Here is a 247,969-nt window from a genome sequence, read left to right on the forward strand (position 1 = left end):
CCTGCACTGTGCAAGAAGCATCGGTGGACTCTTCCAACTCTCAGATTCTATGATAATACATTAGATAATTAATTTTTCTGGACAATGAATGTGAAGGTTGAAATCTGTACACATTTCCATGCAAGGAAATGCCTTTGATCTCCATAACTTTCAGTGTTAATACTCATTTACCATAGAAATCATCTGAAAGAATTAGCTGCAGAAAAGTACAGTTATTCCATATTAATCAAGGTTCACAAATAGCATAGCTGTTGTGGCAGCTGAATAAGGGGACTAGAATGCAAAATTAGATCAGGTGCTACTGACTTGCATCTATCAGGCAAATGGAAAACTACATACAGGTAGTCCTTGACTTATGACCACAACTGAGCCCAAAATTTCTGCTAATCAAGACAGCTGTTAAATTAGCTTTGTTCCATTTTACCACCACTCTTGCCACAGTTGTTAAGTGAATCACTGCAATTGTTAAGTTAATAACATGGCTGTTAAATGAATCTGGCTTCCCCAATTACTTTGCTTGTCAGAAAGTCATAAAAGGTGATCACATGATCCTGGGACACTACAACCATCATAAATACACGCCAGGTTGCCAAGGGTCCAAATTTTGATCATATGAATATGGGGATGTTGCAATGGTCATAAGCGTACAAAACAGTCATAGGTCATTTTTTTCAGTGCTGTTGTAACTTCAGTCACTAAAAAGAATGCTTGATACTACCTGTATTTCCATTCATATAAAACATTGCAAAATTAGCCAAAAATAGGTGAGAACAATTTCAAGCAGGCTTTCTCCAAATGCCAATTTCTCTTACAATCAGTTTTGTGTTGTATTATCACCTGGAAGGCATGGTGAAGAGAAAGAAAGAAAGAGAGAGAGAGAGAAAGAGAAAGAGAGAGAGAGAGAGAGAGAGGGAAGGAGAGAGAGAGAGAGAGAAAGAAAGAAAGAAAAAGAAAGAAAGAAAGAAAGACAGAAAGAGGAAGGGAGGAAGGAAGGAAGGGAGGCAGACAGAAAGAAAGAAAGAAAGAAAGAAAGAAGAAGGAAGAAAAAAGGAAGGAAGGAAGAAAGGAAGAAAGAAAGAGGAAGGAAGGTAGGAAGAAAGACAAAGACAGAAAGACAGAAAGACAGAAAGACAGAAAAACAGAAAGACAGAAAGACAGAAAGAAAGAAAGAAAGAAAGAAAGAAAGAATACTTGAGGTCTTTCATCAGCTTGAAGGCTGCCCTGTGCTTTACACAGCATGAAAAGGGTCAGAACCAAATGCTGTTTGTTTCATACTTTCATATACACTGATGTTTTAATTTTTCTCTTTAATTTTCTATTTTGAATGATTACTAAATTATATTTTATTTTGGGGAGTGAATGTTTGTGTTTCTGTTTTTTAAATACTTTATCAATAGAGGGTGCTATGATACTATTATTTTGGTTCATAGCCTCTCCTGCTGGTGAAAAAAATGCTGCCTCTTTTTTGAACAAAGGAAAGAAGGAAGTTGCTTTTTCTCATTATTCCAAAGTGAATGGTGGGGGTGAAAGGTGCAACCTTTTTTTCTCATTAGTAGCAGAAGCTATTAATTAAAAACAGAATTCTCTTTAGTAAAGAAAAACAACAACAACAACACTGCAAAGAAGTTGCACCCTTCCAATAGATAAGGTGGCTGGCTGGCTGGCAAGATGTTATAGTTGAAGGCATGGATTTGGGAAAGCAGTATGTGTACTCTAAGAGAGTGAATAGACTGGGAAGAATCAGGTGGGACTGGAAAAAGATGGTGTTTGAGATGACACGGACAAATTCCGGTAGAAAGAGATAGATGGGGTGGGGAGTGGGGGGGGGGGAGAGGAAGCCAAGCTGTTGGAGGCATACAAAAAGAGAGTAGATAAGGAAGTAGATGCAAAAAGGAGGGAATAACAATATTTCGGGAAGGAAGGATGGATTGGTTTAGTGGTTAAGGCACGAGACTAGAATGCCCACCTTAGCCGTGAAAGCCAACTGGGTGACTCTGGGCCAGTCACTCTCTCTCAGCCTTACTCACCTCACAATAACAGGATTCTTGTTATTGTGGGGAAAATAGAAACAGGAGAATGTGTTCGATCTATTCACAATATTGAGTTATTTGTAAAAAAAATAAGAGGGAGGGAGGGAGGAAGGAAGATTTGGAGATGTGTGAATGAGGCAACATTGTAAGCACAACATTCAACTGCCTCATTTTCTGCCCTTCTGAATTAAGACAAATGTTTCAGAGTAATCATTACTCTTGTGTGTTGCTGGAAGTACTGACCTTCCCAGTCCAAAGTGCAAACTGAAACTGATAGGTATCAGCATGACAATAATCAGAATCACACTCAGGCCGCAGACATCATATATCCTGAATCAGCACACCTGAAATAGCTTACAGCCTCCAACTGAAAGCAGAAATTCATGGAGGTATCAAGAAAAAGATAACCCTGGTTTCAATAATATTGTCTGAGCAAGCTGCTTGATCTTCATCTACAAAGTCTCATATTACAAATTTTTAAGCCTAATGGTTCTTTTCCTGTTATGAATCATAGGAGAAATTGTTTTTCTAAGGCACAGCTGATAATAATTAAGAGCTGCAAAACATTCATGTCATTCAAAATTATGATTTCAAAAAGCTATGCAAATACACTGTTTTATTCAGGTTTTTTTAAAAAAATGATTTGTTTCATTTTGTTACAAAACTACATTTTGTTTGCAAACTTACTTTGTCCATCCAGAGTAATATTTCTCAGTCTTTTGCTGGGCATCTGAATTTCTTTCAATACATTTCTCAAATTATCGTTATTTTCTAGGATCTTAACTTCTAGGATTAAAACAGATATATTTGATAAGTCAAAGAATTAAAACAACACGGAGAGCTGGTTTTAAAAATAAAATTACCTGGGGGGTGGTGCTCATCTCTGTTTCTTTAACTGAGGGAGCCATGGTCATGTGGCCAGCATGACTATTTGCCATTACCTTCCCACCAAAGTGGTGTACCTACTTATCTACCTGCATTTGCAGGCTTTCGAATTGTTAGGTTATCAGGAGCTGGGGCAAGTAATAGGAGCTTACTCCCGCTGTGTGGCATTCAGGTCTCGAACCCAGGCTGTCAACTTTCCAGCTAGTGAGCTCAGCATCTTTAACTGCTAAGCCATTGTGCCTCCTATTTGGAAGTGGGATTTACTTCCTAGTAAACGTGAGTAGGAGATGATTGATGAAAAAAAATGCCTCCGATTTCAAACATTAATTACAAGCAGGGAAGGAAAAAGAAGAACAAAAGACACACATTTAAATCAACAGAAAGAACAATCCAAATTCTTTCCCACAAATATATTTCTTTTCATACCAACTGGAGTGTTTCTCAACAATGCCGTAACATTCAAAATCTAAGTAGCACCAGCTCAAAAAGAATATGAGCTCAGCTGGCAACAATCTCAGCTTGTCAAAATTGCTACACCCAGAAGGGATTTTTTTTTTTAAAAAAATTCACAGTCTCTTGTCCCAGGTCTGTACCTTTTTGCCAGGTATTATTGGAAATTTGATCTCCTTGCAAGTATGCACGCGCACACACACACACACACACACACACACACACACACACACACACACACACACAAACTCTTGTCGTTTTTTTCTCATCAAGTTATATAAATTATAGTGACATATTAGATTGATCCCTTTAACACAATGGTTACAGCTTCTTAGTAATGAATCTCATTCTACCTCAGGGATCTACTTCTAAATAGTGTGCATTAGACAAATCAAATCAAGCTTTCTTAAATTGGTGCCCTGCAGACATGTTAGGCTAGAAGTCCCATTGTTTACAGCCAAACAGCAATTTGAATTGCTTTCAGGTGTGATGGGAACTGAAATCCATCATATGTACGGCACCCAACTGGGGGAGGTCACTGAATTACATCACCAAAGTGTAATCTCATGCATTCATACCAGAAATAAAACTAATTATGTATAACTGATCTTACTGCAAGATATGTATGGACAAAATATTACAAACTCTAGATCATAAATATCCCAGAATAGACATGCATTCACATTGTTCCAAAGGAGGAAAAAATTAAAATAAAATACCTTTGCCTGTATTGCTGTTTTGCAAGGTGAAGTAGGGCAGGCCAGGACCTGTTATTCGCAGAGTGTTAAAAAATCCAATTAATTAAACTAACTTTTCACTGAAGTTATTGCTACTGTTTCTTTGTCAATGTGTTTTGACTGAGATGTTCTTATGTTTTGCATTTTAGTCTGCATTTTCTTTCTTTGTAGATTTGCTCAATGATTTAGTGGAAAGATTATTTAATCAGATGCAACATGTAATCCATAAATATATTTAAAATAAATGAATACTGTAAATAAAAACTACATTCAGTGGAACCAATTAATACCAATTGTCATACTAATTTTATTATTTTGGAATAAGCTAGTCACTAGTACATCTTTTTTTCTGTTCTACAACACACAACACTGTAAACGAAAATGATTTTCCTTCAACAAATTAATACCAATCGTCATATCAGCTAATTAACTGGAAATTGGAGAGTAGGTTTTTTTTGTCTTTCTGTTCTGACCAGCCAAAAATTAGTTTTCTTCTTCACATCTGTTGTATGGATGTCCAAAGTACAGGGTAGTTGATAGAAGTCTTCTAGTCCAACCTCCTGCTCAAGTAGGGGACCATTTCAGACAAATGATTGTTCAAATCATTTTTTAAAAACTTCCAGTGATCAAGCAACTTGCCAATCTTGATTGGCTGCTTATGGATCCTCCCTGCCATCACATCAAGAAAGAAGGAGAGGACTCCTTGCTGCCTTTAAATGTCCTCCCAGCATCAAGAGGAGAAAGAAGGACAGGTCAGCAGTTGTCAGGACCTCCTTCCACTCTGCAGCTGTTCAGATAGAAGACAATGGCTGCTTTGGAAAAGGTGAGAAGCAACAGGGGCAGCAAATCCAGGAGCCTGGATAGCTCAACAGACAGAGCACTGTAATTTAACACCAGCTGTCTGCAATTAAAGTAAGATCGAATCTCGCCAGGCTCAAGGTTGACTCAGCCTTCCATCCTTTCTAAGGTAGGTAAATTGAGGACCCAGTTTGTGGGGGCAATAAGCTGACTTTGTATAAATATACAAAAGTATGAAGGCTATTGCTTAACGCATTGTAAGCCGCCCTGAGTCTCCGGAGAAGGGCGGCATATAAATCAAATTAAAAAAAAAAATTGCAACAAATGTGGGTAGGAGAGGAACATGTCTCCCAGTACAAGGGTGGGTGGGTGGAAAGCTATCTCCACTAAAGTGTCAGGAATAGGAGTGTACTCCTAATGCAACTTCTGCAGCTACTCTCTGCTGCTTGTGGCTGAGGCAAAGAAGCTGCCATATTCTCGGTATAACTTTCCCTCCAAGGATCTTCCACATTGAGCATAGGAGGTGGGGGGTGCTGGAGCAACATTGGCCTAACTCAGGGGCTGGCAACCTTAAACACTCAAAGAGCCACAAAGGTCCTAACTGGACCATTCAATTCTGGAGCCGACCGGAAGTCCGGTTCCTCCACCATAGAGTCTCCTCCTAGCGTGGCATCCTTTTTCCTCTTCCTGTCCTAACCGAAAGCCCTATCAATTGTGGAGCCGACTGGTGACAGGGAGCCACAGCAGAGGGATGAAAGAGCCACATGCGGCTCCAGAGCCGCGGATTGCTGACCCCTGGCCTAACCCATTCCAATATTATTTCCCCCCCCAAACACATACACAACTCAAAGGGCTGGTCCTTACTTGCCTCTCTCCACAAACAATAGTCCTATAATGGGGATGGTCAATATTGTTTTACTTCTTTAGCGGTAAATATTCAGGCATACTGGCCTCTTTTAAAGGGATAAATTCTGCCAAATTGCAAATGATCAGGTTCAAGAGTTTTATATTGTCATTCAACAGCAGTCAAACCAACTACTGCTGTTCTGGTTAATGTGGCCAGATAAGCAACCAAAGTGGAATGGAAGAAAAATAGTTTTCTAGTAGGTCTTTTAAAAAATAACTTTATGTTTCATGATGTACTGTGATACTCTTCATTTTTAAACCAGTGGAGACTTTTACATCAATGTATAAGAAGAACATAATTGCAGCCCATCCTCTAGTCCACATGATGGTTCCAGTGATAACTGGAAGTAGGGAGACCTAGTTTCAAACCTTCTCTTGATCTTGAAACTCAAAGGGTGACTTTGGATCAATCCCTTTCTCTCAGCCCAATTTATATCACAAAGTTGTTCCTCTGAGGCTAATATTTTTAACAGCATCAGCTGCCTTGACTTCTTAAGAGGAAAAGCAGGAATAAAAATGCAATTTACAAAAAACGCCAAATGGTTTAATGGCTGTGAGCCAGGTATCCCCTGAAGCACTTGAAAAAGTTTGTGCTTAGGACCATCCAAACAACAGTAGTTCTTCGAATCATGGATTGAAGAAGCATCAAGTAAATATTAGGATCTTAAAGATTGAGTTGCATTTCTGTAAGGATTGGGGGTGGTGGGGGAGGTCTGTAATACTTGCCGTAACAATTCAGTTTATAGTATCTTGCATCTGGGCTGAAGGATACAGAGAAATACTGACATGCTTCCTCCTTTGAATCACAAGTGATACATGTTTTTTGAAAGCCATTTTTTAAGTCCACTCTGTAAAAATGGGGGAAAGAGAAAGGTAGAAGAAATCTGTATTCTATTGCACATCATAAAGGCACACCATTACAAATACTTTTGATTTCAACAGGAGCATTCATCAGGGGTTTTTTTTTTTTCTTTGCCTCCCTATGATGGCCAGAATAATTTCTATTTGTGTGCATCAATGCTTCGTTTTGTTTTATGTGCTGGTAATGGCATGGTTTACAACTTCAATTTCTAAACAGTTTTTCGACAATTCATCTTTATACACAATTTTTTCCTCTGCTACTCTGAGGGTGTTTTCTTTGCGAACTACGATGGACATTTGCCGCTTACATGCTTGCCTTCATGTAATTATTTAATTCAGATTTCTCTTCTTTTTTCTTCAATTGTCTACTTTACCTGCAGTAAAGCAAGGGATCCAGTATTTTAATGCTAAATATTGTCAATCAATTTCATTCCATGGATTCATCATTCCATAAATGCACTGTCATCAGTTTTTCTCATCTAAATAATTCAATTTATTTACAAATGTGTCCAATTTACTCTACCAGTAGGATACTTGTTTCGCCCATCAGTTTATGACTTAATTTAATTTTGAATTTTGAAATCATTATTATCATCCTTGCATTAGGGTATTATTTATTTCACTTTTATGTTTTATCCCACATTTATTATTGTTTATAACTACAGTAACTCAAGGCAGCAAACAAACCTAATATTCCTTCTTCCTACTATTTTCCCCCCAACAATAACTATGAAAGAGACTGACTGATACAAATTCAATAAATAATAATAATAAATAATAATAAATAATAATAATAAAAAAGTCACCCAGCCAGCTTTCATGCATAAGGTGGGACTAAAACTCACAGTCTCCTGCTCCCTAAGCTAGCATTTTAAGCACTAGAGCAAACTGGAGGTAGGCAATTCAAAAATGTGAAAAATAAATAAAGATATATGCTCTGTATGCTCTGTATAGCAGAACCATAATAAAAAAAGCATCTTACTTATAAAGATGTCTTCCTCCTGGTCTACCATCAAATTCATTACTAATAAAGTATCTGTGAAATAAGCAAATTGATGGATTAATACATCATCTTGATAATCATTTAGATTATCGTAATAAAAATTTCCTAGGATAATAATACAGAAGTAGCTATAAAAGGTTAAATGGTTAAGCAATAAAGTTCAATTCTACATGAGCCTCTAAACTGGAAAAGACATTATGCTACCACAAAAAATGGAAAATATATCATTATACAGAAAATAGTAGGCAAAGGAGAAAGTTTATTGTAATGTGAATTTTTAATTTTGTAAGCCACTCAGAGTCATTGGGCAGCAATATAAATGTCTTAAATAAAGGGGAAACAACTGCACTAATTACTTAATAGACAAGTGCCAGCATAGATCTCTAATTCTGAATTTTCATTTTTTTCCACTGAACCTGTAGAGTACTTTTACAGAATATATTAGGTATTTAGCAGCTATAATAAATAAATTTTAAATCAGAGGAATGTATTCAACAATTTTAATATGCTTTCCGTGGAACATCTCATCAAGAGAAAATATAATAGGTGACTAACTTGTAGGAAGCAAATTGGTGAAACATTCCAGGATTTATTTCTTAAATAGCTACAATCTGTTGTTGACTTTGTTTAGATTTGTATGCAATTTGGGGGGGGGGGGGGTTGTAGCATGTTTATGCTACATTATTGCACTTTGTTACATCTAGAGATTTTATATATGTATGCTTCTGTGTATATTTGTTATACTTATTTAATGATGCAGATTAGAATGTTGATTGCATTCTAATAAAGAGAAAATATTAACAGTGGGTCCTACATAAGGAAAGCAGACAATAGGGGAAAGAGAATGGTATTTTCATAATCATGGATAGAAGACAATGTACCTCAGTGCCATTCTATTGTAGAATATTACTCATTCAGCATGGATTGTTTTGACAGATAGGCTCCTAGTTCAACTAAAATTAGTGACACTTGGGTCTTACTGAAATCTTAAAGCTTAAGTTAGTAATGATTAACTTGTCACATAGAATTCAGTGGGATGTAAAAAAAACCTTGATTTAATGAGATTGGGATAGAAGATTTATATCTCAAAAGTCATGAGATTTTGGCTTATTAAGAAGACATAAAGGAAAGGAAAGGAAGGTCAGCACGCTCAGTATAAAAGGCAAGGGAGCGTAAGATTGCCATGCAAGATTTCTTATGCTAAGCTTTCATCCAGTCTCAATTTTAATACAACAGACAAAAGCAGGACAAACAGAAAAGGCTATCTCTTAGAAAGGGATGATTTATGCATTTGCCACACACGAATTCAAAAGTTATCAATGGATACTCACAGGCTGTTATTTGTTACAGCAGCTATATCGATTACTTCCCATTTTCCACTTGTAATAGGTTTAACTTTCTAAGTATAAAGATTAGATAAAATATGAAACTCCATAAATACGTTACACCAGGGGTGGGTTCTAAATTTTTTTACTATCAGTTCTGTGAGCGTGGCTTATTTTGTGGGTGTGGTTTGATGATCATGTGACAAACAATTCTTTAGAATTTAGCAGAGATACTGGTCTACCAGGCTTTTAACTGCTTGCAGAGCCTTACCAGTCTACCCATTTGTTTTTGGAGTGTTCCGGTCTACCCATTTGTTTTTGGAGCGCACTGGTCTACCACCACACTGCCTTTTACCACTGATCAGCTGTAGGGCAGCCCTTTGAAGCACCACGGCAAGAGTTTAAACAGTTTTTTGCCACTCTGCCACCACCGAGAGCATCTGAAACCGCTTTCAGGCAGCTTGGCCTCAATTGCCAATCTACCACCATCGAGCGGTTTACAAGGAGTGGATCAGTTCTAGCCAATCAGTTGGGAAGCTTCTTGGCTTCTCAATTTAAAGCTACAGTGTCTTGGTGTTTTTTTTTCTTCTTTGTCAAGTGAGCCCTGATTTTTTCCTTCTAGTTGATCAGCTGGGACTCGGGAAGCAGCGAATAGATTGGGGGCAGGGCCAGGCAGAGGTGGTATTTACCGGTTCCCCAAACTACTCAAAATTTCCACTACCTGTTCACAAGAACCGGAGAGAACCAGTAGCAATCTACCACTGTGTTACACATACATGCATAAAACAATTGTCATGGTACCGAGTAACAATCCCAACCAAGTTAGAACTTTGAGACTGGAACTCTTCTCAAAGATTCTCTTTATTGGGTACATCATATCAGCACATTCAAATGTGAAGCCAACTCTAAATATTTCCCGTGGTTCAGTATAATTAAAAAAGTACATGATTCCCTCCCCCCAAATGCAGGGGTGGGATTCAGCCAGTTCGGACCTATTTGGGAGAACCGGTTGTTAACTTTCTAAGCAGTTCGGAGAACTGGTTGTTGGAAGAAATCTTATTTTGTTTTTTTCCACTTTACAGGGCTAATCCTGTAAGGAAGGCAGGAAGGAAATATTCTGGTGTTGTTTCTAGGCTAATCTTTATTGCCCTGCTTACAGAAACTGCCTCTCTGGTTAACCCTTGTTACATTGTAGCAGCTAAGGCAAAGCGCCCATCGACCTGAGTGATGTTGAACTGGCCACCCCCACAGTCACATGACCGCCAAGACACACCTACCCAACTGGTCATTAGGACAGAGAACCGGTTGTTAAATTATTTGAATCCCACCACTGCCCAAATGTCACAGGTCACATTGCCCAACTGGGTAAACGGCAGGCTCTTCAGGCACTCTACTCCTTTCTTGCTCATACTGAGCAATGACCTTGGCTCTACCAGCCTCTGCCTGTGTTGTGTCTCTAACACATCGTAGAGTAGCATTCCAAACCTCCTATCCTCCCCCCATCTGTGTGGCAACTGAGAAACAAACAAACAAACAAAAATGCCACAGCCAGAGTCGTTTCCAAAATTGAAAACAATGTCTGCAGCAAACTCTGATAACTCCAAAATGATAATATGTATGTAATGACATTATCACAAAAAATGCTGCCATTATGGTCTTATGCAAGTACATAAGCCATGGCACTGAGTGATGACATCACACAGGTATCAACATTTGCCTCTCTTTGCCCCTCCTTATGAACAACCCTGCACAAACATAAAGAAACATGCACAAATAATCATTACTTACGCCTGCGCTATCGGTGTAGTGAATATGTTCATATCCTTGTGAATCACTGATAATTTTGTAGTAGCTAATTTTGTCAGAAGCAAAGAAAGGTTCTGATGGCTGAAACTGCGAAAAAGAACAATAACATGTTTATAGATATAATGGTTAGCAAGTATTCTATTTCATAGGTTTATTAATTTTAACCTCTCAGAAAAATACATTGACTATCACATTTTTTTAGGGATTAAAAAAAAATTATTTCTCAAAGGTCAAGTTATTCCGAATATTTTCAAAATAAATGAAACAAAAGCAATAGGTTTCTACTGTGGCATTGGCTGTTTTTACAGATGGACTCTTCAATATGGACTCTTCAATATGAAACATTAGCGAATTGCAATTACTTGGCTCTTTAACAATTCATTTTTCAGTACTTTTTATTTTCTTTTGTTGTTTTTGTAATATAAGGAAGGTAATTAATTAAAAAGGAAATCATAATTTATAATTTGTTGACATACAGACAATACAAAACAATAAATAGTTTGAAGGAAGCAAAGAAATGCCAACATTCTAGCGCTGCCCAATTTTGTGTTCTCAAGTTCTGATACCTGAAAGTTCACAACTACTGAAATTTAATCAAAAGATTCAGTTCAACTGTTTTATACGGAGCATGTTTACTTATGTTACTCTGCTGAGAAGACTGGCTTGTCCAGTAGCTCTTCTGTAAACTGAATATATCATTGATTTAATATTATTCTGCAATTCCGTACATTTAACAGAAATCTTGGAGAGTTGGATCAGAGATCTTCAGCCTTTTTTGGCACAAACAGCTAGTTGTTCAATATTTTTATATCTGCCGAAAGTACACTGTACTATGTGAAGAAATTGTCACTTTTTCTAATTTTTAAATCGTTACTGTTGTTAAATTGCTAGATTTTGGTACTGTCAATCATTAATTATATTTATTAATGTTAGATTTTAAGTCAAATTTTCTAAATAGCATATTAACAAATCTCATGGAAATGAATTTGTTATTTGTAGAAACCTATTTACAAAAAAAAAGAAAGAAAGAAAGAAAGAAAGAAAGAAAGAAAGAAAGAAAGAAAGAAAGAAAGAAAGAAAGAAAGAAAAGAAAAGAAATTAAATTAAATTTGAAGTGGCATAAATGAGACTATGTGAAAGATTTAGGATTTCGAATTTCCTCATTCAGAGGAAATTCTTGGTCTAGATAACACCAAAAAGACCCTGCCTGAAGTCTTCTGCCTCTCTGTTACCACCATCTATTCCACAAGGATCCACCTATCACTCCCCTAACCATGATCTCTGAAGATTAGGCTCCCATTGTCTTACAGCTTTCTGATAAGTAAAAAGTAAAAAATTTCTATAATGCAACATAAAATGGTTTTGTAGCATAAAGACATGATTAGGGTTTAGTCTTTTCCCTCCAATTTGGAAGACAGTTCATTTACAAATGAATATTTGTAATTACAAATATATAAATTTGAATAAAAATAAATGAATACATAAACAACAAAATCACATAGATTTTTTTTAAAAAGTCTCAAAAATATATTTTTATCTCAGGAATGGGAAGATTTGCAAGTTACATATCAGCTCCCAAGAAATTAACAAAGAAAAAAAAAAATCTTCAACTCAATCTGATATTGCGCAAAATGTCCAAATGTCCACAAAAATGGAAGTAAAAGAGAATAAGTCTTTTAACACAGAAAGACAAAAGAAATTAAATTCTAATGCAATATCTATTGAGGGCAGTTCCCTATTTCAAAGAAATAACTTGAATCCCGAAACGAAGTCCTATTATTTGGTCCTTTTACAGCCCCCACTTCTTAAGGTGATTCTAGTTGTTAATCAAAATATTCAAATTCAGACATTCTTTGACATTCAGAGTGATGTGCAAGCTGTAGTGCTAAATGGCTGCTCAAATCGATATTAAACTAATTTATCTCTTATTTTTCATTTCATTTAGTGTTTGATATTCTTTACCAAGAGAATAATTGTTAGGATTTCAAGTTGATATGGTGAGATGAAGAGCTCTTTCTGCTTTCTTTTTTTTTTTTAATATGAACTGGACTTAAACTGTCTCAACAAAATATGCATTCGGGAAATTAGTGCTAACCACAATCACTGACATATTCTTGTTCTACCAGAGGTGTAAATAAACTTCTCGATTGAAACTAGTTTTGTATTTGTCATCCTCTTGACACATCTATATCGATTAGGGCACCAACTTGAGTCAGCATGCCAATTCTTAGAGCAGGGGTGTCAAACTCAAGGCCCAGGGACTGGATCCGTCCTGCGGGGTGCTTAAATCAGGCCTGCGGGGCCATCCTGGAAACAGTGAAGGACTGGCCTGCAGTGCTTCTGCCAGGGAAAACTGAGCTTGGGAGGGCAGTCTGTGGCTCTCCTGAGCTCTGTTTTAGCTGGCAGAAGGTTTCAGGAGGCCGTTACAGCCAAAATGGAGCTTGGGAACCCATTTTCACTGGCAAACTGCTTAGGCCATCATGCCCACCCTGGCCACACACACCAGCCCCCTCAAAGTCAAACACAACCTTGATGTAGCACTCAATGAAATTGAGTTTGACACCCCTGCTTTAGAGCATGTAAGTAATCTTCAAGTGCATCTATGTCAACAGTTTTAAGTTTGTCTTTGAGAAAACTTTTAGGAATTGACAGATTTTTTTCTGGAAGATATTTTGCCTGAGGAAAGCTATTTTGTTGATAAATGCAGAGAACATTTTTGCAATCAGTGTCACTATCTTACTTGAAGTTACTTGAATTTAAATTACTTGAATTTAATCTCATTAAATATTCCAAGTGAGTAGAAACCATCTTTTTTCACGCTTCATAATTTACTGCAGACAACAAATTTATTTCAGTACAGTAGAACTCTAATACCCCATTTGAATAATTCCACAAAACATGTCAAGCAATTACCTTTAAAAAGCCATTAACATCCTCATAAAATCACCAGTGAACAAATTGCTCACTGTTATCTTATCAGAGCTGTTGGAACAATAGTTCATTCTTGGAATAGAGTTTGTTCTTATTTATTACATTCAACAACAATATTTAGCGTGTCATATACACTTAATCTTAAATACTTAGTAAAGAGATGAATTATAACTGAATAAAAAAATATTTTGGAATGTCTTTCTTCAAAAATGCCATACTATTATTGTTGCAATACATCTATCAGTATTCAACTGGGGGAACAATATGTGTATTTGTGTTTTTGTCTTTTTTAATGCACATTTTTAAATGTTTTGTTTAGTTTTGTTTTGTCTTTCTAAAAAAATTTTTTGAAGTTTTTTCTTGTAAAAAATAAGCATTCTAGCTTCCATTTCCACCAGTTGGCTAGTATTGATGGGAGTTGGAGATGTAGCTCAAGAACACGAAGAGAGATCCATGTCCATCTAAATTATTTTATTCCTGTCTCTACCCATTTTTGATTCTATCCCAGTCAAATTTTCAGGGACATTTTAAAAAAGGAGTGTTTCAGGTAGTCTGTCTTATAGAGTAATAAGATACCTTGTATTTTCTGGATGCAACTGACTTATTTGAACATATAAACCATAGTGGAACAAGCATGACAATAATAATGTTAACCTATTTTTTCCTATTTTTATAGTAGATTTATACTCCTCCTTTTTTTTCTTTCCTTTCTTTTTGCTTCACTGTTCACACCATACACAATCTGCTTATCACGTTGCTTCCTGAGATTTTATCGTGTAGAGCTAAAATGTGTTAGTTATATTAAGGTCTTTCTTTTCTGATCAGGTTTGACAGCAGAAGATACTAACTTCCATTATTTTGCAGGGTAGGTCTATATTTGATGCTTTTTAAAAAATCATGACTCTTTTAAGCAAATGATAAAGGGAAAAAAGCATTATTCTTACATATAGATTTAGTGATGTTATTGTACAACTCCTTGTTCCTATAAACGTGTTCCCCTTTTGGAACCAGAACCTGGCAATCTACTGACCATACTATAGATTTGCAACTATTCATTTTACAACCTTGATTTATAACCATTCGTTTAGTGACCATTCAAAGTTGCAATAGCACTGAAATAAGTGACTTATGATTGGTTTTCACACTTACAACCATTGCAGCGTCCCCATGGTCACATGATCAAAATTCAGGTCCTTGGCAACTGGCATGTATTTATGACCGTTGCACTGTCCCGATGACATTTGATCATGATCTTTCTCAGCTGGTTTACGACAAGCAAAGTCAATGGGGGAAACCACAATTGAACCCAAAGTTTCTGTTGCTAAGCAAGACAGCTGTTAAGTAAGTTTTGTCCCATTTTATTACTTTTCTTGCCACAGTTGTTAAGTTAATCACTGCATTGTTAAGTTAATTACATGGTTGTTACAGGGGTGAAATGCTCCTGGTTCGGACCGGATCGCCCGATCTGATAGTGATGGCTGCGGGTGGTTCGGAGAACCAGTACCAAAAATCCCTGCACACACACACCCCATGCCCAGCTGAGCCACGCGATCATCAGAGCCTTTTTTAAATTATTTTTAAAAGCATTTTTTCTACAACCACTTCGGCTGAAAAAAATGCTTTTAAAAGTTTTTTTAAAAAGCCTCTGATGATCGCACGGCTCAGCTGGGATCATCAGAGGCTTTTAAAAGCATTTTTTCTACAACCTCTTAGGACCAAAGAGGTTGCAGAAAAAAATGCTTTTAAAAACCTCTGACAATCAGGCAACTCAGCTGGGATCGTCAGAGGCTTTTAAAAGCATTTTTTTTACAACCTCTTCGGCTGAAGAGGTTGTAGAAGAAATAGTTTTAAAAGTAAAAAAAAAAAAATTGATCACGCCCACCCAGTCGCATTACTCCCCCCCCCCCAAGCCAGGCCCAGAGAACCGTAGTAACACATTTTACATTTCACCACTGGGTTGTTAGGTGACTCTGGTTTCCCCATGCACTTTGCTTGTCAGAAAGGTGATCAGATGCCAGTTGCCAAGCATCTGAATTTTGATCACATGACCATGGGGATGCTGTAATGGTTATAAGCGTGGGAAATTTTCATTAGTCACTTTTTTCAGTGCCATTGTAACTTCAGACTGTCACTAAACAAATGTTTGTAAGCCGAGGACTACCTGTATGTCCCCAAAATGTGAACAACTACTCATTGTAGGCATTAGATATGAAAATGCCAGATTCCACTTATTATATTGAAGCAATTTACTACTTTTTAACTAAATATGTCAACCACCAAAATATAATCTTAAAGATGAAATCAGAAATATCAATGTTTGATGTGCTATGCTGAATCAGAGCAGAACAAATTGCCAATGTCAGGATGAATAACCACATCAACAAATCATAATTTACATTAATTTGATTGACATGAAGTCCTATCAATAGTTCCATTCCTCTAAAGACAAATGGATATGATGATATCCCACAAAAAAATGAGTTGCTATCAAGTTTCATATTTTCGTGTCCTCTTGTAACAACTGATTAAAACTACCTGTAACATGACAACATCTTCAACAATGTTTGGGTCTTTGACTACTGCTTGAAGAGAATGAGAAAAGACTGCAATGACATTACATATCACACATCCTTTTTAAAAATTAGGGATTGGAAGACAGAAATGCAAGAGAGAGGTGGGTTCCATATGACCTACAAAGTATAACGAAAACTATAATGAAGACTTTGTTACAGGGTTAATTAAAAAGTTGAGAAGCCAATGTATTTCACACATCAGGGGGTGGGGTTTTAATTGCAATTCTAAATGGCCTTGAAAAAAATCCTCAACATTTCACTTGTAAAAGAACAGTTACTAAGAGCTAACTTTGTGTCTATATATTAAATTATGCATTAGAAAATAGTAACATACAGTACTGTCCAGATAGGCCAAGTGCTTTTAAGAAACAACATGGAAATAGAAGGTCTAATTCTACTCGGAATGGAGCTTCCTTCTCCCCCAGCGTTCCTCCTCAGGCAATTCTCCTCTGACTTTTCTCCTCGGCTGATATGCCCCCACTCATTCGCCGATTCACTAAAGGAGGGTTTGTCCTGGGTTTTTTGCTGCCTGAGTTAGCCATCAACCAATCAGCTAACTGCCAATAAATAGCTTTAGGAAAGCCAAACGCTTGTTAGGAGAAGGAATGAGAGGGGCAGCCAAGGGTAGGAGACGAAAAGTCCTAGACCCAATTCTACTCAACCAATTGTTTTTCCTGCCCTGAAACCCATATATACACATGCTAACAAATATTTCTAACAAGCTTATCTTTATCTTACTAATATGGGGCTGGTATCTGGCAAGGAAGGAAAGAGTATAGATGTTTCTGATAGAAAACAGCTGGCAGCTACAATGAAATGCTTCATTTCCTCACTGTAAGCAAAATATCTCTTTAGTTGTGCTCTCTCTGCAGAAAAGGATGCTTGGCTGCCATGCAACATATAAGTTGATCCTTAAATCAATGTACTTACTCTGCCAACCCAGCCAGTTTTACTTTCTTCAATATGCTCCCTTTCCTGAAGAAAAAAAGAGAAAGATTTTCATTGTTTTAGTAACCTCTGTCTGTTAGTCTAGCTCTTCTCTCTTTCAAGATTAATGTCAATATTTACAGAATTTTCTGCAAGTAGGATTTTTTATTTATTTATTGATTGATTCACTACCCTGCTCCCAAGACTTAGGGAATTACAATACCGAAACAAAAACATGTATATAAGCACATAAAACCTACCCAAATAAATATCAGCAACCCAATCATCTTAAAATCTTATAAACAGGATTATAAAAAACAACCACCACCAAAGGAACCTGTAGTACAGTGGAAGGAGCCTGTAGTACAGTGGACTAAAGCACTGTTATTAACAGATTAACATCTGCTGCTTGCAATTACTGCAAATTCAAATCTCACCAGGCTCAAGGTTGACTCAGCCTTCCATCCTTTCAAAGGTAGGTGAAATGAGGACCCAGATTGTGGGGGCAATAAGCTGACTTTGTATAAATATACAAAAGTATGAAGGCTATTGCTTAATGCATTGTAAGCCGCCCTGAGTCTCCGGAGAAGGGCAGCATATAAATTAAAGCCAAAAAAAAAAAATCCCTATTTTAAACAGACCCATTTTGCATGCAGGACCCATTAGGTATATGAAGGAGGCAGTCCCTTAAGTAGACAGGAAACAAGCTATGTTTTTTAAATAGCAATAGCACTTAGACTTACATACTGCTTCATAGTACTTTACAGCCCTCTCTAAGCGGTTCACAGAGTCAGCATATTGTCCCCAACAATCTGGGTCCTCATTTTACGCATCTTGGAAGGATGGAAGGCTGAGTCAACCTTGAGTTTGGTGAGATTTGAACTGCCATATTGCAGGCAGCTCGCAGCCTGCAGTACTGCACTCTAACCACTGCGCCACCGTGGATGCAGAAACCAGCATTCTCAATTCAACTCAGAAACTTATTCATATCCAATGAAGCAATCAGAGAATCAGGATTACAGCAGGTGCTTACCTGCTAATATCTTGGCCATTACATTTTGTACCAACCACAGTTCCAAAGTTGTTTTCAAAGGAAGGCCCATGCAGCTCATGTTACAGAGTCTAGGGGATGAAGGTGAAAGTCTCTGCTGCCAGGTCTTCATGGTCCAGATAGGGCTATACTGGCAACTAGTCTAAATTGCTGATTACTGTGGAAATCTGCCTCTGGAAGAGAATATTTGTAGTGCAGGGTTGAACCATGGGGTTCTTGATAATTTCTGAGCTTGGTTGTTTTCTTGCAGGTATTTCATTAGTAGGTAGCATCATCAGGTAGTAACAGTGATGATGTTAACTATGGTAGTTGGGTAATGAAACAACTGCAAGAAAACAACCAAGCTCAGAGAACACCAAGGACTCCACAAATCTGCCTCTCCCGTTCCTAACTCAGGTTTCCCCAAGCTTCTCTCCACCAACTCCATTATTTACCCCACCTACCATGCACTCCCCACTAACAAAAAGAAGGATATAATTGTCTGTTTGCACTGTCAAGCTAATCTTCACCCTTCAACCTCTAAGAGTGTGATGGCGCTGTGGTTAGAATGCAGTATTGCAGACTACTTCTGCTGATCACCAGCTGCCAGCAGTTTGGCAGTTCGGGTCTCACTGGCTCAAGGTTGACTCAGCCTTCCATCCTTCCGAGGTTAGTAAAAATAAGGACCCAGATTGTTGGGGCAATGGGCTGACTCTTAGAGAGAGCTGTAAAGCACTGTGAAGTGGTATATAAGTCTAAATGATATTGCTATTGCTACAATCCATCACCATTCATACCTTTGGGCACTGCCATACACCACCAGAGTAGTCACAGATGGTGAGCATAGAAAAGTTTTGAATCCTTCTAAGCCACTGCAGACAAATTCGTTCATCAGTCACCCATGTTACAACACTCAAGTAGTGATCCCTGGAGATAGAGAGAGAGAGAGAGAGAGAGAGAGAGAGAGAGAGAGAGAGAGAGAGAGAGAGAGGGAGAGAGATTTCAGCATTTTTCTATATAAGTTTTAATTTAATTTAACTTAATTTATCGCAATTCTATGCCGCCCAACTCCCAAGGGACTCTGGGCAGCTTACAGCAAAAATAATGTGAACAATGAACAGAAAAATTATTAAAAACATTATAAAAACATTTTAAAAACATTAAAAGCCCATGCACACCATTCATGGCCAGATCTCGCAAGATTGCAACAGCGAGATCAACGGGCCCAGGCCTGCTGGAAAAGCCAGGTCTTCACCGCTTTCTGGAAGGCCAATAGGGTGGGGGTAGTCTGGATCTCAGGAGGTAACTGGTTCCAGAGAGCTGGGGCAGCCACAGAGAAGGCCCTCCGCTGCGGGCCCGCCAGACGGCATTGTTTAGCTGATGGGACCCAGAGGAGATTAACTCTGTGGGATCTTACTGGTTGCTGGAAGCTATGCAGTAGAAGGCAGTCTCGAAAATAGCCTGGCCCTGAGCCATGTAGGGCTTTAAAGGTAATAACCAACACCTTGAATTGTGCCCGGAGACCAATAGGGAGCCAGTGCAGCTCGCAGAAAATTAGTGTAATGTGGGTGTATCTAGGTGCACCCATGACAGCTCGCGCAGCTGCATTCTGGACCAACTGTAGTCTCCGAACACTCTTCAAGGGTAGCCCCATGTAGAGCGCGTTGCAATAATCTAACTGTGAGGTGACAAGGACATGAGTGACTGTGAGGAGAGCCTCCTGATCCAAGTAGGGTCGCAATTGGTGCACCAGGCAAACCTGTGCAAAGGTCCCCCTAGCTACAGCTGCCAGATGTTGCTCTAATCTTAGCTGTGAGTCTAGGAGGACACCCAAATTGAGAGCCTGTTCTGAGGGGGACAATTTCTCTCCCCCCCAGAACCAAGGATGGACAGTCAACATAGTCTTTAGGAGGCAATACCCACAGCCACTCAGTCTTGTCTGGGTTAAGTCTGAGCCTGTTGACTCCCATCCAGACCCTCACAGCCTCCAGGCACCGGCACATCACATCCACCGCTTCACTGAACTGATGCGGGGTGGAGATATACAGCTGGGTATCATCAGCATATTGTTGATACCCTACCCCGTATCATCAGATGATCTCACCCAGTGGTTTCATGTAGATGTTAAATAGGAGAGGAGAGAGGACCGAGCCCTGAGGCATCCTGCAAACGAGGGGTCTAGGGGTTGACCTCTGTCCTCCTGCCAACACCGACTGTGACCAACCAGAGAGATAGGAGAACCACTGTAACACGGTGTCTCCCACTCCCAACTCCCTTAGTTGTCCTAGAAGGATACCATGGTCAATGGTATCGAAAGCTGCTGAGAGGTCAAGTAGCACCAAGATAGAGGAATGACCCCCATCTCGGGCTCACCAGAGATAATCCATCAGTGTGACCAAAGCAGTTTCCGTGCTGTAGCCAGGCCTGAAGCCAGACTGAAAAGGGTCTAGATAATCCGTTTCATCCAATGACTGTAGGAGCTGAAGTGCCACCACCTTCTCTACAACCTTTCCAACAAAGGGTAGGTTGGAGACTGGACGAAAGTTCTTTAATTCTGCTGGATCCAGGGAAGGCTTCTTGAGGAGGGGCCTTACAACTGCTTCCTTTAATGGTTGCGGGAAGGACCCTTCCCTCAAGGACGCGTTAACCTCGTGTCACCTCCCTGCTGGCCAAAACCAGCCAGGAGGGGCACGGGTCCAACAAACAAGTGGAGGAACTCATCGTTCCTACAGCCTTGTCCACTTCCTCAGGAGTCACAGGCTCAAATTCATCCCACACAATAGGACTAAGACCTGCCCCTGTCATCTCAGTCGGAATTGCCCAATCAGAGTCCAGGTCCATCACTTGAATTCTATACCTAAATGCTTATCATTTATATGCCATTCAATATTCAACATACTGTTACAATAGGTACTATACAGGTAGTCTTCGGCTCACAACATTTCACTCAGTGACCGTTCGAAGTGATAACGGCACTGAAAAATGTGGCTTATGATCGTTTCTCACACTTATGACTGTTGTCGCATCCTCATAGTCACCTGATCAAAATTCAGACACTTAGCAACTGTTTCATATTTATGACGGTTGCAGTGTCCTGGGGTCACAGGAACACCTTCTGCGACCTTCTGACAAGCAAAGTCAATGGGGAAGCCAGATTCATTTAACAACCACGTTAACTAACTTAACCATTGCAATGATTCATTTAACAACTTTGGCAAGAAAGTTTGCAAAATGGAGCAAAACTCACTTAACAAATGTCTCATTTAGCAACATGAATTTTGGGCTCATTTGTGGTCATAACTTGAAGACTACCTGTATATGTATAATTCAAATTGCAGTTCTATAGAATAAGAAACTACAGTTCTATGACTAGAAATGGAGGAGCACAGGGTAGGACAAGATAAAATAGAGTTGAAGAATTTAAACTAAAATCTGATACCATGATCCACAGAATATAAAAGTCAGAAGTGTGGCTTGGAAAATTGAGATTTATCTACAAATAATTATTTGACTTCTTCCAACCTAGCTAGGGTACCTCCTCCCAGTAGTGAAATCCAATTATTTTTACTACCAGTTCTGTGGGCGTGGCTTGGTGGGCATGGTGTGGCTTGGTGGGCATGGCAAGGGAAGGATACTGCAAAATCTCCATTCTCTCCCCACTCCTGGGAGAAGGATATTGCAAAATCTCCATTCCCACCCCACTCTGGAGTCAGCCAGAGGTGGTATTTGCCGGTTCTCCCAACTACTCAAAATTTCCGCTACCGGTTCTCTGAACTCCTCAAAATTTCCGCTACCGGTTCTCCAGAACCTGTCAGAACCTGCTGGATTTCACCCCTGCCTTCTCCCTTCCTGTCCATGTGTCCGTGTGTGTGTGTGTGTATGTATATGAATAAGAGAGAGTATATTTATATTAGTATTTGTACATTTGTTTCTAATGTTTGAAGAATATGTTCAGATATAGAAGCTGATGTGGCTCATCCTGTCTTATGTGGGGTTCTGACATTGCATATAATATCCTTTACATTTTACAACATCAAATACACTTCTCCAGTAATTCAATTTGTATATGTCTCTTCACATATGCAAGTTATGTCACTATGATATAAAGATTTGTTTACAGTGTTTTAATTTGGACAATTATGTGTATATCCTATTATTTGCCACCCAGAATCTTCTTGGAGTTGGGCAGTTTTAATAAATATGATTAAAAACAAGAATGAATGATCCAGCTGCGTATACATTAAAAAAAAAATCAAGTATTAACAAATAAACTCTCCACAGGATTTTTAATGCAATAAAAGAATGTTTTTAAAAATCATATTATTACTCAATAATTATAAAATAATTACAATAATAATCTACAACATTCACCAGAACAAAGCATATTACTTGGACTTACCCTGATATTATACTAGCTGGTGCAACAATTTCTGAGATATTTTTTGAGGGAAGGTCTAGAATATCCACAACAAATAGTTTTATTGTTGGATTGATAGCACCTGCCTGGATAAAATTAAAACATCTTAAAACAGATTATGTCCAAATGGCAATGTTAATTAGAAAATTACAAAGAAGTTCGCTTTTAAAGCTCAACATAAATTGTAAGAAAATTATGTATATATGTTTTTAAAAATTAATTTGTGTTTTATAGAGGTTCATAGCTAAAAGTGTAAAAGCCAGTACTAAATGCTTATAAAAATAATGTATTTTTTCTACATTAGCAAAAGCAGTCAATTCAGGATACATTATGACCACCCATATTTTGTGAACAATTATTCTTTTAGAGATCAATGTAACATTAACTCCTGATCACATGACTTAGTAAAAATTTCTATTATAGAAAATGATTTGCTATTTTCAGATTAACTGAAAATAGCACTAAATAACACTAAACATACCTCTATAGCACTATAGCACTATAGTGCTATAATAAAATAGCACTAATAACACTAAACATACCTCTCAAAATAAATTAGAATTTCATACATTATTCCTGGCCCATTATTAATTTATAATTTTTAATCTCTGAAAAAAAATCAACAATGAGCATATCTTTCAACTATTTATTTATTTAATTTATATTGCTGCCCATCTCACAAATATCTAAAACTATTAATATTCAATTATTAAAAAGCGTTTTTAAAAAGCTATATGAAGAGAGCTAAAACAAAGAATAATAACGGGTGTTAATGGGGCCACCTCACTGGTTCACCTGTCTCTAGGAGGTCCCCAGGGATGCTGGCATAACAAAGCTTTGAGGGACCTAGTGACTCTAGCCCATATTCAGTCAAGTTCCTTCTTTGTTGAATTTAGTGGCACTCTAGATCAGGGGTCCCCAACCCCCAGTCCATGGACTGGCACCGGTCCGTGGCATTCCAACAACCGGCCCATGCAAACAACTGAAGCCCCATCTGTGTGATGCAGGCAACCCACAAAACCACGCCCCCTCTAGTCTGAGGAAAAAACTTTTCCCACAAAAACGGTCCCTGGTGCCCAAAAGATTGGGTGCTGCTGCTCTAGGTGTTTCTTTTCCCATTTCATCTCCCCCAACTTCTCTGTAAAATACAGGGAATGCAATCTAAACCAAAGTCTCAGCTGCCCCCTTATTCCAAGCAGCAACCAAGACTTCAGATGGATCATCTAGCAGACCAGGAGGGACAATCCCAGGCTCTTTCTGAAACTTCTCCAGCTCCATCAGTTGCTGGGGATGGACCAATCTAATGAGTCCATATTCCTTGCAGTGGATAGTGGCACCAGAGAGTCTCATAATAATTAGGTCATGATCTGACAATGACAAGAGGGATACCAACAGCTCTGTTTGTATTTTCTATTGAAAAGTACATTGTGTCGCCAAATCTAATTGAAGTACTGATCAAGGGAATGCTTAACCATCTTCCTCCTATGTTACAATTCAATCACAATTCCTCTCAGAACTACTCTTTGATCAACAACTGTTTCCTCTTGAAACAAACCATAGCTTTAATCTTGATGATGGAAGTAATTTCATCAGGACCAAGTTGAATCAATTGCAAATATGCATAAAAACTAATTTAATTTTGCCCTATAACAATTGTACTGCCTTTCTGACTTCCAGAAATAACTTTAGGGTATGTCAGATATTTTCAGTTACATGATTCTGAGAAATAAGCAGAACAACATATGTCCAGATTCATGTCCCACTAGAGATTTTAAGAAGCTTCTGCTGAAAGTGAATATGGGTGACCTACTTTAGAAGTTCAATACCATGATGAATGACAGCAGGAATGAAATCCCACTCGTATTCATTCTACTCCAGAAAAGAAGTTACATTTACTTTTTAAAATGCATGACAAGCTGGGACATTTTTCCTTGCTTTGCTGAACCCCTGAAAATTGGTTTGTGATTTTTAATTTTTGGGCCAAATTTATATATATATATTAATTGTTTTTTAATATTTGTATTTCATGTTCTTAATTCTGGCTGTACACCGCCCTGAGTCCTCAGGGAGAAGGGCGGTATATAAATTGGAAATAAAATAAAATAAATAAATAAAATTCTAACACACTTAAAGCAATATCACAGCCTCTACATTGAGGCTTTTTCCCCATCACTTCCTGGACTGGCCATGGGATATTACAGCCACATGATCAGTCTATGTAGCATAAGAGAAAACAGCCTCTGCAAAGACCCTAGAACAGGGGTGTCAAACTGGTGGCCCATGGGCCGGATGCGTCATACGCAGCCACACCCACCCCAGCTCCACGGATGGGAAAAACATGGCGAAACATCATGTGACAGCAATGTGATGTGGCGACCTGTGCCCTAGAACTATTGAGAGCATACCAGTTTCTAAAGTTTGACAAAGCTGAAACCAAGTATAGTTCTATTACATACATTAAAAAAAAAAACAGAATAATTCACATCTGCCCTGGCAAATATATCAGCCTGGAAATCTGTCTGCCAAAGGAGAAATGCCTGTAACCTAGCCCGCTCCTCCCTGTTCATGTCAGACCTAATGGTCCTTAGTCCCTTATTTGCTATGTAGCTCATTGAGTTGAAGTGTTCCTTTTTCCATTGATCACCCAAGTGCTCTTCAACAAATCATTTTAGAAACTCAAATATTCCATAGCCTTCAATTGCTTTCATTTCCTGTTTCCCTAGAGATAATAGAATACTTCAGAGCTGCCAGATGCTATTGACTTAAGTCACAGTAATCACAGCAAGCTGTTGAGGAGAGACAGACAATATTTTTGTTAGCAGCAAATGATTAAATGTGACTATTCTCTTAATCAAACCACTCAACAACTATGTTTAATAAATAACACAGACCTTAGGATATGGGATTTTAATGGTCTTTGGATATTGCAGTGTATCTTCTGAATAAAACGAATACTCAATAACAGGAACTTCCGTGTCATTAATCTCTGCAAACGCCAAAAAACTGCCATTTGGAGACCACCACAGAGCAGAATGGGTGCCAAACATTTCCTCTGAAAAAGATGCAAATGTGTTCTTTTGAAGCAATAGTTGCTAAGTTGGCTTTTTCCTCTGAAACATTGTTCATAATAACTTGCATGTATAATTTCAGATGGAACTTTGGTTACTAAAATTCAGATTACTTGCAATGTTTTGCAACCAAAACAGTAAGTCAACTCTCAGAAATGCCTTTTTATAGAAATACGGTGCTATGGAAATATTCTGTTATAAAAATCTGGCTTTAATAATGATGCAAATTATAGTATTTTGATTTATCTTAGCTTTCAATATTACGGATAATTGTTTCTTGTTTATACTATAACATTTTCAAATATATCATCTATAATGAACAATAATTAAATGTAAAGAAACATAACTTTCCAATTATGTACCCAAATTTAGTATTCCTCTGGAAGAAAATATACAAGTACAAATTAAACATTCACTGAATATTTTATGTCTAAAAAGGCACTTTAATAAGCGCAATTACTATGGGCTGTCTTGGAGGTGATAATAAAAATATAAATGTTGAAGATTTCCTAATTTCGTTATGAAGAGAAGTACGTTTATACAACATTTTTTCATTTTCAATCATTCATTACTGAAAACTATATTAATACAAAGTAGAGTGAGCAACACCTGTATGCAAGAAGCTTGTTTAATGAATCAAAAGAAATGGTTGATAATTCATACAGAAATATAATAAAATATATGGATCCACTTTCTAATAGCTTGGAGGATTTTCAATGCACTGGATTTGCAAACAGACAGACAGACAAAAACATTATTTTGGTCATTGACCAATAAAAGTATATTCAAGAAAACGAAAACACAAAACTATCTTCTAGCAAAAAGAATTACTGGCAACTATTTGTAGGCAAAATTTACACATAATGTAATAAATTTCTGCCACTTTTATAGAAATAAATTTATCTTGATTGTTTAATAGATATTGCAAATAAAGATTATCAGATTGCCCTAGAAATTTAAATAAAAAAGGGGTAATCATCTGGCAGCAATACAGAAGAACATGAACTCTGATTTCTATGGTACTCATATCACAAGGGCAGTACTGGGTTTCATATGGAGTTTTCTTATATTTCCCTTCCCAGGACAATTGTAAACCAAACCAAAGATAAAGCACTCCTGAATTTAGGAACTGTGATATAAGTAAGAGATTGGATTAGTCACTAAACTTTGTTTATCTGCAATTATATTATGTGAGAAAGCAGCAATTTCTACATGACCTTCTATATCTAAGATCCTTTGTCGTAATTTGAGCTGACTCTAACTTGACTGACTCTAAGGTTAAGATGGCATCACTGAAGAAACCATCGTGGCTCAGTTTCTTTGGAATTGCTGTTTCCCATGAAGGTTTGTAGTTGTCAGCCAATATTACATGAGTCAATCCACTAGGGTTGTGATGTAGTTTTAACCAATAGATAAAGATATTTATCAGATAATAGATTCAAGCTTACTGATTCCTGCTTCTCACTGAAGTACTGATTTGGAACATAGCAGATAACCTGGAAGATACTTAGAAATTTTGTTTGAATCCTTTCTGCGATGATCATTCTGTTATAGGGTCCTATTTGAGCCCCGTATAGCAACTGTGCTTGGACTATAGCTAAAAACAGCTTAATTGCAGTAGAGGAACTTAATAAGGGGAAAATAATAAGTTTGTAAACTGATGCAGATCTCTATTCACTGTGGGATACATATAGTCCAGACAGAATTGGAATATTTATTTATTTGTTTATTAACTTGTATTCTACCCAACTTGCCTGTAATTCTATCATAGTTCTAACATAAAAGAAATATAAAATGACTACTAAGAATTCCTCCATTAATTTTTGAACATTACAAAACATGTTATGTAAGAAACCCTTTAGGGGTCAACATTTAGCAAAGGAGAAAGTTGGACCATAAGGAAGGCTGAGTGCCAAAGAATTGAGGCCTTTGAATTATGGTGCTGGAGAAAACTCTTTTCGAATCCCTTGGACTTCAAGGTGATCAAACTGGTCAGGCCTAGAGAAGATCAATCCTGACTGCTTTTTAGAAGGCCAGATCCTGAAGATGAAACTCAAATACTTTGGCCACCTAATGAGAAGGAAGGAGTCACTGGAGAAGAGCCTAATGCTGGGAAAGTTTGAGGGCAAAAGAAGAAGGGGACAACAGAGAATGAGGTGACTGGATGGAATCACTGAAGCAATCGGTGTGAGCTTAAATGGACTCCAGAGGATGGTAGAGGACAGGAAAGCCTGGAGGAATGTTGTCCATGGGGTCACGATGGGTCGGACAGAACTTCGCAACTAACAACAACAAATTTAGCAAAGGAATATTCAACTATTCTGCAAATATCCTTTGGGTAATCTTTGTGATTTAAAAATCAGCTTTTGGTTCTGTCCCTAGAGACAGACGGTGGAAGAGTTTGGAAAACTACAGCTGTTGCTATTAAATATAACATGAAAATACTTTAATGCAGCTTAGATAGGATATCTAGTGAAATCTTAATTCAGTGGGGATTAAGCAAAGATATGCACTGTCTTTCCTTCTATTTAACTTCTATAAAAATATTATAAAAAGCTATCTAATTATAAAAAATAACAACGGGTAAAGCAATAATCTTCCTCTAGTATCTGGATGATATGCCAATTCTCTCAACAAATACAGTAGGCCTAAGAAGTTGGATTCAAGTTTCTGCCACTTTCTGTGAGGCAGAATACCTAACAGGAAATCATCCAAAAAAAACGCAAGATGATGAATTTTTCCAAGAGACCTTGAGGAATAAATGGGAACGGTAATTGGAATGCAACAGTTTGGTTCAATGCTTTAAATAGGAATCATGTTTCATTTTCTGATTCTTGGTCTAGACAGGTTACATATGTCACACAATTGCACTAGTGCTAACCTGAACTTCCTGTCTATTGGAGATGCCCTCAAACCAGAGGTGGGTTTCAGCAGGTTCTGACCAGTTCTGGAGAACCGGTAGTGGAAATTTTGAGTAGTTCGGAGAACCGGTAGTAAAAATTCTGACTGGCCCTGCCCCCCATCTATTCTCTGCCTCCCAAGTCCCAGCTGATCGGGAGGGAATGGAGGTTTTACAATATCCTTCCCCTGCCACCCACCAAGCCATGCCCACCAAGCCACACCCACAGAACTGGTAGTAAAAAAATTTGAAACCCACCGATTCAGACCCAAAATAATTTATAATTCTCTAAATTTTAGGCCACTGCAAATTGTCCAGTTTGAATTTATAAAAGAAACTTTTAAGATGCCACACAGTTTACTTTCTTATTTATTAAATCTGCTGTGATATCCATTGAGACCAGAACCGGTTATTTTATATTGTTTAAATAGAGTGGCTTAAATTAACTTTTTTTAAAAAAAATCTTGTGCATTTTTGGCCTTTCAGGATGATTTCAATTCAATAATCCATTTTAATGGTCCTGTAGCTCTGACCATTTCTCATGAAATTAAGGACAGAAAAAAATATTACAACCAGCTGTTCATATAATCTTCAATTGAGAGATTATATGCACAACTGGGTGTTCTTTTCTCTGATCTTGACTTCATGGGAGATGGTCAGAGCTAGAGGATCATTAAAAATGGACATCAGGTTCTGATCTTCAAAAATATAAAAGCAGTTCTTCTCTCTTTAGGAGCAACATGGTAAAATGTCTACTGCTAGCTATTTATTTAATACCCTATATTAGATGGAAGAAGTGTTTCCATCTATGTTCGGTGTTTTATTCTTGGTGTTAGTGGTTGGGGATATTTGATAGTATCCCTATTTGATGAATATGCTTGATCACATAAACTAGAAGTGGAACTGTGAACTGATGATGCAATCTAGTTTGGTAATGAAATGTCTGCAAGAAAACAACCAAACTCAGAAAGCACCAAGGACCTCACAGTTTAACCTTGAGATACAAATATTCTTTTCTATCGGTAGAAGAAGAATCAATCTTCATATACTATGATACTCGTTCTATGAAATATTTTGGTCAATTTATGTGGATTATTTTATAGAAAATTTAGAAGGAAGCATATTTCACTCAAAAAATGGTAACAATGTTACATTTTATCTCTTGATTATGTATATGCAATACAAACTATGGATAATATTGTAATAATAATAATAACAACAACCACACTGTATTCCTTGTGAAACATTCAGCTGCGGTAAGGATGTAACTTTAGAGAAGCAAAGTAAAAATGTATCTATAACCACTATCAATAAGATTGGAAGCTGCTTCTTTAATCATCTTTCTTTTCTTTTTTCACAATTTACTATTCTTATTATCTTTATTTCCTTTTATGATTTTACTTCGTTAAACATTTAATAAAAATAGTATTAAAAGTTCACCTGCTGTTTACCATACATATATTTCTTTTTGTCACCTACTTTGATGGCAATACTTCTGTTTGATTCTGAATTGTGTTGTTGTATTACCCCAGGAAAAAAAAAAAGATGAAGGAAGTGATTTTCTACTTCCTGGAAGCATATATACTTCTGAATCTCTACCCTTTCAATCATGTGTGAATGAAAGAGAAAAGAGGAGGAGGTAAAATATGAGACTAAGGCTTGTTTAATATATCTATCTAGGCCAATCCACAATTATTACCAAAGTACAGCTATTACCAAGCCAAGGCATATTTCATAAGCCATTTGGAAGGGTACTTCCCCAAATAGAGAACACCACTGTGCTGGATTTGCTGCTTTGCAGCCATATTTCTGAAAAGTATCAATTTTTCTAAGACTCTTTCTTGGTTTTCTGAAGCTACTTCATCCCTGTCCAGATAACACTTTCACTGAGATTGTTTCTGAAGGGTTTTTTGAAAGCTAGAAAGGGTTATGTAACTCAAAGATGGAGTTGCCCCTCCCCCCTTCATTCCAAGCACTGGATTCAAAAGAAACTTTGCATAAACCTAATATTTTATTTCTGTATGTGATGGCAATTAAGTTGCTCTTAAAAGTTTTTTTTCCCCTTTCAATGACAGTTACCTTCATATACCCAGTCTGCTAATCCATTTAAAATTTTGTTTTCGGCTCCATTCTGAGTGATTTCAATAGCACTGGCGGCTGGTGTTGTTTTCACATGAATATTATTCTGGTAAACATAAGCCTGCCATAAACAAACATTACAGTATTTACCATCAGAAAATGATTTTATAACATTTACTTTATATCAAACAAATTACATTTACTTTCCTTTCCTGCAAGTCTAAAGTGGAGATTCTTTTTTATATTGTAAAATTCTTCTCACCCATCTAAATGCAGGAAATTGAATTTCTTTTACCCTTGTTATTGTAAGAATAAAGAAAAAATCAGAATGGTTTACAAGAAAGACCTAGAATCAGTGGTGAAATCCAATTTTTTTTTACTACCGGTTCTGTGGGTATGGCTTGGTGGGCGTGGCAGGGGAAGGATACTGCAAAATCTCCATTCCCACCCTAATCCTGGGGGAAGGATATTGCAAAATCCCCATTCCCACCCCACTCTGGGGCCAACCAGAGGTGGTATTTGTCAGTTCTCCAAACTACTCAAAATTTCCTCTACCGGTTCTCCAAACTGCTCAAAATTTTTGCTACCAGTTCTCCAGAACCTGTCAGAACCTGCTGGATTTCATCCCTGCCTAGAATGTTGCATTTTGTCTAATTAATCCCGAGAAATCTTAGCATTGTTTTATCCAATTTCCTTTACATTAAAATATTGGTTCTCTTTCCATTAATTTCTTGCATATATGCCCCTTAAAGTATTATGAAATAACTTTGCAGCATGATGTTTAGATATAAGATTCTATACTTCCAAGATCAGGTCTCTTCTTCCCTCTCCTTCTATTACTCATTCAACCAGTTGCTAGTGGATTTTTTTCTGTCAATATGTCATGCCATTGGGAGCTAAACCACATGATAAAAATTTAGCATGCAACTATCTTACCATTTTTTTAAACCTAGAAAGTTTGTGAATTAAAGCTGAATTCAGATCAAATTCACTCTGATTAAGCTGGGAAATCAGATTTATGCTTTCACAATTTGCTGATTTTAAAAAATGTGTACTTGATGACTTTTAGAATAAGGAGTCAATAGAGAATTAAGCTCCCCCACTCCCAAGAGGCCTCACTTTGAACTGGGTCTCTATGCATTTACTGTAAAGTTAAATATATATAGCACCAGTTCTTTGTATATTTAATATTTAGTCTGGTTAAATGAACTGAAGTCCTCATGTAAAATATTCTGGAACATTCCTATCCCTCTTACATTTCCCCCTCTACGTTTTTCAGAAATTTCTGTTGCATGTATGGTGCAATTTGGATTATAGAAATGGTGCACAGGAATATCTGAATTGGTGTTGCAAGGAATACTTAGTTATAAGGAAGCAAAACCCTATGTATTTTACTAACCAGTTTGTGTCCAACAGGTGACCATGATATATACTGGATAGTTGTAGGAAGTGGGTTCTCAGTTATTATTGTTCTGTGAAGAAACATAAATAAAATTATCAATATAATGTAAGCCATTGAAATATCACGAAAAGACAATACAGTTACTGACCTGTTATTTAGATCATAGATATGGTATGATGCCGTGTATGAGTGCCTCCACACCTGCAAAACAATATTTGCATATAAAGAAAAACACTTAAAAAACAGGAGTGTAGTTCAAAGTTAGTATTTTTTTAAAACTCCTGTTTGCATGAATTTTACCCATATTACATTTAATGATCATAAGATCGTGATAGACAAAATTCAACTTTAACTCAGACCTCTTGATACTTTCTAGAAATAAAAATTTCAAATAATAAATATTAGTCCTAGTATATGGCTACTATATAGCATATAATATTTAGCTATACTGCTAAACTATAATTTATTATGATATGAAGACCCCCCCCTCAAGATTAAGGGCTGTCTTTTCCCTTATCAAAAACACATTGAGGGCATTTCTACGCTACTCTGATCCCTTTTACCAGTTCTCCACAAAGCAATGTGTAGCTAAATCACAACTATATTTTTTTTGTCAATCTTGGAATTCTGATAACATGAACACTCACCAACAGAATCAGTGATATGAAATGAGTGGCACTCTTTCCTGAACTACCACAGACCTCAGAGCAGGAAAAATCTCCTTACTTCAGGTTTACAAGAAGGCAAATAAATAGTTACCACTCCCACACACACAATCTTATTTTTCAATATCTATTTGTGACACTGTTTCAAGAATATTATGGGCAGTTGCTGCCACAAGAATCTGGCTACAAAACGGTTGTTCCTTCATTGCATTTAAAACATAGATGAAAATATTAGGTGAAGGTGATGTCAGCATTTTGCAACATTCTTTCCAATAGATAATGATTATGGTGGATGGATTGGATCAGGTACCTCACTGGAATATTCTTGGGAGTTGTGGACTCCAACCAGCCATAGGCTAAGATGGAAGACATTTGTCCTTGCAGACTAAGAGTTGAGGCAAATTCAATGGTACAGAGGGTACCTTGGTACACAACTGCTTTGAAACTCATCAAATTTGGTACTCAATGCATTTTGATGTGAAAATTTTGTCCTGGTTGTCATCATTTGGTTGCTACTCAATGCATAAACTAGATTTACTGGTGTTGGCTACCTTGTGACGCTCTATATTATTCCTCATGGGAAAAATTTGTTTGATACTTATCATTTTTGGTTCTCATTGCACTTCCTGGAATGAATTAATGATGAGTCCCGAGGTATCACTATATCTGTGTTTTTGTTTTGATTTTCAAAAGATACAACCACTACAGTTGTATGATGTTCTGGATTCAAAGGGGAAAATGTGATTTGAAGTATGTATGATGTACACCTTGTATCTATCAGTGAGAAAAAGCTGCAGCTTTAACACATGATTTAAGGAGTGATGTATGTAGTTACAAGTATTCGAATCCATTGTTTTCCTTTTGAATCTAGTTCACAGTACAACCCTAATATCCATGGCTTCATGGAGTCCTGGTGGCTGGAGTAAGGGAACTACTATATTCTCAGGAACTACTCACAAGCACATGATGTTGAACTACTGGGTGAGAAGCGGGAATTACGGTTGACTTAAATTCAGAAATCAGCAAAGCAAAAATTTCAACCAAAGAGGAAATACATTTCTCAGCACTGCATTAGTCCAAAAGGGATAACCAGCCCTGTTCCCTTTTCAAGTAAAGCAATATATTGGTCAAGTTCAAAGTGTCTTCTGAACCTTTGCAAAGCTGTCATCTAAAGGTGCCCTGAGAATTGCTTTTGTTTTCAATTAAGAACAAATCACTGTTATCTAACTCCTAAACTATGGTGGTACCCTGAAGTCAAGATTAACTTCAAAACTCCCTGTAAGGAATCAAACCAAAACAATACTAATAGTTAGCAGGCTTTCTTCATTATTTGCTTCATCTCTAATCCCCAAGTAAGCCTTTGGAGCCCTCAAAATCCTCAGCCATTTTAATGTAAAATTATGAAAATCACAATTGGCTTGTTTTCCCAACTTGTATTTAGATAAGGTTAAACACAGTTGGGAACAAAAGCTCTAATTATTTCTAAAAATATTCCCCCGAGGAAAGCACTCTGTAGAGGTATCTTACACAAACAGGATGCCTTCAGAAAAGACTTTATATCATTTACATTCTATAGGGATAGCTGATGTGACAATCCTTCATTTATACTTATAATTTCAGTATTCTGTGTACTTATATCTTTAATATTTCTCCAGGATTTTTTTTCTTCAATACTGTCTCACTCTCATGCCTGCAGTCCTAAAGTCCTGTAAAACACCAAAGTACAGGTACTCCTCAACGTAAGATCACAATTGAGCCCAAAATAACCATTTCTAAGCACAACAATTGTTAGCTGAATTTTGCCCATTTTACGATCTTTCTTACCACAGTTGTTGAGTGAATCATTGCAGTTATTAAATTAGTAAGACAGTTATTAAGTGTGCTTCCCCATTGATTTTGCCTGTCAGAAAGTCAGAAAAACTGATCATATGACCCGGGACACTGCAACCATCATGAATACAGGCCAGTGGCCAAGAGGCCAAATTTTGATCAGGTGACCTTGAGCATGCTTGCAACAGGTTGCAAGTGTGAAAAACAGTCACACGTCACTTTTTTCAGTACCACTGTAACTTTGAATGATCACTAACCAAGTGGCTGTAAGTTGAGGACTACCTGCATGGAGTAAGTAATTTGTTATTGTTTACAAAAACCACTGTGTTGGTGGTCAAGAAGTCAGGAATAAATGAGAAATTAAATACAAGATAAATATTAAAGTAAAATCATTGAAAAGAAATTGGTGCAATGTGGAGAACTGGCTAGATTTTAAAAACCACAAAGGGCCTTTCAAGTCCTCACCTATCTAAATGCCAAAGTGAATCCATATTGTAAAGCAGGGTCTCCAAACTTGGCAAATTTAAGACTTGTGGACTTCAACTCCCAGAATACCTCAGCAGCCTAGCTGAGAAATTCTGGGAGTTGAAGTCTGCAAGTCTTAAATTTGCCAAGTTTGGATATCCCTGTTGTAAAAGATTAAAACTATTTTTATCAATACAAATATACCAAGTGGAGTATAAAAGTATAATATCATTGCTACCTTCTCATAATTGTATCGCAGAAGAGCAAATTTTTTGTCAGGTGACAATATTGCCTCAGAACTATTGTAAGTGTCCTGTAGATAAAGAAAACAAATTAGTAATAAAACACTGATGTTTAAGGAAGGAAATATTCAGTACAGAGGACTTTTGAACTGATGAAGTAGTATTTTTTTTTAAAAAACGTACTAATGTGTCATTTGATAAGATTAAAGACTCTTTTCCATCATCAATGTTGTACAGGAAAACATCGTTCTGATTTTTGTAGACATACTCATGATCTAAAAAGGGAAGAAAAATAGGAAAACATTCAGTGCCAATAAACAAAACCTTCTCCCCCTACACACAAAGTCAATAAAAAAAAATCCTGCATTATTTATTAAGTTCATTGTCATAAGAGTCTCTTTATCATGTATGAATTCAAACGAGTTAGAGAATACTTTATTTTTAAATTGATTATTATGTGGTTGGAGAATAATCTACATAAATGAATTCTGGCACTCCATGTTTATGAAGTAGAGTTTATGAAAAATGAAGTGGGGATGATGGGGCAAAAATGATTTAATTAGTTGGCTAGAACACATCCCATCTACAGTAAAGGAAGTATTTAGGGATGCTGGCTTAGTCTATAACCATCGTAGACTGATTTACTTACCACATTTACACCCTGCCACTTCAAACAGGTTTTAGGAAGCTCACATAAAATTAAGTATCTAAAACAGTACATTTTAACAATAAGTTAAACCCTGGGAACTGAGCTTATAATAATCATGACTAAATTATTAAAAGTTACCCTCCCCTCCACCCAGCCCCAGTTGCAAAACTGGGTAGTTGGTGGAACTGCCAGGTTTTCATCGCTTTCCAGATTGTTAAGCAGATGGATGCTACACAGATCTCAAGGGGAAGAGTGCTTCAAAGAATCATGGAAAAAAAAAAAACCTGCCTCTGGGTTTTTCCTGCTTTTCCAATCACCCAGAAGGAACAAACCTATAACCCATAACCCATAATCAAACAGGGCTGAAGTTGAAACAGTTCTATTTGGAAGAGAGGATCATATAGTTCTGTTCTGTTCTGTTTTCTATGAGTGCATTACTTGGAACGCTGACATAAGCAATGTACTGACTACAGTATAGGGGTCCCATTGTTGAAACAACTCTCAAATGCCAGAAACGACTACAATTTCGGGATAATCTTCAAACACTGTTCAGTGTATAATAAAAGTATATATCACCGTTGTTAGGGCTTCTCACTGAAAAAAGGAATACAATCAAAATTGGATAAAAACTCATCACGAGGCTGTCGGCTGCCAATGAGAGGTAAAACAGTGTTCAATTGTCTCAAATATTTCTCAGATGAATTTTGTATGTAATTAGTCACGTTAGTGATCAGTTAGCTGATCACTGACATATGTGTCATTAAGAAAGAATGTACACTTTTGACTGTATAAACAAATCTTGTGAGACCAAAGATTGTATGGTTGGACACAACTCTCACGCTTTATCCAACATATATTTGTAAAAAAATGAAACCACTCTAAGGCATTCCAAAAGTTTAGGATCATTACCTGACATCCACCGCACATTATATGATTTGTACTGAAAATCACCACTCAAATAATCCTCCAAAGAAAATTTTCTACGGATATCGGAATCTGTTAACAAAAGAAGAAAGAGAGGGGGGAAAAAAGTAAGGTTCATCTTGAAGGATGCTATCACCCTGTTGTAGCAGAATGGGACAACTCAACCCAGGCAACTCTCTGCAGCCAACCCACAATGGCCAACTTACCACAGCCAACTCACAATGGCCAACTTACCACAGCTAACTTGCTGTGGCCAACTCACCATGGCCAATTTGCCACAAGACAACTCACCATAGCCAACTCACCATAGGACAACTTGCTGTGTGACAATTTAATAATTCAATTATTTAAAATAAATTAAAAATTATTTTAATTTTTGTCATTCACATTTCATTCTGTCCATCCTTTTGCGTCCTTTAATGATTCTATTCCACAATTTCTTTGCTTATTATTGTAACTCTTATCCCCCAGCAATACTGAATTATTTTTCTTCTGTTTGATGTTTCCAGAAATAATAAAGCATTTCATTTCTTTTTGCTAAAGAATCTCTTTATGCTGTTTTATCAATCTGAAAGTGCCTTTTCACTCAATTTTCCATGAAAGGCTTTGCTAAAAATTAGCAGCTTCATTGATTGTATGGATCTAATAATAGTTTTTATTGTACCATGTTATTTGTGCATACATAAAATAAGAATTGTAATATTACATTCTGCCATTCTTCTATGTTTTTAATTCTCAGTTGATAAGTAATTTAAAAAATAAAATAAAATCCAATTCTATTAAAAGGACAAGAAAGAATACAACAAAATAAATAGGCATTGCAGGAAAAAAAGTGTGAGGAAGCCAGCTGTAGACATGAGCTCTGAGAAACAAAGTTGCCTATAAATTCAAAACATCATGTATAGGCAACAAAGTCCATGGCTTATTGGCATGATTAATTGAGAAATGCATCTGTGTCATCAGTCATCAATCATCAATCATTAAAAAACAGGCATAATTAAAGTCCAAAGTTCAACTTTAGTATCTCAATAAAAGTCTAATAAAATATCATCAGCTGTCAAAGTTTCTAGCTTTTCAGATAAGAGATTTTATTAGACTTTTATTGAGACACTATATATATGGTAAACAAGATAAGATCCATATTCTCCAAAAGGCCTTACTAGATGATATCAATAAAGGTAAAAGTTTCCTTATCCAGTCATGTCTGACTCTGGGGGGAGGTACTCATCTCCATTTCTTAGCTGAGGGTGTTGTCCGAAAATGTTTCTGTGGGCATGTGGCCAGCATGAAATCATGCAGCAGGGCAGAGCATGTGGTGCAGTGGTGGGTTTCAATTTTTTTTTATTACCAGTTCTGTGGGTGTGGCTTGGTGAGCATGGCATGGCTTGGTGGGTGTGGCATGGCTTGGTGGGCGTGGCATGGAAAGGATACTGCAAAATCCCCATTTCTTCCCAATCAGGTGGGACTCAGGAGGCAGAGAATAGATGGGGGCGGGGCCAGTCAGAATTTTTACTACCGGTTCTCCGAACTACTCAAAATTTCTGCTACCGGTTTTCCAGAACTAGTCAGAACCTGTTGAAACCCATCTCTGGTGTGGTGAAACATGAACACTGTTACCTTCCCAGTAAAGTGGTACCCATTTATCTAGTAGCATTTTCATGCTTTCAACTTGCTAGGTGGGGCCCTCAAATCTTGAATCCTGGTTGTCAACTTTCCAGCTGACGAGCTCAGCTTTTTAACTGCTGAGCCATTGCACCCACCCATCCCTAACTAATGTAGTCAGGACCAATTATTTGTAAAAAGTAGTTTTACATTCTCACAGAATTTTTTAAAAAAATAGGCCTATCCAACTGAAAATATAAAGAGTATCTCTGGTTTTAATTATGTGTGATTTCAAAAAGGATATGCAACAGATCAATTAAAAAAAGAAACAAACTTGGAGTTTTGATTTTAACTACTATGGGGAATTATCTGAATTCTCTAGATTCACTATGTACAGAGGGAATCCCATCTCTCATAAAATGGCCAGAGAAAAGTGATGGTGCACAATATGCTACGCTAGATTAGAACACTGAATGGTACCTTATTGTAATGAATGATGCTATGTATAATATATAGGGAGATAAAATGCTAAAGTGCAAAAAAAAAAGATTTTACAATAGGGAGAAACAGACTTACTAGAAATAATAGGGAAGAAGAAAAGGTGTAGTAGCCAAAAATCAAAAGAAGTCTGGTTTCTGACTAACACACTTAAGGAGGAAGGAATATTAATTATGTTTGCTGCCTTGAGTTATTTATAAAAATAATAAAGGCAAGATAAAAAACAAACAAATTTTAATTTCTATTTAAGAAATAAATAGAAGGCCAGAAACCAGGACACTGTGAGTTCCAGTTCCTTCTTATTCATGAAGGCTTTAAGCCAGTCGCTCTCCCTCAGCCTAACTCACCTCACAGCAACAACCTTGTTGTTTCAGGGAAAATAGGAGGAAGGAGTATTAGGTATGTTCACCCCAGGGGTGGGTACCTTTATTACCAGTTTGCAATGGGAGCGTGCGTGCTTCTGCGCATGCACAGATCACCCATGATGATGTCGTGGTGGGTGGGCGGAGCCTCCCGCTGGTTTTACTACCAGTTCTATAGAACCTGACTGAACCGGGGACAACCCACTACTGATTCACCCCCTTGAGTTACTTATAAAAATAATAAAGGTGGGGTTTTAAAAATCTAGAAAAAAAGATGCAGTTCACAAAAGCTTATGCCTTTTAATAACATGTTAATTGAAAAAGCTGCTGTCAGATTCCTCCTAATTTTAGGAACATAGTATGAGTAACTAACAGCCAGAAATTTATATTCTGTGAAGATTGATTCAATCTAATTAGAGATAAAGGGTGCAGTTATAACCTCAAACTTAAAATATCAAAGTCCTTTCTGATAACAGAGCTAGGTGTTCAGGACAGCTTTTGTTTCTGGCAGATCATTGATTACCAAATACAGAATGCAATGGTCAAACAGACAAACCTCTTGTTACAAGAGAGAATCTCCCAGAATTTTCTCCAGACTAGATTTTAAAATTAATTATTTTCTACTTATTTCCTCCCAAAGCACTTTGAAAATTAATTAAAATATTTGTTTTCCTATTTGTTTGCTTTTTATTAAAATTAATTTAAAAAGTAAAATAAATAAGTAAAGGCTTACTCTACCAATAGAGAAAAAAAGATAAATAGTAATTACATAGTGGAACAAGCCCTAAATATATTACAATGATTAAAATAAACTTATTAGATTTTTATCCTGCCTTTAAATATATATTCTGGTCAACTCAATGCAGTGAACATACCTATGGTATTCCCACCTCCTATTTTTCTCTACAACAACAACCTTGTGAGGTGGGTTGAGATGAGAGAGCAACTGGTCCAAAGTTACCCAGCTGGCTAAGGCAGGACTACAACTCACAGCTTCCTGGTTGCAAGGCCAGCACTTTAACCACTACACCAAGTGTAGTGTGGTTCTTTTGTCATTTTCTAAATGTGACAAAAGAAAAAAAAATCCATATAATACCCACAGAGAGCGGTATAGGATTTTAGACAATACAGCAAATATTACATTTTTTTTCATCTGTAGAATGCAAAGACTTTTCAAAGATAAATAACAAACTTGTATTTTAGATCTATTCCTTGAATCAAGAAATTGAGTTTCTTTCTTTCCAGTTACATAAAATTATCTTCTTTGCTGTGTTGTACCCAGATTTTATCTTTTAGAAATACAGTTTGCTGCATACTTAAAAGTTGTAGCCAATATTCAAGATTATAGAATTATATAAAAAAATAAGTTCATTGCAATTTCCTAAAAAAATCTGCATTTACTATTTTTCTTTGAAGGATTATAATTTAACATATTTCTATTTTTGAATATAAACTTTTCATTAACACAATTTATTTTGGATTTAAAAGAATGATTTCTGGAATTTAGTTAGTGGTATACTGGATTCCTTTTTTAAAAAAATTAGGTGTTGTGAATTTTCCAGAAAGAAACCACTAAGTAATTTAAATTTGTTGATGCCAACATGAACAAACTATCGTTAAGAGCCATGGTGCCACAGTGGTTAGAATGCAGTATTGTGGGGTACTTCTGCTGACTGCCAGCTGCCTGCAATTTGGCAGTTTGATTCTCATTGGCTCAAGGATGATTCAGCCTTCCATCCTTCTGAGGTGGGTAAAATGAGGACCCAGACTATTGGGAGAAATATGCTGACTCTGTAAACCGCTTAAAGAGGGCTGTAAAGCACTGCGAAACGGTATATAAATCTAAGTCTGTGAACTGTAAGAGAATGACAACATTCCTGAAATTACAGTATTCTGTAACCAGTAATTGGAATAATATGCATCAGTATATTTGTATACTATATATTTACGTCATGCACACAGCATAATTTTGAGGGTTATTTTACTTTACGCTTTGTATGGAAATATTTATCCACTACAAGAGGAATTAAGTCATTGTTCAAACATTGAAATAATTCAGTGTAATTGTTCCTGGTGAAATGGTTGTTTTTCTATAAAGAGAAAGCTTCCTCTTTTTTCTATATGCCAAGTTTCTGTTACAGTTTCACATATAAAACACAAAAAAGAAGGCTCCACTCTGTAAGAAGTTATTTCACTGATAACAGTTACAATGTTTCACTGATTCCTTTGCAGATCCTCACATTCTCATCATAAGCGATAAATTCTACAACTCACAAGGATAATAAATCCTAAAACACGCAGGAACTCTGAGTGTTCATTGACCACAAATTCATTCAGGATTTGAGGTTTAATAAGCGTAACGTTATACAAATTCTACTAAATAGCTACTGAACTAATTTAAGCTAAAGCATACAGTAATGAATAACCAATTTCATCTGATATAACAAAAATGAGACCAAATTTATTCTACAAGTGGATTCATTTTAGCATGATATTTTATTCAGTTGAATCCCACCTTTATTATTTTTACAAATAGCTAAAGTCAGTAAAAATATTTAATACCTTGCTCCTATTTTCCCCACAACAATAAAACTTGAGGTGAGTTTGGCTTAGAGAAATGACTGGCTTTAAATCACCCATCTGGCTTTCATGCCTCAGGTGGGATTAGAACTGACAGTCTCCTGGTTTCAAGCCCGGTGACGACCAAACTGATTCTCCAGACCCTATGCTCAGAGCAAAATTTCTGAAGAACTGAGCCTGAATTTCAGCCTCTTTCCAGTTTAAGCATAGAGCAAGGGTGTCAAACTCAATTTCATTGAGGACCACATCAGGGTTGTGTTCAACCTTGGGGGCCGGGGTGGCCATGGCCAGCTCAATGTCATTTGTGTCGGGGGCGCCTGTGGCAAAACAATTTTAAAGGAGTAGCATTACATCCAATCATTTATTGAAACAGCTGCCCCTTTTCAGATTTACAGAGAAACTAAAAAAGTAGGCTGCTTTAATAAGTAGCAGGGAGATGCTGAATTATTTGAATTATTTTCTGGAAGAAAAAAATTTATTTTCAAAGTTTGTACAACCCTGATTTATATAACATCAGATTTATTTATTTTTTTGCTCTGTTTTAGATAAAGAGGCTCTGGCAGAAGGCTTTACTTACTTATTTACTTACTTTATTTGATTTATATACCGCCCTACTCCCGAAGGACTCAGGGCGGTGAACAGCCAAACAGTAAAAATACATAGATACAAAATTTAAAAACAAAGTAAAATCGAATTAAACAATTTGGCCCAGACAGATTAAAACACCCCAATCATTTAAAAACCGATTAAAATTTGCATAATTAAAAAGAGGGAAAAGATTAGGCCAGGCCTGCCTGGTGGAATAAAACTGAGTTTTATTCCACCAGGTTTAGAAAACTGAGTTTCAAAAATCGTTTACAATACTAAAATAGGAAGTAATGATTAAACTTACCTTCCCTTGTTAGCAAAACTACTGGAACAACTATGACTGTAATGATAACTCCAAGTGCAAGAAGCCCTAATAAGCACTTTACTATCGTCTGGAAAGAAACAAATGAAGAAGTTAAATGTATGTTAGAATCTGGGAAATATCTTCTTGACTAAGCCAAGGGCTTATTTACTACAACATCCTATTTCTAAAATTTCATTGCATAATTTTTTATAGAATGATTATAATGTGGAGGTCTTTTTGAAGATGCACTATTTCTGAGTTTAACTAACTTAACATGTGAAAGAGTAGTCTGCATCAAGACAAGACATCTTTTAGAAGTCTACTGTAAAATCAAAAATAAAGGATCAGAAAAACTAGAAACTGTTGGTAAGTATACCACCTTATGTTCAGAAAAAGGAAACTGGTTAGAAAATCTTTCATGTGACAAAATGTGGTTTTTTGGTCTGTGCTTCTCTCTTTCTCATTATCTAAAAATTAATACTTTTGATATATGTGCAGAATGCACCATTTTCTTTTTCTGCAACATTGGTGGTTTCCTGTATTTTCAGTACTCTGAACTTGCCTCCTTTTCCTACAAAGGCATAAAAGAGATACAGTACTAGATTTCTTACAATATATCACTTTGTAATACCAGTTGTAACAGATATTAAAAAATTTTAAAGTATATTCAAAAAATAAAATTATATTTATTGAGTGAATAAATCATATTTTTTAATTTTATACGGTACATCAAACATACTTTTATGAACAAACCAAACCATCTGTCATGCATTTCATAGGTAACCAAATGACTGTATATTCATAAAGGGTGCTAAAACTAAATTCAATTTCCCTCCAAAATTTCCTCCCCCTCCCCCTCAAAACAAAACAATAGTTTTCCTAATAAAAAACTCCAGGAATTTCATTTCTCCAAGTCAGAGCCATGACATTACAAAGTAGTAACCCGCTCATCTGCATATGATACAAATAGAACAGGTTTCTTGTCTCTCAGATGAGTGGTTTATTTTAATTTTATGTTAAAATATTATTTGAATTCACAGTACTAATTAGGTTTTATCCATTTGAAAAGCATCTGTGAATAAAAACTTCCTTCAATCATCCTACCAATCATTTTGTATAAAATTAGCCTTGAAGCCAGAATATTCAAAGGATAAATTGAAAAAAAAAGCTTGTTTTTCATGGAGAATAAAGATAAATATAGCTGGATTATCAACAGGCCTTGTGCCATATTTTAAAAAACACCCTCACCACTTATCAGGATTGTTTTCCAGTTATATTTATTGTTATTATTATTATTATTATTATTATTATTATTATTATTATTATTATTATTATTATTATTATTTCCTTTGAATAAGGTTGTTTTCCAGTGTACATGGGCAAGTCCTTATTGTTTTTTTGGGCAAAATTTTCAAGCAGTGGTTTATCACTACCTTCTTTAGAGGACTAAGATAAAACACTGGTCAATGGTCATCCAGCTGGCTTCACACCAAGGCAGGTTTAGAACTTCTAGTTCCTTAGAATTCCTTCCTTAACTACTGCCCCAAATTGACTGTATTTAATTTATTACCAACAGATTTTAGCTATTTGATTCCCCCCCACCTTTGATTACTCATTTAATACAAACAACCTTCCACTCTTATCAAGATATAAATAGTAGGATTATAATATGAAATTTATTTCTCTAAGGGGTGGTTGAATCTCAACAGTTAGACATTCTACAAGAATTATATTGGATTTTACATATAATCTTTTTAACCGGTAACTCCCATTCAATACTGCAGATCCTTGCCTGGACCTGTGTTGATTTCATAAGGTTAGCTGCCCATTTCTCCACTATGAGAACACCTATGCTGTAAATCACACAGGTTTCACCTTCATACTATAGGTATGCAAATGAACCCTCTTTTTGGTACTATGTTCTGTCTCTTGTTTAAAAAGTAAATATACTTTTGAATGCTGTGAACAAACAACACAGGGCAGGAGTATTTCTGTGGCCCCTGTCTCCTGTCAAAGATGACGGGAGTATGTGGGTTGCAACTACCCAAGGGCGGGCACAAAACTGAACTCCAAATTTGTTTTCCTGTCAAAGCAAGAGAAAAACACTCCTGCGGTTTTTGTTTTTTTTTAATTTGTTTGTCAAAATCGATCTGAGCCACTGGAATTTCACCCCCGGTTAAGAACTTTGCTACTGATTGACGTTTGGTTGCCTTTTTAAAGATACAGCTGGGAGGCTCTGTTGAAGGGAAGAGGCTATCCACTTTAAGTGTTGTTCAGCAGTGCCGAGGTGCAAAATGTTCCACATGCTGACAGCAAAGCCGCCTTCTTCAGAAACGATACCGCCACGTGTGCAGCACCGCGGGGCCGGCTAAGGAGGCTTCAACGTTTGAATCGTGGGGCGCCTTAAACAACAACACAGCAAGCGGCGAAGCTCCCCCCACCCCCTTGCCAAAAAAGCCACGGGAAACCTCGAGCTGAGAGAGGCGAGCGCCACCGAGTCGCCTTCCTTGCCTTCGCCGCAGTTTTCCGCGCTGCTTCAGCTAGACGTGAGGGGCGAAACCCCAGTAACTTACCTTCATTGCGGGAAGTTCCTGCCGGTTCTTTGGCTTCCAGGGAAATCAATATGTAAAAGGGGAAGAAACAGCAGCGGCGGGCGCCTTTTCCTCAGGCTCTCTCCCTCCCTCCCTCCTCCCTCCCCTCCCGTCCCGGATACGCTGGGTCGTCAGCAGCGCCAAGTTAAACATTAGAGAAGTTCGGAGACTGAGGGCAAAAATCTCTTGGCTGTCATTCTCTGTCAGGATGGGGGGCCCGGCCCCTCTGTGGCCCACCACAGGCGCAGAAAAGCAACCGGGGAGAGAGAGGGGGGCGTGGAAGGGAGGAGTCAGGTTGGGCTCGAGGGTCAGGAAGAGGTGGAGGGGGAACCGAAGACGGGGAAGACAATATGGGGGCGAGGTGCCAAGGTGTGGGGAAAGGCAACCCCCCCCCCAAAAAAAGCACGAAAGCAAAACTCCCGCTCCTGCCACAAAGGCAGGAAGTTAGCCCGCGGTTTGGAGAAAGCGCGAACGCGCTCAACCGGTGGAACTGGGTGTGGACGAGGCAGAAGTTTTGGCGCGCGTGTGAAGGGAAGAGACTCGGTTGGTGTGCACACGGAGGACAAGTCCAAGCAACTTCTGGACTACTAAAAAGTTAGGGCGAACCAGGGCTTGGAAGGGTGACCGAGTTGAACTGTTAAACTCTGAGCCTTGGGTCTTCGGGAAAACGGCCTCCTTGACTTGGTCTCTGGGGATAATGTTGCTAAAGTGTGCTAAAATAAAATTAGATTTTTTTTTCCCAGAAGCGAATGCCTTTGAGTGGGAAGTAAACGTTCTTTGTGGTGGATGGTTTCTTACTGATTTGTTTTTATGTCCCCAGCCCAAGTGTTTACACAGAATGTTTGTGTTTAATGCATAACATCTGCTCTATGATCCGGTTGGGATCAGCTTTCCCAACCTAGCACCACATATGTATAGCCAGCATGACAGGTTGGCTGGGTTGATGGGAACTGTGGTCTGATATATTTGGACAAGCTTCCTCTCTGATCCAAAGGCCAGATGACATGGACAACCAGCAGGAACGTGTCAAGTGTCATCTGGAGAACCTTCCCAGACTCATCTGGTTGTTGGAGAATTTTGTTCCGTGTCACTGTAAAGCGGTTCAATGTTCAGACTAGTCAGTCAGAATGTACCTTGTTTTTCTGAGTTACTACTTCTCCGAATGTTTCAGTGCAGTTTTTCGCTTCAGAAAAAGCACACAAAAAGTGTTCTTTCAGAAGACATTGTGTATAGACGTATCTGTTTTAAGAGGTAAGATTTAGGGTGTGGGAATTTTTGCAAGTTAGAAGGATTTACCATAGTAAACAGGATAAAAAGAATAATTAATAATAATAAACAGTAAAATAATGCCAGGCCAGTCTAAACATGTAGCTGAGTGTTTGATGAACCTGCAAGTAGAACAACTGTGGCAAAAGAAATAAAAAAATGTATCAATAATGATGGGTGTCTCTGGTTGAATCCTAAATAATCCGTAGCACCACCTAAATACCATTGGCATTGACAAAATCCCAGCCATCAGTTAACTGCAAAAGACAGCTTATCAAACAACAACATCTGCCTATCTCAGGTCTTGGGAAGAACTTAATAGGTGGATAAAAAGGCCAAATACAGTCTAAACATCTGTGACTTTGGGATGAACCATATTAATAAGAGTAATCTTCTAGTTTAGCACTATCTTGAGATGGTTATGGAGAGTGTGTGCTCTGAGGAAGATGAGAACTATGCTAGAGTTTCAGTCATACTGGATAGAGGGCAAACAAAGAATGTTTCTTCCTTAAACAATACAGTGAGACGTAACTTACTAGAATCCATACCAGATCAGTGGTTAATTATGTCAACAAGGATTGCACTAGATGTTGGAGTTCCTGGACATCTAGTAACAAGTAGGCTACAGGTTTCAGGACTGAGGGCTGAGCAACCAGGGCCAGCAGCTGCAGGACTACAATACTGGCAGAAAAGTTGCTTACCTGTCACAAATACATCCTGCAACGATACCTTTAATATTGTAAACAATAACATCTGCCTATTCCAGATCCTTGGAAAGGACTTCATAGGTGGACAAAAATTCTAAATCAACTTTGAACATCTGGCTGACTGCAACCAACTGTAATAATCATGTACCAGTATAGAAAGCATAAATAGATACTGTAGAATTAGTGATCCAACGTTATATTCCAGCAATGCCCATCATTTGGATGCCAAAATATCTTTTTCTTTAAATGGCTAAAATCTTGGAAGATCGCCACTATTTGGTATTCACATTTTAATTCTTTTACAAGATTTCAGGTCATAGCAAAACTAAATGAGATTTCAGGCATTAAAAGTTTTTGAACTTCAAATGAATGTTTATTTAATTTGTTAAGTATATTATACTTCTTAAAAAGAGAAGAGACTTCCCATGCCCTCACTGATACCCTGTCATCAAACTCTCTTTTGTGTGATGTGGTCATCAAAAATAAAGCATGATGGAATGGTCTGCATAAAGGATTCGCAATTGCTGGACCCATCTGCCCGTCCAGGGCCTTTAGAAGACTTGGATGGCAGGGGCAGGATGACATATCTTTTCTCTTTTCTCATTCTGTTCTGTGTCAATTGTATTAATGCTATTATTCATACAACAACAACAACAATTTATTATTACAGTCTTAGACCAGAGATCGGAACAAATAAAAACACTCAGTATATATACATTTAAAAATTCTAGTATAAAATAATAAATAACAACTATAATCTATAATAAAATCCAGTGTCAATTATACATGGTCTGACTATACGATAGTTGCAATCCCTAAACTGTGTGGCCCGTTGTAGGTTCAACACTAAAAGGGAAATGACTAAGCAGTGCAAAGGGTTTGCTACCCTTCTTCATACATTTAAACCAGTTGCCCGATCCACAGGAGAGTGCGAAAAACTGAAAATATGGAAACACTGTTGGTTATATTTTAACCACTTAGTTTTATTGCCTTTAATTAGAAGTATTGATTCAACCATTTTAAACATTAAACCATGGGCAACTGCCCCTCCCCAAAGTCCAATATACATTATTAATGGCTACTATTCTTCTGTTTTTATTCTGTGTACATCCATTTGGTCTCATGATGAATTATAAATAAATAAATAAATAAATAAATAAATAAATAAATAAATAAATAAAGTACATGCACAGTATTTTGCATCCTTTTGTGTCAGTAACAATAGATGGCTTGGAAAAGACAAAGTGTATGCCACCATTTTGAAAAAAGTGGCTGAAAGGTTCTTGGATCCAGGGCCAGATGGAAATCAGGGTAAAGATATCACTAGGAAGTAATTCTCTGGTTTCAAACAACACTAGGCATATGGATGTCTACACATTCAGTGGAAATTTCTCATGCAATCTTGAACTCTGCATTAGGCTCTGTGTGCTCCAAATCTGCTTTAATGGCTCCCCAACCCACCAGAAGCAGATTGGGGAGTGTTAAAGCAGAACTGATTTGAAGGGAATTTATTCATCAGTAGTATCTAGTCTGCTAATCTACTAATAAACTTGGGTTCAACCTTATGCATGAACATTTTTTTATAACCTGGGTACTCAAAGACCAATTACTCCCTCAGACCAAACAAAAGTTGAAGCAGTGTAAAGATATGTGAGAATAACCTTGGGAGACAGGGCAAAGAGACACAATCAAGGGAGTGGTCAGATAAAAGTCAGCTGAGCTCACAGAAGGAATGTGGGTGACGTGGCTCAGAAGAGACTGTTCCTACTTTCTTGGGTTGTAAACAGACTAGGGGGAAGGGAGGGAAGGAGGGAGAGAGAGAGAGAGAGAGAGAGAGAGAGAGAGAGAGAGAGAGAGAGAGAGAGAGAGAGAGAGAAGAGTATGACTGTAACCTTGTTGCTGGTATCCTTAAGATTCATATTGACTGTTTCCTAATATGATTTGATTGCTTATTTGTTCCTTATGACTATCATTAAGTGTTGTACCTTATGATTCTTAATGAATGTATCTTTTCTTTTATGTACACCAAGAGGGTATGCACCAAGACAAATTCCTTGTGTGTCCAATCACACTTGGCCAATAAAGAATTCTATTCTATTCTATCAGATTTGCAAAATTATGTTAATGTTATCATACAATAAAGTAGAATTAGCTCATTTGGCTGTGTTTTTGCTCCAATCTACGCTGACAAGCAATGGGTAGTTTTGAAAAGTGCAAGGAAGAAACAAGTAATGCCCAGAAGTCCACCTGTGCAGTGGACGATACCATGACAATGCTTTGCATGGGGTCCATGGATAAGCACTTTACCAATGAAGGTTATGCTTCTTCCATTTAACAGCCATCACTTTTGAAGCATATATGGAGGCTGATGCTGGACTCTTTTACCCACAAAAAATTGATTAATTCATTTGACTAATAGATATCTAAAACTGAGATTGGGTCCATAATAGTATGAGTATTTTTTTTTTAATAAAGTCCTGTTGATAAACAAAATCAACAATTTCCAGGTCACAGAGTAAGCACCACACATTCAAAGGCATCAGTTGTTCAATTATAAATAAATAGATACCAAAAGCATTTTTGCAAAATCAGAATCAAATTCTAAGAAAGATGGCATGACACTGGGTATGCGGGTTGAGTAATTCTGACACTTCCCTAATTTTGTATCCACAAAGTTATCTCCATAGGTTTTTTATTTGGCTTTTAATTGGAAAAGCTATGAAATATATAAAATAAAATACAAAATATATGAGCAGCTACTATAGACAGGCGATATCTGGCATGTTACACTCTTTTGATTCTGATCTGTCCAGAATAAAATAAAATGCAGGGGAAAATGAATGCAAAGTCTGAGATAATTGTTCTTCCTGGTTATGGAAGCAGAACTGCAGTGAATTGTATTGGTTTTTGTGTGATATAAAAGTGAAACAATTTCTCAAATCTGACAAAAAATCATTGTTGTCATCATCATCATCAACAACATATTTAAATATGGGCATGTGGGGAAAACTCACTTAAGGGCTATTCATCTAAAAGAACCATCATTTTTAAAAAAATTATCAGAGTTGGGATCCTATTGAAGCAGCATTAAAATAAGGTTCATTGCAGCAGGCTAAGTGCACAACTATGTGGACTAGAATGTGCACGTATATTTTGCTGAATTTGTCATAAGCTTATTTCAGTGTTAGTATCCATTCTTGGATATTTTGTACAAGACTCAGAAGAAATATCATTTGGGCTTGCTTGACAAGAAATTATTTTATCCCATTTTTTTCCATTTCAAGTAGCAACAAAAGTCTCTTTCACCTAGGATCTCTGTAAGATAAATGTATATTTCATGTAAAAGTCTAGTGCAGTGATGGCTAACCTTTTTGCTGTTGCGTGCCAAAAGTGGGGGAAGTGGGGGATCGTGCTCCCCATAATTCAATGCCCCCCATGCTCCCCCCCGCTTTTGGCACGCGATGGCAAAAAGGTTACCAGTAGGCCTATTTTTCACTCTCCCAGGGCTCCAGAGGTTTTTTTGGTGCCTGGGGAGGGTGAAAACAGCCTTCCCCAGCCTCCCAGAGGCTCTTTGGAGGCTGGAAATGGCCCATTTCCCGACTTCCGGTGGACCAGAAGGCCCAAAAATCAGCTTGCACATGCATGCTGGAGCTGAGCTAGGGCAACACTCATGTGCCTACAGATATGGCTCCACATGCCACCTGTGGCACGCGTGCCATAGGTTCACCATCACGGGTCTAATGTGATATCTGAAGAAAAGCTGAAGACTTTAGCAAAATCCATCTCTTGCCAATACAAAAACCCCAATAAAAAATAAATACAGTAGACCAGGTCAGGGGCCTATTATATTTCCTCCTGTACTAGATTCAGAACAGCTAAATCAAAGAATCATGCCACCATTATTGAATTTCTAACATTCAATTAATGACATCAGAGAAATGTAAGGCTGTCCTCTAACTTCCCATGCTTTAGAAATGACCATTCTGTATGATTGTTGTTTTTCCACAATCTATTGATGGAACTATAAGACAACATGTATTTTTACATGTCATAGTAGGTTGCATTTTCTTATCTTCAAACAGCTGCTCATTTGATAATGTTTGTTCAAAGGACAGTTAAACTTGCATAATTCATTGTGTGATCTGCTTCGACATAGCAGTTCTTTTCCAGCTATCTTTGTGTTAAAAATTGTGGGTAGGAGGCAAAGTCTTCTGTAGGAAAGGGCTAATTCAGTTCTCATCTATTGCACTTCTGTGGAATGATAGACTCCAGTTCTGCTCATTGAAGTATTCAGCTTGATCTTAAAGTACTGGCTTCTATTTATTCTGATCATCAGTATCCACCTTAAATCCCAAAGATAGCACTTCAGAATTGTATAATGCAGTCAAGAGGATGGCATACTTTCAACCATCCAAACGTAAATTGTAAAAAAAGCAAATAACTTGCACTGGATAACATTATGTGGTGGAAAGGACTTTCCTTTGCTCTCTTCATTCACTGCAGCTTCCAAACATCTCCAGCTTCAGAGAATCACCCAATGCCTCTTCTCATATATCCCACTCTTTGAGGTTTCGAACTTCTGAGTTCTATTTTTAACCTCTTGTGTTTTTAACTGTGCTATATTTAGATGTATAGAAAAAAAAATTACCTACTATAAATGTAGTTGGTGTTACTGCTCTAGTGAAATTGTGCCATTCTTCAAATTGTATTCTGATTTAAGCAATAGAAGTCTCTCAGCTCAATACTTAGCTCTACCTGTAGCTATCTATGAGATTAACTCCACGTCAAATTCTCACTTTCTAGGTAATTTGAAAGTAATAGGAATTTGAACCCTAGGTTTAAAAAATAATGAAATTCTTTTTTAAAAAGAAAGATACATTGTATGAATACCAAACTTTAGTTTCAGATGGTATTACCCATTTTGGACTATGTATTATGACTGGAGAAATTAAATAATGCCCTTGTTTCAGGTCTTATAAAGGTCTTTGTCTCTTTGTCAACTGCATATAGTAAACCCATAGCAAAACTATTAATTGAATAGCTTAGTAAACATCTGCTGTGATTAACTATGAAAAGGATACAAAAGGAAGTGCTATTCAAAGGAAAGGAATGAAGTTTCTCTTGAAATATACATGCTGAAGATAATCCAGGATGAAAAATATGAAGTAGTGGAGGGATACTCCAGACATATTTGCATAACGGGAATAACATACTTTGTGGAGAATATTTTCAGTCACTTCCTTTTAATTTTCACCAGCTTTAAAAAAATAACTGGTGTGCAGGTGTTTATTTAAAATACACAACTGAACCTGGTTATACTGAAGTTGAGCAAACAGGTCATAGAACAGCAATATAACACGGATCCTTTGTTTCATGCTACTAACAACTTCTGCAAAATGTGAAGTGTCATCTGAACCTCTATAACTGTCTGGTTTGGTTCTGCAACCCAACAAGACAGACACAGACTTCAGAGAATAATTAGAAATGTAGAAAAAACAATTACTACCAACCTGCTTTCCATTGAGGACCTGTATACTGCACGAGTCAAAAAGAGGGCTGTGAAAATATTTACAGACCCCTCGCATCCTGGACATAAACTGTTTCAACTCCTACCCTCAAAACAAAGCTATAGAGCACTGCACACCAGAACAACTAGACACAAGAACAGGTTTTCCCCGAATGCCATCACTTTGCTAAACAAATAATTCACTCAACATTGTCAAACTATTTACTAAGTCTGCATTAATCTTCTCGATCACCCATCTCCTCCCACTTATGACTGTAACCTTGCTGCTGGTATTCTTACAGTTTATATTAACTGTTTCCTAATATGATTTGATTGCTTATTTGTTCCCTATGACTATCATTAAGTGTTGTACCTTATGATTCTTGATGAATGTATCTTTTCTTTTATGTACACTGAGAGTATATGCACCAAGACAAATTTCTTGTGTGTCCAATCACATTTGGCTAATAAATTCTATTCTATTCTATTCTATTCTATTCTATTCTATTCTATTCTATTCTATTCTATTCTATTCAGTATGAAAGGACAAATTCTGTCCCCATTGATACTGCCACTGATAGCAAAGCTCCAAGTCCTAAGTACTTCACTGACTTCCATTTTCTCTGTGGATCTCTGGAATTTATTTTGTAAAACCCACAGCTTCTTTTTTTATTGTAGGTTTTTTTTTAATAAAAAGCCATTTTACAAATTAATGTAGCGAAATTTGGCATAAATGAAAAGATTTATGATACACTGTAGATACGTCAAAATATTTATACTATATTTATGTATTTGCTAAAAATGTATTTACAAACCACCCAGTGTCCTGAGATTGGGCTATTTACAAATAATAACAATAGATGAATAAAATAAAAGAATTTCTGTGCTATTCTTTATTTAACATGAAGAACACAGTGGAGAAAAGATGATACTTTTTAAAAACCATGACACACTACAAGGCAATAGAGCTTCAACCAAGCAGGGATACACTTATTTATTAATTAATCAAATTTTTGTAGTAGTCCATCTCACACAAAAAAAGAACTCTGAGAGGCATACAATGATTGAATTAAACAACAGGAAAAAAAGATATAAAATATGAAATCCATATTTAAAAATAAGCATTCTAAAAATGAATATACAAAGGCAAAGAGAGGATAAAAATGGCTACCTCACAGTGGTGGGTTTCAAATTTTTTTACTACCGGTTCTGTGGGTGTGGCTTGGTGGGCATGGCATGGCTTGGTGGGCGTGGCTTGGTGGGCATGGCAGGGGAAGGATACTGTAAAATCTCCATTTCCTTCCCAATCCAGGAGAAGGTTACTGCAAAATTCCCATTTCCTCCTGATGAGCTGGGACTTGGGAGGCAGAGAATAGATGGGGGCGGGGAGAGTCAGAATTTTTACTACTGGTTCTCCGAACTACTCAAAATTTCAGCTACCGGTTCTCCAGAACTGGTCAGAACCTGCTGAAACCCACCTCTGCTACCTCAGCAATGGAGCCATTTTAGCAAGTCTTTGGTTCTCTGGGAGCCCCAGGCTCGATAACATAACCAGCACTTGAGGGCACAATCAAAAAGGATGGGACCAATCTGCAAATGCTAATATCTAATTACATGGACCTATAATTCTCAGGGAGGCACGAAGGTTTAGTGGTTAAAGATGCTGAACTTGTCAGCTGGAAAGCTGACAGTCCAGATTCGAGATCTGAGCGCTGCATGACGGGTGAGTTCCTGTTACTTGTCCCAGCTTCTGAAGTTCGAAAGCATGCAAATGCGAATAGATAAAGAGGTACCACTTCAACGGGAAGGTAACAGCGCTCTGTGTGCCTTGGCATACACTCATGCTGGCCACATGACCATGGAAAATGCCTTCTGATGATGCTGACTTCCTTGGCTAAGAAACCAAACTCAGTACTGCCCCCTAAAATCGGACACCTTGATCTTTTATAATTCTCAAAATTCTTCTAAATTCCATCAATTTATTTTATTTTTTTCATATGAGAAAGATGAACATTATGAAGTACATGGACAGGAATAAATAATTTTACTGAATTCAGTATAACTTTACTAAAACTAATTTAATTTGATTCAGGGGGATTAAATGTTATTTTTGCCCAGCTTGCCTTGCCTTATCCACTTTTAGGAATGAGGTCCTTCTCAGTCCAAGAGTAAAATTCAGCCTAAATTACAATAGGTATTTAGATAATCCATAAAAGAGACAACAAGCAAGTCAAGGTTAATCAGTTTTATAAATAAATAGTGACACGTTATCAGTGGCAGTTAAGTCTCTGTGGGGAAAGTATTTGACAGATAGAAACGAGGAAGCTCCCCAAACAACTAAGTATTAGCTCAGCTGCACAAACACCTTGCATTAGATTGGAATCAAATGTCAGCATATGAAACTCCAGCTATTGACTATATGCCAGGAATCTTTTATATATATATATATATATATTTCTTGACAATGAATGACGAAACTACAGTAATAAGACACCAGCAGGATCCAAACACCTGTTGACACATTCGGATTTATACACTATCCATGCATCTCCAAATCTGAATGACAAAATTCTCTAATTACAAGTTAGGTATTATGTTAGAATTGCAAAGGAGTTGACAAATGACAAGTATTAAATTCGATAAGTATGGAAGGTTTATGGATGAAACTGAGATAAAACTTCAGAAATAGAAATGTTTAGTTCTGGAATTGCAGATGGAGTTCTCCTTTTATTCAGATCTTTGATTGATGACAGAATGTCCAATCAGGATGTATGTGTAAGCATGTCTGTGTGTAAATGAGTTCGAATTAGAGCAATATATTATGCATACTGGATAATGCTAACCTACTAACATAAGGACAGGTTTTGGACTTACTAATTGACAATCGACTTACCATTGAAGTGTTCATTTATTTATACTTTGTATTAATTCATCCTGCTGCACTACTTCATCTATCTGAGAAACAAGACTGACGGTGTCCCTGTCCATGGGGCACGAGAGTGGGCGAGGCCCAGAGATTCTCCTTCCAAGTGGCAGCCCTCTCCCATTGGCTGTCGTGCCCCATGAAGTGAGGCTCTTCTCCCACGTGATACTTTAGAAAAACACAGAGACTTGTACTGATGATGTTACCTAATGAAATGTTTGCAAGCAAACAACCAAGCTCAGAGAGCACCTGAACTGTACAGATTGCTTAATATGATTACAATTTGTTATTGAAATAAATAATAAATTAATCAACCACAGTTCCTAGAAATATATTCCAAGTATTAGGCAAAAACATCACACTGTTTCAGATTTGTGAACTTGTATCCATTCATGAAAATGTTTGGAATTTTAGGAGTCAACAAAAGGCTGCAGATGAATTGGGTCATATTTTAGATTCTTTCTTCAGAAAAGTGAATATTAAGTACAATTATAGTTTATATTTACTATATAAGATAGGAGCGCAGCTTCGCTATTACTTCCCTCAAATAAAATTCTCCTATATCAGGGAAGTCAAATTCTATTTCATTGAGGGTGGCATCAGGGTTGTGTTTGACTTCGGGGGACCAGGGTGGGTGTGGCTAGGGTGGGTGTGGCCAGTTCAACGTCACTCATGTCAGGGGCACCTGTGGTGGCCTGAGCACTCTGCCACAGAAAACAGGCTCCTGAGCTCTGTTTTCAGCTGCAATGGCTTCCTGCAACCCTCTGCCAGTGAAAAAGGACCTGAAGAGAGCTACCTGTGGCCCTCCTGAGCTCCATTTTTGCTGGCAGAGGCACCACAGGCCGGTCCTTTGTGGTTTTCAGGGTGGCCCCGAGGGCCAGATCTAAACACCCTATGGGCCAGATTTGGCCCCTGTCCTATATTGTAGCCTTATGATCTGAAGCAAACACATATACAGCTTCCATTTAGCCAGAGTTTGATAGATCTATCATTTGTAAAATGTTCTAATATTTTTTTCAAAAAAGAGCCATGTTGCCACCAATGCTAATTGGCATCACATGTTAAGAGTGCAATGAACTAATTAGCCAATATGATTAAACACTTTCTTTGGTCAGGGCTGTAACAAGAGCCTATCCCTGTTAGGTAATCACCAGTTTCTTGAATTAGGCCTATAAAAACCCCCTACCAAAAAAGGAACTCTCTCAAGAAAGGTGTTATTCTGCAACACTGCAGTAGTTGCGTCGGGTCAGAAGATGGGCAGCTGCAATTTTTTGTAATAGTCAAGAGCATGCCCCAGTAGAATAAATTGCAGTAATTTAACCAAAAGATGATGATGGCATGGATCACTGTTTTTAGCACTTTTAAGTCTTGGGAATGACACAACTGGCAAAGTTGGCCAAAAGCTGTGGCCTCCACCTGCTGCTTCAGCAGAAAAAGTGAGTCCAGGAAAAGGCCAAGACTCCATACCAGCTCCTTTGGAGAATACCACCACTAAAGCAATAGATGGAGCATCCATGGAACCAGAAGATTTCTGTGTAGACAGCAACTCCAACCTGCTAAGAATCAGTCTAAGTCTGTTTCAACCTATGAAGTCCTTCTCAATCCTTCTACTCCTGCATCTTTTCAGCCTGAAGAAAGTTGATGATACCTGACCACACACTGATGGCTTCACATTAAACAAAATGGGTGAAAAGTGATGATGAATGATGAATAATTATGAATGCTTAGCAATCACTGTTTTTATATTCAATTCTGATTCATATTTTGAGACCATCAGAATCAGTCTTTGTTCATTACAAATCTATCTAAATTTCCCTCCCTCCCTCCCTCCTTCCTGGTACTTTCTCTATATGCATGTGATCACATCAGGAGTGAAATCCAGCAGGTTCTGACAGGTTCTGGAGAACCAACAGCAGAAATTTTGAGCAGTTTGGAGAACCAGCAAATACCACCTCTGGCTGGCCCCAGAGTTGGGTGGGAATGGAGATTTTGCAATATCCTTCCCCCAGGAGTGGGGAGGGAATGGGGATTTTGCAGTATCCTTCCCCTGGAGTGGGATGGGAATGGAGATTTTGCAGTATCCTTCCCCTGCCATGCCCACCAAGCCACGCCATGCCCACCAAGCCATACCCACAGAACCGGTAGTAAAAAAAAATTAGATTTCACCACTGGATCACATACTGTATATACTTCCCTTTCCCTCATTTTTCTAGGCAGTTTTTATTCCAGTCAATAGTTGCAGCTCATCTCATGGCCAAGCTCCTGGAGAGAATGGACAATTATCGCTCCTGCATACATATATTTATATCCCATGTTGTATTATTTATCCTGAAACACTCTGGTGAAGAAATGCATCACAGAACTCAAGAGATGCAAAACAAACCACCAGTAGTAAAAGCACAAATCCTGTGCTGGTAGAAGGAAGTAAATTATGCTTATTTCTGATTGCATTAATTCTAAGATGGGGGTGGAGAGGAGACTTCACTCACTCACTCACTCACTCATTCACTCACTCACTCACTCACTCATTCATTCAATTTCTAAAAACAATAGCAAAGATTCTCCCACAAAATAAAATGCAGTCTGTTAGGTTTAATTCTACAAACATGCAAAGAAGAGTTATATATTTAACTGCTGGTAGGAAGGAAAGAAAGGTGGGTGGAGTCCACATTTCACGGATGGAGTATCTCTTGTTAACTTCCTCATTGGTAAACTCTCACAAACAATTCAAAAACCTGGAAGTAATCATGTTATCATAACAATTATTTGCCAAGGCAAACAACCTAGTGAACTATTCTTCTCCTGGAATGAATGCCATGTTTTATGTGCCCTAATAGGCTTTCTTTGTTTTCTTGTGTGATTGTACCAGTCAATCATTTGATGGTTTTCTATCGCTCAACTTTTTATGGCCAGATTACAAATTTTCCAAGATATGCATTACTTTACTATCTAAGAGACAAATCCCATTGTATTAGGTATATTCAGTCTGCAGAAATACTTTGGTAAAACGTGGGTCCTTCTCTTCACGGTGGCACATCACCTTTACCGGCAAAGAATTTCCCCTCCAAATCTGGTTTTTATACCTTAACACAACTGAATGGCTTATTTCCCAGTCGGATTATGAGAAATATAAGAGGCTGTGGTGAGCAGCCTGTCCAATCAGAAGACCTGTGTTTACATATTAGTAGAAGTAAGAAGGTGGCCAAAAAAGATCTTCCTAAAGGATGCTGAAGAAGCATAATATTTACTATCGGTTGCCTCTTTTTTTCAGTCAGAATGGAAAGCAGGTGTCAAGCTAAAGACATGAAGTATTCCTCTATCTGGTAGATGACCCGGCCATATGTAAATACGTTAAGCAAAACATGGTTTCCCCACCATGTTTGTAGTTGCCCTGTGAAATCACATGCAAACATCTAAAGTCTTTGCACTGCAATATTGCAATGCATGTTTTCTCACTTCCTTTCTCTCTGCGGATCATGACGGTTTGCTTTCTGACACCTCATGCCCCATCTATCATTTTTAAATACATGAACAGGGTATTCCCCCCCACACACATTGTGAGGGCCATATTGTAGCTCTTTCTTCCTCTTTTTATCAATTACTATTTTATGCGAAAATAATAATCGATGCAGGTAGTTGTTACATACTGAATTATATTAGAGCCTTATGTTTTAGTGAAACAGGCGCCGGCTAATTGTAATGAGTAGAGAGGATGGTTTTGAAGGACAGAGGGGAGATCATCTATCAAAGCAACAATCCAATAAATAAGATTGTTTGCCCTGAGGCAAGAAAATGGTTTCAGAAAAGACTTCTGATAGCTGCACCCTGCTTCACATGAAGATAAAATAAGGAGGAAGGGAAGGACAGTGTTACAATAGCTGCCATAATAAAAGTAACTTTAGACCTGTGTGATATCTATTTCTTAATCTTATCTATCTGATAGGACACTAACTAATACAATCAATCAAATAGCATTCGTTAAAATGTAGTAAAAGCTATGTTGTGGTATCTTCCCTTCATTCCAAGTGATTTGTTTTCAAGGCAAAAAATATGTATGTCAAAATAACGTCCACCAATGTTAAAATGTCTATCCGTCTTCATCTTTAATGACTAACCAACAGGTATCTTATCTTTATTTTCTATCATTTAAGTTAAACTTTTGTTATAGATTTATTTTAATTGTTGACATATAAACATATAAAACCTACATGCATAAATGCCATTCTTTAGCAGCTTTAAAAAAAAGCTCAGGACTGTACGGGTTGGAAACATGTGGAAAAGGCCTTCATCCTGCAGTGGATAGACCATGGCTAAAATGACGATGATGATGATAATGATAATCTAATATCAAGCTGCGGTGGTGCAGTGGTTAGAGTGCAGTACTGCAAGCTACTTCTGCTGATCACTGGCTGCCAGCAATTTGGCAGATCAAATCTCACCTGAATCAAGGTTGACTCAGCCTTCCATCCTCGGTAAAATGAGGACCCAGATTGTTGGGGGCAATATGCTGACTCTGTAAAGCCATTTAGAGAGGGCTGTAAAGCATTGTGAAGCGGTATATAAGTCAAAATGCTATTACTATTGATAATATAAAGAGAAATTAGTTTCTTGCTAGAAAGCTGCATAGGAAATTGTGTTTGATACAATAAATTATTGATACAATATTGTATCAATAATTTATTGTATCAAACACAATGTTACATAATAAATGCAATTAGTTAACAGTAAATATTAAATTATCCAATCTACATTTTTTAAAACCCTTGTTTAATTTTGCTGGCTTGAATCAGACTTGTCATTTTAAACAACTTTAGTTAGATCTGGACCTTTTGTTTGCTTTCAATCGATGTCCTGACCATTGGGTGACATTTGCACCATAAGTAGAAGGATTCTTAATGAACGCAGATTTGCTTGCGCTGCGAGATGCCCCCCTCTCGCGGCGATGGCCTTCCACTCTATCGAAGGCCTACCTTAAGGACGGGCTTTGGAGCCCCGAGAGGTGGCATGTTTTAAAGTGGGGATTGAGGGGTTTTTTAATTAGGGTTTTTAATAATCTTTTAAGGGGAACTGGGAGGGCGACCAAAGGGGATGGGGGGGGGGTAATCCACCTAGGTCAGGGCCCAGCCTGGCACAGGGTAACGGTTTGGAGGGCGCAGGACGAGGGATTGGGAATGTCATCAGCACGGTGGATGGGAGGGGCAGATATGGCGGGAGCAGAGGACCTTATCTTGTGCCGGGGGTGCGCACTCGCTACTTGAGAGCGATTGCATGCCCCGGTCCTCAAGGCTCCCCTCGGATACTAGGTGGCTCAGATACTCAGGACCTGGGCCTCCGGCTGATGCTGTGCAATGCCAGGTCCGTGGTAAATAAGGCCCCCCTCATTTACGATCTTATTCAAGAGGGGGGAGCGGACCTGGTGGGTATTACGGAGACCTGGTTGGGCCCGGAGGGAGGGGTCCCTCTGGTTGAGATGTGTCCACCAGGCTTCAGAGCATTCCATCAGCCGAGGGCCCAGGGGAGGGGTGGGGGGGTGGCGGTTATTATTAACGAAGGTCTGGGTCCGAGGGAGACCACTGTGCCACAGATTGCCGGATGTGAGTCCCTCTTTGTGAGATGGGGTCATGGGGTTCAGATGGGCTTGCTGCTTACGTACCTGGCTCCCTGCCGCGTGGCAACGGCCCTGCCCGAGCTACTCGACGTGATAGCCACGGTGGCAGTTGATACACCCAGGCTTATGGTCATGGGTGATTTCAATCTGCCGTCCGTTGGTGAAACGTCAGAGATGGCTCGGGAGTTCATGGCTTCCATGACGGCCATGGACCTGACCCAGTTAGTTCATGGCCCCACTCACAGGGGGGGACACACGCTGGACCTGATTTTTGTCTCTGGCCAGTGGTTGAGTGGTCTTATTATAGGGGATATAGACATGAAACCCTTGTCATGGTCAGATCACTCACTCCTTCGTCTGGACCTTCGAACCGCTACACCCCGCCGCAGGGAGGCGGACCCAATTAGATGGATCCGCCCCAGGCGCCTGATGGATCCTGATAGGTTCCAGACGGAGCTTGGGCCAATTCCTGAAGATCTGGCACATGACTCGGCCGAGGACCTGGTAGCTGCCTGGGATCGGGCGGCTGGTGGGGCCTTGGATCGAGTCGTGCCTTTGCGGCCTCTGACCCGGTGTCGATCCCTCGCGGCTCCTTGGTTCACCGAGGAGCTGAGGGAGATGAAACGCTGGAAAAGACGCCTAGAGAGCGGTTGGAGGGCCAGTCTCGCTGAATCTGACCGAACACTGGTAAGGTCGCATATTAAGACCTACCTAGTGGCGATAAAGACGGCAAAGTTTAACTACTTTTCCGCCTCTATTGCGTCATCAGGGAATCGTCCGGCCGCCCTGTTCAGGGTAACCCGCTCCCTGCTCCATCCGGGAGCGCGGGAGGATCCCTTGGAAGGCAGGGCGGAGGATTTCGGACAATACCTGTATGACAAAATCGCTCAGATCCGGGGGGATTTGGACTCTGACTGGGTAGATCAGGGCAGGGTGACGAGGAATAGTCTTGAGAATGTTACCTGGGAGGAGTTTGATGCTGTGACTCCGGATGATGTGGACAGGATTTTGGGGAGACTTAGTGCGGCCACATGTTTACTGGACCCGTGTCCCTCCTGGTTGGTACTGGCCTCCCGGGAGGTTACACGAGGCTGGCTCCAGGGTGTTATCAACGCTTCGTTGAGTGAGGGTCACTTCCCCGCCGCCTTGAAAGAAGCGGTGGTGAGGCCTCTCCTCAAGAAGCTGTCCCTGGATCCGGCAATATTGGCCAACTATCATCCTGTCTCCAACCTTCGCTTCCTGGCGAAGGTTGTTGAGAGTGTGGTCGCGCGACAGTTTCCACAATTCTTGGAGGAAACATCCTATCTAGATCCGTTCCAGTCGGGTTTCAGGCCTGGACACAGCACGGAAATGGCATTGGTCGCGTTGGTTGATGATCTCTGGAGGGCTCGGGACAGGGGTTGTTCCTCTGTTCTGGTCCTGTTAGACCTCTCAGCGGCTTTTGATACCATCGACCATGGTATCATGCTGCACCGGTTGGAAGAGTTGGGGATGGGGGGCACCGTATTACGGTGGTTCTCCTCCTTTCTCTCCGACCGGTCGCAGTTCGTGTTGGCAGGGGGGCAGAGGTCGACCTCAAGGCCTCTTATATGTGGAGTGCCTCAGGGGTCGGTCCTCTCGCCCCTCCTGTTCAACATTTATGTGAAGCCGCTGGGCGAGATCATCCGTGGCTTTGGGGTGAGATACCACCAGTACGCTGATGACACCCAGCTGTACATCTCCACCCCAGGCCACCCCAACGATGCCCTTGAAGTGATGTCCCAGTGCCTGGAGGCTGTGCGGATCTGGATGGGGATGAACAGGCTCAGGCTCAACCCTTCCAAGACTGAGTGGCTGTGGCTCCCGGCATCCCGATATAGTCAGTTGACTCCATCACTGACTATTGGGGGCGAGTCGTTGGCCCCCACAGAGAGGGCTCGCAATCTGGGAGTCCTCCTGGATAGGCAGCTGTCCTTGGAGGAACATCTGACGGCTGTAACCAGGGGGACCTTTTGTCAGGTTCGCCTGATCCGCCAGTTGCGGCCCTTTCTTGATCGGGATTCCCTGTGCACAGTCACTCATGCCCTCGTCACCTCTCGCCTTGACTACTGCAACGCTCTCTACATGGGGCTCCCCTTGAGGAGCACCCGGAGGCTCCAACTGGTCCAGAATGCAGCAGCGCGGGTAGTGACAGGAGCAGCCTGGCGCTCCCATGTAACACCGCTCCTGCGCAAGCTGCACTGGCTCCCAGTGGTCTTCCGGGTGCGCTTCAAGGTGTTGGTTATCACCTTTAAAGCGCTCCATGGCATAGGGCCTAGCTATCTTCGAGACCGCCTGCTGCCACCGACGATCTCCCATCGACCCGTGCGCTCCCACAGAGAGGGCCTCCTCGGAGTGCCATCAGCCAAACAGTGCAGGCTGGTGACCCCCAGGGGGAGGGCCTTCTCTGTGGGGGCACCTACCCTCTGGAATCAATTGCCTCCAGAGATAAGGAGAATCCAAGACCTCGGTGCCTTCCGCCGTGCCCTTAAAACCTTCCTTTTCCAGCAAGCCGGGCTGGCCTAATTTTTTAAGTGTTTTTAAGTGTTTTGTTTATTGTTTTTAATTAATGGGGCCAAATTTATATATGTATATTTTAACTGTATTTTAATATTTGTACTTGATGTTTTTACTTGGCTGTTCACCGCCCTGAGTCCTCAGGGAGAAGGGCGGTATACAAATTCAAAATAAAAAATAAAATAAAAAAAAATAAACGCTGAAGTTTCCAATGATTTAAGAAAAAAATTGTTTTTAAAGCAGGATTTTCTAGCAAGTGGCAGTTTTTCTCCCTGGAAATAAGTTAGTCAAAGAAATGGAGCATGTGAGGGAAAGAATATCTTATAAAAGGAACCCCACATAGAACAAGAAGCAGTTGATTTGATTGACAGGTGGATTTAAAGAAAACATTAACAAAAAGATTCTTCCTTCAAAATACTTTCTCCATTTGCAGAGGACATTTGCACTAGAACACTGCAAGAACCTCAGTGTTCCTTCCCTTATTATCAAAGGGCACAAAAAATGCCTCAGTGGGTAACACTGGGGACTAAAGAGTGTGCTATGTTCTTTAGAAAGAAAAACAACAAAACAACAAAAGCAGAAATAAACCAAAAGGCAGCCACAGAGACTGAAAGTTGAAGATAGGACAAGAGGAGTTCTCTAACCCTCTCCAGCTGCAAAATTCTGCCTCCTTCAAGGTTTTGTTACATTTTGCTTTTTCCACCCTGCTATTCTTCGGAGATGCTGCCTTTTCAAGGTTTTTTTTTCCCCATAGTTTGTTCTGTTCTGTTTTAACAGCTTTGAAATTATGCTGAAAAGTAATAAAATGTATTATCACCAACTCTGGTAATAACAAATCTTTCCTTAGCTGTTTTTTCAGTAAAAAAAAAAAATCTCCTCATCAAGTTATTTAATCCTTGCTGGTGGATAGCATTTAAGTACAGGGTGCTTTGCATTAGAGCAAGGCAGTAGTGGGTTGCTACCAATTTGCCCCAGTTGGGCAAACCAATAGCCGCCGGTGGCGGGAGGCTCCGCCCATCCGCCCGGACACTTCTGTGCATGCGCAGAAGCATTGCACACATGTGCGAGCGTGCGCACGCATACAAGTGAACCAGTAGCAAACTAAATTGAAATCCACTACTGGAGCAGGGGTGTCAAACTTGCATCGTCACATGTCATATCGTGACTTTCCCCCCCCCTTTGCTAAACCGGGGGTGGGCATGGCCAGTGCATGCTGCATCCAGCCTATGGGCCGTGATACCCCTGCATTAGAGGGATACAGTATGCTTTCTCCAGAGTACTTCTTTGATTTGACTCTTAAGGGTTTGAAGTTTTATTATTTATTTAATTGTTTATGAAATGCTTTTGCCTAATGGCTCTGCTGGTACTTTTATGATAATTGGTGGGTTTTTTTTATTATTTTATTATTTTTGGTGCTAATGTACATATATGTTTTATTTATTTATTCATCAAATTTAGAAGACACTCACCTCAGATATAAAAACATAACAAAACTGCATATAAACTTATAATAGAGGTGAAGAGAGTTAAAACTGAGAATTAAAAGGTGGTAGGAGGGACTTCAGGGCATAATCAGTCCCACAATGACATGGTCTTCTGCAGTGGTGAAATCCAATTTTTTTTACTACTGGTTCTGTGGGCGTGGTTTGGTGGGCATGGTGTGGCTTGGTAGGCATGGCTTGGTGGGCATGGCAGGGGAAGGATACTGCAAAACCTCTATTCCTACCCCACTCCAGGGGAAGGATATTGCAAAATTGCCATTCCCTCCCCACTCTGGCGCCAGCCAGAGGTGGTATTTGCCAGTTCTCCGAACTACTCAAAATTTCCGCTACTGCTTCTCCAGAACCTGTCAGAACCTGCTGGATTTCACTCCTAGTCCTCTGTGAGTCCCAAGCAGGATGGCACAGCCAAGTCCTTAGACAACTGTAACCCTAATGCTTGCCTCTGAGGGTGGGGGAATGTTACTCACTTCACCATGGATGGATGGATATACATACACATACACATACACATACACATACACATACACATATAGATATACATGTGGGGGGTGGAAGGCTGTGCAGGCTGTGTGTAGCTTTGCACAATAAAGCAGGTAATAGATATTCTTAAGCATTTTTTACACATTGGGACTCTTGTTTCAGTAGCAGTCTTGTGGTGTTCCTGTTGGCATATCTTAAATACCAGCTCCTGGGGAGTGGCAGCACAAGACAGTTTGTGCCTTTCTGAACCAAACAATCTCTTAAATAAATGCAGCATAATTTTTCTTTCATTCTTAGTTTTTGGTGTCACCTTTCTAACCTTTTATTGTTTGGGTGAAAATTGACAGAATCGCATACGCCTTCTGGTTTTTCCCTCTCTGGTGACTTTATTTCTCCTCAGGATGATGATCACTTTATCAGACACAAGTTCTAAAGAAGTGCATTTATTTTGAATTTTGCATAGTTTGCAAAGGAAAGTATGATTCAGACAATTTTCGTTCCCACCTCCCCTAACAATTTTTTTTCAGATGTCAGGCTAAGAATGTTGAGTTTGTACCAGGGATCTATAATTGTAGCACAGTTGTTTCCAGAACATCTTGGGTTAGAGAAAGCTTCTCAGTAAATTCATTTTGTGGAAGAGCTGAAGTGCTGTAAAAACATTGAGATCACTAGTCTGGCAGAGTTTAATGTTTTTAAAACGTCATGATTTTAAATGCAGATGTCCACATACGTCTGGCTGTTTCCTGATGTGCTTAACTTTGCCTAGCTTTGCCTGTGAAAATGCTTCTTTATTACCCACCATCCTGAAAAGTTTAATTTAATGAAATTAAATCCAGCATCAGAAATAAAACTCTTCTTCTCCTCCTCTTCTTTCTTCTCAGCTAAAACGTGCTGCTTACAGCTGTCTTTGTGGCTGATTACTATATCATTTTAGTATAAAAGCTTTTCATTTTAAAAAGTCTTTGTTTTGTAAGATTTTATCTACAGACATTGTTTAAAAATCTAACTTGCTTTTTAAAAAAAATACTTTCTATGGCATAAAAATAAAGATAAGGACATGAAATATAATATGGCTAGGTACTAATTCTTGCTCACCTAAGTGTCTGAAACCATATCATTAAAAGGGCCCCTTTTTACTAATTGTAGCATGCGTGGGACTCTCACATTATGGCTATAAAATGGAAGAAAACTACTTGTGGCTTTTCAACAAGGAAGGCTTTTAAAGTTCATTATAGTGTAAAGTAAACACAATCTGATAAGATGTGTGTTTGTGTGTGTATGCATGTGCGAAAATATCTGTCTCCTAAAATGTCAGCCAAATTCAAGAGTAGATTTCTCTTTTTTTAGGTTGCTGGTTTTCAACTCTTATAATTCCCAGTCTGTACTTGGTTGGCAATTATGGAACTTTTCCATAGGGTAGCAGGGTGGAAAGACTGTAACTAACAATAATGAGTTGTTCTCAAAAGAAGGGTCAATTCATCATTCTTGAAAACAAGAATAGTGAACAGAATAGATTTTGATAAGGGTTTTTATTATACATGCAATGTTCTTATAGGACTTTTAAAAGAGACAGCAAAAGTTCAGCTTAAAAAAAAGTTGGACGCCCAAAAAGCTGTATAATTTGTTTTATTTATTCATTCATTTATTCAAGGCTATTCACTGATGGTCTGGAAAATGGAGCCTTTTTATAACAAAGGTTTCAAGAAGGACATTTCCCCACAATTTTAACTGCCAGCCTTGCAATTGATATTGGTTTATATTGGTTGGATGGATCATTTTCATATACATATTATCTTTTTAGGAAAAAAATAAAAGCTCTTGCCAGCACATTTGCTTGGCTCCCTTTTGAGAACTTCCTTAAAGATGTTTCAGAAAGATCTGAAAACTAAACATTTTGACCAGTAATATTGCGATTTTGGTTATTTCCAGCTGACAGGGAGACATTCATTTTAAAATCCCTCTGTAGTAGGATAAAATAGTGAAATTAATTTCATTGCAGGCCAAGATCTGTGGTTTTAGAATACAGAGAAAAAAATATTAAAATTCAAAAATAAAATCCAGTGGCTGAGAGTGGATACAGAGAAGATCTTGATGCCGTTTTTACTGCATCTTATTGGTACTCTCCCTGAAGGTCCCTAGAATCAAAACAGAACAAAAAGTTAAGGACAAGCACAGTGTTAAGTACATTTATACAATTCCTGTAAAGGGATACATACATACAGTTTTTCAATTAAAATGTAGTAGTTGATAACACTTTTTATAAGAATGTAATGGTTTCTTCAATTTTGTATATGTACAATTGTCCAAATTGAATTCTAAAAATAATGCATACAATGTAGCCAAAGTTAAGTCCTACTTGCAGTGTTAGGTTGTAACCTTGTATTAATTTTATCCATAATCAATGTTACTTGTAATAATAGCAAATAATAGCAATTGAGCAAATTTACTTTTTCAGACAAAAATAAGATAGAACAATCCAGCGAAAAGTCAGTTCTTTATTTGCTCACATCAAATAGACAGAATCTTGCCAGAGTAAATGTTTACAACTCTCACTCTAATGGCTATACCCTGGGAGATTCTAGGGAGTGGCCATTTTCACTCTCTTCCTCTGTCTCCTATATAGCTCCGGGCTTTGCTATCTCTTGTCTCACCCCCTCCCTTGGGGGTGCTCCTTCCTTTCTGTGGAATAGCCACTTCACTATAGTCTGTCACAAGTTGGAAGTACCAAGTGAAATATTAAAGAATGCTATGCTAACAGGGTGATGCCTTTAAAATGAGAATTCGAAAAGCTGTAGAAAATAAGTTTACTAACAGCTAACATATTAGTGTTGGTATATAGCACACCAGTAGTATAAGCCTCTGGTAGTGTGACACTGTTCTGCAAGAGAACAATAGCAAAAAATAACTATGGTTTGAAAACCTAGCTGTAGACTCCCAGATGCATTTGTGTAATGCCCAGCCCCTGCTCTATATATAAGGCTAAGTGAGTGGACTAAGAGATGCATGTTACGGCCAAGTAAGGATGTAGATTGGTGGATGTGGTCTTGTATATCTCCTCTTGGTGATATATCTTTCCTGAACGATGAATCATGATGAAATGTTTTTCTTGGCTGAAAAAGGAGAGTACTTTTTTTCCTATCTAATCATAAGACGGTATTATCATTTTTTAGAAATCTGAGATCAAGTATCCATTCAGGACAAATTTCCATTTAATGGGAAGATAATGCTGTGACTTTGGATCACATATAAATTTTCAGCTTAACCTATATACAGGACTATTGTGAAAATAACATGGGGAGTGGGACCTTACCTTAATAGAGAAAAAAGAAACCCAGGCAATAAAGAAAATATGCACAGAATATCAAGAAGCGTTCTTAATGGTTTCTTCATTTTTTTTCTTCCAGAAACTCCTATCACAGCTTTTCATGCAAAAATAAGACAACTGTTTTTTAATGTACTGTACGCTTTTTTTTTTAAAGGGTGGTTTGCAAAAACCAGACGGTAGCTTGAAGCTACGATAGAAGAAAACACATGGAATCCAGATAAGCTTCTGGAGAATAGCTGTGCTCTTCTTAAAGTAGCATTTTTAAAGAATAAGAGCCATCAGTTCAGGACTATAGGGGTGGGGACAAGTTAAAAAAATATATCAAGATGGGAGTTTCAATTATGCTGGCTACTGTATTGAGGATTATTATTTTTTACCTCCCCAATGAACACCCCTGCCTCTTTTAAGCAATGTACATAAGAGTGATTACTGTTTTGTTTATTTATTTAAAAGATTTTTATTGCCACCCATCTCATAACCATGACTCTGGGTAATGTAAAGGGATTACTAAGTATATTATATTAGTCAACCTTATTAAGAAAGTATTGTAATACTACCAGCCAAGTGGAAACAAATGAAAAATTTCTCTCCCCCAGAAGGCAACCTAAGAACAGTAGTAACCAAAATTAGTCAAAATTCAGGCACCTCTGAGTAACTTTTTGGTTAATCAGCCACTTCAAGAATTCCTGGGTAGCTATGTCATCCAGGAGTTTATTGTAATCACTGGTGAAAGTGCCATCTGCATGTCTTCGACCAAGATCTTCACCTGTATGGGCTCCTTCTGAGGATCTTAAAAGGGAAAAATGGACAAATAATATCTTTACACTTTATTAAAAAATAGATGTCAAAGGACCTCAATATATGATTTTTATACTTAACAACCAACCTTCAGTGAAATAATCTCTAGATTACTATTTCATTTATCAAAATCTACTTCTTTTAAAAAGTATAATTAATAAAGAGAAATGTTGTATGCACTTCAAGGACTTTAAGCCTACAGTGGCGCAGTGGTTAGAATGCAGGCTAATTCTGCCGACTGCTAGCAGTTCGATTCTCACTGGCTCAAGATTGACTCAGCCTTCCATTCTTCTGAGGTCACTAAAATGAGGACCCAGATTTTGGGGGGCAATATGCTGACATTGTAAACTGTTTAGAGAAGGCTGTAAAGCACTATGAAGCGGTATATAAGTCTAGGTGCTATTGCTAAAGACCAGATGATTTTACAGAAGGGATTACAGATCACATCCAGTTATTTCATTCAAATGAAAATATTTTTTGCTGTAACTAACCCAGATTGAGCAGAATTGTTAATTTATATCAAGCCCCCCCCCCCAACACACATACAGTATATACTTGGCTACTACTAAAGTCATCAACTTCCCTCTGGAGATTAGTATTTCCATTCTTAACTAGAAAGAAAGCAGTGACACTATTGACTCCTATGAATCCTATGTTTTTCTTCCAACAGTTAATTCTTGTTGGCTGACCTGGGGAACATTTAAACCCATAACTCTTCTTTTAACTCGTAATAAATACTTTATAGATTGTAATCTGTACTTGGTGCATAATCATGGGGAGAGGACATTCTGTGCTGATCAATTAACAACCAGGGAACTTTGTTGCAGAATATCTTTTAAAATGTTGCTTCATTCTCTGAAAGCTGTCTTTTCAGAGGACAAGGTTATTTATCTTATCGGTAAAGAACCTCTGTGTGATATAAGAAAACCTGATTTTTAAAAGTATTATTAACCAATAACATTTCTCAGGATCATAAGTCCCATGTGATACCAGGAATTGCACCAGAATTAATATTTTGTGACAAAAGTTCTTGCTTATATAAGTCAGTAACAGAAAATATATTTTATGAGTCTGACAGTTTTAGCATTACTCTTGGAAACAGTAATTATACAGAGACCATAATTCTCCAATTAAATGTTCTTCTAGTTGAGCCATTCATCAACATCTTTTCCAACTTCAGATTAAAAACAATAGTTGGGGAAGACGGAAATACGTAGATACATCTTACTATTAGCAACATCGGATAATGCTAGTGGTTTTGCCGAGAATTTGTAATATGCGGCTATATTGTTTCCTAAATACTTTTGAAGATCTGCAAGATAAATATAAGGAGAGAGTCCTGATTTGCTCTTATGAACCTGAATGTTTCTTTTAACAGACAGTGTTCCTTTTCACAGAAATACACAGCTACATGTGATTATTCTCATCAGATTTGTATTTTGGATTTCATTAACACAAAAGGAACAAGATTAATTTCAAAGATTTGCCAAGCTATCGTGAAATGATGTGAATTAAAAATATGGGACACATACGAACAGTGCGAAAGGAGCCAATACCAGTAAGAGTAGTAATGCTAATAATATACATGGCACTAATCTAATCCTTTGCCTCTAGGACTCAGAGTGAAGACAGCTTTGTATTCCGAGCATTCTCTTACTTCCTCTACTAAATCTTACTATTTTCATTAAACAAAAGAGGTCAATTATAAATTATATATGTGCTACGCTTAGTTATTTTTCTCAGCGATGTGTCCCTAAGGAAAATAAAAACAACAACAATGAAGTACAAATAAGGATGTTGTTGGCATGGTGACATAGTGGTTAGAATGCAATATTGCAGGCTCAGTGCCAGCAGTTCGATCCTGACCAGCTCAAGATTGACACAGCCTTTCATCCTTCTTGAGGTTAGTAAAATGAGGACCCAGATGGTTGGAGGCAATATGCTGACTCTGTAAATCGTTTAGAGAGGGCTGTAAAGCACTGTGAAAGCAGTATATAAGTCTAAGTGTTTTGTAATTGCCTGTCACTTCTGGATAGCTGCTCTTTATTAAGGGGACTGATATATCAAGGGGACTGATTTCCAATATCAAGCAAAATAAAACAGCAAAAGCTCTAACTTTTGCTGACGCTCACAAAATTGCTTCTTCATTTTTAATTAAAAAATAAATAAATAGATGCATTTGGAGCCTCTATCCTCCTCCTCCTCCTCCTCCCCCTCCCTCCCCCCCTCCTCCTCCTCCTCCTCCTCCAATCTTATTCTAAGAAATGTTCTCAAAGGATGCCCACTGGGTTATCCTAATCAGGTGTTCCAGAAATATCTTTTCGCAGCTTTGCTCCTTAATTTCAAGAGACATAGTTGACTCTCAGAATTTATTTTATTATGCTGATGACGGTGATAATAATAAAATTTTATAGAGTGCCAGTGACATGCACGGTGCTTTTACAATTGTAGACATGAAGAAGTGAGGTCAAAAGAGAAGGTATGGGAAGTCTTGCTCCAGAGAGCTCACAGTCTAAAGGTGTAAAGAAGTACAAAGAAGAGTTGATGTTCAATGGTCAGGCTCTTCAAGCAAGGTGTTCTCTCTCTCTCTCTCTCTCTCTCTCTCTCTCTCTCTCTCTCTCTCTCTCTCTCTCTCTCTCTCTCTCTCTGTGTGTGTGTGTGTGTGTGTGTGTGTGTGGTGGAGACTGTGGTGAGTGGGATTGGTGGGCTGGAGGGATTGAAGCCAGAAAAATGTTGTTCCAAATGTTCAGTTGCCAAGAAAGATCGATTCGAGTCAGCAGTAGGTATAACGATCCAAGGAGCAAAAAAAGAAGGGGAGGTTGTTTTCGTGAAGATGGTGAGAACACGATGTAGGTGGTTAGTGATGGAGTACAGGTTACTGACAGAGGTGTTGGCAATCTAAAGTTATGGGATGCTTTGAGGCTGGGTAGGGGTAAATATTCAATATACTGCAGAATGAGAGTGGGAAGGTAAAAAGAAAACATTAAAAGGAGTGGAAAGAGACTGACAGTGTGATAATGAGCTTCATAGCAACTTCTTAGGATACTTGAGGGAAAGAAGAAGAAGTTCAGGGAGGAGCAATATGCACAAACTTTGGGAAGCAAACAAACACATTAGGAAAAAAGCAGGATGCTGGAAAGTAATCAAAGACCTTGTGAGAGATTTGGGGTAACAGATCCGATAATTATAAAAATAAGGAAAAATATCAGATAAAAAAGAAAGAGAATTCCATTGGTCTTCTGTATGACTTGGCCTTATGGAGAATTTTGACCTATTCATATATGTAACACCACAGTAAATCTAAGACCTGCATTTTAATGGGCATTTAGAATCATTTCATGCCCGCAGAACATCTTTAATTTCAAAAGTGAAGTATGAAATACAGCAAGCAAAGGAAGGAAAATACATTGCAGCTCCACTGAAATTTGATTGGCAAAAACTCCCCAAAGCTAAGACATTTTTTTTTAACAATAGTAGCAACAGATGGTTTCTTACTCTCTTCTTCCTCGCCCGTTCACTAACCAAGCAATGAACTCTTTAGCTGCTTGACCTTCCAAGTAAGAGCTGATGTCACTGGTATAGGTGCCGTCAGCATGTCTCTCGTATTCAGCGTGACGCCGGGCAAGTCCATTACTAAAAAAAAGAAGAGTTATTTGTTTAGACTCTTACCTCAGTCCCACATTTCTTTCCCAACATCTTTTTTCCATTGATCCCTATATGATTAGTTTGAATATGTCTTTGCAATGTAGCGTGAAGATGAAATAGGAGAAAGAAATAAGAAATAAGATACGTCTGTTGGACCACACATACCCCAATGGCTGGTGTTTCTGAGCAATCACTAAGACTAGGAACAGGTTTAGGTTTACCATACCAAAGGGCAAGACCAAAGATGAGAGAAAAAGAGAAATCAGATGTTAAGATGGATGTCTTTCTGGAGAAAAAAAAATAGATTATAACGCAAACCTAAGTAGCATTAACAGAGGGATACAATCAAGATCAAGTAAGGTACTAATACCACTCTATAAAGCCTTAGTAAGACCACACCTAGAATACTGCATCCAGTTTTGGTCATCTATAAAAAAGATGTTGAGACTCTAGAAAAAGTGCAGAGGAGAGCAACCAGGATGATTAGGGGACTGGAGACTAAAACATTTGAAGAACGGTTACAGGAACTGGACATGGCTAGTCTAGTGAAGAGAAGGACCAGGGGAGACATGATAGCAGTGTTCCAATATTTGAGGGGCTGCCACAGAGAGGAGGGGGTCAATCTGTTTTCCAAAGCACCTGAAGGCCAGACAAGGAATAATGGATGGAAACCGACCAAGGAGAGATTCAATCTAGAAATGAGGAGGAACTTTCTGACAGTGAGAACCAATCAACCAATGGAACGGCTTGCCTTCGGAAGTGGTGGGAGCTTCAGCACTTGAGTCTTTCAAGAAAAGATTGGACTGCCATTTGTCAGAAATGGTGTAGGGTCTCCTGCTTGAGCGGGGGGTTGGACTAGATGACCTATAAGGTCCCTTCCAACTCTGTTAATCTGTTATCTGTTATCTGTCAGAGAAGATGAGGGATGGCATCATATTTCATCATTTCATCTTTTATGCATTACCCCCAAACAATCTTTCTGGGTACTCTTTCTTTGCAACCCACATAAAAACTATTCTATATGGAAAAGAGAATGGGTACCATTTACTGCAGTGAGAGCAATTCTGTCCCCTGCAGCTCTCAATATGTCCTTAGATGCCTTCATTGACAAGGTTCCTGAAATGGGTTTCGCTCCTTCCAAAAGCTTATTTTACAAGCTTACAATATTTTATTTATTTATTTATTTTTGGCTTTTCCGAACAGACTCATAACCAAGGGATTGTGTACTTCGCAGTGAAATGATACACGACTCTCTGACAAATCACATTCTATTTGCTTTGTTAAGTTTGTTTGACTACCCAAAAATATCTCGAGGTGCCTGGCAAAACTTTCTCCAGGCATGTAAAAGGAAGATGCATTACAGAATAAAAGCTCAACTGAAGGACTCTGATAAAGAAACCCCCAAGCACATTATTCATAAGTCACAGTAGGCTCACTTTATATAGGTATTCTCTAATATCTAACTTGGCAAACTTATCACGGGAGCAATGAATGAGTAACTTGTTAAGAAATCATGTGTGTCATCAGATATTGTTTATAACTCAAACACATGTACCCATCTGGATCTGTTTGCAGACTTTGACTTAGGCTAATTTATGGCCTTGGCATACAGTTGTCCAAAATAAGACCTGTTTTTCAATTGACAAATGGAAGCACTATCATTTTTTTCCCCTGATGAAGCTTAATAAGGCTTCAGGTTAGAACAACTTACATGAGAAAGGTATACAGGTAGTCCTCGACATACAACAGATTCTTTTCAGTACAACGGCACTGAAAAAAAGTGACTTATGACTGGTTTTCACACTTACGACCATTGCAACATCCCCATGGTCACATGATCAAAATTCGGAAGCTTGGCCACCGACGCATATTTATGATGGTCGCAGTGCCCCATGTGATCATCTTTTGTGACTTTCTGACAAGCAAAATCAATGGGGAAGCCAGATTCACTTAGCAACTGTGTCACTAACTTAACAACTGCTGTGACTCACTTGAAAACTGTGGCAAGAAATGGGGCAACATTCACTTAACAACCATCTCGCTTAGCAACTTGAAATGGAAATGAGCACCGCCCCTTCGAGTCGGTAACGACTAGCCGGAGTAAAATCCGCAGAGACTCCTTTACCTTTATTTTACCTTATTAATAAAATAATTCCTGCTTAACGTGTATGGGTTGTTTGTTTGTTTTTTAAAAAAGATGGATTATGATGTCAGGTCTCACTCAAACAGTGTATTAGGGCCCCTTTCCTTTTACCTTTTACCTCACAGTGAGATATATATACATATATATATATATATATATATATATATATATATATATATATATATATATATATATATATATATATATATACATACATACATACATACACACACACACACACAAGTATTCTTTTTTATATAAATGGCGGGGTGGTGAGAGGGAGAGACAGAAAAGATGGGTATATATGCATTTAATTCATATAGAGAAGGGGTGTCAAACTCAAGGCCCAGGGGTCAGATCCAGCCCATGGGATGCTTAGATCTGGCCTGTGGGGCCACCCTGGAAACAGTGAAGGACTGGCCCATGGTCCAGTCCTTTGCCAGTGAAAACAGCTCAGAAGGGCCGCATACAATCCTCCCAAGCTCCATTTTCACTGGCAGATGGTTGCAGGAGGCCATCGCAGCCGAAAACGGAGCATGGGAGCCTGTTTTCACTAGCAGAGCGCTCGGGTCACCACAGGCGCCCTCAACACGAGTGATGTTGAGCTGGCCACACCCACCCTGGCCACACTTCCCCCCTCCCCCCTCCCCTGAGGTCAAACACAACCCTGATGCGGCCCTCAATGAAATAGAGTTTGACATTCCTGATATAGAGTATAATTCGTTTCTTTTTCATGTATATTTTGTTGGGATGTTTTGATGTAAGCCTGTATAAAGCGCTGTGAAATGTTGACAAAGCATTCCTTCACACATTACATGCTCACCAAATACAACCATTTTAAATTGAAAGAAATGCTTATGCAGATGTATCTTGGGGTCACAGTTATTGTTCCGCACAGTATGCACACATGAATAAGAAGCAGAGGCTTTGCAAACTTCCAGCATTTGCCTCTGCATCATGTGCCATATAGCCCATATGCTGTGATCTTTTGAAAGAACATATTTGCAAAACAAATGTGCAGATGGTTGTTGACGCCAATTTAACTTACCTGTGTCCACAATATAATATTCGGTAATTTGGAATATGGGCCAGGAAGGGAGTTACCTCACATGTGGAGTATATGCTTGAATGCAAGAGATTCCAGATGCAGAGTACAGATGGGGCTTAGCTATCCCTTTCGGGTCAAAGCCATAATTGTACACCCTCCTTGACATTGGAAGTGATTGACATTCAGCTGACATATGCCTCAAATACCAATGGCAAAACTTCTGTTCATTACAACACTGAACTTCTGCAGAGTTTAGGGGTTGTGGATGAGGTGGGAGGAACCATTCTCTCATTGGAAGTGACTCCAGCCTTTCTCTGCCTTTTGTTTTTCTTCCTTCTCCACAATCTTAATGCCACCAAGCCCTCACACTGGACTTCAATAGAATACTGGGGTGGCATGGCATCCAATTAATGTCCTTTGTTACATTTTCTTGAGCCACAAGAATAAATGTGCCAAGTGAAGAACTGAGGGAGAGAGAGAAAGGCTTGGTCTAGATGCCAGTTTTTGCATTTTCCTATTACTTGGCTGGAGAAAATCTTATTTAGCTCATACAGAATTCGCAGTGGCTGTTGAGAGGGCTACCTTTATTAACTAACTAACTAACTAACTAACTAACTAACTAAGCACAAAACACAGAGTATAAAACTGTTTTTCACTGCCTAGGACTCCTGAGATAATGGGATTCAATTCCTAACATCTACTTGCTAATACTTGCTAGAAATTGGGAGTTAATCCAAGTCAACTGGAGGGCAACTTGTTGAAGGATGCTGCCCTGAGGAACCACTGTTGATCAGACTAGATTACACCGTGCTAGATTGTATAAAGTAACTTTGGCTGTAACAATCATATGTTTTGCCTGAAGTATGAGTCAATGGAATTTATTTGATCTGTATGTGCATGTGTGTGTGTGTGTTATTTAAGCTATTTAGATTCACGTGTTTGAAAAGGGATAAAAATGCTTATAATAAATGAATAAAACAAATACATGCTCATCAATAGTGTCACTAACTTAGGCAATGCAATCAACCATTGAGATAATTTCTGTCCAGATGCCCTCTTTTTTCCCCGACAGCATAATGCAACTGCCAGCATCTGAGCTGGCAACGGCTCATTTGCTTCATGTGCACCAGTGTGCTGCAAACATCTCTGAAATAAGGCCAACATTTTAAGGAATGTGCTACTGTATTTGCAATTAAGGCAAATATTAAAAAATGATCCAGTCAAGTCAGCTTACGATCTATTTTTGCTGCATCGCCTGTATTTCACAATGTATTTTAGCTGAAAATACCTTGCGAGCTGATCCAGGAAATTTTCTTTCTCTCTGTCTTCAAGTCCTTGTTGTCTGTGGCAGAGACCCATCACAGTTATTAAAATGGCATTTACACAAGTAGAAAAAAAACCACACAATATCCTTAATTAAACATTTCTGTGATACTGAAATGACAGGAATAATTTTTGGACAAGAACCCCATATATGAAGCCTATCACTTCTGTATTTAATTCCAGACAGATTGTAAATATTTTGTGTTTTATTAGCTACAATATTTATGCTTGGAGTAAACTTAATTGCTCAATTAATCTATCCTGTGGCTAAGGGTATTCAGTCTTATAAAGTTTTTTTCCTAGATTAGATCAGCTACAAAACCCCCCAATATATAAGAACTTTAATTCCCCCTTCTCTAGAGTATTACTTCTCTAGAATTTACTCTCTAGAATACAGAAAATATCCAAGAAAAATTCCAAAATTGACAAAACCTAAATTTTGAATCAAAGAATTAAATCACTTTCTGTCTGAAGAAACACTTGTTTCCATTTGTAGACCTGTTCAGTTGCTCATATGTGACTTGTTATTGAGTTATTCATTATTTCACAATTCAAAAGTGCCTTCTGCAACAAGCGTGAATAAATGGATTTATTATGAACTAGTACTTATATAATTGCTCAAGTTCACAGTCAATCATTTTTCCAGCCTGGTGGCAATGATCAAGTCTTGAACAACCTTTCGTGAACTGATTGTCCTGTTCATAGGTTGAAGCTTTGTTTGCAACCATTTCTCTCTATATTGTAAAGATTTCTTACAGGAATGATCCATATTGAATGAACACGGAGTGCTGGAAAGTATCAAAAATAAATAAATAGCCAAACAGGAAATGTTCGTTCTGTGAATCAGTTTGAACAGAGCTTCTTTCCTATGAAAGTTCAAATTTCTCCTATAATTACCGTATTTTTCAGAGTATAAGACGCACCTTTCCCCCCCACTAAAAGGGGGTGAAAATTTAGGTGCATCTTATACACTGAATATAGCCCTGCCCATCCCTTAGCCTCTGCCTTGCAGCAAGTTACCTCCTTGCAAGCAGACAGCAAGAAAAAACAGCTCCTTTCAGCTTCAGAACAGTCTAATTAGCACAAGTTGATTGGATCGGCCTCCTGACTCTCAGCTGATTTGCTCTCAACTGTTTTGCACAGGGCTTTGCTGCTTGCTGCAAAGAGGTAAACTGCTGGAGCAGATTTTTTTTTCCTTGTGCTAATCAAGCTATGCTGAAAACGAAAATGAAAGTAAAACAGGCTGTTTGCTGTTTGCTGTTTGCTGCAAGGAGGCAAAATTGAGCAGAGGCAGAGGGAGATTTCTTTTTCTTCTTTTCCTCACCAAAAAAGGTAGGTGCGTTTTATACTCTGGTGCATCTTATACTCCGAAAAATACGGTAATCCTTAAAACCAAATAATTGGTCCTAAACATCCACTCATCTTGTTGTGGATTACTGCAAAGAAACATATCAAGGAAAAGACTATTAACTGCCTATTTCATGATCCACTCAAAAGGGACAATATAATCTTATCTCTCCTACTTGATTAGGAAATCCTTACCATCAAATCACAGTTATAACCCCCACCCCCATCAATTCCATTCTTAGGCATTTGGTACCCTCAGTTTCATGTATTTTTTTTATTTACTTGCAAAAGAAATAAGTGTCCCGGGATCAAGTCAACAATTAAAGTTAAGGGAAAACAATTCACTGTCTTCTTGATGTTTCAAACTACAATTCCCAGTTCTGGCTGGGGCAAATAGGAATTGAAGCCCAAAACATCTGAAAGGCAACAGATTTGATGTACCTGGTCTGTGTAATTGGTCTATATTTTATTCAAGAGGAATCCTTTCAATTTTTCACCAAGAACATGCTGGGAACTCAGAACTATTTACTGGGAATCTGTCCACATTTGTCTCTGGACATGCGGCTAGAAACCATAGTCCCTCATACCTGGAGGGTACTAGGTTGCAGAGACCTGGTACAGAATGATGGCAAGGAGATCCCAATAATCAATTCAGCCACAATGACAACCTTTAATTTAATTTAATTAATTCAATTTATATGCTGCCCCTCTCCGAAGACTCAGGGCGGTTTTTAATAATTCAGCCTAATTTAATTAATTGATAATGCTCAATCACTTTCTTCCTGTTGCCACTAAAAATTGCATAGACAAGTCTATGTGGTCAATAGACAACTGTAAGAAATTTGACTTAGGGAAACTCAAAGAACATTTTTAAAGCAACATCTAATTAAGGCATTGAGATGAAACAATTACATTATTGAAACTGAGAGAAGACATAAAAGAAGCAAAATAATATACACAACAATGGAAAAACAATAGAGGATGAAGTATTTGGTCACAATGACCCAAATACTGATGAGTCAGACAGTAAAGTACCAAATTACTTTGACTGTCAGCATTAGAAATGGCGAATGAAACAAGCATTGGAAGAGATGATTAATAAAATTAAAATCCACAAACTGTACGTTTCATTTTGGGAGTTGCACATTATTCTCGGTTCTAGTAATATACTCCACCACAAGAGCTCCTCAGACTGTATGCTAGGGAATTTTGATTCTAAACTGCTCAGATAAGATCAATCATCATGGATCTATACATCATATTGTAGTTCATACTGGGCAGTCGAGTTGCACAAGAACCTTGTATGCTGTCTACAAGCAGAGCAGATTAAACAAAACAAAACTAAAATACTGTTGGGTGAGAACTAGAAGGAAAATTAGCTGACTCTAAATCGTTGTACGTAGTGTTAGATTTCAAGGCCTTTCTGCATGTATACAAGCAGAAATAAGATTTGTCAGAGTTCGGTGATAGAATAAACACTTTACACGCAGTCTTAATTCAGTGTAGGATATCTCCGGTTATAGAGTCATTTAGCAGCTGATTAAAAATGGACCTGCTCAAAATTCTAAGCAGCCATTGTCTCAAAGGTGTTTTTTCAAGAGGCAACTGGATTGCTTTTTCCTTGAGGAGGAAGAAGACATTTTGCTTCTCATCTAAGAAGCTTCTTGGACAAGAAGCAAACTTCTTCTTCTTCTTCTTCCACATGGAAAAACAGTCCAGGTGAAAAAGCACCTTTGAGTGTTTAGTGTTCTGGTTTAATAGAACTTTCTTTTGGGAGAAAGACCATATCTTGAGGTAGACATATAAACTGGCTCCATTTTAAAGACTGGAAAGTCAATCCTACAATATGACAACATTCAGTTTTTCTTGATTGTATCACAACACTGTACTATGTCATTATATTCCAGTATATTTTTTATACATACCTTGTTCTGCTTGAGGACAATAAACAGTTAATCCAATTGTCTTCTATTTAAACTCTAGCAGGTTACCAAATTGAGCCTACATTTGAGTTAGAACATCTGGAAAGCTTTTTCAATCAGTTGTTTAAAATGATACTTTTTCAGAAATAGTTTTATTAAGACTTCTTTTTCTGCTATACGTCTGTTAGTAGATAGATTTTAAAGTACATTTTAGGACAGTGGTTTTAAACTATTGGGAAGTGTATATCTGCGTGCATATATGGGCATGTGTAAAATAAGAGTCAACATACTGAACTCTGAAAAAAAAAAGAAAGATCTACCAGATTGGAACAATAGGCATTAAAATAGCAAATATGACTATAGTACACAGCCCCATTGTGATATGAAGTAAAAATATTCAATCTATCTACATTATCATTAGGGAATGATATTGACCAGGAAAAGGATGTTGAAATTAATCAGCATGTGAAAATTGGGAAATGATATAGTCTGTATTAAGGACCATCTCAAAATTTTAACTTCAAGTATCATACTGCCAATATACATTTGCAATGCCATACTTGCAATATTATGCACAGTTCTAGCCACTTCACCTCAAAAAGGATATTGCAAAGCTGGGAAAAGGTGTTTTAATTTTATCTTCACACTCACCAGTTCTTCCCTAAACAGAATACACCCACGCAGCACACTTGGCGAATTTTCATGCTCTAAGAAAAGCCATTATAGAAGAGACTGTACAGGCTAAATTATGTCTTAGCAAGCTGTGAAAAAGCTGTGAAAAATGTGAATTTTGTGTTAGAGATCATTAGGAAATGGGCTGAAAAATAAAACTGCCAATGTTATACTGCTTTCATAAAAATCTATTGTGCAGTAGTTTTTGTTGCTATAATTCCAAAATGTCACAGTAGCATCGAGGAAATTGGAGAAAAGACTGATTAAATACCAAGAAGATGACGTCCAATTCCCTAATACAGAAAAATGGCAAAAATTGTTTGTTTTTAAGTCATGGCAACTAAACTTAGGTACATGATATAAGAAAATGGACTCCACCAACCTTCAATATTTCAACTGCAGAACATCCGATGGAATGTAATACTATAAAACTTAGGAGAGATCAAAGAAATTCTTCTTTTGGATTTTTTCTTTTACCAGAGATTGATTAAAATCACAGCCGATTTGGCTAATGGTATCAAAGAATGCTATTCATAGTGGCAATACTATGTCTTCTAAAAATTCTGTTTCTAAACTCTAGGTAGAAAGGTGAACTAGAAGCTTCCCAAGTTTACAAGAATTGTTAGATCAACGTAGCCCAGTATCTCTTGATAGTGGTAAAGAGAACAATATCCACTGAATTGGAAAAATGAGAGGAAAAATCTAGCATTTTAACCCTGAAGGACTGACCTATAGATAGGTGCAATTACGTATACGGGAGCATATATGTATATATACGTGTACTTGCTTTGTGTATATATATACAAAGCAAGTACACCCACTTACTCTGGACGTAGCTTCATTTTTGCCTACAGTAAAGAAACTAATCATGCTGCTAGAGATAAGATTTCTGCCAAGAAGCCAACTCCCCTGAACATAAGAGTTCAGGTCTTGGAAAGATTTAGCATCACGTCTGGTATGAAGTCTGACAGTGACAGAGTTAAAGGATCCCCTTAAAATCTACTTGGCTTTATGGGAGAAGAACATAGCAGAATAGTTAAGCCTTTGAACCAGGAGGGTTATTAAATGCTTTTAATTTGCAGTTGAATGTACAGTATTGGTGTATGTTTGTATATGTAACTCTGAATGCAATGTCTTCTGGTACAGTATATTGTTACTTGAAGATAAAAATCTGTGGAATGTATAAATCTGTATGATTTTATATAAAAATTTTGCAGTTAAAATTTTGGATGTACTGATTACAAAATTATATTTTATGGGATTACAATTACATTTTGCTTCAGACTCTAGCAAAACTAAACTGAGTGGGAGTTCATGGCTTTAAAGTAACAAATCTGTAAATTACTTGAAATGGAATTGACATCAACTTTAAACCCTAATGTAACAATGAACCCTAAATCTAAAAGAGAAGCTGAACAATTTGAGCTGCTGTATTTGGTCTTAAGGTATGTAAAGCTAAAGAGTAAGTTCTTCTGGTACATGCCAACAGTGAAGTGTTTGGATTAAGAATCAGTGATGCTTCTGTCAGAATCTATATAGTATAGCCATCCTTCAAACAGGTAAAGTCTTTACTAAGCTTCTAGAAGATTTGGACTTCAGATTCTGTAACACTCCACTCTGAATAGTACTAATAGAGGTCTATGGGAGATAAAGTTGAACACATGGGAGACCGAAGTTGGAAAAGCTGTGCTAACATCACATGATTTGCACCCATGAATCACATGGGTCTTTTGAAGCCTATACAGGTAGTTCTCGACCTATAACCATTCGTTTAGTGACCGTTTTGAAGTTACAACGGCACTTCAAAAAGTGATTTATGACCTTTTTCACATTTATGACCATTGCAGCATCCCCATGGTCATATAATCAAAATCTGGACTTTTTGGCAACTGCCATGTATTTATGATGTGTCCCAGGGTTGTGTGACACGTTTTGTGGCCTTCTGACAAGCAAAGACAATGGGGAAGCCAGATTCATCTAATAGCTATGTTACTAAGTTAACAACTGTAGTGATTCACTTAACAAATATGGCAAGAAAGGTCATAAAATGGGGAAAAACTCACTTAAGAAGTGTCTTGCTTAACAATGGAAATTTTGGGATATATATACGTACATATATATATGCATATATATAAAAACGTACATATATATGTACGTATATATGTACGTACATATATATATACATATATATAAAAAGTGTTTTTCTATCAAGGCACCTGGTCTACCCCAGCATGTGGGAGGGAGCATACTGCATCCCTTTTGCCTTTCAGCTCCAATCCAGGAACTCTCAAGCAGTCGCATTCACAACAAACCATTTTATACCAAATTTATATTTTGCTGATAAAGGAATAAAGGGAAACTAGTATGGATCTATTTCAAGCTATTTAGCTCTCATCAGCTAGCCATAACCTTACTTGGATTCAAACTTGGGCTGCCTGCATGTTAGGCAGTATTAACCTCTGAGCCACAGGTTCTCCTCCCTTCATCAGCTTGAGCCAGGGGAGAGATTATCTCTCTCCCCATATATATAAATATGTATGCATGTTTGTATGTATGTATGTATGTATGTATGTATGTATGTATGTATGTATGTAGTATATATACACTGTTCAAAAAAATAAAGGGAACACAAGCAGAAGACATCCGAGATCTGAATGAATGAAATAGTCTTATTAAATACTTTGTTCATTACATACAGTAGTTTTGTGTTCCCTTTAGTTGTTTGAGCAGTGTATAAACTACTGTATGTAAAGAACAAAGCATTTAATAAGGCTATTTCATTCATTCAGATCTCGGATGTCTTCTGCTTATGTTCCCTTTATTTTTTTGAGCAGTATATCTGTAAAATTTGAATACACACACACACACACACACACACACACACACACACACACACACACATTCATACATACAAATTTTACAGCCAGTATGAGGCCTTGTCTATCTAAATTTCATTTCACGTCATCAAGGAGACACACTATGCCCCACAAAAATGGGAATACCTTTACTAAGGCTAGTGAACAGAGGATATGACCATCAGGATATTTTCTTATTTATGTCCTCTTCTTTTATATGGAAGTTGCACATATGGAAAGTAGTCACTGTTGCATAATCCCCATTCATTTTAGTGAATGCTCATAATCCTCCATTAATTAATTATGTTAATTAATTATATTAATCGAAATATGCCCAATATTCAAATCTTAGGCTAGAGAATGAGAAAGTGGTCATATGAAGAAACAGTTCCTGAGATAACTCCAATATATGAAAAATGTCTCTATTTAACCTGAACCCAGAAGGATAGGTTGCAAAGTTAGAATGAATGGATAGATGAATAGATGGATGAGCTGGCTTGATGGAAGACTTTGGATGGACAGATGGATGAATGGATGGATGAACAGTAAAGCTCTTAAGTCTTGCTTAAGTTCTGTGAATCTTATGCATAAACTTAATAAGCTAGAGTATCTGTCCATATATTTCATCATGCCTTTCTTTGAGTTTATATGTGATCAAGTACTTTGTGTGAATTTATTTCCCAGTGAAGTAGTTTGTAAGGGGTTGAGGTTGGGCATTCATTTTGCTTACCCGCTTCTTTTAGTGTTCATTAGCCACTGTACAAAATCTTGAGCTCGTCTGGTGTCCAAGTACTTGCTGTAATCGCTGGTGAATGTACCTTGTGAGTGACGTTTCACTTCATTCAGCTGTCTAGGGTCATCTAATGGTTCAGCCTGGGAAGCTTTGAATGATCTATAAGTGTGGTTTGTAACAAATTAATTGCACTGAAGATTGCACATTTGAAAGGTGCTGCACGGTGTATCGACCTCCTTCGAAGATATAGATGCATTCTAAAAATAACTGCTATTAGAAAGGGTCATTAGTCGCCTAATTACTACTGAGTAACAGGAAAAATAGATGCTGTTTAGACAACAATAAGAACTATGGAAAGCATTAATAACTTGACATGTTGTTGACTTATCCAGTTTTCAGAGGTAGGGAAAAAAAGCATTAGTCTTTTAAAAGTATTTCCATTTCTGTCTCCCCTCCAATACAAGAACAATCCATTGTCCACATTTGGGTTTCTATTGAATTTTAAAAAAATATGACATTTACCTGGCTTTCTCTTCTGTCTCTTGAAGAGGGCTTTGCCAGCTGCTCTGAGCAATCATTAAAAGCAATCCAGCAACGAAGCACCAAAGTCCTTTCATTTCTGCTACCTGTAGACAAGGAAGGAGGAAACATAGTCAACCCAACATATTTCAATCCCATTTGTATGTAAAGGTGAGAGTGGTGTGGTGGCCTAGCGGTGAAGATGCTTGCCTCCTACTTGGAAGGTTGAGAGTTCAATCCTAGGTAGTGGTGGATATTTCTCTCCTAGGGCACAAAGAAAAAATATCTGCTGTGAACTCTGTGTGGTGTCAGGAAGGGCATCCAGCCAGTAAATGCTCAGCTCCATTCAGTTGCCTTGGTTCTATCCTGAATTAAGGGATCAAAAGGTCAGAAAAGGGAGTTTTTTGTATATAAAAGTGATCCACCTGACTTCAAGCCATTTAAGGTTGATTCGAACAATATGTTAGTGCAGTGAAACCAATCACACTGAATAGGAAACAATCTTGTGGTAGATCTCTTCTAGCTCAATATTGTATACTCAGATAACCAACGTTCCTTTCTACCCCTTGTACAAATCCTTTTCACTGAAGATGCTGGGGACTTGGTACTTTCCACTGGCTAAGCCTTAGTGACAACAATCACAACCACATGACTCCATGCTAGACTCTACAGTCTTGGCAGTTACAACCCAAGGCAAAGTGCTCCTACCCAACTTTTTAAAATATTACCTTAAGGCAACATGTTTGTTTTGAATTTCCAAGGACTCTTTATCAGCCAACATAGCTAACGATTAAGAAAAAAGTGTGCATGTGTGTGAGGGAAACCCAACTAGATTAAGTAACTAACTTGACAGCGGGTTCCAAATATTATAATATCAAGGAAAAAAATCCACTCACAATGGACGCAGTGCATTACCATTGCAAAACCACTAAAATCAACTAGAGAAGTTTCCCTGCATTTAGGAATTCAGCATTAGCCTGCCTTGGTGTGGAATAAAACTTCTTACCATTGATTTCCATTTCTTCTGCCACCAAGCAGTAAAATGCTAAACAAATCTTTCATATCCTGTTGAAAGTCGAATACCTTATCTAGCTTCTACAGATCACAGCCAACAAGGAGTAGAACTTAACAAGAGGTGATTGTATCAATATCAAATTAAAAGGAATAAAACTTGGAGTATATCACGCCTGGTTGATTTATGCTTTTTTATTTCAGTGGACCTTAGCTGCGACTTTTTGCTTGTTTATTTTATATACTAACTTCTAAATTATGCATTGCACATACTACTATCAATGGTCGCATTCTCTTCTCACCTTCAGTTGGTTCTGGTTTTATTTGCTGATGTCCTTTAGTGGTGCAATGCTGCCTCCCAGTGTTTCTGTATAAAATGGCATTTCTTTCTTTCTTTCTTTCTTTCTTTCTTTCTTTCTTTCTTTCTTTCTTTCTTTCTTTCTTTCTTTCTCTTTCTCTCTCTCTCTTCTTCCTTCCCTCCCTCCCTTCTCCAAAAATCTAGAACCCTTCCTATATATCACAGCAGCTCCGCAGAAGTTAATCTTCATAATTGTATTCAGAAATCAAAGATCCAGGAGATATGGGAAAATATATTGAAACTCAGTTCTCAAGATCCACATGTATACATTATGATTTTATCAACATTTCATGCAGGAATTTGGAATTTTCTGGCTAATGGCTGGAAGTACGGAGTTGTCCCTGACTCATCCAATATCCCTGCCATCATGAAATTCAGTATCTTTTAAAGTAATCACACCTCTAGATTTTTGAAAGGTTAAAATAGAATGCAATTATCATGTGTTTTTCTTTTGTCTTGAAGTCTATGGCAAAAAGAAAAGGGTAAAAGTGGAACTGGAAAGATATATACCAATCAGAGTCATTCTATGAGGGATATGGGTGGTCTCTAAATACAATAAATAAAAATATGCCAGATTGTTTCCTTACACTTAAAACACAAGGAATATAACATCTTCAGTCATCCTCAGACAAGATAATAAAAACAGAAATGGCTTGACTAGCCTAAGTAATTTCATCATATAATATTTGTTAAAAAATAAAGAGGAAAAAAACCCAGATGTATTCTGTACCAACTGCTACCTGAAATAGTAAAGACAAGATGACACCAGAATGGGAGTTAATCTATTGTTTCTGAAATGTTAGAAAATACGACAATTTTAAGAAAATGAGTGGCCCTTGTTCAGGCCACTAGAGATGCAACATAACCCCTACAGAAACTACAATTCTCTCAGAAAAACATCCACTGGCTTTCAGAAAGAAACCTTGCTTTTATCCACAGCTGTTTCTGTTGCTCTGCCTCAGAAATCTTGTTAAATCTAAGAATAGCCTAACTAATGCATTAAATCACACTTTATGACTATCTCAAAATTGCCTTCCCCAACTCAGATGCTCTCCAGATGTAGACTTTAGTTCCAAGAATGCTCACCAATGATTATGCTGGTTGGGGGATTCTGGGAGTTGAAGTTCACATATTTAGCAGGCATCCAAGTTAGACAAGTCTGCCTGAGCAACACCAGACAACTGATGCTCATTAACAGAGATAGAAAATTTCAGATGAACCATCCCAAATTGCATTGGCTCTAAAGCTGTCCTTACGGTTCTATACATATTTAAACTAGTTGGAGAACTAAAAAAAAAAAATGACCTGATATTTATATTGATTACATTTATGTTTTCTGGTTCTTCAAAAAGCTTGGTGTGATTAGAGTTTATGAATATCCAACAATTTTTATTCAATACATTGTGTATTGAGCAGACCGGTTTAGCTATTACCCCTCAAATCTGATTTATCTTTTTTTTTCTTAGTACTTATTGTTGGTAAGGTCAACATTTGGAATTTCAGATTGTAATTATATTCATAATATAATGTAATTATATTCATAATTACTATTAGTATACCCTTCAGATTGTTTTTTTAATTGAGAGCACATCTTTGTTTAATTCTTCACAGAGAAAAAGAAATGTTGAAACATTTTAAATAGGAAATGAGTTGCATAATTCTGTTTTACCTGTTAGATTTTTAAAGACAGACAATTACAGCTAAATTGCAAATTAAAAATACTAGAAGAATCTTTTCTACCTTTATTTTTTAAGAAATGGGTCCATGTTATTTTTGCTTGGAATCAGGGTTGCAATAATTACTTATTTATAAATAATATAATATTATAAATTAATATAATTTATATATTATTTTATTGTGATTCACAGTTCAGATCTGAAAGTTACGTGTTTCCAAATAAGATCCAAGATCTCTAAATTGATTTACTTGTCTAGAAAATATAGATTGCATTTCATACTGCCAAGCAATAGACAATCTAATGTCACCCAGAAATTTGGACATTTCAGTTGCAGCTGCTAAGGCTGAGCGTAAAAGACTGTTGTACTTGCATCTGGACAGCAACAATTTGCCTATCCTTAGTATGTGTATTTGTACATGTGTATGTAGGTGTGTACACACGTATGCATATACAGGTAGTCATTGATGTACGACGACAATTGAGCCCAACATTTCTGTTGTTAAGTGAGCCATTTGCTAAGTGAGTTTAGCCTCATTTTACAGCCTTTCTTTCTTTCTTTCTGGTTAAGTGAATCACTGCAGTTGATACGTTAGTAACATGGTTATTAAGTGAATCTGGCTTCCTCATTGACTTTGCTCGTCAGAAAGTCGCAAAAGGCGATCACATGACCTTGGGACACAGAACAGTCATAAATATGAACCAGTTGCCAAGGATATGAATTTTGATCACATGATCATGGGGATGCTGCAAAGGTCGTAACTGTGAAAAATAGTTGTAACTCACATTTTTCAGCGCTATTGTAACTTTGAACGGGCACTGAACAAACTATTGTAAGTCGAGGACTACCTTTACATTATGTGTCTGTGTCTGTCTGTCTGTCTGTCTGTCAGTCAGTCTGTCTGTCTGTCTATCTATCTATCTATCTATCTATCTATCTATCTATCTATCTATCTATCTATCCATCTATTTATCTAATATATATACGCATATATGTTGCATATCAGTATATCTTGTTTCAACAATTTATGGAAAGTTGACTGTGTTAGTCTACAACAACAAAATCAGCCAAGCCTCTTATAGTATCTCAGCAAGAGTCTTTGATTCTAAGTACATTAACACTTTCAACCTAAATACATTCTTTGCCATTCCTAGTGATTTCAATAGAATCTTTTCCCAGATGACAGGCTCTACCCTTACACATATGTATTCCACTGAAACTGGAATTTGAAACTGAAACAGCCGATGCACAGCAAAAGTGATGTTTCATATAATCTAATATCCATTAATAGATCACGGTTTTCAGGAGAGTTGCTATACACCTTACCAATATTTTTTTTGAAGTACGAGGGTCATACAAGGAGCCTGAGTGGCGTAGGAGGCTAATGCCTCCTACTAAGGCAGCATTTAACATCCAGCTGCCTGCAATTACTGCGAGTTCAATTCTCACCAGGCTCAAGGTCGACTCAGCCTTCCATCCTTTCTAAGGTGGGTAAAATGAGGACCGGGTTTGTGGGGGCAATAAGCTGACTTTGTATAAAATATACAAAAGTATGAAGGCTATTGCTTAACGCATTGTAAGCCGCCCTGAGTCTCCAGAGAAGGGCGGCATATAAAAATGAATAAAAATAAAATAAAAAATATGAATTCTTTTCTGAAAATAAACTCGTGTCAAATGTCGTGTCAAATGATTTTCAGGAGAAATCATTATTCTGAAAAGGGAACTTTGCCAAATCAAAACAACAATATTTCTCTAGGGAAGAGTACTTTCTTATAGCATATGCTAGCAAAGCGTATGCACGCCGTCACCTTGATTCAAAGCACTTTGTAGGTGAAACTGAAACAAAATGCTGCGAGCTGGAGAACAAATAATGCAAAAATAAAAAGTTGCAAAGTACGTTTCAACATCCATGTAACCTTACATAATCTAAGCATCACTGGTGTTGATCAGTATTTGGCAGGATCTCCTTCTATAATAATAATAATAATAATAATAATAATAATAATAATAATAATAATAATAATAATAATAATAATAATAATAATAATAAAAAATTCTAAATTTGCCGGACTTGAACATTTTGACTCTACAAAAAACCACCTTACTCGGAACAGCTTACATCCTCCGACGATACCTTAACAGTTCCTAGGTCCTTGGTTAGGACTCGAGCTGCTGAGCTATTAACCAGCCTCAAAGGCTGTGAATCTCACTAAAGATTAACCAATAAATAATAATAATAATAGTGGCAGGAAACATCCTTGTTCATTTCTAGACTGAGTGACAGTTTGCATGCTTAACATAAATCAGCCTGTAGTTTGGAAATAAATTTAAAATATTGGACTCTCCTTGCATATATAATTCTTCCTGGAAGCTAATATCATTGACCAATACTTAATTTCGGTCCAGAATACTCTGGGCTTTTTGTTTGACTTATAAAAGCAGCATTAAAAAAAAATAGTATTTTTTTTTTTTAAAAAAAGAGGTGAGTTTTATAGAGGAGCCCACATTTATTGTTTTTAAAGAGAAGGAGTACATTTTGACAAGTAAAACATTGGGTTTACAACGACTTTTTTTAAAAATCACAGTAAGAATTAATTTATCTTTCTTTGTATTCTGTTTGGTACACCAGACTTCCCAATATGTCCACAACCTCTCCAATGTGAACCTTTTTCTATTCTTTTCAAATAAAATGGAATTTTAAACAATTTTGCAATCCATTGCTCAATCATTGCTAATGATCAAGAAAACAGCTCCCTGATTCTGTCTCCAAAAACACAAATGTCGATGTGCCGATATTCAAAGGCAACCTGTTGGTGCCTGCTAAGCCCTTAAAAATGACTCTTTGGTCACCAAACTGATACTCTAGCTCTCCATCTACTCTTACCTTTGGATGCTTGGAAAGGCTATGAAGAAGCAAGGAAGGCAGAACGGTTTCTCTTCCTTTGGCAACTTCTGGAACCCTGGAGAATCCTAAAACAATTGCCTTCTAGCTTTCTTACACAGCCTCATATATAGTGTTCAGCTCCAGTAAGCACTTAGGAGACTGCATCATTGCTGACAGTTTACTCAATTTGGAAAAAAAAAAATCAAATGAACAAATCCTGTTGTTTGCCATTCGACAATTTTTTACAACTGATTTCACACATTTATTCTGTTTACTTTGACATCAGTGTCGACATATGATCTACCGTTAGAGGAAAGGCCACGAGAGCTCACTGTCAAAAAAATTATCTATCCTAGTGATACTGGAGTGATCCATTGTGGGAGTCAAGTAGCCAAGAAACAAAGTATTACGATTGCTTTCCAAATAAAACCTATTTAAGTATACTGTTTATTTTATCATAGTAATTCTAGAGGTACAATCCTGTCCCCGTTCAGCTTTTAACAAGAGGCGTAATAGTGCTCATGATGCCCTTAGAGAAACTTTGATATAGTGATCCTTGCCTAGATTGGAGTACAGCAGTCCTGAAAATTTAAGGACAGTCCTGGCAGCTTCAGGAAGCAGGCACAATAGTTTAAGGACTCAGGAGCTGCCATTCAGTGACAATTGTCCCTTTCCATCCATCTGGACTACATCATGGATTTCATTTTTAGCATCAAATATTACTTGGGTTTCAAAGGATACACTTTCAACTGAATTCTGAGCAAATTTCTTCCTATCTGAAACAAGGGTGGGCTTCATAAATTTTAGCAAGGGGTTCTCTGCCTGGTTGCTGGATGGCAGTGGCTGTGGTGGGCGTGGCCTAGCCAACCTCCTCCACCACGGCAGGAGGGGGGCGTTTTTGCCTTCCTCAGGCTCCAGAAGGTTTCCTTGAGCCTCCAGGAGGGCGAAAACGGCCTCCCCAGGCTCCGGAGGCCCTCTGGAGGCCAGAAATGGGCCTGTTTCTAAGCTTCCCAAACTTCCGCTAGGCCCATTTTTCACCCTCCCTAAGCCTCCACATGCACCCTGCACTTACCAACATCCAAAACAGGCTGTGTTGAGACTCCTGGGAGGGGAGGGGAAGGGCGGGCTGGCTGGGGCCAGCCAGGAGTGGGATTTGGGGGTTCTCTGAACTGCACAGAATCTTAGCTAGAGGTTCTTCCGAATCCCTGTGAACCCCCAGCAGCCCACTCCTGATCTGAAGTCAGAAGACTATTATGTAGCCCCTTAACAGAATCTATTCATAGTTGGTTCAAAACAGTTCTTTTGTATTTAATATTCAGGAAAGTGAGAATAACCACCACAACCATATTTTTAATTCTCCACCATTTATGATAATTTCTCTCTTTTATATTCTCTCTTCCTTCCTCTCTCAGGTACATTCATAGGTATTTATTTACCATGTAACAGCTGTGTATTCCCCTGAATCTGGCAATCCCCAGAGCAGAAATTATTCTATCTTGTATTAGTTTTACAACATGCACATAGTAAATGGTTATATAGAAGATTGTTGCATTCTTTTTCCTATCTCCACATTATCTTCTTTTTTACACCTGTGCTTCAGTTACCATCGAAACCTGATGGCACATAAGTCCAAAAGGCAAAATCAGCAGCATATTTGAATCTTAAGGTTGGAATGGGAAGATACAGCCTATAGTCATTCATATTTCCTGTTCTTTGGGCCTCTTTGCAATAACCCATCTTCAAGGTTCACCTCTTTCCTTGATATCAAATAGGCAATATATTGGGAAGCTGCTTATCTAATTCCAGGGACAAGACAAATATCAGCACGAAGGACAGGAAGTCTATGATTGCAGTTTAGCAGCCTAAAGGAAGCTATTAAATGTGATTCTTGAATTTACAACTTTTGGAAATGTGACTAATCTATTAGCTGGCTGTAGTGCCAATGCTTTTTTCCAAAAATAGTCCCTTTAATAATTATGTACAACTAGATAGGATCATTTGTTCCTGAAGCCTCAGACTATGTGGACATCAATGATCCATGAAATGACAACTTTGATCCATTTTATGGGCTGCATGCTACCAGAGAGATTATTTGTCAAAATGTTTTAGCTTACCTTTCTCACATTTAAAAATATTCCTTTTTCCATACCTATTTTGGTAAAATTTCCACAATTAGGGAGAAAATGTTGTGTATAATCCTTTTTTTTTCTTTTTACTTCGCGATCCAAACCCAGCATCCTCACAAATATCTCCTCTGGAAACTGCCAGGTATGATATCTGAGTGATTTTGTTCAACTTTGTTTTTATTTATTTTAACATTACAACAAAATTAAATGGTAAGCAACCATGCTGCAAAAAGAAGAAGTTCAAATTTCAAGGATAGGGTTTTTTTTTTAATTTCAAATACTATCTCTGATCCCTGAATATATTTCAGAGGTGTTTTTCATAAAATAAACATGATAGTTGCAGTCCAGTGTTTTATTTGGAGGTGTTCCAGAGGTGGGATTCACTTACCTTCCCTATCGGTTCGCAAATGTAAGCGCATGGGGGCTGTTGTTAACTTAGTAACTATGTTGTTAACTATATTGTTAAGTTAGTAACACCGCTATGAAGTGAATCTCGCTTTCCCATTGTCTTTGCTTGTCAGATGGTCAGATGGTCAGATGGTTATGACCACGGGATACTGCATCCGTCATAAATACATGCCAGGTGTCAAGCATGCAAATTGTGATCATGTGCCCATGGGATGCTGCAATGGTTGTAAGTGTGAAAAACGGACATACGTCACTTTTTTCAGTGCCGCTGTTACTTTGAATAATCACTAAACAAATGGCTGTAAAATACAGGATTACCTGTGTCTGCTTGTTTAATTTGCAGCCATGATGGTATCAATACCTATCATATGAACATAATCCATACACTCTCAGCTGCACTGTTCCAATGTTGGGAGAGCATGATTAAGGAAGATTAAGCCATCAATAAAGCAAGCATTTTTATAGAGCATCAATTGAGGGCAGCGGTGGGTTTCAATTTTTTTTACTACTGGTTCTGTGGGTGTGAATTGGTGGGTATGGCTTGGTGGGTGTGGCAGGGGAAGGATACTGTAAAATCTCCATTCTGTCCCCAATCCAGGGGAAGGTTACTGCAAAATCCCCATTTCTTCCCGATCTGCTGGGACTCGGGAGGCAGAGAATAGATGGGGCCGGGGCCAGTCAGAGGTGGCATTTACCGGTTCTCCAAACTACTCAAAATTTCCGCTACCGGTTCTCCAGAACTGGTCAGAACTTGCTGAAACCCACCTCTGATTGAGGGGCATGGGAACAATGGGAGGAAAGCCAATCTACTGTTTGAGGAACCTATCTGAGTCTACCTAATAAGGTGACCGTACTCTCCTGTAGCTTCAAATTCTGCAGGTAGCATCCCATAGAACAGAGAAATTCATTTCCATTAAATAAAATTCCATGAGTCTTTCCTCACTGCTGAATTGAGATGGCAGAACGCTATAATGGCATGAAATTTGCGGGTCTGTATCCACCTGTCAATACTAATCTGGAGAGAATGAGAATAACAGGGGAAAGAATATTGAATGCTATCAGTCTCACTTATGGCAAGGATGAGTTAAACTAGCATCTCAGGGACAACACAGGAGAATGATATTGGCCCACAATTATGTACCATGGGGAAAAGTTCCATGAACAGCCAGCCAGAAATAAGATCAAGTTTAAGATACTTATTTATTGCCTAATTTTCATATGTTTTTAAAAATGCCATGGCAGTATCCCTGGATAACTTTTAAAACTAGAAACAAGTGTATTTTTTCAGCATCTTTTTGGCATTTTTGTGGATTTGTCACAAAGATAGGACTCCGGTGTTAGACAGCAGAGGGCGTATGTCATGCAGTCTTATCCGTCACTTAGTATTTCCATGAACAGAGAACCTGGTAGGTACTATTGAGTGGGGGGCGGGGGGGGGGTTCATTGGCGAGACACAGCTCTGGAAACGTACATATAAATATATCTCACACCATTCCTGCTAAGTGCAACACAATATGGTATATAAGGTAAAAAAATCTAGAGTTATAATAATAAAAGACAGGCAACATCAGCAAGGTACTAATGTTTTTTTTTAAAATTGATTTATATGCCGCCCTTCTACAGAGACTCAGGGCGGCTTACAATGCGTTAAGCAATAGCCTTCATACTTTTGTATATTTATACAAAGTCAGCTTATTGCCCCCACAAACTGGGTCCTCAATTTACCTATCTTAGAAAGGATGGAAGGCTGAGTCAACCTTGAGCCTGGTGAGATTCGAACTTACAGTAATTGCAGACAGCTGGTGTTAATCACAATGCTATCAGTCTGCTGAGCCACCAGGCCCTGTGCTTTATCATTTGGGTTTATAGCTCAGGCACATGTACAAGCCATGATAAAAAAAAAAGTAGGTAAAAAGCTTACTTAGATATTGTATAAACACCAGTTGCTCACCACAGCATGAAATATATAGATTCAGTTCTTTTTTATTATCATTATATGTTTTTTTTTATTCAAAACAAAATTAAAATACAAAACTCCCCAAGACAAAAAACCCTACAAAAAACAAAGCAATCAAAGCATTAAAAAGGTACATAAAAAAGACCTACACATATTATCCCCTCTAGTTGAACACTGATTAATACATTACTACAACATTAGTTCCATCCCTTGCGAAACAGGCCTTCCAAAATTTTTTAAACTACTGAATATAGATTTAGTTCTGAAGTGAGCTTCTCCTCCTTCAGCTCATGCAAAAAAGGAGAGGATTTTTTTTTTGACTACCAAGTACTTCTCTCAATGCAGTCTGAGACTGTGACATTTCTCATTGAAAGTAATTTATGATGCAATTACAACACAATAGGAATCATTCAGCTTAACAAGTTATTAAACCAATTCTGCAAAATACACTCAACATCTGCACCCTGTAATTGCAACTTGTTTGGCTCTGGGGAGGAAAAACAGAGATACAATTGTAATACAGATGCAATTTGTGTTTCTGTTGATGAAAATATATGAAGTCAGTCACCACTTGTCTGGCTGAGGATGAGTTTTTGCAGTTGGTGTCGGAACAACGGTGTCTGTGTGTGAACCTCGGCATTTACTGTATTTTTTGGCATATATGATGCATTCCCCCCCAAAAAGAGGCTGAAAATTTGGGTGCATCTTATACTCCGAATGTAACCCTGCCCACCCACTGTCCCCCACCCTTCGGCCTCTGCGCATCCTCTTCCTTGCTGCAGACATTGCCACAGACAATGGCTTAGCCATTTTGGGCACTACACATTGCGTTTTCAGCCTCCAAACGCTCCTTTTGAGAACCCTTCTAGTCTGCGGGGATCAGCAAAGCATATTGCCGCCAATCACCGCTCGAAAACATGATGTGTTTGGAGGTTGAAAACATGACGTGCGATGCCCAAAATGGCTATCAAGAACAGCTCCTGTTTTCTCTTACTCCTTCCGCGCTTCGCCTGCTTTAGTCACTGGAGCTCCCTCTGATGATCAGCTGTGCTTTTGAAGCTGTTTTTTAGCCTCAACGAGGAGCTTGTGATTGAAACGATATTCTGCGCTTCGCCTGCTGTTCTCATTGCTGTTCCCTCCAACGATCAGCTGTGCTTTAGAAACTGTATTTCAGCCCCAACCAAGCGTGTGCACACACGTTCAAAACCAGCGAACTAATGTGCTGTAGCTGACCAGGCTAAGGACACTAGCCAGATGAATACCTGGTAGGCAGAACCTTTTCCCCCTATTTTCCTCCCCCAAAACTAAGATGCATCTTATACTCCGTTGTGTCTTATACAATAATAGTTTATGTCATGGTTCTGCTGGGATGCTACAAAGTTGATTTTATGGCTTTAGTTCCACTGGGAAGAGGAGTACTATAGCTTGCTTCAGGCATCACTTTCACATGTTCAGTTCAAAATATAAAGGGCACTAATGATTTGACGGGAAGCAATAATCTCTATATTTTCAACGTAGTTGTCTGGGACAAGGAACTTGGTTCTCCATCAATCACTTTCATAAGAGCTACAAATCCGCTAGGGAGGTTCCAACGTATGTGGATCCATTGCAAACAATTGTGCTAGAAGTGTGATCTTCCCTTAAGTCACTACTGTGACTAGGAGAAGGAAAGTTTGCAGAAAAATTCATATAATGCATACTAAATCCTTAGTTGCCCATCAAAATGCAGAAAGCATGCTACTCTACCTTAAAAAAAAAACCCACTGAAATTTGAGCAAGAGTTTTTTTTGCTTGCTGCTGCCTTTGGTTTGCAAAAGAGAGATGCCCAATTATATTACAGTACACAAAATCCAGGATTTCTTTGTTGTTCGTATAGAAATCTTGTTCTTCATAAGGCTTGTCCTGCTTTGTTGTCTGCTTAGTTTTGCACTCTGCTTGCCTAATTCTCATAGCAACATTGCTCATCACACAACTGTGGCTTTTCTTTTTCAGCCAGCTTCTCATATGCTGATTTTTTTTTTTAATTTGATTTATATGCCGCCCTTCTCTGAAGACTCAGGGCGGCTTACAATGTGCTCAGCAATAGCCTTCATCCTTTTGTATATTTATACAAAGTCAGCTTATTGCCCCCACAACTGGGTCCTCAATTTACCTACCTTAGAAAGGATGGAAGGCTGAGTCAACCTTGAGCCTTGGCGAGATTCGAACCCTGCAGTAATTGCAGGCAGCTGGTCTTAATAACCAGCTTAATAACAGGGAGCCTTAAACCCCTGTACTACCAAGGCTCTTATATCCTAGTGACTTTGTATCCATAATTATTAGTTAGGAATGCAAATTTTCTACTAATTTATGCTCAATAATTTGATTTGTATCATGCAAACAGAACGACTTTATTATAATTGAGGGGTCTCTCCGAGTTTGGTTGTTTTGTTGCAGACATTTCATCACCATACTAGGTAACTTCATCAGTGCTAGTAGGGAGTGGGGTTTGCTCTCATTTTATATTCTAATGACTTGCCCTGTCGGTGCTGGTGGGAGTGGTTTTGGTGCTTCTTTGGTTGGGCTATTTACTGTTAGCTTGTTTGGCAGTCCCTTGATTGGAACTTTACTTCTTGCTTGTTGATCTGATATTAATCTTGGTTTTAATCTGTGCTCATTTGGGTTTCGATTGTTGGTGCTGGTTTATTATAATTGCTATTGCTGAGAAATAAATAGTGAACTAACTTAAAAGAATACAAGAGAAATAAGCACTTTTTTCTAATTTATACAAAAGCACTGTTTGGGCTAGCACCAACCCGGCCCAACTGGTTTCTGTGCCTAAAGGAAGACTAGAATCTGTGCCTAAAGGAAGACTAGAATTAGGAACACCTTGTTCCTAATCTAGCATCTTAAACAGTCCACCATGCTTCTTATTCTATGAGACATAGGTATATATTATAAAGCAAGAATCAGGTTTCTAAGCATCCAGATATTGATGAACTTTGCTCTCATCATTCTGAATCAATAACTATGCTAGCCAGAATAGATAGGAATTGGAATTCTCCACCCAACACCTCTCAACTCCTGTTCCCTAAAGGAATTTGGAAGCTGGCAATTCTTATGAATCCCTATTGCGAGTCTATGGGCCTTACCCAGTTTCTGCCTTGTTTACAATCTTGCCACAAAAGCAGCTTTTGCTGGAGGCTTAATCTATTCCATTGTATATTACAAGGCTTCTGCATTTCATGTACTAAATACTATCTCCTTCGTACAACTCCTTGGAGCTTTCCCTACAAGCATTTATTCATTTATATTTAAAAAAAAATTATATACCACCCATTTTGGAGACTTGTAAACAGTATGACAGTTTGTAATAGAATACAATAAAGCCATCCCTAATGAACCAATTAAAACATCTTGGTAAAAAACAAAGTGAAAATGAAGTCTAATAAAATTAACTTGTGTCAAACGAGCAGCCCATAACCCCTTTCTCTACTCATCTGTTCAGTGGATCAAGAGAATCAGCCTTGTGAGCAAGTTGATTTGAATTAAATTTACTCCGTATACCCAACAACTCCAAGCAAACGTGGTCAGATGAATAACTCTTTCCTGGGTAGTCAAAACTCTGAAAGAGAGCAGGGTCTCCAGGAAAGGTGTATTAAAGGATTTGTAGTATCGAAATCCTTCTGAGGAACCCTTCCCTCTAATGAATTTACATTCTTACCAGAAAGTTTTGCAACCACATAATTCCCCCTCAGTAACATGACCATGGCTTTAGCTCAGGGGTGAAATCCAGCAGGTTCTGACAGGTTCTGGAGAACCGGTAATGGAAATTTTAAACAATTCGGAGAACTGGTAGCGGAAATTTTGAGTAGTTCGGAGAACTGGTAGCAGAAATTTTGAGTAGTTTAGAGAACAGGCAAATACCACCTCTGGCTGGCCTCAGAGTGGGGTGGGAATGGAGATTTTACAATAACCTTCCCCCAGGAGTGGGGAGGGAATGGGGATTTTGCAGTATCCTTCCCCTGGAGTGGAGTGGGAATGGAGATTTTGCAGTATCCTCCTGCCACGCCCACCAAGCCACACCATACCCACAGAACTGGAAGTAAAAAAAATTGGATTTCACCAGTGCTTTAGCTCCAATGACCCTCCCCGGACTAGGAGAAGATGCAAGATCACCCAAGGTGTTTTTCTTTACAGTTGCTCTTTATGAAGAGACTATAAGACAATGGTATCTGGGTCTGGGTATCTGGGAAATGAGGAAATTCATTAAAATTTCTGCAGAGGCAAACAGAGCCTTTTCGAAGGATCCTATGTTTGTCTACTTCCCTTGCTAACTACTTTTGGATATTTCCTGTTAATTGGTTCAAAGAAGTTAGACACCTTAAAAGTGACAAGATTGCAATCACCAAGTGAGTACCTTCAATCCCTGATATAAGAAAATGAAGAATTATTTTTTTTATAATTTTTAAACATTTAAAATAAACAGCAAAACGTTAGACAAGGTTTGGGCTACAGAAGGTTTTAAACAGATTAAGAGTTGAGAAAATATTGTGCAATTAACACTTTGAAATTATTTTTTAAAGGATAAATAAATTATTTTTTAAAGGATAATACCACTTTATAATGCCTTGGTAAGGCCACACTTGGAATACTGCATTCAGTTTTGGTCGCCACGATGTAAAAAAGATGTTGAGACTCTAGAAAGAGTGCAGAGAAGAGCAACAAAGATGATTAGGGGACTTGAGGCTAAAACATATGAAGAACGGTTGCAGTAACTGGGTATGTCTAGTTTAATGAAAAGAAGGACTAGGGAAGACATGATAGCAGTGTCTCAGGGGCTGCCACAAAGAAGAGGGAGTCAAACTATTCTTCAAAGCGCCTGAGGGTAGAACAAGAAGCAATGGGTGGAAACTAATCAAGGGGAGAAGCAATTTAGAACTAAGGAGGAATTTCCTGACAATTAGAACAATTAATAAGTGGAACAACTTGCCTGCAGAAGTTGTGAATGCTCCAACACTGGAAGTTTTTAAGAAGATGTTGGATAACCATTTGTCTGAAGTGGTGTAGGGTTTCCTGGGCAGGGGGTTGGACTAGGAGACCTCCAAGGTCCCTTTCCAACTCTAAATGGTAAAAATGGTAGGTAAAATGATCGTACAAAGTCAATTTATTTGACCAATTTATTTTATTTGACCATATCCCCTGACAATAGGAGGTATGTTGTTATTTTGGATGGTTCTTTTTGGATTTACTATTAATCTTGATTGGAAAAATGTGATATGCTATATTTGTTCACAGTTAAGACAGTGTTTAAGCCTTTCTCCCTATAGTTACTCTATTATCATATTTTTTATACTATGGGTAATCCTCAACTCACAACCATTAATTTTGTGACCGTAAGACCAGTTGTAAGTGACTTACAACTGGTAGTCGCACTTATAACTGTCACAGCATTCCCATGATCATGTGATCAAAATTCCAGTACTTGATATTTGGCACGTATTTATGATGTTGCAGTGTCCTGGGGTCATCTGATCACCACTTGTGACCTTTCCAGTTGGCTTTTAACAAAGGAAATCAAAGGGGGAATCCAGATTATTTTAGCAACCATATTATTAGCAACTGCAAGTGATTCCCTTAACAGCCATGGCAAAAAAGGTTATAAAATTAGGTATGACTCACTTAACAACTGCCTTGCTTAACAACAGACATTCTGCTCTCAATTGTGGTTAGGAATCAAGGATCACCAGTAGTTAAACTGGCATTATATCTGATTTCCTTTTTATTTAAACTAAGGAAATTTGGAGAATTTGTCTTTTTAATGGAGAAATTATCTCTTTTTATTAAGTTAATTTCTACCCTGTTTCCCTGAAAATAAGACATCCCCTGATAATAAATCCAATCGGGCTTTTGAGCACATGTGCTAAAATAAGCCTTCCCCTGAAAATAAGCCCTCCCTGAAAATATTTAAATGCAGAGCTGGAAATCAGGTAAGACGGCAAGAGGAGCCCCATCTTGCTCCATGCACCCCAAAATAATAAGACCTCCCCAAAAATAAGGTCAAGTGCTTATTTTGGGGGTTAAAAAAATATAAGATAGGGTCTTATTTTGGGGGAAACACGGTAGTATTTTGTTTATATCAGGATAGTGGGGTTTTCCCATGTGAAGGATTCCAAAATCTAACCTCAAATATGACAATATTTCAGAAGTTAGACTAAAGCTGAGGTGACCTAGATACAGGGCCACCCCAAGCCCATGTTGGATATGTGTGAAATGTGGATTTATGAACTTGAGATATGGAATATTTATTTGAATAGGACATGGCATTGGTTGGACATGGGTGATTTTCTTTGGATTTGTTGGGATTTGGAATGGGGAAAATATTGTGTATTGGAGCTGGTCTTTTTTTAAAGGAAAAACTTGCCATGTTCAATTTTAAGGGAGTATTTTATATCTTTTAAATGGAGTTTTGCTTAGAGCTAAGACCTGAGATAAGGAATGTTGAGTTTTATATATGTTAATTAGTGTTAATATTTTAGTGCTGTGCTTGGACTTTTTGTTGATAATTGGATGAGAAGATGTTATTTATTTAATTTGCCTATTGTTAAAAGATGAGTTATAGTAGAAAGACTTTTATATTTGTTAATTAAGAGGAGGTGAAGAGATTATGAAATTATTTACTTTCTTAAGGGGGTTATTTTTACTTTTTTTGCCTTCTTGAACTCTTCCCCCCTTTTTTTGTATTGTCTGTTATTTTTGTTTCTAAAATTTTTAATAAAATTATTACAACAAAAAAGAAGATACAAGAAAATTGCATTAACTGTTTGCTGCCTTGAGTCATTTATAAAAGTAATAAAATGTGGTATATAAAGAAAAATAAACAATAACGTACACAGTCACAAAAATGATTCAAATTGGTGGGAACACAGAGTTGAGAAAGCAGTTAAAAATAAGCATGTTAAAATAATCAAATGCAAACTGATAAACTTTTGACTTATAGCACACCAGATTTAATTGTGGTTGAAAAGAAAAGTGTGGATAATTGATAAGGCATTACTAGGAAATAGCATCAGATAGAGAATTGGAAAAGATCACAAAAAACATGATCTGAAAATTGAAGTTGAAAGATTATGGCATAACCAGCCATGGTAGTCTGACTGGTTACCAGCACATTGATGCCACACCAAAAAAAAAATCTTAGATGGCACTTAGAAAATGTATGCATTGGTAAAATTTCCATCTGTCAAGTACAAAAGGCCACATACTTGGATAATGTATATTATGCCAATACATTATGAGTATTCTAAGTTCTTGGGAATGTAAAAAATTAGCACCCACCCCTCTCTTAGAAGAATGAAATATTTTGAGAAATATTTAAAAAGGCAGAATATTATATTTCTCGGGATGAAAATGAAGAAACATGCTCTTGGAAAGCAGCCCCCACCTTTCTTAATAGCCCTCAGCAGATGTCAGCACTTAAGAAATAAAGAGATACTTAGCTCTATTCATAAGCAAGTACCCTCATCCAAGATCCAACAAAGATAGGATTAGCCCTCAGCCACAATAGGAATTACCTAACACAAGCCTTCATTGCACCAGCAGTCCAAACTTCAACCAAACTTAGCTCAGACAAACATGACCATGGGAGTCTGACAACAGCAATAGAATACATGTTCTTGCACAGGAACAGGAAGCTCAAATACAGAGCCCAAGAGAAGGTATAAATACCTTCTACTCTCAACTCCATGTAGTTAGCTGCACCAGAATTACAAAATTACAATTGGGGTCTGTACCTGGGGCAGAACACACATGCTTCTTCTTCATCAATAAATGGACTCTTCCCCTACACGCACACACCCCGAATTCTTTATATTCTTGACTCAAAATGTATGCCTGTATTTGACTTGTGAGACTACTGACAATAGAGGGAGAGAATAAGCAAAACATGCAGCCTTTATTTTCACTCTTTTATTTGTATTCATTTATTTCCAGACTAAAAAAAATTCCCAAGCGGTACACATGGGTCAGTCAGAATCATCAACACCTCTTTAATTCCCTTTTTAGCCTACTTTTGGAATGTGCATAGTTTGTGCAATCCACGTTGCTTCGTCTTGGAATCAAGACAGAAGAGAGGACTCCTTAAGGCAGAGAAAAACACTGTTTCAGGAAATGTGTCATGTGAATGTAGAGGTGCTTCAAAGAAAGGCCTGGAATTCCATGGTTTTGGTCTGTGTACCACTGAAAAGGAAGAGAAACATTATCTTAATTCTATGGTTCTTAAGCAGAATTCAAACAAACAATAAAAACTTTATAAGATGGGATGGGAGACAGAAAAGGGGATTTGGGTCTTTGCATCTCATCTTATGCTCTCACACGCTAAGCAATAGCAATAGCACTTAGACTTATATACTGCTTCACAGTGCTTTACAGCCCTCTTGAAGCTGTTTACAGAGTCATCATATTGCCCTCAACAATCTGGGTCCTCATTTTACCAACCACAGAAGGATGGAAGGCTGAGTCAACCTTGAGCCAGTGAGACCCAAATTGCTAAACTGCTGGCTAAGGTTGCATAGCAAGACCTTGCTGTTGTAGTATGTTATACATGGAGGGGTGGGTGGGTTTCCTGTTCCAAGAACAAAAGCCAAAACTTGGGTGATTCTCTCATTCATAACAAAAGCCATTTAGGTCCTGAAAGGGCATCAGCACGGTTACAATGGCAAACATCCAAGCCAAAAGAGCCAATCTGCACTGATTGTAATGAAAACAGCTGGGATCAGCATTAGGTTTTTGTCTTAAAATGAGGTCTTCAGAATTGCAAAATCACCCCCCCCCCACTATTTATATCACAAAAACTTTTCTTCTATTTGTGTTTTGACAAGTAGCATAAACATGCTGGCTTCCTATCAGAGGTAACCTTTCTTCCCTCCCCCCCCCAAGTTTACAACAATTTTGGCATCTAGGGCACATCTCCCTTTTATACAGAATACATAATAATAGAGTTGGAAGGGATCCTGGAGGTCTTATAGTCCAACCCCCTGCTCAGGCAGGAAACCCTATACCATTTCAGACAAATAGTTGTCCAATCATTCTTAAAAACCTCCAGTGTTGGAGCACACATAACTTCTGAAGGCAAGATATTCCATTGGTTGATTGCTCTGACCGCCATGAATTTTCTCCTTAGTTCCAGAGTAGTTGCTTCTCTCCTTGATTAGTTTCCACCCTCCTCTCTTATTGGGAAATAAGGAGTTACGATAGCAGGCATTTGCATCTGTGATTCCAGTTTAAAAGCAAAACTGGTTTTAAGAAGATGAAAATGTTTAAGCTATCAGTCTTATCCTTTGCCCATTGGAGGAAGATTTTGGGCTTCCCATGTAAGCAAGGGGTCAGCAGTACTGTTCCTGTAGGCAGCATGGTGCATACAATACCCTGAAAAGCAGTGGCTAGACCAAAAATTCAGCCTAAAATTACCTTATTTAAATCCCAAGAGATCAGCAAAAGTTGTGGCATTTTCACGTTCCCACCTAAAATCTTGCAATACTTTGGGTGAGAAAGTGAAGTGAAAATCCTGTGACATTTAGTAATTTCTCAAGTAATTTAGGCCATTTTACAAACAATTTTACTGGGCACAGTTTGGACTTATAGTGTCATACCTGCTAAACAGAATTTTAATTAAAGGAATAGCCAAGATTAATTAAATTTTATTTAATTAGTTGTAGTATTTGGAGGCTTGGTTTTAATTCTGGAAGTCCTCCCATTCTTTTCTCTAATATACTCTAATACATTATCTGACTATGCTACATCTCAATGTGGTCTGAAACAATGGATAGAAACTAATCAAGGAGAGAAGCAACCTGGAATTAAGGAGAAACTTCCTAACAGTGAGGACAATTAACCAATGGAACAGCTTGCCATCAGACGTCAGTGCTTCATCACTGGAGGATTTTAAGGAAAGACTTCTACCTGTCTGGAATGTATAGGAACTCCTGCTTCAGCTAGACTAGAAGATCTCCAAGGTCCTTTCCAGCTATGTTCTCTTTGATTGTTTATTTATTAGCAGTTTATTTATTAGATTTATAGCCTGCCTTTCATTCAGGAGTTCAAAGCAGCATATATAGCAGTCCCTCCTACTCTTTTACTATTGGAAGGCCTGAAACACAAGTTAGGAACAGATTGCCATGGAGAAAATCTATGTGGACACTAAGAATCAATACTGACTTGATGGCATGTAATCAAAATCAATCAATCAATCCTCCCATTTTCCGCTCCTAAAGGCAACTCTGTAAAGTAGGTTGAACTGGGTGAGAATAACTTCAAATTTAGCAGGCGAACATCTATGACTGAGGGTGGATTAAAACCTATCCCCACTCCAGTGGTGGGTTGCCCCCGGTTCGGATCGGTTCTATAGAACCGGTAGTAAAACTGGCGGGAGGCTCTGCCCACTGACCCAGACGTCATCAGGAAGCTTCTGCGCATGTGCAGAAGAGCGAGAGAGCGAAGCAAGCACTCGCGTGTGGCCCCATTGCGAACCGGTAGTAAAGGTAAGTAGAACCCCCCCTGCCCCAGTCCTAATCTACTACTGAACAACTATCCCAAATTATTTGCGTGACCCATTAGCGCTTAAATGATTTGATCATATCTACCATTGCTTGAAAATCCACTTGTGCATTGACTAAGGCTTTGGAGATCTGTGCCGAGTTCTGAAAATGAACATTATCTGAAATAAAAAAAAAAAAAAGCAAGGAAGAAGAGAAATTAAGAAAGTGAATGTGGCTGATTAAAAACAAGAATCCCACCAGTCTGACAAATACCAGAAATCACGCAAGAGTAGAACATTAGACTCGTGTCATGAGTTAACAAGCGATATAGCAGGGACGATCAACAATGAGTCAGCAGTGCTCAATGTGCCAGATAGAAAATGAAAATATGTCTAAATGTATTGACCCTGCTCACAGGAACAGAGAAATGCTTAATGTTTCTTTAACAAAGTGGTTCTGTCTCAGGATTGGTACCAGTTTTTCATAGACCTCACCATCTGCTGTTCCATGGATGAGAAGGTAATCCACATTATGGAAATTCTGAGCCCTTGCCATAACAGTTGAATTCTGAAAGGGAAAATAATGAACAATTACGGAATTGCCAAATGTAAAAATGATAGGTGCCTTCATTACCAATTGTCCTATGTTCTTGTGACAGTAATCTATCAGGCCATGAAAAGTTTTTCTCTACTTTCTTCTAATTGTTCTTAAATCTTAGGCTTCATGGGTTTTGTTTAAGGAATTACCTGCAAATACAGAGAGACCTTAACTTACAACAGTTCATTTAGTGACCGTTCGAAGTTACAACAGCACTGACAAAAGTGACTCAGGACATTTTCACATTTACACCGTGACACAACAGTTCACACATGTTGCGGCATCCCCATGGTCATGTGATCAAAATTTAGGTGCTTGGCAACTGGTTCATATTTATGATGGTTGCAGTGTTCTGGGGGACGTGGGGAATGTCATGTGATCACCTTTTGCGACCTTCTAACAAAGTCAACGGGGAAGCCAGATTCATTTAACAACCATATTACTAACTTACCAACTGCAGTGAATCACTTAACAACTGTTAAGCGTTGTAAAATGGGGTAAAACTCACTTAACAAATGTCTCACTTAGCAACAGAAATTTTGGGTCAATTGTGGTCATAAGTTGAGGTCTACTGTTTCTCATAGTAGTGCAAGATTGGAAGATGTAGAGAGACCTGGTCCATAGAAATGCCAAGAGTCAGACATGACTGAATAGTTAACATCATCATCATCTCATAGAAATATTTCAATGCAAGACTCAAAGGAGTTATCATTAAAAGGGATACAGCCATCAGCCAAATGTACATTTCAGTAATAAATTGTGTTGCAAATCTATTTTGAAAATTTGTTTGAATCATGGTTACCTTAGGGTTAGTTCAAAGAAACGACTTCCTTCTTAGGTAGCCCAGAAAAGGTATAGCCCAGAAAAGAGAAGCAAGATAAAACTATGAATGAGTCAATAAACATCTCATTTCGTCTTAATTTCTCATTTTCCTGAAATAAGGCTTGGTTTGCCTTATTTCTACAACATAAACATTCTGCATAAGTAGCCCAAAATGTTCAATGTACTATGGATAAGATTCCTGCTGTTTTGTTTCAAACTGGAGGGAAAAGACATGGGGACAATGCTATGTAAAGTCATATACCTTTGCTATGTAAAGTTAAATTACTATTTGCCAATCCCTTGAGCCATCCACAAACCATACTGGCACAGAATTGGATGCCATTACTAGCAATACCTATCTTGCCAACCAATGACACTGCCCTTATTCCCTGTGTACAGGGCATATTAAAAAAAAAATGTTGGAGGATACCTTCAGTTTTGTTCCTCTCCCAACCCTCAAACATTAGCGGTTGATGGAAAAACATCTATCAACACAGGCTGAGCGGGGGAGATGGCAAGTTTTGATAGACAGACTGACAAAGATATCATCTGTCACTCTGTTTTTGCCCAAGTGGTTTGTGTGAGCGCATCTAAAGGGACTCCAAGTAGCATCTGATAGGTTTCTTTTGGATACATGTTTAACACTATTACGGAATAGCATTAAACTTTTATTTTAAAAAGCAGACTGAAGAATTATCTTCGAGACCGCCTTCTATCACATAGCTCCCAACGACCGGTAAGATCCCACAGAGTTGGTCTCCTCTGGGTCCCGTCAGCTAAACAATGCCGGCTGGCGGGCCCGCGGGGGAGGGCCTTCTCTATGGCAGCCCCAGGTCTCTGGAACCAGTTACCTCCTGAGATCCGGACCATTCCCACCCTATTGGCCTTCCGAAAAGCGGTGAAGACCTGGCTATTCCAGCAGGCCTGGGGCCGTTAATCTCACTGTTGCGATCGTGTGAGATCCGGCCATGAATGGTGTGAATGGGTTTTAATGTTTTAATTTTTAAATGTTTTTATAATGTTTTTTTTTTAAATGCATTGTAAGCCGCCCTGAGTCTTCGGAGAAAGGCGGCATATAAATTGAATTAATTAAATTAAATTAACTTAAACTATTGAGAAACCTAGTGAGCGTTGGATTTTGAAGCAGCAGAGGCATCTCTCTCTCTCATTCTCTCTCTCTTTCCCTCTCCCCCTCCCTTTCCTCCTTCTGCCCACTGCCTTCAGGCCAGCTTCTCTAAGCCAATCCCTGGTGGGTGCAGCAAAAGAGCCAAGTTTTATTTCCCTGGCTTCTCTTCCTTCCCAAAGACAGTGCTGGGGACAAACAGGGAGCAATTCAACACCAACACAGTGACTCTTGTATGGTCCTGCTGGCCATAAGTTAACTATAACACTAACCAACAGAATCAATGAAGTGCGTCAGCTCACAACCAAGGCTTATTGTTGTGATTTATTGTTGTTGAATTACTGGAACTGCCCATGGTATTTTAAGCTATCTTGGGAATAGTTTGTGGATGAGGTAAAGGGTATGTTATGAGGGCATGGCTTTTTCATTTTTCATTTTTTAATTTGATTTATATGCCGCCCTTCTCCGGAGACTGAGGGAGGCTTACAATGCATTAAGCAATAGCCTTCATACTTTTGTATATATTTATACAAAGTCAGCTTATTGCCCCCACAGTCTGGGTCCTCATTTTACCTACCTTAGAAAGGATGGAAGGCTGAGTCAACCTTGAGCCTTGGCGAGATTCGAACCCTGCAGTAATTGCAGGCAGCTGATGTTAATAACAGTGCATTAGTCTGCTGCGCCATGAGGGAGAGCTTTAATTTCCTTTATAAAGTAAGTGTTACCCTCTGCCAACCACGCCCACCCCCCATCCAAATAGACAAGGCCTCCCAATTACCCTCAAACATCAATTTAAGACAATGTCAGATGGAAGAACCGGCAAAGACAAGAAGAGGGCAGCTGACACAACTCAGCCAAGGAGCAAAAGGCAGGAAAAGGAAATCTGAAATTAAACAGTAAGAGCATAATTAAAATATAGGAATGTTTACAGGATTCTTACTTTGTAATGCTCAAGATTGTCAGATTTGGTTGGAAGACCCATAAATCGTTCAGTGTAGATGGATGCTGCAATATACAATAAATGCAGTTGTCACAATGCACAGAAACACATTAACACGCACGCAAGAGCAAATGTATTGTAAAGCATGCATTTACATTCATTCATGATGGTCATTCAAGGGGAAGTTTGGGAAGCTTTTGGCCTCAGGCTACGAAACACATTAAAGCAGCCATAATCACACAGGGGGCAAGCCTACTATTAGCCAGAGTGATGAGAGTGCCTTCACTCTTTTAGTTTGTATATTAAGTGCAAAACCATTTTACACAGATAGACCTTCTTACTGAATTGATTACGAAAATATTTTTTTGCCATGGAAGCAGGGAGTTGTCAAAACCAAGCTGTTTGTACCTTAATTTGATGGTTATGTGGAAGTATATGTCTCTGTGATATGCATTCTATGCAGGGGTGAAATGCTACCGGTTCGCACCGGTTTGGGCGAAACAGTAGCGGCGGCGGCGGGTGGTTCGGAGAATCAGTAGCGGCAGCAGTGTGAGGCTCCGCCCACACGCCCGGATGTCGTTACTTCCTGGTTAAAACCTGTTTTTGATCCTCTGCGCATGCTCAGAAAGCTTTGCGCATGTGCAGAGGGTCTAAAATCACATGTGATGTGCGCGCACTTCCGAACCGGTAGGGAAGGTAAGTAGATTTCACCCCTGATTCTATGTGTTTTGATTTGTGGGCTGACTACCATTTTGTATTGTTTCTTCAGCAGCAAACCCTTGCAAAGGGTAAAAAAAAAAAAAAGGTTGCCTTGGATGGCATAAATAAGGTAATGAAGGTGGAAGAGTGTCCAAGAAGTAGCTGGGCCTGATGCCAAGCTGCCAGCTTCGTAGCCACAAGATTGCGTGCAGAACCGATTGAGATGAAGAGCAGGCCCAGCCAAAGTTTAACATCTGAAGCTACGGCTGATCTTAAAAAGGGCACCTAATAATTGGAAACAGGAGCGTTTTCATGGACAACTGTTTCTTTGAGAAGGCCTGTGTTTTGCCTTGGTTGTTTTAAGAACATCTGCTTTGAAGACATATACTCAGCAACTCTGCAAACTATTTCAAAGCAAGCTTTGCCCAAGAGAAGGTGTGCTTGTTTTTAAAAGAAAGTGTATTTTGAAGAAGGTGTTTTTAGATGAAGTGTGCCTCAGACCTTTCTTTTCATATGAGCAAAGGCCTAGCAGTGACCTATTTTTTTTAAAAAATAACCCATTTTCTGTATCCAGCTGTCAAAACTTCAGATTGTTAGTTGTTTTTCCATACCATAATATTCCCAGCTGGAAACAGGAGCCACAGCTATTCCACACTTAAACATGCCAGTACCAGACCCAAGTGCCAGAGATGTAACATATCCACCGTAGGACTAGAAACAAACAAGAGAGAAGTTAATATTCGAAAAGGCAAGTATTTGCTCTCTAAGAATCCAAGTAAAAATATACTGAAGCCAAGGAGAACATTTGTTTTGGCATCCAGGAATACAGATTACTCAACAATTTCTCCTGAATAATTTTCTATGAGCCACTAGAGCAAATGGGACTTCCCAATATTTCTCTTCTTAAAAAAATACCGCTCTCTTTAATTCCTCTAGGAGTCTAAAATGTTGCACCTGAGGATCTCACCTTATTTTAACCTCATAACAATCTTGGGAGAGATTGTAGCTCATCCCAAATCAGCCAGGTTAGTTCCATAATTGAGTGAGAACCTGAACCTGCATTTTCCCTTCTGCAATGACAGAAAGAAGGGACTATGATTAGGTTCTTACATCATATCCAGCCATATGATTTGGGATTGGCTTTGTTTGCACGTTATATACACCCAGCCATTATGGTTTGTGAGCCACGGTTTATTACTCAGTTTTATGTGTGAACCCATCCAATTGTGGATTATATTCAACAAACCATGTTTAATAATGTGGCATAACATGATATATGAACCTAGCCAATGTTTATTGCAGGTTCAATTACAGAAGGTGAAAGAAATGCTGCTGTGCCCCAGATGTGCTTTTAGCTGAAGAGTAATAACCATTTACGTTAGAAATGATCTGTGACAAAATTTCTCAATTTTTCACACCTTTTTCATAAAAAGAGAAAATAGTTCTTCTCAGTAATTCTTCATGCCCCTTTGCATATTGGCACATATTATTTACATATATGAGGGAGACTAAGGAATGTACTAATATTAGGAAAGTTGAAATTCTAAGGCAGGGGTGTCAAACTTGCATTGTCACATCGTCGTCACGTGACATATCGCAACTTTTTCCCCCTTCGCTATACCGGGGGTGGGCATGGCCAGTGCATGACGCATCTGGCCCACAAGCTGTGAGTTTGACATCCCTGTTCTAAGGTATAATGTTGTTCAAGAATCTGAACTACATTGCGTGGAGATGAAGAAAACATTATGTGATATAACAGCATTATCAAGGGACTGCGATCCTTACAAAGTAAGCAACAAAGAAAAATTCTACTGAGATGCTTTACAGTCTGAAGAAGAAGGAAAAAAAAAACAGGAACGGCTTTCCCACAGTGTAGAGTGAGATGACTGTCTTGGGAGCGGAGTTACCATGCCATTAAAGTCAGCATGTTACTTCATTTGCTATTACAGCACTGTGGTAGGACTAGAGAGGTGATTATGGGATTTGATATACTAAAATAACATGGCAGTGTTATTGACAGTGATGGGCTAGAGAGCTTGCCTTTTACTGATCTGTCTCAAGGTGGGAACATGTGCAAAGGAAAAAGAAGCAAACCATATTTATTTATTTATTTATTTATCATATTTGTATACCACCCTACTCCCGAAGGACTCAGGGCGGTGAACAGCCAAAATAAAATACAGAGACATACAAAAGTTAAAAAACTATTAAAAACAGATTAAATAATTTAGGCTCAAAAAACAAATTAAAAACATCCAATTTATCTAAAAAACATTTAAAACCCAATTTAAAAGCCAATTTAAAAGGGAGAGTTAGGCCAGACCAGCCTGTTGGAATAAAAACGTTTTTAGGGCGCGGCCTTAGAAACGGGGTTACTCAGAAGTGGGTGTCCAGAGTTACCCTGTGTTAAGATGGGCGACCAATAAATTTAATAATAAATATGCACACAGGGTATGGGCTTTGATCCTGGGGTCTGCTCACAGAAGATGGCAAATGATAATGTCTTTAGTTTGGCTTTAACATGTTGTGTGAACCTAACCATGACAGTTAAGGCAGGATTTACGACATGGTAAAAGTTGTGAAAAACTAGAGAGTTGTTTCATTGAACAATAGACTGTGATGAAATAAACTGTAGCTATACATTCCTTCGGTCACGATCAGTAGTGGGTTCCACTTACCTTCGTTACCGGTTTGGAATTGGGAGCACGCACATGCACTCGCTTGCTTTGCTCGTGCGCAGCGCTTCTGCGCATACACAGAACTTTCTGCGCGTGGGCAAGCCATCTATGATGACATCCAGGAGGGTGGGCGGAGCCTCCTGCCGCCGCCACTACCTGTTCGCCCGAACCAGGGCGAACCGGTAGAAACCCACCACTGTTCATGATATATGTGGCTATTTGCACCATAGGGACCCCCCTAATGCTAGCAACACAGGTTCTCCGTGGACTAACAAAAGAGCTCAACCCCAACCTTTACGATTCTACCAGCACAACGTTAAACATTAATTTGGAAAATAACCCCTTCTGATCTCAGTTACCCACAAAATTGCATGATTCTGCAGCTGTAGACAAATATTTGCAGTAGCAGCTTATCTGCACTGCCTGGTTAACCTGTCATTAGAACCAGCAGGCAGAAATGGATGATGGTTTTCCTCTGTTAATTCCCTAGTCACTTTCAAGGTGGTCTCAGGGCACCTTTCTCTGCTGAAGTGCAATTTTTTCCCATCGTGGCTCTGTGAGGGTGGGAGCATTTCATTTGTTGCAGGCTAACCTCAGAGACCCTTCAGCTAAGCCAATGCTTATCATGCCTAGCGCTGATCTTTTTAAGGATTTATTTAACAAGTAGGAAGTTGGAATGCTGAAAAACAAAGGGCCAACATGATCCAAAATTATGTTTATTGCCAAGGATATTCCCCCCCGCCCCAGTCTTAACAATGAGAGCAGACTAGTTTAGTCTGGTGCTCCATTTAGAAGTGCCCATCATCATACGGGACAAAAAAATGACAAAAGTAAACTGGAGAGGTGGGAGCATGAGTGAGCGAAGGGACAAAATAATGTGAATTTTGGTAAATGAACACTTTGTGGAGACTTTCACCCACCAAGGTGTCCACTTTCTAAGCACACCCTTAATATGCTCTGGTTTGAAGTGTTCTCAACTGCTTCTGTATAAAGGTTGAGGATGGCTAGTTTCAATGACAGAATCATGTTGTTTATCTGAAATATTTTAAGAGAACTTATATAGGAAAGAAGAGGGAAGCTTTTTTCAGCAAAGGGCTCCATCAGGCATAAAGAAAGAGGGGAATTGTTTTATGAGCTTCTCTACTAATAAGCATTGCGCTCTTCATGCGTAATTTATTTCACCTGTCATGAACTCCTTGGATTGGGTGGGCTCAGAAAATATATCCATTATATCATTTAGTCATAGCATTTTATATATAGTTATGTCATCATTGGTCAATATAATAATTATGTTTTTTTTAAAAATTTGATTTATATGTTAATATAAGAAGTTAGGACAACAATGTTACCTGATCTCAAATATCAACCAATGAATTCAGTTTTTGACATTTTTCTTTGAGAAAGTATGCCATATTATATTTTTTGCCAAGCTGCTTTATGGGAATCCAAGCCAAGGAAGAAGATAAGAAAAACAAACTGCAAGTGACAGGCTAAACAGAACATGATTATTCAAGATTTTTTTTTAAAAAATTTTTTTTTAAAGTACTGTATACATACCCAACCCCATATGGCTATTCGTTTTTCATCAATAAAACCCATGTCTATAAATTTTCTGTTTGGAAGAAAAATGCACACAATTAATTAAAGAAACACAGATGTTTTAAAGTACTTTGGGATGCTAGAAAACACAAGAAGGGTTATGTGGCAGAAAAATATTTTAAAAATCCTCTAATAATTACACTGTTAATAGATATCAGCTTCTTAATATGAGTCTGAGCCTAGTAAAGCCAAAGACAGCTGGTCATTTAGATTTTATCTTAAACCACAATGTCACATGTATGTGTTTTGGCAACTTTTGCCAAATCCTAATCCTAATCTCCTTCTAACCTCTATTTTACAAACAGTGCAAAAATTCTGCTTCTAATTTTAAATTGCCCTTTCCAACCTAAGTTTAAACAAGCCAGGAGACATTGTGAATTACAAACCTAACTTCACTGACCTTTCATTAACTCTAATCTTTTGGACGTAATTAACTTAGAACTAATTATATCTGTGTATATATAAAATAAATTCCAAGAAGGGATACAAAAATAGATGTTATTTTGCCTATGGTATATTTATCAGACCAGGGCTGCAAAAATCTTGGCATTCACTAGACTAGATGATCACAGAACTCAATACACCTCTCTTCTTTGGTGTCATCTTCTGGGCATCTGGATTTTTGCAACCTTGATCTGATAGCCTAGCCTATGGGATCTGCTGATGTGCCCAGCTTCAAACATTTAAATGTAATAAGTGCTTTATCAAAATACAGGATTGTTTCTGGTCATGAAAAGGTGGGATAAAAAGCTTTAACTACGACAAATCTGAACCTCCCCCAGTATATGTTTCTGTGTGTATACAGGCAGTCCTGTGATTTCTTGGTGGTGTCTCATCCAGTCTGCTTATCCTATGTTCAAGTCAAAGTTCTACATAAAACCGTGTAGCTCAGTGGTGCGTTTCACTTACCTTTGCTACCGGTTCACTAGTGGGTGTGCGCTTGCTTCACTTGTGCGCACGCCACTTCTGCGCATGTGCAGGGCTTATTTGATGATGTCTGGGTGGGTGGGCGGAGCCTCCCGCTGCTGCTGCTACCGGTTTGCCCAAACTGGGGTGAACTGGTAGCAACCTACCATTGGTGTAGCTCCAATGGACAGAGAGTACTTTCCTCTATCTGGCTTTTAGGTCTGAATGAGAGATCTCTTTCGATAAATATGTCCAACCTTCCCAAAGTCTTTTGGAGACAAGGAAAGTCAGCTGTTATTAGCTCTTTCTGATTTGCTAGTTTAATGAACTTATTTTTCTTTTAGCTCTCTGTTTTGCAAGTTTGCCTTTATTATTATTCGTCACCCAGTCATCCAGATGTTCAGACTGGATTTGGCATTTTCGTCCACCTATTAGTTTTGTCCACTCCCAAGGGAGTGGTGTGGTGGCCTAGAGGTGGAGCTCTCGCTTCACAATCAGAAGGCTGTGAGTTTGATCCTAGGTAGAGGCAGATATTTCTCTCTCTGGGCACACTGAGAATATATCTGCTGAACAAAACTCCGCATTGGTGACAGGAAGGGCATCCGGCCATTTAAACACTCTGCTAGCTCCATTCAGTTGCCCAGACTACACCCCGCAAGGGATTATGGGGTCGTTAAGTGAAGATGAGGATGATTGAGTCCTTCCCAAGACCTGAGATAGGCTGATGTGGATGTTTGATAATGTTTGAGATATCGTCACGGGATGTAAACTGTTCCAAGTAAAGCTGCTTTTTGCAATTGAACGATGGTGAATTTGTTAATGGCAACGCTGTTCAAATAGTGCTCCAGTTGTTTTGGGATATATTATTAAATTTATTGTTAAATTGCCTAGATGACAGAATTACTTAGTAATACTTAGCTTTTAGGTTGCACTTTCACCTATCTAGAGTACTTTCTCTACATTTTCTAGCTGTAATCTTCATCTACAACTTTTCCTTTGTGTCTGTCTGTCCATCTGTCCATCCGTCTGCCTGCCTGCCTGCCTGCCTACCTACCTCCCTACCTATATACCTAAAGGGCAGGAATCATGGAAGAGAAGGCTCTTTTCCTTGACCCTGCCAGCCGAAATTCCTTGACTGATGGGATCTGCAGTATGCCAGTACAGGTGGGGCTGTAGAGTAAAATAGGAAATTTGCCATTATCTTTTTTTTTGATAGAAGTGTTCTATCTGTGCCACCACACTCTGTATCAGTTGTAGCTTCCAAATGCCCTTCAAGGGTAGCCCCATGTAGAGGGCATTGCAGTAGTCCAGACATGAGATGACCAGGGCTTGAATGACTGAGTGCTGGGACTCCTGATCATGGAAATCCTGCAATTGGTGCACAAACCAAAATTGTGCAAAGTCTGTCCTGACCATGACTGTTACCTGCTCTTCAAACAGAGTCCCGAGCCCAGGAAAACCACCCCAAGTCGCGAACTGGGTCTGTCTGGGATAGTGCCACCCCATCCAGAACTAAATATATCAGAATCCCAGATCCTAAATGCATGTTTTTGCTGATAAAAAATCTGATAGGTACAGAAAAATGAAATGTATTTATGAATGAGTATGTGTAAAACTAACCTAGATCAAATCTGTCACCCTAGTATCTTCAGTTTATTACTTTATGACACCAACTTAAAACTGTTATGGTTACTATAAAACAAACAATTCTGCTATTGCATTGTACAAAGAAAGTAACGATAGCAAGATGGAAATCAAAATGGTAAATTGCCCCATCTACTTCACTCTGTGCATTTAAACAGCAAAGAGGAAACGGAAGCATCAGAAAGGAGAAATGGGGTGAAAGAGATAAGAGGTCCATACAGTTACGGAAACATGCAAGCAAGATGTAGAGGTGAGAACTCTAGGTTCTATTCTTAGTCCGGCTGGTTCATAATTTGTCAAGCCAGACTAATAATCTTTGCTCAGCTTAAAAAAGGTCCATGCAAACATTACTTCCACACGTGCAGAGCATCAAATTTATACCCTTTCTAACATATTCAGAGCTCTTAAGTGTTGACTTCTGAAACAAATCCAGAAGTCCTTCCAAGAATTCCACCAAATCCAGAAGAAAAACTGTTATATTCATGGGATAGGTCAAGAATATCGGGGTTGTGCAAGGAGAAATAATAAAAACATTTCTGTAGCTTTGTAAAGACTGCCACATAAACTCATCTGGCAGTCTTTACAAAGCTACAGAAATATTTTGCCAAATATTTAGTTTAGTTTAAATTTTGCCAAATTCCCAAATCTAAAAGAATAGTGTTATAGCAATGACTGATCGGAATATTCCCATATGTACTGAATTGACAGCAAATAGAAATTATAACTAATTTATTAACATACATTTCTTTAGCATCAAACATGATCAGCAACTGAATAAATCTCAGCGGCTATTCGTGAACTTACTCCTAGAAGGGCTCTAATGCTACCCAAAATCTCTCCTTATTCTTACCTTACAGCTGAGATTTGATCTTCAACTTCATAAACTCCAAGTTTTCGATAGACTGCATACAACATCTTATCACCTTGGAAAGCGGTTCCTCTGCCATCCACAAGTGCTACCACAATATCTTCTTTGCTTGCAAGATAGCTGATCCAGCTAACGCTAAAGGTATGCTTCACATTTTGGCTACAAGGCCCTCCATACCTAAGGGAAATATCAATGGAATTTAAAGTATTCTACGTTAACATCCCTAAGGTCCTAAAATATTTAATAAATAGCATAAGAAAAACGGAATGATGAAGGAGTTCCTCATTGGAGTTTTGGAATTACTTCTCACACACAGAATGACACAGTGGTTAAAGTTTTGGACTATTATGATTGAGAAGACTACTCTCGGCCAAAGAAGCTCACTGAGTATCTTTGGACCAGAAACCATCTTTTATTTTCTAAATATCCCACAGAGCTTTATTTGTCAATGACCAAAATAAAGTGTCTGTCTATCTGTCCGTCCGTCCGTCCGTCCGTCCGTCCACAGAGCTGTTATGGGAAAAGTTATTACTTTGAGCTCCTGAAGAAACCAAGGTACTGGTAGCAAATACAAATAATTTCCTACATTACTTTGAGCTATCTTGCTTGAGAAGAGCAGCCTAACATGGAGTTTCCCACCCACCCCAAAGATGAAGAGGATTTCACTTGGGAACTTCTGCATACCCAGCATACATTGAGCTGTGATGGCGCAGTGGTTAGAATGCAGTACTGCAGGCTACTTCTGCTGATTGCCGGCTGCCTGCAATTTGGCCGTTCAAATCTCACCAGCTCAAGGTTGTCTCATCCTTCCTGTCACTGCGTTTTTTTGTATTTACCAGCTGAGCTCATATTTCTGGACTGTCAGACTTTCCGTAGCTTGCCAAATTTCTTATCAGTAAGCTAACTACGCATGTCCGCATTCCTTTCTTTCTACTTCACACTTTCTTTGTTCTCTTGCCAAGAAGTCCGACCACAGAGAGGTGGCCGGTAGGAACGTTGCCAAAATGTAATTATTTAGATTAGTAAGATGTTTTATTTTCTTTATAACAAATAAATGAGTTTTTCTTAGAAAAAATATCTTCGGGGTTTATTTTCTTGCAAAAGTATACACAAGGAAAATGCCACAATCCACATCTCTAAATCAAGGTGCGATTACCCAAAAGCAGAATGGGATTAATTAGCACCCTGACACTTCCATCCTTCTTAGGTGGGTAAAATGGGAAGCCAAATTGTTACGGGCAATATGCTGACTCGGTAAACTGCTTAGAGAGGGCTGTAAAAGCACTGTGAAATGGTATATAAATCGAAGTGCTATTGCTTTTGCTAATCCCGATGTGCTGTGGCCAGCTTTGCAAAGCTATTGAAAATTTTGACAGTATATATAAGGTATATAGGGAGAACGATTGAATAAAATGTTACATACACCTTTATAAGAAGAGGATATTTCTTGGATCGATCAAACTTTGGAGGTAGAAGCATCTTGTACCATAAAGCTAGAAGAAAAAGGGGGAGGGGAGAGAATGAATGAATTTGATGTGAAATTTCCTGTGGCAGTTTAAGATCCCATGGTAATACTCGTGGTGCAAAGTTTGCATTGTTGATAGCCAAGTGGATTAAATATCACTGCAGGCCTTTCTTTTAATCATGCATGCCACATTGTATTTTGCATTATACACTTGCATTTTCTATAATGACATCTGTGGTTTGTGATGCTTTATAAAGTCTGATTGAGTCCCGAGAACTTCATGGATTTGCCCATGTAATTTTCTTGGCAGCTATGCAGAATTAGACTTCCATTGCTGTGTTTCAGGATTTTTTTTTCTTTCAACTTGCCAATTTAGCCTACAGATCTGTGATTCCTTTTTTTTTTTTTAAAGTATCCAATCTAAGCATTAACAAGGTCTGATGCTGATTAGCTCCTGAGCCCAGGTAAGATCAGCCAGATGATGCTATCTGCAAAGATGTAAGAAAAACATTCTCCCAGGTAGTCCTCGAATTATGATCACAATTGAGCCCAAAATGTCAGTTCCTAAGCAAGGCAGTGACTGAGTGAGTTTTGCCCATTTTATGATCTTTCTTGTCATAGCTGTTAAGCGAATCATGTGGTCATTAAGCAAATCTGGCTTCTCCCATTGACTGTGCTTGTCGGAAGCTGGCTGGGAAGGTTACAAATGGTGATCATATGAACCCAGGACAGTGAAACTGTCATAAATATATGCCAGTTGTGACATGCCTGAATTTTGAGGATGCTGCAACAATCTTAAGTGTGAAAACTGTTCATAAGTCATTTTTTTCAGTGCCGTTGTAACTTCAAATGTTCACTAAATAGATGATACGCAGTCTTTGTCTGGGAATAAGCTATTAATGTATAGGATTCCAGGAATTAATTTCTTAATACACTGTTGAAGAGAAAACTCTACTGCACTGTTTCTTGATCTAAATTCAGATATTACACCGTAAGTTTTTAAGTAGCAACTATTTCATTCTTGTGCACACACTGAAAAATTAGATGTGGAAAAACAAATAATACTTACTTATGCCATCCACTTCAAGTTTGTTAATCTTCTCTGTTGGTAAACTGATTTTTTGCAGAGCAGATTCCAAATCTGCATTGTCTTCTAAGACTTTAATTTCTGTATATAAAAAGTTTTGAATTAGAAATACATTTCTCATTGATTCTCTGTTCTTGAAATGTTACCCAACTGGATACTAATAAAAGGTTAAATGTCACGTCTGTTAAATTGAAATGAGTATATGAATTTCCCAAGTTTATAATTATGGAAAGAGCAAAAGTTTCACGATGTAACTGAAACAGAGTTGAGATTTTCCTAGAAAAATGCAGGGATGGGGGTGGGTGGGTGGGACTAAAGTTTCCTGCAATTAAGGTAAACCTCATTACATAAATTCAATTTATTAGGTAATCTGAATATAAATAATGTAATGTATGGCTCATTTCATATACTCTGTTAAGTGTTTAATTGAATGAAAGAAGTTAATCATGATAAATCATTTATATCATGATTTTGTTATATATTTACTTAACCTACAAAGCAGACAAATAAATAGCAAAGCCAGTATTATAATAGTTAAACGGTGTTCGTATCTTTTTCAGGTTTATGTGCCTAAAATTTTACGGAAGCTGAATATGAATACCAAATGGTTTCTAACCTAAACAGAATTTTGTCTTTTCTTTTTTGCAATCGGGGCAATACAAGTCAGCTTTAGATGAAGTGTAAAAACATTTTATCAGTCTGGTCATCAGAATCAAAGATCTTTTCCTCGCTTGTGCTTAACCACAACATAAACATGCTTTGACATTTTTTTCCCACAGTGACTCATGACAGGGCCTTTATCTTTTCTCATCCTGATGAGTCAAGTTGAAGCTGGTCTTTGCTGTGCTAGTTTTGATGTATGACTTTTCTCCTTATGCCTATAGCAGCTAAGATTAGCCTCAAAGTGTGTAAAACTGGTTAGGCTTTGACACCCTTTGTCAGGTCCCATAGATTGGGATGCTGCCATTCTGGTGGAGACAGGGCCTGGGTGCATTCTTTAGTTTATAGCCTTTTTCCTGGTGCCTATCTAACCTGTACTTTGATTTACCTTCTTGGAATGTAAGGTGAGAAGGACCATCTGTTTTGTCTCAGCTTTGGAGCCTCCAACAAGCGACGCCTGAGAACAACTTCTTATCACCTTCTCACTCTGCGATTTGCAAAACAACTTCATACCTTCCTGGATTGGCCTATTCAACATGGGACTGAAGGGAGGGGTTTCTAACTGCTTTAACCTAATGGAATTGCGCGGGAATCCTCAGATCCAGATTTCTTTGTCTTGCTATCACATTCCTTTCAATAAAAGTTTCCTTTTGAAATGCTAAGTGCTTCAAGAGTTCTACTTTCTTGAGCAGAGAGGAGAGGCAAATCCTTACATCCTTACCTTTGTTAGATCTGTTATCGTATATAGTAGAAATGGGGATGCCTGGGCCTGCAGTATTGATTAGAATAAAAAAAGAATCTCCATTAAAACAAAATATCTGAAACATATTATCACTATTGAAAATGATTTCATTGCTTAGCTACTTGCATATTCCCATTTGTTCATCGCTCACAGTTTTTTCTCCCCATAAGTTTAACATATTAATTTGAGAAAACTGCAAAGCTCAGTTGGGTGTTAGAATGACAGTAGATGTACAGGGACCTGAATTTACATTGGAAGTAACTTGCTCAATGTTTCTACAAAGTGCCCTACTTGATAGTGGGATTGCAGGATTCAACCCACAAATGTCCACATTTATATTATAGAGAACATGATCCAGTTTCTGGGATTCCACAGGTACAAAAACATCTCTGATAATACTTCATGGCAGTAAGATGGAGTAAAATCTGAAAAGTAATGCCATTTTGCCACTCTTACTGCTGTAGAAAGTTAGCAGCCACCCCACTCCTAGAAGAATGAAATATTTTGAGAAACATTAAAAAGACAGAATATTATATTTCCCTGGATGAGAAATGGAGAAATATGCTCTTGGAAAGCACCTTTCTTAATAGCCCTCAGTAGATGTCATCTCTCTCTCTCTCTCTCTCTCTCTCTCTCTCTCTCTCTCTCTCTGTGTGTGTGTGTGTGTGTGTGTACCAACAGTGTTGCTGAGAATAAGGTAAAAAGTTAACCTTTGCATTCTATACAGTTCTCTTCACTCACCCAGATGAAAAGATACCTAAATGGTTACATAACTTGAGCACAGAATTAACCATGCACAAAAGAATCTGGATAAGTTGTCTTAACTCATTTCTCAAGGTGAGCACATTCCCTGCGTGACAGTTTTGGCACAGATGAATGATGGAAGTGCTTATTTAGTTATGTTTGCAATTTTGCTAGTGACATAGTCATCATTTGCAATGCTTGTACACCTTGTACAAAACATAAATCTATGATAAAAACTGTACGGCAACTATTTTCTCCCTAATATGACCTGAGGAAAATGTACATTGCTATCCAAACATCAGTTTCATTCATCCGTACTAATCTACCAATATGGTTACACCCAGATTTCTCTCTTTAAATGGAATCTGCATTTTATTTTATAGTTTATTTTATTTTTACTTTGGTTTGGATTTTAAATACCGTAACAAAGGTTAATCCTTTCAACCCGGGAACAATTTAAACTGTGTCTCTGCACAGATGGGATGGGAGCAAAGAAGCTACTTTTAAAAGTTTATTTTAGGGAACTAATCCAGAGCACTGGTCTGACAGAGCCTTTCCTGATTCCACAAACTCAGAGCTCAGTTGCAGAATCCTTGTACAGGGTGAAAAATATTCTAGGTTCAATTTCTAGAAGTTCAAGTTCCAGAGCAGTGGGGAAATGCCCCTGGCTGAAACCATGGATAGATGCTGCCTCTCTTTCTCATCCTCATGATTTGATGGTTCCACATTCTGAAGACAGTTTCCTACATTCTAAAACTTGTTCAAATCAACTTTGAGTTCCCTCATGTCAAAACTGACTCATTCACGTAATCAATGGGTGTGGCCTTAATTTGTCTTACAGTTTGTGTCAAAGGATGAAAGATTATGCTGCCAGGTCATATTCTCAGAGTCTTTGCCATTTCATAACTAGAAAGTGATATAGATGATTTATAACACCATCCTAATTTTCCAGATGATTATACTATACATTAAATTACCTTTATAATAGAAAACTGAATGGCATTATTTTATTTTGTAAAAGATGTATGTATGTATGTATGTATGTATGTATGTATGTATGTATGTATGTATGTATGTATGTATGTATTATTTACTACTCTATCCACCAGGCCCAATCCAGAGAGGGAATCCAACTCCATATACAGGATTCCAAATAATAAACCATCTATCATGAAGGGGGAAAATCATTCATCGGCAACAAGCCAATTGCAAACAATCCCCACCCTCACCGTACCCAGCTACTGTAACATATGGATGGTACTTTCTGTATCCACATGTATAAGCTAAACATCATGATATTCACTGGGGATTACTCCCAGATAAGTGTACTTAATATTGTACACATTCATTTACTGCTATTAAGGTGCTCTAAAGTAGAAATAGTGAATTGTGACTTGAAATAGCTATTAGGATTTTATTTACCCACAAATTTGACATACCATAACAGATTAGTGCATAATAGCTGGCATCATTACTGAATCTTGCTGCATAATACTGGCATCTTTCTTTTCGTAAATTACAAGTAATGCACTGCTTTGATACAGGATTTCTTCCAATTCTGTAAAAAAGGCAGATTTAGAAAAAAAAAATCAGTCTATATATAGAAAGATGTTCCCAATCTCTATTGGTCTTTTCCGATGTTTTCTTACTATAGGAGGGTGTAGATTTTGGATAAGATGTTCATGTGGACTAGTATGTTTTCCCAAAAATATGACCTACCCCGAAAGTAAGTCCTACCTTGATTTTTACATGTGCACCCAATATAAGCCCTACCTCCAAAATAAATCCTAATTAAGACCCCTCCCACTCCACGGGTAAAAATTAACCTAGGGTGGGGATAGGGGATGGAACTGCCCTACTACTTACCTTCAAACAGTTGCAGCCAGGTCTCGCACACCCCGACACTTGCCTTGCCGGCCCATTTCTTCTGCAGCCGGCAATCCTGCCAAGGCTTTCCTGAAGGCCTCTGCAGCTGATAACAGAGCTCCAGATCGATCCGGAGCTCTGTTATCGGCTGCAGAGGCCTTCAGGAAAGCCTTGCCGGCCTTGCCAGCTACAGAAGAAGTTCCTGAAGGCCTCTGACAGTGAAAAGAAGGCCAGAGGCAATGCATGCAAATGAGGTGAGTCAGTGGAAGACACCCCTCCTGAAAATAAGACCTGGTGCCTTTTTTGGTGGCGTGTGTGTGTGTGTGTGTGTGTGTGTGTATCAGTGGTGAAATGTAAAATTTGTTACTACCAGTTCTGTGGGCATGGCTTGATGGGGGATAATGTGACTGGGTGGGCGTGGCCAACTTTTTTTTAAACTTTTTTTTTTATTGAAAAGTTTTAAAATATTTTACAAACAAATTTCCCCCCTTCCTCCCCCCACCCATTCCCTCCCCCCCGACTTCCCAGTGCAAAATTCAGGGTATAGCATTCAGCAAACATAATCAAACATAATCAAACACTATAAGCTCTTAACTCCCCTTCACATTTTAACTCCCCCATACATACCAAAAATAAAAATTCACCCAAATTCATTCGTAAGCTATTTGCAACTTTTTAGTCCCATATTTGTTTTGAATATAATCAATCCATCTTCTCCATTCCGATATGTATCTTTCATTCGAGTGATCCTTCAAATATGCAGAGATTTCAGCCATCTCCGCCAAATTAGCTACTTTTAATGTCCATTCTTCAATGGTAGGTATGTCTTCCTTCTTCCAATACTGCGCCACCAAAAGTCTGGCTGCAGTTATTAAGTTCAAAATCAAATTAGTCTCTATAACTGTACAGTCTGTAATTATACCCAATGAAAACAACTGTGGAGTAAATTTTATCTTCTTTTTAAAAATATTTTGTACAATCCACCACATCTTAATCCAAAATGCCTTAATTTTTTTACATGTCCACCATATATGATAATACGTTGCATCATCACATTTACATCTCCAGCACGTAGATTGTAGGGTTGGATACATACAAGCTAACTTTTTAGGATCTAAATGCCATCTATAAAACATTTTGTAAAAATTTTCTCTCAAGTTTTGGGCTTGGGTAAATTTTACATTTCTGACCCATATTTTTTCCCATGTTTCCATCATTATTGGTTCCTCAATATTTTGTGCCCATTTTATCATACAGTCCTTCACTAGTTCGGTTTCTGAATCTATTTCTATCAATGCATTATACAACCTTTTAATATGCATTGGGCTTTGATCCCTAATTTGTTTTATCAGATTTTCCTCATTTTGCAAGATACCAATTTTCTGATCCTCTTTCCATCTAGTATACAACTGTCCATACTGAAACCAAGTTTGAATTATCCTTTCTTCCTTTAATACCCCTAAAGACTTTAATTGCAATGTACCTCTTTCCATAGTAAGAAGCTCTTTGTAAGTAATCACATCTTGTTTCTGTTCTACACTTATATTCTCTGTCATATGTCTAGGTATTGCCCATATAGGTAATTTATTATTTAATTTATATTGATACTTTTTCCATACACATAGTAATGCATTCCTCAATATATGACTTTTAAAATTCTTGTCCACCTTTTTATTATATAGTAAATATGCATGCCACCCATATAGCAAATCATATCCCTCAATATTCAATATTCTTTCTTCTGTTGAGTTAATCCAATCGCTAATTGCTGAGAGAGCAGCTGCCTCATAATACAATCTTAAATTAGGCATTTTGAGACCTCCTCTTTCACGTATATCTTGCATTATTTTTTGTTTTACTCTCGGTCTCTTTCCTGCCCACACAAAATTACTAATGCCCTTCTGCCATTCATTCAAATTTCCATCTTTTTTCAATATTGGTATCATTTGGAAAAGGAATAAGAACTTTAGCAAAATATTCATTTTCACTGCAGCTATCCTTCCCAACAACGATAGTTGCAATTTTTTCCAGTTTTCCATTTCCTTCTGTATTTTTTGCCACAACAATTCATAATTATACTTATATAATTTCGCATTTGATGTCATAATATAAACCCCTAAATATTTAACCTTCTTTACTATTTCAAATCCCGTTATTCTTTCTATTTCTTCTTTTTGACTTGTAACCATGTTTTTAGTTATTATCTTTGTTTTCCCTGCATTTATTTTAAATCCAGATACTTGTCCATATTGATTAATTATGTCCATTAAACCTATAACCGATTTTACTGGTTGGGTCAAAGTCACAACTAGGTCATCTGCAAATGCTCGTAATCTGTAATCATCATACCTAATTTTAATTCCCCTTATTTTGTCTGAACCACGTATTTTGTTCAACAAAAGTTCCAAAGTCAAAATAAACAGTAATGGAGATAAAGGACATCCTTGTCTTGTTCCTTTTTCTATATTAAAAGTTTCCGTTAAACTACCATTGATTATTACTTGTGCTGTTTGTTGCTGATATATTGCCTTAATAGATTGTGTAAAATACTCTCCAAACTGCATCTTTTCAATTATTTTCAATAAAAAATTCCAATTCAATCGATCAAACGCCTTCTCCGCATCTAAGAATATAAGCACTACAGGGACCTGGTTGTTCTTTCCCAAATACTCCAATGTATTAACTATTTGCCTTACATTACTTTTCATATATCGCTTATTAATAAAACCAGTTTGATCGTTATGAATCATTTGTTGCATAACTGGCATTAGCCTATTTGCTAGTATTTTAGTAAAAATCTTATAATCTGTATTTAGAAGTGATATAGGTCTGTAATTTTTTGGCTGAGTATGATCTTGATCCTCCTTTGGGATCAAGGAAATAAATGCTGTTCTCCAGGAAGGAGGTACTTCTCCTCCAGTCTGTATTTTGTTAAATAATTCTTTAAGTGGTTCCACCATTTCTATCTGCAGGTTTTTATAATAAACAGCTGTCAATCCATCTCTCCCAGGGGCTTTTCCCATTTTCAATTGTTTAATTGCTAAAACAATTTCCTCAGAGGTTATCAATGGATTCAAACCTTCCCTTTGCTCTTCTGAAACTATAGAAATATTCTCCTTCTGTAAATATTTATCTATACCTTGGATTTCATCACTAGAATACAACTTCGTATAAAATTCTAAAAATGCTTTTTTAATCATATTTTGCTGATACACCTCTTTACCCTTATATTCTATTTTCTCCATGGTGCGTGACTTTTGTTTTTTTCTGAGCAGATATGCCAACCATCTACCTGGTTTGTTAGCATTACAAAAAGTATTATGTTTGGCATATTGCAATTTAGTTGCTGCCTGGTCTGCCATCAACATATTAAATTGCCCTCGCAATAAATTAATTGCTTCTTTTATTCTCTTATCTGTTGGATTTAATATTAATACTTGCTCTTTATTTTTTATTTCTTCTTCTAGCTCATTCCATTTTCTTTCCTGTCTACGTCTAAGTTTATTATTCAAATATATTAAAATACCTCTCATATATACTTTACTTGCATCCCAAACCATTTCCATTTCCATTTCCATATGCACCTTTATGCATATTCATAACGAAAAATTCTTTCATAAATTTTTTACATTCTTTCACATTTTCCTCATATCTAAACAAGTTTTCATTCAACCTCCAGGACTTCCTGGGTCCCTTTTCGTACTCTAATTCCATGCAAACCGGACTGTGATCTGATAATGTTCTTGGACATATCTTCGTTTTCTTCACCCTGGAAAGAAAATCATTAGTAATTAATATAAAGTCAATCCTGGAAAATGACTGGTGTTTAACAGAAAAAAAAGTAAAATCTTTTTCTTCTGCGTTCCGCTCTCACCAAATATCTCTCAACTCCATGTCCTCCATCATATCAAAAAAGGATTTAGGCAGTTTGGCACGCATTTGAATATTCTGCAAAGATCCTTTTTTATCCTTTTTAGGATCCAGAACTCCATTCCAGTCTCCCATCAATATATATGATTTATAATTCCATTGTGTTAGTTTAGCATATAAAATCTTGTAGAATTTTTCTTGTTGTTGGTTTGGTGCATATAGTCCAATCAAAAGTGTTTTTTTCCCTTCTATTAAAATTTCAATTGCAATATATCTTCCTTGCACATCTGCTTCGATTAATTTAGCTATTAAACCTTTTTTTAGATATATAACTATACCATTTTTCTTTTCTGGTGCAGATGCTACAAAATGTGTCCCCAACCTTGCATTTATTAAATATTTTTGATCTTTCGTTCTAATATGTGTCTCTTGTAAGCAAATAATGTCATTTTTATACTGTTTCAGGTAATGAAATATTTTCCTCCTCTTTTGCGGTGAGTTTAAACCATTGACATTCCAGGTTAGAAATTTATTTGCCGTCCTGGCAATTTGAAGCTTTTGAAGCATTAGCTGGAGATCATCTTTCACTTTGATCTTCGGCCTTGCCGCCCCCCCCCCCTGCTTCTGTTTTGGTAGTTTCTTGTGTTTTTATCTGAGCTTGCTGCACCTTTAATTCCTCTTTGCATTTAGTTGCTGCTCGAGTCTGTCTCTGGTCCTTTGGTTCCTCTGTTTTGTCAAATAGCTCCAGTTCTTGGGCAGAACTCGTGAGTTGTATTAAGTCTTCTTCAGCAATCAAGGCCCCTCCTTGAGCCTGTATCTGGGCCTGCATAGCTTCTTTCTCTCCCTTTCTTGCTCCTTCTATTTCCTTTCTTCTTCTGGTTTCTGGGGAGAATGAACCTCCAGCCTTTAATACATTGGAGTAAAAATCTCATGTCTTCCATACAGTATTAAGACGATATCTCTGTCCTGAATAATTCACCACCAATCCGGTTGGAACCTCCTATCTATACTGTATCTGGCGCTTTCTGAGTTCTTCCACCAAAAAGGCATAGTCCTTCCTTGTTCTCAACATTTTGGGGGGGGGATTTCTTTCAATGTTAAAACCTCCTGCCCTGCCACTTGGAGTTTGTTTTTGTAAGAAGCCTGTAAAATTTCATTTCTTATCCTCCTTGTTATGAAGTAGATTACAATATCTCTTGGTAAATTTCTCTGTCTAGCCACCCACATTCATTTTTTCAGTCAGCTCCTTCATTTTTTCCTCAAAGGCAGAGGTAATTTTCACCTCTAAGGTAAAGGCTTGTAGCTTTAAAGCTTGCTGCAAGGCTTCCAATGTTAAAACTTGTGGTTCTGCCAGGGCTGACAAAGATTGTGGTTTAGATGGTGGGGCAAGAGAACTCACAGTACTTTTGGGCACAGCAGTTTTTATTTGCCTGGAAGCCATTTTCCAATTTTCAGTTCCAATTTAAAACTTTTATAACAGCCAGAACAAGTCCAGTAAATCAGCTTAATTTCCAATTAGTTTCCAGTCCTCAGTAAGTTCTAATTTTATCTGCAATCCACTTTAATTCTTCTTTCTTTTAAAACAAATTTCAATTATTATCAGCAAAGTCTGTCTGCGCTGAGAAGTATTTTACAGTTAACTTTCATTACCACACCCAATTAGAGCTCGGCGACATTTCCTTTCACTTTCTTCCCTTGGCAATCAAGAAGGAAGTATTCAATACACAGGAGTTAAAGATTGATACTTGCAATTAGAGTCCCTCCTGACTTCGCTCTGCCTGCTTTTGTATCCAGTATGTTGTAAGATTTTTGCAGGAGCGGTCGCGGCGTCTTGTTCTGCTTTAAGCAGAAGCGTCCTGGGTCCAGAGCTTTTTGTCAGGCTTCCAGGGAGCTCTCACCCTTCATGTCGCAGGATTGTTCCTGGGGCTCTTGGGGAGCTCTACTCAAGCCTGGCTGTTCTCTTTCCCCCCTTTTCCCAAGGGGAAAATTTCCAAGCCGCTAGACAGCTGATTTTCGCTGTTCTAGCGGCTTTAACGAGACTGTGGGGCTAGCGCTCCAAAGGGAGAAGCCATCGACGCCTGCGGTGCCACCGGAAGTTTAGGGTGGGAATGGGGGATGGAGCTGCTCTACTACTTACCTTCAAACAGTTGCAGCCAGGCCTTGCACACCCCGACACTTGCCTTGCCGGCCTATTTCTTCTGCAGCCGGCAATCCTGCCAAGGCTTTCCTGAAGGCCTTTGCAGCTGATAACAGAGCTCCTGGAGCTCTGTTATCGGCTGCAGAGGCCTTCAGGAAAGCCTTGCCGGCCTTGCCAGCTACAGAAGAAGTTCCTGAAGGCCTCTGACAGTGAAAAGAAGGCCGGGGGCAATGCATGCAAATGAGGTGAGTCAGTGGAAGACATCCCCCCTGAAAATAAGACCTGGTGCCTTTTTTGGTGGCATGTGTGTGTGTGTGTGTGTGTATCAGTGGTGAAATGTAAAATTTGTTACTACCAGTTCTGTGGGCATGGCTTGATGGGGGATAATGTGACTGGGTGGGCGTGGCCAACTTTTTTTTTTAACTTTTAAAACCATTTTTTCTACAACCTCTTCGGCCGAAGAGGTTGTTAAAAAATGCTTTTAAAAGCCTCTGACGATACCAGCTGAGTTGCCTGATCGGCAGAGGCTTTTAAAAGCATAACCTCTTCAGCCTAAGAGGTTGTAGAAAAAATGTTTTTAAAAGAAAAAAAAGCCTCTGACAATCAGGCAACTCAGCTGGGATCATTAGAGGCTTTTAAAAGCATTTTTTCTACAACATCTTCGGCTGAAGAGGTTGTAGAGAAAATGCTTTTAAAAGCCTCTGACTATCCCAGCTGAGCCGCACGATCATCAGAGGCTTTTTTTTTACTTTTAAAAGCATTTTTTCGGCTGAAGAGGTTGTAGAAAAAATGCTTTTAAAAATTAAAACGAAAGCCTCTGATGATTGTGCGGCTCATGTGGGCATGGGGTGGGGGCAAGGATTTTTGCTACAGGTTCTCCAAATCACTCGCCTCCATCGCTACCGGATCAGGCGATCCGGTCCGAACCAGGAGCATTTCACCCCTGGTGCATATATATATAAATAAGACAGGGTCTTATTTTTGGGAAAACATGGGTAGTATGTTAAAAGTTGTTTTTTTAATTAAAATATAATTACTTTATTTGGAGTACTAGTCTCCATTATGTCTAATATTACAGTATTATTTTAGGTCGAACTTAATTTTCTTTATGTATAAGAAATATGAGATAGTGATTATTCCTTGTAATCTATGAGCCAAAGAAAATACATAGTTTTGATGAAGTTGGTGAATTGTACTCACTAACCGGAAGTACTCTTTACTTTTTTACACTTAATAATAAGTTTTCTATTGCAGTGATGTGGGAAACCCACCACTCAATTCAGGAGACAAGACCACGAAGAGTTGGAGAACACAGGTTTATTTGCGCAAAGGTTCAGAGCATTAGCATGGAAAATTCTGAACGGAGGGCTATTCCCTTCGGTCTACTTTTATACCTTCAACATCTCTAAGTACAAATGAGACATCGCCCTTTGATACAATTATCTAGCTGAGACAAAGCTTTTAATAGAGTACATAGAAAGGGGAAGTTTATAGGCTTCGCCCCTTACGCCTTCCATATAGGGTTTCTATTTTATACCATCTGTTTCCTTACACCTCCCTTCCTTTACCATTATCTTGCACAACACCAGGGTATAGTACCAGTCACATATAGTGAGCAAGTTTACTGTAATTTTCCTAAGCATTGCAACATAACAAAAGGTCATGATCATACAGGGTTGTCGAGTATTGGGGTGTACATTAATATTAGGGTTATCCCTGATTTCAGTACCTTCATCAGCAGTTTTGATAGCAACTTACTTGTAAACGTTTCTTCTTCCTGGGTAACCTTCAAATTCATTGCTTGAATAAAATCTGGAAGGCAACATCCATTAGCAAATAAATTATGCATTCACTATGGAATGAAATTATAAAATGTTACTTATTATGAAGATTCGTAAGAAAATGCTCAAACAACAGGAACAGTTCCAGCCAGACAGGAAATTCCCCTTCTTTTTAGATTTTTGTTTTTCCCAAAGCATTAGTCATTTATGTTCTACTAACTAAGGTTTAATTTATTTTCCTGCCCAATTCTTTGGTTTTCTTGTAAAACTTCGGATTTGCCAGCCCTTTGAAGTAGACTAGGTTAGGAAACAGACACTGTAAGAACAAGGATGCAGTAACAGAATTTTGAAAGCCTAATAGAGATTCTTGGTCTTTCCCCTTTGATATCAAAGAGAATCAAGGCAGGGAAATCTTGAGTTTCTTTCTTACTCTTTCCTTCCTGTCGGACTAAGGCTGGTGCTTAACTAACAGCTGCTAAATTCTTTCATCAAGCTATCTCCATATTCCTCTACCCAGGGGTGTCAAACAGGCAGCCCGTAGGCTGGATGCATCATGTGCAGGCCATGCCCACCCAGGCTCTGCAAAGGCAAAAACAGTCACAATACGTCACGTGATGTCATGTGACATATCAAGTTTGACACCTGTGCTCTACAGGATTCCCTGAAGCTGCTCCCTTCATCTTTTTGTGTGGGAGATATCATTTGGCTATGTAAAGATCCACATTCAGAAAATAAGCTTGCTATAAATATTTTATTAGGATGTTGGACAATGGAATTCTTAGAACCCTTAGGAGCTGCCTATTTTTGCAACCTGTATCTTGTTTTTTTGACTCTGATACAGACGAAGAAACTAAATGTACTATTTATTTATTTTTCTGCAATGTTTATAGAAAAAGGGATCTTGAAAATCTCTCTCTCTCCCAGTATATATGAAGAACATTTGGGTATGTCTAGTTTAATGAAAAGAAGGACTAGGAGTGACATGATAGCAGTTTTTCAATATTTAAAAGGCTACCACAAAGAAGTGGGGGAGGGGCGAAGGCAAGACAAGAAGCAATAGGTAGAAACTGTTCAAAGAAAGAATCAACCTAGAACTAAGGAGAAATTTTCTGACAGTTAGAACAATTGCTGGTAATCAATGGAACAACTTGCCTCCAGAAGTTATGGGTGCTTCAACGTTGGAGGTTTTTAAGAAGAGATTGGGCAATGATTTGTCTGAAATGTTATGGAGTTTCCTGCTTGAGTAGAAGGTTAGACTAGAAGTCCTCTAGTGTCCCTTCCAACTCTGTTATTCTATTATTTTTGCATGTAATACATGTATGCATGCTTCTCTTTAAGGAAGATAATTGGATCTTCAGCTCGTAAAGGTTTTTTTTGTTATTGAACAATCTAATATATACTTATTCAAAAATAAATGTTGTTATATTATTTTGGGACTATACTCATACATAGGCATCTGTATTCTGAATTCCTACTGATTCAGAGACAAATTTAGTTTCTATATTGCACTAGATCATGGTTTGATTGATCAGTTTTCTAAACAAGCCAATATCGGCTGAATGTATATATCTTAAGTTACAAGCCAAGGCTAAGACCAAACCTTAAAGTAACTGAGGTCCCTCTGTTTAAGTTTTTAACTAGATGAATATGTGAGCATCTGATGACCTGGAGCTCCCATTCCTTCTCCAAAACTGTTGTTCTCTACAAAACTGATTAATAATAATAATAATAATAATAATAATAATAATAATAATAATAATACTATAGAAATAATCCATGAGTATAATGTGGAGGAAGAAGGGACTGGTTTCATTCAGTAAAAAGTAAGGCAATTTGATTGTTGCTTCTTTATAGATGCTTTGTTTGCAAAGCCACATAGGCTTCCCAATATATCTAAATCAGCTATTATGCCTGAATGAGTAAATAATGCAGAGCATAGTAATACAACATATATAATAGTGATTATATTCTTGATTAAGATGTTATTAGACACTTCTAGTCATGTCCAATGTTTATGATTGGATGCACAAGTTGAGGGAGGGGAAATTCTTTTTCCTCTGTAAGCTAAATCTAACTCTGAGGCCTTTCCAGGCCATAGCTGTTGAGGGGAATCCATTATAACTAATCATATGGAATGACTCTCAAAGACCTTTAAAAATGGGGTTCAGCTGCAAGGCTAATGGAAAAATCATTCTTGCATTCTTGCATATGATTTTCATTGACAGGCAATATAACCAACATACCACGCGAGTGGGATACTTACATTGCATCATCTGTTACTCTATAAATATATATGGCCTCCCACTCACCACTAGTGATCTGGATTGCCTTTTCCTACAAAAACAACATATTTAAAGTCAGATACTTTATTCTGCAGCACATCTCTTGCAACATAGGTGAACTTTAGATTGGTTCTTTGGTTGACCTACCACCGAGTCGTTGATGTAATGGATGTGTTTATAGCCATTCTGGTCGCTAAAAATTTTGTAGTATGACATGGCATCTGAAGTGAAATAGGGTGCTGAAACAAAGAACTGAGAGACAACAATAATAAAACTGGAGATGAAACAGAAATTAATAATTGTGAAGTGAATGAACTTATGCAAAATACAGTAAATATATATTTATACTACATATTTTACTGTATAAAATTTTATTATTTTGTGTATTTATTAAAAATTTACTATTTACTAAATATATTTTACTATATTTACTATAGTAAAAATATAGCAAAGCTTTCTGATGTTACTATTTTCCGTCCCTTAGCCCATTAATGAAACATCTTTCATACTGTAGTGAAAGCATATTTGTTAGGGATTTACAATGTAACTAACATTTTTTACTTGAAGGTAAGACCCAGCAGGTTCTCAAAATGAAAAATGGATGTCTATGACATCCCCCGCCCCAAAATAAATTAAATCCGAAAAAACCAAATAAATAATTACAAAAGTAACAAAAGTAACAGAGTTGGAAGGGACCTGGAGGTCTTCTATTCCAAATTTCTGCTCAAGGAGGAGACCCTATATACCATTTCAGACAAATGGACGTCCAATCTCTTCTTGAAAACATCCAGTGATGGCGCACCCACAACTACTAAAGGCAAATCATTCCATTGATTAATTGTTCTCACTGTCAGGAAATTTCTCCTTAGTTTTAGGCTGGTTCTCTCCTTGATTAGTTTCCATCCATTTCTTCTTCTGCCTTCAGGTGCTATGGACAATAGGTTGACCCTCTCTTTTTTTTGTGGCAGCCCCTTAGATATTGGAACACTGCTGTTGTGTTGTGGTTGGTGGAAAGCTTTGACAGATGGGCAAACCCGCAGTTTAGCTATCTCTATGAACTCATGGGAGCATTTTTCTAGGTTTCACCTGTGCAAGTCTGCAGTGGGACAGCCGACTGGCAAAGCAGAACTCAACTCTGACACAAAGCCAGAGTGCTACAAAAATCACTTCTGGCTTTGTTTCTTGCTTTACAATGTCAACACTCGCTCTGGGATTTTGCTTCCCCCTTGCCATAAGTTTAGCCATGGCACAAAACTTGCAGCTGCTTGATTTCCCCACTTTGCCTAGGGGAAGCTGGCTTCCCCAGGCAAAGTGGGTAGGCAAAACAGGAGTGAATCCTTACACCTCTCCAGTTTCATGGAGATGGCCTTGTTTCGGTTTCTCTGAAACTTATAGATGCATGGTAAAAAGTCAATAAAGAATGAAATGATTCTTATGATAACACCAAAAGTTGAAAGAGCATAGAAACCATACTCCACCAGCCCATCCTGTATGGCTCTCTTCTACGTGTTGCTGATTCTGTCAAATCAAAGAAAGCAACAAGGTTGGGATGCAAAACAAAAATCTGACATATTAATGCTATAGAGTTTTCAATCAGACAGAAATATGAAAAAAATGAGGATCCATTCAAACACAGGCTACTTTTTCAATAATGAGGTAGCATCCTCTAATGCCATCATTGTATCAGCACAGCAATGGCTATTGGATAGCAAATCTTTGCCCTTAATTATCTATGTGGAATCCATTGTAACAACCTGAACATATGTTAATAAAAACCAGGATAGTCAATGATAATCTAAAAGCATCTTATGAACAATTCATTTTTCAAATATTTTAGCAAAGCTTTCAAAGAAAAACTTTAGGTTATGGATGCCTCTTCCTTTGAAGTATTTCTTTGCAAAATTCATTCCATTAAACTAAATTAAAATATTTAATATATTTACCTATATATGATGTGGCTGTAATAATATTATTATTTATCCTTCTTATTATCTTCTTTACTCCCCCCTTTAATGGGTATTATTATTATTATTATTATTATTATTATTATTATTATTATTTAATCTTTAGTGAGATTCACAGCCTTTGAGGCTGGTTAATAGCTCAGCAGCTCGAGTCCTAACCAAGGACCTAGGAACTGTTAAGGTATCGTCGGAGGATGTACGCTGTTCCGAGTAAGGTGGTTTTTTGTAGAGTCAAAATGTTCAAGTCCGGCAAATTTAGAATTTCTAAATAGCGGGGTAGCCCTTTGGGTATTGCTCCAAGGGCTCCAATTACAATCGGGACAACACACGATTTCTTTTTCCACAGTCGCTCAACTTCAATTTGCAAGTCCCAGTACTTTGTGATTTTTTCTTGCTGCTTATCTTCAATCCGTGCATCACCAGGTATTGCAATGTCAATGAACCATTTATTTTTATATTTATTTATTTATTATTTATTGTTATTATTATTATTATCTCTTTTATTCATTAAATATGAAACTCAGACAACTGATCATTTAAAAATGTGTCACAAGTACCATTGACTGGTGCTAATGGTTGATAAGGGTTGCTGCCAGCGTCCTAGGTTTTAAATAATTTTTAATAATAATAATAATAATAATAATAATAATAATAATAATAATAACAACAACAACCCCTCCAAGGAGCTCTACCTTGTCATGGTGGAGGGGCTTGCATGCTCTAGTGATCCTAAGGGCTATGCTGAACAGGTGCAACCATATCTGACAGACCTTAGGTGAAGGGCCAGACAAAATTTGCTCCACAACCCATTCAAACATGGTGAATACGAAAAAAATGAAATTTATGCCGGCTGAACTGTCGCCCAGATTAACAAAGGTTCTGTTGGATGCTATGGCTCCTGGGCATTCTATGCAAAATGAGTTACAGGGCTCAGCTCCCTCTGCTAGGCAACCAGGGCATGGAGCTGATAAGCTACTGGAAGAAAAACCCAAAAAGCGAAAAATCTGGACTAGGGAAGAAAACACCTCTATTATGGAAGCTTACTATCAGTCTGAGCCAGCAAAACGTGGATTTCAAAAACGAATGTATCAGATTTGGAAGATGAACCATACGGACTGTGACACCAGTGAACAAAGGTTAATGGACCAACGATGTGTAATCCTAAACCTCAAATTTTTCACTACAGAAGAATTAATAGCAATAGAAGAGAAAGCAATTAATGGTCTAAACAACAAAGAAGAATAACATCAAGAATGATTTGCAGATTCAAAAGCAAATTGAGAAAGAAAGGGAGGAAGAGGATACTGAAATGGATGAAGATAAAGAACAAGGAAGCACTAAAGAACAAATACCAACAGATAGTGCTCAATTAGATGGAAAAATAAAGCATCAAATGGAAGATGATGAAAGAACACATTTGCCAAAGCTGAACCAAGTGAACCGGAAAGAATTGAGAAATGTACTAAAAAAGGTCAATGAGGCTGTGCAAACTATTCGAACCACTACACTAGCCGAAACAAACCAACTGATGTATGCAGCAGCCGTTATAACCACCAAAGAACTGGGGTTGAAAATACAAAAGAACCAAAGAGGCAAGAAGGGGAAGCCTAAGTGGAAAATTCGGTTAGAATTGAAGATCAAAAAAGTACGTGGAGATTTGAGCAACTTGAACAACCTAAGGCAAGGTCAGCTAAAGAACAAGCAGGTCAATAGCAGCCTGGATGCAAGATACGATCTGAGGAATAAGGAGATTGCTGTAGTAATTGAAGAGCTGAAGCAGAGGGTTATTGCCATCGCTGAAAAGATTAAAAGGTATGAAAACCGAGTAACTCAGTTCAAGGAAAACTCACAGTTCAGAGCAAATCAGCACCAGTTTTATAAGAGCTTAGAAAATGGAGACGGCGTAACAACAAATGAAAAGCCTGATAAAGAGAAAGCTCTGAAATTCTGGAAGGATTTGTGGGAAAACAACAAGAAGCACAACAGAAATGCAAAATGGATCAAACAGGTTGAGGACTCTATTAAAGTGCATAAAATGGAAGACATGAAAATAACAAAAGCAATGGTGCAAAGTCAAGAAAAGTAAAGAACTGGAGTGCACCTGGACCAGATGAGTTGCATGGCTTCTGGTTAAAGGCACTTACAACTGTGCACAAAAGATTGGCAACCCAGATGAACCAGATCCTAAAAACACCTGAAAATGATGAATGGATGACAACTGGAAGGACATTTTTGATCCAAAAAGATAAAGAAAAAGGAAAGGACCCTGGAAACTATAGGCCAATCACTTGTTTGCCAACAACATACAACCTTCTTACTGGTATCACTGCAAACCAAATCTATGGATACCTGGAAAGAAATAACTTGCTTCCTGTAGAACAGAAAGGATGCTGCAAAAACTCAAGAGGAACAAAGGATCAATTGATGATTGACAAGCTAATCCTAAAGAACTCAAAGAAAAGACGAAGCAACCTGTTCATGGCTTGGATAGACTATAAGAAAGCGTTTGATTCAGTTCCCCATAGCTGGATCAAGAAATGCCTGGAAATCTTAGGCATCAGCAGCAACATACAAAAATTCATGGAATCTTTAATGAACCTCTGGAAAACGAAACTTATGGCTAATGAAGAAGAACTGGGTGAAGTTGAAATTAAACGAGGCATTTTCTAGGGCGATTCCCTTTCACCCCTACTTTTTATACTCTCAATGCTACCACTGACAATCATTTTGAAGAAGATGAACTGTGGATACGAACTTGCAAAGAAAGGACTGAAAATCTCGCACTTGATGTACATGGATGATTTGAAGCTGTTTGGTAAAACAAAAGCTGAACTGAATTTATTAATTGAAAACACAAAAGAATTCAGCCAAGACATCGGTATGCAGTTTGGAATTGACAAATGTGCAACAATAGCAACCAAAGCAGGCAAGATCATAGAAGAGGATGGAATAGAACTAGAGAATGAAGAAATGATAAAGGCAGTAAAATCAGAAGAAGGCTACAAGTACTTGGGGATTTTAGAAGCCTCTGACTTAATGCATAATAAAGTCAAGGAATCAACTTCAGCCAAGTACATTCGGTGAATTCGTAAGATATTAATGTCCAAATTGAGTGGAGGAAACATCATAAAAGCCATAAATACCTGGGCTATACCTGTGATTAGATACTCTGCAGGAATAATTGACTGGACCCAGATGGAGTTAGACAATTTGGACAGAAAAACAAGGAAGCTTATGACAATGAATCATGCCTTGCACCCTAAAAGTGATGTTGACCGATTATATTTACCAAGAGCAGAGGATGGTCGAGGACTCCTACAAGTAAAGCAGACTGTGGAAGAAGAAAAACGCAGCTTGAATGATTACATCCAGAAAAGTGAAGAACCAATGATTAAGGAAGTAAATAAAGGAGGCTTTTTAAAGACAACTAAAACAAAAGCAGAATATAAGAAAGAAGTAATTGAGCAGCAAGCTGAAAATTGGAAAAGCAAAGCTCTGCATGGCCAATACTTGAAAAGTATTGAAGGCAAAGCTGACCAGAAACTAACTTGGAACTGGTTAAGATCAGGAGTACTGAAAAAAGAAACAGAAAGCTTTATTTTGGCAGCTCAAGAACAAGCCCTAGCCACAAACTGCATGAAGGCAAAAATTCAACATGTTACCACCAACAGCAAATGCCGCCTCTGTAATGAGAAAGATGAGACAGTCGACCACCTGATCAGCGGGTGCAGCAAAATTTCACAAACTGACTACCTACAACGCCATGAGCGCTTTGCTAAGATCATCCCCTGGAAATTGTGCCAGAAGTTTGGATTTGAGTACAGCAAAAACCACTGGGAACATCAGGTTGAGAAAGTTTTAGAGAATGAGAAACTCAAGATCTTGTGGGACTTTAGGATTCAGACTGACAGGCACTTGGTCCACAACACCTGACATAACAATAGTTGAAAAGGAAAAAGTATGGTTCATTGACATTGCAATACCTGGTGATGCACGGATTGAAGATAAGCAGCAAGAAAAAATCACAAAGTACCGGGACTTGCAAATTGAAGTTGAGCGACTGTGGAAAAAGAAATTGTGTGTTGTCCCGATTGTAATTGGAGCCCTTGGAGCAATACCCAAAGGGCTACCCTGCTATTTAGAAATTCTAAATTTGCCAGACTTGAACATTTTGACTCTACAAAAAAACACCTTACTCGGAACAGCGTACATCCTCCGACGATACCTTAACAGTTCCTAGGTCCTTGGTTAGGACTCGAGCTGCTGAGCTATTAACCAGCCTCAAAGGCTGTGAATCTCACTAAAGATTAAATAATAATAATAATAATAATAATAATAATAATAATAATAATAATAATAATAATGTTATTATTATTATTAATCGCACAGTCAGTCAGATGTTCAGACTGGGTTTGGCATTTTTGTCTACCTATTGAGTCCTTACCAAGGACCTGGGATGGGCAAATTGGATGTTTGACAGTGTTACAGATATCGTTGCAGGATGGAAGCAGTTCCAAGTAAGTCTGCCTTCTGCAATTGACTGGTGGCAAATTTGTCAATGCCTATGGTGTTCAAGTGGTGCTCCAGTTGTTTTGGGACTGCACCCAAGGCACCTATTACTATTAGTACTACCCTTGCTTGCCTTTGCCATAGTTGTTCTATTTTTATTTGTAGGTCTTTGTATTTTGTTATTTTCTCCAGTTCTTTCTCTTCTATATTGCTGTCTCCAGGCACTGCCACATCCACTATCCAGACTTTTTTGTCTTTCTTATTGACAACTGTTAGATTCAGGGTGTTATGTGACAAGTGCCTATCTGTCTGGATTCTGAAGTCCCAGAGCAATTTAACTTCTTCATTTTCTATTACTATTATTGTTGTTGTTATTTACTTTATTCATTAAACATGAAACTCAGTCAACTAAACATTCAAAAATGCATCACAAATACCATCAACTGGTGCTAAGGGTTGATACAAGTTGCTGCCAGCGTCCTAGGTATCAACCAAGTACCTTCTTAAGATGTACGATGTTCCAAGTAGTGCAGTTTTTTGCAGTTCCGCTGGTGTTATTGCAGGAAGCTGCAATTTGTTGATGTATCTTATAAAATTCTTGGACATGGTACCAAGTGCCCTGATGATAATGGGTATTATTGTTACATGTTTCATCCATAGTCACGTAGTCTCAATGGCCAGGTTGCAATATTTCATGATTTTTTCCAGTTCTTTTTCTTTGACTCTGGCATCTCCTGGTACCACGATGTCAATAAATTGTACAATTCAGTTTTCAACAACTATGAACTTTTTTTGTTCTTTCTTATTGACAACTGTTAAGTCCGGGGTGTTATGTGGCAGGTGCCTGTCTGTCTGGATTTTGAAGTCCCAGAGCAATTTAACTTCATTTTCTATTATTATTATTATTGTTGTTGTTGTTGTTGTTGTTGTTGTTGTTATGTTACTTCATGTATACTGTGTGCTTCTATACCAGAGACAAATTCCTTGTGTGTTTAATCACTCTTGGGCAAATAAAATATTCAATTCAATTCAATTCAAACTCAAATGATAGATACACAAACTTTTGTAGGATTCTGTAAGATTGTTCAGAAGCTTGTTTAGAAACTTGAGGAAGTATAGCATGGTTTATCAAGGCTATTGCTAATGAGCTAATGCTCATCCAGAATCTGGATGAGCATTAGATGGCAGCAAAAAACTCCAACTTTGCTGCCATTGAGTGGTCATTCAGAATTCGTAACCCAGATATGGTGGCCTTGAGTAAGGTGACTATTTAAACTCGTATTCAATTTTTATTTATTGGGTATATTTGCTGATTTAGTGATTTTTTTTTTTAGTGTGAAGTTTAGAATCCTCTCTGGATTTGCAGAAAAGTATTTCTTATCATTGTTTGCACACTGCAGCTTTATTATCTCCTAGTATATGAGAGAGTCCACATTGTTTACGCCTTATTACTTCCGGTTTAATCGGAAAACAAAGTATGAAATGGAAATTTATTCCCCTGAGATCTTTTCAGCAAACACAGCTTAATGGAGTTCTCCCATCTGTTCGCACTCTTGTTAACTAACCGTTGGTGTGCAGAGTGATATGGTAAAAGCACTTTATAAACAGAAGATAATAGTGGTTTTATCCACACCTTTCCTTCGGTAAGAACATGCTGAGGCATGCAATTTGTACTGCATTTTGGATCTTCCAGGGCAAAGTTGCTGATCATTTTGATTCTCTATCTAATCACAACTTTTCAGAGGGACACTCTTAAAATGAAATATTGGCCTTATCATTTTTCCATCCAGCAACTTGAACTCTAGTACCTATTCGCATATCATGATACAACTTAATAGGGTTGATTTGAGTTTGATGTGACCATACTCTTTGTAGTTTGTAGCCAATAATGTATGACTTAATATGTTTATAAACCAGGCCACGAAGGATCAGCAGACCCTCGGTCAAAGATCAAAATGAAACACAGGAGAAAAGGCTGTAATAGGGATGAGTAAAAACCAGCTCCCCATTCTCACCATTAATAAGTGCTAGCAATATTCTTTCTGAGACAATTTAGGATCCCACTTTAATTTGAAAACAACCTTTCCCCCTTCCTTTTGCACAGTAACTATCCCGTTATGATGAACATTTATCAAATTATTCACTGATAAGAATTTTTGCTTTAAATTTTGGCTTGATGGGAAAATACTACCTCTGGGCAATCCCAAGATCTGGAGTGGTAATTGTAGTCACAGATTGCTGACAGGGAGAAGTTCTGGATCCTTTTCAACCACTGCACACAGATTCTGTCATTTGTTACCCAGGTAATCCAAGTGACATAGTGATCGCTAAAGAAAAAGGGAAAAAAGAAGGGAGTCAGTGAATACAGGGAGAAGAGAAGAAGGAAACATACTATTACATTAACAATGTATCAATGATAGGTAGATCAGATTAATAATATAGATGTCAACGCTGAAGCGAACCTGGCTGAAGCCATCTTTTGCTGCCTCATAGTTGCCACGAACCCTGAGAGGGGGAAGGGAGGGGGAAGGAGATAGCGAAAAAGTTTTCCTGTGGGAAACAAGGTCATCTTAATAGATGGCTGTGAAAGGAGGAGAGGAGTCACCAAGCAGCCTGCCAGTACTTTCATTGGACAATGTGACCGGTGACATCTGGGAGGCAGGACTTTTACTCTTTTAATTAGGTGAAAACCATGGGAACTTTTAGAGTTGGTTTTCACCGGCTGTGCCAATACGATGTAGCCAATAAACATGTTCTTTGGAATGCTGACAATAGATATGATAGGCCAGTTTAATACCATATCTGAGTTTTAAAAGTTTAAAATTTAAATGTTATTAAAGCACCACCCAAATTCTTTGAACAAATGGGCCAGGCTCCTTAGCATCAGCACTCTTGTATTGCTGTAACCAAGTGGCTGAAATGATTTCTTTTTTTAAAAAAAAAGTTTTTTTATTTTGAATACATTAAAACAAGACACAAACACACAACATTTATATACATATCACTTTTTCCTACAGCTGCTTCGAAGTGATCCTTTCTTGCTATTTACCTTATTTTTACACATATTTTAATTTTGTCTTATTCAACAATTGTTTTCCATCTTTCTTTATTTGGTCTACATTATACCATGATCTTCAACATTTTTCCCCCTCTCTCCTTTACTCCTCTTTCTCATTTTTCCTATTCTCCAACCATTCATACCATCTACACCACACTTTATAATATTCTGTATCCTCTTTCTCCTTGAGTTCTTTTGTTAATTTGTCCATCTCTGCACATTCTAAAATTTTTCTAATTAAATCTTCTTCTGATGGTGGATTTTCCTTCTTCCAATTTTGTGCATAGACTATGTGGGCTGCTGTCAGTATATGTAATATTAAATAATGTATTTCCTTGGTATAGTTTTCTAAGGAAATCCCTAGTAAAAACTGCTCAGCTGAAATGATTTCTATCATTAATGAGAATTACATCTTACGTTTTCCTTTATAGCAGTCCTTGATCCAGAGGCTATATTACAAGTTTAACACAGAAAGAAAATTTCAGGGGGAAAAACTCCTAATGCAAATTACTGAAAACAATTGCTATTCTTTCTAGGGGGGAAAACAGGAACTGAGGATTTAAAGAAAATATTACCTTGATGCTATGACTGGTGGTGCAAGTATTTCCTTCGGTCCAAAATCTCTAGGATTTGTAGTATCTATAATCAACACTCTAACAGTTGGATTTTTAGCTCCAGCCTTCAAGGAAAAGTAGGAACAAATTGATTAAACTAAATCCTAATGACTTTAATTACAATATTTAAATAAAAAAACTAAGTAAAGTTCTGTAAAGTTATTTTATTCATTTCAGGCACATTTTCCATTTCCAAACAATTTTGGATCTTATTAAAAATGTGCCATAGCTAGAAATTTATTCTGAGAAGTTCACAGTAGACTGGCATCATTAACCATAAACACTAAGCAAATAATATAAAGATTACAATCTCATGGGAGAAGTCTTTTGCCCTGTTGTCTTCAAAAGTAACAGAGGAAGTCTAACATCTGCTACTTCAGATTCCATGCCCTTCATTCTAGGTCAGCTGCCACCTTGAACATTACTATTATTAAGTATTTTCAATAGGAATTATATGTGAAGGGAATTGATTAGGTCTTTCAAAATGTTACAGTGGTACCTTGGTACTCAACTGCTTTGAAACTCATTGAATTTGATACTCAACGCATTTTGATATAAAATTTGTTTCAGTACTCATCGTTTGTTTGGCACTCAGTGTACAAGCTAGAACTTATTGGTGTTGGCTGCCTTGTGACTCACTATAATATTTCTGAGGGAGAAAATTTGTTTGGTACTCATTGTTTTTGGTACTCATCACATCTTCCTGAACCAATTAATGTTGAGTACCAAGGTACCACTATATTTTAATAATACAGGATACACAAGCTGGATTTTCATTTAGAATAGGCATAAGCAACACTATCCTAAAGGTTGTATTTATTTTAGATTTGTATTTTTCCCACCAAAAGCTACAAGCGGAGACTCATGATATTATAATAGCACCCAAGGGAGCTCTTCCCATTCTGTTTTCATTTTGGAGGGGTAGGGGGTTATGTTTTATAGGTGCGTTAAAGTAACCGCAAAGGTAATGTACCTATTTTATTTTATTTTCTGCAGAAAACCAGCAAGAATCACATTTTGCAATTTGCTGGCTGGCTGTCATACTTCAGGCATTTGACCTTAGGTGGGGGAAGCTATAAGATTGAGGCTCTTAGGCTTCAAGACACCCACACCCTTTCTAAAACTTCTCAATTATATTACTTAGCGGGGTTTTTAAAAAGTCAGCGGTTACATTTGGTATAGTTATTTAATATTCAAATCTACAACAGAGCCGAGCTTAATGCTAAAAGGAAAATAAATAAACAAAGCACATCTACCTTTGGATACGGAAGAGTTATTTTTCTAGGATATTGATTCTCGCCATAATACGAGTATTCAATAACTGGTATTTCAGTATCATTGAACTCTATGTATGCTATGTTCTTGCCATTTGGTGACCACCACAGAGCATATTTTGTCCCAAGCATTTCTTCTAAAAGAAACCAGGTTAAAAGACATTGTTGTTCTGGTTGCAAAATTGTACAATGTACTATATGATGTAGTACTATCTTTAAAACCATGCCGGTATCTTGATCTACATCCATACCTGTAAAATCATTAATCTGACAGATCATCAGTCAGTTTTGGGGTAACCGAGGAAGAGAAAGCAGAATCCCAGAGAAGTAACTATGAACTCCTGAGGGGAGGAAAATCATAGCAGAGAACTATCAGCTCATTTCAGTTGTGGGTTGCTTCCGGTTTGGTCCGGTTCTTGCGAACTGGTAGTAACGGCGGTGGAAGGCTCCGCCCACCCACCTTGACATCATTACTGATGATCTGCACATGCGCAGAAGCTTCTGTGCATGTGCAGAAGCGTGCATGTATGCTCCCATTGCAAACTGGTAGTAAAGGTAAGTAGAACCCACCCCTGGCTCATTTGTGGGAAAACTGGTCAAAAGCCAAAACTTAAGCATTGTCCTAGAATGGTTGGACAGATTTGAGGGCAAGAAGTGAACAGTTTTTAATTGTTCCCCCCGTCTTCTAGTCCAGATGAACAATGATCTAAAGATGCAAATAACCCAGAATTAAATGATTTCACTGAACTACCTCACAGATCTGAAGGCTGGCATCCAGTGAATATGCACAGGGTGAATAAACAGCACCAAAGTGCCTTGGTTGTAAACTTTCCAGAGGGCTATAAATGGCAAAATATCTCTCTTTCCTTCTCAATTTTTGTGGCTCATGATTGTGTTACAAGTGCTATAGATAATGCACATATTCATTCTCATGAGTTCAATGAGCAATAACAACAATAATATTCTGAATAGCTATCACCATGAGGTGCCTTGCTGATGGAAGTGTAGATCTTATCCTAGTTTCACTAAGGGTTATTTATTTATTTTGATCTTTATTGTCAGATATTCTGGGGAAGGATGTTAAGACCACAATTCTTCATCTTTCCAATTTCATGTTGAATTCATATGAATTCATTAAATATGTCACATCTTACCTCCACCTTTGCACCCAGATATTGAGGGGTGGGAAGAAGAGAAGAAATTCATTGGTTTTATACATGATCAAAACTTAATTTACACTTTCCAAACTAATATGTAATACGGAACAAAAATATCTTGATACATACATGCACACACACACACACACATGCACACACACACACAGTGTATGAATTTTCATTCAGACTCTTTTCATTTAAAAATTTCCAACCAAGTTAAGCTTTCCTCATGTCTAGGGAGATCTCTCCAATCTCCATTCCTGGAAACACTTGGAGATTAAGCTTGGTCCAAGACCACTAGTTGCTGATCCCTAAAACAGTTACTTTGATCAGTAATCTAACATGTTAACATTCAAAACACACTGTGTAGGATCAACCTATGGCCCTACATAGACTCAAAAGGAATGAGGTCAAGCAGGGACTCTCTTTGAAGGAAGGAATGGTGATGTGTTCCACTCATACCTTCAATGTTCCCCCATGTCTATAATGGGATTGTTCCAGGGAACTTTTTTCCTCAAAAGAGGATACTTTTTGCAAGGAGCCATGAAAAAGAAATAATCTCCTCCCCTTCCAAAAATAGAAACAAGCAATTAGTAGAATTCTTCTATCTACTTCAAGTCTGGAGCCATTCCACTGATTTCTCCAGGTTTGCAGAATTTACTCCTCATTTCTCTAATACAATTTTGCATTTAGTTCATAACGGCGCCTTTTTATTATATTCTTCTTGTTCGGCATGGTCTTTTAGAAAGAAAACAACAACTTACTCCTAATAATGCAGGGTCACGAGATACAAGAGGCTCTTAAACTAGGTACAATAAATAATATTACAACATCTGATGAAACTGTTTTGAGACAAAGGGGATTTTTTTTGCCATAAAGAGGAAGAATGATATGACAGGAAAATGTGAAAAATTGAAAAGACAGGATGTTGAGCAACTGTAGACTTCGTGGAAAATATTAACACAACAATTAGTTATAAAGAACACATTTTGACTCTTGTTTGGGGGCACTGCATTACTTTATTGCTCAAGTCTTATCATGCTAAATCATTACACTGCTTTTAAAATGCAATTTACCTTCATAAACCCAGTCAGGAATTCCATTAAATATTTCATTCCAGTTACCATTTGTGGTTATTTGAATAGCAGCTTCTCTGGGATCTTCTTTGAAATAGATATTATTCTGGTAAACATAAGCCTAGAAGGAGGGAAGGAATCAATTTCTTTAGCTGTGGAAGGTGCAAATGATGTATGCAATCCAAAAATACTATATAGCACAGCTAAATAAGGGGCTCACATCAAAATCATTCCTTACAAACATTTATCTTTGCAGAAGGAAAATTTTATTCTGTTTTTTCCCCCCAAGTCACAAAGAAGAATCTTTGGAGAATCATCCAGTGAAAAGTAGGGAGATATAGGCTTGTATCATGAGTGAAACCTAACAGCCTCCTATGAGATTAGCAATGCTTTGCATGTGTGTTATATATGTTCATGTCCATCCCATAATAATGCATTATTTAAGAAGCCTTCCACTTTCCAAACTCCTTGTTAAACTTGTTAGACTACAACTCCCATCACCTCAACCATCATGACCAAAAGCCTTATGAGGGATCAGGAAGTTGTAGTCCAGAGAACATGAGGTTGGAGAAGACTGACTATGGCACAAGAGTATTTTGTGTTAGCATACATAAAGTTACCCTTAGATAAGAGATGCCTGGCTTAAGTACTGGCTAAGTTCTGAAGCTGTAGGGAATTCATATTTTACAAGCTAAATTTATTGTGTGAATAAAAGGAGATAACCATAAATTATCTCCTGCTCTTATCTAATTTACAATTCCCCCGGCAGATGTATGCACAAAGTTAGAAAAGCAATGAAATGCCTCAACGAAAGACTGAATCATAAAATTAATTGAACTTGCAGAAATGGTGAAGCTGATCAGTTTGGTCAGAAAAAAAATAACAATGATTTTTTTTTTCTGGAACCATTATATGGACTTTTGCCAAAAGAATTTTAAAAAATGAATTGATAACTGCAGGATTTGAGAATTAAAAATGAGATGAAACGGCTGGAGAAAAAATTAAGATGACAATCACAGCATCCACTGGAGTTGGGGGCCCAATACATTTAAAGTAATAAAGAACTCGATGTGTGTGAAGACCAACACCAGCTAAAGAACTGGCAGCTGTGATTTCACATTTTTGTGTCTACATATAATAATAAAATAATATTCAATAGGAAGAAGAAGAGTAGAAGGCACATTTTTAAAAATTTCTTTCTTTCTCATTTCTCTTACAGGAACAGTCTTAATCTAATTTCATGCTATGATTAAGCTATGGTTTCTACTTATTGAGGGCAATCAGCTGATATTATAGACCCAACTGTTTGCAGCCCATTTGACTTTGCCTAGATGGAGTAACTTAAGAATAGTGACTTAAGATCTGCTAGATGGAGAGAAGATGAAGAAGAACTACAGGAACATAGCCAGAAGACCAGCATCTGGGTTTCTGTATTTGGTATATCTAACTTGAAACAGAGTGTCACCCTAGAACAAACAATAACAGATCCATGCTGAAGTATATACTTTATCTTAAACCACAGTTCTAACACACCATCTAGCTCTGTTTACAAATAGTGTTATTGTCAACATTTAAAATTCTTAAGCATACTTGATAAACAGAAATAAGTGATGCCGGAAAAAACACCAGAGGCACATCAAACTCAACCAGAAGGAACATTATTGTGACACCCTATTAATTACTGACCAATTTGTGTCCAACAGGTGACCAGGAGATATGCTGAATATTATGTGGTAGCTCATATTCTTTGACAAAAACACTACAATGGGAACAAAAAATCATGGAATGACATAGTGTTTTCTTAATTCATATTTCTAATTAATTATTCAGTGCTTACATAAAATTTAGAACCTGTACTTTTAGGACAGTTGATGAATGCTTCCCCAAACTATGTTCATTCTTTATTGGTGAGAGTATCTGTTGACAATGATATTTCGACGATGTTAATACTGACTATTGGTATCTGAACTTTTTGATATCCAAAATACTTTGGGATTATTATCCTACTTAGTAGGAAACCACAAAGGAAATGAAAAGGGGTCTATAAGAAGCCCACAAGGAAGTCGTAAGTACACTGACACATTTAGTAGACATTTCCCAGTTACTGCTATTGATACATTTATTTATTTTATTTATTTAAGAAAATTTTTATCAGAGATTCTTGGTCTTCTTTGGGCTTGGTTGTTTTCTTGCAGACATTTCATTACTCAGATTAGGTAACATCATCAGTGCTAGTGAGAAACCCTTACCAAACCATTGGTTCATTAGTTCTGAATTCTGACAACAGTGCTAGTCCAGCCCAATGAAAATTGTTCATAAGTGACTGATAAAGAGTTTAAGTGGAATTTAATACAATTAACAGAGAACAAAATGAAGCATTCCAGTACACGTTTGGGAATATCATTAAAGATAACAGCTCTGTTTGAAATCTATTTTCTTAAATGATTTAATGGGTCTCAAAAAGAGCATTGCATAAACTTAAACATTAGTAATGTATTAGTCAATAGGAAAATAAATCTGTCTTACCCTAATATAAGATCATAAATGTGATAGGATGCTGTGTAAGAATACCGCCAAAGCTGAAAAGGTTACAATGGAGAGAGAAAAACCATTATATTTGCTAAATGTAAAACAAATAATCTAATCTTCAAAATGCTTTCTCTTGAGGTCTTCATTCCATTCATTATCTCTATTTTATTAAAGACAATGCAATCAGGTAAGCAATGTTCATAAAAGCTCTGTGAGTATTCACAGTGGTACTATCTTAGGAGCAGTCATCATTATTTTTCAGCCACGAAGAAGCTTTTCAAAATGCTTTTTACTGATGTAAATACTATTTCCAGAAAAGGAACCAATTTCTCACTTTGTGATTTAGACATTGATCAGCATTATGATTATGGAACGGTGATCCCACTAGATAGATAGATAGATAGATAGATAGATAGATAGATAGATAGATAGATAGATAGATGGATGGATGGATAGATAGATAGATAGATAGATAGATAGATAGATAGATAGATAGATAAAGAGAGAGAGAGAGAGAGAGAGAGAGAGAAAGATATATATATATATATATCATAAGCCTGATGTTGGCAGATGGGATTCTGCCGAAACGTCGCTTCTACCCTTTTAGGGATATATCCACAATTACACGGGAAGAAACCCGAAATATTAACTATACACACATACATACCCGTGAAAACTTACATAAACAAATACAGTATATATGTGTGTGTGTGTGTGTGTGTGTGTGTGTGTGTGTGTGTGTGTGTGTGTAGGTCTTTGGTTATTCGGGTCTTCTCCCACGTAAAATTGGAAGTGTCTTGGCGACGTTTCGACGAAGTCTCATTCGTCATCTTCAGGCTGGTGTTCTCGGCTTCGTGCTTCCAGGAGCAATGTGAGATCGCAGCTGTCTCTTCCTTTTAACTGCTAGTGGGGGTGTGAGCTGATTGGGTGGGGACTTGGCTGTGTTCTGATTGGGTGGAGGTGTGTTCTGATTGGTTAGGGGCTTGGCTGTGCTCTGATTGGATGGGGGGTTGGTTGTGCTCTGATTGGCTGGGGGTGTGTTCTGTTTGGGTGGGGGCTTGGTTGTGCTCAGCTTAGTCTGAGTTGCAGGGGGATTTGAGCTGGTGAGCTGCGTTGTTGTTGTTTGGCTTCGTGTTTGTGGCCGTGCGAGCTCTTCATGGTGGGTGTCAGTCTGCTTCATGTATGGATTGGAGGGGTTTAAAGTGGCTAATGATGCAGCTGCCGTCTGGCTTCTGGTCCTTGGTTGTGGCTCATTATCAGTGTGGGTTTGAGTCTGCTTTCTGCGTGGATGTGTGGTGGTGACATCATGTGTGGCTCTCGTGAGTGTGGGTCTGGTGTCATTCGTTGTGTTAGGGACTCGTTTGTCAATAAGGGCGACCCAATCAGAACACAGCCAAGTCCCCACCCAATCAGCTCACACCCCCACTAGCAGTTAAAAGGAAGAGACAGCTGCGATCTCACATTGCTCCTGGAAGCACGAAGCCAAGAACACCAGCCTGAAGATGATGAATGAGACTTCGTCGAAACGTCGCCAAGACACTTCCAATTTTATGTGGGAGAAGACCCGAATAACCAAAGACCTACATACAAACACCCGCGAAAACCTGAGAAAACATATATATATATATATATATATATATATATATATATATATATATATATATATATATATATATATATTCTTACAAGTTGTGTGCAGAGGCTTCTGTGCATGCGCAGAGACATCTGGGCAGGTGAGCGGAGCCTCCCACCACCGCCGCTACCGGTTCGCCCGACCCAGGGCGAAGCGGTAGCAACCCACCACTGGAACTGGTAGTAAAAAAATTTGAATTCCACCACTGGGTTATCTACCTGGGGCCTTCAGGCCTTAGGAAAACTCCTCAAGATTAGAAGTCAGTGCACAAGAGCTAGTCTGGCAGGGATGAAGGGCTGGTTGTTTATCCAAAGCAAAATATGAGAAATTCCTACTGCCTACTTTGCAGTAATGATTGTTTTGTTATGGAGGCTAAGAAGGATAATGAAGGAATAATGAAGGAATGCTATGAAGGATAATGAAGGAATAAACCAAGGCCTTGCTTCAACTTCCTTTCCCAAAGAATTCCTTCAATGAATTTTTGTTAATGCCCTGAAAGTAATAGAATACTAATCCCAACTTTTAAAAAATAATACCTTAGAATAGTTGCTTTCCAATAATATAAATTTCTGATCTGCGGACATTGCGTAATTTGTGGCATTCACTTCTTTCTGAAAGATTAAAGCATCAAATAGTAGCCAACACGTAACCATCTCTTAGATTAAATTAAGCTCATAATTTTGAAACAGCGGCCATACATACAAAGGTGCGATTTGTCAAGATAGTGGTCGACTGTCCTGATTCGACATTGTGAAGGATGACATTATCTTTTGACTGATGAAGGTATTCATTTCCTTCAATGGAAAGAGAAATGGGATTGTTCAATATGTTTCATGGAAATGCTATCTTGTTGCAATTCTCAGGCAATCAGGCATTTAATTGCTTACTTCAAAACCACAGGCAAGCAATTTTCATGTAAGTAAATAAAGGAGCTATGGAGGAAACGTAAAAGTTAAAAAATGGTGCTTTGATCTTGTAATTCTGAACAGGCAAAAATGACATCAACGCTGAGAAAAATCAAATATTTGCAGATTTTTTTAAAAAAAATCTCAAATGTTCTTTGTAGAGATGAGGAATAAATTGATTGAACCCACAATTGAAGGTAAATTTTGCATTTTTGCTCTAATACCTAAACTTTTAAAATTTGATGTATATCCCACTTTCCTACTATGGCAAGTATTTGATTATTATTATTAATGCTCCTGAAATATTTTGCATTGTAATTCTTTAAAATATAAATACATATATATATTCTACACAATAACACATATACTCATGAAAACAATATATACATTTCATATTGGGATTTTTAAAAACTAAAAATGGAATATTCATCTAAATTGCAAGTCCATCAAAATACGTTCCAAATGCTTAAAACCAAAGCTCATATTTGACAATTGAACTTCATGCATTCACAAAAAATAGAACAGAACATAAATTGAAACATCATCCCTATTTTTGTCTTATATAATGTAACTGATTGATAAAAATAAGAAAGGAAAAAATAATTCCTTAATATCAGCCAATTTGCCCGCACCAAAAAATAAATAAAAATAATAATTTAAAAAATCATGCAAATGATGTTGTTTATCGCTTTAAAAGCCCCAGAGATTATGAAATACTGAATTTAGTTTTTAGACTAATTATTTAGGTTCTGACCAAGTCTAGAAACTATGTGGTTTCAAATAAAATACTCCAGGGAACGGCAGATTTAGCAGTTCTGGGCACTTGTAACACTTCTTAACTGTATAAATTTGTACAAGAATCATGATTATCTAGGGAAGCAAGATCATCATCACTATCATCTTCCTAGCACATATAAACTGTTTCTCACAAAGAACTTTTGGGTTTTATACACATATGTTGCAATGGTTTTATCTACAATTTATCTTGGAAGCAAATCTTACAGATCTTGGCTCCTCAATGATTCTTAATAGCACTGCTGATTAACTCAAGTCTTCCAATTCTCTGCACATTTTAAATTGGCTGATTGATTTAGTCGATTGTTTGAGATACCATGCACCCTGTCCCTGCACTGTCTTTGAACTACTGAGGGTAAGAAACCACAATTGAAACCCAAACAATCCCATAAAAAAAATAAAAATAAAACAAAACCATCACTTTTAGCAGATTAAAAAAAACATGCATTTCATGTTCCACCACTGCCCCATATTATCCCATAATTCCAAATTAATTTCACGTACCTGAAACCCAGTATGGAAAAAAGGTTTTGTAATTGAAATCTCCATCCAAATACTCATCCAGTGTAAATGGTCTGGGATTATTTCGTTCGTGTTTATCTTCAGAAAGAAGACAGAGATGACAGATTAACAACAGTTCACACAATATAGAGGAAATTGCACCTAGAATGCTGTATTTTTTGTTTTTTGAATAGGTAGCTATTTCAGGTTCATGGAGGTTGCAGTTTGAAAGAAATCAAACAGGAAAAGTATGTCAGATCGAAATGATGTAAGATGTGCCATCCTCAACTCATTTGAAAAATAAGCCTGGTTATTTGAGGGCCACTTATCATTGGTTGGTTTTGGCCAGTAAGATTGGGCAGAATGTGTGCGCTCCAGCTTGCCTTATAATTAAATAATGTCTTTTATCAGAACCATAAATGGAAGCATGAATTCTCTGTTGTTATACCTTCCCTATGGAATAGCATTCTGCCAGAGATCCACTTGGATTTATCTTCATAAATCTCTGGAAAGTTGGCTGGTCATCCAGGCCTTGAGGCAGAGTGGAGCTGAGTCCCTTCTTGGTACAGTATGTGTCATTTTATGTTCTGGATGTCCATGATCTGTTTCTTAAATTTTATTGTTTTCTTATTTTTAAAGGGTAAGCCACCCAGAGATGTTTGGAATCAGGCAAACTTTACATTATTTCTGGAATGCTATTTCTGTAAGTTGAGTAATGATAAATAGTTAATGTTAGAAAATGCATTTCCAACATTTGGGAAAGATCATTTTTAGCATGTGAATGGCAATGACTCAAGGCTAATAGTATGAAATTTTTACAATGTGCATGCCACTAGCAAGATGAAACTTTGGCTCGTGCATTTCAAATAGTGGAGAAATGCACGTTGTGGATATCAGCAAAGGTACTCTGAGACTCACAGATGTGTTAACATCAGCACCCAATAGATTCCAGGTGTTCAAAATATTATGGGAAAACCATGACATTGTTTTGGCACGTGTGAGTATTAGAAAGCCAAATGGAATTCCATTTTTGTTTTTCTTTGTGGAATAGATTTGCTATACTGTATATATATATATATATATATATATATATATATATATATATATATATATATATATATATATATATATATATCTGTAAAAGAAAGGAGGAAAGTCACTAATGAACAGTACTGTTGAATAGCCAGAAATCCAGTACTTGCAATTCTTGTAGTTTTGCCATGATTATCCTTGGTTTACTCAACCAAAATTGTACGGTATACATTGTTGTATTTAACTGATACAATGATGGTATATAACTATGCTTTGGGGTTCCTCGTTTCCACTTTTTTGCAAAAACCATGAGTCGTTTTCGTAAAGAAGCAAACTCTTGTGAGGGTTGGGGATGGGAGTGGAGGACAAACATTGGACAGCAACCCTCTAACCTAGTTTCAGAAAGATGCCTGTTTAACTTGAAATTAACCAGACTAAATACACAAAGCAGTAATCCACCAAGAACACTAAGAAACTGTCTATTAAGAAATAGATTCTAGGGACTTCCGGTTTCCCTGTCTTCGGCGACAGCGGCGCCTTTTGAAGCTCCGCCAGCCCCGCCGCCTGTAGAGCCGCTTCGAGACGAAGAAGCAGCTCGAAAACTTCAAAATCCACAGGATTGATGAAGTAGAGATCGCAGGGCACAGGTCGAGCCCCTGTAACCCCCCAGGGAAGTTTCTGGGGAGAGAACAGGCGTGGCTCCCTCCCAACCTGCTGAAACTCCGGGCGACGTGGGACGATTCTGCTTTTGCAGAACAAGCCGGCTGCAGGAAACTTAAAGCGAAAAGAACCAGTTTTAATAAACAGCGAAACTGCCTGAATCCTGAAACTTGGAAACGCAAGTATTAGCGCTTTGTTGACTTTTTAATCTGAGAAAAATGCGAATGAGTGAAAGTGCTTTGAAAAAACATGGCGCTCAGCCTTAGAGTTAACGAGCCAGCGAGTGTGGATTGGTGAAGTTATCTTGCTTTGTTACAAAGTTTCCAAGTTGCTACAAAGTTGCCTTGTTTGTAATAAGAGAAACAAGTGGAAAATTTCTCCCTTTTCAATACTTGACTTTGCTTTACTTCAACCTTTATTTGATCAAATCTGGGGGACTTTTTTAGAAGTCTTTGTGCAGGAGGGAAAGGAAAAGGAACTTCCCTCTTTAGAAAAACTAGATCACGTGGCAGGATGGCTTCAAAGAAGCAGGAAGGGAAGGCAACAGGGGGGGGATCCCCCACACACAAACATGAAACGCAGCTTCCCCCTGCTCAACAGCTACAGACTCAGAAAAAAGAATTTGATGTGGGAGATTTAAAAGAATTTATTTCTAAAACTTTGGATGATAAATTTCAAAAATCTCAACAGGAGATAGATGATAAACTTCAAAAATCACATCAGGAATTTATGCAGGAAATTAATGAAGTTAAAGATATGGTGAAACAGAACCAAAACAAGGTGACCAAAAAAATATCAGAAGTGGCATCTGGCCTGGCAGAATTTATTGGGAAAGTTGATTTTAAAGTTGAAGAACTTAAATCAGAAGTTAATGTTAAGATGAAAGACAATGATTATAAAATTGCTGATGTTGACAATAAAATGCAAAGAGTTGAAAACGAGATTGTCATGATACAATTCAGGGCAATGGAGTTTGCTATACGGCTTCGAGGAATTCGAGAGGAGGAAAGACAGGATTTGAGACAAGTTTGTTCTGAGGCCCTGGCCAAGATTCTACAAGTTAATCCTGATGTGGTTTTTCACAAAATAGACAAAATTTACAGAGTGAACTCCTGGGTGGCCAGACAAAGACAATTACCTAGAGATGTGGTCATATATTTTACAGATAGAGAAATAAGAAACGATATCCTGCAAAAATCCTTTTACACTTCTGTACAAGTGGGGGGCTCACGAATTGGAATTTATAAAGAATTGCCTCCTAAAATGCTGAAAGCTAGAAAAGAATTTGGTTTTCTTGTTAAGGAATTGCAAAATTTACAGATACCTTTCCGATGGGACGCACCAGTTGGCATAATTTTCAGATACAAGGGAGAAAGATACTGTTTGAATACCGTGGAGAAGGCACAGCATTTCTTTACTACTATTCTTAAGGAAAGAACACCATCTCCACGTACATCTACAGTTTTGGAGATTAAAGAGAGTGAAGAGAAACAACCTCAATGAGAATTGCAACAGTCTAAGCAGGAATTAGAGGAAGTGCAAGGTGCAGAAGGAGGTTTTCTGGATGAGCCCTTGCTGGAATCTTCTCCAATCTTGGACCCGGTTCGGATGATTGAAGTTAAAGATCAACGTATAACTCGAGCTCAATCTAAGTTACTTAAACAAAAGCAACAACAACAACAGGAAAGACAAGACAAGGAGGCAGTTAAGAGTACTGCACAAGAGACTGGAGCCATGGGGGGAGCGAGATCGAAGCTTTCGGATGACCTTCAATTATTTTGCTCTTTGCTCCAGAAAGAGGGTGATGATGTTTAAGTGTTTATCCTGGAATGTTAATGGGTTGAATTCACCACAGAAAAGGAAGAAATTATTTACATATCTGAAACAATTTAATAATGATATAATTTGTTTACAAGAAACGCATATCACAACTCAAGATCAAAAATATTTGATAAACTCCAAACTAGGAACACATTTTATATCTTCAACTTCGCAAAAAAAGAATGGTGTGGTTATTTATGTAAATAAAAAGTTAACAGCTAAAGTTATAGAAGCAGATGAAGATGGTAGGTTTGTAGCAATTGAATTGCTTACAGCAAATGGCCAAATTCTTCTGATTGGAATTTATGCTCCCAATCAACAACAGGACTATTTCTATAAGATGTTACATACTAAAATATTGCAATGGGATTACAGATCTATTTTAATTATGGGAGACTGGAATGGAGTAATCGACTCTAAATTAGATAAAAAGAGTTTGGCAAAGTCTAGGATCAGATTACCACAGACCTTTTTTGACATGAAAGAAGATATGGAACTAAAAGATGTTTGGAGAATACATAATTCAAAAGAATTGGACTACACTTTTTTTTCTGACAGACACAGATCCTTCTCTAGGATTGACTTCATTTTGTTGACAGATGATTTACTTGTTAAGACAAAAAGAACAAAGATTTTTCCAAGAACTCTGACTGACCATAGCCCAGTATGGATAGAAATTGAGATGGACAAGGTTGAGAGACGTTCTTGGAGATTAAATGAGAATTTGTTTAGATATGAAAAAAATACAACAGAACTTAAAAAGCATTTGAAAGAATTTTTTGAAATAAATTTGAATAAAGGTACCCCAATTGAAATTGTGTGGGACGCAAGTAAAGCTTATATGAGAGGGGTACTTATCTACATGAACTCTAAACATAGATTGCTCCGACAAAAGAAAAGATCTGAACTGGAAATAGAAATAAAGAATAAAGAACAGTTACTTATTAAAATTCCAACAGATGAAAGAATACGTAGTGCTATAAAACTTTTGAAAGACCAATTTCAAATGCTTATGGCGGAACAAGTTGCAACAAACTTACAATATGCGAAGCATAACACGTATTATCATGTTTGGTGGACCTGTAGGAAAGTTAAGGCTTTTTGGATAAAAATTTGGTGGGTCATGCAGAATGTTTTGAAGAAAAAAAATCAATTTTCTCCACAACTGTTTTTATTGGGTATAGTTAAGGGTTTTACATTGGGTGAAACAAAATTGATATTGTATATGATAACAGCAGCAAGATTGTTGATAGGTAAATACTGGAAGAATGAAGCTTTGCCCACTATCGAGGAATGGACTTTGAAGATGGCCAGTTTTGCAGAGATGGCGAAGATTTCAGCATACTTAAAAGATTGTTCACAAGAGACTTATGAATGGGAATGGAAAAGGTGGATAGAATATGTTCAGAACAAATATCAAACTAGAAAGTATCAAATAGCTTTTATTTGAAAATAATGTATTGGAAATATTTTAATGTAATGAGGTAAAGAGAAAAATTATACAGGGGAGGGAGGGGTTCAAGTTTATATATAAGTGTTATATTAAGGGTTTTTTATGAGTATGAGTATATTATAGGGAAGTCTGGGGGGAGGGGAGGGTTAGGGAGGTTGGGAAGTCTGGAGGGGGGAGGTGGGGGGGAAAGGGGTGAAAATGTAATTGTAAAACTTTTGCAATTAAAAAAAAAAGAAATAGATTCTAGGGAACAGATTCTGAAATTCTTACAATTTCCTGCAATAAAACACGTAATTTGACACATCAGCCATCTCACTAGGAGCTCTGGAAGGAAAAAGGTCACAAATTAGACTCACATTCTCTTCCAATGGTCATGTGAGTCAGTCTTTCTTTTATAATCACAGGGTCACTTGCATGCATACATGTTATTATCTTTAAGCTCTGAATAATTTATTGACCTGCATAAATTCCTGTTTTATGCTTATTTGTGGAAATTTCTTTTTCTTGCCCCTCATGTGACAGATGATTCAGATAGCTTAGGGAATTCATCATGTTCTCTCTCTCACACACACACAAACCAGTGGTTCAGAAAACAAAAAAATAAGGGACTGTGTACAATTTGATGCAAGAGTACCATATATGGATGGTGCAACTGCACACGTACACACAGACACATTCATCATGCTATTCCTTTTCAGTAAGCAATATTATGCAGAGCTTGGAGAAGCAGTAGGAGAAATAGCCAGCCAAAGAAATTAAAGGCATGGTATAAGAAAATGCACAAGAAACATAGTTTAAACTAGTTTACACCAATACATTCCATAATCTGTACTTCTCCTGTCTTTTCTATCCTTGCAAACTCTCAGTGATTTCCCTCACCTCCATACAAGGTTTCACACATTGTTGTTTGTTTTTTTAAACTTCTCACCTTTCTATTTTTTAAGACCTCAATCTCATCAACTCTAAACCATGACTTCCTGTTTTCCTCTTCCTCTCAATCCATTCATTCTTCCTTGATGTATTTGTTTTATAATTTGATCAAATTATAAAACAAATGTACTCAAACAAAAACAAATGTGACAACCAATCAAATATGGTTGGTTGTCACTTCAAATGTATTCAAACAAAAATATATATGACCAAGCACCTCAACTTATTCCTTATGTTCAAAGCACTTCTGAATGTATTCATATTCGTTCATGCATCACCAATTTATTCTTGACACTGCTTTTTCTTATTTTACACACACTCTTCTTCAATTTCCCATTTTCATGGCCTTTAACTTACTTTTATGTTTCTCCTAGCAAATCTGATTCTCACTTCTATATAAAAAGGTGGTACATAATTATGCATAGCTAATTTTGCTTCTTTCGAAAAGGATTCAGTTCTTGAAACAAACCGTAAACTAACTTTCTATCAGCATTTACCGATCCTAAAATATCCCTATTCATTTCCTCATCTTTAATAAAAAAAAATTTACCCTACATTTTCTGGCATGCTGTAATATTATTCTTTTCACTAAATTCCAAAGCAGCTTTCACATCCTTCTTTTCTATATCCATTTCCCATTTGTTCTATTGGAAAAATTATCTTCTCCTATAAATTTGTCATACAGTGTTCATGCTTTCTATTCCAGTGGTTTTACTCTCATTTATTTTATTTTTTCCCATGTCAATTTCCATAAAATCCACTCCAAAAATATATACATTCAGTATCAGTCACCACTCTGGTATCTTTCACTGAATTTCTCAAATTACCAAACCAGTGATCTTTTAAAGTTATAGTCATTTCTTTGAATTAACTGATGCTTATATCAATATTCAAAACAAACTTTTTTTTCTGAACAGATACTCACCAAAGAGTCACCATTTTCATTCATTCTTGGGTTCCTAAATGATTCAATACGTTTTCTGTTCTCTCTATTCTTTCTCCCATTGATATTTCATACCAGTATCACTTAGCAATGTTTCATCTATGGACTATGTTGATTCTGAACCCTGCATAATTTCTCCCAGAATTCATCTTTGATTCTTTCATTCCTGGAGCATAACATGCAATTACTGCCAACCTATGGATTCATCCTTTCATATCCACTCTCAACAACTCTCGACCATTCATATATTCTGACATATATTTGAGCTTTTTAATGAAACCTGGATCTTCACTTCCTCACATGCACTCATCAACTACATACACTTCAGAGGATCAAAAACCCTAGTTTAGCTTTGCACAGCCTTCCTTTTCTCTTTAGTTTTGCAGATATGTAACAAATATATATATTTTTGGAATAGTGGCACAGTAGTTAGAATGCAGTATTGCAGGTTAACCCACTGCTCACTGCCAGAAGTTCAATCCTGACCAGCTCAAGGTTGACTCAGCCTTCCATCCTTCTGAGGTTGGTAAAATGAAGACCCAGATTGTTGGGGGACAATATGTTGACTCTGTAAACTGTTTAGAGAGGACTGTAAAGCACTATGAAATTGTATTTAAGTCTAAGTGCTATTGCTATGTTTTGCCATTTGTTTGTTAATTCATGCTATTTTGTGTACTTCCATTCCAAAACAATCCTCCATATGCCATGGTCAACACAAGTTGAGTCCATCAGCTCTATCCTCCAGGTATCTAACATGACTTTGTTATTCAAAGTTTTCAAATAATACTTTTTATTACCAGTCCTAGCTGCCCTACATAGCTTTCTTTGCTTAATGGAAAGTACAATACCAGTCACTTTGAATATATTGGTATTGACGTATCCTAAGCATGCTCAAGATGTTTTATACTTTTTCTCGATCAAAAGACTATACTGCAAGCCAACATACTGCTACCAGCATCTCCCTTACCATATAAGAAGGACCCAGATGGTTGGGGGCAATATGCTGATTCTGTAAACTGCTTAGAGAGGACTGTAAAAGCACTATGAAGCGGTATATAAGTCTAAGTGCTATTGTTATTGCTATATGCAGTGTATTGGCACACAACTTAGGAGAAACATGGAAAACAAATTACCAATGCTATCGGGTTAGCAAGCACCATCACCTCTTGAAGGAGTTCCATTCATGCTAAGTAGCCTTAGAGGCAGGAACCCACTTCAATCAGAGGTTCTTTAAGTCTACCCAAGATGCAATGAAGAAAGAAGAATCTGTAGCTTCTTGTGATTATTCCATGCAAGGAAAGCATATGTCAGTTCATGGCTGTGCAATGACACTCCCTCTAGATCAGAGGCAAAGTGGAATGAACAGGTGATTTCCCCTCCCCCCCAAGTTTTGTGGAGCTGTCTTCTCCTGATTTCATTTCTTCCTGAAAAAGTACAATTCAAATGTAAGAGGTATTGAACATGGGCAAATTCCACTTGAATTTGTACTGCCATATGCTGCAAATGTCGCACGGGACACGGTGGCTCAGTGACTAAGATTCTGAGCTTGTCGATGGCAGTTCAGCGGCTTGAATCCCTAGTGCTGTGTAACGGGGTGAGCTCCCATTATTTGTCCCAGTTTCTGCCAACCTAGCAGTTCAAAAGCATGTAAAAAATGCAAGTAGAAAAATAGGGACCACCTTTGGTGAGAAGGTAAGAGTGTTCCGTGTGCCTTTGCCATTTAGTCATGCCGGCCACAAGACCACGGAGACATCTTCGGACAGCGCTGGCTCTTCAGCTTTGAAACGGAGATGAGCACCGCCCCCAAGAGTCAAGAATGACTAGCACATATGTGCGAGGGGAACCTTTACTTTTATGCTGCAAATCTAAAAAGTTGTGGAGTGGCAAAGCTCATTAGATCCTTGATTAATATCCTGCCTTTATATATCATGAAGCAATTGAAACTGCCAAGAGTTATTATAAATCAAGATAGTCCAGGAGGGATAAGGTTAAGGAAAAAAAAAAGCGAAGATGGCAACCATTACACAATCAAAACCCTGCCCCCCCCTTTTAACATTGCATGTGTGTGTTGATTGTAAAAAGGGTAGGCTTCTATTGTGTGACTGCGGCCAGCATCTTGACTTTGTGACCCCAAACTCTGGGGCAGTGGTGGGATTCCATTTTTTTTACTACCGGTTCTGTGGGTGTGGCTTGGTGGGCATGGCATGGCTTGGTGGGTGTGGCTTGGTGGGCGTGGTAGGGGAAGGATACTGTAAAATCTCCATTCCCTCCCCAATCCAGGGGAAGCTTACTGCAAAATCCCCATTTCCTCCTGATCAGCTGGGACTTGATAGTACAGTGGTTTAGTGCACTCTGTTATTAACACAGCTGCCTGCAATTTCTGCTGGTTCGAATCTCTCCAAGGCTCAAGGTTGACTCAGCCTTCCATCCTTTCTAAGGTAGGTGAAATGAGGACCCAGTTTGTGGGGGCAATAAGCTGACTTTGTATAAAATATACAAAAGAATGAAGGCTATTGCTTAACGCATTGTAAGCCGCCCTGAGTCTCCGGAGAAGGGCGGCATATAAATCAAATTAAAAACAAAAAAACAAAAAACTTGGGAGGCAGAGAATAGATGAGGGCAGGCCCAGTCAGAGGTGGCATTTACCGGTTCTCTGAACTACTCAAAATTCCTGCTACTGGTTCTCCAGAACTGGTCAGAACCTGCTGAAACCCATCTCTGCTCTGGGAACACTTGTTACTAGTGCTTGTTTTTTTATTTTTATTTTACTCTTAATGTATATTATTTTCTTTTGGAATTAAATTAGGGCTTCTTCCCAAACATAACACAAGGTTAGCTGAAGAGAAGAAGATATCCATAATTCCACTTAGTATAGATCTAAACTTCTATAGCCTCTCTACTCTTTACAATCACTTTTAACTATTAGCTCCTTCACACCTTTCTGGTTTGATGACTGTTGCCCTTTGTAATACGAAAACATCTTTATTTTAACAGGTGTGTGAAGCATATCTATGTTTTGTAAATGGTAATGCTTTGGATTCTTCCTCCTGAAATAAATAACTATTAGTTACTATAGAATAAACATGTCACTTCCACTGTTGACACAGCTCCTCACCAGCACTAATGCAGAAGAAAACTGTCAAGACAAATAAACACAACAGGGAATATAGGTACACTATCATATCAAAACAGATGGGCTGCACCTTATAAGAACTGGGAAGAATATATTCAGAAATTGACTGGCTTGATTTATCAGAAGAGCTTTGAACTAAAATTGAGGGGGGCTGGTGACCATTCTTTAGGAATATTAGGATCTAATTCCAAGCAAAAAAAACCCCTACACAGCCAATCAAATCAGGAGGTAGGGAGGGAAGGGAAGGACGAAAAATTCAGATGCAAAGTAGGAGATATAGGAAATCATACCCAAGGTCAGTCGTAAACGACTCAGATGCCTATACTCAAAGTTTAGGGAACAAACATGGCAAATTTGAAGTACTACTGCACGAGGGCAGGTACAATATAGTTGCTATTACCGAAACTTAGTGGGATGAAACCCATGACTGGAATGTACTGATAGAAGGATACAACTATTCAAAACCAACAGATCTAACAGAAGAGGAGGTGGAGTTGCATTATATGTAAGGGATCACTTCCTTTCTACAGAGGTAGAGGTAAGAGAAGGGAACTAGAGGACAGCTATACTGGACTTAATTCTTACTAACAGAGAAGAAGTGATGGAGGGGATTGAAATTACAGGAACTTGTGGAAGAGTGATCATGTCATATTAGAATTCAATATAATACAGACACAAGCATTATATTGATGCTTGTCAATATAAGACACATAGAACATAATCATACCAGTGTCTTAAACTTTAAAAGAGCTGATTTTAATAAACTCAGGGAAAGCTTGGGAAAGATCCCAGGGATGAAAATCTTAAAGGGGAAAACAACTGAAAAAGCTTCGGAAACTCTGAAAAATATGATTATAAAAGCTCAGTCCGGCTGAATACCACTGAAAAGAAAAACAAGAAATCAGAAACCAGCATGGTTACACAAAGAACTCCCTGACAAATTGAATGAGAAAACAGATACTCACAAAAAATGGAAAGAGGGACACATAACTAAGGCAGAATACCAACAAATAGCCTGAACCTGCAAAGATGAAGCCAGTAAAGCTAAGGCTCAGAATGAAGTAAGACTTGGAACAAATGTCAAAAATAATTTTAAAAAAAGTTTCTTTCATCACATAAAAAACAAGAAAAAAGTCAAGGAATCGATCGGTCCACTAATGGGAGAAGATGCCAAGGAAATAATAGCACTAGCGAGAAAGCAGAACGGCTTACCGTATTTTTTACACTATAAAACGCACCGGACCATAAGACACACATTAGCTTTAGAGGAGGAAAACAAGAAAAAAAATCTGCCTCTGCCTCCCAGCATCCATCTGGTATTCATCTGGCTAGTGTCCTTGCAGCAAAAAGCAAACAGCCTGGTCAGCTTCAGCACGTTATTGCAGCCCCAGCACATGGCTCGTCAGGACTCCGCTCCATTGTGCCTACCACTGGTCAACTGAGCTGCTGCAGCTGGCTGGGAATGCTGGAGCCTTCACTGCTGAGCAACTGATTGGTGGTTGGATCAGCCTCCTGGAATACCGTTGGTCAGCTGTTCTAGGCAGCAGGGATCGCCACCGCTGATCGCCGCTGCTGCCGTTCACCACTGCCGCCATTCGCCGCTGCCTAGAACAGCTGATTGGCAGTATTCTGGGAGGCCTATCCAACTGCTGATCAGCTGCTCGGCAGCGAAGGCTCCAGTGTTCCCTGCCACTGGCGAATGGCGGCAGCAGTGACAGGCGGCGGCAGCGGTGACAGGCAGCAGTGGCAAACCAACCCCCTCCCCCTGCTGCAATATTCGCTCTATGCACAGACATTCATTTTTTTGGGGGGGGGGGAAGTGCGTCTTATAGTGCAAAAAATACAGTAATTCATTTTTTGCATCTGTCTTCACCCAAAAAGAAAACACAACTCAATTTACCAAAAACTAAACTGTAAAAGAAAGACTAAGAATGCAAATTAAAATAAGCAAGAAAAAGGTAAGAGAACACCTGTCTTCTCTACATGGATTCAGTTCAGAGGTCATGACAGATTACATCCCAGAATTCCAAAGGAACTGGCAGACGTGATTTTGGAACCATTGAACTATATCTTTCAAAGTTCTTGGAACACCAGGGAACTACCTGAGGACTGGAAAAGTGCTAATGTGGTCCCCATCTTCAAAAAAAAAAAGCGGGGGGAACAGATCCAAGAAACTACACACCAATCAGCCTGGCATCAATACCTGGAAAGATCCTGGAAAATATAATCAATCAACAAATCTGTAAACACCTAGAAGCAAGCAAAGTTATAACCAAAAACAGATCATGCAAAACAAATCTTATTTCATTCTTTGACAAAGTGACTAAATTAGTGGACCAGTAACATGCTGTAGACATGGCATACTTGCATTTCAGTAAAGCATTTGACAAAATAGACCACAATCTACTTTGTGGTAAGCTAGAAAAATGTGGGACAGACAGCACCAACACCAAGATGGATTTGTAACTGGCTGATAAACAATACTCAACATGTAGTCATTAATGTAACTACATCCACATGGAGGGGCGTAAGCAGTAGGGTACCTCAACTTTCCATTTTAGGCCCAATACTCTTCAATATCTTACTAAATGATCTAGATGAAGGAATAGAAGGGGAACTCATCAAATTTGCAGGTGACACTAAACTGGTAGAAATAGCTAACACTCCAGAAGATAGGCTTAAGGTATAGATGGATCTCAACAGATTTGAAAACTTAGCTCTATCTAACAAAATGAAATTCAATCTAGAGAAAAGTAAGGTTTTACATTTAGGCAAGAAAAACCAAATACATAGGTATAAAATAGATCAACAGTAGTAACTGTGAGAGAGATCTTGGAGTCCTAGTGGACAGTCATTTAAATATGAGCCAGTGGTGTGCTATAGCAGCCAAAAAAGTCAATGCAATTTTAGGCTACATTACTAGAGGGACAGAATCAAGATCATATGAAGTATTAGTACTGCTTTATAAAGCTTTGGGAAAACCGCACTTGGAATACTGTAGGAAGTTAGCACCCACCCCTTTCCTAGAAGAACGAAATATTTTAGGAAATATTAAAAAGGCAGAATATTATATTTCCCTGGATGAGAAATGGAGAAACATGTTTTAAAGACAAAGCAGCTTCCTGCCTCCCCCCCACACACCTTTGTTAATGGGCCATAATCTGCAACACAATAGCAACAGAAACTAACACAATAGGGCCCATCTAGCAGCAGAAACTCACCACATGTGATCTGGGAAGCACATGTGACCATCAGCCAGCAAGGCTAGCTAAGACACCCCCACCCCTTGGGAGTCTGACAACCAATCAGGATATTCTTTCTGGGCCCCAGGAAGTTCAAAGCCAGGGAGAGCATAAAAATCCGTGGACTCGCTGTATTCCGCCCTTTTTCTTTTCAGGAACTCAAGCCATGTGATCTTGTCCACCATTAAACCATCTTTCCAAGCAGTCTCCATGTTTCCAGTGTCTTTTTCCCCACTTGGAGCAGAACCCAGAAGGATATTTCTTCCAACAATACTATATCCAGTTTTGTTTACCACAATATAAAAAAAGATGTTGTGAAGAGCAACAAAGATGATGATGGGTCTGGAAGCTAAAACATATGAAGAACAGTTGTTGGAATTGGGTATCTCAAGTCTAGTGAAAAGAAGGACCAGGGGAGACATGATAGGAGTGTTTCAATATTTGAAGGGCTGCCACAAAGAAAAGGGGGTCAACCTATTTTCCAAATCATCAGAAGGCAAGACAAGAAACAACGTATGGAAACTAATCAAGGAGAGAAGCAACCTAGAACTAAGGAGGAATTTCCTAACTTAGTCTTTCATTTTACTAGACTAGACATATCCAATTAACCAGTGGAACGGCTTGCCTTCAGAAGTTGTGGGTGCTCAAACACTGGAGGTTTTTAAGAAGAGACTGGACAGCCATTTGTCTGAAGTGGTATAGGGTCTTGAGCAGGGGGTTGGACTAGAAGACCTCTAAGGTTCCTCCCAACTCTGTTATTCTATGTTCTATGTTCAAATACTGAGCTGGCAGGAAATGTAGAAGATGAAGGTTTTTAAAAAGCTACTTACCCCATTAGAAATCCAATGACTTTAAAAAATTAGAATTAAAAACTTATATAGTACATTTGTTTTTTTTAAAAAAGACATTTCCATTGCATAAAATTATGGATTTGTTATCAGTTCTTCATTTGCTGTACATGCTCCATACAAAGAAATTCCCTCATTAATTATGTGTTTGTATAACATCTTTAAACATAAAACATCTTCTGTTAATTGCATGTTTTGTATTAACCTTTAATCAATGTTGTAAGACTTGTCTAAGCAATCTCCAGCAGTTCTATGAAATATCTATTCAAGTAAGGTTTGTGCTCATTATTTGACATTATTTCATTTTGCTGTAACCTAAGTCCATCGTAGGCAAAAGGTGAATGGTGAATTTCTGGTATCCATTTATACTAGCTCTTAGATCAGACAGGTGTCACGTAAATTGCATGTTTACAATATGTTCTATATTGAAAATAAACTGTATTGTGTGAAGAAATTGTGATGATTTTGGCAGCAACCTCTAGTATCTACCATAGTACTGTGGACGATGCCTGAGTCTTCAAACTAGATCTGTTTACTGTCACTCAATTTTATTTGTCAAAACAAGATCAACTTGGCTAAGCAAAACTTCAAATTGGCGTACGTTTTTGTAAACTTCAGTTAGAACAGCCTTCCCCGAATTGGTGCTCTGCAGATGGACGGAAATGACAAACTCCTGAATTTCCTGCCACTATGTCAGTGGGAATAATTGGCCCAGCACAACTAAAGGAAAAAGCTAAATCAAAACCTCTTGGTCCTCTGATCTACTTCCTCATTCTCCACCTTTTGTATAAATGAAAGAGGAGGCTTTTTAAAAAAATGCATTTTCAACATGCTCAGATGTTACTTTTGTCTTCTCGTATCATGAGTTCCAGGATTAAACAATAGGACAAAAACAGTTTCAAGTCCTAAAACCACTGATGAGATTCAGTCAGTTTTAGTTCTAGCCACTACAGGATTGAAATATTAGTATTTTACAACTGTGTGCAATTAACAGAAAGAGACCGTGTGCACAATTTTTAACATTTAGAAAATACTTCTTAGCTCAATTTCAGCAATGAAATATTTAGTGAGTTGGCAGATAGGCTTTGCATGCCTGCCAAAGGTCCCAGATTCCAGAATTATCACTTAAGGGTTTAACCCATGGAACTTTTTGGCCATGAGAAAAGATTAAGCAGAGTCTGATAGAACTGTTCAAAGTAGTGCTTAATGCTTCTTCTTAGACAACATTAATTTTGCTCAAACAGACACCAGAATAGCTGAGGAGTTTAAGGTCTCTATATTATATATATATATATATATAATAGTAAGTTGTTCTATCTTCCATTTTTTAGAAAAATGAACTGTTTACTGAACTTTTTTAAAAAAGAGGGATGATCCCAGGTCCCCAATGATTTAGCTCAAATCTGTACAAGGAAGGCAACCTGAGGGGTATGTAAAGTAAAATGGTGGGTAAGAAAGGTGAACCATATTAACACTCTAGAACTTGTATATTACAGGTATTTCTCAACTTGCAATCCATTGTTTAGCGACCATTCAAAGTTACAACGGCACTGAAAATATGACCTATGGTCATTTTTCATGCTTAATGGACGTTGCAGCATCCCCATGATCATATGATCGAAATTCAGATGCTTGGCAACTGGTTCATATTGATGATGGTTTTAGTGTCCCAGGGTCACCTTTTGTAATCTTCTGCCAAGCAAAGTCAAAGGGACAGCCACGAGAACCCCATTACTAACTTAATAACTGCAATGATTCAACTTAACGTTTAACAACTGTGGAAGGGGGTAAAATAGGGCAAAACTCACTTAACAACTTAGCAACAGAAATCTGGGGCTCAATTGTGGTTGTAAATTGAGGACTAGCTATATAAGCTCTTTAGAAGGCCAGATTCTGAAGATGAAACTCAAATACTTTGGCCACCTAATGAGAAGGAAGGTCTCACTGGAGAAGAGCCTAATGCTGGGAAAGACTTTTGAGGGCAAAAGAAGAAAGGGACGACAGAGAATGAGTTGGCTGGATGGAGTCACTGAAGCAGTAGGTGTGAGCTTAAATGGACTCCAGAGGATGGTAGAGGACAGGAAGGCCTGGAGGAACATTGTCCATGGAGTTGTCATGGGTCGGACATGACTTCACAACTAATAACAACAAAACTGAGCCCAACCAAAAGCAATGCATGAAACAAGGTTGTTTAGCATAGAGTTTACACCTTGAACTGAAAGACCTTGGCTTCCATGCACTGCAAAGTAAATGCAAGTAAATATATCATTTGAAAAGATCCTATGCATTGATAGCTCCAAACATTTCTCTTTTTCTTGGATACAGACACGTCTGTCCAGTATTTCTAAATTTTATCCGATTTACAATTTTGCAGAGTTACAAATATTTGCACAAATATCACTAAATACAGTAGCTTCAGCTTAAAGGGGGGGGATGATGTTGTGTGCACACCAATGCTGTCCAAATTAGGGTGTTGGTAAAATAGGTTATCATGCACGCATCCTAAATTCCATCTCCCCCCCCCAAAAAAATTCTCTGCAAATACTTCCAATGATGCAAAATGAAGGAAATATTTCTCTCGTCACCCCATCCCTCCCCTCCAAAGTTAACATACCTTTTGCAGGAATTAACACAATGCACAGAACTAACAAGGAGAGCAAAAGGCAGGAGATCACTCCAACTAGGATTTTCAGCTGAACCTGCAGGAAAGAAACGAGCCCAAATTTTCACATCGTTCATTCCCTTCCTCCTAAGCGTACGGCATTTCTGCAACAATTTTAGTCAAGTCCTGCCAACTACAGAAATCTTAAAGTTTGCTTTTCAACTTTTCTTTCCTTGCTTGAGCATGCTTACGCATCAAGCGTTTCTCCACAGCGGAGCACCAGACACAATTTAAATTGCTCAGATTCCGATACTTAAGTTTGCGTTTTGTTTTACAGACCTTCATGCTTCCTGTTGTCTTAAAAAGTCCTACTGCTTCTTGCTGTTCTGAATGTTGGTCACTAACTCTCCCAAAGCAGTTTGAAAAGCAGCTACAGCTGCAGACCGAATAGGAGACTGACTTTTTTTTTTTAAATGTGTTTTAATAAGCCATGCCAAATTTCAAAAGTTTTCCATACAATTGGAAACAGATTTTTAAGGGCGTTCTAAACCCCGCAATGAACTGTGGGTGGCTGCAAAGGGTCTGTGTCATAACTCAAATCTGCTTACCCAAAGATTTACTGAATTGTATGACTCAGCAGCAAATTTAGCATGTACTACTTACAGCATGTTTTGGAAATATGGAAGATAAGATTTAAATTAAGATCCAGTCATAGTACAATCAAGACAAAGAAAATCCATTTTATCTGTTGGCTGACATATAAAAATAGAGTGGAGTATGTCTCGGTATCTGTATATAGAAACTTGGGATTTATACTTTGGGAAGAACGTCACTGGCTTCCCTGGGAAAAGGATCAGGGAGCTGATCTCTCTCTCTCTCTCTCTCTCTCTCTCTCTCTCTCTCTCTCTCTCTCTCTCTCTCTCTGTCTCTCTCTCTCTCTCTCTCCCTGTCTCTCTCTCCCCTCTCTCTATCATCTATCTATCTATCTATCTATCTATCTATCTATCTATCTATCTATCTATCTATCTATCTATCTATCTATCTATCTTTCTATCTGTAATTCCAGGAGAGCTGCTGGCATTTATAATAAATATTGTTTTAGAGAGTAATGGTTTTACCAATGTGTTCCAAAATATCACGATTCCAGTTTCTTGTCAAAAACTTTTAAGCTCACCACTGTATATTGGAGAAGGCACACAGAGGTGTGTGTGTGTGTATCAGACAGAAGGCATGCATTTAATTAAAGAAATCTTACTTCATTCTTACTTGACGATAAGATCCATTGATCATAATGGGGATACCCTTTTAAGAAACCATGATGAATGAGCACACAAATAAGAAGAAACTCTCATTTAACGTGTCAAGAGCTGAAGGGAATGAGAGAAAATTCAAGTTGAATCTAGGATATAAAGGACTACAGTAATGCAAAACAGAGTAATTCCCCTTTTTGCACAGACCCTTAATATAATATTCAGCTTTGTTGATGTCAAATTTCATTTAGGCTGCAATCCATTTGCACATATCTGGGAACAAATCCAGAGGAACTCAGTGATATCTACTTTTAAACAAGGATGCTTAAGATTAGACTGCTGGTTCCTCTTAGAATCCGTCTTAATGGCAATATTTCAATTTCCTAAGCCTGAGACTGATGACACCATTGAAATATGAATAAAATGGATACACCCAGCATACAGAGTGAATTTGAGCCACCTCCTCTTTCACAGGATTTATTCTTTTCCAATTACATTTTCAAGTAAGAATCTTGTCCAATGTGGTATATATCAGATACCTTGGCACTAAAACTCCAAGAATTCCCAACCAATCTATCAGCTGGGAACTATCAGAGCATTTATATGGAACTAGGCCCCAAGCTCATTAGGGGTTGTTTTCTTACATAATGTTAAAGATAGTCCACGCAGATATTACATATTATGCAACCAGGGAAATAAAAATATGTAGAGTATGATTTCTAAAACTTATGCCAACAAGTATTGCAAATCAGTTGGGATACAAAGAAGGGAGAAATCAGAAATTTAAAAATTTACCTATATTATTGTTAGGGCTGGTTTTCTTTTTCTTTTCTTTTAGCATCTATAATAATACTGTAAAGATTTTGGCATTAAGCTCAAAAAATATGGTTCTTTTTTCATAAAAATAGTCTACCCTGGTATTATTTACTAATATTATATCGATAATAGTATACCTCAGCAATTATCTGTTCCTTCATAGATATCTCTTTTTTAAAGAAACACACTTTTGTTTTCAAGAAAATAAAAGGATTATAGTAAGACTAAAAAGCAGTAAGGTAAAGAAGAAAGAGTATTGTCGCTGTACTTTTTAAAAGAGGGAAATAAGCATACTATATATCTTTAAAAGAAACAATAAAGAGCATTGTGCCTTTTGAAAAAGGGAAATGAATATACTGTATTCATTTCCCTTTTTGAATGAATGAATACAGGATTCATTCAAAATCTCTATTCTATTTTGAATACAAAATATTCAAAAATATTCAAAAATAATAAATACATATTTCTACTTCTCTATTTCTCTCTGTTTCTATATGCTACATCATTACTAAATAAAGTTTCAAGTGGTTAAGAAAAACATAGTCCATTCTGCTAAGCTGCGCACAATGGTCCACCATAAAACAGACAATCTGTGGCACCCCAGTGGTTGTTGGACTACAATTCCCAGCATCCCGTACCACTTGCCATGAAGCCTAGCAATGATAGAGTTGAAGTTCAGCAATTTCTGGAGGGAGACAAATTGCTTATCCATTGTTTAAAATGAGACATGCTTTCCCTTAATTGTCAGCAAATGACAGATATTGCTGTCAATTCATTGAACAAAATGTGAAGCAATAACCCAGGCAATTTTTCTTCCACACAGTCCCTGTCACTAGTACAGTTAGAGTCAAAGGTGTCACTCAGAGAATGGCAAGCAATGAGACAATATATTATTACAGAAATCTGGCTGTAACATTGCACAACTGTTTCTTATTTTAAAATATTTTGTACTTAGGAGGGGATAAACCTGATTACAGATACATCCATAATATTGGTAGTATAGTCTAAACTCACCTAGCTTCATCACTGTGGTTGGGAAACTGGAGTTAAAGGGCTTTCATAAGGGATTCAGTCTGAGAACAAGAGAACCTGGCACAATCTTTTTTTAGTGGTTCCTGAGACTTGAACAACTGCATGGATTTGCAAGACGTTATAGTTCATTCCCTCCCAAAGATATTTTGATAAGGTGAGTTTATTTATTTGTTTGTTTTAATTTGTATACCGCCCTTCTCCAGCAGGACTCAGGGCGGTGAACAGCCAGAATAAAACAGAACATACAAAATTTAAAAACAGTTTAAAAATAATTAAATATTTTTGGCTGCAATTTAAAACAAACCCAATTAAAATAAATTAAATTTAACCAAAACTGTGGGATCAAGCCAGCCCGGCTAGGTGACATAAATAAGTTTTCGGGGCCCGATGAAAGTCCGGAGGTCTGGTATTGTACGTATCTCTGGGGGGAGGTGGTTCCAGAGGGCGGGCGCCGCCAAAGAGAAGGCTCTCCCCCTGGGGGTCGCCAGCCGACACTGTTTGGCGGACGGCACCCTGAGGAGGCCCTCTCTGTGCGAGCGTACCGGCCGGTGGGAAGCTATTGGTGGCAGAAGGCGGTCTCGTAAATACCCCGGCCCTAAGCCATAGAGCGCTTTAAAGGTGGTCACCAACACCTTGAAGCACACCCGGAAGACCACCGGGAGCCAGTGCAGCTCGCGCAGGAGAGGTGTCACATGGGAGCACCCTGTCGCTCCCATAATCCCCTGCGTGGCCGCATTCTGGACCAGCTGGAGCCTCCGGGTGCACCCCAGGGGGAGCCCCATGTAGAGAGCATTGCAGTAGTCCAGACAGGAGGTGACGAGTGCCTGAGTGACCGTGCGTAGGGAGTCCCGATCTAGAAAGGGACGCAACTGGGACGCAACAGTTTACCTTAACTGTTGATGTTGTACATTACTGAAACCACTGCAAAAGCATATACACAGAGCTCACTGTGTGCATGGCCTGAAATAAACAAATAATCTTGCATTGCAATGCTCCACCTACCATTTTGCTGATTTTGACCTCCCTGAATCTGCTCCACTGCAGGCTTAACATAAATAAACAACCAAGAACCAAACTTAAATATGGTATATATAATTTGTGTTCCAGAATGTTCTGACTTTGGTAATGCCTATGCTCACCTCCATTCTCTTGGCTTTCTGCTTCTTTATCCTCTTTGCTAGGTGGTAGGTGATGCTTCCCAAAATCCAACAGTAGCCAGTTTACTGCTGAATTGAGATAGCGCAAGACTTTTTTCTCAGTTGCTAGAGTCTAAAATGAAATAAAATGAAACCTGAGATCACAAAGCTCAAAAAGAAATAGCAATACATTGTCCAATGCATATTCAAGAGGAACATTTGCTGTCTTGCTATTGAGAGAGAGAGATTTTTACGCATGTTCTAAATCCGGGGTCCCCAACCCCTGCTCCATGGACCGGCACCAGTCTGCAGCATGCCAGAAACCAGGCCATGCTAACAAGTGAAGCCCCATCCATGAGATGCAGGTGGCACACAAAATCACAACCCCTCCGGTCCACGGAAAAACCTCTTTCCCCGGAACTAGTCCCTGGTGCCTTGGGGGCTGTTGTTCTAAATGATAAGAAAATGGGGGCCATGGCTCCAAAGGAAGAGCACTCTCTAGTCTCCCAAGTCTCCTGCATGAAGTCGGAAGTCAGCTTGGAGACATTCATGGTCATTATGGAGGATGTGATTCTTGAAGAGACAGTCCTAGAACTTTTCTATACTGCAGCTTTAAATGGTTTCCCTTCTCTGTATAAACTGACTGGGAATGAAGCCAGCTTGAGAAATTGTCTCCCGTTTTCCACCACTTCCTTTGCTTTGGACACAGAAATGGCTTGATGTTCTGTCTGGACCACATCTACCACAACCCTAATTGGTGAATTCTCCTGCTTCTTTATCCTTCCAAGACTGGAGAAGAAAAGGAAAGGAAAAGAGATAAAGGCAGTAAAAAACTAAAATTTAACTATTTTTCCCTATCACTTGGGCTAGAAGAGAAAGTAGAAGAATCCTTGCCAGTTTTATCTTTTGATCTCTTGTTTAAAAAAGATTTATCTGTTTGATAGGTAAAGCAGGAAAAGAACAAAGCCCAGCTTTTCACCATTCCTTTGGTGAACCTATAATAATATGAGGTAGGAAGCAGAGACCAGCAACTGGGAGGGAGTCTTGCCACCACAGTGCATAGCAGTATCTAGAGTGGCCTGCCGTGAAATGAAGCATTTATTCATTTATTTATTTGTTTGTTTGTTTGTTTGTCAAACATGTACAAGATAGCAGGTATAAATACGTACATGGACATGAACAAAGGAAATGAATACAGATAAATCGGGACAGTAGGACAGGGATGGTAGGCACACGGGTGCGCTTATGCACGGACCTCTTAGGAATAGGGTGACGAACAATAAGTTTAATAAGCATGATGAGCAATGAGTTTAATTCAATCAACCTTAAGTTGGAATGCATTATTTTAGATTTGTAGCTGGAAAGGATAGGTGGAGGTTGCCTTCTGGGGGCAGGGATTGGGGGCAGGCAAAGGATAATGTCATGCATGACTCATGACGTGAACAATGGCTAATACTAGAGCTGGTTGAGCTTGTCATGTAGATTGGCTCTTAATGTCAAGCGCCCCTTGACATGGATCCTGGGTTAATCCAAGCCACTCACAAGATCCCCCTGACTAGCACAAGAAGAGATATTGTTAAGCAGCAGGATAACCGTATATTATAGCTAGCGCTCCATATCATCAGACTGTTTATTAATGAAGGTAACCTCTATATTAATTATCTTATCCAGCAATTAGAAGCCAGCTACATTCATGCCACTAAACTGGGAAATAGGTTTGTGCCAATCTTACTATATGGCAGACAATCTTGTTATTACCCAATATAAGGTGATATAAAGAACGCAATGAGTGCCCTGGCAATGTTGCCAAGACAATAATTGATGATCAATTATCAAGAATGTTTGATAATGATCTTCTCTAAAAGATTCACAATCCTTAGCTGGTCCATCAATAGCTGCACAATTGAGTAAGTTAACATCTTCAAATACTTTGCCAAAGCCAACAAGAGGGCAAAGGAGTACCTTGATCATTTTGCAATTCCACCACACAAAGGAAATCCTTTATCTGCCACCATCAAACTCTTTCAGGGACTTGGTATCATAGCCAAGGATTCGGACTCTTACTCTGAAGAAGTTGCTCCATTGAACCTGTGGAATGCCAGCCTCAGGGCATTCTGAGTCTGATCATATACAGGCACCATCAGAACAGCTGGGTGTTATTGTCAGATGATGAGGTATGGCTCCAAGCCCTTGGATTCAGCATGTAGAGTGGAGAACAGAACAAAGATACTCAATGAGGCTCCTTGCCAAGCAAGGGAATAACTTTCTTGATTAGAGAAAATTGGCTGCAACTTAATTTAAGAGGCAGCCCTGACCCATGTTTCTCCGTTAGAAACAACTCTCTGATCTCTGATGTAAAAAAGATGTGGAGACTCTAGAAAGAGTGCAGAGAAGAGCAACAAAGATGACTAGGGGACTGCAGGCTAAAACATATAAAGAACGGTTGCTGGAATTGGGTATGTCTATAGTTTAATGAAAAGAACCAGGGGTGACATGATAGCAGTGTTCTGATGTCTCAGGGGTTGCCACAAAGAAGAGGGAGTCAAGGTATTCTCCAAAGCACCTGAGGGCAGGATAAGAAGCAATGGGTGGAAACTAATGAAGGAGAGAAGCAACCTAGATCTAAGGAGAGATTTCCTGACAGAACAATTAACCAGTGGAACAACTTGCCTCCAGAAGTTGTGAGTGCTCCAACACTGGAAGTTTTTAAGAAGAGATTGGGCAACCATTTGTCTGAAGTAGTGTAGGATTTCCTGCATAAGCAGGGAGTTAGACTAGAAGACCTCCAAGGACCCTTCTAACACTGTTATTCTATCTCTTGTTCTGGGGTGTCATCCATGTGAATCTTGCTGGTGAAGCCCTGGCTTTGGATTGTCCAACAAACCTGACTTTACTGCCTAACTTCAGACTGGATTTTGATTTCTCTTCTGCACTCTCTTGTTCAAAGTGAAACCACCTACCCAAGCAAGTTTTCTTTCCAAGAGACGTTGATTTACATTCCTTTCCTTGCTACTGTTTTCTGCTCAGCCTTGAGTAAATTGCTGTTTTCACTTAAGTTCAGGCCATGTGAGATGGTACAGTCTAGGTTTTTAGAGCTATATTTGGCATTCTCAAAAGTGGTGCTAGAAACTGTCCTTAATTTAGATTCCAGCCTTGCTTGAGTAGAAACTGGAGTTTGGATAGCAGCAATTAACTATCATAGATAGGCAGTTCAAAAATGTGGAAAATAAATACCCCGCCCCCATAAATTTAACTATTCCATCTGAGCAGCATCACCTCACTTTTCAGTAATAATTTTCAATTCAGCTAGGAGAAGGCCCTTATACATAAAATGACATATGGTGACCTCTTTCCAGATATGTATATTAAATAGGGACTAGGCCACAAAACATGTAGCACAATTCCTCCTGGATATAGAGCTGTAGCTCAATCTAGATCACGGTGGTGCAGTGGTTAGAGTGCAGTACTGCAGGCTACTTCTACTGACTGCAGGCTGTGTGTAGTTCGGCAGTTCGAATCTCACAAGGGTCAAAGTTGACTCAGCCTTCCATCTTGCCGAGATGGGTAAAATGGAGGACCCAGATTGTTGGGGGCAATATGCTGACTCTGTAAACTGCTTAGACAGGGCTGCGATATATAAGTCTAAGTGCTATTGCTATTGCTAGGTCAGTGATCCTCTTTCTGTAGAACTGCAATCACAATTGAGGGGAGAGTTATGACATCTTACTGTTACGCAGTGAATACCGATGAGCCTTCACGGAGATGCTGCAACACTTTTTTTTCTGCGCTGCCACAAGACATGTATCATAAAACTCCTGTCACTTGTTATTTGTGTTCTTGTAGAGTGGGAAAAGGTGAAATGATTACACGCGTGGTTTTACACTGCTGATGTTATTGGCGTTTATGCCAAATTTAATCTTTCCTTTTTAAAAATAATAATACCAGCACTGTCAGGTGAGCCTTATGCTTGTATACTGATTTTTTTCTTCCTGGCTTTTAGCTGCACTAAAGTTTTGATTTGATTTTGCCAAGGTTGTTGGATGGAGGAAGGCACATGTTGTATATAGCAGCCGTAATTTGATGAGGCTTAGCCTCAGTACTGTTCACAGGATAACTTTCATTTTAAGTGACCTATTTGGTTAATTAACCAATGCTAATAACTTAGATAAATTAAAAAGCTGACCCTGATTCTCTGCTAAAAGAAGAAAACTGCAACAAGAGTGGACGCAAGAAAAGTGTCTCAGCCATGTATGGGTAAGCATGTGTAGTAAGCATTGTCAAAAAGCATTCTGAACTCTAGGCTCTTAGAATAGTTAATGTCAGGAGCAAGCACAGGATTTGAGTTCACAGCACTAAACGTTTATTCCATGTTACCTATACACAACAATCTGATATACTAACAGTCAAGTCAAATTGGCACTAGATAGGAGTCAATGGAAATCATGTGGGGGAGGGGCTGAGCTTAAGTCTCTTGTGGCTGTGTAAGGATTCCAAACTGATGATACATTTGACCCTGCCTCCTACAGTTGATAGTATTATGTACGATTGTACGTTGCTTCCAAGAGGCCAGATAGGATAGGAACTCTGTTAAATTCCAAAGAAGGTATCCTCAGGCATTTTGATGCCTGTGGCAGGAGGCCGTCTAATTTATATAGTATTCCTGAGCAGTATTTTCGGTTTCTAATAGGAAGCAGCTACATATTCAAAGAAGAAAACACTCCCTTGAGCATGAAAAAATTGTTCCCTGACTGAAAATCTATCCTACATACGGTCTTAGTTTTCCCCCTCCTGAATCGGACAAGTAGGGAAAGGTTTTTGAGTATCACAGCACACCTATGCTGGTTTTAACCAAGGTGGGTAGGGTATCCATTCATTTCATCTATTACAATTTTCTTGGAAATCCTCTTTTTCACAGGAGTACTTTAGAGGGAAAAGAATTCTCCTGGCAGTCACATGAGGAAGCAGACTTTTTAGGTATGATCACAATGTATCAAGTGGATAAAGTGTCTCCCCTCATAACAATTCATTTACGAAAAAATCTTAGAAAAACATCTTATTAGGATAAGTTGTCCCTCCTCCCCACAAAGAGGGAGGGTAGAGTTGCAACAGGTAGGAAAGAAGATGTAGTCCAAAAATGTAATTACTGCATTCAAGTCTGACAAAGGGATGGGCTATGTAAAGCTTTATTAAAGACTACTGCATACAATTCATTATCAGGACTGATCTGGTGCTAGAATTCTCCAAGGGGGGATAGGGGGAAGGTCCACTGGTTGAAATGGTCTTTAGAAACAGCAAATCCACTCTACTGAAACACAACATGTTAGGCTAGTAGTCTTACCCACAAACTATTCTGCAAATGGGTGACCAAGAATGAGAATCAGCTTTCCTGCTGTGCTGGTTTTAGCCACAAAAAAAAGTTGGGGCAAAGAAAACATTCACTGTTTGTGAGAGATTAATTAGAGACTGGGATAATGTAGTAGTGATACTCTTTGGGGTAGCAACAGAAGATAGGAACAGGAATAGGAATAATCGGAATCGGAATCGGAATCGAATAGAATTGAATAGGAACAGAACAGAACAGAACAGAACAGAACAGAACAGAACAGGATTAGGACTAGAATACTTTATTAGCCACGAGTGATTGGACACACAAGGAATATGTCTCTAGTGCAGGGGTTGGCAACCTTAAACACTCAAAGAGCCACAAAAGTCCTAACCTGAAGCCCCAGTTCAATTCTAGAGCTGACCGGAAGTCCAGTTCCCTCATCATAGTCTCCTCCTAGCACGGCATCCTTTTTCCTCTGCCAACTGGAAGTCGGTTCCCCCACCATAGAGTCTCCTCCTAGCGCAGCATCCTTTTTCTTCTACCTGTCCTAACCAAAAGCCTTATCAATTGTGGAGCCGACCAGCAACAGGGAGCTGCAGCAGAGGGATGAAAGAGTCACATGTGGCTCCAGAGCTGCGGGTTGCCAACCCCTGCTCTAGTACATAAACTCTAAATTGTTCTTCTAATTCTAAAGTTAATCTTTTTTGAACATTTGAATGGCTAGGGCTTGGGAATTATGCTTAAACTCCTAAATTGGAGTCCTGCTCCAAATCAAGCAACAACTATTTACTTCCTGATTTTCTTACCTCCTGCTGTTGAAGAACAGTTTTATGAAGCCTCTGCTTCCAGAGAGATCTTAAAATAGAAGACTACTGTACCTCCTTTCCTTCATCATCATACTAAGCAAAGCAAGAAATGAGAAACTCTTCCTTTGTTCTATCTCCCTCTATTGACAAGGAGGTTTCTCAACATTCTGATGAGACTTGTTCATGCTCTATTTTACACACCGACATCAGAGTAGAAAGATGGAAAGATTAATGATGTCCATCAGCCTCCCTTAGCACATGGTTACATATAAGAAGCCCCAGTCCCTACATATTTTCCACTTGTTCCTTGTATTACTTTTAAAATATATTGTTCCACTTCAAATAATGAAGTGTGGAAGGAATGAAGGAATGAAGTTCCACTTAGATGGGAGACAAAGCACCAGCCTTTGATATCCTCATTGTTGTTGAAATTTTGCCACAGCAGTAGCTCTTGCTCCAGCATATCATCATTGTCATCAGAAGCCTGCTTTGCTCCTAGATGACCCACCTGAAAGGTCTTTGATCTGGAACTGAAATAAGCCAAATGAGAAGGTTGAGGGTTGGAGCCTCTTCAAAAGTACGTTGTATTTTGTACCTCTTTTTTATTTTTTAGCTGTAGAATCTTGCAATAGCATCATGGAGAAACAGCAGAAGACTCCAACTGGGACTATTAAAAGGAAACATGGCTTTAGCAGAGGAAGATGTCAGGTTAGAAGAATTATATGCCTGCCTCTCTTCTGGTTACTCTCTTGCCCAGCTGGATCATGGCAGATAGACTGGATCGCCCTCTGACTTGAAGGTGCTATTGCTGAATGCCAGGTCAATTAATAGTAAGATCTCTCTCACGATTTGATGGTGAATTAAAGGGCTGATTTGTCATGCATTACTAACACCTGGTCAGAGAGCTGGTGTGCTTATGTATTATCACTCCACATTCTATCATAGATACTTAGCACAGCACCAGAACAAGTCAGAAGAGTTATGGAAGAGCAGTTGCTGTACTATGTAGGAATTCAGCTTATCTCTCCAGCAACTACCAAGGATGTACATCCTTGTATATCTAGGATGTATTTTCTATTAGGCACTCGGAATACACAGGATTTCACACTATTCTATTCGTTTGATGGAGGTAGTTTCAGACTTGGTATTAAGGACTCTTGGTGGAGTCAGTTCTGAGGAACCTCAACATCTTTAATAGAATTGCCTTGCTTGAACTGTTGAAGTTTTTATAGCTGCCATGACAGCCATGGGTCTCTCCAAAGGTGTCACTGGCCCAATACTCTGTTGCTCATTTTAGGGAGCTTTTTCACCCCACTAGGCAGGAAGTGAGAGATCTGGAAATGGGGAATTTTTCCATTTATTTCTTTATCACATCTTTTAGGACAGGGGTGCTTAGGTGTGCTGAGAAGGTTACAAAGTCCTATGAGGAGTGACTCCAACTTCATGTCATGAGATCATTCCCGAAAGATGAAAGTGATGAATCTAGATAATCCATTACTCAGTGGCCAACTTTTTCTTCCTGGGTAAGTTATTCAAAATTGTGATTAAAATCAGGTGGCGATGCTACATAAACAGTTCTGTAATCCAGGGACAAGAATGCTTTAAAAGAATGGCAGAGACAGGTGTTATGTTCACCCTCCCTCATGCACAGCCGTAATAATACATGAATAATAATACATACATATACTTAATCTATGTTATCTTAAATACAACCACATGCTCAGAAACTAGAAACATATGTTAAATGTTGAAGAGTTCAACTTGTAAACAAAATTATCAAACGTTTCTAGAAATTCATGAGAATATATTATACTTAAACTGGTATAATATATGTAACCTGGTGTATATTTTTATTTTTAAACAAGTAAACCTTAATTGTGAAAATGACCATTGACAGCAATCAAGTGAACTGTTTTATGATGGTCAGAGCTCTCTTCTCCCCAGACTGAAGCACTGGTGAGCAGTGGTTGGGTGTCTTTATGTGTCAGCTTTGGAAGCCATATTAGGCCTGAAGCTTCCATGCTGCCACCTTCTCATGTGTGGGAAAGTAGGAGGGGAGATTTAGTAGAGGGGTTGTCTTTAGACATAATAGTATTCTTCCTGTCGGTCAAGGTCAGGCCGATCCTGCATCTGGAGAAGTGGTCGGAGTGCTGTCTCGAGATGGGACGGATGGTGATTGGAGCATGAGATCGACTGAGGACTGAGGGGATGGTTTGGGGGTTTTTGATTTACTGAAGGAATACCCAGACCTCTCAGATTTGGGTTTTCCCAGATGTGCCAGTTTACCTATTCTAGTAAATAGAACTTTGAAAAATGCTTGCTTCAGAGTTTTTACTTGGAGGAGGTGTTTTTTTCTGGAACGCTGACATTATGGTTGCAAATTCCGAACAATTATCGAATGGCCCTTTTTCCCCCAAGTTTCAGTTTTACTGATTGATTTGATGCCACCCAACTCCAAAACACTCTGGACAGCTCACAGTGCACCAAATATAACAAAAACAATATCTAATGGAAACAAACAGCAAAACCAGACAATGGAAAAACTAGACTTAGTTTTAATTCTGAGAAGTATAAACACTTTTCAAAGGAAGCAGGCGAGCAAGCCAGCTATTTCATATTTTAAGAAATGAATTGTTTCATTATTTGTTTGGACTATTGGAGTACACACTCCATGGGGCTGACTTTGAAGACTGCTTGGAAGCCTCGATTGGTCCAGAACAGTGTTTTAAATTGTTATGGGCATCATTTGTTTTCCCTATGTAATATCTTTGCTTCAACATGTCCCAAAGGTTTGCTTCTCATCCAAGAAGCTTCTTCAGAAAGTCCAGTTGCCTCTTGAAAAAGCACCTTTGGGACAATCATGATCTGGATGACTGAGAATCTCCATAGACACTTTGCTCCAACAGTTGCACTTATTACCAGTATGCTTCTGGGTTGTCATTTTTCATTTTTAAAACATTGCCTCTTCCAGGACCTAGGTATCCATGGGATTACCTACTCTTAACCATCTTTCCATTAAGATCTGAGACAAGGTTCTCTAGATCCTAACCCTTAAGAAGTGGCATCTGCAGGGATCTCACCCAATCCTCCTTAGTCATGCCCCCGCCCCTTCTGTGGAGCAGCACCTCCCCTGATATCAGACAGGCCGGCAAGTCATCTAGCTTTCTACACCCCCATTAAAATTTGGCTTTTTCAATGGTTCTTTAAGGCCAGATTAGCTATATTTTTGTTCCTTCGTGGTGGGTGAATATCTTTTATCTATGGGTTATTCCTCTGTTTGGGAAATGTATCTTGATATTGTTATATACTACTTTAATTGTGTGATTAATTGTTGGACTGTAGGGTGGTCAAGATGAGTTATGATTAGAATGGCAGAGTAACCAAATAAATATTGTTGTCTTCCTAGAAGATGATTCTAAGTATACGGATGATAACAAGCTGTCCATAAGCAATAAGATACTGGATAAAAATTCTGTAATTACAGAATGACTCTGATAAGGGTAGAGAACAGAGTTCCTTTCATAGTGGAAGATCTGGCACATACAAATTCCTGCTATGGTTTGTGCGGTATACAAATGGAATATATATATATTGGTAACTGTAAAACGGCATTTTAAAAACCAATAAACAATTCCTTTAGCTGCAAAGAAGGAATTATGAAGTATTCAGTAACTCCACTACCCTGATTATAGGGAACCGAAACAGACTAATCAAGAAATAATTCTGGAAAAGATATATTTCAATTAAGTGAACTGAAAGCAAAAGCAATAGCAATAGCACTTAGATTTATATACCGCTTCATAGTGCTTTACAACCCTCTTTAAGCGGTTTACAGAGTCAGCATATTGCCCCCAACAATCTGGGTCCTCATTTTACCACTTCGGAAGGATGAAAGGCTGAGTCAACCTTGAGCCCATTCAGGATCGAACTGCTGGCAGCTTGCAATACTGTATTCTAACCACTGCACCATTGCAGCTCCTGGATTAGACTATACTGTAGTCCTAGACCACAGCTGTCAAACTCCCAGCCCACGGGCTGGATGTGTCATGCACTGGTCACACCCACGCCTGGTTTAGTGAAGGGCAAAAAAGTCCAAATACGTCACATGACATTGCCATGACGATGTGAATTGATACTCCTGTCCTAGACTGTCCTAAGGACTATAGTTAGCTGGTCTTTAAAAAAGAAGCAGCAAAAAGAAACTTGTTAGTGTCATAAGCTGCATCAGCTGGACTGTGGAGTGCTTCAGATCCGAAAAAGTGCTTCCCAGCCCAAAGTGAAAGAAACGTACTATAGAAGCAGCTGCATCTTAGAGCAACAGCTGCATCTTTTCCCAGAATGATATAACAACTATCTGCAGCTGCCAGAAAAGACAATATTTCCACACACACCCTCAAGCCGTTCTCAAGCCAAAGACTTTTTGGCCTTTGGATCCAAAACTTTCCACAACTCTATTCATCAGTATTTGCCTGGTGAATGGGTTAGCGCTACAAAAACAAATCAATAAATAAAAGCTACAGCAGAGAATAAACAGCAGAGAAAACACAGAGGCAGCCCTGTTTTTTTGAATTCTTTATAAAAATGGCAAATGTGGAAGCATCATAAATTTGTATCAGGATCCACAAACACGTCCAATACTTGTATTTTCAACTCACTTCTTTATTAGCATTGTTAAGAACGATTTTACTGATTGCATTAGACTTTTAGTGTAGTCATTTTAGTCATGTAAAACAGTCATCTAGGAAAAGCAAGGAAATGGGATGGAGCGAAAACAAATTACCATAAATCCAAACAGAATCAAAGGCTCGTTTAATGATTTTCCTTTTCATTTAGCATAGAAATTAAAACTTCAAACTGCCGAGTACTTAAAAGAATGAAACAGCTAGGTAAAATACAAATATACTGTAATATGATCCATAGTCCAGAATATAAGGCAGTCTTTTACATAAATTTGATCCAAAATAGGTATAGGAATTCTATTTTATAATTCTGTTAAGAATTTTCCTAAAATTACAGGTGGTCCTTGACTTACAACAGTTTTATTTAGTGATCGTTCAAAGTTACAACGGTACTGAAAAATATGACTTATGACTGTTTTTCACTATTATGACCTTTGCAGCATCCCCATGATACTTTGATTGAAATTCAGATGCTGGGCAACTGGTTCATATTTATGACCATTGCTGTGTCCCAAGGTCATGTGGTCACCTTTTGCAACTTTCTCACAAGCAAAGTCAATGGAGAAGCCAGATTCACTTAACAACCGGCTTACTAACTTAAAAACTGCAGTGATTCCCTTACTATGACCTGTGGCAAGGTCATAAAATGGGGCAAAACTCACTTTACTAATGTTTCACTTAACAACAGAAATTTTAGGTTCAATTGTGGCCTGTACATAGTCCTCAACTTACAACCACAATTGAGCCCAAAATTTATGTTGCTAAGTGAGAAATTTGTTAAGTGAGTTTTGCCCCATTTTATGACCTTTCTTGCCACAGTTGTTAAGTGAATCACTGTTGTTAAATTAGTAACGTGGTTATTAAGTGAATCTGGCTTCCCCATTGACTTTGCTTGTCAGAAGGTCACAAAAGATGATCAATGACCTTGGGATGCTGCAACCATCATAAATATGAAGTTATAAATATAAATCACATGACCATGGGGATGCTACGATGGTCATAAGTCACCATAATTCAGTGTTGTTGTAACTTCGAACGGTCACTAAATGAACTGTTGTAAGTCAAGGACTGTGTTAGCTGCACATTAAATAACAAAAGAATTGGCAATAAAATAAAATGCCGATTTTATTTAAAACATTTTAAAATAAAACATTTTTCTGATCTTTTATGCAGTTTAATAAAATAATTCTATATTAGCATGGCTTTTTTGTCCATTGCAGAAAATCCCATTAAAATAAAAAGTAAACTCTCACACTGAATCATTTTACATCCTGGTTAGAGATGTAGATGTAGGAACGACTTTTTTTCTTTTCACACAGTGACTTAGATCTGACCTGTCTCTATTCAGAAATACAGAACCCTGAATGGTACGGAAAAAATGGGAAGATTTTGCACATTATCTGTGGACATTCAGGCATAAGAAAAAGGTTTCTTTGAACTTGTCTTCGGAAACCTGAAGGCAGAAAAAGTTCCCATCTGTCTTTAAAGTCGGCCTTCTTAATCTTCTTCACTAGAGATATAATGATCTGCATAACTGAAAGCTGGAAAATTAATGGCTAGTTCTCTCCATTTTTTGTATATTTTCTTTGAGGTGCATTTCTTATCTTTGAAATACACCACAAAATTTTTTATTTTTAAGCAAGGAAGATCTAGACCTTTGTATACCATCATAGTTCCCCAAATCTGGAAAAAAGTGAGAAAATCGTATTAGAAATATACCAATACAAGAATCTGATGTTGCTGAACTCCCATTCGCAGCCATCATCAGCCCAAAGTGACGGCCTTTAGGAGAGGTGGCTCAGCAATATTTGGAGAATCCAACCCAGAATTAACCCAAAAATATCCAAATTAATCAATCCTGACACTCACCTGGCCACAATTTTTACAAAAGATGTCCCCATTTGTTTGATAATCTGCTTTTTTTGCTTGCAGTGTCTTATTTTCCTTTACAGTATAAAGGTCCCTGAAGTGAAAAATGGAACAATTTACTTTTCAAAAGAAAGACGTTGTGACTAATTTTTCATATAGACAGGAAGGAGTTCATCTCACCAGATAAGCATCATTGACACTTCCTGTAGATTCAACCCTAACTTCTGGATGAGTCAGCAAGACCAGAAATCCTCACCCTTTTGCTAGTGTGGTATTTAGCTTTGTGGTGAGTTCTAGAAGTTCACTAGTCAGATGTAGGTATAAAAGGGAGCTATGAAAAATAAACTGACTGAGGGGGCAATGATGTTCAATACTGGCTACATTTCCTAAGTCAAAGCACTGGATTACAACACAAACCTGCATCTATAGTACTTGTGATTGGAATATCTACTGCTACCAATCTGCTTTAGTTTCTGTGGTTGGTATCTCTGCCTACTCAAAGTAGGCAGCATGACTAGTAGATCAAAGAGAATTCATGCTCTTGTTTCACAAATTAACAGTTGATCAATGATCACATAAGCAAACTAAGATTTGCTAATTTTCGGTTAAACTATTGGTATTCAGTAACTCTACCAAGGGATTTACCCATAGACCAGTGGTGAAATTCAATTTTTTTTACTACCGGTTCTGTGGGCATGGCAGGGGAAGGATACTGCAAAATCTCCATTTCCACCCCACTCCAGGGGACAGATACTGCAAAGTCCCCATTCCCACCCCATTCTGGGACCAGCCAGGGGTGGTATTTGCCCGTTCTCCGAACTACTCAAAATTTCCACTATCGGTTCTCCGAACTACTCAAAATTTCCACTACCGGTTCTCTGAACTATTCAAAATTTCTGCTACCAGTTCTCTGAACTACTCAAAATTTCCACTACTGGTTCTCTGAACTATTCAAAATTTCTGCTACCAGTTCTCCAGAACCTGTCAGAACCTGTTGGATTTCACCCCTGCGGTAGACACCACGCTTGGTTTTCCCTGCCTTGATGGCTGGATCCCCCGCCCTCTTATTTCTTTATTGGCTGGACTTTTGAACAGCATTACAAGAATGTCGTTCTGGGCTGTCAGAAAAAGGCTGGCCTTTTAGTATATTCCGTACATTGCCAAATCATTAAGCCAAATCAAAGTAGAGGGGGTCACTTCAGAGCAAGATTACAGCTTCCATTTTTATTGGCATCAATGAGAGATTCGCTCGAAAAAAAAGCAGGGCAATCAATGGATTAGCAATTGGTGCAACCACTGCAGTGATTCAGTCAATGGAACCAGTGAACAGCCTGCTTTCAAAAGTTGTGGGTGCTCCATCCCTGGAGGTTTTAAGAAGAGATTGGACAGCCATTTATCTGAAATGATTTATTTATTGGTTCGATTTATATGCCGCCCTTTTCCAGAGACTCAGGGCGGCTTACAATGCGTTAAGCAATAGCCTTCATACTTTTGTATATACCTGCTTAGTAGGGCTTTCAGCCACCCCCCAGCTGTGTTCTTTTTTATATAAAGTCAGCTTATTGCCCCCACAAACCGGGTCCTCATTTTACCTACCTTGAAAGGATGGAAGGCTGAGTCAACCTTGAGCCTGGTGAGATTTGAACTTGCAGTAATTGCAGGCAGCTGGTGTTACTTAACAGTACTTTAGTCTGCTGCGCCACCAAGGCTCTATTTAGGGCCTCCTGCTTGAGCAGGGAGTTGGACTAGAATAGTGGTCCCCAACCTTTCTGGCTCCACCGACTGGCAGCAATGGTGGTGCTGGTGGGGATGGTTTCGTGCATGCAACCTAGCTTCTGTGTATGTACAAATGTAGTTTGACATGGTTGCTCGACTGGGGTTAGAGACTCCTGGATTAGAAGACCTCTATGGTCCCTTCCAAATCTGATGTTCTAAGTTCAATCAGAACAAGATATCCTGATGGTAACACAAACACATACACACACAGAGGTGGACTTACTCAAATTCCTTTTTAACATTGACGTGATGATTATTCAAAATAACTTGAATGTCGTCTCCTGAGCATTTTGGATCGTTGCAGTTTTTGCAGTGGAACATGATCAGGGAGGGGTTCTCTTTGTATTGTTTAAACTGTTCTTTCTTTGCCTTCATTTTCATCTCCATGCAGCTTTGCAGCTGAAGCTCTTTGATCTAGCAAAGGAATGAACAGAACCGGGAAATAACTCCCAACTAAAATTTCATATCATCCAGGAAAATTCATGTTGGATTATTTTAGTTAAGTATTATTAAGTGTTGTACCTTATGATGCTTGACAAATGTATCTTTTCTTTTATGTACTCCGAGAGCGTATGCACCAAGACAAATTCCTTGTGTGTCCAATCATACTTGGCCAATAAAGAATTCTATTCTATTCTATTCTATTCTATTCTATTCTATTCTAGTCTAGTCTAGTCTAGTCTAGTCTATTCTATTATTCTAGTCTAGTCTAGTCTAGTCTAGTCTAGTCTAATCTAGTCTAGTCTAGTCTAATCTAGTCTAGTCTATTTAAATTTGGAATAATTAAAAAAAATCTTTCCATGCCTTAAATTGTAATTGCCTAAATATTGAATGTCTTTATTACATTACAATATCGATCCTCCTTGTTTAATGACCCTAACTTTGCCATTAAGTGAAGCAGTGGCTAAATGGGAAATCATGTGACCGTAAGCGTGCTTTCCAGCCAAGAAGAGACAAGACTACTTAGTTTCACATCTTTGACTTTTTATTTTTATTTATTTTTTTTGCCTCCTAAGTACTTCCTTATCTTTTGGAATGCTCAAGTGCCTACTTACTGTCTTGTACGCATGAAAAACAATGCAATCATGCCACCGTGTGTCATGCAAACAGTTGACAGTACTCTCTTGAAATGTCTTTCTCTCCAATATCTCCACTCTGTGACAGGGTGGGAGAAATCAAATGATTTCTGCAGGCAATGTCTCCTTTGTGAGCATGCTCACATTGCTTTTGATGTGCAGAAGAGCTTACTCGCTTGAAATCTCTCTGCTTTGCAGGGGAAGGGAGAGGACAAGAGTTAGGCAAAGGAAAGATTACTTTTGAAAAAACCCAAGGCTTTTCAAAAATAAGTAATAGCAAGCAAAAAAAGAAGAAGAGAGAAGTATTTCCAGAACCAAAATGGTCACACCTTATGGTGTGGGCCTTACCTTATGCAAATACTTTTCATGTGGCATCTTTTGAACGCGCTTAATTGCTCGATGCATCATTTTCTCACGATACATATTAACATTTTCACGTTCAGCAGCTCCTGATCCATCTGAAGCTACAAGCACATAGACGCTTTCCTCAGCTCGAGCTCTTCCCCGAGCCTGGAAGAAACACGAAACTTCAATAAAATACTAGGAACTCATACGTAGGAGTTAGGTTGTGTTCCTCTCTTTCTCTGGATGCGTTAAAGAGCTTTGCTGGAATATGAATCCTGATTTCAATATATGACATGTACAGTGGTGAAATCCTCTGCGGTTTGCCACTGGTTTGCTTCCTGCGCATGCGTGGTGTGTGCCAAATGCGCACTGTGTGTGCGCATGCACCATGCACACCAAATGCACACTGCATGCGCAAATGCATGCTGTGCACGGAAAAAGGAGGCTTAAGAAGGTAAGTAGATTCGCTAGAAAGCAAGATCTAGTGAATATAAATTGCCCAGCACAGCTGATCATCGGAAATACCGGTTCAGATGAACCGGTAGCTTTTTTTAACTACTGGTTTGCCCGAACTGGTAGTGTTTATTACTACTGGTTCTCCTGAACTGGTGCGAACCGGTAGCATTTCACCCCTGGTCATGTCCTTTCAGAAACTAGCAACCCATCAAGACAACAGAAAATGTCTTCCAGTAGTTGGCACATAGAATCTTAATTAATTAAATTTAGTTACTGTTGCTAATAAAATTTGAGGAGCGGTCTAGTGGTGAAGACTCTAGCCTCCCACTCAGAAGGTTGAGAGTTCAATCCTTGGTAGCGGCAGTTGTTTTTCTCTTAGGGTGTTAAGAGAAAACATCTATTGTGAACTCCATGTGGCATCAGGAAGGGAATCCAGCCAGTAAATGCTCAGCTCCATCCACTTGCCTTGACTCTATCCGAACTCTACAGGGTTGTAAAAAGGGCGGGGTTTTTTTTTTTTACTGTTGCCAATACAATTTAAAATCTATTTTAAAATTTATTTAAATAGCGGTTGATATATGGGATAGAAGGAAAATTCAGATAAAATGGAGGGAGAGAGTTGCCTGTTTCTCCTGTACCAATATCTATCCCTCAACTTCTTTGTCCCAGTTACAAAAATATGCAGGTTCACATATCTTCATGGGATACATGGCAGAAGCCCAAGTATATTATATCTGGGCACTTGAGATAAGCAACCTGCCTTATTGATAGAATGGCATTTTAAACGCTTTTTACGTTGCTGTTGAGAGCCATTTCGGTGTTGTGATTAAAGCAGAAGATGGTCATCTGATTATCTGATAAATTTACAAGTGAAAAAGCAAAAATGAGATGGCTGGACCGTTACCTGCATCATGGCTATTTCATTGGTAACAAGACCATAGCGTATAACAATGTTGCACTGTGAGATATCCAGGCCTTCCTCTGCTACGGTAGTAGCAATTAGTAAGTTGATTTTGCCAGTACGGAACTTTTGAATGATATCCTTTTGTTCATTCTGTAGAAACATGTTGTTACATTCATAAAAGGAATGACAGCACGACGAACGGCTCTTACAAATTGACTTAAGTCATGAAGCATTTGTTTTCAGTCTCAAATGTTACAAACTATGTTTTGAATTAAAGCAACAACAAAGCAATTAAAAAAAACCTTATATATATATATATATATATATATATATATATATATATATATATATATATATATATATATATATATATATATATATATATATATATATATATATATATATATATATATATATATATATATATAGCGCTGCCACAGGTTTCTACCGTAAGCAGGAAGAAGAAATTCCTAGCACTGATAAAGCACAGAGAGCACCAAGGGCTCCACATAATAAATTCAGTTCTTTCAGAGGTGCTATTTCTAACATATCCAGATTACCCAAATACAGTAGAGTTGTAGCTCTGACAAATATAAATTCTATCGGACTACCTCGGTCTACGTCAATGGGCTACATCAACAGCCGTAACACTTCTTAGTTTCTGGAAGTCAGCACTTAAACATTTTAGCAAGAAAGTGTCAATCACAGAAACATATGTAACATTCACATATAGCATTTGATATAATGATTATTAATGAATAACACTCTACTTCTGAAATTAGATAGGAAAAGTGTGTGTGTGTGGGGGGGGACACACTGTAGGTCAGGGCTGTCAAACTCCCGGCCCATGGGCCGGATGCGTCATGCACTGGACATGCCCGATTTAGCAAAAAAGGTCCCGATACGTCACATGACGCTGCCGTGATGATGTGAGTTTGACACCCCTGCTGTAGATCATATGAAGGTTCTGGCAAGCCACCCATATTTCATGTTTGACATCTCATAGCTATTGGCTGTGCTAGGTTTGGCATGGTTCGATGTGCCATACTTTGGCAGCAACTTTTGCATACAAGGGCAGTGCACGCCCTTGTCCTCACAGAGGTATGGGGGTTTCAGAAATGTCTTCAGAAGAACCACCGAGAAAATGATTTTATGATGTTTTCTCTGTAGCTATAAATCAGATTATTTCTTGCTGCTTAGAACTCTGGGGGGAGAAGGGAACAGGGTGGTGCCAGCAGTGAGCTGGCACGCAGAGCTCCACTCATGCAAAAGAGAAGACTTTGGGGTGTGGTTTCGTACTCTTTCACGCTTCTCCATACCAAAAGTTTTTGAAAAGGAATGGAAGGCCCGAAGCAGCAGGAGATCGTTCCCCCGAAGCCTTTTGTGCATTTGCAAAAGCTTTTGCCATCGAGAAGCGAAGCCTTCAGGGGTGCAGTCTCGAGGGGAAGAGGGGAACCAGGTAAAGCGAGCACTGGGCCAGCACGCACGAGCACAACTCCACTCACACAAGAAGCCTTTGGAGTGTCGCTCACACGAGTGGAGGTACACAGTAGCCCACCTCTCACATAGCCCAGTTCCAAATAGGCCACAGTCCGATAGGGGGCTGTAACAGGAGGTTGGGGATCCCTGCCCTATACAATTGAGAAGTAAATAAAATCTGGAAATAGACTTTACATTTTTATTTTACCTGAGTCATGTGCTGAAATTCACTATTATGTCCTGTACCAATGAGGTAGTGAGCCTTCACTCCAACTTCTTCAAATTTGGGATTATCATTAATCCATTGATAGATAGCAAAGGCACTTTGACGAGTTTTTGAGAAAATAATTCCTCTGGGTTCGTTGTTCTTTGTGAATTGTTGCATTAAAGTTGTGCGCAACTTTGTTAGTTTTTCATTTTCATATTGTAGTTCTTCAGCTAACTCTTCCAGCTCTCTTTGTCTGTCTTTAGGAACAAATGTAAACAAATAAAATATTTACGTAATTATGTTTTAAAAGAATTAGAGTATGTTATTATGAGCCATGCTGGCTGAAACTGATTGTAGTTCCAAAATATCTGAAAGCATTAGCAGATCATGTTCAAAAAGACCATCATCCATTTGTGGCCACTTGCAAGCAAAGACAGACAATGGTACGAAGTGGGCAGGTGGATGCCCGGTGCGTCTGGTGGGCCAGATTCTGTGCCTCCCCCCGTGCCTCTATCTCCGCCTGCTACTTGGAGGACTGGCCCAGCGGTCACATTGCTCGAACTCAGCTGCGCTGTGCGTGCTGTGCAGCCCCAGAGTATGCTGGCCAAGGGGTCAGTGGGCTGTGGCAACTGCTGAATACACACACATCCTGTGCACTTGCCACGTCCCCCACAAGGCTGATAATCTTAACTGGGGCTTATTTTTGGGGTAGGTCTTATATTATGAGCATCTTGAAAAATCATGCTAGGGCTTATTTTCTGGTTGGGTCTTATTTTCAGGGAAACACAGTAGAAGGCAGAAACTACAGGAGATAGGCAGGATCTCAAATAACAAGGCCCTATGCCATGTTAGAGCTTTATAGGTAATAACCAGTGACTTGAATTGCACCTGGAAGCATAATGGGAACTAATATAATTTACACAACATGCTCTGTTGTCTGGATACGTTCACAGCAAACAGTAGTAGTATAAATTTACCTACAAGTAAGCTATGGGGAACCTAACACTTAGATTCCTACCCGCTTGCCCTGAGAGCACATGGTTTATAGTTATGATTAAATTAGGCTAATAGCCTTGAGAATAAGGCAGCTTGCCTAAATCTCTATCCACAGAACATCCTAAATTACTCCTTCCTGAGTTTCAGCTAAAGTAGAAGTTGAGAAAATTGGGAAATTTATATCCCAATTTTTAATGAAAACCAGAAATTTTATAAACATGAATGAAAAGTGCAGGTGAAATGTGATTAAGCCACTTGTTACAGAGCAGCCTTACTTAATGAGCCAACTGCATGAAATTTTGCTTCTCATTTTAACAGTGTACATCGATTTGTAGAAGTTTAGACAGGAAGTCCCAGATGGCTCATGCTTACCATAAAACAACTCTATAAGACGTGTATTGGTTTCATCTAGTTGTGAGGCTATGAGTTCATCTTCCTTATCTTCATCCATTGCCATCTTTCTGCTCCTTTCTTCCTCATAAAAGTTCTTCAGATGGTTATAGGCATCAATCATGCGGATAGTATCATTAATCAGCAAGGCATCATTGTATTTCTTCAAGTGTTCTGCACATACCCGCTCTTTACGAGTCCCTTCCTTGGCAGCTAGAAAAAAGAACAAGCATTGAGAAAACAAGCAAGCAAAGGTGTAAAGAAAACTCTGGCCATCTAGTTTAGCCAGGTATTATAACTAGTGGTGGGATTCAAAAATTTTTACTACTGGTTCTGTGGGCGTAGCTTGTTGGTGTGGCATTGCTTGGTGGACGTGGCAGGGGAAGGATACTGTAAAATTTCCATTCCCACCCCACTCCAGGGGAAGGTTACTGCAAAATCCCCATTCCCTCCTGATCAGCTGGGACTCGGGAGGCAGAGAATAGATGGGGGTGGGGCCAGTCAGAGGTGGTATTTACCAGTTCTCCGAACTACTCAAAATTTCCGCTATCAGTTCTCCAGAACTGGCCAGAACCTGCTGAAACCCACCTCTGATTATAACCATGTAGTAATCCAATGTAAACATTACCTTTCTTTTCCTCCTGAATTACCCACTGTTCATAGGCCTGTGATCCAAAATCAACGTTTGGACTGAATTGGCCATAGCCTTGAATCTCAGTCATAATATTTACGAGTTTCTCTCTAAATGGATCCTAAAATGTAAAGCATGTCATTAGTGAACAATCACAAGATTAGAAGGGATCTTTATTTATTTATTTAGTAAATCTATATGCTGCCCATCTCGCTGTCCCAAGTGACTCTGGGAAGATCAGCAGCTCGGAAAACTCGTCTAACATGCACCCCCTCTCCCGGCAGAAATTCTCACACCATCTCTTTACGTCTAACTTTTGTTAGAAAAATCTCCAGATAAATAGATATTCAATCAAAATCACAGGACATCTTTTTTAAGTTTATAACTGAGGAAAATACTAGAAACATTGTATCACAGCAGACCAATTAATCCAGAGTCCCCCCAACCTTAACTAGATGTGTGGGGCAACAGTCTCCAGTCTCAGAGTCAAATATGACCTTTGAACAATATGAATATGGTCAGACACAAGAGGTTGGAGGAAGGAAATGACCCAATAGGATATTTTCTTGTGAATAATGTGGGAATTTTTTTTAAAAAAAATTATTTATTTGTATCCAACCTTTATTATTTTTACAATAGCAATAGCAATAGCATTTAAACTTACATACCGCTCCATAGTACTTTACAGCTGAGTTCCCCAATTTCCTTTGCAGACTGGTAGGGGAAAGGGGGTAGTTCTGTGTGAGCAACTGGGAACCCCTGCTTTACAGCACTAAGCAGTTTATAGAGTCAGCATCTTGCCCCCAACAATCTGGGTCCTCATTTTAACAACCTTGGAAGGATGGAAGGCTGAGTCAACCTTGAGCCCTTCAGGATCAAACTCCTGGCAGTGGGCAAAGTCAGCCTGTAATACTGTAATTCTAACCACTGTGCCATCACAGCTCCAGGAGGACCATTTACTCCTATCTCCCTATGTGCAATCTGTCACATATGTTTTTCTTTTTAATGGGCTATGGGTGCAAAAAGAACCAAGCTGGAATCTTCCTCGAGATTCTAGTTCTTCCCATGAAGAAAAGGAGAACTTTCTTTTCTAAAAGAGGAAGCTAACATTTGTAGATGTGTCCCCCCCCCTCAAATAAGGAACCATAGACGATGCTGTAGTTACATGATCACATTAAGGACAAGAGAAATCCATACCTTCTTTTTGACATCTGCAATCTCAAACTTCTTAACAGGTTCTTTTGCTTGATGTTGCAGTTGCGCAATGTGCTCTTGAACAGTCACAATCTCATCTGCATCCAGGTTGGCACATATCTAGAGGAGGGAAAGTGATTTAAGTTATGGGACGGGTAGGTCTGTGCAGCGCTTTGGAAACAACTGGCGGTACAATCTTAAAGGTGAGTTCTCATTGCCTGCCGGTTCAGAAGCATCTGAGGAGCCTCCCTTGAGCATCTCTTTGTTTCTTGAGAGGGATGCATTTAAGGCAGGTTAGCCTAGACCAGGGGTCAGCAACCTTAAACACCCAAAGAGCCACAAAAGTCCTAACAGAAGCCCCCATTCAATTCTGGAGCCGACCAGAAATCCGGTTCCCCCACCATAGAGTCTCCTCCTAGAGCGGTGTCCATTTTCCTCTACTTGTCCTAACTGAAAACTCTATCAACTGTAGAGCCGACTAGCAAAAGGGAGCCACAGCAGAGGGATGAAAGAGCCACATGTGGCTCTAGAGCTGCGGGTTGCCAACCCCTGGCCTAGACAGTAACATCTCCTGCAGCAGCGGACCTAAAGGATCGTCTTGACTATTGTGAATGGCTTTGCAGTAGTTCTACTTTGCCTCTCAAGTAGACTCCAGACAGTGTTGCTTGGAGACAATCATGCCTCAAAATTGCAACCTATTATGAAGTGTCCCCCTAAAGAAGGTTGTTAAGATTTAGAGCTGACTGCTATGAAGTGCGGTTTCTGCAGTTAGAAATGTCAGACTTCCTTGTTCTCCATGGAATTATCTTCTTTCCAAAGTGTAGCAGGCATGCACTTTGGGAGTCTTGATGGATCTGTGTCTCTCTCTTTGTTGCCAGACAGAGGGAACATTTAGATCGCACACCATATACAGTGTTATCTCTGGCTGAAAAGTCAGTTGCATTCCTTTCTGAAAGAAAATGATGGTGAAAGATGGAAGATAGAAAAGAAACCTCTTTGGATATTACGGTAACATGAAAAAAAAGGTTAAAATAGAGATAGAAATAGGGGAATAATTGTGTGTGTGTGTGTGTGTGTGTATGTATATGTGTGTGTGTGTGTGTTTATATCTATCTATCTATCTATCTATCTATCTATCTATCTATCTATCTATCTATCTATCTATCTATCTATTTTTCTTTCTTTTTCATAGGTTTTATTAGCCAGGTTCTACCTACGTAAACCAAGATATTATGCAGCCCTAGTTCAGTGAAATCACAATTCACTAGTTTCTGAGCTTTTTTTCTCTTCTGGCAGCCAGCAGACCCTTTGCTGCCCATTGGGAGACTAAGATAGCTATCTGAGTCTCCCAGAGAACAGCACAGAGTTGCTGTTTGTCAGCTAGAAATAAAAAGCCCAGAAACTTGTGAATGAGATTTCACAGAACCAGGGCTGTAGAACATCTTAGCTTATGTAGGTAAAACCTGGCTAGAAAGAATATGCACACACACACACACACATACATACACATCATAATATATATATATACACACACAAATATAACAAGATATATGTAATAATAAGAGGGAGGTTTAGAAATTGAAGGGCGGTAGTATTAGGTGTGTTTAAACAATATGAAACAATGAAAATGAAATGTAATAACTATGAGTAATAATGTCTATTTGTATTAAAATGAATGAAACTCAAGTATCAGACTATTCACGCACTGATATATATAAATAATATAAAATAAAAAACTTGGGGTGGAAAATGAAAGAAAAAGATCTTAAACTGTGGCGCACATGCAGATTTCAATACAGGACTGCATTTGTATCACAAAGTACTGTCCTGTATTACTTTTACAGCTCTACACCCATTCCTCGTTTAGTGAATGCTTTGGATAGCAAATACGATGACAGAAAAAAAAATCATTTTCAGACCAATGCACACATTTACAGGCAAATCTCTTGCATCTAACTACAAAGCAAGGTGGAGAAAAATGTTCCTACGGCTGTATGAGAGAACTTTATCTGCGTGAGACAGTAGCATCCAAGCCTTAAAGCCCTTCAGGGTTATGAGGCCAGGTTATCTGAGGGACTTCTCCCCGATTACTTACTCTAAAGAAGATACACTCACTTCAGATCATGCCTTGAGACTTTATCAGAATGGACTCTTCAGTCAAGAGATGCCAAGCTGGGTTTTTTTTAGTGACAGACTTTTGCTGCACACATATGAAGTACTCTATCATTTTCTACTCATGGAAAAGGTAGGTACAGGTAGTCCACGGCTTATGACCACAACTGAGCCCAAAATTTCTGTTGTTAGGCAAGGCATTTGCTAAGTTTTGCCCCATTTTGCCTCATTTTATGACTTTTCTTGCCACCGTTGTTAAGTGAACCACTGCAGTTAAGTTAGTAACAAGGTTGTTCAATGAATCTGGCTTCCCCATTGACTTTGCTTGTCAGAAGGTCACAAAAGGTGGATGACATGACCCCCAGGACACTGCTACTGTCATAAATACAAGCGTCTGAATTTTGATTATGTGACTGTGGGGAGACGTGTGAAAAACGGTCATAAGAGATTTTTGTCAGAGCTGTTATAACTTTGAACGGTCGCTAAATGAACTGTTGTAAGTCAAGGACTATCTGTATTTAAAATTATTTCTAAAATCCCTATCCATTTGCTTGCATTTAGAACAGGGGTAACTAGGGTTATGTCTTGCTAAGCCCTGGTTTAATTTGATTATACAGTTTAAATGAGCCACAGTGTCTGCATTCATGTGTCCCATCAAATCATTATGAATCATGATTTATAAACTTCCATGGCTGGGCTCTCATAAGATCCCAAGATGCAATACACACATCTTTAACTTCCAGGAGGAAAACTGGGATGTCCGTCTAATAAATAAAAGAAAATTACATATATTATTCCTTGTAGGACCACTCAAACCCAGACAAACTCTTAGCAGCTTTGGTAATAACTCTTTAAAGATGTTGATTGATTTCCTATGTGAAAGTAAATTTCCTGCTCCAAGCAAGATCTCACACTTTATAACCGGCAATGATAAAGTTTGCTCTTGCAAAATATTTGCCACAGTTCTATGGTCATGTATAACTTACTGTTAGAATATGTTCCTCTGCTTTTGAGTGATTCGTTGCACCTCCCACTCCAGGTGAGGCTGTCAACCCCAGAATCTGAGGCTGAGCCACCAGTTGTTTTCCTTCTTTCTTTCGCTTCTCATTTTCCCTTTTTTCTTTTAAGTAGTAACGCATGATATTGTTATAGACAGCTTCTTTCTGGGTATGATGGCATTCGTCAATGATCATCAAAGAGAACACTAGAAGACACATTGTGCAAATTGGTTAGAGTCCTTCTGCTCATATGCAGTGTAGTAAAACCAACTACTTCGCTTTTGATCAGACTGTTTCTTGTGGATTCCTTGGTGCTCATTGAATGTGGTTGTTTGCTTGCAGGCATCTCATTGCCCGACTAGGTAACATCATCAGTGCTAGTGGGCGTGTGGTTTGCTTCTTGTTTAAATAGAGTAGCTTGACCTGCCAGTGTTGGTGGAGGAGTGTAGTTTTCTTGGTAGTTCCTTAATTAGGGTGTTGTTTTCTGCTTCTTTGTCTCCTTAGAAGTTACTTGAATTGGGTATTGTTATACCCTAATACCCTAAAGCCTAGTGAAGGAACTTCTCAGGAGACAATCAATCAAACAGAAAACAATATTCTAATCAAGGAACTACCAAGAAAACCACACCTCCACCAATACTAGCAGACCACTGTATACAAACAGGGAGCAAACCCCACACTCATTAGTACTGATGATGTTATCTAGTTAGGTAATAATGAAACATCTGCAAGCAAACAGCTAAGCTCAGGGAGCACCAAGGAGTCCACAGTTCAAATCTGAGCTATGGGTATTTTCTTCTATTCGTAACATCGGTTTCTTGCTTGCTTTGGAGTTATTTTACACTGTGTATTCAAAAGGCGGGATATACATCTAAATATACAGACAGATAATGGCTTGATGTTATTTCTATATCAGAACTAAACACACAGAGCTCATGGGCAAGCTAGTATTACATCTCAAAGTCTATGTCAGGGGTGTCAAACTGGCGGCCCATGGGCCAGATGGGACACGCACAGGCCATGCCCACCCCAACTTTGCAAAGGGCAAAAATGTCATGTGACGGTGACATAATGCTGCGAGTTTGACACTCATGATCTATGTGGTCTCTGCTTATTTACAGATCCTTTGCACATTTAGGACATGAAGTACGTAGAACTACAAAGGTCTGTAAATGTGTTTGGCCGGACTCTTAGAAGTCCTACAACTAGAATATCTTCTTTATAAGGGAAAGGGGATGGGGTGTGTGTGGAGGGGGAATTATACTGAAATCTAACAATCTGGGACATTTTTCCTCTATCCAATTAGGGCTATTGACTTGAACAATTACTTATGATATAAAAATATTTGACAGTATCATCAGAAAAGCCATTTTAATCAGCAAAAACATAAGTCATCTGGAAGTTAGGTTAAGATTCCTCAATTGTGTTTTTGTTTAACTAGCAATTCTTTTGGCTGAAGGAAGATGGAGAGAACAGCAAGTGGCTAATTCTCATCAGGAAGAAAAAAAAACTTTTTTTTTTAAAAAAAAAGTAGCTGAATCTGCAACTATTATTTCCCAGAGCAGCATGGCTTTAGACAAGGCAAGGCAAGGAATTTCTGGAAAGTTCTTTTGCTATAGTGTTTATCCATATGTACATAAATGAGAGACTAAGTCTTCCATACCATGCCAAATTCTCAGTATATAATACTTATCCATGAATCCTCTCATGTAGAGCTTTAAGAAGTTTGACAAATAGTCCTCATTCAGCAAGACTTTGTAGTTATGGAGTACAGTGATGGAGTAACTCTGTGAGCAGTGTTCGCAGTTAAAGAGTTGTATGACAGCAAGATGGGTAGCATATAAATGTAATAAATAAATAAATAAATAAAACCTTTGCAGGTCTATAAAGCAAAGAAGAGCTGAAGTAAGATTATAAACACAGTTATGGTTTCATTTAGTGACTATTTCACTTAATGACTGGGTTTCCAGTTCCAATTGTGGTTGCTAAACAAGGACTATCTGTACTTCCATGGTAGACTGCAGAATCTGTAGCCTAGAAGATGTGGCTGGAATGAAACCTTGTATCATTCTCAATCATTTACCATGCTACAGAATCATGGATTTCCAATCTCCGGCTGAGAAATCAATGCCTTTAATTTTTGTACAACTAAAAATTGTGTTCAAAGTAAAATGAAATATTCATTCTGAATATACTTCCCAAAGTGTCACTGCCTGGAATACACTTTAGTCTCTTATGACCACGCTAAGGCTGCCTGAAGTATTTTCCTCCTCTCTCAACGGTTTGCACTACATAGGAACAAACAGCCACAAATGGAGGGGAAACTTTCAGAAGGATCCCTAATTTAGGCTATAAACATTTTCTAGACGGATGCCCAAGTTTGGCAGTCCTTCACAAATAAGAGGGTTTATAATGGGTGCATTACTTGGAACCAGTGGTGGGTTTCAAAATTTTTTACTACCGGTTCTGTGGGTGTGGCTTGGTGGGTGTGGCATGGCTTGGTGGGTGTGGCAGGGGAAGGAAACTGTAAAATCTCCATTCCCACCCCACTCCAGGGGAAGGATACTGCAAAATCCCCATTTCCTCCCGATCAGCTGGGATTTGGGAGGCAGAAAATAGATGGGGGCAGGGCCAGTCAGAATTTTTACTACCGGTTCTCTGAACTATTCAAAATTTCCACTACCAGTTCTCCAGAACTGGTCAGAACCTGCTGAAACCCACCTCTGCTTGGAACCTGACACAGATAGAACCAAATGTGCTTTTGAAGCATACAGGTTGGGTTACTTGTCACCTAGGACCATAGTATTTTTGGTATTATTTTCAATCTCCATGAGCTGCAATAATTATTTTTAAGAGGTTCTGTAGACTGACTGACTGCAGTTTCCCTACTCCTGCTGCAATACATTTGGTGTTCAGATCCACACAGTTATCTATACATGCCTGATAACTGGACTCCTTCTTCATCATCTTCATACACTTTCTCCAATGCATTCTCCAGGATCTTAGCTGTACAAATAATCACATCATACTCTCTAATTAGTTCAGGGAATGAAAATTTCAGTTGAGACGCCCCACTCAGTCCTATTGTTCGGTACGAATGCTTCAAATAGGGACCAAATTCATTCTCTAAATGCTGTTCCACCAATGGCACCTGTTTTCCAGATAGATAGATAGATGAGAGAGAGAGAGAAGGATATAATTAAACAGATGTTCATGATAGTGGGCTTAGACCAGGGATGTCAAACTGGTGCCCCGCATGCCCACTCTGGCTCTGCCAAGGCAAAGAACTGTGGCAATATACATCTCACGTGATGTGTCAATCGAGTTTGACACCCATGGTTTAGACCAACATTTCTCCAGCAAACATGGCCTTTGATTAGAGGACCTGAAATCCAATTATCCAGAAGAAGCCACTATGGTAAAGGCTGCTTACATAAAGTTCTTTGGTTATTGTACTTATGCCTCCTGGTAGATCAACAGATGGAAACTATGGCCAGAGATACCTTTGCCCAGTTCTGGCTTGGTGCACCAATTGTGGCCTTACCTGGGACTTGAGGACTTTACTCCAGTGGCTCACACCCTTGTATCATTACGTTGCTTAGATTACTGCAACATACTCTATGTGAGGCTACCTTTACCATATAGCTTGGAGACTTCCACAGGTGCCAAATACAGCCACCTAGTGCTCACCAGCAATAGTTGGTGGGATCATATGACGGGGAGGGATCCTACACTGACTCCTTATTAGCTTCCAGATCCAATTCAAAGTGCCTTTTTTAATTTAAAAGACCTGTAGGCTTAAGTTACTTGCAGCACTGCCTTTCTCCATGGGAGAATCTGATGGTGCTGGGAAAAGCACCATGTTGGGAAGGTCAACGGTTGCAAAGCATTTTTTTTTCAACTGTAGGGCTAACCCTCTGGGTTGGGCCTCCCTTTGGGCATTACTTTAGCTCTGATGTTTTTCATTTTCAAGGAGAAGAGAAAGACAGGACTCTTCTGGAGAGCGTTTGGAGTATGATCTCATTTCATTATTGTTAGTGGGAATTGGTCTTTTTGCTTATGTGTCTTGTGTTTTACTTTGTCATCTGCTGCCGATAATTTGTTCAGAATGCAATAAAGAATGAGAAAGAAATTTGGTAAATAAATACATATCCAATAATTAAGCCTAGTAACAGGACATCAACACAAGTAGAAAAAAGTTCATGCAACCAGAACTCCTGCATTTTTTCCAGATCCACCAAAGAGTTCTAGTTATACTTAAGCAAAGAAAGGCAGAATGTCCTTCATTCCTTTGAAGAAAGGCCAGCATCCTTCATTTATGCCAGGGGTGTCAAACTGGCAGCCCCTCAGGCTGGATGCGTCACGTGCAGGCCACATCCACCCCAGCTCCACACAGGCAAAAAAACATCGTGATACGTCACGTGACACGATTGAGTTTGACACCTGTGATTTATGCACTTGATTTCACTTAAGACCTCATTAGGATTACAAAAGCAAGCGATAGTGGCTTAGCTGTTGACACTGAAGTTGAGTCTGGAAAATACACAAAGAGAAGATGGCTGGGGACTCCTCAGATCAGTATAGAATTTGGAGAATTTCAGAATTGGCAATTATTTTATAATTCAATGAATCACAGAAATGATTTTGATCTTTGTAAAATGTTGTAAGACTCTGCTCAGAGTCTTCTGGAGTGGGCAGCCATGATACATTTGATTATATAAACAAAGTCCAGGTAGGTCATATTGCTCATGGGAGATGAAAGTCTAGTGGTAAAATTTTTATATTTTGGGACTTCACCATTCATTCTGCTAACCAGAGCCCTGAACTCCCATCTTGATGTCACTGTGGACAATACTAACTGCTGTTACCATTTATCACCGGATGGTTTACCTTGTTGACAAGAACTATAACCTTTCCACATTCTTTTGCTTTTCTTTTTTTATCTAAGTGGTCTTTGGCAATGTAAACAGCAACTCGAGTCTTGCCAGTGCCTGTGGGAAGGCATATAACAATATTTTTCCCTTCCAAAGCTGGTTTGGCCACTTCCATCTGATAGTCTCTCAGGCTCAGCTCTTTTTCAGAGGAAGGTCTTTGGTCTCTACTTTCAACATGATCTGCAGATGAAAAGAAAGTACAAATCATTGATAATGAAAAAAAGAAAAGAAATTATCACGATTTCTCCTAGTAAGTCCTCCAACATTGGAGGTTTTGAAGAAGAGATTGGACAACTATTTGTCTGAAATTGTATAGGGCCGTGATGGCTAATCTTTTTGCCATCACGTGCCAAAAGCGTGGTGGGGGGTCACACGCACACATGCCCACATCCATAATTCTATGTGCCCCGCCCCCATGCTCCCCCTGCTTTTGGCATGCGATGGCACGGTGGGCCCAGTAGGCCCATTTTTTGCTCTCCCCAGGCTCCAGAGCCTTTCTAGGAGCCTGGGGAGGGCGAAAACGGCCTACCCCCCCCGAGAGGCCCTCCGGAGGCCAGAAACAGCGTGTTTCCTGACTTCTGGTGGACCCGAAAATCAGCTGGCCAGTGCATGCATGCGTGCCGGAGCTGAGCTCGCGTGCCCACCGATATGGCTCCACATGCCACCTGTGGCACCCGTGCAATAGGTTCGCTATCACAGGTATAGGGTTTCCTGCCTAAGCAGGGGGCTGGACTAGAAGACTTCCAAGGTCCCTTCCAGCTCTGTTAATCTGTTTATTTTAAAATCTATAATGATGGTTTAAAAACTTTAAAACCTATATGTCAGGGTTCCAACTAACAACACCCCCCCCAAATGAAAGGACTCCGAGGCCTGAGATTTCCTCAAAGAACATTTTATTAGTGCATGTCATATTGGCACAATGCTGGTGAAAACCGGCTTTGAAGTCCCACAGGTTTTCCCTTTAATTAAAAGTAAAAGTTGGTCACTTCCCCCAAGGCATCAGTTACATAGTCTAATCAGCATACAGTCCAGATGATGGATGACCCCAGTCTCCACCTCCCAACCACCCGCACACATGACCTTGGTTCCCAGGGGAAAGAATGTTGTTTTGGTTATAGCACCCCAGCTATCTCTACAGCCCCCCTCCCTATCCCTCATCTCCAGTCTGTGTCAGCACTGAAGCTTTGAAGAAAAGAACCCCCTCCCCCCAGTAGAATAGAAAGATGGCCAGCTTCAGGGTTGACACTATAATTATGGTTTAAAACATATGTGTAAAATATTATCATATTCTAAACATAGACAGAATAAAGGAAATAGACTGGAATGAGAGAAAAATTAACAGAAAAATATCTGATATTTAAAAATATTATTTCTGGTAAAATTGTCAATGTAGGCCAATCATCAGGAAAATCGCCATAAAGATATTTATCGATAGGATAAGGAACGGTCATACCTTTTTGTACAGCTAATTCCATTAAAAGCTAACTAAGCTAACAGAACTTACTGAAGCTTGCATAATACTTCCTAATGGACATCTAACTAGAGCTGTTTGCTTTATTTGAACTACAGAAAATTATCATCCAAGAAATCTTTTCGGCAGTTATATAACCACCACTTCTGTTGGAAAAAAATAGTCCAATTTGTGGCCCAGTCTCAATGTTAGGAATGTGACTGTGATTACTTTGTTCCTTTCTTCCCAAACATCCTGATATCCTTTCTGGCTATTAGAAAGCCATGGTGCCATGGTGGTTAGAATGCAGTATTGCAGGCTAATTCCATCAACTGCCAGCAGTTTGATTCTCACAGGCTCAAGGTTGACCCATTCTTCCATCCTTCTGAGGTCGGTAAAATGAGGAGCCAGATTGTTGGGGGCAATATGCTGACTCTTTAATTTGCTTAGAAAGGGCTGTAAAGCACTGTGAAGTGGTATATAGTGCTACTGTTATTGCTATTCTCTCACAGAGATGTGTTAAATTGAAAATTATCAGCACCGACTGTGGAATCAATGAACCTGAATTGGTGCAGACCAATGATACTATGATTTCTGTTAAGATCAAGCCAACTTCTCATGTAGCCACACAAGATAATTTCATATTATTTATCATACTAATTCTGTCCGTTCCACAATTAATTTCCCTCATCTTTTCGATAGCGTCTAGTATAGACAAAGAAACTGACTGTATAACACTGGATATCTATTTGCAGTAGATCCAGATATAGGGGTACAGATAGTGCTCAACTTATGACCACAACGGAGCCCAAAGTTTCTGTTGTTAAGTGAGACATTTGTTAAGTGAGTTTTACCCCATTTTACAACCTTTCTTGCCACAGTTGTTAAGTGAATCACGGCAGTTGTTAAGTTAGCATAGTTATTAAGTGAATCTGGCTTCCCCATTGACTGCTTATCAAGAGGTCACGGAAGCTGATCACAAGACCCCAGGACACTGCAACAGTCATAAATATGAACTAGTTGCAAAGCATCTGAATTTTGATCAAATCATCATGGGGATACTGCAAACGTCGTAAATCTGAGAAAGGGTCATAAGCAGTGGTGGAATTCAAATAATTTAACAACCGGTTCTCTGCCTTAATGGATTTCTTCCAACAACCAGTTCACCAAACTGCTCAGAAAGTTAACAACCAGTTCTCCCGAAGTGGTGCGAACTGGCTGAATCCCAGTCATAAGTCACTTTTTTCAGTGCCGTTGTAACTTTGAACAGTCACTAAATGAACTATTATAAGTAGAGGACTATTTGTACCTCAGTCAAAAGAGTGACAGAGATGACAAAAACCCAGCAGGAGGAACTTTTATTTCTTCCTCTTGCTGGACCACTTTCCTTTTTTATATCTAACTTTAAAATTCCTATTTCTGTGAGCAGGTTCACATGGAACACGATCGGAAGGGTGCATGTGCATCATGGGATGGGACTGGGTGTCTTTGTGGGGAACATTGTGAATGGATTATCTAGCAAGCCTAAACCTAAACTCAACAAGGAAAAGTGATCAGCGAGAAAAGAAAAGTTACACACTGCAAAAAAAAAACCACATAGTGTTACCAACATGGATTATGGGAGAATTGAAGCACGCAGTTTTGCAGAAAGAATCTGTGAGCTACATGCAGAGATGGTTCAGACAACTTACACTTTATGTAATTGTTTTATTTTGCTCTTCCATTGTAGGCAGAGGAAGCAGTAACATAAATTAAAGAACATAGCAGCCCCCCCGATGCTGGTACCTTTTGGCCACGTATACAAAGCTTCTATCGCAAGAAAAAGTTGACTGAGCACATGCTTCTAATTTCATTTCATGCTTACCAGAGTACAAGGGGAAAAAAATCCTACCTGAATCATCACAGTAAAGGTTCATCTGTCCAAAGTTTGTACTCACATCACAGGCATCTGTTTCTTGCAAACTGACATCAGATTCTGGCAGGTTAAATATATAAGCACAAGAGTAAATGTCACGATGCACTGTTATTTCTGCCTCCGTTTAACATACGTTGCTGTTTGATGTAACCCCTCTCCTTAATCTTAATCTTATTAAACAAGTAGGTGTTTCTGTTAGTATAAGAGATGCAGAAGCTGCTACGAAACGTTTAAAGCACAGCTGAAAACTTACGAATGTTCAAAATGGGTTTTTTTTCTCCTGTTTATATTTTCTGTGAGTTTCACTAGTTCAGACACCTGGGAGACAAACCTGAATCATATTCAGGCATATGGATCTCTCATGAGGAATCAAATATGAGGAATCAAAGTCTAAAGCGAGTATATTTAAATATGCCTATGTTCATATCCATAGCACTAGCACTTAGACCTATATACCGCTTCATAGTGTTTTACAGCCATCTCAGAGAGGTTTACAGAGTCAGCATATTGCCCCCAACAACATGGGTCCTCATTTTACTGATCTGGGAAGGATGGAAGACTGAGTGAACCTTGATTGAACTCCTGGCTGTGGGCAGAGTCAGCCTGCAATATTACAGTCTAACCATTGGCCACCTGTATCCAACTCTCTCTGTCTTTGCCTCACTCTTTCTCTCTTTGTCCCTCCCCACCTCTGTTTTTCATAATTGTTTTTCCCTTACCTTCTCTTTTCTAGAGCTAAAAGAGAAAGACTGGTCCAAGATCATCACCTGGTTTTGTGACCTGATGCAGGACTATCACTCACAGTCTCCTGATTTTTAGCCTGATGCCTTAATCACTGCACCAAACTAGCTGTTTCTGATTTTCTATTAGGTAGTGCATAATTAGGCAGTGTAAAGAAACCTTTTGCTTGAGACTATAACATTAAATTTGCTTTATCTAGCCCACATTTAACACAAGATGCAGCGGGATTTATTGTGGCTAAAAACTAGATTATGCAGCAGAAGAAGCAGATCTTCCTAACAAGGATGGATAGAGTGCCACCTACTGATTCCCTAGGTAGTTGAATCAGGATGAAGACTATTCGAATGGAGAGGATCCTACTTTTAGGCAAAAGTATAAAACTGGGGTAAAAAAAATCTGATTTGCAAAGTTCAATTTTAGCAAATGGCCTTATAAGGATGGAATTCAGTCATCCCTTCCAACATGCAGGAGATATGAGAGAGAAAATAAAAATTAAAAAAATGATTCATTTAAAACAATGTCAATACCAGCAAAATACTGGCCTGGAAAGAACAATTCAATTCCTTACTTATAAAATTAAGTACTTATATAATCCCTTACTTTTTTTAGAAATAAGGACTGAATGCGCAGCTGGAGATGAGAACAACGTATTTAAATTAAGAACAGAGCGTCTTCTCTTTCTTATTTAAATAAGCTCTGAATCCATTTTTATACATTTCTTGGACAGACAGATGTAACTGAATGACAACAGCAACAGGAATGAGTCATGACTATGTTTCCAGTGGGGGGTGGGGAGGAAAGCAAAGTTGTCTTCTCTTTCAGCAAATGGAGGTGCTAGGAGCTGCTATGGGCAGAGAAAGTTCACACCAATTAATTCTAGCAGGGTGAAAATTGTACAATGATTAGAAAATGCATTTTCCTTGTAACTGTTGAAGAACTGATGAGGGAAATGGAGGGGAAACAAGGTTTTGGGGAAAAGAGAGAAAAAAAATTTAAAAGTTCCAACATGTAGCCAAGAATGTGCATGCTTTTTCTAGCTCTGCATCCTCCTTGTCCCTGAAACAGAGATTTTAAAAGCTATTGGTAATCAGGGAAGATCATATCAAGCCAGGCCGATAAGCATTCTGGCCAGCGTAGTGCAATTTCCTGGGAACTGATGCCCCTGTTTCAGGGGTGAAATGCTCCCGGTTCAGACCGGATTGACCGATCCGGTAGCAATTGTGGCAGGTGGTTCGGAGAACCGGTAGCGATGGCGGCACAAGGCTCTGCCCACCTGCCCGGGTGTCATTACTACCTGGTTAACACTGGGTTTTTTACCCTCTGTGCATGTGCAGAAGGTTTTGCGCATGTGGTCTGCACACACATGACATGCGCGGCGTGTGCACTTCCAAATCAGTAAGGAAGGTAAGTAGATTTCACCCCTGCCTTGTTTCCTTCCCTATACCTATATTTTCATACTGCAAGTAGCAAAGCACAATCAGAACTGGATCCTAACATAACACTCTTTATAAACAGCTGGAGTGCGGGGTGGAGGTAGAGAGAATACAACCCTATTTTTTGGTCCTCAAATAAAATGCATATGGCATGCATGTAAGATATTGTAGCCCAAGTAGTTGGAAGCACCTAGCTAACCTTGGTTGAATAGGGCAAGTTAAGCAGGGTTGGACCTAGTTAGTACTTGATGAGAGACCACTTGGATTAGAGAATCCCAGGGTTGTTGATTAGGCTAGGAAGCTGAAAAAAGCACCTCCAGAATTCTGAGTATGCTACTACAATGAATGTACTTTCTAGTTGTCTTTAGATCAGAGGTCCTAACTTTCATAGAATACAGGTAGTCCTTGACTTACAACAGTTCGTTAAGTGACTGTTTAAAGTTACAATGGCACTGAAAAAAGTGACAAAACCATTTTTCACACTTACAACCTTTGCAGAATTCCCATGATCATGTGATCAAAATTCAGATGCTTGGCTATTGGCTCATGTTTATGACAGTGTCCCAAGGTCATGTGATCACCTTTTGCGACCTTCTGACAAGCAAAGTCAATGGAGATGTCAGATTCATTTAACAAACGAGTTACTAACTAATCAGTTGCGGTGATTCACTTAACAACTGTGGCAAGCAAGGTTGCAAAATGGAGGAAAACTCACTCAACCAATGTCTCACTTAACAACAGAAGCTTTGGGCTTAATTGTGATCATAAGTCGAGGATTACCAGTATTATGAGCACTCTTGAGGTAAAACTAGTTATTGGTTGAGATAAAAACATTACAAAACTAACCACTATTTTTTCCTTATCATTAACAGGGTATGACTAATGTTGGTAAACAATACTTTTTATCTTACTGAAGAGTTTTGTGTGAAAGCATCCATTAAGCATGATGAAAGTCAATACAAATGAACTCATTTGTTGACTGGCATGAAAGGGGAGTAGGAATGAGGAATATGAATGAAACAAAATAGATACAGGTAGTCCTTTGACTTACAGCCATTCGTTTAGTGGCTGAAGTGTAGTACCGCTGAACAAAGGGCATTACGATCGGTCCCTGAAGTTACAACTCTTGCAATGCTTCAGCAGTCATGTGATCAAAATTCGGATGCTTAGCAGCTTCTCCCACTTATAACTCCAGGGCGTTTCAACTTCCCCCATGTGCCTATTTCTCTCTCCCCACCCTCTCCCCAATCTATGCCTCTTTGGCTGTCCTTCACTCGCTGGATCTGCTAGCCTTTCTACCCACAGCTGATTTTCATTGTCTTCTTTCTGCCACTGCTGACTATGTGTCCCCATCCTGGCCCTTCATGAAGTAGCTGCTGGCTGTGCCAATCTTCTTCTCAAGGCTGAGGTGGCCCCTTGTCCAAATTGCACGTGGCTTTGTCTAAACTGTGTGCAGCCTTCTCATGAGGTTTTGGAAGGCAGGTGCATGAAAAGACAGTCATAGCTGTTTCGTTGCAAAAGAAGGACACTTTTATTCTACACTTGGAGAGAAGAGGAAGAATACAAAGCTATCGTTAGTGCTGTCATGGTGAACATCATTTCTTCTTGAAAAGGTTAGGACCCAATGTCTTTAACTTAAGGGAGATTTGGCATTTAGTTAAACTGATTATATTAGAGGAGAGCAAACTTTTCAGATAGAAAACACCATGAAGTGATTTGACATAATACTGCGCATGCCATCCTCCCAAAATGTTAAATTGGAAGACAGCATTTGGGGGGGGGGGGGGCTTTTTTAATTAAAAATTCTTGGAGAACCCTGAATGCCATCTAGTGTATCATATATGTAATGGCATCCACCACTTACAATATTACTGATCTGTTATATAAATTATATGTAAAAATACTGGTAGCTGACAAATCACCTGAAATTGCAGGGAGGTCTTCAAATGATTGTTCTGATACATTCTTCTCCTCCTCCACAGCTTCTTGTAATTCAGTTCTTGGTTGCAGATTCTCCACAACTTCAGAACTTGGTGCATCATACATTTCATTTGTTGAATCAGAGTCTCCGTTTATATCTTGTTCTGTTCAACCAAAATAAAAAAGTTGCAACCCATAACTGAAGCTTATTCATTTAAATAACCATTCAATTAATGACCTATATGAAATTGATGGACTGCAGTTTTTAATATACAATTTGGGATGTATTCAGTGCTAAACTGAAAGAAATCTTGGGAGTTTTATGATCAGAACTTCCCATCTGTCACAGGCTGTCCTTATTCGTATATGTACCCAAATAACAGGTATGAAGGAATCTTAACTTAAGGGTTACAAAGCACAGTAGCAAGAATCAACTTTTAAAAGTAGAGAATTTTCAGAAGGCTTGAAGCTTTAAAGCAGGCCTGTCAAACTGTTAGCCCGCGGGCCGAATGAGTCACGCGCAGGCCACGCCCTTCCAGCTCCGCAAAGGCAAAAAATGTCATGATACGTCACAATATGTCACGTGATGTGATTGAGTTTGACACTTGTGCTTTAAAGTGTAGCTATAAAGATGAGGAGAAAAACAGAAATGAGACCACAGACCGTGACAACTCAGAGAAATGAAGTCCTACTGAAATAAGTTTGTAGCCAGTAAGGAATTCATCTACAAGTTGTCTATTTGAAAACAACTTTCATTGTTTTTAGTGTATCTTATTCCAGTGGTGAAATCCAAATTTTATTACTACCGGTTCTGTGGGCATGGCTTGGTGGGCGTGGCAGGGGAAGGATACTGCAAAATCTCCATTCCCACCCCACTCTGGGGCCAGCCAGAGGTGGCATTTGCTGGTTCTCTGAATTGCTCAAATTTTCCACTACCGGTTCTCCGAACTGCTCAAAATTTCCACTACTGGTTCTCCAGAACCTGTCAGAACCTGCTGGATTTCACCTGTCTTATTCCCAAGTAAATGTAGAAACAAAGAAAGTAAATAATAATCTCCCAACACAATATTATCAGTCTCTACTATGTATAGAAGTACAGGTAGCCTTCGACTTACAATCATAATTGGGATTGGAACTCCAGTTGCTAAGCAAGGCTGTCATTAAGCAAGCCATGCCCAACTTTACTACTTCTTCTGCTGCAATCATTAAGTGAATCATACGGTCGTTAAAATGAATTCTGCAGTCATTAAGCCAATCCAGCTTCCCCCTGTTGGAAGCTGACTGGGAAGATCAAATAATCTTTTAACACTGGGATGCTGCAACTGTCATAAAATACATGTTGGTTGCCAAGCGTCCAAACGTTCATCATATGATCCCAGGGACTCTATGACAGTAATTGCAAGCATTAATCATAGGTCACTGTTTTCTAAGGCTATCGTCACTTCAAATGGTCACTAAACAAATGGTTGTAAGTTGAGGAGTATCTGTAAGCATAGGTCAGAAGCAATTCAGTTATATTTGAAAAATATAGGTTATGCTCGTAAGTTTATGTAACCTTTGCAAAATGACTTCTTTTCTTGCTATAGTTTGTTTAATGAGTATGCTATTTTCTGGGATGACTAGTAGCTAACTCTGAATCACAGTAGAAATAAAAAAGCGTTTGCTCTGGTCATTCTTGTTTACTTACAAAATGGCCGTCCGCATCTTACAAATTTTGCAAGGGGTCTGTAAACTCACGGGTCCAACTGCACCTCTGCCTTCTCACCACAATCCCGAACTCTTCCTTATAAACAGCAGCCCTGTGGAGCGAACCTCCCTAATGCGACAAGCATCGAAGGCAACACCACCAACACACAAACATTTATCAAAACGTGAACATGCGCCGAAACTCATGAAATTATATTATTACCGTTTGGGTGCCCACTTATGTAAGCAGCCATGTTTGCATGGCCCGCTTCATCCAGGGCTTTTAGAAAGGGTGACAGCCATTCTTTCTTCTGTACTATCCTAAAAAGCATTTCTCTCACTGCCGATTTATTCCCCTGTTTATTCTTTTCGACGATCACCTGTTTAGGAAAAACAAAGAAGCAAAAAAACATTTTTGGTAAAACGCTTCACAATGCTTATCAGCGCCTGTTCTTATTGTCAAATACGGGTAGTCTGTGATTTACGTCTACAACTGGGAGCGGAATGTCTGTCACTAAGCGGGGGGGGGGACATGGAACTGTGCCTGATTTTATGACCGTTTTGCCACATCGTCAAGTGAATCCTGTGTTTGTTAAGTGAATCACAGGATCGTTACTGAATCCTGCTTCCCCATTAACTTTTCTTGTTGGAAGCTGGCTGGGGAGGTCGTAAATGCAAATTACATGACCCTGGGATGCTGCAACCACTGTAAATACATGCTGGTTGACAAGGATCCGAATTCGGATCATATGACCGTGTGGATGCTGCAATAGTTGTTAAGTTACTTTATCCAGCACCATTTCACTTTGAACTGCTACTAAATGAGCGGTAAAGGTGATCAACAATATTAAGTATCTGGGGGTGCAGAAAACTAACAATCTGACTTGGTATCTTCATACATTATCTTTAGTAAAGTATGCAAACCAGCATCTGCATTTCCTGCTCGGATGAGGAGAGCACATCTTTCTCCTTCTGTCCTGGCCTCTTTTTACAGAGCCAAAATTGAGAGTGTTTTAACAAACTGCATCACTGTTTGGTTTTGTGGCGGCAGTGCCTCAGAAAGTCCATTCAGAAAGTGGTAACAGCAGCTGAGATGATTATAGGAAGCTCGGTTCCTGTCATTCAGGATACTGCTTATAAGCGCTATGGGTTTATAGCTCAAAGCGTTGTTAGAGACCCCACACACCCACTTCATGGTCTGTTTCTGTTGCTCCCCTCTAGGAGGAGGTTTAAGTATTTATAGCAGGACTACACGATTCTGTAACAGCTTTGTTCCTTATGCCAGAGGTGTCAAACTCAATTTTATTGAGGGCCGCATCAGAGTTGTATTTGACCTCGGTGGGCCAGGGTGGGCATGGCCAGCCCAACATCACTCGTCGAGGCTGAGTTTTCAGCCACGATGGCCTCCTGCAACGCTCTGCTAACTAAAACGCGGTCGTGCTAACGTTTTCGGTCATGACGGCCTCCTGCAGCCCTCTGCCAACAGAGCTCGGGGAATCTGAGTGGGCTAAGCAGCCTCCCAACCTCCATTTTCGCTGGCAGAAGCACTGTGGGTCGGTTCTTTGCTGTTTCCAGGGTGGCCCTGTGGGCCAGATCTAAGCACTCCATGGGCCAGATCCAGCCCGTGGGCCTTGAATTTGACATCCCTGCCCTATGCCATCCATCTGGTAAACTCGCAAGATTCATTTTTCTCGCCATGTACATGCATACATCCAAACTAGACTGGGTTGTTTCTCCGTGTCATATAGTTTATGTGGGTATATGCATAATTTTATATTTATTTATTTATTTTGTCATGTTTATGTAGTGTATATTAGAGGTGGAGACCCTTTGAGAGCTGTATGCAATGTATGTCTAAGTTCTAAGTAGTGCTTGTTTAGCCTTCACAATTGGGACCAGCGATTGAGTCATTAAATAAAGTGGTCACTGCGATCTTGCTTCACCTATCCTTTGCTTTATAGACCTTCAAAGGTTGTAAATGCCAGGATTTGTCACAAAGTTGCTTTCTCATCATCACTGTCAGCTGTGAATAGTTGCTAAACCAGGCCATTGCTAAACAAGAGCTAACCCTTTATATGCTACTCCCTATGTTTTCAAAGAGTCATACAATTCAATTTCCAGCTCTCTTCTGAGCAGCATTTGTCAACTCAAGCTCTGCTAGGTGAATTAAAAAAAGAAGAAGCAAAGTCTGAGAATATTCAAGGCAGACTCCTCGCCATAGTGGCAGCCTGGTTTTGAAATTCTTCTTTCTTTTTGATTTCTCTCATTGTTGCTTCAAGGAACTGCTGAGCTAGAACTCTCGGGTTCCAAAATCCAAGAAACACATGGTGAGTTTCTTCTAAGCAGTGTCCTTTATGGTTACACACCTATAGACAGAAGTCTTGCATAACTAAAGCAAACTACTCCCATCAATAAAGATATACTCTGAGAACTTCTAAGGAGGAGCAGTCTAGACCAGGGGTGTCAAAGTGGATTTCTTCAAGGTCTGGATTAGCACTGTAGTTCTCTGCGGGCTGCAGGGGGGGAGGCGCGGGGGACGGGACGGGACGGACGCCTTCTGCAGCACTCTGCCAGACAAAAACGGGCTGCGTGGAAGCCTCACAGAGGCACCGTAAGGCCTGTTTTGGCTGGCAAAGGCACCGTAGGCAGATCCTTTTGATATTTCCAGGCTGGCCCAGTGTGCCAGATTTAAGCACTCCGTGGTCTAGACTCTCTTCCTCCAAATCAAACTCTAAACTTTGCTGTCTCTTATTTCTCTGGAATGCAAGATCCATTTGGCCAAAAATATGTGTCTACTCCAAAATTGATTTTGTAAAGTAATAAACTGGGTTAACAAAATCACAAATGAGAAGGTGATAAGCTGCCTGGGAAAGCAAAGGGAAATAATCAAAGCCATTAAAAAGCGAAAGTTAGAGTATTTTGGACATGTGATGTGACACCCAGAAAAATACAGCATCCTTCACTTAATCCTCCAGGAAAAAAATTGAAGGCAAACGAGGCCCAGGCAGAAGAAGACCATCATGGCTTCCAAACCTAAGGGACTGGTTTGGACAAAACTCAGCAGCACTTTTTCATAGGGCTGTTGACAAAAAATAGGATTGCCAACATGATCGCCAACGTCCAATGATGGACATGGCACAAGAAGAAGAAGGTGGTAATAATCCACAAATCCGATTTTACATTTAGGATGGGTTTGACCTTCCATACAGTTTTTTCCCCCTCAATCTCAACAATTGTAAGGTGTGTGAACTTAACTCTGGGGGGGGGGGGAATTCAGAGAGTTCAAAGCCCACACATTTTAAAGTTGTGTGATTTGAGAGCTGAGATTCAGAAATCCAGGTCTAGTATAAGGAACTCTGGGATTCATCCCAAATATTTCCAGAGCCCTCTTCTTTCCTGCTCTCTCTCTCTCGCCCTATTTCGCTGCCACCCCCCCCTGCCCCCACCTCATTTTGGGGAAAGGACCCAGCTTGGCTCCCTCCTGTTGCCGTTACTTTGTTCCAGCTTACCCGCTCCATGTCTTCCACATCCAAGAGCCCATTTTCAAAACACTTCATAGCCACCTGAGTGGCCTGCAGCGTGTCGGTGAGGCGATCGAAGAAGAGGTTCACCAGAGCCTTGCCCAGGTCGCCGGCCGCTTCCAAAGAGGGCGAGGGCAGTTCGTTCAGGCTGGGATCCAGGTAATTGCCAGCGTCGTAGCCTCCCTGCACCAGCGCCTGGCAGAATTCCTGGCACAAGCCCGGCGAGTCGCCCGCCTCTTTCTCCACCACGGAGAGCAGCTTCTCCGCGGCTTCCATGTCCCCCTTTTCTCCAGCCACGGCGCGGAGCTGGCGTTTTCGGTCGAGGCTGAGGGACGGCATCAAATCCAGCACTCGATTCACTTGGACGCTGCTCTTGATCCTGGTCCTAAAGCAAGAGATCAAGTAGAGGATGGACTCGTCCCGGGATGGGCTGGCGGCCGCTTCCATGCTGCTGCTGCTGCTGCTGTAGCCGCCGGGAAAGGGAGCGATTGTGCGCGCGCGTGGAAAGCAATCCTGAGCCCGGCTTCCCAAATTTAATAAGTTCGGCCGCCGGGAAACACAGCAGGCTGTTTGGATCCCGATCCTGTCGCTTGGCCGGGCGAAAGTCAATCAGCTGGGCGATTCTCCAGGGCTGCACTTTCGGTTTCTATTCTCAGTTGGAGTTTAGTTTCCAGACGACCGTTTCCCTTTGCTCTGAAGGGGGCGTGGTTACAGTTTTTTTCTAGTTTCGCCCGCCGCGGAGGACGTTCCCTCTTTCCTGCTCATAATCATAATCATCATAAGTTTATTTGTCATAAGCATATATAAGATAACAGGTAAAAGTATAAACATAATTTGAAAAACATGAAAAGAGTAAGTAAAAAGGAATATTAGGACAGGGACGGGTAGGCACGCTGGTGCACTTCTGCACGCCCCTTACAGACCTCTTAGGAATGGGGTGAGGTCAACAGTAGACAAAAACTAAGGCGGTCTCGTTAATAATTTCTCCCAATATTGCCTCCATCAGATGTTTTAGTCTTACCTTTCCTGGAATCCACAACCAAGAATTTCTAGTTCAATTCTCTTGGAGGCTAGAGGTGTGGGAAACTGCTCAATAAATTTGATTTGTAAGTCGAGTCTCAGAACGACGTTTAATACTGAGTCCGAAAGGAGAAGGGCGGTATAGAAATTTGAATAATAAATAAATAAATAAATAAATAAATAAATACATACATACATACATACATACATGCATACATACATACATACATACATACTGAAGTCATGGGCGAGGCAACCGCCCTCCTATCATGTTTGACATTTGATTACTTTAGGAAGTTTATTGCAATTGTGTTTTCTTGTTTTTTTTAAAAAAATACTCTTTATATCTTTTATATTCTACTGGAGAGGGTTTTGTAAGCCACTCAGAATCTTCGTTGGTTACAGCAGCATACAAACCCAAATATCTTCGGGTACTGCCTACAGTGGTAAGTACACATCCCAATTTGTCAATAGGAATTACTGTATCCAAGAAATTGCAGCTGTGCAGATATTGAGGTAGTTTTATGACAGCAATACAACTTCCAGTGGATTCCTAGGAATGTAGGTTAAGTTTCTTTTCTCTGGTGTAGTCTGATGTATACAGACTGGCTTCCTCGATTCATAGTTTCATTTCGTGTCCTCCCTCCCCTCCCCACACTTTTTTTAAGCCAAGGAAATCAATAGCAATCTTTGTGAGAAAGGCATCTTTAAAAATAGGGAATGTATTTAGGAAGAGGTCATGAAATACTCAAGAAAATATTCTAGATTTCCAGGTGGTTTAGATTTTGATATAATTTTTCTTATTAGTGAAATATAAACAACTATGCTACCACTGCCATTACCACCAACAAAATAAAATAGTGGCTATATGATATTTAAAAACCCAATAGTTAATAAAATAAAGGAAATGGAATAAGAAATAGAACTAAGAAAAAAAAGGGATAGTGTTCTGTCCCCTCCCAAGAGTGGCCTTGCAGAAGCTCAAATAGCCCGGTAGTAACAAACACAGGCTAGAGAGATTGAAGCTGGCCCTTTAATAAACAGTTCTCTTTCAAAAGTGTATCAGTTCAGTAGTTACCGGGCAATGTTCCAGAGGTCTTGGCAGACGGCCAGCAGGCTAATACAGGAATGCAGACTCCTTTTCAAAACACAAAACTAGCAGTTCTAAACTCCACTACATCCCAAATCGCCAACAAATTGTTCACCACGCCTTTCCAGCCCAGCCTTTTATACTTTGTAGTGTGGCCCTACGTCTCCTGACCACACCTCTTGGGACGTGGCAATAGCTGTTCTCTATGACGTCTCTCCTACGTCTCTCTCTTGCATCCAATAGGGGCTCCCTCTCGTTACCGGACTGTTTCCTCAATTTGGCTGAGGTCCAGAGGCACGTCAGCAACTGTCAGTTCTTGCTGACTCACCAGTGAAGGCGGTCCCTCCTGCACATAGATCATGCCAGCTTCCTCCATATCATCTTCTGACTCAGCATGAGAAGATAAATCAGCCTCCAGGGCCGGAATCACAACAGATAGATAAAACAATTTACAGCAAGGAGTCAAACTCAATTTCATTGAGGGTCGCATCAGGGTTGTGTTTGACCTGGGGGGTGGAGGGCTGGGGGTCGTGGCCATGGTGGGCGTGACACAGGACTCGTGTCGGGGGCACCTGTGCTAAGGCAGGACTTCTGAGATTCTCTCTTACTCTCATAATCTTCCTTCCTTGTCTTTTTCCTTCCTTGCTCTTTCCATCTTTTTCTTTCTTTCCTCTTTCCCTTTCTCCTTTCCTGTGCCTTCTTGCATGCTCAAATGCAAAAGGGGAAATATCTCTCCTTTTGTTTGTTTGGATAGCCCTCTGCCAGCAAAAATAGAGCTGAGGGGCATGTGCTGGCAAAGGCACCGCGGGCTGGTCCTTTGCTGTTTCCAGGTCAGTCCTGTAGGCCAGATCTAACCACCATGCGGGCTGGATATGGCCCGCTGATTTGGAGTTTGACAACTCTGATCTACAGTATATCTAGAGACTGTATCAGATATAATGCCCAGAATGATTGACATTTCTGCAGTATGCAAATTTCATAATTTATTATATGTCTTCAGCACATTCTTCTTGTGTAGTGAGTCTGCCATTATCAGTGCTCTGGCTGCTTGCTTCTCAGGGAAAGTTGGTATGGGATAAAGTAGAAAACAATTATATTACCTCCACTATTCAGGGTTTGTTCAGAGGTAGAACAGCCACTATATCTTATATTTGTTGCACCCAGAAAAAAATTAAAATTATCCCTTAAAATAATAAACAATGAAAAAGAAATGGAGGAAGGGGAAATATGCCTCCAACACTCTGGTGGACATTAACCATATTCAGATAGTCCTTGAGTTACGATCATTCAGTAATTGTTTCAAGTTATAGCAGCACTGAACAAAAGGTACTTATGTCGGTCCCCTAAGTTACGGCCATTTCAGTACATGGCCATAAATTCAAGGAATGAGGAATGATACAGAAACCAGTTTCAGAAAAGGCAGTGGAGACTGGGTAACACAATTTTAATAATGGTGAGACTTAAAGGTCTTCGTTTTGTGGAATACAACAAAATCTTTGATTGTATGATGCAAACTAGCTAATCGGTTGCAAGTACTGATTTTTTTAAAGGAACTTTACATTGAACAACAACAAGGAAGTCCTTACTGCAATAACCAAAAGTGGAGAAACAGTGGTTCATAACAGAAGGTAGAAAAAGCTAGAAACTAGGCAAGGATCTACGTCATCCCAGTATTTGTTTCGCTTTCAAAAAGGCATGTATTGCGTAACAAAATCAAATCAAAATGGAAGGATAACCATTTTGAGATATGAAGAGAGTAAATACTTTGTTGCCCGAACGTAAAGAGAGGACTTTGAGTTCATCATAAAAATAATAAAAAAAAAAAGGATCCACCCATTTCTAGATAGAAAATATTCAGGAAACTCCTTGCAAGGAAACTATTCCCCCAATAGAGGAACGATTAACGTTACGTCGCACTCTGCCTAAGTAATACTATTGTCAAAAAAAAACTTGACATCCATCATTCATCTCTTTCGTTGGTATCACTGATTTCGATGGCCGGCTTAACTTTCTCGCATAATCTCTTGATCGAGGAAATACGCACGGCTTCCTTGCCTTTTAAGGAGAACACGGCCACGCCGACTTCCGGTCTTTTCCGAAACTACAACCGCGCCTCCCTCTTTTTTCCTCAACGTTCATTTCCGGAGTAGGCGGGACTTCCTCCTCGACTCCTCTTTCCCCCTCCCCACCACCCTATACCTCTTCCGCTCTCCCCGCTTCCTCATCTTTGCGAAGCGGTTCCCGAGCGGAAGTGGGCGACCGCCTTATCCAATAGAGGAAGGCGATACAAGAAGGGCGAGTGGGGGAAAGGAAGTCCCGCCTCTTCGTAGAGCGACTTAAGGAAAGGGAAGGCGGCGACTGCGGCCTTTGGGGGAAAAACTTGGACGCGTTTGTGGCGGATTTAGAATCCCGCCGAGCTTCGAAGTCGGCTGTAACCGTTTTAACGGTTCGTCTCTCGCAAATTCGGCATGACGTATCCGGCGTTCGGAGCGGTGAGTAAGGGAAACGGGAAGGCGCCGAGCCCGCTGAGCTGCTGCTGCTGCTGCTTCTTTCCGTACTTAGTTTGGAAGGCTTGTTGCCCGTCTTGTTTTTCAAAGACATTTTCGCTTTCTCGCCTTTCGTTGGTGGGTCTCCTCGGTTGGGTTCCCTCGCCCTCAGTCTTCAGGTTCTATAAAATGTCTTCTCCTCTTCTTCCTTCTATCCCCAAACCCGGCCAGAGCCTCTTTTCTCCCCTCCCCCACCCTCACCAACTCCTTGTCTTTGACTGGGAGATGTTATGGCGGCCTACAAAGGGGATGAACTTATGTCATCGTTTCCACCCAGTAGGGGGTTGTAGGAGGTGACTAGATCGGGAGTAAATTGCAGCTGCCGTAGTACAGAGGCTGTGCACAGGTGGTCCTCGACTTTATAACGGTTTTTCTGAGTGACCAAACTTAACGATGAAGGAACGTTCAAACGTGCATCTTCCTCCATTACAGCGTAAAGGTAATGGAGCCAAGCAAGTAAAGGGCTTCTCTGGGGTAGTACCTTGACTTAACAACAGTTCATTTAGTGACCGTTTGAAGTTACGACGGCGCTGGAAAAAAGTGACTTATGACCAGTTTTTCACACTTATTTGACCGTTGTGGCACACACACACACACACACACACACACCATGGTCACGTAACTTACATTCGGAGGCTTGACGATTGACTCACATTTATGACGGTTGCAGCGTCCTGGGGCCGCATGAGATCGCCTTTTGCGACCTTCTGACGAGCAAAGTTGACGGGGAAGTCAGATTCACTTAACAACTGCGGTGATTCACTTAACAGCTGTGGCAAGAAACTCACTGAACAAATTTCTCACTTAGCAACATAAGTTTTGGGCTCCATTGTGGTCATAAGTTGAGTACCTGTATGTTACCTCTTCATTTTTATCCTAGGAAATAACTTTTTAAAAAACACTTAATAAATCAAATAAACTAACTAACTTCTGTGCCTATTAGAATATTCTTTATTGGCCAAATGTGGACTCAACAAGGAATTTTTCTCCAAAGCATAAGTTTCAGTATACAAACAAGCAACACAGTGATAAATCATAAGATACAGGTAGTCCTCAACTTACAACAGTTCGTTTAGTGACTGTTCAAAATTACAACAGCACTGAGAAAAATGACCCAAGATCCTCTGGGTCTTGATCTAAAGTTAAATGAAGGAACAGGGTTAGCAGAACTTTATTTATATATTTTTAACATATTTTAACATATTATTCTTAATATATTAAAATACATTTAAGACTTATTTCCTGGAACAGGGAACTCCTGCGAAGTTCATGTTTTATCATACATTGAAATGGAAAGAAAAATTGTTGCTGCTACGCTGATCATTTAAGAGTTTTAATGTTTAAGATTTTTTTATAATACATACAAAATATAAACAAGAAAAAAAATAGAAAATGCAAAAAGGAGAAAAAAGAGGAGGATTGCAAAAGGGGAAACATACAAAACATTCAGAAAGTATTCAGACCCCTTTCACTTTTGTCAATTTTGTTATGCTGCAGCCTGATTCTACAGTTGTTGAAATTCATTTTTTCTCATTAACCTACACTCACTATCCCATAATGACAAAGTGAAAACAGAATTTTAGAAATCTCTGAAATTTTATTAAAAAGAAAAAAACTGAACTATCACATTGGCATAAGTATTCACTCAGTACTTTGTTGAAGCACCTTTGGCAGCAATTACAGTCTCAAGTCTTTTTGGATATGATGCAACAAGCTTTGTACAACTGGATTGGGGGATTTTCTGCCACTCCTCTCAAATCCTCTCAGGCTCAGTCAGGTTGGATGGCGACCATCAGTGGACAGCCATTTTCAGGTCCCTCCAGATATGTTCACTAAGGTTCAAGTCAGGGCTCTGGCTGGACCACTCTAGTAAATTCACAGAATTATCCCTAAGCCACTCCTGTGTTATCTTGGCTGTGTGCTTAGGATCGTTGTCATGTTGGAAAGTAAACCTTCGGCCCAATCTGAGCTCCTGAGTGCTGTAGAACAGGTTTTCATTGAGGATATCCCTGTACTTTGCTCTATTCATCTGTGGTTTTGGGGTGAGAGTCCATCAGTACACTGATGACACTCAGCTGTACATCTCCACCCCAGACCACCCCAATGATGCCCTTGATGTGATGTCTCGCTGCATGGAGGCCGTGCGGGTCTGGATGGGGAGAAATAGGCTCAGACTCAACCCTTCCAAGACCGAGTGGCGGTGGCTTCCGGCGTCCCGATATAGTCAGCTGGTGCCATCGCTGACTATTGGGGGTGAATCTCTGCCCCCCACAGCTGGGCTATCAATGTAATGATTTTTAAATTGGGTGTTTTAATTTTTAGGCTTTTAAATTTGAGCTGCAATTATGTAATAATTTTAATTATTTTTAACTGATGTCTTTAATAGGCTGTACACTGCCCTGAGTCCTTCAGGAGAAGGGCAGTATAGAAATAAATTTATTTATTTATTTATTCAGCTTTCCCTCAACCCTGACCAGTCTCCCAGTCCCTGCTGCTGAAAAGCACCCCATGGCACGATGCTGCCACCACCACACTTCACTGTTGGGATGATATTGGGCAGGTGATGAGCAGTGCCAGGTTTCCTCCAGACATAAAATTTAGAATTGAGGCCAAACAGTTCAATCTTGGTTTCATCAGACCAGAGAATCTTGTTCCTCACAGTCTGAGAGTCCTTCAGGTGCTTTTTGTTTTCTTTTTCAAACTAAGGGCTTTCATATGTTTTGCACTGAGAAGAGGCTTCCCTTTAGCCACTCTGCCTTAAAGCCCAGATTGGTGGAGGGCTGCAGTGATGGTTGTCCTTTTGGAACTCTGTCTCATCTCCACACAGGATCTCTGGAGCTCAGTCAGAGTGACCATTGGGTTCTTGGTCACCTCTTTTACTAAAGCCCTTCTCCGCCAATTGCTCAGTTTGACAGAGCAACCAGCTCTTGGAAGAGTCCTGGTTGTGCCAGACCTCTTCCATTTGAGAATTATGGAGGCTACTGCGCTCTTAGGAACCTTCAGTGCATCAGAAATTTTATTGTAGCCTTCCCCAGATCTGTGCCTTGCAATAATCCTGTCTCTGAGCTCTGCAGGCAGTTCCTTTGACCTCATGGTATTTTCTCTGCTACAGTATGCCTTTGTCAGCTGTGAGGCCTTCTATAAAGAGATGTATGTGTGCCTTTCCAAATCATATACAATCAATTTAATTTACCATAGCTAGACTCCTATCAAGGTGTAGAAACATGTTCAACAATGATCAAGAGAACTGTGAGGCACCGGATCTAAATTTCAAGTGTTGTTGCAAACAGTCTGAATATTTATGCCAATGTGATATTTCAGTTTGTTCTTTTTGATAAATTTACAGAAATTTCTAAAATTCTGTTTTCACTTTGTCATTATGGGGTACTGAGTGTAGATTAATGAGGAAAAAAATGAATTTCAACAACTGTAGCATAACATAATTGACAAAAGTGAAGGGGTTCTGAATACTTTCCGAATGCACTGTATATAAAGAAAAAAATAGAAACATTCATTCTCCCTTTCATCAAGACAAGTATAAGCATTTTCAACACTTAACACCTTCTCTAATATTTAAAAGATATGGAATAAAGAGACTTTTGTTTTATCTATTGGCAAATATGGGTAGTCCTTGACTTACGACCACAATTGAGCTCAAAATTTCCATTGCTAAGTAACGCAGCTGTTAAATGAATCCGGCTTCCCCCATTGACTTTGCTTGTTGTAAGCTGGCTGTGAAATACACAAAGGTGATCATGTGACTACAGGACACTGCAACAGTTGTAAACATCTGGTTGTGAAATGTTCAAATCTCAATTACATGACTGCAGAAATGTTGCAATGATTGTAAGTACCAGGACTGGTCATAAAGTTACTTTTTCAGTGTTGTCATAATTTAGAATGGTTGATAAACAGGGCTGTCATTAAGTGAGAAGTAACTGTATTGTGAAAGCTATATTTCATTATTATGTAACCAATATAATATATTAGTTACATAGTAATGAAACATAGCTTTCAAGCATGCTTCATTGGATTTTGAATATTTAAAAACTGACATTTTTATGGTATATTTGAGGAGGTGTTTTCCCAAAGTTGGGGTGTGTGTGCATACATGCCTAGTGCTAGGCTGATGAACATAGTAAAATATATCTCTTCTTTTTGTTAAAAGTATGGTGCTTACCATGGTCAGATGCCAATGCAAATGGCAGTGGGACAACCGGTCCCTAGAGGGGTACAAACTGCTGTAGCCCATGATGGATCTACTGGATATTCTGTTTATTCTGGTGCCTATGCTGGTGCTGCTGTTGATCCCTTGTGGGCATTCTTCAGTGCTACTGCTGGACAGGTAGGTCAGTTTAAGTAATTCTCCGAAAGTTTTGAAAGACAGTCACTTTTTTTTCTGCTGATCAGTGTTAGAAATACCCCATAATCTCAGGGTTTTGTTTGGTGATGGATATATTGACAGTATTATTGGTATTGTAACCTTATAAATGACCCTATAAAATTGCTTGCCTATAATTTTTTAATATGATTGCCCATAGAGCACAAGATAGTTTTTCATCTACAGCTACTACCATGTAGATTGCTAGCTTTTTAGGCTTGTTTCTAAAGTTTTATAGGTATTAAACAGCTCAATAGAAGAAAAGGAAATGAAATAATTTTTTTCCCCATCTGTGACAAACATAATATCCAACTGGACTGAGAGGAAGAATGGAGAAATTCACCTTCAACTAATCTGTTCGTTTGCATGGAATCCATAATCAGCTTTTAAATGTAGATATAGGCAAGCAATATAAAGCTACCTTCCTATTATAACATTTTAAATAATTAAATTTTGTACTTTCTGTGTAGGAGGAATGGGAGGGCTATTGTAAATTTGATTTTTTACCTCAATTGGATTATGATCTTCAGCCAATTTTATTTGTAGGGCTATCTGGCAACTTAGAATAGCTACAGTACATCAAGGTTTATATAATAAAAACTTAGCGAATTGGTGTTTAAGTGAATGTCCATCCGGTTTCAGTTTGGAAGAGGTCTGTACATTATATGTGACTAGGTATTGAGAAATACAGAAGCCATATCTGTATAATCTGGGCGAAAGGACTGGTTAAAAGGTTATAGTAAAGATTCATCAAAGGGCATATGCATGGCCCCACAGGTCATTGGTCTCTAGAGCGTTTTGGGAGTTGTGATGCCAATTTGCATTCTCTCAAGAGTGTGGAACTGCAAAAGCAATATTCATGAAGAACTCCAGTTTCAGGTGAGTAGCTTTTCTTTACATTTATTCTTCTGCTTGCATTTTAATTTTTATACTCTTTACAAAGAATGCCTTACAATAATAGTAAGGCATTTGCTTAACAAATCAGTTAGCACCTCTACAATAATAGCAATAGTAATACGATATTTCTAGCAGTAAAAGCATTCATATCTCTGGCACAACCCATTTGATGCTATATTCCATTGGAGGAGTTGATGAGAAAGAAATTACATGTGACCTGAGGCAGGAACAGTGTAAGAACTGACTTCTTAAATACTATCCTTTGACCCTGAACGTTTTATCATCCACAGAGAGAGTTTTTGATACTGAGCTAATTTGAAAGGATTTAATGGTAGTTTCTATTAAAAATAGATTTTTGTGTGTAGGATATTCTTTGTTCCATTTTATTTGCTTATTGACAAGAACAGTAAGCATTCATTTCAGCCAGTGCTAAATTCTGTTTGCTCTCTGATAGTCAGGGAGTTTAGGGAGGAAAAGTTATTTTATTGCCAGAATGGTGAGAGTTATTTAAATCGCTAAGCTTATGTGAATGTGATTCTAAGCTTACACTGGCAAAGTAAATTTAAATTAAATGGAAAGCTGGAAAATACATGCAGTTCAACAATTGAAAGAGTATGACGCTTTTGGAAGCTAGTATTTTCTCTTACTTGTGATTAAATTGTGAAAGGAAATAGGTGCCAGAATATACTCTAACTCATTCTCTAACCTAAAAATAGATTCTGTTGATGAGTGCCTAAAGATAAAAAGAGTGGTCATATTGGATATTCATTCTCAGAGAAACGCCTAATTTCAATTGTAAAATGCTGTCCTTACTAACATTTCCATGGAAGAAGAATGAGTCTTAACTTAAAGTATGGCACAGTATTTGCTTCCCCTATAGACTGTCTTCTAATACAGGACAGGAATAACAGGAAAGGCATTTCAGAACAACATTTGTTTCATTAGAGCAGCAACTGCTTGAAATAGTATCCAGTACAAGTGTGGGTCAATTAATTGCTTCTTTTCTCTATAGGCAGGAAATAAACCACAAATTTTGTCTAGAAAGGTGACCAACTACTTTATAAAGCAGATTTCTTTGTTATAGTTGTAAATGGAATGCAGTAATTTGTTGTCATTCTGAGTATTTCTCTAAATTCCACTAAACTCTTTTGGGCACGGTTCAAAATTCAATCTCTTGACTTTCATTTGAAGTGTTAAGACAGACTTAGCAAAGAATAAAATAGAGTTGATAGTGTGAGCTACTAAGGCCCCAAGAAAAATAGGGTTTTGGGTGGAAAAGATATAGACATATACTAGGTAGTATAATAATAGTTGTAACAATAGATATCTAAAAATAGATACAAAACAGTTTACGTAGTGCACAGAGCTCTTAATTACAGTATATTTAGTACTATTTCATCTCAAATGAAATAGTATTGATTGCAACTAAAATCTACAGGTAATCCTCGACTTATAACCACAAATGAGCCCAAAATTTTTGTTGTTAAGTAAGGCATTGGTTAAGTGCGTTTTGCCCCATTTTACAAACTTTCTTGCCATAGTTGTTAAATGAATTGGTGCAATTGTTAAATTGGTAACACGGTTGTTAAGTGAATCTTGCTTCCCCATTAATTTTGCTTGTCAGAAGGTTGCAAAAAGCGATCACAAGACCCCGGGACATTGCAACCGTCATAAGTATGAACCAGTTCCCAAGCATCTGAATTTTGATCACATGATCATGGGGATACTGCAAAGGTTGTAACTGAAAAATGGTCATAAGTCACTCTTTTCAGTGCAGTTGTAACTTTGAACGGTCGCTAAATAAAAGATTGTACGTCGAGGACTACCTGTACTAGGTGATCCATTTTTGCAAGTGAGGAAAACATGAAATACCATTGCTTTTTCATTTTTTTCATTGCTTTACAGCAGGGTTTTCAAGCTCTGTATCTTGAGAGAAGTTTTTCTTTGCTGACATTTGTTAAAGAACATGTTATATATCGGCTGTAGAATTCAACTGCATAATAAAGGATTGTGCAGTATGTTCTGGAATAACATGTTCTCAGGATCAACCTGTATGATTTTGAATAAATGGGCTGGCATTCTAAGCACAATTGCAAGATCTGTTTAATGTAGCTTAACATCCTCAGATGTAAAATGCTGACAATTGAATAGAGCATAGCCTAGAATAACCCCAGCATTCTATTGCAACTTCTTCTACAGTTCTACAGGAGAAGTTTAAGAGCATAAATAGTACAGTCACCTATATTTTTTGGGGTGTGTGTAGAATAATGTGACTGATTATATTGAAGACTACGTGATCAGTTTCTAAGGAATTCGGGAATTTTCCAGAACATAGTTTGAAAACCACTGCTTTAAAGTAGCTATCTGGAACAGGGAGTTTTTCTGTGTTTTTAGTTTTTCATAAGTAGGATCGTCATTGCTGACTTCCATATTTTTCTTAATTCTCAACTGTAATATTTTAGTAAATTTAGTTTTTTATAGGAGGAATAAACATTCACTCCTGAAGTACCAGTCAAATAAGCACAATGTCATCTGCCATATAGCAAGACCAGTGGGGTGATGGAAGCGTGGGCCTTTGACACTCAAAAGAACTGATCAGGTAGAAACTTGCAGTAACATGGGCATTGTTTTTGGAGGGGAGGGTAAAGAAAGGCAGTGAAACAGTTTCTGAGTGTTCTTGCATTATGAACTGACAACAAAACTCAGAAATGTCTTAATCAAGATTCATTTAATCTTTTCCTTGTGCCCTGTGAATTTATCCAGTGAAAATCCTTTTGCTTTGGTGGTAAATACAAAAATATGTTCGTGTTTTGTACAATCATTATGAACAATCCTCTCAATTACATAGGTCTAGTAGAAAAGCTATACGTACAGAATTTTTTTCAATGAGTATTTTCTTTTCCTATGGAGAACTTTATATTCCTATTTTTTTTAATCTAGCCAAGAAAAAGATATGCCCATTCAGTTTGGAAAAACACTTCTGAGAAACCTCCGAGAAGTCTGTACATGATTCCCATGTTAGATTAAGGAATTTTGCTTAAGGCCAAATCAAGCAACAGGATTTTCAATAGCCACCATTCCTTATGCTTTCATTGGCAAAGCTCACAAAGTTTTTTTTTTAATCATTGCTGTAAAATTAACTTGGAGGTTAATAAGATATATTTAGGTTGCTTACTTTTATGTTTTAATATATTTTAAGATAAGCTTTTTTTGTTGTTTTAGCAAGCTAATGCATCATAATGCAATGGTACGGTAGCTGAAAGGCTGCATTTCATGTCTTTTTGAATGAATATTCTCCCATGTGAGAATTTGCAGTTGCTCAAACAGATAGCAAATTGACATGGATAACGAGGTAGCTTGACAAATTAATTTAAATGCTTTCATTATATAAATAATTTTGTCTGGATAAGCTTTATGTTTGTATTTTATAATTGGATATGGATAACTTTAAACTTATGAATTTGTTGGTCTTGTATATTTTTGTATAGAGCTGGATTTGAACTAACCTGAGAAACACTGTAGGATGTGCCTGGAATGAAGAAATAGGGAGAGAAGTTTTTTGTTTATTTTAAATGGTTTGTCTCATAATTTGCAAAGCTTGCACATGAAACAGTTTTTTAAGTTCAACATTTGTGAAAACTAGTTTTTATGATCTGTCCTATTGTAAGATGTCACAAATGATGAAGTTATAGTTCATTTTGTGATTTTGAAAACATGTCCATTGTGATTTACTTATGTAAAATAACTAGTATAGCAAATATATAGTTGAGGTATATTTGTGAAGTAAACTATTTGAATTTAAGTAAACAGTATGTTAACTATATAGAATGCATAAATGCTTGATGTTCTATTACCAGTTTTGCTAATCCCTTGAATCTCAAATTTGTATGCATTCATTTTACAGAATGGTGAAGTGGATGCGGAGGAACTCCAGAGATGTCTAACACAGTCTGGAATCAGTGGAACATATTCTCGTAAGATTGTTACTGAATTTATTATTTTGGACTCTTTTATAATAATATACCTGTAATTGTTTTGTGATCCTTTATTCATCTGTAATGGGAGAACTCAATTTTTGTATCAGAAACCACATTTGGGGATGTTGATAGTTTTTACCTTCAGACGTTTTGCCAGTGACAACCCAATGATGTCTCCAAGTCAAGCAGGATCCAAATAGTTGAATAATTTCCCCTAGTTTTGAAGTGCATTAAAGAGAGAAGGTGCACACATATTTTTAACCTCTGTTGAAAATAAATTAGTATGCTTATTTACAAATGCAGGTGGAGGATCCTCTCAAAAGTATAAAAAATCTAAGTTCTCTATGTAACCTGCAAATTGCTCATTCCTCATTTTCTACATATTGCCTCTTAGATCATTAGTTGTTTACTGACGGTGTGTAGTAAAAGATAATGAATTCAAATTGAACTCTCCCATCAAAAGGAAAACAAACAAGCAAAAAAAAAGTACTGGTTTTGTTCCTTTGCTAATCTAAGATTACCAGCAGTAATTGAAATTAGTCTTGAAAATGGCCTCTTAATTAGGTTATATGATACACTTACATGTGCACATCCATCTATATAGATAGTCCTTGACTTGTGACCACAGTGGACCCCAAAATTTCTGTTGCTAAGCAAGTCAGGTATTAAGTGAGTTTGCCCCATTTTACAACCTTTCTTGCCACAGTTGTTAAGTGACAATCACTGCGGTTGTTAAGTAACATGGTTAAGTGAATCTGGCATCCCTATTGGCTTTGCTTATCAGAAGGTCGCAAAAGGGGATCACGTGATCACAGGAGACTGCAGCCATCATAAATATTAGTCAGTTGCCAAGCGTCTGAATTTTGATCACGTGACCATGGGGATGTGGCAACAGTCATAAGTGTGAAACATGGTCATTAGCCAGTTTTTTTCAGTGCTGTAACTTTGAAGGGTCACTAAAGAAACTGTTGTAAATCGAGAATTATCTGTTTAAGTTAACGTTTATCTGTCAGAAGCCACATTCTTAAAAAAAAAAAGGAAGGTTCAGAACAAAAGCAATATTTTTTATGCTACCCAACTTCCAGTGACTTTAGCAGCAGTACTTAATCATGGTTAATTCAATTAATATTAAACATTTTCTTTACATTCATTTTCCTGTAATTACATTACAAGATCCTTAAACTAATATAAAATTAATGCTATCATATATACCAACTTTTATGCATGGAAACACATATCCCTTCTCCACTCCTTTAAGCAGAAAGAGCAAATGAAAAGCAAACTATGATAAAGATAGGGTCAGAGGAAGGAACAGGGAAGAGAGAGAAACTAGGCTGATGATTATGTGTGATATGATAAAGGAGGGATGCCTAGTGGAGGGAAAAAAGAGAAGCCATATTCAGATGTTACAAGTGTTATTACTTGAGCAACAGAATACCTTACCTCTCTGTTAATACTTCTGGTGAATTTTAATCTCTTTGTGTAATACGTGAAGGGTAACTGACCGTTTGCCCTCCTTGTAGTAGTATTCTTGACTTGGTTTTCAAATGTCACCTATCACCTCTTAACTACCATTCCACCTAGGAAAACTGTGAACAGAGCCTTAAGTCCATCTGAGACATCAGACTTCAATTGGTGCTCTGTTCTCAACAAGTTGATTGCTACATTCAGTAGATTTGAATGGTAATCCTTTAAATGAGATTTGCCGTTCCTGTTTTGAGCACTAATGATTACAACTGAAATGGATGTGGTGCTTTAGAATTAATACTTTGTTTGCAATTTCAGCATTCAGCTTGGAGACCTGCAGAATTATGATATCGATGTTAGATGTATCCTTTTAAAAATACGTAGCTGAATTGTCTGTTTCTGGATGTCTTTTTTTAAAGTAAGTTCCACTGAATTTAATGGAGCTTATTTCTCCAGTTCCATAGTCAGTGTCTCTTGAAAAACATCAATATGTAATGCAGGTGAGAGCATGTATTAAGAACGTTTGAATCACAGAGGAAGTGGAATAATTTGTGCAAACTTTTTTGCAGTATATCAAATGAGGAACAAGCATCAGGCTTCCTTCCACAGTCTCTTCTTTGTCTTCATCCTTCTTAGTTGGAACCACAATTACCAGCTTTAGAAATTTACCAAGATTTACAGGTGACGAAGTATGCCTGATGCCAGTCTTCAGATTGAGTTGTTCTAAATTGGGCAGTGTGTCATAAAATTTAAAATTATAACTTTGGGTTAAATAATTTAGGATACATTTTTGTTTGTTACCTGAGGTGCAGATCTGATGGAGACTGTAATTCTGTACATAAATGGCAGGATCAGTCTGATTTTATTAAGGACTGTAAACAAGTAAGAATATTTAATTGGTTCATTTAATGCTTAAAATACATGTAACTAGGTTTTCTGGTTGCATATATTCTTAACTAGTTCCATTAAAGATTGATTTGTACTTGTTCCATTTTAGACTACAATCAGTCTTTTATTTACAGCTCACTGACAATAATGCAGAAAACAGCTTAGAAGGAATGCCATGTTACAGTGCAATCATGAAACAGTTATCAGTTGTCAAAACTAATGGCTCAGGGGCCTGGTGGCTCAGCATTGTGATTAACACCAGCTGTCTGCAATTACTGTAAATTTGAATCTCACCAGACTCAAGGTTGACTCAGCCTTCCATCCTTTCTAAAGTAGGTAAATTGAGGACCCAGTTTGTGGGGGCAATAAGCTGACTTTGTATAAATATACAAAAGTATGAAGGCTATTGCTTAACGCATTGTAAGCCGCCCTGAGTCTCCGGAGAAGGGCGGCATATAAATCAACTCAGGCAACGCAGCTGGGATCGCCAGAGCCATGTAAAAGGAAAAAAGTTTTCCCCCTCCAGCTTGCTTACCTTAGCTGCTAGTCGCAACGCTTGCCTTGCTTCGCTTGCCTGAATCTATTCCATCAGCAATCAAGCAGGCAGGGAGTTGTGGACTTCAACTCCCAGAATTCCTCAGCCAGCAAAACAAAGCTGGCTGAGGAATTCTGGGAGTTGAAGTCTATAAGTCCTAAAGTTGCCAAGGTTGGAGACCCCTGTTCTATTGGGTAAGTTTTTTTCCCCTTTGGGAGCTTTAAAAAAAATAGTTAATTGTGGTTTTTTTTAGTTGTTCTTTTTTAGACCTAGCCATTTAAAGTTTAGGAAGTTTTAAATTTAGTTTTCATATAAAAATAAAAATAAAATAAAATAACATTTGTGCAGCTTTACACACAAAATCTCACAAAGCTGTATGTGGAATGTGTGTAAAGTGTGAAAGTTGTTTTTTTGGGCTTTTTGTGGCTATGTGAGGTTCCTACTTGTTGCAGGGGCCATTTTGGGTCTAGCACAGCTGCTTTTACATTGTGGGTGAGCCAGTTGAAGTTTTTTAATTTTTATTTGGTGTGCGTTGGAAGAGGGGTAGTCTTATACGGCGAGTATAGCTCAAACCCTATATTTTAACAGGAAAAGTCGGGGGTCGTCTTATACGCCCAGTCGTCTTATACGCTGGAAAATATGGTAAACAAAATAGTCTTAGTGTTTTTATACATTAATGATGCAGTGATACTGGCAGAGAGTCAGGCTGAAAATTATGACCCCTGCATGAAGTTTACAGGGGGCTTACTTGTTTTTCTTATTTTATCAAAACAAATGGAAATTATGTTAGACATTCAATTATTTTTCCAATTAAACTTCAGTGGCACAATTTTGGAGTGTGCAATAGGCTGCAAAAAGGGCTTAGGTTCACATTGAAAGCTATAAGTTGTCTGTCCTGATTTTCAGGGACTCTGTAAAATGCTTAGAAATACATTTCTGCATTTGTGAAATGTGAAATCTGAGCTACCTCTCATTGATTTTAAAATAAATATGTAGGAAAGCTCTGTTCCAATTCAGATTGCTTCCCAGGGTGTTGCTGTTGTTACAATTCCTCTTCTAAAGAAAGGACTTATATATGTCATCAATTGAAGTGCAAGTAGGAGCCCCAAATAATTTTTGTACTGTACTATAATATCTAGTATATGCCCAGCAGATGGCAACATTAAGCTATCCTTTGATGCTCTCAAGAATGGTTAGTACTTAAATGCATGACTGTAACAAAATCCTAGGACTGTAAGTGAGATTCTGGAATTGAAAAATGCATCCTTAGGGAAGGCACTGGTAAACTACTTCCATAATATTGTTTAAGAAAATTAGAAGTATTGCTATTGTCACCAAAGTCAAGCTTAATTTGAAAATTGCTTCAATACCAGGGTTAAAAGATTCAGATTGATAAGGTACTGTTTTCTAAAAGAGCAAAGTAAGAAGAAAATTGGGTGGGTTTTTTTGCTAAATGATCTTTATGACTTATCTGTTTAAAACATGAGCAAAATTGGAGCACAAGTGTGCAGAACAGTAACAGAATCTATACAAGTAAAACATTTATCTTTTTTATTCTTTTAATCACCTGTTTCCAAGTTGGTATGCTTCTTAACACATAACACTAGAGACAGAATACTGGAAAAATGGGATATAATGAATTTAAAGAACTTTGGACAGCTCTCAGTGCTTGGAAACACAATTTCATGTTGGTTGATCAAGACCGAAGTGGAACTGTGGAATTTCATGTGCTGACTCAAGTTATTGTAGCTATGGGTAAGTAAAGCTTTGCTGATTTAGAAATCTAGCTTACACAGGTAAGCCAGAGTTTTCTGCATTCAAATCTAGTGCTAATTATCTAATTTAGGTTAGAAATCTATGGATTATATTCCTTTTTCCTACATCTGGGAAAGTTAGTCTTTTGTAATTGCACAATAGAGCAATATAGTACTCTTCTTAAGGGGTAGTCTTAACAAATTATCTTAACTTGCTCTATTTTATTCACTGTATCTTTGTTGAACTTCTGCTATCTCAAATTGGTTATAACTACTGTAAATGATTTATGAATACTCAAATATTGGAAAAATTCTCCTAAACTTTCTGTCCTGAAAGTGTGTTTTTCTTTCTATCTATTTATCTAGGATACAGACTAAGCCCACAGACATTAATTGCTATTGTAAAACGTTACAGCAAGAATGGCAGAATTTCTTTTGATGACTATGTGGCTTGCTGTGTGAAGCTTCGTGCTTTAACAGGTAAGTGCTGGATTTGTATAATATATTCTGATTTTACAAAGTAAGCATTCACTGCTTGGATATACACCAGGTTGCATAAGTAGAACATATTTGCCTAGAAGAAGCTTTGAAAATGTCTTCTATTTTTTTGTTCTTCTTGCAGCAAATCTTTAGCTATTGTGTGTAATTTCAAAGGCTTTTTCATACTGAAAGTGGGAGTATCCTCAAACAGTTGTCATCTTAAAAATCAAGCCTCATATCAAAGTCCCAATGCTTTGACTTGTACTATTGACAAGATGACAAATATTATTCTTTAGATTACTTTAGCCTTACAGTGCAATGAATATGGCAAAAGATTTTACAGAGAGTGGCAAGCATCATTTGGAGTCTGGTGTAATTCCATTGTATCGCCGGTGATTTTATAGAAAGTGCTATTGTCTGATGACTTTAGAAATAAATGGATAATGGAATATTGTTAATTTAAACAGAAATTACATTATATATTGTGGTTGTGCTTTACTGTTTTAAAGTATACCACATAGATATTTTGTGTGTATATCTAGACAAGTTCAGGATTTTTATAATATACATTTGCAAATCTTTTTTTTTTAAGATTTCTTCAGAAGAAGAGACAGCATGCAACAGGGCATTGTGAATCTTCTGTATGATGATGTAAGTAACAATACTGTTAATTGGTAATAAAAAACGTTTTTAACTAGAATTGTGTTTCTCACATTTCCTTTTATAATCCCACTCCCATAATACTCGAGAATATTTTAGGAAATTACATCTCAAGATAATGCTGTAGCTCAAACAGATGGCAGTTCCTTTAATTCTTCACTGGGCTCTTGATTTTTCATGTTCATTATTTATTTGCTTGTGCAGTATTTCATTTGGTACCTTCCAGAGTTTACAGATTTTTTGTATCTGTTCCTCCCCATTGGTACCACAGAATATAGTGTGACTCCGATCTCATTTTTTCCATTGGTTTTCAACCACTACAGTATTAAATTATTCATTCTTGACTGTTTTTTTCCTTTTATCATAGTTGTTTATTTTTTTCCCTTTACTTATTAATCTCCTTAACTTGCCGTTGTTAGCTTGGTTTTCTGAACCTAAGGGCCTCATTTGATGAATGCCAGTCTTGTGGATGCAAACCTAGCCCTTGACTAGGCATAAACACAGTTTGTTTGCTTTGTCATCATTCTTCTAGTTGGCAGGCCACTCTCTGGGAGGAAGCTTTTCAGAGATGGCAAACTAGCTGTCTCGTTTCTTCCATTCCTCCTAATGTGTTCCAGAAATATTCTGATGACTGCCTGTCTTTGAGAAATCATTCGAATTCTCCCTGTTGACAGAAGATTCATACATATCTGCTATCCCATTAATGGCCTTTTCCCCTCATTTACTCAGACAATGCAGTAGTGGTTTGCAAAGAATTTGCTGTTCTTTGTGCCTCTTGGAAAATTATATGCCTTGCTCCAGCTGATTTTATTTGTTTTGGACAATTGATTCTGGGAAGAGTAGCAATGTTAATTGGATTTTCTCCATTTATATACCATCTGCCTATCCATGGACTGATGGACCCTAAAACCCTTAGCAACAGATTTGTAGCCTTGTCTGCAGAGATCTGTTAAATCAGGGCATGATTCACTTTCACTAATATGTGTCATGAAGAGCAGACTCCAGCGGTGGGAATCAGTGTGTCTGTTCTTAGGGGAAGCATCAGCCTCATGCCCTTAAGCGAACTAGTTATCCTAGGCTTTACATAGCTAACAATTACTGTCTTTATTAAACTCATGTACAATATAGATATTGTACTATATTGTTTTGTGTGCTGTTTAATCAGATTTCCATAAATAGAACATAGATGAAGCTCTGATCCAGAGGTGGTATTCAGCAGGTTCTGACCCGTTCTGGAGAACCGGTAGCGGAAATTTTGAGTAGTTCGGAGAACCGGTAAATGCCACCTCTGACTGGCCCCACCCACATCTATTCTCTGCCTCTCGAGTCCCAGTTTATCGGGAGGAAATGGGGATTTTGCAGTAACCTTCCCCTAGAGTGGGGAGGGAATGGAGATTTTACAGTATCCTTCTGCCACGCCCACCAAGCCATGCCCACAGAACCGGTAGTAAAAACTTTTGAATCCCACCACTGCTCTGATCTCTGTGGTCACACTATTGTAAAACTGAAAGGTCTACAAACTTAAAACTCATCATCATGCCTTGTAGCCAGCCTCTCTTCTCTTTTCTTGGGTGGTATTCCTTTTTACTGTAACCAGCTGATAAAGCGTCATGAAAGACCTAATGCTTTGGACCTAGAGCATCTTTTTTGTCCTTTTTGATAAAATCAACAGACTTTGAACCTATAACTACTTCCATCTCATGGAAACCGCTCTGTTTTCTCAGTCTGACTTTGGCTTATGTAGAAAGATAAAGTGCACTGAAACAGAAAATGTTACGTGTGATTGTCAAGATCAAAGTTTTTTTTTTCTCCGAAGTGATCTGTCAGCTTCCCAGCTTGTAGGCACTTTTAGAGAAAGGGGAAAACAGTTCAAAACTCTGTAGAATCACCTGCGAGCTGGCACATAGGTTTCAAAAGAAAGAAATAGAAAAGAAACCATAGAAAGGTGATGGGATGGGGAGTGGTTTGTGCAGGTTTGGCAGGCGAATCCACGATCAAGGAGAAGAACCAAGAAGGAGCCTGAGGCAGCTGAAAACAAAGAAGAACCTACAGAAAAGAGCCAGCAGAAAGAAAATACAACCTTGGACTCTAGACAATGGCAATTTATATTGAAACATATAATCAAAATAGTTATGAGTAAAGCTTGCATATATACAAAATTATTTTTTTTCTGAAACATTTAGCACAAACTTCAGGATTGCTTTTAGTTCTTAATTATTTGATAGATACATTTTGGATCATATGCAAATAGAAGCACGGGGGTTAGGATGCTAAGGATCCCCCACCAACTCTTAAATTTGTTTTTGTTTTTCAGTTCTTGCAGTGCACCATGACTATCTGAGTGCCGGCTGTGGATGAAAAGTCCCATGCTTAACTTCACCTACGTAGAATTGCTGTGAAAGCAAGGCTGTCGTTGATTTTCCATATTTCTGCCTGCTAATGTACCATTTTTGACCTTTAATGTGTAGTTTGAAATAAATAAGTATACAGGTTGTACAGTAATTGTTAGAGGTGTCATTCTTTTACATGTGGATGATAGTCTTTTTTTTTCTATTTGGGGTTACGGTCTTAGGATGGATAAAAGGAAACAATCACCTTTCATGTAATGATTACAAACAGGGCAGGCTGCATCTTGTGAAATTGTAAATGCCTAAGAAACCAGGAAGCCATGAATTGGTGGCTGTCAAAAAGTATGTATAAACATTTGTATATTTCTTCTGAAGTTTGATAAATAATTTGAATGCAAACTAGAAGAATGTGTTCATAGTAAAGATTATACTCTATGGTAATAAAACATACTCTTCCGAGTGGTTTATCCTCTTGACCAGGGGTCCCCAACCCTCAAGACATACTGGTCCGTGGTCGGTTAAGAACCGGTCCATGCAAGCGGGTGAGTGAGAGAAACTTTATTTGCGTATGTGCGAGATCTAGGTTGGGTGCAAACCATCCCCTCCTCTCCTCTCCCACCCCCCCCCCCCGGTTGGTGGAAAAACTGACTTCCACGAAGCTGGTCCCAGAAAGGTTGGGGACTGCTGCTCTTGACGTAATCTTCAAAAGAATACAGGTGACTTTATGAAGTTGACATTTTCCGGATGAAGCGTAGATCTTCTAGAAAGGTAAAAGAAGGGGGGCATTTGCAACTGGCTCATTATTATCACCTAGAATTCCAAGAGCAGGTGAAGAATCCAAGAAACAAATGCCTGTGTTGATGCTTCCTCTGCTTTACTGCACTGTTACTGTTACTGTTACTGCCTGAAAATAGAATCGTAGATGTGGTGGGAAGCTGTTAAAGTGAAGCAGCTTCTCATATTGTAATAATTACATGCCAGTTGAATAGCATCAGCAGATCTCTTGCTCTCCTCCGACTCTCTGCAAGTGGTATTAGATAAACAGGGCCTGTGGCAAACCATTCCTTTATATGTTTTTTAAATACAGCGGCTGCTGTTTTCTATCCATTTATAATTTGTACATTGCAAGGAAATGTCAAGGTTAGCTAGCATTTGTAGATAATGGTCTTGGTTTACCGGCTTGGTTATTACCATGTTTTGCAGATTTAAACATTTTCTTTCTGCATAGACATCTCATTATACATTATGGATGAATCAACAGCTTATAGTGAGCTGTTGGATATGTTCTGCTGCCAAAGGAAATAGAATTAAGTCCGGGTAGCACTTCACGATTAATCTAGCGAGTGGGTGCATTTGTTACAAGAGTTCCCTGTGTTGCCATTTCATGGTATATCGAATAGCATGATGCAGCTGTATGATCTGAGCACTTGGTAAGAGGAGGATATATTTGCATCATATTAGAGTTCGGTCTCACAACTAAAATGTAAGAAGTCATTTTGTTAAATATTGCAGTAAGCACTCTTGCTAAGAAAGATAGTTTTTAGCCTGGAGTCAACAATGCATCTGTAAAACATTTCAGTTATTTGTGTCATCCTGCACCTCCCTCTATAATTAATGCCATTATATTTATCTCCTTTAAAATGGCTTTTGCGTTATCTTTGAATTTCTGTAACAGTGGTGGTATCAAATCAAAGTTTTGAAATCATTGACACTATTCACGTGGAAATTTTGTGTTCACCATTGTCAAGTAATAGCTGTAGATTATTTGCAATCTTCTATAGAGATTTTGTACCTTTTGAAATGGATGCTGTTCTAACTGTAAAAATGTTCTCGTTCTATTTTCAGTGCCATTCCAGGCAATTGTTTGAAAATAAAGTTAGAGCTTGCTTTGTATTTTTTTTCATTCCTAAAATAAGTACATATGAGCTTATATTCGTGAGTGCTACAGTAATTTTACAAGTTCTGCAGCATTTAATATTCAAGCCTATAAGGTGAGATGTGGGTGTGGATGCGTGCAATAGATTCGATAAGGGTGAGAGAAACCCTGCTGTGCCAGTGCTCTTGAATCCTGCACTTTCCAACCGCGGGTGTAGAATTTTAACATAAGCAGAGAGAAAATGGGCCACCTTTCTCACAATTCTTAGTTACAAATGTTCACATTTCTTCTCTTAAATGTAATGCTGCCTTGATGACTGAGGCAACTTTTTAACAATAGGTCTACCCCCAGTGAAAAGCGAGGTGGTTTAGCAGGGGCCATCCAGTATACCTAACAGTATTTATAGTTCCTGAGGCAATTGTAAGGATTAAATAGTCAACGCTGCAAACCATCCAACATAGTGTAAGATTGAAAGTGAGGATTTATGGGGGAGAAGGGGGGAAAAAAAAAGCTAAAAATGGATAAGTTGGGGAGGGTGTGACATTCTGGGTATGAGATAGTGTGATTACATGAATCCTATCACTTCCCTGCACTTTCTGATGCCAAGCCCAGATTCCTGTTGTTTTGCCACTGGAGGATTGTATTTGCCAGTTCTGACTCAGTTTGTGCCCTCAGTGTCTCTGTACCACCTGCCACACTGTGATATATTCAAGGTTTGGTCTATAAGTTACAATGCTTAGATTTAAATTGGGACCACCTGTGCACTATAGTGATGAAGTTCACTCAACATATAAGCAGGGTGGATAAAAATCAATGATTTTTTTAAAAAAATAAAAAAAATCAGATTTTTTTGATTTAAATCGGATTTTTTTGATTTTTATCGAATTTATTTTAATAAACTTTTGGGATAAAAATCTATCGTAAGAGTTTTCTATTTAAGATACATAAATAATTTAGTTTATTCAGCATGAAATGGAGCTTAGTTATGTAGCATGAGGCTGTATATTCTGCAACACTGGGACTATTGGTGAATCAACAGTGGGTCAAAGGAGTAGCAGAGATGACAGTTGCTCTTTAAAAATTATGATTTAAATCGAGTTGATTTAAATCAAGCCTTTTTACTAGTGATTTAAATCGTGATTTAAATCAACTCGATTTAAATCAAATCCACCCTGCATATAAGCCAGAATTAAAACTTTCCTTTAGGATAATATGAACTCTGTCAGTCTCCTTTGCTGTTATGGGCCACTTAAAAGGTCAAAACTTTACAACTCCATTTTTTAAAAAAAAGTATTGTGGGAATGTTTAAAGTGGGGATACTTTTTACAAATATATTCTAAATGGCCATTCTTGATATTGCAGGATAAACTGCACCTGCATATGCAACCTTCAGATACTGCTGTAGCTTGTAGCTCCCACCATCCCTCACAGTAGAGATGCTTGCTGGGACTGATCACAATTGAGTTCCACAATTTTTCCTGGATTCCTAAAGTACCTCAGATGACGTACCTTGTCCATCACCAACTCTTCTATAACCACATATGTTTTAAAACCTTGTTCATTAAACTGATAATCCCAATGCTTTTGAACTGCAACAACTTCAAGCATTCTTTACCATAGGCCACACAGGTTGGATGTGTCTAATAAAACAATGTTTGGAAGGTCTACGGTACCGTATTGCATTTTAAAGAATATATTTAAAGCATAACATGCTGTAGAGATGCCAAAGAGTTGCTGATAGCAGAGTTAGGATGTTTGCTTAATGTTGCCAGGCTATTAAGGCTAATTACTCAACTAAATATTGTAGTGAGACAAGCTGATGAATAAATAAATTGACAGGAGGAAATCACTCATGTTGGTTTTAGGATCTGTTACTTCAGTCACAGGGTACAGCAGAAATCACAAGCTGAGACAACACGCCAAACTAAATGGATGGTCAAATAACAGACTAAGGACCTACTGGATTGACAATTGCCAGGACAAAGCAAAGCAGAAAAATGGTTCCCAGCGATCTAGTTTGGTTTAAACACTCCAAGCAGCCGATTTGCTCTCCTGCCAAGACTTAACAGCTATCTGAGACGTCATGGCAACACTGCGTTGTGCAGTCTCCTGACCTTGTATTTGGAATGTATTTTTCCCCAAAGGGTGTCCTAATTTCCAAATCAGGATTTGGGTAACTTGATCCAAATTGCAGGGTACCTAAGGTGGACGTTTCTGGCAAGGCAAGAATTGGTCTCCTAGTGTTGGGGCTGCTGTAGCTCAAAATCTTTAGGGAGTCTTGTGTCCCACTTTTTTCCATGTTTGAAGATTTGTCTTCTTTCAGAGGCATGGTAATTCTTGACAAAGTCTGTCCACAATGTTCATTGCCATTTGAAGCAAAGTCTAAGTTCTGTTCACCAGATAGAGAAGGAGGTTTAATAACTCTTAAAAAGATGAGGGAAGCCTGCAGCAATTTCTGTAGGGGCCCTGTTAAAAGCTGCCGAATAATTTCTGAGTTTCAAACACAGCTTTGAAGAAGTATAAATTAGAGGGCCTCATAAAACAAGGGTTCCAATATTCTGATATGGTACTGTAAATCAAATTGGGGAGGGCTTAAATCAAAGAATCCCATTGTTAAGAGGATGCATCCATTCGCTTGGCAACAATGATCTAGGTTTCGTTATGACTCAGTAGTATCAGGTAAAGCAAATTGACCCCATACTGCAAAGTCTGAATAGCTTCAATTAATTATGTTTCCCCAAGCAACTTTTTAGACAACTTTTACACAATGGCACATTTAGAGGGGGGAAAAAACTAGTCCGCTCTCTTGTCATTCTACCACTAGATCATTATGAAAGTAAGTTCAGCTTACTTTTCTAGTTAAAACACTTCTAAGTTATTAGTGAGACTCATGATGTTAGCAATGAAATACTTTGTTGGACAAAGCAACATTCTGCTTTAATAAGGTTGAAAGAATTGGATATGTCTCGTTTAATGAAAAGTCATCCATGGGGTGATACGATAGCAGTGTTCCAATATCTCAGGGGCTGCCACAAGGAAGATGGTGTTGATTGTTCTCCAAAGCCCCTGAAGACAGGACAAGAAGCAATGGATGGGAACTAATCAAGGAGAGAAGCAACTAAGAAATTCCCTGATAGAATAATTAATCAGTGGAACAACTTGCCTCCAGAAGTTGTGGGTGCTCGAACACTGGAGGTTTTTAAGAAGAGGTTGGACCCTTGACTCAATATGAGATTGCTTCTTGTGTTCCTCCTATCAAATAGGTACAGCACTAGAATAGCTTTGGTGATACCAGAAAGTCCTGGATCAGAATTTTCTCAGATACTCACCTGTGTTTCTGCATTAAACTGGCAACAAATCATGAATGAAGAGGAAGAAGCCTAGAAGAAATAGATGTAGCAGTATGCATGAGATAAGAGACCTGGGACAGAACCACTCATGAAAGCAATGGGGATTTGATATTTTAAGGGGCACAGAAGAAGAATGTAGAGGAAGCAATGGGACAGGATATCAATTGTCCCCATTTCTATATGGTCATACCATTTGATAGCGCCTTGATACTCTAGTGCAGGGGTGTCAAACTCAAGGCCAAGGGGCCGGATTCGGCACACGAGGTGTTTAGATCTGGCCCATGGGGCTGGCCTGGAAGCAGCAAAGGACTGACCCACAGTACTTCTGCCAGCAAAAACAGAGTTCGGGAGGGCCGCAGGCAGGCCTCCTGAGTTCTGTTTTCACTGGCAGAGGGTTGCAAGAGGCTGTCATGGCCGAAAACGGCGTTCGGGAGCCTGTTTTTGCTGGCAGAGTACTTGGACCGACAGGCACCCCTGACAAGGGGTGGGTTCTAAAATTTTTTACTACTGGTTCTGTGGGCATGGCTTATTTTGTGGGAGTGGCTTGGTGGGGGTAATGTGACTGGGTGGGCGTGGCCAACTTTTAAAAAAAACCTTAAGAGGTTGCAGAAAAAAATGCTTTTAAAAGCCTCTGACGATCAGGCAACTCAGCTGGGATTGCCAGAGGCTTTTATAGGCATTTTTTTCCCTACAATCTCTTTGGCCGAAGAGGTTGTAGAAAAAATACTTTTAAAAGTAAAAAAAAAAAAAGGCCTCTGATGAGGTGGGTGGGGTAAGCGAGAGGTGACTGGGCTGGGGACCGGTTCGGGGGCATGGCCAGCCAATATTATTACCGGTTCTCCGAACTACTACAAATTTTATTACCGGTTCTTGCAAACCGGTGCGAACCGGGAGCAACCCACCACTGCCCCCGACACAAGTGACGTTGAGCTGGCCACATACACCCCACTCCTCACAAGGTCAAACACAACTCTGATGCGTCCCTCAATGAAATCAAGTTTGGCACCCCTGCTCTAGTGAGTCATACAGATGATAGGCTTACCCTTTGCTGATGCTGTTTGAAAGAGACAGGCAGATTCTTATGGTGATGCAAGTGAAGTGGTACGTTTTTATGTTTAGATTTAAACATTTCAGAGCACAATTTTCAAATCAATGTATGTTTAAACTGCAAACGAAAGACCTACTCATCAGGCTTCTTTGAAAATCTAAAGTGA

The 247,969-nt window shown here is 38.6% G+C and overlaps 5 protein-coding genes across 7 annotated transcripts in view; 1 reads left to right on the forward strand and 4 right to left on the reverse strand.

The window, feature by feature from the left end:
- Positions 1–45,934, reverse strand: part of DPP4 (dipeptidyl peptidase 4) — a 72,843-nt gene extending 26,909 nt beyond the window's left edge. The window contains exons 1-18 of the mRNA XM_034426282.3: positions 45,410–45,934; positions 42,837–42,924; positions 36,888–36,974; positions 35,513–35,604; positions 35,326–35,400; positions 32,276–32,328; positions 32,125–32,197; positions 30,726–30,846; positions 25,571–25,731; positions 22,662–22,765; positions 19,060–19,189; positions 17,236–17,280; positions 10,784–10,888; positions 9,002–9,069; positions 7,650–7,703; positions 6,533–6,654; positions 4,085–4,132; positions 2,718–2,816 (exon numbers count right to left, since the gene is read on the reverse strand). Coding sequence (XP_034282173.2) covers positions 2,718–2,816; positions 4,085–4,132; positions 6,533–6,654; positions 7,650–7,703; positions 9,002–9,069; positions 10,784–10,888; positions 17,236–17,280; positions 19,060–19,189; positions 22,662–22,765; positions 25,571–25,731; positions 30,726–30,846; positions 32,125–32,197; positions 32,276–32,328; positions 35,326–35,400; positions 35,513–35,604; positions 36,888–36,974; positions 42,837–42,924; positions 45,410–45,415 — 1,531 coding nt within the window. The 5' untranslated portion in view covers positions 45,416–45,934. The remainder of the gene's footprint in view (positions 1–2,717; positions 2,817–4,084; positions 4,133–6,532; positions 6,655–7,649; positions 7,704–9,001; positions 9,070–10,783; positions 10,889–17,235; positions 17,281–19,059; positions 19,190–22,661; positions 22,766–25,570; positions 25,732–30,725; positions 30,847–32,124; positions 32,198–32,275; positions 32,329–35,325; positions 35,401–35,512; positions 35,605–36,887; positions 36,975–42,836; positions 42,925–45,409) is intronic.
- Positions 45,935–67,571: 21,637 nt separating this feature from the next.
- Positions 67,572–92,297, reverse strand: GCG (glucagon). The gene is made up of 7 exons (XM_034432957.2): positions 92,214–92,297; positions 86,288–86,391; positions 85,763–85,924; positions 78,202–78,255; positions 73,573–73,710; positions 69,925–70,068; positions 67,572–68,089 (listed from the first exon to the last, which is right to left on the reverse strand). The coding sequence occupies exons 2-7, from the start codon at positions 86,380–86,382 to the stop codon at positions 68,065–68,067; spliced, it is 618 nt and encodes a 205-aa protein (XP_034288848.1). The 5' UTR covers positions 86,383–86,391; positions 92,214–92,297; the 3' UTR covers positions 67,572–68,064.
- A 12,339-nt stretch (positions 92,298–104,636) lies between these two features.
- LOC117670827 (prolyl endopeptidase FAP) lies at positions 104,637–173,025 on the reverse strand. 2 transcript variants are annotated; one of them, XR_015731136.1, is made up of 27 exons: positions 172,747–173,025; positions 172,420–172,504; positions 155,747–155,842; positions 154,245–154,336; positions 154,079–154,153; positions 151,907–151,959; positions 151,067–151,139; positions 149,381–149,501; positions 147,130–147,284; positions 145,835–145,938; positions 144,393–144,528; positions 137,202–137,246; positions 135,876–135,980; positions 135,710–135,780; positions 133,424–133,477; positions 125,232–125,350; positions 123,028–123,075; positions 121,629–121,727; positions 120,518–120,587; positions 119,077–119,271; positions 115,635–115,689; positions 112,011–112,110; positions 110,701–110,765; positions 108,618–108,648; positions 107,713–107,785; positions 107,324–107,397; positions 104,637–104,921 (listed from the first exon to the last, which is right to left on the reverse strand). XR_015731136.1 is itself a non-coding variant. In XM_034426293.3 (26 exons), the coding sequence occupies exons 1-26, from the start codon at positions 172,750–172,752 to the stop codon at positions 104,823–104,825; spliced, it is 2,268 nt and encodes a 755-aa protein (XP_034282184.2). In that variant the 5' UTR covers positions 172,753–173,025; the 3' UTR covers positions 104,637–104,822. The 2 variants fall into 2 exon arrangements, 1 of the variants encoding a protein (XP_034282184.2); XM_034426293.3 differs by lacking the exon at positions 108,618–108,648.
- Positions 173,026–187,330: 14,305 nt separating this feature from the next.
- IFIH1 (interferon induced with helicase C domain 1) lies at positions 187,331–221,778 on the reverse strand. 2 transcript variants are annotated; one of them, XM_034426313.3, is made up of 17 exons: positions 221,585–221,778; positions 219,475–220,243; positions 216,189–216,345; positions 214,282–214,443; positions 210,162–210,245; positions 206,777–207,000; positions 204,827–205,037; positions 201,875–202,092; positions 198,780–198,896; positions 197,580–197,703; positions 196,934–197,164; positions 195,566–195,822; positions 193,879–194,028; positions 192,522–192,683; positions 191,321–191,511; positions 189,322–189,415; positions 187,331–189,135 (listed from the first exon to the last, which is right to left on the reverse strand). In XM_034426313.3, the coding sequence occupies exons 2-17, from the start codon at positions 219,931–219,933 to the stop codon at positions 188,950–188,952; spliced, it is 3,027 nt and encodes a 1,008-aa protein (XP_034282204.2). In that variant the 5' UTR covers positions 219,934–220,243; positions 221,585–221,778; the 3' UTR covers positions 187,331–188,949. The 2 variants fall into 2 exon arrangements, with proteins under 2 accessions (XP_034282204.2, XP_087738098.1); XM_087881972.1 differs by lacking the exons at positions 210,162–210,245; positions 221,585–221,778 and having other exon boundaries at positions 219,475–220,196.
- A 1,955-nt stretch (positions 221,779–223,733) lies between these two features.
- GCA (grancalcin) lies at positions 223,734–243,422 on the forward strand. The gene is made up of 8 exons (XM_034426336.3): positions 223,734–224,088; positions 228,311–228,487; positions 233,325–233,394; positions 235,183–235,226; positions 237,895–238,042; positions 238,408–238,521; positions 239,114–239,172; positions 241,496–243,422. The coding sequence occupies exons 1-8, from the start codon at positions 224,065–224,067 to the stop codon at positions 241,520–241,522; spliced, it is 663 nt and encodes a 220-aa protein (XP_034282227.1). The 5' UTR covers positions 223,734–224,064; the 3' UTR covers positions 241,523–243,422.
- Positions 243,423–247,969: the final 4,547 nt, after the last annotated feature.

Source organism: Pantherophis guttatus, chromosome 1 (assembly GCF_059756535.1).
Source record: "Pantherophis guttatus breed Tessera chromosome 1, ASM5975653v1, whole genome shotgun sequence".
NCBI classification, from domain to species: domain Eukaryota; kingdom Metazoa; phylum Chordata; class Lepidosauria; order Squamata; family Colubridae; genus Pantherophis; species Pantherophis guttatus.

Excerpts from the sequence above, each read along its gene's own strand:
- IFIH1 (XM_034426313.3), bottom strand. The coding sequence starts at position 219,933 with ATGGAAGCGGCCGCCAGCCCATCCCGGGACGAGTCCATCCTCTACTTG. Across the intron at positions 197,165-197,579 it reads AATTCAGGAGGAAAAGAAAG|CTGCCAAGGAAGGGACTCGT; the intron begins GTAATGTTTACA and ends TCTTTTTTCTAG. Across the intron at positions 195,823-196,933 it reads TCTTATAGAGTTGTTTTATG|ACAGACAAAGAGAGCTGGAA; the intron begins GTAAGCATGAGC and ends TTGTTCCTAAAG.
- GCG (XM_034432957.2), bottom strand. The coding sequence starts at position 86,382 with ATGAAAGGACTTTGGTGCTTCGTTGCTGGATTGCTTTTAATGATTGCT. Across the intron at positions 78,256-85,762 it reads ATGAACACTAAAAGAAGCGG|ACAACAAGGACTTGAAGACA; the intron begins GTAAGCAAAATG and ends TCTCTGCCACAG. Across the intron at positions 68,090-69,924 it reads AACCAAAAAGTTACTCAGAG|GGACCTTCAGGGAGAGTACC; the intron begins GTGCCTGAATTT and ends TTTTGATTCTAG.
- LOC117670827 (XM_034426293.3), bottom strand. Across the intron at positions 137,247-144,392 it reads GATCTTGGGATTGCCCAGAG|AATCAGCAACACGTAGAAGA; the intron begins GTAGTATTTTCC and ends TTGATTTGACAG. Across the intron at positions 121,728-123,027 it reads CGATAACAGATCTAACAAAG|AAATTAAAGTCTTAGAAGAC; the intron begins GTAAGGATGTAA and ends TTTTATATACAG.
- GCA (XM_034426336.3), top strand. The coding sequence starts at position 224,065 with ATGACGTATCCGGCGTTCGGAGCG. Across the intron at positions 228,488-233,324 it reads TCAGTGCTACTGCTGGACAG|AATGGTGAAGTGGATGCGGA; the intron begins GTAGGTCAGTTT and ends TTCATTTTACAG. Across the intron at positions 239,173-241,495 it reads TGAATCTTCTGTATGATGAT|TTCTTGCAGTGCACCATGAC; the intron begins GTAAGTAACAAT and ends TTTGTTTTTCAG.